At 44.8% G+C, this 288,358-nt stretch overlaps 1 protein-coding gene and 1 pseudogene across 1 annotated transcript; one reads left to right on the top strand and one right to left on the bottom strand.

Moving 5' to 3' along the window:
• The first annotated feature begins 104,664 nt into the window (after nt 1–104,664).
• Nucleotides 104,665–136,011, top strand: ADPRS (ADP-ribosylserine hydrolase). The gene is made up of 6 exons (XM_089689650.1): nt 104,665–104,886; nt 124,743–124,836; nt 125,770–125,977; nt 132,647–132,831; nt 134,091–134,191; nt 135,635–136,011. The coding sequence occupies exons 1-6, from the start codon at nt 104,733–104,735 to the stop codon at nt 135,931–135,933; spliced, it is 1,041 nt and encodes a 346-aa protein (XP_089545776.1). The 5' UTR covers nt 104,665–104,732; the 3' UTR covers nt 135,934–136,011.
• Nucleotides 136,012–152,737: 16,726 nt separating this feature from the next.
• Nucleotides 152,738–275,109, bottom strand: LOC149452209 (uncharacterized; annotated as a pseudogene).
• Nucleotides 275,110–288,358: the final 13,249 nt, after the last annotated feature.

Here is a 288,358-nt window from a genome sequence, read left to right as displayed (position 1 = left end):
TCCGTTTGTGGTGACACATAAGAGTTTGATGTATTTGCATTGCACTCTTGTATTGCACATACATTTTAATATATTTTAGTGCTGCACTATTTTCTTGTGATGTTTATTATACTATGTTTTATGGTATCATGCTAGCTGCTATGTTTTTTGACATCCAATGGAGTCCTAGTGCGTTTTTTTTTGTTCCCATTGTGTGAATCCATTGTCTGGGGCTTTGTTCTGTACACAAGAGACTACAGACTAATAAATTGTGTGATTTGTTTTTTTTTTATTCCTTAATTTTCCAAAAAATTGTAACAAAAAATGACAACTTCACAAAAAACTCACCATGCCTCTTCCTAAATACCTTGGAATATCTATTTTAATAGCATTTTGGACCTCAAGAAATTAGATTGGCTGTCGATACATTGATTGATCAATTGTCAGATATATATACCATGGTTTTGTATAACTTTCCTACAGACTAAATATACACTAATTTGGGGTATTTTCACCAAAGAATTGTAGCAGAATACATTTTGACCTAAATTCTTGTAGATCGGTTATTTATTTGCTGAATTTTATAACAGAAACAAAGAAAAACGTGTTTTTTTCAAAAGTTTTTTTTTTTTTGTTTATTTAGCAAAAAATAAAAAACTCAGTGGTGATTAAATACCACCAAAAGAAAGCTCTATTTGTGTGAAAAAAAGATAACTTTTTTTATGGGTACAGTGTTGCATGACCGCTCAATTGTGAAAAGTGCGGCAACACTGAAAGCTGAAAATTGGCCTGGGCAGAAAGGGGGTAAAAGTGCCCAGTATTGAAGTGGTTAAGCAGCCTTGGCAGTACGCCTTCACATTATGTAACATATGAGGCCAGTAAGCGTAATCCCAAAGGATCTCATATGTGATCTTTTCTCCGCGATGCCCGGAAGTAGGACCATCATGGGCATGCTGCAACATTAGAACTCTAAATTTAAGCAGAACGACCCATGGTTGGATACCACCCTTAGAGGTTTGTATCAACAATCCCTGATGCAATGCAAGTTAGAATATGGATGTCATTAAAATACGTAAATCCTCTTTCCCAGAACAATTTTACTAATTAATAAGACTTTGGTTGGGATCTTCTAAATGTCTATAAAATAAACCCATTACTGGGTCTTCTTTTTGGGCGGTAATTAAATCCTCACTGGGAGAATCTTGACTCCACTGTAACACATTAGGATCACTTGCTTTTCTTGCTTGTTGCCTAGTGATAGCTTCTGTCTGTATTGTACCTAATAGATGATCTACTGTATATCCAGTAATTCTCCTGTTATTGCCCCTTCTTTGGCTAGAGAATCAGCCAAATCATTCCCTTCTTTTTCTGCACCTTGGACTTTGGAGTGGCATTTGGTCTTCTTGAAATACAGGGTTATTTCATTCGACCTCAGTAGCTGATCTATTTGACAGAATAACATACCATGTTTTACAGGTTTATTGTTGCCACCTGGGAAAATATTCTACAAAACTATTCCTAACGTAATTGGAATCAGTTATAATGGCAAATTCTTTAATGTTGTAATCTATGGCCATCTCAACAGCTTTCAGGATTGCAGTAGGTTCAGCAACCTAGCTGCTTTTTGGTCCAAGTCTGTATCCCACAGAGATCGGGGTAACACCTTCGGTCCATACAATCCCGATACCTACAACTATTTGCAGCTGCTCTCCATCTTTGGAATGATAGGCGCAACCATCTACATATACACAGGGCAACTGTTTACAGTATTCTTCATCATAAACCTTGTAGGGAGATGACAGTGTCCAGGGTTTCCGTACAGGGATCAATTACAACAATCATGGAGCTCAGCTAGGCCCTGGGCTTCTGGACTTTTCTTGTTCTGTTTGTATAAAATTTCCAGAGGCCATTCTTGCAAGGACAAAGTCCAAGCAGTGATGCGGCTATTAGACACATTTCCATCCCTGATACATTCACTCTTTAAATACTGTAAAGGTTTGTGTGCCGTTTAACCGCTTAAGGACCGCCCTATAGTACATTTACTGCTACAGGGCAGCCCTTGTGCATAAGATCACATATATATGTGATTCTGCATTTCAGGGTAGAGGGCGTGCTACCCGCGCTGCCGTTCGCAGCCCTGGGTGTCAATCACCGGGTCCTGGCTAGTGATTACCCGCCGGCGCCCAGTGATTACTGGCGATCACCGACAAGGAGGAGGGCTGCATTGTTACCAACAGCCCTCCTCCCTCAGTTTGGGCACACTGCTCTGGATGGCTGAGCAGAGCCCCCTAGTAAAACACTCCCATCATACAGTTAACCCTTTGATTGCCCCTCATGTTAACCTATTCTTGCCCAGTGCCATTAGTACAGAGTCAGTGACACCAAGTCAGTTCCTCCTAGTGTCAGAATGCCTGCTGCAGTCCCACAGTCCTGCTATAAGTCGCTGATCGCAGCCATTATTAGTATAAAAAAAAATTCCAGTATCTATACTGCCATTTGTAAATGCTATAATGTTCACGTAAACCAATTGATGTACATGTATTGGGATTTTTTTTTAGCAAAGACATGTCGCAGAATACATTTTGGCCTAAATTTATGACGAAATTTGATTCTGACATTTTTTACAGGACATGTTTAATAGCAAAAGTCCAAAATATTTATTTTTTTCTCAAAATTGTCGGTCTTGTTTTTATAGCGCAAACAATAAGAAACGCACAGGCGATCAAATACCACTGAAAGGAAGCTCAATTTGTGGGAAAAAAAGGATGTAAATTTCATTTGGGTGCAGCATTGCATGACCGAGCAATTGTCAGTTAAAGTAACGCAGAGCCATAACTTTATATATACGTGATTCACACTCCCGTGGTTTTCATGCCCCTCCCAGATAGCGGCAGATTGCCCGGCAGTACACCAGTAATCACATTTAACCCCTTGATTGCCAGGAGCACGCTCATACACAGTAAACCTCCATTGCTAGTATAGTGTCTGAACGGATCAATATCTTTGATCAGATCAGCACTATACCAGCATTCACATTAGTATATTGTCCCAAAAACACAGCATTAGCAGGATCAGCCCCGACACCTGCCAGCACCTGCGGTTAGCCTCTACGCTTACCCCCCCAGCAAGTGCAGTGTCAGTAGGTCACTGTCACTTGATACATTGCACACAAAACCACAGTGTTTGAATCAAGCTTGATCTTTGCTAGCATTTGCTGGTAAATTTTGATGACTCTCATATGCAGCAGAGAACCAGCACTAGTGCCGCTCTACCTTTTGGTGAACTGGCGAGCACCTACAGCCTAGTACATCCTGATCTTTCACATACCAGCACTGCAGTATCACTTGGTGATGTGGCAAGTACCATAAGTGCAGTACAAGCTGGTGCTGCGGCGAGCACAAGTTTTGTTCCACAACCACCAAGAATTTGCACACAGGCCTGTAGAGCCCCTAGTATCCTTCCGGATATGCTTGCAAATCCTGATTGGCAGCCCACAAATTCTGCAGCACCCTTACTTCCCCCATACACTGCCCAACCCGGAATTCAGGTGGAAACAGCAAATTTAACTATTCCCCTTGATTTTTTGGAGCTGTTTTTCATGGAAGATTTGTGGATCAAAGCAATTTATATGCACAACAATTTATCCCAAATTCAAACCTTGCCAGACCATTCGCATGGAAACCCGTTACAGTTTCCGAATTTACATTTTTTGGGGGCCTAACCTTCAACATGGGCATTACTAAAAAAAATGAATTGCAGTTGTATAAGTCCCTCATATAATGTTTCTGGCCGCCTTGCATTCAAACAATTTCTCCCCAGCAAGCGTGCCAGATATGGAGTCAAGATGCCCCCTGAATGCCCAGACTACATGGGGAGCAGTGGCATGATAGTTTGGGACTTGGTGTCATCCTTTTTCCATATGGGGTACCACTTATACATGAAGAATTTTTCAAGCATGCCACTATATAGACATTTGTACAATCTTGGAATTGGTGCATGTGGCACTGTGCGACCTAATGTGTGCCCACCATTAGAAGTGGGTAGATGCAGGGCAGTATATTCTAATGGTGGGCATACCACACACTTTTTCTGGCAGAGATATCTCTTTTTTTCATTCAACCTAAAGGCTGCATACAAAAAAAAGAACATAGCATATATACCCAACAAGGCCCAGCAATGTACTAACTAGTACATCACTGGACTTTGAATGGTACCAGGATGATGCCTACAGATTTTTTCAGCCGGCGATCGGCTTTCATGTAAAAGCAATCCTAGGGATCAAGGAGATTTCTGGGTGCGTGCCACTGGGGGTGTGCGGGAGGGCATGTTCTGGGAGGACGTCATATGATGACATATTCCAGAACTGGATAACCGCACTGTAGCCATCATTCAGCTAAAGCGCGGTTAGCAATTGGTTAATAAAGTGCTTTGTGCTTCTCCTTCAATCAAGGTGCAGATATCATGCTCCCCCTCACTCACCAGAAGATGTGGACTCTTAAACTGAAATAAGAGTCATTTGTGCTGTGTCACAATTCTGGTTAGTCTGGAACTTGTCCTCCTGGATGATTATGTTCAATTTCCCACACCAATATATCATGCCACTGATGATTTATCTCATAATGCATGCAGGCAAAAAAAAATATGTATATATTGTAAATCCATATATTAAGAATTCCTTTAAAACAAACCATATACACTCACATTTGCATATGATATACAAGCAAAACGCTGGACCAGAAGTGGACCATCCACATGCGTTTCACCGGCCAAAAATTACGGTCAACTGATGAATTTTGCCCCTCCTCCAGAGGGGGGAACAAACCATATACACTCACATTTGCATATGATATACAAGCAAAATGCTGGACCAGAAGTGGACCATCCATATGCGTCTCACCGGTCGCAAATTACAGAACTGATGCATTTAGCCCCTCCTCCAGGGCATTCTCAAAGGATAAGCTGCTGGTGATAGATGGTTTTATTTATACTATGTGTCTCCTTACTTATAAAACCCACTTTTCCTTCCTGTCTTAGCCCGATGTCACTTCCGTTTCCTCCTGCAGCCATCTTAAGGTGTAGTTTTTAGCAGCTACACCCAATATCTATTAGCACTTCCTCTCACAGCCATCTTAAGGTGTAGTTTGCTTCTTATGAGGGGATTACACCTATTCTCACAGAGATCACTGAGCCAGTTACATCAGTCTGCACCAGAGAGGTTGGTTGTGCTGTTGCTCTCTCTCCAGACACTAGGGGGCCAGGTCTGCTTGTCTGGCCCCAGTGAGGATGGAAGATTCTGGGAATGGCCCAGGCAATGTTCCCCCTGAGGGGGCCTAGCTTGCACTCTCAAGCTTCATATACACCTGAAGACCTTGGCTGTGGCCTTAAAAAGGGGAATCACTCCCTGCCTTCAGAGAGTGGGTTGCTGACCGTTTGGTGAGCATTGCAAAAGAGGAGGAAAAGCTGATGAAAATCTGATTACAAGAAAAAGAAAGTTTTGTATGATAAAGCATGGAGCAGCAAGCGTCAGAGTCTGAAGCCAGAGCTGAAAGTTTTGTGGGACTCCATCAAGAAGCAGCAGTTTGGTCAAAGCACTGAAGGAAAAGAGCGGAGCATTCAAAACATTCTATAAGGAAAGGTTCAGGAAAATAAAGGGTGATACTAGTCATAGAAAAGCTTCAGCATCGGTGGTGGCAGTACGGGTGGAGACCAAGGAGGGGGTCTTGGATGCTGCCCCTGCTATATCATCCACCTCAGGATCTGTTTCATCAGTGGAAATGGCAGCCTCTGCCTCACTCCCTCCCCAATAAGCTGGAGGAACAGCACAGGAGATAGAAGAAAATGGCGGAGGGCTGCTAAAGCTTATTAATGAAATGGAGTCTCCATTAAGTGGAAGAACCTTCTGGTTTTCAGAGGATCCTGCAGATGAGGATGATGGTGAACACTTTGTACCTGGTCCTGTAAAGGAAAAAGTGATTGAGAAGCCATGCTTTATTAAAATTGACAGTATGGACTCCAGAATGGAGAGCAGTGTGTACAGCAGAGTTTTGGAAGGAAAACCTCCTGTGTCTGCACAGAGCTCTGCAGGGAAGATGGCTGCTGTGCCTGCAGGATTACACTCTGCTGAGACTTAGAATTCTGTTACTGTGGACTCGGCTACTAAAACTGCTGTGATTGAGAACTCTGCTGGGGGGAAGGTAAAGATGGAAACTGACAATACTGAACAATCCCTGCTGGTAGCTGCAAATACAGCAGAAAATGGTGGGAAGAAAAATGTCAGCTTCACTGTGAAATGTGTTGCTGAAACCCAGGGGAGAGTGACCAGGAGTGGAAGACTTTTGTCTAAGAGGAGTATGCTGGGGGAGTTGGAGGTGAAGACAGGAGCATCTGGTGTGAGTGGGTCTGCTGGGAGCAGTAGTGCAAGTGAAAGAAAGCATGTGAATGATAAAACTGCTTGTAATGCTGGAAAGGGGAATGCATGTGTGGTGGTGGATGGAGTGACTGCTGCTGCCTCTGATGGTAATTTGCAGAGTGGGGGTTCTGAAGCTCCAGAAACCAATGGGCAGGATGCAGCTTTAAAGTCTGGTACATCTTATGCTACAAATAAAACCTATGCTGGGGCTCTTGCTGGGAGGAGGGGTCACATCAGAATGTGGGGCTCAGGGGGAGGTCTGCTGCAGGGTTGCCATCTGCACCCCTATCTTTCAGGCAGCAGAATGTGGTGCAGCTCAGGTGGGAGGGTGGGCGTGCTCCCCCTATCAGGAGGTTGGATGTGAACAAAATTTTGGCAATGAGTTTTAAGGCTGATCACATCTTTGCTTTGATCAGTCCAGTGGGCTCTGAGTATGACCTGTCCTTTGTGAGCCCAGAGTCTCTTGATATCTGGATATGAGAGAAGTATAAGCATGTGTATAGGGGTCTGCTGGAGTAGAAGGGACTTGTCCCAAAACTTCTCATGCCAACCTCTTATTAAGAATGCCACCATCCTAGTAAGGAATGAATGAATCCCTTCTGCTTACTCGGTTTTCTGGCAGAGAAGATTTGGGGAGCTACTGACCCCTCTGAAGAAGCTTGTGGATGAGAGGGGGATATGGACTGGTGGGTGGTCAGTGCAGATGAGGCTGTATGTGTGTGGGAATGTGGTTTAGCATCTGCCCTTCTCAGCCTTCACTGGGAAGGATAGGATTGTTGTGTTCTACCCTGGACAGCCAAAGCTCTGTAATAAGTGTGATTCTTGGGGTCATTTTGCCTCCTCATGTCCAGAGATGAAGTGCTCTCTGTGTCAGGACCTGGGACATCTGGCTAAGGATTGCAATATCATGAGGTGCAATCTTTTTGATAAGGTTGGCCATGCATAAAGACAGTGCCCTGAGGCCATGCATAACCAGTCAGCTTTTGTGGAAGAGTTTTTTTGCCTGGACATGGAGGAGGCAGAGGAGAGGGGCCTGTGCCAGGGGTCTCCAATGTCTCAGTCCCTGTTGTCTCAGTGGTATCAGTGTCTGATGGCCGATCTAATGTGTCATCTCCTTGTGTTGTGCCCCTGAGTCAGTGTCAGTAAATGTTGTGTCTGATCCTCCTGTGTCAGTCTCCCAGAGGTAGTGGGGGCTGTGGAGGGAGCTGGACCAGTGTGTATGGTTGCACCACTTCCCGGCATCTGAGGATTGGAGGGTGTGAGGTGCCAGGGACTGGATGATGGTGGGGTTGCTGGAGTGAAGGCTGGGGGGACCCCCGTGGGTTTGTGGGGTGGATAATTTTGTGGAAGATGGTGGAATAAAAGGGGGGAGGGGGCTTTGCAGTCCGGGTTGTCAAATGATGATATGGAGTGGTTGGAGGCAAAAAAAGTCTGTGAAAAAGAAGAGGAAGGAGGATATACACCCTGTTCCAAATTATTGTGCAAATTATATTTTTCTCATTTACTTAAATAATTGATGTAAATAACAGTCAGCATAATTCTCATGTTATCAACTATTAAGAGTACAATTCAAATTTTATTGAACAAACCTCCTAATGATAACAGTATTTTTTTTAAACATAAAAAACTTACAATGCACTGTTCCAAATTATTACGCACAGTAAGTTTCAAAACACTTTATAGATTGTAAAGAACTGAAAATTGTCATTTGTTGTGTTTGCAGCATATTTACTGAAAGCAAAAGCTATTTCAATCAAATTTTTAACAACATTTTAACTTTTTAAACATTTTAACAGGTCATGTTACATTGTAACATAGGACCCCTTATTTGATAGCAGCTTCACAAGTCTTGCATCCATTGAACTTGTGAGTTTTTGGACAGTTTCTGCTTGAATTTGTGTTAAGATGTCAGAATAGCCTCCCAGAGCTGCTGTTTGGATGTAAACTGCCTCCCAGCCTCATAGATCTTTTGCTTGAAGATGCTCCAAAGGTTCTCAATAGGATTGAGGTCAGGGGAGGATGGAAACCACACCATGACTTTCGCTCCTTTTATCCCCATAGCAGCCATTGATGCAGAGGTATTCTTTGCAGCATGAGATGGTGCATTGTCATGCATGAAGATGATTTTATTATGGAAAGCATAGTTCTTCCTTCTGTACCAGGGAAGAAAGAGGTCAGTCATAAACTCCACATACTTTGCAGAGGTCATCTTTACACCTTCAGAGACCCTAAAGGGGCCAACCAGCTCTGTTCCCATGATTCCGGCCCAAAACATCACTCCACCACCGCCTTGCTGACGACGCAGCCTTGTTGGAACAGGGTGGCCGTCCACCAACCATCCACTACTCCATCCATCTGGACCATCCAGGGTTGCACAGCACTCATCAGTGAACAGGACTGTTTGAAAATTAGTCTTCATGTATTTTTCTGCCCAATGCAGAAAGACTGCGGACACAGCACAGGGGATGACCAGAGACTGCGGACACAGCACAGGGAATGACCAGAGACTACGGACACAGCACAGGGAATGACCAGAGACTGCGGACACAGCACAGGGAATGACCAGAGACTGCGGACACAGCACAGGGAATGACCAGAGACTGCGGACACAGCACAGGGAATGACCAGAGACTGCGGACACAGCACAGGGAATGACCAGAGACTGCAGACATAGTACAGAAGACCAGTGACTGCAGACAGTAAAGGAGATAACCAGAGACTGCGTACCTTTGGGGAGGGAGGGGGAGCGGGTACCTGAATTTGACAGGTACCCGCTCCCACTTCCGCTGAGTTGTCCTTCCTTCTTCCCGCGGCGGCTTCTGTGACAGCTGGGTGCCCACTGCGCATGCGCGAGAAGCGCTGCACTTTGTAAATGGCCTGGAGCCTTCTGGGACCTGCCATGTGTCCCAGAAGACACCGGACCATTCACAAAGCGTGGCGCTTCTCGCGCATGCGCAGTGGGCACCCGGCTGTCACAGAAGCCGCCTTGGGAAGACTGCAGCGTTGGAGCGAGGAACAGGTAAGATCCTGCAGGAGAGAAGAGCTAAGCGGCCGGCCTGGTATTCTGACATGGTGGCGGCAGAAATACCGGACCGGCCGCTTTACATTCGCTCCATAAGACGCACTGACATTTCCCCCCCTTTTTTGGGGGGAAAAAGTGCGTCTTATGGAGTGAAAAATACGGTAATTGCCCTCTAGTGGGTAACTACCTTATTATAATATATATACATTAATACTAAAATGCTAAACATATATAAAAATGATCAAATGTAAAAACATATGTAAATGAAATTTAAAAGGATTCTATTATGAATTAGGAATGCTTGATGCCCTCAGTTATCTTACATGATGTGGCATAGATAACATATAAGAAATTAACAGTGTGGGTAATCATAGGGTGTAGTAAGATGGAGCATATTTGGAGAAAAGAAGAGCCTTTTGGTGGACTTTATAGGCACTACAATATTGGTAAATAAAAGAAGTATTGCTTTATTGAACATACATAGACGTACAACAATACATATAATTAATAAAATCTGCTGCGGAGGATATACTCCCTTAGCATATTGAACTGTATATTCAGTACAGATACATATAGTGTTGGTATATTACACAATAAAAATGGACCGTATCTCGGTAAGAGATTGAGAACAGAAACTATGGTATTAACGGTTGTAGTAACTCAACGCGACATGTTTCGCGATAATATCGCTTCTTCAGGAGTTGTGAACAGATTTCTACATAGAGAGAATAGTATAAATTTGTGTATAGTAACTTAGTGCTGTGCTAATAATTAATCCTTTGACAAATAAGCAGAACAATATCACAGAAAGAGCATATAAATCTTAAAATAAATATAGAATAGAATACACATGAAAAGCATATATAACCGTGGAACCCCCAAAGTACTAAATCTAGGGTGTTACCTAAATGCGCCTTAAATAGGGGATTAATGAATATCAAAATATATCTGAAAAGATATATAGAATAGAATACACATGTATATGCAAAATCATAAATGACGGTGAAACCCCCAAAATATATCTAAGTACACCCTAAATTGGTGATTTATAAGTGACAATCCTTAAATAGTGCCAAATAAGTGATAAAATAAAATCCCACCAATACTGTGCTAAATTGCACAAATGACTAGTGATGTAAAAGGTTTACCTACAGGTATATTCCATGCCAACTTTAAACCCTTATCCAGTGCCATAATTTCTTCTTTAGTTAAGGAGGCACCACTAAGGTTAAAAATTCCTTCACCAATCACTCTCTTTTTCTTTTGTGTCCTCCACCCTGCTCTACATCACCTCCTCTTTGGGGGCTTCTCCATCCTTCCCTTCCCGGACTCCTTTCCACTCTGTCTCTCTCTATAAAACCCCATCTTAGTCTTCTTGGCACTAATTTATCTTTAAGATATTTTTCATGAGTAACCATATCCTACCATGTGACCACTTTTTTATCCATAAGATGTCCAAGTTTTCTAAACAAGGTATCTAAATCGCTTGTTTGTGTGGGCTCAGTTTTGTTAAAAACATCTTCCAAATTAATGTTTCGATTTTCTAAAAAAAACAAAAATCTCCATACTGACTGCAGGAGGGTGATGGTTACTTAACACAAATATATTTATATAATCCTCCCGTGCTCAGAATGTCATTTTCTAAATATAGCCGCTAACACCCTACCACATACCACAATGGACAGTATTGAAATATAGTAACTTGGTGCTGCGCTAATAATTAATCCTTTGACAAATAGGCAGAAAAATATCACAGAAAGAGCATATAACTCTCAAAATAAATATAGAATAGAATACACATGAAAATCATATATAACCGTGGAACCTTCAAAGAACTAAATCTAGGTTGTTACCTAAATGCACCTTATATAGGTGACTAATGAATATCAAAATATATATGAAAAGATATATTGACTAGAATACGCATGAATATGCAAAATCATAAATGACGGTGAAACCCTAAAATATATAGTAATCTAAGTACACCCTAAATCGGTGATTTATAAGTGACAATCCTTAAATAGTGGCAAATAAGTGATCAAATAAAATCCCACCACTACTGTGCTAAATTGCACAAATGACTAGTGAAGTAAAAAGTATACCTACAGGTATATTTCATGCCAAACTGGTAATTGCCAAGAAAAACTACCTGAAAAAACACTTATAGTGCTCATAAGTGAAGAAAAGGAGGAATAATTTGAAAAAGTGGTTAATCGTGAAAAACCACAAAGCTAGTTTATCACAACATAATCGTAAATACAACATCCAAATTCAACAGATAAATGACTAATAAAAAAAAAAATGTAAACCATATAGCAGTGACCCCTAATTGGGGATAAAGTGAAAATTAGTGGCTAAGTGACACTAATAGAATCTTTGTATATAGTGAAGCATTTATAAGCCACATAGCCTATAAACATAAAGAACAGGGAAGAAGAATAAACTGCTTAACGTGACCCCAAATGCAGGGATAAAAATTTAAATAAGTGATATGCATGTGATTCCGTGACACAAAATAACAAAAATCATATAAAAAGATATCTAATTTGTAAAGTGAATCTCATCAAAAATATACTTAAAGTCTAAAAACCACCTAAATGGTGGAGGTGTTTTGTAGTCTTTAGTGGATATACATATATGAGCTGTTAGACATAGGGAATCCCGCACTGAGTGAAATGCCCCCTGACCTCCATGAAGCAACCCCACAGGGTCAAAGCGCTTTTTCAAATAGTACCGCACCGTTCTGGGACCTGGACCCCTTCCTACAGGCGCAAGGTCCAACGCAGAGTCAATCCCCTTCACTGGTGGAAAAAGGCACTGCAACAGCCTCCGCAGAGATATCTGGGAAATAGCCAATCCTCATACAGCCAGAGAAAGAAAGAAATAGTGTAATAAGGTTTTATTATTAAATACTAAGGTAATACAAGTCCCACTCACATGTAACTGGCTTTACATAAACTCTGTGTGTAACCACATGCTGTGGGTGTACTGTACATTGATGTCTATTGGAGTCCCAAGATGGCGTGCACGCCGGAAATTACGTCACCACGTCCCACGCGTTACTTCACACTAACACGTGACTTCATCAGGGTAACGTGATTGGTGCTGTCATTTATACGAAAACCATCTGTCACTCAAATTGAAAAGAGGCGGACTCCCGGTGGCCATTTTGTTGGAGTCTATGCTCGAGGACACACAGGGCTCATATTCCTCTGCAGGTATAGAGGAATAATATATAATTTTTGCCCACTAACCTTACCACATATATACGAAAATAAATATAGTAGCAACAGAGTAGCAACAGTCCTAAACTTTCTCCATTTGTAGACACTCTGTCTTACCGTGAACACATGAACATCAAGGCTTTTGGAGGTACTTTTGTAACCCTTTCCAGCTTCATGCAAGTCAGCAATTCTTGATCGTAGGTCTTCTGAGAGCTCTTTTCTGCGAGGCATGGTTCACATCAGACAGTGCTTCTTGAAACCAGTAAACCCAAAACAGGTGTGTGTTTTTTAAGGGCAGGACAGCTGTCAGCAACACATCCAATATCATCACACTGATTGGAGTCAAGGTTGGCTCACTCCTGGCTCCAATTAGCTCTGGGAGAAGTCATTAAGCTAGGGCCTCACATACTTTTTCCTCCCCGCACTGTGAATGTTTACATGTTATGTGCACTTAAACCATGGCAACATCTAATGTTTGTGTAGTATTATGTTCAGCAGACTATGTTCTTCTATTGTTGTGACTTAGATGACGTTCAGAGCACATTTTATGCCCAATTCATGCAAAACTCCACGTAATCCCAAGGGGTTCACATACTTTTTCTTGCAACTGTACGCCTAATAAAATTACCTTTATTAAGATGGGTCATAAACCAACTTTAATTTAAATAATTATTTTATAAACACCAAATTATAAAATATATATAAAATATTTAAAAAATAATTCTATAAATATTATAATCCTGCATACGTTTTATATATATATATATATATATATATATATATATATATATATAAAAATAAATTACATAATTAATATTTTAAATATTCTAAAATTTATTTTAAAATGGGAATAATATATGGATAATATTAATTCGTACACTCCTGCAAATAAGTATATATAAATGTTCTACTATATCAGGGGCTAATTAATCTGTTTTTATCAAATATAATAATAATAAAAAATAACACCTATGTAGAGAACACCCACACCTCAGGCTCACAAAATTGCAAGCATCTTTCTTATTATTATAATATTCATATATATACATCCTCCTGACCACATATTTATAACAACTTCATCGAAGTCAAATTACAGACAAAGTACTAAAATGACAAGAAATAGAGACCTGCATATTAAAAATCATTTATAAAACAATTAAGGTCAAACTCTACATTTAGACCTTTTGGAACCTACGTTTGCACAGAATAAATCCACTTGGACTCTGCTTGACTTAATGTTTGTATTGTATTATTACCGCTCCAGTGTTTGTTATATTTCTCTATACCCCAAAAAAGGAGGGAAGATGGATCTTTATTATAGTGTACTAAAAAGTGTTTGGACAAACTATGTTTAGGGTAACCTTTACGTATACTGTATTTTGAATGTATTCCCTTATTCGTATCCATAGCGGTCTTTTAGTCCTCCCTACATACTGTAGACCACAGGAACACTGAAGACCATACACTACTCCCTCTGTCCTGCATGATATGAAATCTTTGATTTGGAATTCTGAACCATTACTTTGAGATATAAACAAATTCCTTATCTTATTTAGTCCTTTGGTGGTTTTGCATGCATAACAATTTTTGCATGGAAAGAATCTTTTTGCGTACAAAAAAGTCACTGATTTATTTTTCTTGGGTGGGTCAAGAACTTTCTTTGCTAATGTTAGTCTTAGTGTAGGAGCACGTCTGTACACAAATTTAGGATGGGCTGGTAATAATTCTGTTAAAACTTTATCTGCTTTTAAGAGGGGCCAATATTTTTAAAAATACTCTCAACTTTTTTATAATGTACATTAAATTATAAAATAATAGACAGTACCTCCTTACATTTACCCTTTTGTCTTTGATCGTTTATCAATAAAGATCGATCAATATTGGCTACTTCTTGAATAGCCCCATCATTAGAATCCTGTGGTTATTCTTTCTTAATGAAAGGTTCACCTATTGTTTTCACTTGATCTCTGTAGTCACTTGCAGGTGCAATTCCTTCTGAGGTGGACACATTGTTCCTTGGGGATATTCAGTAACCATGGGGGTAATGGCAACTGCCTATAGGTATAAACCCATTCCTATCTACTCCTTTAAAAAAAGTTTTGGTTACTATTTCTTCCTCTTTCCGTATCAGTGTTAGGTCTAAAAAATTAAATTTGTACACTACTGTGCTCCCAAGAGAATTTTATGTTTCTATTATTACTATTAAGTGTATTCAAAAAAGCTATCAGGTCATCCTCCTTCCCCTCCCAAACTATGATTACATCATATACAGTTGTGTTCAAAATAATAGCAGTCAGACATCACTAACCTGATCAATCACTGTTTTTGGTAGAAATTATATTTCTACATGGCAAAAAATTTACTAGCAGGTGTAGTAGAGTAATAGCCATTTTAAAGCATTTGCGATCATTTTAGCTGAGCAGCCTATCATTTTCTGCACTTCTTTCTATGTTTTTCCCTCTCCAATCAACTTTTTAATCAAGGTACGCTGTTCTTCTGAACAATATCTGGAACGATATATCTATAAATGTTGCGCTCCTATTATCCAACTATTTAAAGTGTGTGAAATATACTATTATATATACAAACTGATAAAAAATTTTCAATATATCAACAAAGTGATCATAATAAAAAACAAAAATAAATCCGTTTATCCAAAAAAAGTCCAAATTTGTGATAAAGTGATTAAAACATAATACAGTGACTTTCTGTGAAACCTTCAGTGAAATTAAATGTGCGCTCACCTCCTTCTAAGCCTATTATACAGGCTTAATAAACTTTTGGTTCACATATCGTGGAACCTACTAGAATTGCTGCAGTATATGATGGATGTTGGGAACTTCTTGCAAACACCTTTGCCCTTTAAACTCTGTATATCCCTGCAGGGATTTCTCCCTCCTTCAGCAAGTTGGTGAGTTTGGGAGCAATTACAAAATACAGGTGTGTGTAACTTGCAAGCCAAACAAAAAAACCTTAGGGATCACTAACAATTAACACATACTCCAACTGTGCAATTTAAACCATATATCTATAAATGTTGTGCTCCTATTATCCAACTATGTAAAGTGTGTGAAATATACTATTATATATACAAACTGACAAAAAATGTTCAATATATCAATAAAGTGATCATAATAAAAAACAAAAAAATAAATCCATTATCCAAAAAAAGTCCAAATTTGTGATAAAGTGATTAAAACATAATACAGTGACTTTCCGTGAATCCTTCAGTGAAAATAATGTGCGCTCACCTCCTTCTAAGCCTATTATACAGGCTTAATAAGCTTTTGGTTCACATATCCTGGAACCTACTAGGATTGCTGCAGTATATTTGGATAAACGGATTTATATTTGTTTTTTATTATGATCACTTTATTGATATATTGAACATTTTTTGTCAGTTTGTATATATAATAGTATATTTCACACACTTTAAATAGTTGAATAATAGGAGTGCAACATTTATAGATATATGGTTTAAATTGCACAGTTGGAGCATGTGTTAATTGTTAGCAATCCGTAAGGTTTTTTTTGTTTGGCTCGCAAGTTACACACACCTGTATTTTGTAATTGTTCCCAAACTCACCAACTTGCTGGTAGACAAATGGAGGTTTTCACATATTTAGAGAACAGAAATGTGGATATAGAGAATATCTTTACAATAGATGATAAAGCTGATATTAATATACACAATGTGTTTAGAAGAGTAGGACATACTATGGATAAAAAGATCAATACTTGGTGGGATATTATAACCATGCAGAAGTATATTAAAGAAAAAATAATACCTAGACAATTAAGATGGGATTTACCCATTGCAGATAGATTAGTGGAGGAAGATGATAAAATGGAATGGTATAATTTTTTTAGTGAAAAAAGTTTAGAATTATTAGTGTTTCTCTACAAAAGAAAACAAAGAAAAATGAGAAAGATAGAAGCAAGCTTAAAAGAGCAAGTGGAGAAAGTGGAAATATTTAAAGATCACCATGATTTTGCTAAATACATGAATGAATTAAATAAAGATGTTAAAAACAAAGATTTGGAGAACAAAAATAAAAAGAAAAAATATCAGAGAGTGATCCAGGATTATAGTTCTAAATAAGTGTTTAAGTGGCAAAGTAAGGATCTGAATCAAGCCACAAATTCCACTGAAAATACACCAGTTAAACAAATGGGAACTAATGGGTCTGCAATAAAGAAATCCATAGGATTTATGACACCAAAGAATCAAAATTCAAATAAATTTTATATGAATAATACAGCTGCATCACAAAAGAAGTATGTACCACCTTAGTATGGATATGATCGGGGTAATTGGAAGCGCCCAGATCATCCCCAAACTCAGAATAGAGAGCCATACAGGCCTCCACATCCAGGTTATAAAACCATATTATAATCATGGTTACAGAGGCACTCATTATAGGAATCCGCAGGGTTATCCACCCAGAAATTTCCAAGGTTACAAACCAAATCAATTTAAGCCCCCGGGTTATAGACCACAAAAATTTGATAATCAATATTATAATGTACCTACCTATAATAGGTTTTCACCATTGGAGCAACATTATCAAGAATCTCCATTGCCCAACCCTTTTTTAGGATGGGATTACAATCCCACACAAAATTCAGAAAGATCAGGAAAAAGGGAAAAAGAGGAGGAAGAAAGCAACAAGAAAAGGAGAAGAGACCAATAGCTGAAGGCATTTTCAATTTGAGGGGTATTCCATTAAAGGATGAGGAAATCAAAGTGTTAGATAAGGGTTTAAAATTTGCGCCTTCAAAAGGGTTAAATAAATTTGAAACATATGTTGGCCTACAAAAACTCATCAGAAACCTGAATCTAAAGAAATATTTTATACAGAATCCTATTAAAGAAAATAGTCATGAAATAGAAAAAATCCAACACAGTAATTTGAAAAATAAATCATTATTCAATCCTAAAAATAAGGACAGTTTTTATATAAATACTTTTAAAAAATTAGTGACAGAAGATTTAGAAGCTTTAAAAATTAAGAAGTATAAGGAAGAACACGATATTATAAAAGGTATTAAAAGTTTAAAAAATAGAGATAATATAGTAATAAGACCAGCTGATAAGGGGGGAGGAATTGTCATTTTGTCAAAAGATTTTTATGAGACATCTATGAATAACTTGTTAGAGGATAATGAAACATATCATAAACTTAATAATAATCCTACAAAATTATATAAAAAAGAACTATTGAAATTGGTTGAATATAGCAAAAGAAAGAGTATCTTAGATGAAAAAGAAGCCAAATATTTGGTTCCTTCAGTTAGTAGAATACCGGTAATTTATTCTATACCAAAGATCCATAAGGATACTTTGAATCCACCTATTCGTCCTATTATCAACGGAATTGACTCACTAACTTCCAGAATGGGGCAGTACATAGATCAATTTTTACAACCCCTAGTGGAAAAAACCAGGGCATATATTAAAGACACCAGACACGTGTTAACTATTATACAAAATTTGAAGGTTAAAAATAAATTGGTAATGAGTACTGCTGATGTATCCTCGTTATATACAATTATAGACCACCAAGGGACAGTAGAAGCCGCTATGTGGGCTTTACAAAAATACTCTTCTCTCCATAGAAGACAGCAAAGATATATAATTAAATGTATTAAATTTTGCCTTAACCATAATTATTTCTGGTATCAAAATTCTTATTATTTGCAAATAAGGGGTGTGGCCATGGGTGCCCGCTTTGCACCCAGTATTGCAAATTTATATATGGCAAAATGGGAGGAAGAAGTAATATTTAATGGTATTCTTGAAGAAGTGGTTATCTATAATAGATTCATTGATGATATTATACTGTTTTGGAATGGGGATGTAACATCATTAACCAATTACTATCAGAAATTGAATTTAAATAATAAGAACATCATTTTGAGTTGGAATATTAGTAATAGTGAGATGCATTTTTTGGATATAAGAATCATTAATACAGGTACGCATATCATCATTAAAAATGATTTTAAGAAAACAGATAGTAACTCATATATCCCGGTTAATAGTTGTCATCATAAACCATGGATTAAAAATATCCCTAGGGGCCAGTTTCTCCGCTTAAGAAGAAACTGCACAAATATAGAGGATTATAGAGAACAGAGTGAGATATTAATTCAGAGGTTTACAGCTAAAGGATATAAAAAAGAAATAATAGAAAAAGAGAGTAGGGCAATAGAAGTGGTGGATAGAAATAGTTTGTTAGTAAATAAGAAACACAGTAAGTTAGAAGAATATGAGATATCTGTGGTATTGCCATATAATAAACAGTATAAAGATGTCCAAAGAATAATGACTAAACATTGGGATGTACTGAAATTGGATAAGGATCTAAGAACTATTATCAAAGAAAAACCCAGATTCATATATAAAAAAGCATTAAATATTAGAGATCGTGTGGTTAAAAATGTATTAGAACCCCCGAAAACAACAAAAGGTACACTTAGTTTCTTTCAGGGCACTGGATTTTCTAAATGCGGCCGTTGCTACAGCTGTAAAAGAACGTTTAATAATCCGAAATGTAAAAAAATTCATTAATCCAAAAAATGGAAAAAATTATACAATAGATCAATTTATATCTTGTGACACCAAAGGTGTAGTATATGCTCTGAAATGTTCATGCAACCTGTTATATATAAGTCGCACAAAAAGAAGTTTAAAAGAACGCATAAAAGAGTATATACATAATATTAGTATTGGATCAAATATCCATTTATCTCTTCATTTTCGTCAGTTTCATAACTGAGAAGTAGATGAGATTGAATTTTGGGGTATAGTTATCCACATTGGAGGGGTGATAATTTAATTAGGGAAATAAGTAAAAAAGAATCATTTTGGATATATGAATTGGGTAGTCTGACCCCAGGAGGATTGAATAAGGATTTTGATCTGTCATGTTTTATTAATGATTTTTAGTTTATAGTATAGACTAGTTCTTTATTTTAGGAATATGATTAATGGGATTCAATTTTAGATTGAGTTTTATATTAGTATTGTGGACTTTTATTTTATTTTTGATTGTTATTTTATTTTATTTTTCAGTGTATTTTATGTAATATATAAAACATTTTGTGTTGTTTTGAGAGGGTTTGTAATATGTGTGAACCTGTGTGAGCCATAAGATATCGCTATAGTATCTCTTTTGGCCGAGGTGCAACGTCGTTATAGTTAAAATATTTATAATTAAAACATATGTGTCAAATCCTATGTGGTTAGCAAGCTTGGTTTGACCCCAAAAAGATGGCCTCTTCCATGCGATCTCCAGGAAAATGGTGGAGACAGCATATATAAAGGAGTCTGTGTGTAGTGACTGTCCAATCATAACCCCCTGATGAAGCCATGTGTCCTATGGCGTAACGCATAGGGGTGGGGCTGCAAAGTCACTCGGTCTCAGAGAGGACAAGCGGCAAGTACATATGCCAACGGCTGATACAGGCATTTATCACTGAAAGCGTTTTTTTAATTTTAACAATGTGAGTGCATTGATTAAGATTTGTGGAATAAAATAAAGTCTGTTTTAAGGATAAAGCACTATGTTCCTATTGTCTCCTTTCACACTGAGGAACGTATAAGGAGGATTGTGCTAGTGACTCAAAGCAGCTGAAGGAGGGAGAAATCCTTGCAGAGATATACAGCGTTTAAAGGGGAAAGGTGTTTGCAAGAAGTACCCAACATCCATCATATACTGCAGCAGTCCTAGTAGGTTCCAGGATATGTGAACCAAAAGCCTATTAAGCCTGTATAATAGGCTTAGAAGGAGGTGAGCGCACATCTATTTTCACTGAAGGATTCACGGAAAGTCACTGTATTATGTTTTAATCACTTTATCACAAATTTGGACTTTTTTTGGATGATGGATTTATTTTTTTGTTTTTTATTATGATCACTTTATTGATATATTGAACATTTTTTGTCAGTTTGTATATATAATAGTATATTTCACACACTTTATATAGTTGGATAATAGGAGCGCAACATTTATAGATATATGGTTTAAATTGCACAGTTGGAGTATGTGTTAATTGTTAGTGATCCCTAAGGTTTTTTTGTTTGGCTTGCAAGTTACACACACCTGTATTTTGTAATTGCTCCCAAACTCACCAACTTGCTGAAGGAGGGAGAAATCCCTGCAGGGATATACAGAGTTTAAAGGGCAAAGGTGTTTGCAAGAAGTTCCCAACATCCATCATATACTGCAGCAATTCTAGTAGGTTCCAGGATATGTGAACCAAAAGTTTATTAAGCCTGTATAATAGGCTTAGAAGGAGGTGAGCGCACATTTAATTTCACTGAAGGTTTCACAGAAAGTCACTGTATTATGTTTTAATCACTTTATCACAAATTTGGACTTTTTTTGGATAAACGGATTTATTTTTGTTTTTTATTATGATCACTTTATTGATATATTGAAAATTTTTTATCAGTTTGTATATATAATAGTATATTTCACACACTTTATATAGTTGGATAATAGGAGCGCAACATTTTTAAACAGTTTTAAAAGCAGCGTATGGAATTTTCGTTGGTCTGGTTGCAGTCTGGAGAAGGCCAGAGGAAATCCTCTCCCAGACCGAGTCCTCAGTTGATGACCGGGAGTGACTAAGCCGCAGTTTGGGTGGCATCGTCTAGGGCCTTGGAAATCTGTTCAGAGGTGGGAGAGCTGCCGAACAGAGCCAAACGCCACTCCACCTCTTGTTGTAAATCCGAATGGTATAGGGATCTCCGTGCGGTGCTAAGCGGGCCTGGCGTTTCAGGGGACGATGAGCTGCTCTGTTCCTCCAACTCCTGTGAAGCGGAGTTCACTTCTGGCGGAGCAGTGTTCGCTTCAAGCAGTGCATCAGGTAAAGTGGGGTGTGCATCCACTTGGTCTAAGGCCATAATCTCACCCAACAGTTCCTCTCTGGTCTTGGAGCCAGCGATACCTCCCCGAGCAACAAGCAGGCTTTGGAGGGCTGGCTTCCGGAGGTCCCGTATATCCATCTGGCTGAGCAGGGACGTCTCCGTGAAAAAGATGGGGTCCCGGTTGGTGGTTTGGACTTTCTCCGCAATGAGGAAAGATCCCACCGCTGCCAACAAATTGTAGCGGAACCGTTCCGCCTGGGCTTCCTCGTGCGGAGTGATATGTCCCACCCAATGGTCCTCTTTTCCAGCAAGTCTTCCAGCACTCTCCCAAAGCAGATATTATAGCTAAAAACCCTCCCTTTTGCTCTACCCAAAACCACGAGTCGGAACTTCGTGTAGGGTGAAGAATGAATGAATATTTATTAAACACAGCTCAGTATATACAGCTTCAACCACACCCCCATCAGACAGCCTGGCACCGGGTTTTCCCCACCCACAACAAACCCTACAATACAACAATACAGTAGGAACTCTATTAGAAGTGAAAGACTACAAGGTCTCATTACCCTAAACAAACAGTGTAGAATGTCTGTGAAACATGTCCAGCTTTACAAAGGGGAGAAAACCAGAACAGAAAGGGCAAAATGTTATCATACAGGGACAGTTCCTCACAATAGTGTAAAGGGAAGATACATGAGCGCTAGCTAAAAATATGGATGTGGATTTGAACTTTAATTTATCTATTATTAGGTGTTTAGTATCTCTAAGATAGGATAGAGTATTTTTTTTATTAAAGGTTGGAGGAACGAGTCTATATATTGCCCCAACTGAGCACTTACTGATTGGATTCCATTTACAATAGGTCTTACTGGTGGGTGCAAATTATTTTTATGTATTTTTGGTACTGTGTATATTACAGGAATTCTATAGCTATCAGGTACTAAAAATCTAGCCTCCTTCTTATTTAGTACATTCTTCTCAGAGCCCTTTATTATTAATTTCTCAAGTTTCTTGTATTTATGTGTGGGATCTTTCAGCAGTTTTTGGTATGTGTCTGTGTCTTCTAATTGGCCCTCTAATTCTTTCATATAATATTCATTGGACAGGACGACTATCCCCCCTCCCTTATCTGCAGGTCAAATCACTATGTCATTCCTCTTCAATAATCTTTTTATTCCTATTTCTATTCCCTTATTCATATTTATTTTGGGGATTTTCAATTTTTCCAGATCCCGTGTAACCATTTTTTTGAAAGCCTCCACTTGGCTGTTCCCACTGATTTCTGGATTAAAAATTGATTTGTTCCGTAAGGTGTTGTGTTTAATCCTATCACTTGGGGCATTGGTAACTATACTTCTGGCCCCCAGTTAGTCTAAAAAATACTTCTTAATATTCAATTTCCGTGTATATTTCTGTAGATCCACGTAAATATCAAACTTACCGTATTTTCTGGCGTATAAGACGACTTTTTGACCCTTGAAAATCTTCTCAAAAGTCGGGGGTCGTCTTACACGCCGGTATACGTCAGGGCAGCACTTTTTAGGGGGGCGGAGTGGTGCTGCTGCCGCCCCCCCCTTCCGACGGAAGGGACACTAAGTACAGGGGTGGGCAGAGGGCTGCTGTCTCTTACCTGGCTCCCACGACGATCCAGTCCAGGAAGCGCTGCTCCTTCAGTCACTCCGGCCACTCCCTCACTCCTGCCTCTCGGCTCCGGCTCCTCACCGGTGATTGGCCGCTAGAACTGTAGCTCAGGAAAGGCACACAGGCGGCCAATCACGGGCGAGGAGGCGGACCCGAGCGGACCCGCGAAAATCGAGTGAGGGAGAAGCCAGTAAGTGTGCAGTGCAGAGGTGCTGCTGCAACGACATATGCTGGCTGCAGCAGTACCATACTGGAACAGGAGTCAGCAAGTGTCATTTGTGTCAGTGGAAGGAATAGTGCCCCATCATTGGTGCCACTGATACTAATGATTATTATTCCTCCCACTGACACCAACGATGGGGCACTATTCCTCCCACTGACACCAACGATGGGGCACTATTCCTCCCACTGACACCAACGATGGGGCACCATTCCTCTCCCCACTGACGGGGTACTATTCCTCCCACTGACACCAATGTTGGAACACTATTCCTCCCACTGACACCAATGATGGGGCGCTATTCCTCCCACTGACACCAATGATGGGGCGCTATTCCTCCCACTGACACCAACGATGGGGCACTATTCCTCCCACTGACACCAACGATGGGGCACTATTCCTCTCCCCACTGACGGGGTACTATTCCTCCCACTGACACCAATGTTGGGACACTATTCCTCCCACTGACACCAATGATGGGGCACTATTCCTCCCACTGACACCAATGATGGGGTGCTATTCCTCCCACTGACACCATTGATGGGGCACGATTCGTTGCTCTGACACCAATGATGGGGTGCTATTCCTCCCACTGACACCAATGATGGGGCACGATTCATTGCTCTGATACCAATGATGGGGCACGATTCCTCCCACTGACACCAATGATGGGGCACTATTCCTCCCACGGACACCAATGATGGGGTGCTATTCCTCCCACTGACACCAATGATGGGGCACGATTCTTCACTCTGACACCAATGATGGGGCACGATTCCTCGCTCTGACACCAATGATGGGGCACTATTCCTCCCACTGACACCAATGATGGGGCACTATTCCTTCCACTGACAGCAATGATGGGGCACTATTCCTCCCACTGACACTAATGATGGGACACTATTCCTCACACACTGACACTAATGATGGGGCACCATCATTGGTGTCAATGGGAGGTATTTGCAGGTTTGGGTGGGGCATACTTTAAACCCTTATCCAGTGCCATAATTTCTTCTTTAGTTAAGGAGGCACCACTAAGGTTAAAAATGTCTTCACCAATCACTCTGTTTTTCTTTTGTGTCCTCCACCCTGCTCTACATCCCCCCTCCTCTTTGGGGGCTTCTCCATCCTTTCCTTCCTGGACTCCTCTCCACTCTGTCTCTCTCTAAAAAAACCCTTGTTGGGTATTCATAATACAGGCCATATTAATTTCTCAATGGTTCTTATCTATTTTAAATAGGTATTGGGCTCCTCCCTTCATTTCTTGGTTGATACTCATAGGTAGGTCTAGGGCTCCTATCTTCATACCTATTTTCTGGCTTTGGGTAGAAATTGTGTCTTGGTGGCCTATAATTTTGTCCCCAATAATTGGGTCTCCGTGGTTGTTAGTTTTGTCCTCCGTTATTCCAGTTGCCTTTACCATAAGGTTTTATTATGGAAGGAACTGCCATTTCTTGGTTTCCATCCATTATATGGAGTCTGGTGATTAGGAGGATCATAATTGGGATTATATCCCCTATCACCATGACCTTTTTTGGGGCCCCTTTGGAATTCTTGTGGCTGTCATTACTGGCTGCATTTTGACCTCCTTAATCGTAGTGGTATTAGCCGAAGCTATATCTGTATCACTTTGTGAGGTTTTCCATTTGAATACTTGATTATTTTTAAAATCGTTCATATCCCTTTGGTATTTTTTGCTTTTTCTATACCTCTTGGTCAATTTTTTCCAAATCCTTATTCAATCTTTAGGTGAGGTTATTAAACTCTGCTGAATCTTTAGATGCTTCTAATTTACCCTTAGTTTTCATTATTTGTTGTTCTAAATTCCTCATTTTTCTTTGCTTTCTTTTTAATAAAAACGTAATTACCTCCAGGCCTTTTTCATGGAAAAATTCGAACCATTCTAGGGTGGACTCTTGATCTATCAGACTGTCACATATAGGTACATCCCATCTTAGTCTTCTTGGCACTAATTTATCTTTAAGATATTTTTCATGAGTAACCATATCCCATTATGTGACCACTTTTTTATCCATAAGATGTCCTAGTTTTCTAAACAAGGTATCTAAATCGTTTGTTTGTTTGGGCTCAGTTTTGTTAAAAACATCTTCCAAATTATTGTTTCCATTTTCTAAAAAACCAAAAATCTCCATACTGGCTGCAGGAGGGTGACGTAATTTCTGGCGTGGACGCCATCTTGGGACTCTAATAGACATCAATATAAAGTACACCCACAGCATGTGGTTACACACAGAGTTTATGTAAAGCCAGTTACATGTGAGTGGCACTTATATTACCTTAGTATTTAATAATAAAACGTTATTACACTATGGGAGTATCTTCCTTTCTTTCTCTGGCTGTATGAGGATTGGCTATTTCCCAGATATCTCTGTGAAGGCCACTTGCGGTGCCTTTTTCCACCAGTGAGGGGGATTGACTCTGCGTTGGACCTTGTGCCTGTAAGAAGGGGTCCAGGTTCCAGAACGGTGCGGTACTATTTGAAAAAGCGCTTTGACCCTGTGGGGTTGCTTCATGGAGGTCAGGGGGCATTTCACTCAGTGCGGGATTCCCTATGTCTAACAGCTCATATATGTATATCTACTAAGGACTACAAAACACCTCCAACATTTAGGTGGTTTTTGGACTTTAAGTTTATTTTTGATGAGATTCACTTTACAAATTAGATATAATTTTATATGATTTTTGTTATTTTGTGTCACGGAATCACGTGTATATCACCTATTTCTATTTTTATCCCCGCATTTGGGGTCACATTAAGCAGTTTATTCTTCTTCCTTAATAAAAGTAAATAAAGGAATGCGCTAAATAATAAATAAACCCCGAAAATATTAATAGATGAATGAAAATAACAAGATATAGAATATTAAATAATAAATAATAAAAATTCAAGCAAAATGTTCGTGATTATATAAGTCCATCCACCATCACAAATGGTAATTGATTCTGCTATCTTGTATAAAACAAACAAAAAATACCGTGCAAAAAATCCACCACCGAATGAAATGGATAAAATCACCAGAGCTATTGGCTGATCAAATTATAAATCAGCAAAATAGCATTTGCTCTGGGAGCGATGGTCTGCAGAAGTATCCAAAACAGGGAGCAATATACTGCAAGTAGCCAATCAGCACAAATTGGAACAGCCTGGGCAGCAGGTAGTCATCATGTCTCCATAATCATAGGTAGTGCTCGGGGAATCAGAAAGAGTATAATGGTGCAGTACGTTTAAAACAAGTATGCTTTATTAATAACATCGGGTATACACTCACAAACAGGGTGTCTAGCCGACACCAGCATTGACAGCCTCGAGAAAGCAGGGACGAGCCTCGCTCACCGCGATACCACAGCTAACAGTCTTGAACAGCGTCCTGACGTCACATCCACTAAGCTCCGCCCTACGCGTTTCATCATCCGATGTCCTCACAGGGCGGAATGGATGATAGACGTCTATTCTCACCTTATATCTCTCACTCACTCTGCATTGCAGACTGACTGCATCCAATTGGAAAACGGCATTATGGTAACACAATACCGCTCGATCTCTGCAGATTTATCCAATATAATAAAGCTAAACATATACAATTCATAAATACTTAAAATTAAATGATCAGGCAAGCAAACCCAAAAACAATAAGGGATATTCACAAATATTTAGATGAAAATCGCAATTCATATGTACCCATAAATTATAATATAATAATCAATAATTAAATAAATAAAATAATAAGCATAGTCATAGAACTTAAACGCTCATTATTCCCAATTCATATAAATTAATGGATCATAATTCATATAAGTTAATAAACAATAATACATCAATAATAACAAATAATAATGACAACCATATATATCTCAAACTACACGATGTAACAAACATCTATATAGTTCAGATATATATAAAGCATAATAAACTCGCCACCCCCTAATAATTATAACCATTAGTAGGTATTTCAAAAAGAACCATATAGATATATATATATATATATATATATATATCACTATAATATACCTATAATTATGGGCTTCTATATTTAATACTAATGATGTCAGGTTCATAAAACCCTTATCTAATATCCTAGGCCAATCAATGCTGAGAAAATTTCACTTATCGTAGATGGCCAGATCTAATACGTGTACATATAGTATACAGAGCTATAAACAGATATTATAGGCAGATACTAAAACCAAATTATCTTTAGCTAAAAAAAACTCGTCAACTTATACTCCCAAAAAAAAATCGATCAAAAATTCACTCATCATAGACGGCCAGATATTGTAACTGCACATAATAATATGCAAAATTGCAGCAGATGTTATATGCAGATATTAAAATAAAAAATGTAACTTCAAAAAGATTGATCAAAAATTGGTCAAGAAACAATTTAGATCGATGTCAATATTTAAACCATTTATTTTTAAGGAATTAAGTTCATATATCCAGAATGTGTCCCTTTTGGAGATCTCATTAATCATATCGGTTCCCCTCCAATGCCTTTTGATCTTATCTATTCCATAAAATGTCAACAAACTAGGATCACTATTGTGTTTGAATTTGAAGTGTCTAGAAACACTATGTTTGCCATAGCCCTTTTTATATTATTTAAATATTCACCTATTCTTATTTTCAATAACCTCCCTGTCCTTCCCACATACTGAAAGTGGCACGGACATTCTAACACGTACACCACGTGTGAGGAGTTACAGGAAATTAATGAACCAATCTTATAATCTTTATTCGTAGATGTAGTAACAAAATGTTTTCTCTTTATTTTTGAATCTTTTTTAACTGTTTTACAAGCCTTACAATTATTACAATGAAAAAAACCTTTTAAGTTGGAAAAAAGGTTTATTTCTTTAGGCAGATCTATGACATTATGTGCTAGTTTAGTACGCAACGATCTATTCTTTCTATAGATAAACTTTGGTCTTAAAGGAATGACTTTTTTGAGGGTCTCATCTTTCAACAAAACTAGCCAATATTTCCTGAAAATGGCTTCAATCTTTTTATATTGAGTGTTATAGTTTGTAATACAAGCTATATTGTCCGTATGCTTTTTTTCTTTCCTATTTATTAAGAGAGAATCTCTATCTTTTTGATTGATTGACTCCCTTTCCAATTCCAAAAAAGACCTATTGTACCCCTGTTCTATATATCTGTTGATCAGTACATTGGTCTGATCAACAAAATCACTCTGTGTGCTACAATTTCTTTTGATCCGTGTGAACTGGCTTCTTGGAGTGGAAAATAACCATCTAGGATGATGCCCGCTAGATTTGGGGATGTAACTGTTCTAATCTACATCTTTAAAAAAAGTCTTAGTCAAAATACGTCCCTTATGTTTATATAATGTTAGATCCAAAAAATTGACCGTTTCAGGGTCACTATTGACTGTGAACCTCAATCCATAAACATTATTATTAATAAATTCCGTAAATCTCTCAAGATCTCCTTCTGAACCTTTCCAAATCATTATAATATCGTCAATATAACGCCTATACATTATCATTTCCGGCCATTTATCAAATATACATTCCTCTTCCCATTTGTCTAAGACCAGGTTAGCCACACTGGGGGCATAGTTAGGTCCCATTGCAACACCTCTGTATTGCTGGAAGAAGATGTTCTTATACCAAAAGAAATTGTTTGACATTGCAAATTCCAATTTCTCCATAATAAACTGTCTCTGGACCTTTTTGAGTTTGGATTTATGTTTCAGTGCCCACTTAACCGCTTTAATACCATCCTTCTGATTGATGCTGGTATATATGGATTCAACATCAATGGTGACCAAAATACACTTCTCGATGTTTCTTACTGATTTTAGGATGCAATGAGTTCACCACTATCTCTTAGAAACGATCGATTAGCTCTCACTATATCTTGATCCCTCCATCCCCTCTCTGGGGGTATGTAATTCCTTGAAATCAAATTCCATCCCCTGTTGTACTCTTGAAACCCCCCCCCCCGGCCAGGGAAGTTGTTCTGAAAACCCCCTCTCCTTGGCCAGTTTCCTCTATATCCTCCTGATCTTCTATAGCCAAAAAAACCTCTATTGGACCTCCCACGACATTCATAGTAGGACCCTTGTAAAGGGTGTATTTTGTCCGGGATATTATTTTGGTCCCTCCCATAATTTTGAAAATATACTTTCTGTTTAGGAGAAGATGCAATTTTGGATAAAACTGGGGATTTTACACCACCTTGCTGATCCTTTTCAGGAGTTGAATGTTTGGAATCGCATTCCTCAAGCTCCAAAATATCTTGCCATTTGTATACTTTATTGTACTTATAATCATCTAAATCTCTCTTATATTTTTTAACTTTTTTATTTTTCGTATCTTTGTCAATTTTCATAATATAATCCTGAACCAATTTGGATCTTTCTTTATAATCATAAGTATCACTAAAAGGCAACATGATATCTTTTAATTCTTTAATCTTGGATTCTAATTTCTTTAATTTCAATTGTCTCCTCTTGATGATAAGCTCCAGCAGTTTGCTTTCACAATGATTAAAAAATGTGAACCATTCATCCATAAGCACTCTATCATCTAACCCATCATTGGCTGGTATATCCCACCTCAGCCTTCTGGGCGTGATTTTGAACTATGAACAAATACGGACACAGTACAGGAGATGACCAGAGACTGCGGACACAGTACAGGAGATGACCAGAGACTGCGGACACAGTACAGGAGATGACCAGAGACTGCAGACACAATACAGGAGATGACCAGAGACTGTTGACATAGTACATGAGATGGTGCCCCATCATTAGTGTCAGTGTGTGAGAAATCGTGCCCCCATCATTGGTGTCAGGGGGAGGAATCGTGCCCCATCATTGGTGTCAAGGAGCACACCCCTCCAAACGGACCACTCATTTTTATCACCCCTTTTTACTCCTTGGAACTTCCTTTTGCCAAGGAGTGACCAGAGGGATGAAAAATGAGTTGATTGGAGCTTCAAACAGCCAGCAGGTTGGCTGGGAAACTTGGGTTTTCCCAAACCGGAAGTGGCCTCCTGCAAACCGGAAGTGGCCCTTAATCACCTTTCTGCTTGACCTTTTAGGGTTTAAAGCCCGGCTGCACCCTTGTTTCACATGTTTGAGCCCGTTTGGACACCTTTTGGGCCACTCTGAGAGTGTGGTCAAAGGTGTGAAAATATCCAGGAGCACACCCCTCCAAACGGATCCCTCATTTTTATCACCCCTTTTTACTCCTTGGAACTTCCTTTTGCCAAGGAGTGACCAGAGGGATGAAAAATGAGTTGATTGGAGCTTCAAACAGCCAGCAGGTTGGCTGGGAAACTTGATTTTTCCCAAACCGGAAGTGGCCTATTGAAAACCGGAAGTGGCCCTTAATCACCTTTCTCCTTGACCTTTTAGGGTTTAAAACCTGGCTGCAACCTTGTTTCACATGTTTGAGCCCGTTTGGACACCTTTTGGGCCACTCTGAGAGTGTGGTCAAAGGTGTGAAAATGTTCAGGAGCACACCCCTTCAGACGGACCCCTCATTTTTATCACCCCTTTTTACTCCTTGGAACTTCCTTTTGCCAAGGAGTGACCAGAGGGATGAAAAATGAGTTGATTGGAGCTTCAAACAGCCAGCAGGTTGGCTGGAAAACTTGAGCTTTCCCAAACGGGAAGTGGCCTCCTGAAAACCGGAAGTGGCCCTTAATCACCTTTCTCCTTGACCTTTTAGAGTTTAAAGCCCGGCTGCACCCTCTTTTCACATGTTTGAGCCCGTTTGGACACCTTTTGGGCCACTCTGAGAGTGTGGTCAAAGGTGTGAAAATGTCCAGGAGCACACCCCTTCAAACGGACCCCTCATTTTTATCACCCCTTTTTACTCCTTGGAACTTCCTTTTGCCAAGGAGTGACCAGAGGGATGAAAAATTAGTTGATGGGAGCTTCAAACAGCCAGCAGGTTGGCTGGGAAACTTGAGCTTTCCCAAACCGGAAGTGTCCTCCTGTAAACCGGAAGTGGCCCTTAATCACCTTTCTCCTTGACCTTTTAGGGTTTAAAGCCCGGCTGCACCCTCTTTTCACATGTTTGAGCCCGTTTGGACACCTTTTGGGCCACTCTGAGAGTGTGGTCAAAGGTGTGAAAATGTCCAGGAGCACAGCCCCCCAAACGGACCCCTCATTTTTATCACCCCTTTTTACTCTTTGGAATTTCCTTTTGCCAAGGAGTGACCAGAGGGATGAAAAATGAGTTGATTGGAGCTTCAAACAGCCAGCAGGTTGGCTGGGAAACTTGAGCTTTCCCAAACCGCAAGTGGCCTCCTGCAAACCGGAAGTGGCCCTTAATCACCTTTCTCCTTGATCTTTTAGGGTTTAAAGCCCGGCTGCACCCTCTTTTCACATGTTTGAGCCTGTTTGGACACCTTTTGGGCCACTCTGAGAGTGTGGTCAAAGGTGTGAAAATGTCCACGAGCACACCCCCCTAAACGGACCCCTCATTTTTATCACTCCTTTTTACTCCTTGGAACTTCCTTTTGCCAAGGAGTGACCAGAGGGATGAAAAATGAGTTGATTGGAGCTTCAAACAGCCAGCAGGTTTGCTGGGAAACCTGAGCTTTCCCAAACCGGAAGTGGCCCTTAATCACCTTTCTCCTTGACCTTTTAGGGTTTAAAGCCCGGCTGCACCATCTTATCACATGTTTGAGCCCGTTTGGACACCTTTTGGGCCACTCTGAGAGTGTGGTCAAAGGTGTGAAAATGTCTAGGAGTACACCCCCCAAACGGACCCCTCATTTTTACCACCCCTTTTTACTCCTTGGAACTTACTTTTGCCAAGGAGTGACCATAGGGATGAAAAATTAGTTGATTGGAGCTTCAAACAGCCAGCAGGTTTGCTGGGAAACTTGAGCTTTCCCAAACCGGAAGTGGCCTCTTGCAAACCGGAAGTGGCCCTTAATCACCTTTCTCCTTGACCTTTTAGGGTTTAAAGACCGGCTGCACCCTCTTTTCACATGTTTGAGCCCGTTTGGACACCTTTTGGGCCACTCTGAGAGTGTGGTCAAAGGTATGAAAATGTCCAGGAGCACACCCCCCCAAACGGACCCCTCATTTTTATCACCCCTTTTTACTCCTTGGAACTTCCTTTTGCCAAGGAGTGACCGGAGGGATGAAAAATGAGTTGATTGGAGCTTCAAACAGCCAGCAGGTTGACTGGGAAACTTGAGCTTTCCCAAACCGGAAGTGGCCTCCTGAAAACCGGAAGTGGCCGTTAATCACCTTTCTCCTTGACCTTTTCGGGTTTAAAGCCCGGCTGCACCCTTTCACATATTTGAGCCCCTTTGGACACCTTTTGGGACACTCTGAGAGTGAGGTCAAAGGTGTGAAAATGTCTAGAAGCACCCCCCCAAACGGACCCCTCATTTTTATCACCCCTTTTTACTCCTTGGAACTTCCTTTTGCCAAGGAGTGACCAGAGGGATGAAAAATGAGTTGATTAAAGCTTCAAACAGCCAGCAGGTTGGCTGGGAAACTTGAGCTTTCCCAAACCGGAAGTGGCCTCCTGCAAACCGGAAGTGGCCCTTAATCACCTTTCTCCTTGACCTCTTAGGGTTTAAAGCCCGGCTGCACCCCCTTTTCACATGTTTGAGCCCGTTTGGACACCTTTTGGGCCACTCTGAGAGTGTGGTCAAAGGTGTGAAAATGTCAAGGAGCACACCCCCCCAAACGGACCCCTCATTTTTATCACCCCTTTTTACTCCTTGGAACTTCCTTTTGCCAAGGAGTGACCAGAGGGAAGAAAAATGAGTTGATGGGAGCTTCAAACAGCCAGCAGGTTGGCTGGGAAACTTGAGCTTTCCCAAACCGGAAGTGTCCTCCTGTAAACTGGAAGTGGCCCTTAATCACCTTTCTCCTTGACCTTTTAGGGTTTAAAGCCCGGCTGCACCCTCTTTTCACATGTTTGAGCCCGTTTAGACACCTTTTGGGCCACTCTGAGAGTGTGGTCAAAGGTGTGAAAATGTCCAGGAGAACAGCCCCCCAAACGGACCCCTCATTTTTATCACCCCTTTTTACTCTTTGGAATTTCCTTTTGCCAAGGAGTGACCAGAGGGATGAAAAATGAGTTGATTGGAGCTTCAAACAGCCAGCAGGTTGGCTGGGAAACTTGAGCTTTCCCAAACCGCAAGTGGCCTCCTGCAAACCGGAAGTGGCCCTTAATAACCTTTCTCCTTGACCTTTTAGGGTTTAAAGCCCGGCTGCACCCTCTTTTCACATGTTTGAGCCCGTTTGGACACCTTTTGGGCCACTCTGAGAGTGTGGTCAAAGGTGTGAAAATGTCCAGGAGCACACCCCCCCAAACGGACCCCTCATTTTTATCACCCCTTTTTACTCCTTGGAACTTCCTTTTGCCAAGGAGTGACCAGAGGGAAGAAAAATGAGTTGATGGGAACTTCAAACAGCTAGCAGGTTGGCTGGGAAACTTGAGCTTTCCCAAACCGGAAGTTTCCTCCTGTAAACCGGAAGTGGCCCTTAATCACCTTTCTCCTTGACCTTTTAGGGTTTAAAGCCCGGCTGCACCCTCTTTTCACATGTTTGAGCCCCTTTGGACACCTTTTGGGCCACTCTGAGAGTATGGTCAAAGGTGTGAAAATGTCCAGGAGCACAGCCCCCCAAACGGACCCCTCATTTTTATCACCCCTTTTTACTCTTTGGAATTTCCTTTTGCCAAGGAGTGACCGGAGGGATGAAAAATGAGTTGATTGGAGCTTCAAACAGGCAGCAGGTTGGCTGGGAAGCTTGAGCTTTCCCAAACCGCAAGTGGCCTCCTGCAAACCGGAAGTGGCCCTTAATCACCTTTCTCCTTGACCTTTTAGGGTTTAAAGCCCAGCTGCACCCTTTCACATATTTGAGCCCCTTTGGACACCTTTTGGGCCACTCTGAGAGTGTGGTCAAAGGTGTGAAAATGTCCTGGAGCACCCCCCCAAACGGACCCCTCATTTTTATCACCCCTTTTTACTCCTTGGTACTTCCTTTTGCCAAGGAGTGACCAGAGGGATGAAAAATGAGTTGATTGGAGCTCCAAACAGAAAGCAGGTGTGCTGGGAAACTTGAGCTTTCCCAAACCGGAAGTGGCCTCCTGCAAACTGGAAGTGGCCCTTCATCACCTTTCTCCTTGACCTTTTAGGGTTTAAAGCCCAGCTGCACCCTCTTTTCACATGTTTGAGCCCGTTTGGACACCTTTTGGGCCACTCTGAGAGTGTGGTCAAAGGTGTGAAAATGTCCACGAGCACACCCCCCCCAAACGGACCCCTCATTTTTATCACCCCTTTTTACTCCTTGGAACTTCCTTTTGCCAAGGAGTGACCAGAGGGATGAAAAATGAGTTGATTGGAGCTTCAAACAGCCAGCAGGTTTGCTGGGAAACCTGAGCTTTGCCAAACCGGAAGTGGCCTCCTGCAAACCGAAAGTGGTCCTTAATCACCTTTCTCCTTGACCTCTTAGGGTTTAAAGCTCGGCTGCACCCTCTTTTCACATGTTTGAGCCCATTTGGACACCTTTTGGGCCACTGTGAGAGTGTGGTCAAAGGTGTGAAAATGTCCAGGAGCACACCCCCCCAAACAGACCCCTCATTTTTATCACCCCTTTTTACTCCTTGGAACTTCCTTTTTCCAAGGAGTGACCAGAGGGATGAAAAATGAGTTGATGGGAGCTTCAAACAGCCAGCAGGTTGGCTGGGAAACTTGAGCTTTCCCAAACCGCAAGTGGCCTCCTGCAAACCGGAAGTGGCCCTTAATCACCTTTCTCCTTGACCTTTTAGGGTTTAAAGCCCGGCTGCACCCTCTTTTCACATGTTTGAGCCCGTTTGGACACCTTTTGGGTCACTCTGAGAGTGTGGTCAAAGGTGTGAAAATGTCCAGGAGCACACCCCCCCAAACGGACCCCTCATTTTTATCACCCCTTTTTACTCCTTGGAACTTCCTTTTGCCAAGGAGTGACCAGAGGGAAGAAAAATGAGTTGATGGGAACTTCAAACAGCCAGCAGGTTGGCTGGGAAACTTGAGCTTTCCCAAACCGGAAGTTTCCTCCTGTAAACCGGAAGTGGCCCTTAATCACCTTTCTCCTTGACCTTTTAGGGTTTAAAGCCCGGCTGCACCCTCTTTTCACATGTTTGAGCCCCTTTGGACACCTTTTGGGCCACTCTGAGAGTGTGGTCAAAGGTGTGAAAATGTCCAGGAGCACAGCCCCCCAAACGGACCCCTCATTTTTATCACCCCTTTTTACTCTTTGGAATTTCCTTTTGCCAAGGAGTGACCAGAGGGATGAAAAATGAGTTGATTGGAGCTTCAAACAGCCAGCAGGTTGGCTGGGAAACTTGAGCTTTCCCAAACCGGAAGTGGCCTCCTGCAAACCGGAAGTGGCCCTTAATCACCTTTCTCCTTGACCTCTTAGGGTTTAAAGCCCGGCTGCACCCCCTTTTCACATGTTTGAGCCCGTTTGGACACCTTTTGGGCCACTCTGAGAGTATGGTCAAAGGTGTGAAAATGTCCAGGAGCACAGCCCCCCAAACGGACCCCTCATTTTTATCACCCCATTTTACTCTTTGGAATTTCCTTTTGCCAAGGAGTGACCAGAGGGATGAAAAATGAGTTGATTGGAGCTTCAAACAGGCAGCAGGTTGGCTGGGAAACTTGAGCTTTCCCAAACCGCAAGTGGCCTCCTGCAAACCGGAAGTGGCCCTTAATCACCTTTCTCCTTGACCTTTTAGGGTTTAAAGCCCTGCTGCACCCTTTCACATATTTGAGCCCCTTTGGACTCCTTTTGGGCCTCTCTGAGAGTGTGGTCAAAGGTGTGAAAATGTCCAGGAGCACACCCCCCAAACGGACCCCTCATTTTTATCACCCCTTTTTACTCCTTGGAACTTCCTTTTGCCAAGGAGTGACCAGAGGGATGAAAAATGAGTTGATTGGAGCTCCAAACAGAAAGCAGGTGTGCTGGGAAACTTGAGCTTTCCCAAACCGGAAGTGGCCTCCTGCAAACTGGAAGTGGCCCTTAATCACCTTTCTCCTTGACCTTTTAGGGTTTAAAGCCCAGCTGCACCCTCTTTTCACATGTTTGAGCCCGTTTGGACACCTTTTGGGCCACTCTGAGAGTGTGGTCAAAGGTGTGAAAATGTCCACGAGCACACCCCCCCCAAACGGACCCCTCATTTTTATCACCCCTTTTTACTCCTTGGAACTTCCTTTTGCCAAGGAGTGACCAGAGGGATGAAAAATGAGTTGATGGGAGCTTCAAACAGCCAGCAGGTTTGCTGGGAAACTTGAGCTTTGCCAAACCGGAAGTGGCCCTTAATCACCTTTCTCCTTGACCTTTTAGGGTTTAAAGCGTGGCTGCACCCTCTTTTCACATGTTTGAGCCCGTTTGGACACCTTTTGGGCCACTCTGAGAGTGTGGTCAAAGGTGTGAAAATGTCCAGGAGCACACCCCTCCAAACGGACCCCTCATTTTTATCACCCCTTTTTACTCCTTGGAACTTCCATTTGCCAAGGAGTGACCAGAGGGATGAAAAATGAGTTGATTGGAGCTTCAAACAGCCAGCAGGTTGGCTGGGAAACCTGAGCTTTCCCAAACCGGAAGTGGCCTCCTGCAAACCGAAAGTGGCCCTTAATCACCTTTCTCCTTGACCTCTTAGGGTTTAAAGCTCGGCTGCACCCTCTTTTCACATGTTTGAGCCCATTTGGACACCTTTTGGGCCACTCTGAGAGTGTGGTCAAAGGTGTGAAAATGTCCAGGAGCACACCCCCCCAAACAGACCCCTCATTTTTATCACCCCTTTTTACTCCTTGGAACTTCCTTTTTCCAAGGAGTGACCAGAGGGATGAAAAATGAGTTGATGGGAGCTTCAAACAGCCAGCAGGTTGGCTGGGAAACTTGAGCTTTCCCAAACCGGAAGTGGCCTCCTGCAAACCGGAAGTGGCCCTTAATCACCTTTCTCCTTGACCTTTTAGGGTTTAAAGCCCGGCTGCACCCTCTTTTCACATGTTTGAGCCCATTTGGACACCTTTTGGGCCACTCTGAGAGTATGGTCAAAGGTGTGAAAATGTCCAGGAGCACACCCCCCCAAACGGACCCCTCATTTTTATCACCCCTTTTTACTCCTTGGAACTTCCTTTTGCCAAGGAGTGACCAGAGGGATGAAAAATGAGTTGATTGGAGCTTCAAACAGCCAGCAGGTTGGCTGGGAAACTTGAGCTTTCCCAAACCGCAAGTGGCCTCCTGCAAACCGGAAGTGGCCCTTAATCACCTTTCTCCTTGACCTCTTAGGGTTTAAAGCCCGGCTGCAACCTCTTTTCACATGTTTGAGCCCGTTTGGACACCTTTTGGGCCACTCTGAGAGTGTGGTCAAAGGTGTGAAAATGTCCAGGAGCACACCCCCCCAAACGGACCCCTCATTTTTATCACTGTCAAGGTCCTACCTTTTCCCAGAGGTTATGTTACTCCATGTGCTGGCATCCATCTTTGATTTCTGCTGAGCATGGTGGGAATCTTTTATGCCTTCAGGTCTCTGAGGTCCATCCCCCAGAAGGGTGTGGCTGAGTACATATAAGCCTGTGATCCGCACATGCTCTTTGCACTTGTGTCTTGGTCTTTCTACAACTCTGTGTATACGCTCGTGACTCTTCTGGTATTTGACTCGGCTTGTGACTAGACCATTCTCTGTGTTTTCCTTCGATCTGACCTTCTGTTGCTGAACCCGGCCCGTGACCTGTTATTCTCTGTCTACTGTTCTGTACCGTTTTGTCCCGTTGTTGTCGACCCGGCTTGCCTGACTACGTTATTGTCATTCTCACCAGCTACACGCCATTGGCGGCGGCCATTACCGCAGCCGGGGTATCTCGGGGCCGCGACCTGGTTCCTGGCTGCGTCAAGTCCATCCCCACCATCAGGGGCCCTGGTGAAGGGCAGCCTGGGACTTAGACTCCGCGCCCTGAGGGACTTCGGTCTGTTGGTCGTGGTTGTCGTCAGCCAGTGCGTTACCCTGCCACTAGGCCTACCTGTCCGTTCCTCAGCCCTGCCCTGACATTACACAAGTGCCATGAACCCTGACGGTGCAGGTACGCCTTCGCTTCCAATGTTGGTCGCCAGACTGGATCAACAGGATCTCCTGTTGGATCAGTTTGCTCAGGCGTTGCAAACTCTGCTTGCACGCACCGCGCACCTTACTCCTGGTGTTATTAGGCTGGTTGTCACTCCGGTTGTCGCCCTCGCTGCTGTTCCGCTTTTTGCGCCCACCACCGCGGCTGCTGCGGCACCCGTGCCCAGTGGTATGACTGGTTCAGCCCCTCCTCCACAGCGCTTTGGGGTTGAGCCGAGTCAGTGTCGTGGGTTTCTCAACCAGGTGGGGATTTACTTTGAATTAATACCCCACGCTTTTCTGACTGAGAGGTCAAAGGTGGGTTTCCTAATATCGCTACTCTCAGACAAGGCCTTGGCCTGGGCGAATCCCTTATGGGAGAGGAATGACCCAGTGATTCACGAGTTTTCCGGTTTTGTCGATGTCTTCCGTAGGGTATTCGACATACCGGCTCGCTCCGCCTCGGCTGCCAAGCTGCTCATGTCTATGCATCAGGGTTCACGGACCGTTGCCGAGTACGCCATAGAGTTTCGTACCCTGGCAGCAGAGGTGGGTTGGAACAATGAGGCTCTGGTGGCTGCGTTTTCTCAGGGTCTTTCTGATGCATTGAAGGACGAGATCGCAGCCAAGGAATTGCCTGTGGAGTTGGAAGCACTAATTTCCTTCCTGATCCTGATTGATACCAGGCTCAGGGAGAGGCCTTCACTCAAGGAACGCCTGCGGAGGCCTTCCAATCGACTGGCACCTGCGTTTTCTGTCCCATCCGTTCCTCCCACGCCTCCTGGGGATAGATTGTCTGGTGGTGAGCCCATGCAGCTGGGGTTTGCTCGCCTTTCCGAGGGAGAGCGGGCCGCTCGGCGTCGGGAGGGTCGCTGTCTGTACTGTGGCCTTGGTGGGCACTTTCGGCAGTCCTGTCCGGTCCGTCCGGGAAACGCTCACACCTGAGATCCTGTCGGGGACAGATCTTGGGTGGAGTCTCCTCGTCCCCGGCGTTCCGCAGAGATAAGCCACTGATCACCGTTGTCCTCTCTTGGGCGGAGGGTTCGGTAACGGCCCAGGCGTTGGTTGATTCTGGGGCCGGCGGGTTGTTTATGGACAGCTCGTTTGCTGCCCAGCACTCCATTCCCCTGCAGGCTCGAGTTTCCCCATTGGTTCTTGAGGCGATAGATGGCAGGCCCCTGCAACCACCGCAGGTTACCCACGAGACTGTGCCAGTTGAAGTAGCTATTGGGGCTGTTCACAGGGAGTTGGCCTGTTTCCAGGTGATTTCTTCTCCGCACTATTCGGTGGTTTTGGGGTATCCCTGGCTCCAGATGCACAATCCAACCTTCAATTGGCAAACAGCCGAGATTCTCTCATGGTCTCCACAGTGTGGGGCCGGGTGCATCCGTGGGCCGGTTAAGGTGTTGTGTGCCTCCTCGGACTCTGCGTTGCCCACTGATTATGGGGAGTACCAGGACATATTTGATAAAGTTCGCGCTGGTGCCTTACCTGCTCATCGTCCTTACGACTGCGCCATATCCTTGCAACCCGGTGCCACTCCTCCGCGTGGCAGGGTGTATCCTCTCTCGGTTGCGGAGAATAAGGCCATGGAGGAGTACGTTGCAGATGCGCTTTCCCGGGGGCACATTCGTAAGTCTACTTCCCCAGCAGGAGCGGGCTTTTTCTTTGTAAAGAAGAAGGGTGGTGAATTGAGGCCTTGCATTGATTATAGGGGTCTCAATCGAATCACCACTAAGAATGCCTACCCGATTCCCTTGATTACTGAGTTGTTCGACCGCCTTAAGGGGGCAACAGTCTTTACCAAACTTGACCTTAGGGCGGCGTACAATCTCGTACGGATCAAACAGGGGGATGAATGGAAGACCGCGTTTAACACCAGAACCGGTCACTACGAATACCTGGTGATGCCCTTCGGGTTGTGTAACGCACCCGCAGTTTTTCAGGAATTCATAAATGACGTCCTTCGTGACTTGTTGCAGCAGTGCGTGGTAGTTTACTTGGATGACATCCTGGTTTACTCTGCCTCCATGCAGTCCCATATCCAGGATGTCAAGCAGGTGCTGCAACGATTACGTGAGAACGAACTTTTTTGTAAACTTGAGAAGTGCGAATTCCATCGATCCCAAGTTGCCTTTTTAGGCTACATCATTTCTGCGGAGGGATTGTCCATGGACCCTCAGAAGGTTTCGGCGGTTCTGCAGTGGCCTCGTCCCAATGGTCTTCGGCCCATTCAGCGCTTTTGGGGTTTTGCCAACTACTATCGGAAGTTCATCAGGAACTTCTCCACGCTGGCAAAGCCTCTCTCAGACCTAACCAAGAAGGGCAGTAATCCTCACAAGTGGCCATCGTAGCTTTCGAGGCTCTGAAATCCGCCTTCGCTTCGGCTCCGATACTGTCTCATCCCAATCCTGGATTGCCCTTCGTCCTTGAGGTTGATGCATCCGAGATGGGAGTAGGCGCTCTCCTGTCTCAACGTCGGTCGCCCGATGGACCTCTACTTCCCTGTGGGTTCTACTCCAGGAAGCTTTCCTCTGCAGAGTGCAACTACCAGATTGGAGATCGGGAGTTGTTGGCAATCATTCTGGCTCTCAAGGAATGGAGGCACCTGCTCGAGGGCTCCGCGGTTCCGGTCCTCATTCTTACGGATCATAAGAACCTGACTTATCTTTCGGAGGCCAAAAGATTGACACCCCGTCAGGCCAGATGGGCCTTGTTCTTGTTGCGGTTCAACTATGTGGTCTCCTATTTGCCTGGTTCCAAGAATGTCAGGGCTGATGCATTATCGCGGCAATACTCTGAGTTGTCCAGGGAGGACTCTGAGCCAACCTCGGTCATACCTCCGGATCAGATCCTGGCTGCCATTCGCACCAGTCTGACTTCTCCCCTTGGGGAGCAGATTTTGGCGGCTCAAACTGACGCTCCTCCCGAGAGACCGGAGGGTAGATGTTTTGTACCCGAGGGGTTGCACACCCGTCTGCTGCGTACCTACCATAACTTCAAAACTGCTGGGCATCCGGGGAGGAACCAGTTGTCTTGGGTCGTCTCTCTGTTGTTCTGGTGGCCAACTCTCCGTGCCGACATCGCCTCTTATGTAGCGGCATGTTCGATCTGTGCCCAGAATAAATCTCCACGGCATCTTCCAATGGGTCTTCTGCAACCCATTCCCAATGGGGAGCGTCCTTGGTCACACCTGGGCATGGACTTTATTGTAGACCTCCCTGTGTCTCGGGGTCATACGGTCATTCTCATGGTCGTCGATCGTTTTTCCAAAATGTGCCATTGTATTCCACTCAGGAAATTACCAACAGCGCAACAACTGGCCACGGTCTTTTCCAGGGAGATTTTTCGCCTGCATGGGTTGCCCAAGGTGATTGTCTCGGACCGAGGGAGTCAGTTCGTGTCCAGATTCTGGCGCGCCTTCTGCTCCCAGTTGGGTATTAGTCTCTCCTTTTCTTCAGCCCACCACCCGCAGTCCAATGGGGCTGCGGAGCGTTCCAATCAGGCCTTAGAACAATTCCTTCGGTGTTATATCTCTGTCAGGGCAGGAGCCGAGGAACGGACAGGCAGGCCTAACAATGTAACGCACTGGCTGACGACAACCACTACCCACAGACCGAAGACCCCCAGGGCGCGGAGTCTAAGTCCCAGGCTGCCCTTCACCAGGGCCCCTGATGGTGGGGATGGACTTGACGCAGCCAGGAACCAGGTCGCGGCCCCCGAGACACCTCAGCTGTGGTAATGGCCGCCGCCAATGGCGTGTAGCTGGTGGAAGAGACAAAAGAGTAGTCAGACAACCCGGGTCAACAACAACAGGACAAAACAGTACAGGAGAGCAGACGAGAATCACAGGTCACGAGCCGGGTTCAGCAACAGAGGGTCAGATCAAGGGAGAATACAAAGAATGGTCAAGTCACAAGCCGAATCAGATACCAGGAGAGTCACGAGAGTCAGAACAGAGTAATAGCAACACAAAGACACAAGACACAAGTGCAAAGAGCATGTGTGGGCCACAGGCTTATATGTCATCAGCCACACCCCTCTGGGGGATGGACCACAGAGACCTGAAGGCATAAAAGGATTCCCATCATGCACAGCAGAATCCAAGATGGACGCCAGCACATGGAGTAACATAACCTCAGGGAAAAGGTAGGACCTTGACAATCTCGGACCATCAGGACGATTGGGCCGATCTCCTGCCTTGGGCAGAGTTTGCCAGGAACTCAGCAGTCAACTCCTCCTCCGGGATGTCTCCCTTCATGGCCAACTATGGGTACCAACCTGCGGTATTACCTGAGAGGTTCTCACCACAGGACATTCCGGCTGTGGAGAACCATCTTGCTGCCCTGCGTTCTTCATGGGGGCAGATCCAGAGGGCTTTGAGGGACTCGGCTCAGCGTCAGAAGTTCCAGGCTGATCGCAGACGGTTGCCCGCTCCTTCATACCAGGTCGGCGATCGGGTGTGGTTGTCTACTCGTAACCTCAATCTTCGGGTGCCCACACCCAAACTAGCTCCCCGTTTTGTCGGTCCTTTTCGCATTCTCCGCAAGGTGAATCCGGTGGCCTATGCCCTTGCCCTTCCACCTGGGATGCGGATCTCCAATATATTTCATGTATCACCGTTGAAACTAGAGATGAGCGAAGTATTCAAAAATTTGATTCGGCTGATTCGGCGAATTCGAGGAATAAATTTGATTCGATGCGAATATATTCGCTGCGAATTTAACTTATAAAAGGGTGTTTCTAGGCTTCAGAGAGCCTTCATATTAGTGCAGAACACTGTACATTTAATTTAAATGCCCTTGGAGTCTGCTGGGGAAGAAAAATAATACTGTCAGTCAGTATGACATGCAGATAAGTGCCGTCGATCTTAGAATCACCACACACTTCACTCATTTGGGCAGTCACGGGGCCAAAACCAGTGTGGAGTGTGGAGCCACAGTGTGGCGGTGGAGGCAGCAGCAATGGGAGGCCATACAGCACCCTATGACAAAAATGGAACCCACCAGCAGTGTGAGGAGACCTGAAAGTGGCACATGGCAGAGTGTGGCGATGGAGACAGCAGCAATGGGAGGCCGTACAGGGACCCATGACACACTCTGGACCTGGCAGCAGCATTAGGAGGCTGTACAGGGGCCCATGGCAGATTACGGGCCTGGCAGCAGCAATGGGAGGCCCGTAATCTGCCAGCACCCTATGACAAAATGGAACACACCAGCAGTGTGAGGAGACCTGAAAGTGGCACATGGCAGAGTGTGGCGATGGAGACAGCAGCAATGGGAGGCCGTACAGGGACCCATGAGAGACTCTGGACCTGGCAGCAGCATGAGGAGGCGGTACGGGGGCCCATAGCAGATTACGGGCCTGGCAGCAGCAATGGGAGGCCCGTAATCTGCCAGCACCCTATGACAAAAAATGGAACACACCAGCAGTGTGAGGAGACCTGAAAGTGGCACATGTTTGGGGCATGATTCATGGTGGATTTAGTCAGTTGTGTCAGGAACTGGTGGTTTGAAATCCAGACTAATCCACGCCTGAATCATTTTCACAAACGTGAGTCTCTCCACACTTTGGGTGGACAGTCGTGTCCTCCGCGGAGTTACAATACCTCCTGCCGCACTAAACACGAGCTCCGATGCCACGCTACTGGCCGGGCATGACAGCCTTTCAAGGGCAAATTCAGCTAGTTGGGGCCAAAGGTCAAGTTTCGTTGCCCAGTAGTCAAGGGGATTGTCTACCTCGGTTGGCAGGGTGCTGTCCAAGTAGGCCCAAGCCTGTTGCTTGAGGTCCTGCTCCAGGTCCACCTGATGCTGCTGCTGCTGCGGCTGGTTAGTAGTTTCCTCACTGTGCTGGTGAAGAAAGCTACTCATCATCGACTGCAGACTGAGGCAGCCGCTGCTGGTGGAGCTGCCACTGCTCCTACCACCCCACCCCTCCCCTGCTGCCATGGCAGCGGAACGCGAGCGCACAGGGCCCACAGTGTCTGAGGATGGACGTTGGCGCAGAAAGGCAGAGACCAACTGACTACATAGGTGGTTTTTATAGTACGTTATTTTGGCCTCCTTCTCAGCAGGTGTGAAAAAGGCCACCATTTTTGAACGGTAGCGAGGGTCCAACAAGGTGGACAGCCAAAAGTCATCCCTCTGTCTGATGGTTATTATTCGGCTGTCGCTACGCAAGCAAGCGAGCATGCTATGGGCCATTTGTGCCAAGGAATGCGAGGGACTCCCTGCCTCCATCTCCACAGCATACTGCCACGGTGCGTCTGGGTCCTCTGTCTCCTCCTCCTCCTCCTCTACCAGATGCTCCTGCTCCTCCACTCCTGTCCGCTGAGTGGAAAAACCACCCATTTCACTCAATAATTCCTGAGCACCAATGTCCTCCTCTACCTCCTCCTCTTCTTCCTGTCCTGCCCCCACAGGGGTCATGTGGCGTTGAGATCTGTGCGCCACGTCTACCGCAGCCTGACCAGCCATTGTTAACAGCATTTGTTCCAGGACGTGCAACAGAGGAATGACGTCATTCATCCCATAGTCCTGCCGACTCACGAATAGCGTGGCCTCCTCAAAAGGCCTGAGCAAGTGGCAGGTGTCACGCATGAGCTGCCAATGGCTGACATCTAAGTTACACAGGGGAGTACCTTTATCCGCTTGTAACATAAGGAATCTGTGATGGCCTTTCGCTGTTCGTAAAGGCGGTCTAACATATGTAGGGTTGAATTCCACCTTGTTGCAATGTCACAGCATGAGGAGTCAGTACGGGGGCCCATGGCAGATTACGGGCCTGGCAGCAGCAATGGGAGGCTCGTAATCTGCAAGCACCCTATGACAAAAAATGGAACACACCAGCAGTGTGAGGAGACCTGAAAGTGGCACATGGCAGAGTGTGGCGATGGAGACAGCAGCAATGGGAGGCCGTACAGGGACCCATGAGACACTCTGGACCTGGCAGCAGCATGAAGAGGCGGTACTGGGGCCCATGGCAGATTACAGGCCTGGCAGCAGCAATGGGAGGCCCGTAATCTGCCAGCACCCTATGACAAAAAATGGAACACACCAGCAGTGTGAGGAGACCTGAAAGTGGCACATGGCAGAGTGTGGCGATGGAGACAGCAGCAATGGGAGGCCGTACAGGGACCCATGAGAGACTCTGGACCTGGCAGCAGCATGAGGAGGCGGTACTGGGGCCCATGGCAGATTACGGGCCTGGCAGCAGCAATGGGAGGCCCGTAATCTGCCAGCACCCTATGACAAAATGGAACACACCAGCAGTGTGAGGAGACCTGAAAGTGGCACATGGCAGAGTGTGGCGATGGAGACAGTAGCAATGGGAGGCCCTACAGGGACCCATGAGACACTCTGGACCTGGCAGCAGCATGAAGAGGCGGTACAGGGGCCCATGGCAGATTACGGGCCTGGCAGCAGCAATGGGAGGCCCGTAATCTGCCAGCACCCTATGACAAAAAATGGAACACACCAGCAGTGTGAGGAGACCTGAAAGTGGCACATGGCAGAGTGTGGCGATGGAGACAGCAGCAATGGGAGGCCGTACAGGGACCCATGAGACACTGTGGACCTGGCAGCAGCATGAAGAGGCGATACTGGGGCCCATGGCAGATTACGGGCCTGGCAGCAGCAGTGGGAGGCCCGTAATCTGCCAGCACCCTATGACAAAAAATGGAACACACCAGCAGTGTGAGGAGACCTGAAAGTGGCACATGGCAGAGTGTGGCGATGGAGACAGCAGCAATGGGAGGCCGTACAGGGACCCATGAGACACTCTGGACCTGGCAGCAGCATGAAGAGGCGGTACTGGGGCCCATGGCAGATTACGGGCCTGGCAGCAGCAGTGGGAGGCCTGTAATCTGCCAGCACCCTATGACAAAAAATGGAACACACCAGCAGTGTGAGGAGACCTGAAAGTGGCACATGGCAGAGTGTGGCGATGGAGACAGCAGCAATGGGAGGCCGTACAGGGACCCATGAGAGACTCTGGACCTGGCAGCAGCATGAGGAGGCGGTACTGGGGCCCATGGCAGATTACGGGCCTGGCAGCAGCAATGGGAGGCCCGTAATCTGCCAGCACCCTATGACAAAATGGAACACACCAGCAGTGTGAGGAGACCTGAAAGTGGCACATGGCAGAGTGTGGCGATGGAGACAGCAGCAATGGGAGGCCCTACAGGGACCCATGAGACACTCTGGACCTGGCAGCAGCATGAAGAGGCGGTACAGGGGCCCATGGCAGATTACGGGCCTGGCAGCAGCAATGGGAGGCCCGTAATCTGCCAGCACCCTATGACAAAAAATGGAACACACCAGCAGTGTGAGGAGACCTAAAAGTGGCACATGGCAGAGTGTGGCGATGGAGACAGCAGCAATGGGAGGCCTTACAGGGACCCATGAGACACTGTGGACCTGGCAGCAGCATGAAGAGGCGATACTGGGGCCCATGGCAGATTACGGGCCTGGCAGCAGCAGTGGGAGGCCCGTAATCTGCCAGCACCCTATGACAAAAAATGGAACACACCAGCAGTGTGAGGAGACCTGAAAGTGGCACATGGCAGAGTGTGGCGATGGAGACAGCAGCAATGGGAGGCCGTACAGGGACCCATGAGACACTCTGGACCTGGCAGCAGCATGAAGAGGCGGTACTGGGGCCCATGGCAGATTACGGGCCTGGCAGCAGCAGTGGGAGGCCTGTAATCTGCCAGCACCCTATGACAAAAAATGGAACACACCAGCAGTGTGAGGAGACCTGAAAGTGGCACATGGCAGAGTGTGGCGATGGAGACAGCAGCAATGGGAGGCCGTACAGGGACCCATGAGAGACTCTGGACCTGGCAGCAGCATGAGGAGGCGGTACGGGGGCCCATGGCAGATTACGGGCCTGGCAGCAGCAATGGGAGGCCCGTAATCTGCCAGCACCCCATGACAAAAAATGGAACACACCAGCAGTGTGAGGAGACCTGAAAGTGGCACATGGCAGAGTGTGGCGATGGAGACAGCAGCAATGGGAGGCCGTACAGGGACCCATGAGAGACTCTGGACCTGGCAGCAGCATGAGGAGGCGGTACGGGGGCCCATGGCAGATTACGGGCCTGGCAGCAGCAATGGGAGGCCCGTAATCTGCCAGCACCCTATGACAAAATGGAACACACCAGTAGTGTGAGGAGACCTGAAAGTGGCACATGGCAGAGTGTGGCGATGGAGACAGCAGCAATGGGAGGCCGTACAGGGACCCATGAGACACTCTGGACCTGGCAGCAGCATGAAGAGGCGGTACTGGGGCCCATGGCAGATTACGGGCCTGGCAGCAGCAGTGGGAGGCCCATAATCTGCCAGCAGCCTATGAGAAAAAATGGAACACACCAGCAGTGTGAGGAGACCTGAAAGTGGCACATGGCAGAGTGTGGCGATGGAGACAGGACAGCAGCAATGGGAGGCCTTACAGGGACCCATGAGACACTGTGGACCTGGCAGCAGCATGAGGAGGCGGTACAGGGGCCCATGGCAGATTATGGGCCTGGCAGCAGCAATGGGAGGCCCGTAATCTGCCAGCACCCTATGACAAAAAATGGAACACACCAGCAGTGTGAGGAGACCTGAAAGTGGCACATGGCAGAGTGTGGCGATGGAGACAGCAGCAATGGGAGGCCGTACAGGGACCCATGAGACACTCTGGACCTGGCAGCAGCATGAAGAGGCGGTACTGGGGCCCATGGCAGATTACGGGCCTGGCAGCAGCAGTGGGAGGCCCGTAATCTGCCAGCACCCTATGACAAAAAATGGAACACACCAGCAGTGTGAGGAGACCTGAAAGTGGCACATGGCAGAGTGTGGCGATGGAGACAGCAGCAATGGGAGGCCGTACAGGGACCCATGAGAGACTCTGGACCTGGCAGCAGCATGAGGAGGCGGTACGGGGGCCCATGGCAGATTACGGGCCTGGCAGCAGCAATGGGAGGCCCGTAATCTGCCAGCACCCTATGACAAAAAATGGAACACACCAGCGGTGTGAGGAGACCTGAAAGTGGCACATGGCAGAGTGTGGCGATGGAGACAGCAGCAATGGGAGGCCGTACAGGGACCCATGAGAGACTCTGGACCTGGCAGCAGCATGAGGAGGCGGTACGGGGGTCCATGGCAGATTACGGGCCTGGCAGCAGCAATGGGAGGCCCGTAATCTGCCAGCACCCTATGACAAAAAATGGAACACACCAGCAGTGTGAGGAGACCTGAAAGTGGCACATGGCAGAGTGTGGCGATGGAGACAGCAGCAATGGGAGGCCGTACAGGGACCCATGAGACACTCTGGACCTGGCAGCAGCATGAAGAGGCGGTACTGGGGCCCATGGCAGATTACGGGCCTGGCAGCAGCAGTGGGAGGCCTGTAATCTGCCAGCACCCTATGACAAAAAATGGAACACACCAGCAGTGTGAGGAGACCTGAAAGTGGCACATGGCAGAGTGTGGCGATGGAGACAGCAGCAATGGGAGGCCGTACAGGGACCCATGAGAGACTCTGGACCTGGCAGCAGCATGAGGAGGCGGTACGGGGGCCCATGGCAGATTACGGGCCTGGCAGCAGCAATGGGAGGCCCGTAATCTGCCAGCACCCCATGACAAAAAATGGAACACACCAGCAGTGTGAGGAGACCTGAAAGTGGCACATGGCAGAGTGTGGCGATGGAGACAGCAGCAATGGGAGGCCGTACAGGGACCCATGAGAGACTCTGGACCTGGCAGCAGCATGAGGAGGCGGTACGGGGGCCCATGGCAGATTACGGGCCTGGCAGCAGCAATGGGAGGCCCGTAATCTGCCAGCACCCTATGACAAAATGGAACACACCAGTAGTGTGAGGAGACCTGAAAGTGGCACATGGCAGAGTGTGGCGATGGAGACAGCAGCAATGGGAGGCCGTACAGGGACCCATGAGACACTCTGGACCTGGCAGCAGCATGAAGAGGCGGTACTGGGGCCCATGGCAGATTACGGGCCTGGCAGCAGCAGTGGGAGGCCCATAATCTGCCAGCAGCCTATGAGAAAAAATGGAACACACCAGCAGTGTGAGGAGACCTGAAAGTGGCACATGGCAGAGTGTGGCGATGGAGACAGGACAGCAGCAATGGGAGGCCTTACAGGGACCCATGAGACACTGTGGACCTGGCAGCAGCATGAGGAGGCGGTACAGGGGCCCATGGCAGATTATGGGCCTGGCAGCAGCAATGGGAGGCCCGTAATCTGCCAGCACCCTATGACAAAAAATGGAACACACCAGCAGTGTGAGGAGACCTGAAAGTGGCACATGGCAGAGTGTGGCGATGGAGACAGCAGCAATGGGAGGCCGTACAGGGACCCATGAGACACTCTGGACCTGGCAGCAGCATGAAGAGGCGGTACTGGGGCCCATGGCAGATTACGGGCCTGGCAGCAGCAGTGGGAGGCCCGTAATCTGCCAGCACCCTATGACAAAAAATGGAACACACCAGCAGTGTGAGGAGACCTGAAAGTGGCACATGGCAGAGTGTGGCGATGGAGACAGCAGCAATGGGAGGCCGTACAGGGACCCATGAGAGACTCTGGACCTGGCAGCAGCATGAGGAGGCGGTACGGGGGCCCATGGCAGATTACGGGCCTGGCAGCAGCAATGGGAGGCCCGTAATCTGCCAGCACCCTATGACAAAAAATGGAACACACCAGCGGTGTGAGGAGACCTGAAAGTGGCACATGGCAGAGTGTGGCGATGGAGACAGCAGCAATGGGAGGCCGTACAGGGACCCATGAGAGACTCTGGACCTGGCAGCAGCATGAGGAGGCGGTACGGGGGTCCATGGCAGATTACGGGCCTGGCAGCAGCAATGGGAGGCCCGTAATCTGCCAGCACCCTATGACAAAAAATGGAACACACCAGCAGTGTGAGGAGACCTGAAAGTGGCACATGGCAGAGTGTGGCGATGGAGACAGCAGCAATGGGAGGCCGTACAGGGACCCATGAGACACTCTGGACCTGGCAGCAGCATGAAGAGGCGGTACAGGGGCCCATGGCAGATTACGGGCCTGGAAGCAGCAATGGGAGGCCCGTAATCTGCCAGGACCCTATGACAAAAAATGGAACACACCAGCAGTGTGAGGAGACCTGAAAGTGGCACATGGCAGAGTGTGGCGATGGAGACAGCAGCAATGGGAGGCCGTACAGGGACCCATGAGAGACTCTGGACCTGGCAGCAGCATGAGGAGGCGGTACTGGGGCCCATGGCAGATTACGGGCCTGGCAGCAGCAGTGGGAGGCCCGTAATCTGCCAGCACCCTATGACAAAAAATGGAACACACCAGCAGTGTGAGGAGACCTGAAAGTGGCACATGGCAGAGTGTGGCAATGGAGACAGCAGCAATGGGAGGCCGTACAGGGACCCATGAGACACTCTGGACCTGGCAGCAGCATGAAGAGGCGGTACTGGGGCCCATGGCAGATTACGGGCCTGGCAGCAGCAGTGGGAGGCCCGTAATCTGCCAGCACCCTATGACAAAAAATGGAACACACCAGCAGTGTGAGGAGACCTAAAAGTGGCACATGGCAGAGTGTGGCGATGGAGACAGCAGCAATGGGAGGCCGTACAGGGACCCATGAGACACTGTGGACCTGGCAGCAGCATGAGGAGGCGGAACAGGGGCCCATGGCAGATTATGGGCCTGGCAGCAGCAATGGGAGGCCCGTAATCTGCCAGCACCCTATGACAAAAAATGGAACACACCAGCAGTGTGAGGAGACCTGAAAGTGGCACATGGCAGAGTGTGGCGATGGAGACAGCAGCAATGGGAGGCCGTACAGGGACCCATGAGACACTCTGGACCTGGCAGCAGCATGAAGAGGCGGTACGGGGGCCCATGGCAGATTACGGGCCTGGAAGCAGCAGTGGGAGGCCCGTAATCTGCCAGCACCCTATGACAAAAAATGGAACACACCAGCAGTGTGAGGAGACCTGAAAGTGGCACATGGCAGAGTGTGGCGATGGAGACAGCAGCAATGGGAGGCCGTACAGGGACCCATGAGAGACTCTGGACCTGGCAGCAGCATGAGGAGGCGGTACTGGGGCCCATGGCAGATTACGGGCCTGGCAGCAGCAATGGGAGGCCCGTAATCTGCCAGCACCCTATGACAAAAAATGGAACACACCAGCAGTGTGAGGAGACCTGAAAGTGGCACATGGCAGAGTGTGGCGATGGAGACAGCAGCAATGGGAGGCCGTACAGGGACCCATGAGAGACTCTGGACCTGGCAGCAGCATGAGGAGGCGGTACTGGGGCCTATGGCAGATTACGGGCCTGGCAGCAGCAGTGGGAGGCCTGTAATCTGCCAGCACCCTATGACAAAAAATGGAACACACCAGCAGTGTGAGGAGACCTGAAAGTGGCACATGGCAGAGTGTGGCGATGGAGACAGCAGCAATGGGAGGCCGTACAGGGACCCATGAGACACTCTGGACCTGGCAGCAGCATGAGGAGGCGGTACAGGGAACCATGGCAGATTACGGGCCTGGCAGCAGCAATGGGAGGCCCGTAATCTGCCAGCACCCCATGACAAAAAATGGAACACACCAGCAGTGTGAGGAGACCTGAAAGTGGCACATGTTTGGGGCATGATTCATGGCAGATTTAGTCAGTTGTGTCAGGAACTGATGGTTTGAAATCCAGACTAATCCACGCCTGATTCATTTTCACAAACGTGAGTCTCCCCACACTTTGGGTGGACAGTCGTGTCCTCCGCGGAGTTACAATACCTCCTGCCGCACTAAACACGCGCTCCGATGCCACGCTACTGGCCGCGCATGACAGCCTTTCAAGGGCAAATTCAGCTAGTTGGGGCCAAAAGTCAAGTTTCGTTACCCAGTAGTCAAGGGGATTGTCTACCTCGGTTAGCAGGGTGCTGTCCAAGTAGGCCCAAGCCTGTTGTTTGAGGTCCTGCTCCAGGTCCACCTGATGCTGCTGCTGCTGCGGCTGGTTAGTAGTTTCCTCACTGCGCTGGTGAAGAAAGCTACTCATCATCGACTGCAGACTGAGGCAGCCGCTGCTGGTGGAGCTGCCACTGCTCCTACCACCCCACCCCTCCCCTGCTGCCATGGCAGCGGAACGCGAGCGCACAGGGCCCACAGTGTCTGAGGATGGACGTTGCAGCAGAAAGGCAGAGACCAACTGACTACATAGGTGGTTTTTATAGTACGTTATTTTGGCCTCCCTCTCAGCAGGTGTGAAAAAGGCCACCATTTTTGAACGGTAGCGAGGGTCCAACAAGGTGGACAGCCAAAAGTCATCCCTCTGTCTGATGGTTATTATTCGGCTGTCGCTACGCAAGCAAGCGAGCATGCTATGGGCCATTTGTGCCAAGGAATGCGAGGGACTCCCTGCCTCCATCTCCACAGCATACTGCCACGGTGCGTCTGGGTCCTCTGTCTCCTCCTCTTCCTCCTCTACCAGATGCTCCTGCTCCTCCACTCCTGTCCGCTGAGTGGATAAACCACCCATTTCACTCAATAATTCCTGAGCACAAATGTCCTCCTCTACCTCCTCCTCTTCTTCCTGTCCTGCCCCCACAGGGGTCATGTGGCGTTGAGATCTGTGCGCCACGTCTACCGCACCCTGACCAGCCATTGTTAACAGCATTTGTTCCAGGACGTGCAACAGAGGAATGACGTCGTTCATCCCATAGTCCTGCCGACTCACGAATAGCGTGGCCTCCTCAAAGGGCCTGAGCAAGTGGCAGGTGTCACGCATGAGCTGCCAATGGCTGACATCTAAGTTACACAGGGGAGTACCTTTATCCGCTTGTAACATCAGGAAATCGGTGATGGCCTTTCGCTGTTCGTAAAGGCGGTCTAACATGTGTAGGGTTGAATTCCACCTTGTTGCAACATCGCAGATCAGGCGATGCTGTGGAATTCCGTTCTGCCGCTGCAGCTCAAGGAGGGTGTGCTTTGCGGTGTAGGAATGGCTGAAATGCATGCAAAGTTTACGTGACATTTTAAGGATGTCTTGCAGTGGGATGGTGGATTTTAGGAACCGCTTGACAACCAGATTGAACACGTGAGCCATGCATGGCGCATGGCACAACCTTCCTTGACGCAGAGCAGACACCATGTTCTTTCCGTTGTCGGTCAACATGGTTCCGATTTTCAGTTTGCGCGGAGACAGCCATCTGTCGATTTCTCTGTTCATTACACTCAGAAGTTCCTCCCCTGTGTGACTACGTTCGCCAAGGCATACCAGGTGCAGCACAGCGTGACACCGTTGCGCCCTGCACATGTGATATGCCGGTCGGGTAATGGGACTTGGCACGGGGGTGGCGGCTGAGAACACGGCGGAAGAAGAGGTGGTAGAGGCGGACATCTTTTGTGGACCAAGGACGTGCAAACGTGGAGGCAAAAGCGGCGTGACCTGTCCAAGTTGCTGGTGCGGCTGTGCCGGCACCACGTTCACCCAGTGGGCCGTAAATGACATGTACTGTCCCTGACCGTAGTTACAGCTCCACACGTCGGCGCTGCCGTGCACTTTGGCAGAGACCGACATGCTCAAAGACTGGCCCACCATCTCTTCTACATGTGAATGCAGGGCTGGCACTGCCTTTTTGACGAAGAAATACCGGCTTGGCACTCTCCACCGCGGCGCGGCACAAACCATCATTTCTCGGAAAGGTGCTGAGTCCACCACTTGGAAAGGGAGGGACTGCAGCACCAGCAACTTGGACAGGAGGACGTTCAGCTTTTGCACCGTCGGGTGCGTGCTCGCAAACTGTTGTCTCTTGGAAACGGATTCCAAGAAAGACTGCTGACGGAATCCGTGAAGAGGAGTAGCAGGAGAAGGAGCATCTGAACGAGCGGAAGATGCCAACGAGCGACAACTCCCCTCAGCAGAGGTGTTGGAGCCTTGACTGGCTGATAGAGGGCGATTGACGTCGGGTGACGGAGCAAGTAACGGAGCGGGTGATGGAGCGGGGGCTGGGGCAGGCAGAACCGCCGTATCTTTATCACGGTTTTCCCAGGCCACCAAATGGCGACGCTGCATATGCTGACGCAACGCTGTAGTCCCAACATGGGCCCCCTGGCCATGCTTGACTTTCTGGCCACATAGTTGTCTTGGAAATTCGCTTTAACGAATTTCTCCTTACCGTGAGTACTCGCAGTTGGATGCGCAGAAATCCCCCATAAAGCTGTGCGAATCTCGCTTACCACGACTGCAGCTAAACTGCACGATTCCTGCCCATCCAAATGGATTAGCTCTGTTGAAATGTGGGGGTGGAGCTCCGTTGCCCTAGAATGATCACACGACACTCTAAGGCTAGTGTTGCAATTCACATAAGGGCCGGTTTCAAACTCAGCCTTTGGTTTTATTACAAATACACACATGCCCCCCACATGAATAAAGTTAATCCCCTCCCACCGAACAATGCAATGGGGAGTGCCTATACACAGGATGTACATTCCGATTGGAGCATAGCCTTTCCTATTATCTATCACTGGTCTTCCCCCATGAGCCTTCTGAGGTCAGCAGACTTCCTCCCCTTCCCCCCCATGAACCATCTGAGGTCATATTTCCCAGCTCCTAGCAGTATGTTTATTCCCTGTGCAAGCAACCCCTAGAAATATCAGTCTGTACCTGGATGGGCCCGATATGATCTTTATTAAAACACATCCATCCAGATACAGTTCAGATTGGTAATGGGTTGTAAGATATGCATAAGCCTACACGCGGAGTTCACACCGCTTGGCGCCTTGCGTTATGAAGCCCATGTGGTACTATGCTGCTGATATGTGGATACAGGCCCGCGGTCTACTGCCAGCGGCATTCGCATCGAATGCCGTGGTGGTATACACGCCGGTCTATAAGCGCAGATCCGCCATCTCATCCATTACCGAGCTGAGTACTGTAATACATACATTGTACATGCGCATGGCCCAATTGCAGCCTTCAGAGCTTTAATTAAGCCACACGAGAGACATATGAATAACACGAATATATGACACATTTAAAGTTCGACCAACAATACAAAATTTCCATGACATAGTCGACATACGGCTACGTTTACTTCCTCGGGCGGCTTGACGAAAAATTGCCACACCGCCGAGTAGGAAACTTTGCCCCTGATACTCCTCACTGGCTGACTGCTACTTCCTCCGTGCACACCGGCACCACTACCGGCCGTGGTGGTAGGCTGCAGTGGAGCTGGTGCTCTACTCCGTGGCCGATTGCCTCCACTGACACTGCTGCGACCCTGCTGCCTCCTGGGCAACCCACCGACTGTTTTGCTCGCTGCCAAGCTGCCACCCTCTTCTCCTGATGATGCGGAAGCAATAGCCTGATGACGACGAGGCTGCCAAGTGCGATCAGCCTCATCATCATCAATTAGGGTCTCCGCCTCACTACTAGCCCCCTCGGCTGCGTGTGGGTCAGGAGACAGACCTGTCTCTTGACCGGCTACCGAGCCACTCTCCTCACCAGTACTTCTTCGCCTGGCTGCTGAAGAGGCGGATGTCTCCCCCCGTTCCTGACCGCCCTCTGTTAGCTCTTCCTCACTGTACAGTGGGGCTGAGCCCACAGCATGCGATACTTTGCTTGGTGAGGGAACACCAAAGGACAGGGGCAGGTCGAGGACACGTGATTTCAGTGGGCTTGCTCCCGGGCCATGCCAACTAACGGTTGTGTCTGACGTACCCACCGACCGTTGGCTGTAGGTGTCAGAGGTGACCTGGGAAGAGGAAGACGACCGAGCCAACCAATCAATGACGGCAGGGTTTTCGGTGGAGACACGACCGCTGGATGACACCGGGAGCACTGGCCTCTGGCTGCGACTAGTGCTGCCTCGACCCCTTCCTCTGCTGCCACGTCTGCTCGCTCCTAAAACATTGCCTCCTCTGCCACTCCTCTGCATGTTGTCTGAAATACTCTTTAATTCAACGATTCTGTGTCCCTGAGTAACAATTCTGTGTCCCTGAGTAACAATTCTGTGTCTGTCCCTGAGTAACAATTCTGTGTCCCTGAGTAACAATTCTGTGTCCCTCAGTAACAATTCTGTGTCCCTCAGTAACAATTCTGTGTCCCTCAGTAACAATTCTGTGTCTGTCCCTGAGTAACAATTCTGTGTCTGTCCCTGAGTAACAATTCTGTGTCCCTCAGTAACAATTCTGTGTCCCTCAGTAACAATTCTGTGTCTGTCCCTGAGTAACAATTCTGTGTCCCTGAGTAACAATTCTGTGTCCCTCAGTAACAATTCTGTGTCCCTCAGTAACAATTCTGTGTCCTTCAGTAACACTTCTGTGTCCCTCAGTAACAATTCTGTGTCCCTCAGTAACAATTCTGTGTCTGTCCCTGAGTAACAATTCTGTGTCCCTCAGTAACAGTTCTGTGTCCCTCAGTAACAATTCTGTGTCCCTCAGTAACAATTCTGTGTCTGTCCCTGAGTAACAATTCTGTGTCTGTCCCTCAGTAACAATTCTGTGTCCCTCAGTAACAATTCTGTGTCCCTCAGTAACAATTCTGTGTATGTCCCTGAGTAACAATTCTGTGTCTGTCCCTCAGTAACAATTCTGTGTCCCTCAGTAACAATTCTGTGTCCCTCAGTAACAATTCTGTGTCTGTCCCTGAGTAACAATTCTGTGTCTGTCCCTGAGTAACAATTCTGTGTCTGTCCCTGAGTAACAATTCTGTGTCCCTCAGTAACAATTCTGTGTCCCTCAGTAACAATTCTGTGTCTGTCCCTGAGTAACAATTCTGTGTCTGTCCCTGAGTAAAAATTCTGTGTCCCTCAGTAACAATTCTGTGTCCCTCAGTAACAATTCTGTGTCCCTCAGTAACAATTCTGTGTCTGTCCCTGAGTAACAATTCTGTGTCCCTCAGTAACAATTCTGTGTCCCTCAGTAACAATTCTGTGTCCCTCAGTAACAATTCTGTGCCTGTCCCTGAGTAACAATTCTGTGTCTGTCCCTGAGTAACAATTCTGTGTCCCTCAGTAACAATTCTGTGTCCCTGAGTAACAATTCTGTGTCTGTCCCTGAGTAACAATTCTGTGTCTGTCCCTGAGTAACAATTCTGTGTCTGTCCCTGAGTAACAATTCTGTGTCCCTCAGTAACAATTCTGTGTCCCTCAGTAACAATTCTGTGTCCCTCAGTAACAATTCTGTGTCTGTCCCTGAGTAACAATTCTGTGTCCCTCAGTAACAATTCTGTGTCCCTCAGTAACAATTCTGTGTCCCTCAGTAACAATTCTGTGTCTGTCCCTGAGTAACAATTCTGTGTCCCTCAGTAACAATTCTGTGTCCCTCAGTAACAATTCTGTGTCCCTCAGTAACAATTCAGTGTCTGTCCCTGAGTAACAATTCTGTGTCTGTCCCTGAGTAACAATTCTGTGTCCCTCAGTAACAATTTTGTGTCCCTCAGTAACAATTCTGTGTCTGTCCCAGAGTAACAATTCTGTGTCTGTCCCTGAGTAACAATTCTGTGTCTGTCCCTGAGTAACAATTCTGTGTCTGTCCCTGAGTAACAATTCTGTGTCCCTCAGTAACAATTCTGTGTCCCTCAGTAACAATTCTGTGTCTGTCCCTGAGTAACAATTCTGTGTCTGTCCCTGAGTAACAATTCTGTGTCCCTCAGTAACAATTCTGTGTCCCTCAGTAACAATTCTGTGTCCCTCAGTAACAATTCTGTGTCCCTCAGTAACAATTCTGTGTCCCTCAGTAACAATTCTGTGTCTGTCCCTTAGTAACAATTCTGTGTCCCTAAGTAACGTTTCTGTGGCCCTAAGTAACGATTCTGTGGCCCTAAGTAACGATTCTGTGGCCCTAAGTAACGTTTCCGTGGCCCTAAGTAACGATTCTGTGGCCCTAAGTAACGTTTCTGTGGCCCTAAGTAACGTTTCTGTGGCCCTAAGTAACGTTTCTGTGGCCCTAAGTAACGTTTCTGTGTCCCTAACTCTCTCCCTCAATACAGCCAGGTCTGCCTCTCTTGAATGACTGGAGGCAAATGGAGAATTCTAAAATGGCCGCAATTTATAGCTCGACCATTACACAGTGCTGGCTGGCTGGCTGCTGATTGGCTAATGCGATCACATGTCATGAATGAATGCATTATGGGTCAGCGCGCCTTCGCCTTGTCTGCGCGCCTTCCCAGAGATCCCCGCTCCGTCGTCGCACATGTCGCCGCCATTTTTGGAAAAATTTCGATTCGCGCATCCGAAGTCCGAATTTTCCTGATATTCGAAACGAATTCCACTTCGCCAAGTTCGATTCGCTCATCTCTAGTTGAAACCTCTGATCTGCAATCACTTCACTACCTCTCTGCCTCGGCCCCGTCCTATTCGGGTTGACGGTCATGAGGAGTATGAGGTGAGCCGGATCCTGGACTCTCGATTGGTGCGCGGTCGATTGCAGTTCCTGGTTCATTGGCGAGGTTATGGTCCCGAGGAGCGTTCCTGGGTTCCTTCCGCGGATGTCCATGCTCCTGCCCTCCTCCGCGCTTTTCATACCCGCTTTCCTCAGAAACCTTTTGTTGAGCCGCGGAGGGGGAGGGGCCCTTGAGGGGGAGGTACTGTCAAGGTCCTACCTTTTCCCAGAGGTTATGTTACTCCATGTGCTGGCATCCACCTTGGATTTCTGCTGAGCATGGTGGGAATCTTTTATGCCTTCAGGTCTCTGAGGTCCATCCCCCAGAGGGGTGTGGCTGAGTACATATAAGCCTATGATCCGCACATGCTCTTTGCACTTGTGTCTTGTGTCTTTGTCTTGCTACAGCTCTGTGTATACGCTCGTGACTCTTCTGGTATTTGACTCGGCTTGTGACTAGACCATTCTCTGTGTTTTCCTTCGATCTGACCTTCCATTGCTGAACCCGGCCCGTGACCTTTTATTCTCTGTCTACTGTTCTGTACCGTTTTGTCCCGTTGTTGTCGACCCGGCTTGCCTGACTACGTTATTGTCATTCTCACCAGCTACACGCCATTGGCGGCGGCCATTACCGCAGCCGGGGTGTCTCGGGGGCCGCGACCTGGTTCCTGGCTGCGTCAAGTCCATCCCCACCATCAGGGGCCCTGGTGAAGGGCAGCCTGGGACTTAGACTGCGCGCCCTGAGGGACTTCGGTCTGTTGGTGGTGGTTGTCGTCAGCCAGTGCGTTACCCTGCCACTAGGCCTACCTGTCCGTTCCTCAGCCCTGCCCTGTCAATAACCCCTTTTTACTCCTTGGAACTTCCTTTTGCCAAGGAGTGACCAGAGGGATGAAAAATGAGTTGATGGGAGCTTCAAACAGCCAGCAGGTTGGCTGGGAAACTTGAGCTTTCCAAAACCGGAGTGGCCTCCTGCAAACCAGAAGTGGCCCTTAATCACTTTTCTCCTTGACCTTTTAGGGTTTAAAGCCCGGCTGCACCTTCTTTTCACATGTTTGAGCCCGTTTGGACACCTTTTGGGCCACTCTGAGAGTGTGGTCAAAGGTGTGAAAATGTCCAAGAGCACACCCCCCCAAACGGACCCCTCATTTTTATCACACCTTTTTACTCCTTGGAACTTCCTTTTGCCAAGGAGTGACCAGAGGGATGAAAAATGAGTTGATGGGAGCTTCAAACAGCCAGCAGGTTGGCTGGGAAACCTGAGCTTTCCCAAACCGGAAGTGTCCTCCTGTAAACCGGAAGTGGCCCTTAATCACCTTTCTCCTTGACCTTTTAGGGTTTAAAGCCCGGCTGCACCCTCTTTTCACATGTTTGAGCCCGTTTGGACACCTTTTGGGCCACTCTGAGAGTGTGGTCAAAGGTGTGAAAATGTCCAGGAGCACAGCCCCCCAAACGGACCCCTCATTTTTATCACCCCTTTTTACTCTTTGTAATTTCCTTTTGCCAAGGAGTGACCAGAGGGATGAAAAATTAGTTGATTGGAGCTTCAAACAGCCAGCAGGTTGGCTGGGAAACTTGAGCTTTCCCAAACCGCAAGTGGCCTCCTGCAAACCGGAAGTGGCCCTTAATCACCTTTCTCCTTGACCTTTTAGGGTTTAAAGCCCGGCTGCACCCTCTTTTCACATGTTTGAGCCCGTTTGGACACCTTTTGGGCCACTCTGAGAGTGTGGTCAAAGGTGTGAAAATGTCCAGGAGCACACCCCCCCAAACGGACCCCTCATTTTTATCACTGTCAAGGTCCTACCTTTTCCCAGAGGTTATGTTACTCCATGAGCTGGCATCCATCTTGGATTTCTGCTGAGCATGGTGGGAATCTTTTATGCCTTCAGGTCTCTGAGGTCCATCCCCCAGAGGGGTGTGGCTGAGTACATATAAGCCTATAATCTGCACATGCTCTTTGCACTTGTGTCTTGTGTCTTTGTCTTGCTACAGCTCTGTGTATACGCTCGTGACTCTTCTGGTATTTGACTCGGCTTGTGACTAGACAATTCTCTGTGTTTTCCTTCGATCTGACCTTCCGTTGCTGAACCCGGCCCGTGACCTGTTATTCTCTGTCTACTGTTCTGTACCGTTTTGTCCCGTTGTTTTCGACCCGGCTTGCCTGACTACGTTATTGTCATTCTCACCAGCTACACGCCATTGGCGGCGGCCATTACCACAGCCGGGGTGTCTCGGGGGCCGTGACCTGGTTCCTGGCTGCGTCAAGTCCATCCCCACCATCAGGAGCCCTGGTGAAGGGCAGCCTGGGACTTAGACTGCGCGCCCTGAGGGACTTCGGTCTGTTGGTGCTGGTTGTCGTCAGCCAGTGCGTTACCCTGCCACTAGGCCTACCTGTTCGTTCCTCAGCCCTGCCCTGACAATCACCCCTTTTTACTCCTTGGAACTTCCTTTTGCCAAGGAGTGACCAGAGGGATGAAAAATGAGTTGATGGGAGCTTCAAACAGCCAGCAGGTTGGCTGGGAAACTTGAGCTTTCCCAAACCGGAGTGGCCTCCTGCAAACCGGAAGTGGCCCTTAATCACCTTTCTCCTTGACCTTTTAGGGTTTAAAGCCCTGCTGCACACTTTTTCACATGTTTAAGCCCGTTTGGACACCTTCAGGGCCACTCTGAGAATGTGGTCAAAGGTGTGAAAATTTTGAGGAGCACACCCCTCAAAACGGACCCCTCATTTTTATCACCTTTTTTTACTCCTTGGAACTTCCTTTTGCCAAGGAGTGACCAGAGGGATGAAAAATGAGTTGATTGGAGCTTTAAACAGCCAGCAGGTTGGCTGGGAAACTTGGGTTTTCCCAAACCGGAAGTGGCCTCTTGAAAACCGGAAATGGGACTTAATCACCTTTCTCCTTGACATTTTAGGGTTTAAAGCCCGGGTGCACCCTTTTTCACATGTTTAAGCCCGTTTGGACACCTTTTGGGCCACACTGAGAATGTGGTCAAAGGTGTGAAAATTTTGAGGAGCACACCCCTCAAAACGGACCCCTCATTTTTATCACCCCTTTTTACTCCTTGGAACTTCCTTTTGCCAAGGAGTGACCAGAGGGATGAAAAATGAGTTGATTGGAGCTTTAAACAGCCAGCAGGTTGGCTGGGAAACTTGGGTTTTCCCAAACCGGAAGTGGCCTCCCAAAAACCGGAAATGGCCCTTAATCACCTTTTTCCTTGACCTTTTAGGGTTTAAAGCCCTGCTGTACCCTTTTTTCACATGTTTGGGCCCGTTTGGACACCTTTTGGGCCACTCTGAGAATGTGGTCAAAGGTGTTAAAATTTTGAGGAGCACACCCCTCAAAACGGACCCCTCATTTTGATCACCCCTTTTTACTCCTTGGAACTTCCTTTTGCCAAGGAGTGACCAGAGGGATGAAAAATGAGTTGATTGGAGCTTCAAACAGCCAGCAGGTTGACTGGGAAACTTGGGTTTTCCCAAACCGGAAGTGTCCTCCTGTAAACCGGAAGTGGCCCTTAATCACCTTTCTCCTTGACCTTTTAGGGTTTAAAGCCCGGCTGCACCCTCTTTTCACATGTTTGAGCCCGTTTGGACACCTTTTGGGCCACTCTGAGAGTGTGGTCAAAGGTGTGAAAATGTCCAGGAGCACACCCCCCCAAACGGACCCCTCATTTTTATCACTGTCAAGGTCCTACCTTTTCCCAGAGGTTATGTTACTCCATGTGCTGGCATCCATCTTGGATTTCTGCTGAGCATGGTGGGAATCTTTTATGCCTTCAGGTCTCTGAGGTCCATCCCCCAGAGGGGTGTGGCTGAGTACATATAAGCCTATAATCCGCACATGCTCTTTGCACTTGTGTCTTGTGTCTTTGTCTTGCTACAGCTCTGTGTATACGCTCGTGACTCTTCTGGTATTTGACTCGGCTTGTGACTAGACAATTCTCTGTGTTTTCCTTCGATCTGACCTTCCGTTGCTGAACCCGGCCCGTGACCTGTTATTCTCTGTCTACTGTTCTGTACCGTTTTGTCCCGTTGTTGTCGACCCGGCTTGCCTGACTACGTTATTGTCATTCTCACCAGCTACACGCCATTGGCGGCAGCCATTACCACAGCCGGGGTGTCTCGGGGGCCGTGACCTGGTTCCTGGCTGCGTCAAGTCCATCCCCACCATCAGGAGCCCTGGTGAAGGGCAGCCTGGGACTTAGACTGCGCGCCCTGAGGGACTTCGGTCTGTTGGTGGTGGTTGTCGTCAGCCAGTGCGTTACCCTGCCACTAGGCCTACCTGTTCGTTCCTCAGCCCTGCCCTGACAATCACCCCTTTTTACTCCTTGGAACTTCCTTTTGCCAAGGAGTGACCAGAGGGATGAAAAATGAGTTGATGGGAGCTTCAAACAGCCAGCAGGTTGGCTGGGAAACTTGAGCTTTCCCAAACCGGAGTGGCCTCCTGCAAACCGGAAGTGGCCCTTAATCACCTTTCTCCTTGACCTTTTAGGGTTTAAAGCCCTGCTGCACACTTTTTCACATGTTTAAGCCCGTTTGGACACCTTCAGGGCCACTCTGAGAATGTGGTCAAAGGTGTGAAAATTTTGAGGAGCACACCCCTCAAAACGGACCCCTCATTTTTATCACCTTTTTTTACTCCTTGGAACTTCCTTTTGCCAAGGAGTGACCAGAGGGATGAAAAATGAGTTGATTGGAGCTTTAAACAGCCAGCAGGTTGGCTGGGAAACTTGGGTTTTCCCAAACCGGAAGTGGCCTCCTGAAAACCGGAAATGGGACTTAATCACCTTTCTCCTTGACATTTTAGGGTGTAAAGCCCGGGTGCACCCTTTTTCACATGTTTAAGCCCGTTTGGACACCTTTTGGGCCACACTGAGAATGTGGTCAAAGGTGTGAAAATTTTGAGGAGCACACCCCTCAAAACGGACCCCTCATTTTTATCACCCCTTTTTACTCCTTGGAACTTCCTTTTGCCAAGGAGTGACCAGAGGGATGAAAAATGAGTTGATTGGAGCTTTAAACAGCCAGCAGGTTGGCTGGGAAACTTGGGTTTTCCCAAACCGGAAGTGGCCTCCCAAAAACCGGAAATGGCCCTTAATCACCTTTTTCCTTGACCTTTTAGGGTTTAAAGCCCTGCTGTACCCTTTTTTCACATGTTTGGGCCCGTTTGGACACCTTTTGGGCCACTCTGAGAATGTGGTCAAAGGTGTTAAAATTTTGAGGAGCACACCCCTCAAAACGGACCCCTCATTTTGATCACCCCTTTTTACTCCTTGGAACTTCCTTTTGCCAAGGAGTGACCAGAGGGATGAAAAATGAGTTGATTGGAGCTTCAAACAGCCAGCAGGTTGACTGGGAAACTTGGGTTTTCCCAAACCGGAAGTGTCCTCCTGTAATCCGGAAGTGGCCCTTAATCACCTTTCTCCTTGACCTTTTAGGGTTTAAAGCCCGGCTGCACCCTCTTTTCACATGTTTGAGCCCGTTTGGACACCTTTTGGGCCACTCTGAGAGTGTGGTCAAAGGTGTGAAAATGTCCAGGAGCACAGCCCCCCAAACGGACCCCTCATTTTTATCACCCCTTTTTACTCTTTGTAATTTCCTTTTGCCAAGGAGTGACCAGAGGGATGAAAAATGACTTGATTGGAGCTTCAAACAGCCAGCAGGTTGGCTGGGAAACTTGAGCTTTCCCAAACCGCAAGTGGCCTCCTGCAAACCGGAAGTGGCCCTTAATCACCTTTCTCCTTGACCTTTTAGGGTTTAAAGCCCGGCTGCACCCTCTTTTCACATGTTTGAGCCCGTTTGGACACCTTTTGGGCCACTCTGAGAGTGTGGTCAAAGGTGTGAAAATGTCCAGGAGCACACCCCCCCAAACGGACCCCTCATTTTTATCACTGTCAAGGTCCTACCTTTTCCCAGAGGTTATGTTACTCCATGTGTTGGCATCCATCTAGGATTTCTGCTGAGCATGGTGGGAATCTTTTATGCCTTCAGGTCTCTGAGGTCCATCCCCCAGAGGGGTGTGGCTGAGTACATATAAGCCTATGATCCGCACATGCTCTTTGCACTTGTGTCTTGTGTCTTTGTCTTGCTACAGCTCTGTGTATACGCTCGTGACTCTTCTGGTATTTGACTCGGCTTGTGACTAGACAATTCTCTGTGTTTTCCTTCGATCTGACCTTCCGTTGCTGAACCCGGCCCGTGACCTGTTATTCTCTGTCTACTGTTCTGTACCGTTTTGTCCCGTTGTTGTCGACCCGGCTTGCCTGACTACGTTATTGTCATTCTCACCAGCTACACGCCATTGGCGGCGGCCATTACCACAGCCGGGGTGTCTCGGGGGCCGTGACCTGGTTCCTGGCTGCGTCAAGTCCATCCCCACCATCAGGAGCCCTGGTGAAGGGCAGCCTGGGACTTAGACTGCGCGCCCTGAGGGACTTCGGTCTGTTGGTGGTGGTTGTCGTCAGCCAGTGCGTTACCCTGCCACTAGGCCTACCTGTTCGTTCCTCAGCCCTGCCCTGACAATCACCCCTTTTTACTCCTTGGAACTTTCTTTTGCCAAGGAGTGACCAGAGGGATGAAAAATGAGTTGATGGGAGCTTCAAACAGCCAGCAGGTTGGCTGGGAAACTTGAGCTTTCCCAAACCGGAGTAGCCTCCTGCAAACCGGAAGTGGCCCTTAATCACCTTTCTCCTTGACCTTTTAGGGTTTAAAGCCCTGCTGCACACTTTTTCACATGTTTAAGCCCGTTTGGACACCTTTTGGGCCACTCTGAGAATGTGGTCAAAGGTGTGAAAATTTCGAGGAGCACACCCCTCAAAACGGACCCCTCATTTTTATCACCTTTTTTTACTCCTTGGAACTTCCTTTTGCCAAGGAGTGACCAGAGGGATGAAAAATGAGTTGATTGGAGCTTTAAACAGCCAGCAGGTTGGCTGGGAAACTTGGGTTTTCCCAAACCGGAAGTGGCCTCCTGAAAACCGGAAATGGGACTTAATCACCTTTCTCCTTGACATTTTAGGGTTTAAAGCCCGGGTGCACCCTTTTTCACATGTTTAAGCCCGTTTGGACACCTTTTGGGCCACTCTGAGAATGTGGTCAAAGGTGTGAAAATTTTGAGGAGCACACCCCTCAAAACGGACCCCTCATTTTTATCACCCCTTTTTACTCCTTGGAACTTCCTTTTGCCAAGGAGTGACCAGAGGGATGAAAAATGAGTTGATTGGAGCTTTAAACAGCCAGCAGGTTGGCTGGGAAACTTGGGTTTTCCCAAACCGGAAGTGGCCTCCCAAAAACCGGAAATGGCCCTTAATCACCTTTTTCCTTGACCTTTTAGGGTTTAAAGCCCTGCTGTACCCTTTTTTCACATGTTTGGGCCCGTTTGGACACCTTTAGGGCCACTCTGAGAATGTGGTCAAAGGTGTTAAAATTTTGAGGAGCACACCCCTCAAAACGGACCCCTCATTTTGATCACCCCTTTTTACTCCTTGGAACTTCCTTTTGCCAAGGAGTGACCAGAGGGATGAAAAATGAGTTGATTGGAGCTTCAAACAGCCAGCAGGTTGACTGGGAAACTTGGGTTTTCCCAAACCGGAAGTGTCCTCCTGTAAACCGGAAGTGGCCCTTAATCACCTTTCTCCTTGACCTTTTAGGGTTTAAAGCCCGGCTGCACCCTCTTTTCACATGTTTGAGCCCGTTTGGACACCTTTTGGGCCACTCTGAGAGTGTGGTCAAAGGTGTGAAAATGTCCAGGAGCACACCCCCCCAAACGGACCCCTCATTTTTATCACTGTCAAGGTCCTACCTTTTCCCAGAGGTTATGTTACTCCATGTGATGGCATCCATCTTGGATTTCTGCTGAGCATGGTGGGAATCTTTTATGCCTTCAGGTCTCTGAGGTCCATCCCCCAGAGGGGTGTGGCTGAGTACATATAAGCCTATAATCCGCACATGCTCTTTGCACTTGTGTCTTGTGTCTTTGTCTTGCTACAGCTCTGTGTATACGCTCGTGACTCTTCTGGTATTTGACTCGGCTTGTGACTAGACAATTCTCTGTGTTTTCCTTCGATCTGACCTTCCGTTGCTGAACCCGGCCCGTGACCTGTTATTCTCTGTCTACTGTTCTGTACCGTTTTGTCCCGTTGTTGTCGACCCGGCTTGCCTGACTACGTTATTGTCATTCTCACCAGCTACACGCCATTGGCGGCGGCCATTACCACAGCCGGGGTGTCTCGGGGGCCGTGACCTGGTTCCTGGCTGCGTCAAGTCCATCCCCACCATCAGGAGCCCTGGTGAAGGGCAGCCTGGGACTTAGACTGCGCGCCCTGAGGGACTTCGGTCTGTTGGTGCTGGTTGTCGTCAGCCAGTGCGTTACCCTGCCACTAGGCCTACCTGTTCGTTCCTCAGCCCTGCCCTGACAATCACCCCTTTTTACTCCTTGGAACTTCCTTTTGCCAAGGAGTGACCAGAGGGATGAAAAATGAGTTGATGGGAGCTTCAAACAGCCAGCAGGTTGGCTGGGAAACTTGAGCTTTCCCAAACCGGAGTGGCCTCCTGCAAACCGGAAGTGGCCCTTAATCACCTTTCTCCTTGACCTTTTAGGGTTTAAAGCCCTGCTGCACACTTTTTCACATGTTTAAGCCCGTTTGGACACCTTTTGGGCCACTCTGAGAATGTGGTCAAAGGTGTGAAAATTTTGAGGAGCACACCCCTCAAAACGGACCCCTCATTTTTATCACCTTTTTTTACTCCTTGGAACTTCCTTTTGCCAAGGAGTGACCAGAGGGATGAAAAATGAGTTGATTGGAGCTTTAAACAGCCAGCAGGTTGGCTGGGAAACTTGGGTTTTCCCAAACCGGAAGTGGCCTCCTGAAAACCGGAAATGGGACTTAATCACCTTTCTCCTTGACATTTTAGGGTTTAAAGCCCGGGTGCACCCTTTTTCACATGTTTAAGCCCGTTTGGACACCTTTTGGGCCACACTGAGAATGTGGTCAAAGGTGTGAAAATTTTGAGGAGCACACCCCTCAAAACGGACCCCTCATTTTTATCACCCCTTTTTACTCCTTGGAACTTCCTTTTGCCAAGGAGTGACCAGAGGGATAAAAAATGAGTTGATTGGAGCTTTAAACAGCCAGCAGGTTGGCTGGGAAACTTGGGTTTTCCCAAACCGGAAGTGGCCTCCCAAAAACCGGAAATGGCCCTTAATCACCTTTTTCCTTGACCTTTTAGGGTTTAAAGCCCTGCTGTACCCTTTTTTCACATGTTTGGGCCCGTTTGGACACCTTTTGGGCCACTCTGAGAATGTGGTCAAAGGTGTTAAAATTTTGAGGAGCACACCCCTCAAAACGGACCCCTCATTTTGATCACCCCTTTTTACTCCTTGGAACTTCCTTTTGCCAAGGAGTGACCAGAGGGATGAAAAATGAGTTGATTGGAGCTTCAAACAGCCAGCAGGTTGACTGGGAAACTTGGGTTTTCCCAAACCGGAAGTGTCCTCCTGTAAACCGGAAGTGGCCCTTAATCACCTTTCTCCTTGACCTTTTAGGGTTTAAAGCCCGGCTGCACCCTCTTTTCACATGTTTGAGCCCGTTTGGACACCTTTTGGGCCACTCTGAGAGTGTGGTCAAAGGTGTGAAAATGTCCAGGAGCACAGCCCCCCAAACGGACCCCTCATTTTTATCACCCCTTTTTACTCTTTGTAATTTCCTTTTGCCAAGGAGTGACCAGAGGGATGAAAAATGACTTGATTGGAGCTTCAAACAGCCAGCAGGTTGGCTGGGAAACTTGAGCTTTCCCAAACCGCAAGTGGCCTCCTGCAAACCGGAAGTGGCCCTTAATCACCTTTCTCCTTGACCTTTTAGAGTTTAAAGCCCGGCTGCACCCTCTTTTCACATGTTTGAGCCCGTTTGGACACCTTTTGGGCCACTGTGAGAGTGTGGTCAAAGGTGTGAAAATGTCCAGGAGCACACCCCCCCAAACGGACCCCTCATTTTTATCACTGTCAAGGTCCTACCTTTTCCCAGAGGTTATGTTACTCCATGTGCTGGCATCCATCTTGGATTTCTGCTGAGCATGGTGGGAATCTTTTATGCCTTCAGGTCTCTGAGGTCCATCCCCAGAGGGGTGTGGCTGAGTACATATAAGCCTATGATCCGCACATGCTCTTTGCACTTGTGTCTTGTGTCTTTGTCTTGCTACAGCTCTGTGTATACGCTCGTGACTCTTCTGGTATTTGACTCGGCTTGTGACTAGACAATTCTCTGTGTTTTCCTTCGATCTGACCTTCCGTTGCTGAACCCGGCCCGTGACCTGTTATTCTCTGTCTACTGTTCTGTACCGTTTTGTCCCGTTGTTGTCGACCCGGCTTGCCTGACTACGTTATTGTCATTCTCACCAGCTACACGCCATTGGCGGCGGCCATTACCACAGCCGGGGTGTCTCGGGGGCCGTGACCTGGTTCCTGGCTGCGTCAAGTCCATCCCCACCATCAGGAGCCCTGGTGAAGGGCAGCCTGGGACTTAGACTGCGCGCCCTGAGGGACTTCGGTCTGTTGGTGGTGGTTGTCGTCAGCCAGTGCGTTACCCTGCCACTAGGCCTACCTGTTCGTTCCTCAGCCCTGCCCTGACAATCACCCCTTTTTACTCCTTGGAACTTTCTTTTGCCAAGGAGTGACCAAAGGGATGAAAAATGAGTTGATGGGAGCTTCAAACAGCCAGCAGGTTGGCTGGGAAACTTGAGCTTTCCCAAACCGGAGTAGCCTCCTGCAAACCGGAAGTGGCCCTTAATCACCTTTCTCCTTGACCTTTTAGGGTTTAAAGCCCTGCTGCACACTTTTTCACATGTTTAAGCCCGTTTGGACACCTTTTGGGCCACTCTGAGAATGTGGTCAAAGGTGTGAAAATTTCGAGGAGCACACCCCTCAAAACGGACCCCTCATTTTTATCAACTGTTTTTACTCCTTGGAACTTCCTTTTGCCAAGGAGTGACCAGAGGGATGAAAAATGAGTTGATTGGAGCTTTAAACAGCCAGCAGGTTGGCTGGGAAACTTGGGTTTTCCCAAACCGGAAGTGGCCTCCCAAAAACCGGAAATGGCCCTTAATCACCTTTTTCCTTGACCTTTTAGGGTTTAAAGCCCTGCTGTACCCTTTTTTCACAAGTTTAAGCCCGTTTGGACACCTTTTGGGCCACTCTGAGAATGTGGTCAAAGGTGTGAAAATTTCGAGGAGCACACCCCTCAAAACGGACCCCTCATTTTTATCACCCCTTTTTACTCCTTGGAACTTCCTTTTGCCAAGGAGTGACAAGAGGGAATAAAAATGACTTGATTGGAGCTTTAAACAGCCAGCAGGTTGGCTGGGAAACTTGGGTTTTCCCAAACCGGAAGTGGCCTCCTGAGAATCGGAAATGGCCCTTAATCACCTTTCTCCTTGACCTTTTAGGGTTTAAAGCCCTGCAGCACCCTTTTTTCACATGTTTAAACCAGTTTGGACACCTTCAGGGCCACTCTGAGAATGTTGTCAAAGGTGTAAAAATATCGAGGAGCACACCCCTCAAAACGGACCCCTCATTTTTATCACCCCTTTTTACTCCTTGAAACTTCCTTTTGCCAAGGAGTGACCAGAGGGATGAAAAATGACTTGATTTGAGCTTTAAAACGCCAGTAGGTTGGCTGGGAAACTTGGGTTTTCCCAAACCGGAAGTGGCCTCCTGAAAACCGGAAATGGCCCTTAATCACCTTTCTCCTTGACCTTTTAGGGTTTAAAGCCCTGCTGCACCCTTTTTTCACATGTTTAAGCCCGTTTGGACACCTTTTGGGCCACTCTGAGAATGTGGTCAAAGGTGTGAAAATTTCGAGGAGCACACCCCTCAAAACGGACCCCTCATTTTTATCACCTCTTTTTACTCCTTGGAGCTTCCTTTTGCCAAGGAGTGACCAGAGGGATGAAAAATGAGTTGCGTGCAGCTTTAAACAGCCAGCAGGTTGGCTGGGAAACTTGGGTTTTCCCAAACCGGAAGTGGCCTCCTGAAAACCGGAAATGGCCCTTAATCACCTTTCTCCTTGACCTTTTAGGGTTTAAAGTCCTGCTGCACCCTTTTTCACATGTTTAAGCCTGATTGGACACCTTTTGGGCCACTCTGAGAATGTGGTCAAAGGTGTTAAAATTTCAAGGAGCACACCCCTCAAAACGGACCCCTCATTTTTATCACCCCTTTTTACTCCTTGGAACTTCCTTTTGCCAAGGAGTGACCAGAGGGATGAAAAATGAGTTGATTTGAGCTTTAAACAGCCAGCAGGTTGGCTGGGAAACTTGGGTTTTGCCAAACCGGAAGTGGCCTCCTGAAAACCAAAAATGGCCCTTAATCACCTTTCTCCTTGACCTTTTAGGGTTTAAAGCCCTCCTGCACCCTTTTTTCACATGTTTAAGCCCGTTTGGACACCTTCAGGGCCACTCTGAGAATGTGGTCAAAGGTGTAAAAATTTTGAGGAGCACACCCTCAAAACGGACCCCTCATTTTTATCACCCCTTTTTACTCCTTTTAACTTCCTTTTGCCAAGGAGTGACCAGAGGGATGAAAAATGACTTGATTGGAGCTTTAAACAGCCAGCAGGTTGGCTGGGAAACTTGGGTTTTCCCAAACCGGAAGTGGCCTCCTGAAAACTGGAAGTGGCCCTTAATCACCTTTCTCCTTGACCTTTTAGGGTTTAAAGCCCTGCTGCACCCTTTTTTCACATGTTTAAGCCCGTTTGGACACCTTTTGGGCCACTCTGAGAATGTGGTCAAAGGTGTGAAAATTTCGAGGAGCACACCCCTCAAAACGGACCCCTCATTTTTATCACCCCTTTTTACTCCTTGGAACTTCCTTTTGCCAAGGAGTGACCAGAGGGATGAAAAATGACTTGATTGGAGCTTTAAACAGCCAGCAGGTTGGCTGGGAAACTTGGGTTTTCCCAAACCGGAAGTGGCCTCCTGAAAACCGGAAGTGGCCCTTAATCACCTTTCTCCTTGACCTTTTAGGGTTTAAAGCCCTGCTGCACCCTTTTTCACATGTTTAAGCCCGTTTGGACACCTTCAGGGCCACTCTGAGAATGTGGTCAAAGGTGTGAAAATTTCGAGGAGCACACCCCTCAAAACGGACCCCTCATTTTTATCACCTCATTTTACTCCTTGGAACTTCCTTTTGCCAAGGAGTGACCAGAGGGATGAAAAATGAGTTGATTGGAGCTTTAAACAGCCAGCAGGTTGGCTGGGAAACTTGGGTTTTCCCAAACCGGAAGTGGCCTCCTGAAAACCGGAAATGGCCCTTAATCACCTTTCTCCTTGACCTTCTAGGGTTTAAAGCCCTGCTGCACCGTTTTTTCACATGTTTAAGCCCGTTTGGACACCTTCAGAGCCACTCTGAGAATGTGGTCAAAGGTGTGAAAATATCGAGGAGCACACCCCTCAAAACGGACTCCTCATGTTTATCACCCCTTTTTACTCCTTGAAACTTCCTTTTGCCAAGGAGTGACCAGAGGGATGAAAAATGACTTCATTTGAGCTGTAAACAGCCAGCAGGTTGGCTGGGAAACTTGGGTTTTCCCAAACCGGAAGCTGCCTCCCAAAAACCGGAAATGGCCCTTAATCACCTTTTTCCTTGACCTTTTAGGGTTTAAAGCCCTGCTGTACCCTTTATTCACATGTTTAAGCCCGTTTGGACACCTTTTGGGCCACTCTGAGAATGTGGTCAAAGGTGTGAAAATTTCGAGGAGCACACCCCTCAAAACGGACCCCTCATTTTTATCACCCCTTTTAACTCTTTGGAACTTCCTTTTGCCAAGGAGTGACCAGAGGGATGAAAAATGAGTTGATTTGAGCTTTAAACAGCCAGCAGGTTGGCTGGGAAACTTGGGTTTTGCCAAATCGGAAGTGGCCTCCTGAAAACCAAAAATTGCCCTTAATCACCTTTCTCCTTGACCTTTTAGGGTTTAAAGCCCTGCAGCACCCTTTTTTCACATGTTTAAGCCCGTTTGGACATCTTCATGGCCACTCTGAGAATGTGGTCAAAGGTGTAAAAATTTTGAGGAGCACACCCTCAAAACGGACCCCTCATATTTATCACCCCTTTTTACTCCTTGGACCTTCCTTTTGCCAAGGAGTGACCAGAGGGATGAAAAATGACTTGATTTGAGCTTTAAAACGCCAGCAGGTTGGCTGGGAAACTTGGGTTTTCCCAAACTGGAAGTGGCCTCCTGAAAACGGGAAATGGCCCTTAATCACCTTTCTCCTTGACCTTTTAGGGTTTAAAGCCCTGCTGCACCCTTTTTTCACATGTTTAAGCCCGTTTGGACACCTTTTGGGCCACTCTGAGAATGTGGTCAAAGGTGTGAAAATATCGAGGAGCACACCCCTCAAAACGGACTCCTCATGTTTATCACCCCTTTTTACTCCTTGAAACTTCCTTTTGCCAAGGAGTGACCAGAGGGATGAAAAATGACTTGATTTGAGCTGTAAACAGCCAGCAGGTTGGCTGGGAAACTTGGGTTTTCCCAAACCGGAAGCTGCCTCCCAAAAACCGGAAATGGCCCTTAATCACCTTTTTCCTTGACCTTTTAGGGTTTAAAGCCCTGCTGTACCCTTTTTTCACATGTTTAAGCCCGTTTGGACACCTTTTGGGCCACTCTGAGAATGTGGTCAAAGGTGTTAAAATTTCAAGGAGCACACCCCTCAAAACGGATCCCTCATTTTGATCACCCCTTTTTACTCCTTGGAACTTCCTTTTGCCAAGGAGTGACCAGAGGGATGAAAAATGACTTGATTGGAGCTTTAAACAGCCAGCAGGTTGGCTGGGAAACTTGGGTTTTCCCAAACCGGAAGTGGCCTCCTGAAAACCGGAAATGGCCCTTAATCACCTTTCTCCTTGACCTTTTAGGGTTTAAAGCCCTGCTGTACCCTTTATTCACATGTTTAAGCCCGTTTGGACACCTTTTGGGCCACTCTGAGAATGTGGTCAAAGGTGTGAAAATTTCGAGGAGCACACCCCTCAAAACGGACCCCTCATTTTTATCACCCCTTTTAACTCTTTGGAACTTCCTTTTGCCAAGGAGTGACCAGAGGGATGAAAAATGAGTTGATTTGAGCTTTAAACAGCCAGCAGGTTGGCTGGGAAACTTGGGTTTTGCCAAACCGGAAGTGGCCTCCTGAAAACCAAAAATTGCCCTTAATCACCTTTCTCCTTGACCTTTTAGGGTTTAAAGCCCTGCAGCACCCTTTTTTCACATGTTTAAGCCCGTTTGGACATCTTCATGGCCACTCTGAGAATGTGGTCAAAGGTGTAAAAATTTTGAGGAGCACACCCTCAAAACGGACCCCTCATATTTATCACCCCTTTTTACTCCTTGGACCTTCCTTTTGCCAAGGAGTGACCAGAGGGATGAAAAATGACTTGATTTGAGCTTTAAAACGCCAGCAGGTTGGCTGGGAAACTTGGGTTTTCCCAAACTGGAAGTGGCCTCCTGAAAACGGGAAATGGCCCTTAATCACCTTTCTCCTTGACCTTTTAGGGTTTAAAGCCCTGCTGCACCCTTTTTTCACATGTTTAAGCCCGTTTGGACACCTTTTGGGCCACTCTGAGAATGTTGTCAAAGGTGTGAAAATATCGAGGAGCACACCCCTCAAAACGGACTCCTCATGTTTATCACCCCTTTTTACTCCTTGAAACTTCCTTTTGCCAAGGAGTGACCAGAGGGATGAAAAATGACTTGATTTGAGCTGTAAACAGCCAGCAGGTTGGCTGGGAAACTTGGGTTTTCCCAAACCGGAAGCTGCCTCCCAAAAACCGGAAATGGCCCTTAATCACCTTTTTCCTTGACCTTTTAGGGTTTAAAGCCCTGCTGTACCCTTTTTTCACATGTTTAAGCCCGTTTGGACACCTTTTGGGCCACTCTGAGAATGTGGTCAAAGGTGTTAAAATTTCAAGGAGCACACCCCTCAAAACGGATCCCTCATTTTGATCACCCCTTTTTACTCCTTGGAACTTCCTTTTGCCAAGGAGTGACCAGAGGGATGAAAAATGACTTGATTGGAGCTTTAAACAGCCAGCAGGTTGGCTGGGAAACTTGGGTTTTCCCAAACCGGAAGTGGCCTCCTGAAAACCGGAAATGGCCCTTAATCACCTTTCTCCTTGACCTTTTAGGGTTTAAAGCCCTGCTGTACCCTTTATTCACATGTTTAAGCCCGTTTGGACACCTTTTGGGCCACTCTGAGAATGTGGTCAAAGGTGTGAAAATTTCGAGGAGCACACCCCTCAAAACGGACCCCTCATTTTTATCACCCCTTTTAACTCTTTGGAACTTCCTTTTGCCAAGGAGTGACCAGAGGGATGAAAAATGAGTTGATTTGAGCTTTAAACAGCCAGCAGGTTGGCTGGGAAACTTGGGTTTTGCCAAACCGGAAGTGGCCTCCTGAAAACCAAAAATTGCCCTTAATCACCTTTCTCCTTGACCTTTTAGGGTTTAAAGCCCTGCAGCACCCTTTTTTCACATGTTTAAGCCCGTTTGGACATCTTCATGGCCACTCTGAGAATGTGGTCAAAGGTGTAAAAATTTTGAGGAGCACACCCTCAAAACGGACCCCTCATATTTATCACCCCTTTTTACTCCTTGGACCTTCCTTTTGCCAAGGAGTGACCAGAGGGATGAAAAATGACTTGATTTGAGCTTTAAAACGCCAGCAGGTTGGCTGGGAAACTTGGGTTTTCCCAAACCGGAAGTGGCCTCCTGAAAACGGGAAATGGCCCTTAATCACCTTTCTCCTTGACGTTTTAGGGTTTAAAGCCCTGCTGCACCCTTTTTTCACATGTTTAAGCCCGTTTGGACACCTTTTGGGCCACTCTGAGAATGTGGTCAAAGGTGTGAAAATATCGAGGAGCACACCCCTCAAAACGGACTCCTCATGTTTATCACCCCTTTTTACTCCTTGAAACTTCCTTTTGCCAAGGAGTGACCAGAGGGATGAAAAATGACTTGATTTGAGCTGTAAACAGCCAGCAGGTTGGCTGGGAAACTTGGGTTTTCCCAAACCGGAAGTGGCCTCCTGAAAACCGGAAATGGCCCTTAATCACCTTTCTCCTTGACCTTTTAGGGTTTAAAGCCCGGCTGCACCTTTTTTTCACATGTTTAAGCCCGTTTGGACACCTTTTGGGCCACTCTGAGAATGTGGTCAAAGGTGTGAAAATTTCGAGGAGCACACCCCTCAAAACGGACCCCTCATTTTTATCACCCCTTTTAACTCTTTGGAACTTCCTTTTGCCAAGGAGTGACCAGAGGGATGAAAAATGAGTTGATTTGAGCTTTAAACAGCCAGCAGGTTGGCTGGGAAACTTGGGTTTTCCCAAACCGGAAGTGGCCTCCTGAAAACCAAAAATGGCCCTTAATCACCTTTCTCCTTGACCTTTTAGGGTTTAAAGCCCTGCAGCACCCTTTTTTCACATGTTTAAGCCCGTTTGGACACCTTCAGGGCCACTCTGAGAATGTGGTCAAAGGTGTGAAAATTTCGAGGAGCACACCCCTCAAAACGGACCCCTCATTTTTATCACCCCTTTTTACTCCTTGGAGCTTCCTTTTGCCAAGGAATGGCCAGAGGGATAAAAAATGAGTTGATTGCAGCTTTAAACAGCCAGCAAGTTGGCTGTGAAACTTGGGTTTTGCCAAACCGGAAGTGGCCTCCTGAAAACCAAAAATGGCCCTTAATCACCTTTCTCCTTGACCTTTTAGGGTTTAAAGCCCTGCTGCACCCTTTTTTCACATGTTTAAGCCCGTTTGGACACCTTCAGGGCCACTCTGAGAATGTGGTCAAAGGTGTAAAAATTTTGAGGAGCACACCCTCAAAACGGACCCCTCATTTTTTTTTTTGTATTAACAATTTTTATTGGTTTTCAAATAAGTAAATTATAAACAGAACAGAGAGAAACATCGATGGCATAACTACATATAATCATGTCCAATAGAATCATACAAAGTCATACAAAATCAGTGCAGAAACAATCAGGATCTTAGATTCGAGCCGGCAAAGAGGAAATGAAGGAATCCCACGGGAGCCAAATCAACTCAAATACAGCAGACAAACAATTATGTAAAGCAGTCAAATACTCCATCCGTCTTACTTCAGCAATAAGTTTGTACAAAGTCAGCAGTGTGGGGGGAGTAGAAGATAACCAACCCTTAGGAATACTTCTCCTGGCCGCGGTCAACACGTGAGCAGCAAGTTTTCTGGCTGGATTAGATAGACCCGGGAATGGCAAGCCCAGCAAAAAATGCAGAGGGTCAAAAGGGAGCGAGGCATGCAGCATTGATTGCAACAAGGAACGGACATCCTCCCAAAAAGGAACAATAGATTTACAAGTCCAAAAAATATGATAGAGAGAACCTGAATCCTTATCACAGCGCCAGCAGACAGGAGAAGCACTCGGGTTGAAAGCATGAAGAACCTCAGGTGTTTTGTACCATAACATCATAATCTTATAAATGTTTTCCTTAAAAACCACACAAACAGAAGATTTAGATGCATTTACCCAAATATTCTTCCACGTCAGTAAATCAATATCACGTTGTACAAACTGAGACCACCTACGCATGTAAAGGTGAGTTTCATTAGATAAAGGGGATGCAGCCATAAGAATTTTATAAGTATTGGAGATAATACCCCTTTGGTGGGGGCTCTGCATACATAAACGTTCGAAGGGTGTAGGCTTCCCCAGGATCAATGAGGGTGATAGAGTAGAGAAAAAAATGGCGTATTTGGAGATATATATATAGGTGATGAGGAGGTAAAGAAGCTTTTTTCTGGAGATCCGGGAATGAATGTAATTTACGAGTCACCGGATGTACCAAGTGACGCAATTGAAAAAGGTTAGATACCACCCAAAGAGACATCCGAGATATGGCCATATTGTCTGGCAGGTTAGGGTTGTAGAGAATATTTGTCAAAGGGGAGCATTCAGAGGCTAGAGTAAATTGAGTCTTACATTTCTGCCATACCGTCAATGAAAATTGCATGGGACCAAGGAATAGATGGCGGAAGGAAGAGATATCCACTGCCGCGGTGGACCAAAGAAGGGAACATGGATGAACTGGGGACAGTTGTAAAGATTCAATCTCAGTCCATGTGTTGGGAGGGTGTTGCGTGGACCATGACAGAAGAAAACTAAGGTGAGTTGCATAATAATACCTGATTATATCCGGCGCTCCCAGACCTCCCCTAGAACGCGGAGAAAGCAGAACAGAACGTGCAATCCTGTGCCGCATATTGTGCCAGATAAAGTGTAGGAAAGATTTCTGAAGCGAGTGAAGCTTGGACATAGGAACGGGAACGGGGAGAGTTGCAAACAAGTACAAGAGTTTGGGTAACACGGTCATTTTTAGAACGTTAATGCGACCGAGAAAAGAGATGGGCAAGGCATCCCAACGTTTCAGAGAGCGAGAGATTGCTATAAACAAAGGGGGGAAATTGGCCTCGTATATGGATTGGTAAGAGAGAGAAATATTAGTACCTAAATATTTTAAAGAGTGTGTGCACCACCGGTAGGAAAAGGCTTCCTGAAGCGAGGACAAAACGATAGGAGGGATATGTATTGGGAGTGCCTCAGTTTTGGACGTATTGACTTTGTAACCTGAAATAGCCCCAAATTGTTTCAAGGACTTATGCAAAATCGATAAAGAAGTATGGGGACTCGTAAGCGTGAGAAGAATGTCATCTGCAAATAACGATAATTTGTACTCATGGGAATGTGACTGTATCCCGCGAATATCCGGGTTTGACCTAATAGCGATGGCTAGAGGTTCCAGACAAAGAATAAACAGTAAAGGAGAGAGTGGGCAGCCCTGACGCGTTCCGTTTGACATCTGAAAGGGAGGCGAGAGAAAAGAAGCTAATCTGACCTGTGAAAGGGGGAATGAATAGAGGGCCTTCAAAGCTGCTACAAATGGACCTTTGAAACCAAATCTCTCCAAGACCATAAACATATAAGGCCAGCTTAAACGGTCGAAAGCTTTTTGAGCGTCCAAGCTTTATAACACTGTAGGGGTAGAGGACCTGTTAACCAGATCAACCAGATCAATAGTTCTCCTAGTGTTATCTGCGGCATGTCTGGCAGGTACAAAGCCCACTTGATCCCTATGTATGATCTTGGAGATGATTCCGGACAATCGGTTGGCTAAAATTTTGGTAAAAATCTTATAATCGGAATTGAGTAGGGCAATGGGGCGGTAGTTGTCCACGATAGAATGGTCCTTATCGGGTTTAGGGATGACCCTGCTGCATCCTTTTTTCACATGTTTAAGCCTGTTTGGACACCTTCAGGGACACTCTGAGAATGTGGTCAAAGGTGTGAAAATTTTGACGAGCACACCCCTCAAAATGGACCCCTCATTTTTATCACCCCTTTTTACTCCTTGAAACTTCCTTTTGCCAAGGAGTGACCAGAGGGATGAAAAATGACTTGATTTGAGCTGTAAACAGCCAGCAGGTTGGCTGGGAAACTTGGGTTTTCCCAAACCGGAAGTGGCCTCCCAAAAACCGGAAATGGCCCTTAATCACCTTTTTCCTTGACCTTTTAGGGTTTAAAGCCCTGCTGTACCCTTTTTTCACATGTTTAAGCCCGTTTGGACACCTTTTGGGCCACTCTGAGAATGTGGTCAAAGGTGTTAAAATTTTGAGGAGCACACCCCTCAAAACGGACCCCTCATTTTGATCACCCCTTTTTACTCCTTGGAACTTCCTTTTGCCAAGGAGTGACCAGAGGGATGAAAAATGAGTTGATTTGAGCTTTAAACAGCCAGCAGCTTGGCTGGGAAACTTGGGTTTTCCCAAACCGGAAGTGGCCTCCTGAAAACCGGAAATGGCCCTTAATCACCTTTCTCCTTGACCTTTTAGGGTTTAAAAACCTACTGCACCCTTTTTTCACATGTTTAAGCCCGTTTGGACACCTTTTGGGCCACTCTGAGAATGTGGTCAAAGGTGTGAAAATTTCGAGGAGCACACCCCTCAAACCGGACTCCTCATTTTTATCACCCCTTTTTACACCTTGAAACTTCCTTTTGCCAAGGAGTGACCAGAGGGATGAAAAATGACTTGATTGGAGCTTTAAACAGCCAGCAGGTTGGCTGGGAAACTTGGGTTTTCCCAAACCGGAAGTGGTCTCCCAAAAACCGGAAATGGCCCTTAATCACCTTTCTCCTTGACCTTCTAGGGTTTAAAGCCCTGCTGCACACTTTTTTCACATGTTTAAGCCCGTTTGGACACCTTTTGGGCCACTCTGAGAATGTGGTCAAAGGTGTGAAAATTTCGAGGAGCACACCCCTCAAACCGGACTCCTCATTTTTATCACCCCTTTTTACACCTTGAAACTTCTTTTTGCCAAGGAGTGACCAGAGGGATGAAAAATGAGTTGATTTGAGCTGTAAACAGCCAGCAGGTTGGCTGGGAAACTTGGGTTTTCCCAAACCGGAAGTGGCCTCCCAAAAACCGGAAATGGCCCTTAATCACCTTTTTCCTTGACCTTTTAGGTTTAAAGCCCTGCTGTACCCTTTTTTCACACGTTTAAGCCCGTTTGGACACCTTTTGGGCCACTCTGAGAATGTGGTCAAAGGTGTTAAAATTTTGAGGAGCACACCCCTCAAAACGGACCCCTCATTTTGATCACCCCTTTTTACTCCTTGGAACTTCCTTTTACCAAGGAGTGACCAGAGGGATGAAAAATGAGTTGATTTGAGCTTTAAACAGCCAGCAGCTTGGCTGGGAAACTTGGGTTTTGCCAAACCGGAAGTGGCCTCCCAAAAACCGGAAATGGCCCTTAATCACCTTTCTCCTTGACCTTTTAGGGTTTAAAAACCTACTGCACCCTTTTTTCACATGTTTAAGCCCGTTTGGACACCTTTTGGGCCACTCTGAGAATGTGGTCAAAGGTGTGAAAATTTCGAGGAGCACACCCCTCAAACCGGACTCCTCATTTTTATCACCCCTTTTTACACCTTGAAACTTCCTTTTGCCAAGGAGTGACCAGAGGGATTAAAAATGACTTGATTGGAGCTTTAAACAGCCAGGAGGTTGGCTGGGAAACTTCGGTTTTCCCAAACCGGAAGTGGCCTCCTGAAAACCGGAAATGGCCCTTAATCACCTTTCTCCTTGACCTTTTAGGGTTTAAAGCCCTGCTGCACCCTTTTTCACATGTTTAAGCCCGTTTGGACACCTTCAGGGCCACTCTGAGAATGTTGTCAAAGGTGTGAAAATATCGAGGAGCACACCCCTCAAAACGGACCCCTCATTTTTATCACCCCTTTTTACTCCTTGGAACTTCCTTTTGCCAAGGAGTGACCAGAGGGATGAAAAATGACTTGATTTGAGCTTTAAAACGCCAGCAGGTTGGCTGGGAAACTTGGGTTTTCCCAAACCGGAAGTGGCCTCCTGAAAACCGGAAATGGCCCTTAATCACCTTTCTCCTTGACCTTTTAGGGTTTAAAGCCCTGCTGCACCCTTTTTTCACATGTTTAAGCCCGTTTGGACACCTTTTGGGCCACTCTGAGAATGTGGTCAAAGGTGTGAAAATTTCGAGGAGCACACATCTCAAAACGGAACCCTCATTTTTATCACCCCTTTTTACTCCTTGAAACTTCCTTTTGCCAAGGAGTGACCAGAGGGATGAAAAATGACTTGATTTGAGCTTTAAAACGCCAGCAGGTTGGCTGGGAAACTTGGGTTTTCCCAAACCGGAAGTGGCCTCCTGAAAACCGGAAGTGGCCCTTAATCACCTTTTTCCTTGACCTTTTAGGGTTTAAAGCCCTACTGCACCCTTTTTCACATGTTTAAGCCCGTTTGGACACCTTCAGGGCCACTCTGAGAATGTTGTCAAAGGTGTGAAAATATCGAGGAGCACACCCCTCAAAACGGACCCCTCATTTTTATCACCCCTTTTTACTCCTTGGAACTTCCTTTTGCCAAGGAGTGACCAGAGGGATGAAAAATGACTTGATTTGAGCTTTAAAACGCCAGCAGGTTGGCTGGGAAACTTGGGTTTTCCCAAACCGGAAGTGGCCTCCTGAAAACCGGAAATGGCCCTTAATCACCTTTCTCCTTGACCTTTTAGGGTTTAAAGCCCTGCTGCACCCTTTTTTCACATGTTTAAGCCCGTTTGGACACCTTTTGGGCCACTCTGAGAATGTGGTCAAAGGTGTGAAAATTTCGAGGAGCACACATCTCAAAACGGAACCCTCATTTTTATCACCCCTTTTTACTCCTTGAAACTTCCTTTTGCCAAGGAGTGACCAGAGGGATGAAAAATGACTTGATTTGAGCTTTAAAACGCCAGCAGGTTGGCTGGGAAACTTGGGTTTTCCCAAACCGGAAGTGGCCTCCTGAAAACCGGAAATGGCCCTTAATCATCTTTTTCCTTGACCTTTTAGGGTTTAAAGCCCTGCTGTACCATTTTTTCACATGTTTAAGCCCGTTTGGACACCTTTTGGGCCACTCTGAGAATTTGGTCAAAGGTGTGAAAATTTCGAGGAGCACACCCCTCAAAACGGACCCCTCATTTTTATCACCCTTTTTTACTCCTTGGAACTTCCTTTTGCCAAGGAGTGACCAGAGGGATGAAAAATGACTTGATTGGAGCTTTAAACAGCCAGTAGGTTGGCTGGGAAACGTGGGTTTTCCCAAACCGGAAGTGGCCTCCTGAAAACCGGAAGTGGCCCTTAATCACCTTTTTCCTTGACCTTTTAGGGTTTAAAGCCCTACTGCACCCTTTTTCACATGTTTAAGCCCGTTTGGACACCTTCAGGGCCACTCTGAGAATGTGGTCAAAGGTGTGAAAATTTCGAGGATCACACCCCTCAAAACGGACCCCTCATTTTTATCACCCATTTTTACTCCTTGGAACTTCCTTTTGCCAAGGAGTGACCAGAGGGATGAAAAATGACTTGATTTGAGCTTTAAACAGCCAGCAGGTTGGCTGGGAAACTTGGGTTTTCCCAAACCGGAAGTGGCCTCCTGAAAACCGAAAATGGCCCTTAATCACCTTTCTCCTTGACCTTTTAGGGTTTAAAACCCTGCTGTACCCTTTTTTCACATGTTTAAGCCCGTTTGGACACCTTTTGGGCCACTCTGAGAATGTGGTCAAAGGTGTGAAAATTTTGAGGAGCACACCCCTCAAAACGGACCCCTCATTTTGATCACCCCTTTTTACTCCTTGGAACTTCCTTTTGCCAAGGAGTGACCAGAGGGATGAAAAATGAGTTGATTTGAGCTTTAAACAGCCAGCAGCTTGGCTGGGAAACTTGGGTTTTCCCAAACCGGAAGTGGCCTCCTGAAAACCGGAAATGGCCCTTAATCACCTTTCTCCTTGACCTTTTAGGGTTTAAAAACCTACTGCACCCTTTTTTCACATGTTTAAGCCCGTTTGGACACCTTTTGGGCCACTCTGAGAATGTGGTCAAAGGTGTGAAAATTTCGAGGAGCACACCCCTCAAACCGGACTCCTCATTTTTATCACCCCTTTTTACACCTTGAAACTTCCTTTTGCCAAGGAGTGACCAGAGGGATGAAAAATGACTTGATTGGAGCTTTAAACAGCCAGCAGGTTGGCTGGGAAACTTGGGTTTTGCCAAACCGGAAGTGGTCTCCCAAAAACCGGAAATGGCCCTTAATCACCTTTCTCCTTGACCTTCTAGGGTTTAAAGCCCTGCTGCACACTTTTTTCACATGTTTAAGCCCGTTTGGACACCTTTTGGGCCACTCTGAGAATGTGGTCAAAGGTGTGAAAATTTCGAGGAGCACACCCCTCAAACCGGACTCCTCATTTTTATCACCCCTTTTTACACCTTGAAACTTCTTTTTGCCAAGGAGTGACCAGAGGGATGAAAAATGAGTTGATTTGAGCTGTAAACAGCCAGCAGGTTGGCTGGGAAACTTGGGTTTTCCCAAACCGGAAGTGGCCTCCCAAAAACCGGAAATGGCCCTTAATCACCTTTTTCCTTGACCTTTTAGGTTTAAAGCCCTGCTGTACCCTTTTTTCACACGTTAAGCCCGTTTGGACACCTTTTGGGCCACTCTGAGAATGTGGTCAAAGGTGTTAAAATTTTGAGGAGCACACCCCTCAAAACGGACCCCTCATTTTGATCACCCCTTTTTACTCCTTGGAACTTCCTTTTGCCAAGGAGTGACCAGAGGGATGAAAAATGAGTTGATTTGAGCTTTAAACAGCCAGCAGCTTGGCTGGGAAACTTGGGTTTTGCCAAACCGGAAGTGGCCTCCCAAAAACCGGAAATGGCCCTTAATCACCTTTCTCCTTGACCTTTTAGGGTTTAAAAACCTACTGCACCCTTTTTTCACATGTTTAAGCCCGTTTGGACAACTTTTGGGCCACTCTGAGAATGTGGTCAAAGGTGTGAAAATTTCGAGGAGCACACCCCTCAAACCGGACTCCTCATTTTTATCACCCCTTTTTACACCTTGAAACTTCCTTTTGCCAAGGAGTGACCAGAGGGATTAAAAATGACTTGATTGGAGCTTTAAACAGCCAGGAGGTTGGCTGGGAAACTTCGGTTTTCCCAAACCGGAAGTGGCCTCCTGAAAACCGGAAATGGCCCTTAATCACCTTTCTCCTTGACCTTTTAGGGTTTAAAGCCCTGCTGCACCCTTTTTCACATGTTTAAGCCCGTTTGGACACCTTCAGGGCCACTCTGAGAATGTTGTCAAAGGTGTGAAAATATCGAGGAGCACACCCCTCAAAACGGACCCCTCATTTTTATCACCCCTTTTTACTCCTTGGAACTTCCTTTTGCCAAGGAGTGACCAGAGGGATGAAAAATGACTTGATTTGAGCTTTAAAACGCCAGCAGGTTGGCTGGGAAACTTGGGTTTTCCCAAACCGGAAGTGGCCTCCTGAAAACCGGAAATGGCCCTTAATCACCTTTCTCCTTGACCTTTTAGGGTTTAAAGCCCTGCTGCACCCTTTTTTCACATGTTTAAGCCCGTTTGGACACCTTTTGGGCCACTCTGAGAATGTGGTCAAAGGTGTGAAAATTTCGAGGAGCACACATCTCAAAACGGAACCCTCATTTTTATCACCCCTTTTTACTCCTTGAAACTTCCTTTTGCCAAGGAGTGACCAGAGGGATGAAAAATGACTTGATTTGAGCTTTAAAACGCCAGCAGCTTGGCTGGGAAACTTGGGTTTTCCCAAACCGGAAGTGGCCTCCTGAAAACCGGAAATGGCCCTTAATCATCTTTTTCCTTGACCTTTTAGGGTTTAAAGCCCTGCTGTACCATTTTTTCACATGTTTAAGCCCGTTTGGACACCTTTTGGGCCACTCTGAGAATTTGGTCAAAGGTGTGAAAATTTCGAGGAGCACACCCCTCAAAACGGACCCCTCATTTTTATCACCCTTTTTTACTCCTTGGAACTTCCTTTTGCCAAGGAGTGACCAGAGGGATGAAAAATGACTTGATTGGAGCTTTAAACAGCCAGTAGGTTGGCTGGGAAACGTGGGTTTTCCCAAACCGGAAGTGGCCTCCTGAAAACCGGAAGTGGCCCTTAATCACCTTTCTCCTTGACCTTTTAGGGTTTAAAGCCCTACTGCACCCTTTTTCACATGTTTAAGCCCGTTTGGACACCTTCAGGGCCACTCTGAGAATGTGGTCAAAGGTGTGAAAATTTCGAGGATCACACCCCTCAAAACGGACCCCTCATTTTTATCACCCATTTTTACTCCTTGGAACTTCCTTTTGCCAAGGAGTGACCAGAGGGATGAAAAATGACTTGATTTGAGCTTTAAACAGCCAGCAGGTTGGCTGGGAAACTTGGGTTTTCCCAAACCGGAAGTGGCCTCCTGAAAACCGAAAATGGCCCTTAATCACCTTTCTCCTTGACCTTTTAGGGTTTAAAACCCTGCTGTACCCTTTTTTCACATGTTTAAGCCCGTTTGGACACCTTTTGGGCCACTCTGAGAATGTGGTCAAAGGTGTGAAAATTTTGAGGAGCACACCCCTCAAAACGGACCCCTCATTTTTATCACCCCTTTTTACTCCTTGGAACTTCCTTTTGCCAAGGAGTGACCAGAGGGATGAAAAATGAGTTGATTGGAGCTTTAAACAGCCAGCAGGTTGGCTGCGAAACTTGGGTTTTCCCAAACCGGAAGTGGCCTCCTGAAAACCGGAAATGGCCCTTAATCACCTTTCTCCTTGACCTTTTAGGGTTTAAAGCCCTGCTGCACCCTTTTTTCACATGTGTAAGCCCATATGGACACCTTCAGGGCCACTCTGAGAATGTGGTCAAAGGTGTAAAAATTTTGAGGAGCACACCCTCAAAACGGACCCCTCATTTTTATCACCCCTTTTTACTCCTTGGAACTTCCTTTTGCCAAGGAGTGACCAGAGGGATGAAAAATGACTTGATTTGAGCTTTAAACAGCCAGCAGGTTGGCTGGGAAACTTGGGTTTTCCCAAACCGGAAGTGGCCTCCTGAAAACCGGAAATGGCCCTTAATCACCTTTCTCCTTGACCTTTTAGGGTTAAAAGCCCGGCTGCACCCTTTTTTCACATGTTTAAGCCCGTTTGGACACCTTTTGGGCCACTCTGAGAATGTGGTCAAAGGTGTGAAAATTTCGAAGAGCACACCCCTCAAAAAGGACCCCTCATTTTTATCACCCCTTTTTACTCCTTGGAACTTCCTTTTGCCAAGGAGTGACCAGAGGGATGAAAAATGAGTTGATTGGAGCTTTAAACAGCCAGCAGGTTGGCTGGGAAACTTGGGTTTTCCCAAACCGGAAGTGGCCTCCTGAAAACCGGAAATGGGCCTTAATCACCTTTCTCCTTGACCTTTTAGGGTTTAAAGCCCTGCTGCACCCTTTTTTCACATGTTTAAGCCCGTTTGGACACCTTTTGGGCCACTCTGAGAATGTGATCAAAGGTGTTAAAATTTCGACGAGCACACCCCTCAAAATGGACCCCTCATTTTTATCACCCCTTTTTACTCCTTGGAACTTCCTTTTGCCAAGGAGTGACCAGAGGGATGAAAAATGACTTGATTTGAGCTTTAAACAGCCAGCAGGTTGAATGGGAAATGTGGGTTTTGCCAAACCGGAAGTGGCCTCCTGAAAACCGGAAATGGCCCTTAATCACCTTTCTCCTTGACCTTTTAGGGTTTAAAGCCCTGCTGCACCTTTTTTTCACATGTTTAAGCCCGTTTGGACACCTTTTGGGCCACTCTGAGAATGTGGTCAAAGGTGTGAAAATTTCGAGGAGCACACCCCTCAAAACGGACCCCTCATTTTTATCACCCCTTTTTACTCCTTGGAATTGCCTTTTGCCAAGGAGCGACAAGAGGGATGAAAAATGACTTGATTTGAGCTTTAAAACGCCAGCAGGTTGGCTGGGAAACTTGGGTTTTCCCAAACCGGAAGTGGCCTCCTGAAAACCGGAAATGGCCCTTAATCACCTTTCTCCTTGACCTTTTAGGGTTTAAAGCCCTGCAGCACCCTTTTTTCACATGTTTAAGCCCGTTTGGACACCTTCAGGGCCACTCTGAGAATGTTGTCAAAGGTGTGAAAATATCGAGGAGCACACCCCTCAAAACGGACCCCTCATTTTTATCACCCCTTTTTACTCCTTGAAACTTCCTTTTGCCAAGGAGCGAAAAGAGGGATGAAAAATGACTTGATTTGAACTTTAAACAGCCAGCAGGTTGAATGGGAAATGTGGGTTTTGCCAAACCGGAAGTGGCCTCCCAAAAACCGGAAATGGCCCTTAATCACCTTTCTCCTTGACCTTCTAGGGTTTAAAGCCCTGCTGCACACTTTTTTCACATGTTTAAGCCCGTTTGGACACCTTTTGGGCCACTCTGAGAATGTGGTCAAAGGTGTGAAAATTTCGAGGAGCACACCCCTCAAACCGGACCCCTCATTTTTATCACCCCTTTTTACACCTTGAAACTTCCTTTTGCCAAGGAGTGACCAGAGGGATGAAAAATGACTTGATTTGAGCTTTAAACAGCCAGCAGGTTGGCTGGGAAACTTGGGTTTTCCCAAACCGGAAGTGGCCTCCTGAAAACCGGAAATGGCCCTTAATCATCTTTTTCCTTGACCTTTTAGGGTTTAAAGCCCTGCTGTACCATTTTTTCACATGTTTAAGCCCATATGGACACCTTCAGGGCCACTCTGAGAATGTGGTCAAAGGTGTAAAAATTTTGAGGAGCACACCCTCAAAACGGACCCCTCATTTTTATCACCCCTTTTTACTCCTTGGAACTTCCTTTTACCAAGGAGTGACCAGAGGGATGAAAAATGACTTGATTTGAGCTTTAAACAGCCAGCAGGTTGGCTGGGAAACTTGGGTTTTCCCAAACCGGAAGTGGCCTCCTGAAAACCGGAAATGGCCCTTAATCACCTTTCTCCTTGACCTTTTAGGGTTAAAAGCCCGGCTGCACCCTTTTTTCACATGTTTAAGCCAGTTTGGACACCTTTTGGGCCACTCTGAGAATGTGGTCAAAGGTGTGAAAATTTCGAGGAGCACACCCCTCAAAACGGACCCCTCATTTTTATCACCCCTTTTTACTCCTTGGAACTTCCTTTTGCCAAGGAGTGAACAGAGGGATGAAAAATGAGTTGATTGGAGCTTTAAACAGCCAGCAGGTTGGCTGCGAAACTTGGGTTTTCCCAAACCGGAAGTGGCCTCCTGAAAACCGGAAATGGCCCTTAATCACCTTTCTCCTTGACCTTTTAGGGTTTAAAGCCCTGCTGCACCCTTTTTTCACATGTTTAAGCCCGTTTGGACACCTTCAGGGCCACTCTGAGAATGTGGTCAAAGGTGTAAAAATTTCGAGGAGCACACCCCTCAAAACGGACCCCTCATTTTTATCACCCCTTTTTACTCCTTGGAACTTCCTTTTGCCAAGGAGTGACCAGAGGGATGAAAAATGAGTTGATTGGAGCTTTAAACAGCCAGCAGGTTGGCTTGGAAACTTGGGTTTTCCCGAACCGGAAGTGGCCTCCTGAAAACCGGGAATGGCCTTTAATCACCTTTCTCCTTGACCTTTTAGGGTTTAAAGCCCTGCTGCACCCTTTTTTCACATGTGTAAGCCCATTTGGATACCTTCAGGGCCACTCTGAGAATGTGGTCAAAGGTGTAAAAATTTTGAGGAGCACACCCTCAAAACGGACCCCTCATTTTATCACCCCTTTTTACTCCTTGGAACTTCCTTTTGCCAAGGAGTGACCAGAGGGATGAAAAATGAGTTGATTGGAGCTTTAAACAGCCAGCAGGTTGGCTGGGAAACTTGGGTTTTCCCAAACCGGAAGTGGTCTCCTGAAAACTGGAAATGGCCCTTAATCACCTTTCTCCTTTACCTTTTAGGGTTTAAAGCCCTGCTGCACCCTTTTTTCACATGTTTAAGCCCGTTTGGACACCTTCAGGGCCACTCTGAGAATGTGGTCAAAGGTGTGAAAATTTTGAGGAGCACACCCCTCAAAACGGACCCCTCCTTTTTATCACCCCTTTTTACTCCTTGGAACTTCCTTTTGCCAAGGAGTGACCAGAGGGATGAAAAATGACTTGATTGGAGCTTTAAACAGCCAGCGTGTTGGCTGGGAAACTTGGGTTTTCCCAAACCGGAAGTGGCCTCCTGAAAACCGGAAGTGGCCCTTAATCACCTTTCTCCTTGACCTTTTAGGGTTTAAAGCCCTGCTGCACCCTTTTTTCACATGTTTAAGCCCGTTTGGACACCTTCTGGGCCACTCTGAGAATGTGGTCAAAGGTGTGAAAATTTCGAGGAGCACACCCCTCAAAACGGACCCCTCATTTTTATCACCCCTTTTTACTCCTTGGAATTTCCTTTTGCCAAGGAGTGACCAGAGGGATGAAAAATGACTTGATTGGAGCTTTAAACAGCCAGCAGGTTGGCTGGGAAACTTGGGTTTTCCCAAACCGGAAGTGGCCTCCTGAAAACCGGAAATGGCCCTTAATCACCTTTCTCCTTGACCTTTTAGGGTTAAAAGCCCGGCTGCACCCTTTTTTCACATGTTTAAGCCCGTTTGGACACCTTTTGGGCCACTCTGAGAATGTGGTCAAAGGTGTGAAAATTTTTCGAGGAGCACACCCCTCAAAAAGGACCCCTCATTTTTATCACCCCTTTTTACTCCTTGGAACTTCCTTTTGCCAAGGAGTGACCAGAGGGATGAAAAATGAGTTGATTGGAGCTTTAAACAGCCAGCAGCTTGGCTGCGAAACTTGGGTTTTCCCAAACCGGAAGTGGCCTCCTGAAAACCGGAAATGGCCCTTAATCACCTTTCTCCTTGACCTTTTAGGGTTTAAAGCCCTGCTGCACCCTTTTTTCACATGTTTAAGCCCGTTTGGACACCTTCAGGGCCACTCTGAGAATGTGGTCAAAGGTGTAAAAATTTTGAGGTGCACACCCTCAAAACGGACCCCTCATTTTTATCACCCCTTTTTACTCCTTGGAACTTCCTTTTGCCAAGGAGTGACAAGAGGGATGAAAAATGACTTGATTTGAGCTTTAAACAGCCAGCAGGTTGGCTGGGAAACTTGGGTTTTCTCAAACCGGAAGTGGCCTCCTGAAAACCGGAAATGGCCCTTAATCACCTTTCTCCTTGAACTTTTAGGGTTTAAAGCCCGGCTGCACCCTTTTTTCACATGTTTAAGCCCGTTTGGACACCTTCAGGGCCACTCTGAGAATGTGGTCAAAGGTGTAAAAATTTCGAGGAGCACACCCCTCAAAACGGACCCCTCATTTTTATCACCCCTTTTTACTCCTTGGAACTTCCTTTTGCCAAGGAGTGACCAGAGGGATGAAAAATGAGTTGATTGGAGCTTTAAACAGCCAGCAGGTTGGCTGGGAAACTTGGGTTTTCCCAAACCGGAAGTGGCCTCCTGAAAACCGGGAATGGCCTTTAATCACCTTTCTCCTTGACCTTTTAGGGTTTAAAGCCCTGCTGCACCCTTTTTTCACATGTGTAAGCCCATTTGGACACCTTCAGGGCCACTCTGAGAATGTGGTCAAAGGTGTAAAAATTTTGAGGAGCACACCCTCAAAACGGACCCCTCATTTTTATCACCCCTTTTTACTCCTTGGAACTTCCTTTTGCCAAGGAGTGACCAGAGGGATGAAAAATGACTTGATTTGAGCTTTAAACAGCCAGCAGGTTGGCTGGGAAACTTGGGTTTTCCCAAACCGGAAGTGGTCTCCTGAAAACTGGAAATGGCCCTTAATCACCTTTCTCCTTTACCTTTTAGGGTTTAAAGCCCTGCTGCACCCTTTTTTCACATGTTTAAGCCCGTTTGGACACCTTCAGGGCCACTCTGAGAATGTGGTCAAAGGTGTGAAAATTTTGAGGAGCACACCCCTCAAAACGGACCCCTCCTTTTTATCACCCCTTTTTACTCCTTGGAACTTCCTTTTGCCAAGGAGTGACCAGAGGGATGAAAAATGACTTGATTGGAGCTTTAAACAGCCAGCGTGTTGGCTGGGAAACTTGGGTTTTCCTAAACCGGAAGTGGCCTCCTGAAAACCGGAAGTGGCCCTTAATCACCTTTCTCCTTGACCTTTTAGGGTTTAAAGCCCTGCTGCACCCTTTTTTCACATGTTTAAGCCCATTTGGACACCTTCTGGGCCACTCTGAGAATGTGGTCAAAGGTGTGAAAATTTCGAGGAGCACACCCCTCAAAACGGACCCCTCATTTTTATCACCCCTTTTTACTCCTTGGAATTTCCTTTTGCCAAGGAGTGACCAGAGGGATGAAAAATGAGTTGATTGGAGCTTTAAACAGCCAGCAGGTTGGCTGGGAAACTTGGGTTTTCCCAAACCGGAAGTGGCCTCCTGAAAACCGGAAATGGCCCTTAATCACCTTTCTGCTTGACCCTTTAGGGTTTAAAGCCCTGCTGCACCCTTTTTCACATGTTTAAGCCGTTTGGACACCTTCTGGGCCACTCTGAGAATGTGGTCAAAGTTGTGAAAATTTTGAGGAGCACACCCCTCAAAACGGACCCCTCATTTTTATTACCCCTTTTTACTCCTTGGAACTTCCTTTTGCCAAGGAGTGACCAGAGGGATGAAAAATGAGTTGATTTGAGCTTTAACCGCTTGCCGCCCTGCCACTGTATATATACGTGTGCAGGGCGGCAGTGGAGCGCAAAACCACGTTTTAATACGGGCTCCGCGCTCCCGACACTTTTGCAGGTAGGGGGCGCGCGCGTGCTCCCGCCGACTCGCGGGTGACACGATTCGATCCAGGAGCGATCAAGCATTAGATTTCAGCCAGTGATTTCTGGCTGAAATCAGATGATCGGTCCCTGTCCTATCCTGTCCTGTGTTGACATCTACACAGGGCAGGATATGATGTCATTCTTCTCTGCCTGGACACATTCCGTTCCAGACAGAGAAGAAGACACAGTAAAAGTGAGTAAAACACTACACATTTACAGTTAGAACACACCTAGGACACATTTAAACCCCTGATCACCCCCCCCCCAATTAACCCCTTCACTGCCCTGTCACCAGTGTCACTGATCAGTGAAGCGATTTTGTCAGGAATGGACTTGCCAGTAATGGTGGGACTCACGTGCCTTGTGGGCTGCAGTACCAGGGCTGGCCAGCGGGTGCTCCCGGCAATCAGAGACTCAACCCTGCAGCCAGCCAAACATCTGAAACTGATCATGCAGGTGTATTTAAGGGATGGCCAGACCTGCAGTCTCTGCCTTGGTGTGTGTTTTTCCTGGGCCCTGTATCTTGTTCCTGCATTCCTGTTCCTGTCTCTGTCTCTGTCTGATTCGTTGCTGACCCTGCCTAATTCCGGACCTCTGCTGACTTCTCCTGTTTCATCCCTGGCTTGTGACCCCGACCATTCTCTGCCTGACCCCCTGTTCCTACCTGCCCGATTGTTATTGACCCGACCTGCCTGACGACGCTTGCATTGTATATATTGTTATCTGTGGGTGGTTTGGTTTGTTTGCACTGTGTTATGTTTTAGTATTGCACTGCGTTTATGTTTGTATTGTTAGTCTTTAATAAATTGTCTTATTGTTTATAACATATCTGAAGCCTGCGTTTCCCTGTGTCAGTCACATACCTCTGGTCACACCCCGGAGCCCTGACATTACACCAAGGCCAATCCTGACCAGAAGTGGCTGCACAGGGAAGCCATCTTGGCTTGTTGCTGGGAAGGATGGATCTTGATGAGGTTGTGTATTTATCTCTGCTAGTGTTTGATGACAGAGAGTATGCTTATCAAACTCTGAAGGAGTATCCCAGGGATGAACTATTAGAATGTATACGGATCGCTCATGTTCTAGTAGAGCAGGGCACAGAATTCTCTGAGGTGCAGCCATTGATTCAGGTTTGTGCTGAGTTGGTTTCATCTGGTACCCCCGAATGCAGGGATGAATTTTTGCCGCCATTTAGTGCAGACCAGGTAGAGTCCCTGGTATGGTTCTTAGAGGATGATGTGGATTACTTCTTGGAGCATTATTCTGCATGTTCACCACAGGTATTAAGGGATTGTATAAACGCAGTGCAGTCTTTGGTCAGACAGGCTTTGTGTAAGCTGAGCTTTGTTCAACCCATACTGCAGACATGGTCAGACTTGTTGCACCCAGCCTCAGTCAGCTTGCAAAAACCCAGTCCTGCTTCAAATCTATTTCTTCAAAGCTCTATTCCTGCTTTCCCAACAGCACCTCCAGTTACAGCCCAGTATACCCTGCTATCTACCGCATGTCAGTACCCTGTTCCCACTCGCTGCACCTATCCTGCCTTTAACCCTGTAAAGAAGCCCTCTGTAGCAACTGTTCCCTCCCCTGTTCCATCCTCCAGCTCTTCTCTGTCTCCAGCTGCTCCATCCATTTACAAACCTGCGCTTACTTACAGTACTCCGGTAACTAAAACCAGGAAAAGGCGAAAGTTCTTTCCAACCAATACCACCCTGCCAGTATCCAAACCGGTCAGCCTCCCATCTGAGAACCTGCCTTCCATGGTGCAGCCTGGTGCCTCGGCGCCCACAATTCAGCCTGATGCCTCCACCCAGCCTGATGCCTCCATTCACCCTGATGTCTCTACCCAGCATGATGTTTCTACCCAGCCTGATGAACTGATCCAGCCTGATGATCCTATCCTGCCAGACGACTCGATGCCCGCTGTTCCGCCAGTTGACTCGATGCCCGCTGTTCCGCCAGTTGACTCGGTGCCCGCAGTCTTGCCAGTTGACTCGGTGCCCGCAGTCTTGCCAGATGACTCGATGCCCGCTGTTCCGCCAGTTGACTCGATGCCCGCTGTTCCGCCAGTTGACTCGATGCCCGCTGTTCCGCCAGTTGACTCGGTGCCCGCGGTCTTGCCAGACGACTTGGTGCCCGCGGTCTTGCCAGACGACTCGGTGCCCGCGGTCTTGCCAGACGACTCGGTGCCCGCAGTCTTGCCAGACGATTCAATGCCTGATGACCCAGTGCCCGCGGTCATGCCAGTTGACTCGGAGCCCACTGTCGTGCCTGGTGACTCGGTGCCCACTGCCTTGCCAGATGACGCGGTGCTCGCTGGCGAGCCAAATGACCTGATGCCTGGTGACCCAGAGCCCGCTGTCATACCTGGTGAACCGATGCCCGCTGTTGAGCCAGACAATCCCATGCCTGATGACCCAGTGCCCGCTGTCATGCCTGGTGACCCGATGCCCGCTGTCGGGCCAGACGATCCAATGTCTGACCCAGTGCCCACGGTCATGCCAGTTGACTCGGAGCCTACTGTCGTGCCTGGTGACTCGGTGCTCACTGCCTTACCAGATGACGCGGTGCCCGCTGGCGAGCCAAATGACCTGATGCCTGGTGACCCAGTGCCCGCTGTCATGCCTGGTGACCCGATGCCCGCTGTCGTGCCAATTGACTCAGAGCTCACTGTCGTGCCTGGTGACTCGGTGCTCACTGCCTTGCCAGATGACGCGGTGCCCGCTGGCGAGCCAAATGACCTGATGCCTGGTGACCCAGTGCCCGCTGTCATACCTGGTGACCCGATGCCCGCAGTCTTGCCAGACGACTCGGTGCCCACAGTCTTGCCAGACGACTCGGTGCCCGCAGTCTTGCCAGACGACTCGGTGCCCGCAGTCTTGCCAGACAATTCAATGCCTGATGACCCAGTGCCCACGGTCATGCCAGTTGACTCGGAGCCCACTGTCGTGCCTGGTGACTCGGTGCCCACTGCCTTGCCAGATGACGCGGTGCCCGCTGGCGAGCTGAATGACCTGATGCCTGGTGACCCAGAGCCCGCTGTCATACCTGGTGAACCGATGCCCGCTGTCAAGCCAGACAATCCCATGCCTGATGACCCAGTGCCCGCTGTCATGCCTGGTGACCCGATGCCCGCTGTCGGGCCAGACGATCCAATGTCTGACCCAGTGCCCGCGGTCTTGCCAGTTGACTCGGAGCCCACTGTCGTGCCTGGTGACTCGGTGCCCACTGCCTTGCCAGATGACACGGTGCCCACTGGCGAGCCAAATGACCTGATGCCTGGTGACCCGATGCCCGTTGTGGTGCCTGATGACCCAGTGCCCGCCGCTCCGCCTGGGGGCCTGATGCCTGTCGCCCCGCCTGGGGGCCCAATGCCTGTCGCCGCTCCTGGGGGCCCGGTGCCCGCCACCCCGCCTGGGGGCCCGATGCCTGTCGCCCCGCCTGGGGGCCCGATGCCTGTCGCCCCGCCTGGTGGCCCGGTGCCCGCTGCTCCGCCTGGTGATCCGGTGTCCAGCTCGATGTGCCTCTGCCCGGAGTCCAGCTCGATGTGCCTCTGCCCGGAGTCCTGCCCGATGTGCCGCTGCCCGGAGTCCTGCCCGATGTGCCGCTGCCCGGAGTCCTGCCCGATGTGCCGCTGCCCGGAGTCCTGCCCGATGTGCCGCTGCCCGATGTGCCGCTGCCCGGAGTCCTGCCCGATGTGCCGCTGCCCGGAGTCCTGCCCGATGTGCCGCTGCCCGGAGTCCTGCCCGATGTGCCGCTGCCCGGAGTCCTGCCCGATGTGCCGCTGCCCGGAGTCCAGCTCGATGTGCCGCTGCCCGGTGTGCCGCTGCCCGGAGTCCTGCCCGATGTGCCAGTCTTTGATATCCCGCCAGTTACCAGACCCGGGCGGTGGAACATTTTGCCAAGCTAGGACTGTTTGGAGCGTCCTGAGGCCGCTCCTTGAGGGGGGGGTACTGTCAGGAATGGACTTGCCAGTAATGGTGGGACTCACCTGTCTTGTGGGCTGCAGTACCAGGGATGGCCAGCGGGTGCTCCCGGCAATCAGAGACTCAACCCTGCAGCCAGCCAAACATCTGAAACTGATCATGCAGGTGTATTTAAGGGATGGCCAGACCTGCAGTCTCTGCCTTGGTGTGTGTTTTTCCTGGGCCCTGTATCTTGTTCCTGTTCCTGTTCCTGTCCCTGTCTGATTCGTTGCTGACCCTGCCTGATTCCGGACCTATGCTGACTACTCCTGTTTCATCCCTGGCTTGTGACCCCGACCATTCTCTGCCTGACCCCCTGTTCCTACCTGCCCGATTGTTATTGACTCGGCCTGCCTGACGACGCTTGCATTGTATATATTGTTATCTGTGGGTGGTTTGGTTTGGTTCATTTGCACTGTGTTATGTTTTAATATTGCACTGCATTTATGTTTGTATTGTTAGTCTTTAATAAATTGTCTTATTGTTTATAACATATCTGAAGCCTGCATTTCCCTGTGTCAGTCACATACCTCTGGTCACACCCCGGAGCCCTGTCAGATTTTTACTGATCACTGTATCAGTGTCGCTGGCGACTTCCGATAGAGTTAGTGCCCCTTCCAGATAGCGCCAGTTTGCCCGTAAGTACACCAGTAATCCCGTTTAACCCCTTGATCGCCCCCCCCCCCCCAGTTAACCTCTTCACTGCCCTGTCACCAGTGTCACTGATCAGTGAACCAATTTTTACTGTTCACTGTATCAGTGTCGCTGGCGACTTCCGATAGTGTTAGTGCCCCTCCCAGATAGCGCCAGATTGCCCGCCAGTACACCAGTAATCCCGTTTAACCCCTTGATCGCCCCCCCCCCAGTTAACCCCTTCACTGCCCGGTCAACAGTGTCACTGATCAGTGAACCGATTTTTACTGATCACTGTATCAGTGTCGCTGGCGACTTCCGATAGTGTTACCGCCCCTCCCAGATAGCGCCAGATTGCCCGCCAGTACACCAATAATCCCGTTGAACCCCTTGATCGCCCCCCCCCCCAGTTAACCCCTTCATTGCCCTGTCACCAGTGTCACTGATCAGTGAACCAATTTTTACTGATCACTGTATCAGTGTCGCTGGCGACTTCCGGTAGTGTTAGCGCCCCTCCCAGATAGCGCCAGTACACCAGTAATCCCATTTAACCCCTTGATCGCCCCCACCCCCCCAGTTAACCCCTTCACTGCCCTGTCACCAGTGTCATTGATTACAGTGAACAGATTTTACTGATCACTGTATTAGTGTCACTGGTGACTTCCGATAGTGTTAGCGCCCCTCCCATATAGCGCCAGTTTGCCCGCTAATGCACGGGATTTTTTTTTACCAAAAACATGTAGCAGAATACATTTTGGCTTAAATTTATTACTAACTTTGAGTTTACGATATATTTTTTATAGCTGAAAGTAGCAAATATAGTTTTTTTTTCAAAATGTTTGTGTTTTTTTTGTTTATAGCGCAAAAAATAAAAAGCACACAGGTGTTAAAATACCACCAAAAGAAAGCTCTATTTGTGTGAAAAAAAGGACGTAAATTTTGTTTGGGTACAGCATTGCATGACCGCGCAATTATCATTTGAATTAGTGCAGCGCTGTATAGCAAAAAAAGGCATAAATTACAGTATCTATACCATAGTTTGTAGACGCTATAACTTTCACACAAAGCAATCAATATACACTTATTGGGATTTTTATTTACCAAAAACATGTAGCAGAATACATTTTGGCTTAAATTTCTGACTAACTTTGAGTTTACGATATATTTTTTATAGCTGAAAGTAGAAAATATTTTTTTTCAAAATTGTTTTTTTTTTTGTTTGTAGCGAAAAAAATAAAAAGCGCACAGATGATAAAATACCATCAAAAGAAAGCTCTATTTGTGTGAAAAAAAGGACGTAAATTTCGTTTGGGTACAGCATTGCATGACCGCGCAATTATCATTTGAATTAGTGCAGCGCCAAACAGCAAAAAAAGGCCTGGTCATTAAGGGGGGTAAATCCTCAGGTGCTCAAGTGGTTAACTACTTTCCTTCCGCCCGCCCATAATATACTGCAAACAGGCAGCCTCTACACGTACGCCGCTGGTGCTGTACCAACACGAGGGGGCGCTGCGTGCCCGAATAGGTGCGCAACCCCCCCCGGGTCTGCTGTGGTCACATGATCACAATGACAACAAAGCTGTTATGAACCGATCTTATTTATAACAGCTTTGCTTCTGTTCCTAGAGAGCTGTGATTGGCACACCCTGTACTTTGTGACCAGTGGAGCCAATCAAAGCAAACATTTCATTGCAGGAGCAATAAAGTGTAGAAAAAAAAATCCCTGATCAATCAACCCCCCCCCCCCCCCCCAGAGTAGTACAATATTACTATGGTCTTGGCCACCATGCTGCAGCTCAATTTCAGGGTCTTGGCAATCTTCTTATAGCCTAGGCCATCTTTATGTAGAGCAACAATTCTTTTTTTCAGATCCTGAGAATTCTTTGCCATGAGATGTCATGTTGAACTTCCCTCCATCGGGGAGGGAAAATGGCTAATTGGGCCCAATTTGAACATTTTCACTAAGGCTGGCCATACATTATACAATTATCATGAGATTTTTGGTTTAGATTTACCAAAAACCATATAATATGAGGTCAAACCTAACAACACTTTCAATTGTATCCAATTAGGCAGGCTCTTGTACTACATAGTTGAAGGTAAATCTAAAGGAAATTGGACAGAAAATTGTATAGTGTATGGCCAGCCTTAGGGGTGTACTCACTTTTGTTGCCAGCTGTTTAGACATGAATGGCTGCGTGTTGAGTTATTTTGAGGGGACAGCAAATTTACACTGTTATACAAGCTGTACACTCACTACTTTACATTGTAGCAAAGTGTCATTTCTTCAGTGTTGTCACATAAATAGATAAGAAAAGAAAAGAAATAGATAGAAAAGATATAATAAAATATTTACAAAATTGTGAGGGGTGTACTCACTTCTGTGAGATACTGTATATACTATAGTTTGTAGACGCTATAACATTCACACAAACCAATTAATATACATGGATTGGGATTTTATTTACCAAAGACATGTAGCAGAATACAGTTTGGCCTAAATGTATGACTAACTTTGAGTTTACTAGATATGTTTTATAACCAAACGTAGAAAATGTTTTTTTTTTAATTTTTGTTTATCACAAAAAATAAAAAACCCAATGCTGTGTGAAAAAAGGACATACATTTCATTTGGGTACAGCGTTGCATGACCATGCAATTACCAGTTGAAATGCAGTGCAAAAAATGGCCTGGTCAATATGGGGGGTAAATCTTCTGGAGGGCAAGGAGGTAAACTGTATTTTTCCCAAAAATTTGCATTTGAAAAACCCGCTGTGCCAATACCATGAGATAAAAAATTTGCAACACCCACCATTTTATTCTCTAGAGCCTCTGTTTAATTAAAATATAAAATGATTGGGAGGGGTAAGTAATTTTCTAACAAAAAAATTATGATTTTTACATGTATGAGAGAATTGTCAGAATTGGTCAGGTAGAGAAGTAGTTAAAGAGCAGCTCCAAGCTCCCCTTAAAAAATTAAAGGTCAGCAACTACAAATACTGTCGCTGATGACTTTTAATAGAAGCACACTTGCCTGTCCATGGGTTTGTTACAGTCATCATCCGGGCTAGTTCTTCACTAGCCTCTTGGTTCCCGGGGCCGTCATTGCAAGTAAGGGAAACCGGAAGTCACAGCCATTTTCCTACTGTGCATGTATGAGTCGCGCTGTGCCTTGTGATTGGTCCTCCAGTCTTCTGGGACCAGTGAAGTGCCCCGGAAGGAGGGGGGGGGGGGGCTGAATTTCCAGAAGTGGAAGCAGGTACCTGTCAAAATCAAGAACCCCCTCCCTAAAAAAAGCCAAATTTGACAGTGGAGGCTGCAAACAAGGAGAGCTTCCCCTTTTGGGTGGCACTCCGCTTTAATGGGCATTTTGCAAAGCTGCACAGTCTTTTAAAAGTGACCCCTTGACATCATTGGCTGTTTTTCTGGAAAAGTTGAGCCTTTAATATCACTTTTAGGTATTTGGAAAGCTCCCAGTGAAGTCCCCCACACCCACAAACCCAGGTCACTAATTACTACTGGGCAGCCCGCTCTCCTAGAGGAGAGATCTGGGGTCTATTAGACCCCAGATCTCTCCGTAAAGAGTACCTGTCACTACTTATTATCACAAGGGATTTTTTTTATATATCTCCAACAGTTTGCACATCACTTTACAATACAAAGGGAGACCATACAGTTACAATTTCAATAAAAAACAAGAGGATTAGGAGGGCCCTGCTCATAAGAATTTACAATCTATAAGGGTGGGGCAAGTGGTACCAAGGGTTATAACTGTGGGGGATGAGCCCATGTAGAATTGAAGGCGTGAGAGGATTCCTAGAAGAGGTGAGTTTTCAAGGATTGTGATAGCAATAAAAGTGATTAAAAAAATAAATTTAATATAGTGTAAAACTAAAAAAGTGTAATAAAATAAAATTTAAAGCACCTCTGCCCCCCCCATGCTTACACGCAAAGATGAACGCATATGTAGGTCATGCACACATATGTATGGGTGGGGCTCCACTTTAATAGGCATTTTGCAAAGCTGCAGTTTTTTTTTATAGTGATCCTTTGTCATTATTGGCTATTTTTTGGGGAAAAGATGAACATAGCCTTTAACCACTTGCCAACCGCGCTGTAGCCGTCATTCGGCTCCTCCCAGAACACACCCAGCGGTGTGCACTCGGTGCTTTCTGTGATTGCTATGTCCGTAGGACACAGCTGATCACATGATGAGGTAAAATGCCAATCACAGCGGCCTTTTACTTCGTGATCAGCTGTGTCCAATCATTTATTGTTTATTACAGGTACTTATATAGCGCTGTCAATTTACGCAGTGCTTTACATATATATTGTACATTCACATCAATCCCTAACCCTCAAGGGGCATACAATCTAAAGCCCCTAACTTACATTCATACATACACATACTAGGGCCAATTTAGACAGGAGCCAATTCACCTACCAGCATGTCATTGGAGTGTGGGAGGAAACTGGAGTACCTGGAGGAAACCCGCAGGCACAGGGAGAACATGCAAACTCCAGGCAGGTGGTGCCGTGGTGGGGATTCGAACCAACGTCCCTAGTACTGCCAGGTGGAAGTGCTAACCATTTAGTCACTGTGCTGCCCACAATGTAAAATCATTTGCTGATTATCGGAGGTACATTCACGCTGTCACAGCATACTGCTGATAACTGGCAAATGACACAGAAGACATCTGCACAGATCATCAGGGCACTAATCAGTGCCCAGTCAGTGCCGCCAGTCAGCTTCGTCCATCAGTGCAGCCTCATCAATGCACATCAGTGAAGCAGAAAAAGTACCTATTTGCAAAACTTTATAATAGAAACAAAGAAAAATTTTTTCTTTTGTTCAAATTTTTGCTCTTTTTTGGTTATAGTGCAAAATAATAAACCACCCAGCGGCCTTTCACCTTTAGGAAAGCTCCCAGTGAAGTCCCCCACCCCCACAAACCCCGGTCACTAATTACTACCCAGTAGCGGTAAGATGAGTATGCTGTGTATACAGTGAGGAACAGAAGTATTTGAACACCCTGCGATTTTGCAAGTTCTCCCACTTAGAAATCATGGAGGGGTCTGAAATTCACATTGTAGGTGCATTCCCACTCTGAGAGACAGAATTTAAAAAAAAAATTCAGGAAATCACATTGTATGATTTTTAAAGAATGTATTTGTCTTGCACTGCTGAACATAAGTATTTGAACACCTGAGAAAATCAGTGTTAATATTTGGTACAGAAGCCTTTGTTTGCAATTACAGAGGTCAAACGTTTCCTGTAGTTCTTGACCAGGTTCGCACACACTGCAACAGGGATTTTGGCCCACTCCTCAACACAGATCTCCTCTAGATCTGTCAGGTTTCAGGGCTGTCGCTGAGCAACACGGAGTTTCAGCTCCCTCCAAAGATGTTCTATTGGATTTAGGTCTGGAGACTGGCTAGGCCACTCCAGAACCTTGATATGCTTCTTACGGAGCCACTCCTTGGTTATCCTGGCTGTGTGCTTCGGGTCGTTGTCATGTTGGAATACCCAGCCACGACCCATCTTCAATACTCTGACTGAGGGAAGGAGGTTGTTGCTCAAAATCTCACAATAAATGGCCCCATTCATCCTCTCCTTAATACAGTGCAGTCGTCCTGTCCCCTTCGCAGAAAAGCACCCCCAAAGCATGATGTTACCACCCCCCATGCTTCACAGTAGGGATGGTGTTCTTGGGATGCAACTCATCCTTCTTTTTCCTCCAAACACGAAAAGTGAAGTTTAGACCAAAATGTTCTACTTTGGTCTCATCTGACCACATGACTTTCTCCCATGCCTCCTCTGGATCATCCAGATGGTCATTGGCAAACTTCAGACGGACCTGGACATGTGATGACTTGAGCAGGGGAACCTTCCGTGCAATGCATGATTTGAAACCATGACGGCGTAGTGTTCTACCGACAGTGACCTTTGAAACTGTGGTCCCAGCTCTCTTCATGTCATTGACCAGCTCCTCCCTTGTAGTTCTGGGCTGATTCCTCACCTTTCTTATCATCAGTGATACCCCACAAGGTGAGATCTTGCATGGAGCTCCAGTCCAAGGGAGACTGACAGTCGTCTTTAGCCTCTTCCATTTTCTAACAATTGCTCCAACAGTTGATCTATTTTCACCAAGCTGCTTGGCAATTGCCTCATAGCCCTTTCCAGCCTTGTGGAGGTCCACAATTTTGTCTCTGGTGTCTGTTGACAGCTCTTCGGTCTTGCCCATGGTAGTAGTTGGCGCCTGACTGACTGTGGGGTGGACAGGTGTCTTTAAAGAGCTCAGACAGGTGCTACTAAGTTAGATTAATGAGTGGAGTAGAGGTGGACTTTTTAAAGGCACAGTAACAGGTCTTTGAGAGCCAGAATTCTTGCTGTTTCTTAGTTGTTCAAATACTTATGTTCAGCAGTGCAAGACAAATAAATTCTTTAAAAATCATACAATGTGATTTCCTGAATTTTTTTTAAAATTCTGTCTCTCAGAGTGGGAATGCACCTACAATGTGAATTTCAGACCCCTCCATGATTTCTAAGTGGGAGAACTTGCAAAGTCGCAGGGTGTTCAAATACTTCTGTTCCTCACTGTATATGTATCCCCTGACGCAACTGCGCATGTGCCGGTTTCAGGCCGAAGAAGCCAATCGCCGATCTCCGACTTTAGCACAGAGCTGCCCCAGTTAACCCCTTACAGCATAATGGATCGAAGAAAGGACAGTGACATGGGCCCCCCCCCCTGGACAGTGCCATGGGGAGAACAGTGACATGAGGAGGGGGCGGTGACATGGGGGGACAGTGACATGGGGAGGACACTGACATGGGCGGGTGGTGACATGGGGAGGACAGTGACATGAGGGGGGGGCGGTGACATGGGGAGGACAGTGACATGAGGGGGGGGCGGTGACATGGGGAGGACAGTGACATGAGGGGGGGCGGTGACATGGGGAGGACAGTGACATGAGGGGGGGCGGTGACATGGGGAGGACAGTGACATGAGGGGGGGCGGTGACATGGGGAGGACAGTGACATGGGGGGGGGGGGAGCGGTGACATGGGGAGGACAGTGACATGAGGACGGTGACATGGGGGGGCAGTGACATGGGGGAGGACGGCGACATGGGGAGAACAGTGACATGAGTGGAGCAGTGTCAGTGATATGGGGGAGGACAGCGTTAGTGAACGGGGGGAGGGGCAGTGTCAGTGATATGGGGGAGGACAGCGTTAGTGAATGGAGGGGGGGGGCAGTGACATGAGGGGGGCAGTGTCAGTGATATGGGGGAGGACAGCGTTAGTGAAGGGGGGGGGGGGGCAGTGGCAGTGACATGGCGGGGACAGTGATAGTGACTGTCCTCCCTGATGTCACTGTCCCCCTCCATGTCACTGCCCCCCCCCCCTCATTACACTGGCACTGTCCGACTCCTACCCCATGTCACTGCCCCCCCCCCCATGTCACTGACACTTAACTGCCCCCCCCATGTCACTGACACTGTCCTTCCCCATGTCACTGCCCCCCCCCCCTCATGTCACTGACACTGTCCTGCCCGATGTCGCTGCAGAGAATGACATGTAACAGCCCCCGCCGACCACTCGGCATGTAAGGGGTTAATCATTCTTTCTGTGTCCTCCGATCCTATCTGACCGTCTGGTACATGTTCGGCTGCAGTAGTTGGGTTCGGTGATTGGCTTGTCGTGCCTTAAACCGGTACATGCGCAGATGCTTCAGGGGATACTGATTTTCATGGGATACTCATCTCGCCGCTACACCGGCAACCCACTTACCGCTCATCTAGAATGTTATAGTCTGCCGAAAGGCCCGCCCTCCTGTTCGGGGATTCTTCTGAAACTCTCCTGCTCATTGGTGAACACATCGTGGGTGGTTCGGTCTCCTCCAATCAGCGCCTGGTGTTATACACACGCAGAAGAGTTGGTGGGCTCCGATTGGCTGTGTGTGGACGGAGGGTGGGGGGTCAGCTTTCGTTTCTTCTGTCACGGGCTGAGGCTGTGTTCGGGTCGGATTCATCATGCTGTCCGTTCCTGTGTGCCGCTTCCGGGGAGCGCTGCTAGGGGCGCTAATGGGGGACTGCATAGGGGCCTTGTTCGAGGGAGAGTACCCCGTGACTATTCCGTCCGTTAAGGCGGTATTGGAGGGTCTGGACAAAGCTGGAAAGCCGAAAGGTAGGGGCTCTCAGGTGTCTTCCCCAGCATGCGGGGACCCATTATTGCCTGTGGGCTCCCATGCCAGTAGAGGGTGTCACTGTATGTGTGGGGGCTCTGCTCTGTCATTTCCTTTAGTCTGCAGTAAGAGGGGAATCTTCCATTGTTTACACTCTCCTCACAGAGCGCTGTGTTCTGATGGACCATGTGTAGTACTGCTAGGGTCACCATCACAGCCATGTACACTGATCAGCCATTACATTATGACCACTGACAGGAAAAGTGAGTAACAATGATTCTCTCCTGACACTCAAATCACCTGGCAGGAAGGAAACATGGAGTCCCTGAAGTTGCTGTGTAGAAAGCAGAAAAAGATGGGCAAGAGTAAGTATTAGGGATGCACCGAAACCACCCTGATCGGCCTTTGACCTGATATGAAAATCAGGCCTTATACAGCTGCTGAAAATAACCCCGCCCCCTCGCCGTCTTCTTCTGCTTCTTAGCCTTACCGGAGAATCCTTTCAACTATCCTGGCGCTGGGCTAGAGATCAGTGAAGGAAGATGTCCTCCACTCATCTCTATGCTCTTAGAGGACCAGAGTGACGTCATGACGTCAATTCCGTATCCCTCACCTTGTAAACGAGGTCTTTTTTAAATTTATTTATTTCAGGTACTTCTATAGCGCTGTCAATTTACGCAGCACTTTATGTATTGTACGTTCACATCAGTCCCTAACCCTCAAGGGGTGTACAATCTAAGGTCCCTAACGTACAATCATACACATACTAGGGACGATTTAGACAGGAGCCAATTACCCTACCAGCATGTCTTTGGAATGTGGGAGGAAACCGGAGTATCCAGAGGAAACCCGCACAGGGAGAACATGCAAACTCCAGGCAGGTGATGCTGTGGTTGGGATTAGAACCAATGACCCTAGTACTGCCAGGTGTAAGTGCTAACCACATAGTCACTGTGCTGCCCATTATTTTTTTTTTTTTTAAGGCACTAGATCAATGCTTTTTTTTTTTATCTAAGGCTCCATGTACACGGGACACTTCTGAACAATGGAAACTGACTGCTGGAAAATGTAGGTTAAAAAAATGGCTGTTTAGCCACGTTTGTATACCACGTTTATGAGCATTTGCGTTTAGAAGCGTGTTTTTTTTTTTTTAAAGATTACCTCAGGAGACCTTCCAAAATGCCCAGATTGCACTGAAAAACAGTAAAAAAATTAACTATTTCAGACATTTTGAGAGAAATAGAGAGAGCAGAAGCAGAGAGAGCAGTATGTGTTGAGATTAGCTGTATTTTTAATTTTGTGGTGTTTGGATGTGTTCCAGCTCATTTCTGTGCAGAAATTATTGCAGCAGTGTCTAACATATTTTCTTTCATGCAAAACTTCAAAGTATAGTGTACCAGTTCCATTTGAGTACCCGGAAAACGCTTTGCATGCATTTTTCATGATGAAAAAAGGCTCCGGACAGCATCTGGAAATGGAAGAGTTCAAAAAATTTTCCAAATGCGTTTACACATGCAGAAGTGTTTTGGCGTTTGAAACGCTGATAAAATCTACTCCTGAACGCAAGTTTGGTGCGTTCAAAAAAACGACTGTAAACTAAACTGCCTGTAAACGACATAGTGTACATCAGTGGTTCTCAACCTTTCTAACGCCGCGACCCCTTAATACAGTTCCTCATGTTGTGGTGACCCCCAACCATAAAATTATTTTCGTTGCTACTTCAGAACTGTAATTTTGCAGTGGGAGGACTAGCGCCCCATCATTGGTATCAGTGGGAGGAATAGTGTCCCATCGTTGGTATCAGTGGGAGGAATAGTGCCCCATCACTGATGTCAGTGGGAGGAATAGTGTCCCATCGTTGGTATCAGTGGGAGGAATAGTGTCCCGCCATTGGTGTCAGTGGGAGGAATAGTGCCCCATCATTGGTATCAGTGGGAGGAATAGTGCCCCATCATTGGTATCAGTGGGAGGAATAGTGCTCCATCACTGATGTCAGTGGGAGGAATAGTGCCCCATCATTGGTATCAGTGGGAGGACTAGCGCCCCATCACTGATGTCAGTGGGAGGAATAGTGTCCCATCGTTGGTATCAGTGGGAGGAATAGTGCCCCATCGTTGGTGTCAGTGGGAGGAATAGTGCCCCATCGTTGGTATCAGTGGGAGGAATAGTGCCCCATCATTGGTGTCAGTGGGAGGAATAGTGCCCCATCATTGGTGTCAGTGGGAGGAATAGTGCCCCATCATTGGTGTCAGTGGGAGGAATAGTGCCCCATCATTGGTGTCAGTGGGAGGAATAGTGCCCCATCATTGGTGTCAGTGGGAGGAATAGTGCCCCATCATTGGTATCAGTGGGAGGAATAGTGCCTATCATTGGTGTCAGTGGGGGGAGGAATAGTGCCCCATCGTTGGTGTCAGTGGGGGGAGGAATAGTGCCCCATCGTTGGTGTCAGTGGGGGGAGGAATAGTGCCCCATCGTTGGTGTCAGTGGGGGGAGGAATAGTGCCCCATCGTTGGTGTCAGTGGGGGGAGGAATAGTGCCCCATCGTTGGTGTCAGTGGGGGGAGGAATAGTGCCCCATCGTTTGTGTCAGTGGGGGGAGGAATAGTGCCCCATCATTGGTGTCAGTGGGGGGAGGAATAGTGCCCCATCGTTGGTGTCAGTGGGGGGAGGAATAGTGCCCCATCGTTGGTGTCAGTGGGGGGAGGAATAGTGCCCCATCGTTGGTGTCAGTGGGAGGAATAGTGCCCCATCATTGGTGTCAGTGGGAGGAATAGTGCCCCATCGTTGGTGTCAGTGGGGGGAGGAATAGTGCCTATCATTGGTGTCAGTGGGGGGAGGAATAGTGCCCCATCGTTGGTATTAGTGACACAAATGATGGGGCACTATTCCTCCCACTGACACCAATGATACTTACCTTGCTGACCCCTGCTCCAGCCTGGGCTCGCTCTCTCCCTCTCCCATCTACAGCCTGCAGAAGCAAAATTTGCACTTACCTGTCAGCTGTCTTCCTTCTCTGGCCTCTCTCCTCTTCACTCGGTCCTGCAGCTCCCTCGATCTTCTTCGATCTGCGCGCTCTGCCGCTCGGCTCCTCCTCTCCAAGCTCCACCTCCTCGCCGGTGATTGGCCGCCTGTGTGCCTCTCCTGAGCTACAGTTCCGGTGGCCAATCAGCGGCGAGGAGGCGGAGCTGTTGAGTGATCCCGGAGGTGTGGCCAGGTTACAGGGGCAGCATATCATCCCGCCCACAGATCGCGAGACAGAGCAGCGGTGTCTCGGTTCCTAAGACCATCGGAAATATGTTTTCCGATGGTCTTAGGCGACCCCTGGGAAATGGTCGTTCGACCCCCAGGTTGAGAACCGCTGGTGTACATGGACACATAGGAAAACATTAGGGAGAGTTCAGGGGCTGCTGAAAAAAGCGCATAAAAGCTCATAAACGTGAGTTTATCAGCTGCAGTGTACATGGAGCCTAAGGCTTTGTGATAGGAATAAAAGTGATTTAAAAAAAAAAATGTAAAGAGACAGTGTAAAAAAAAATAAATAAGTAATTAAAAAAAAAGTTTAAAGTTCCCTGTCCCCCTGTGCTCCTACTTAGTGGTGAATGTGTATGTAGGCCACGCCCACATATGTAAACAGTGCTCAAACCACACATGTGAGAGCAAGAGCAATAATTCTAGCACTAGACCTCCTCTGTAATGCTAAATGTGTAACCTGTAAAAAAAAAAAAAATTTTTTAAGGCATCGCTTATGGAGATTTTTAAGTACCATAGTTAGGCACCATTCCACGAGCGCGCAATTTTAAAGCATGACATGTTCATCTATTCACTCAGCGTAACATCATCTTTCAGTTTTTACAAACAATTTTGGGTATATATTGTGGGGTTTTTTTTGTTTTTGTTTTGTTTTTTTTTGTTATTTTTTTTAATCATTAAAGTGTGTTTTTTTTTTTTTTTTTTTTTTTTTTCCCCATACAAATTGCGTTTGAAAAATATCAATTTTTAAAAACTGTCCATTTCGGTTTTCAGCCAAGTACATCCTATATTTTCGATTTCGACACAAGAATTCTCATTTCGTGCAACCACTAGTAAGGAGAAGGCAAACTGGTGACCAAGGCTCACTGATGACTGTGGGGGGGAGTGAAGATTGTCTCGCGTAGTCCAATCCAATGGAAGAGATACTGGAGCTCAAATTGCTGAAAATGGTAATGCTGGTTCCAATAAAGATGTGAGAACACACAGGGCATCATAGTTTTGTTGTGTATGGTTGTTCCATGACAGTTATGTTATACATTAGTGAGCCACATTCCAAGAAATATTAATTTCTCTATCACTGGTGCTGCATAGCTACAGACTGGTCAGGGTGCCCATGCTACCCCGTGTGTGTCCACAGCCAAAAGTGCCTACAAAGGGCACATGAACAGCAGAACTGGACCACGGAAAAATGGAAGAAGACCCCGACTGGTTTCTGGCTACACAGTCCCGTAAACTACAATGTGCAATGCCCTGTTAGTTCTGACACCTTGCTATCAGAACCAGCATGAACATTTCAGCCCTTTGGGCTACAGTATCTCTTCTACTGGACTAGACTACACTGCTCTCCCCACATGCATCAATAAGCCTTAATACACACACACGCACACGCACACACACGCACACACTTCTGGTCAGTGCTGATGATTTAGCAGCACACTCATCTCGTCTTTCCCTCTGTCCATTCATGTTATCGTGTGATTGTACAGTCTTTAGATAAGCTATATCAACCTTACACCATGGGTCCTTAATTAGTGAGTGTCACGATCGCAGCGTCAGACCCCAGACCTTCTCCCCAAACTCGTGACCGAAGGACTAGCCAATCTAAAACCGCGATGTGACGTGTGTAACAATGCCACGCCCAGCTGCACCCTGCACAATGAGTTTCCAGCTAATGGACGACAGATCGATGTGCCGTCAGCCTGAGCGATTGTTACTGGGTCAGGTTAATTATGCAATTAACCCTTCACACTGTCACCACCTCCTTTTTGTACAGAGAAAGAGGAAACTCAGCAATAACAGCTATAACACTATAATATTTGAAATAATCGTCTGCATAACACGGTCATAATGCAGGCCTGTTATACAGAGGGTTAAACAAACAGTAGCTTCTCTTTAGAGGCAGGAATTCGTAAATTGCAATACAGAGCTATAGAAACAGTTCAACACTTTCAGAAAGAAAGGTTTATTACTAAAAGGTCAAACTGGGGCAATAAAAATATTTACAAAAACATATATATATACATATATACAAAGAAGCACAGCAAAGAGATATCAGAGAGAGGTGAAAGGGTTAAGGTACTTGCCAAAGTCCTGGGTTAGCAGATCCAAGTTTCAGAGCAAGAGGGCACGTGTCTCCCCAAGTGGTATTGATGTTATCAAATGGGAGACTTCTTCAACTTCTAATCTTAGGCCTGACAGCCCAATTTGTAGTTCCCAGCAGGGGGTGTTGCTGAAGTCAAAGGACCAATACCCCGTTTGGGAGAGAACGTCTGGGCGTAGGCCTAAACTAGAGCCAAAATCTTTCATAACTCATATTTTGGCCCATAACTTCCCATCTGCACAAATGCCATTCCACCCGCGGGTAGATTATTATGCAGACAAGTCTGGGGATTGATTAGATATGAGTTATGTAATTCTATACTGAACGGTTCACGAGATCTATTTTTCTGCTTTCCTGTGTATGCGAGACGAGTCGAGTGACCCATCAAACTGTTCGGCTCCTCCTAGCCAATCTGACGGTATGTCTGGTTTTTAGGTTAGTTTCTCATATTCCAAGATACGAGACATAGGGGAGAAATGGATTTTGAGGAGTGTTATCTGATTCTGTCACCTACGCTGCATTAGGTTCATTAGGTCAGAATCTCTTTCAACTCCTGAGAAAGCTTGTCTTATCTCTTCCGAGGTGGGAAATGGCACAGGTTCTTGGGACAGTGAGGCACCTCGTGGCTCCCTGCTTGGATCTGGCCTGTGACACTTTTAACACACACACATCTGTCACTTTGCCTCTCAGAGTGAGGGGGGGGGGTAGAATGAGGTAATAACATGGCTACTCTTAACAAAATGGCAGACTGCGTCAGTCTCTGGTGTGCACGTTTGCGACAGTGAGGTTCTCAAGCATGTTCAGATCCTAGTCCGAACTTATCTGTGTGAGCCACCAGGAAGCTGCCACTGTATTGGGCCAATCATGTGGCCAGGACATTCTCCACCCCACATATATAGGTGTAGCTGCAGGGTTGGGAATGCCTCAGTCATTTATGACTGGATCTCTACAGTGACAGCATCCTGGTGCCTTTCCCAGATGGGTTCAGATTGTATTCAAGTATGCCTGAGCTCATCCCTGTCCATAATCCATAAACCACATGTTCATTAAAGTGACCACAGTAGGTGCAGCATTTAGAGGCCACACAAGACCTCTTACTCAGGAATTCAATACATGCATTATTGATTATGGTTCCATGGTGTGCTGGTGACACGTTCTTACCTATGCTGATTCTAGTCAATGTGCTGGCAGTTGTCACAGTACTCTCTTACTCCTAGCTATACCCAGGAATGTGTTTAATGGGAATATAATGAGCGTGCAATCTCTAGTAAAGGGGGCTGAATACAAATGCACGCCACACTTTTCAAAATTTTTTTCAAATATCTGAAAACTATTTATAATTTTTCTTGCACTTCAGTTTTATGTGTTACTTTGTGTTGGTCTATCAAAATCCCAATAAAATACATTTACATGTTTGGTTATAACTAGAGATGAGCGAATCGAACATGGCGAAGTGGAATTCGTTTCGAAGATCAGGAAAAATTCGATTCGCGTCGAATCCAAAAATTAGCAAACTTCGGATGCACGAATTGAATTTTCCCAAAAATGGCGGCGACATGTGTGGCGACGGAGCGGGGATCTCTGGGAAGGCGCGCAGACAAGGCGCGCTGACCCATAATGCATTCATTCATGACATGTGATCGCATTAGCCAATCAGCAGCCAGCCAGCCAGCACTGTGTAATGGTGGAGCTATAAATTGCGGCCATCTTAGAATTCTCCATTAGCCTCCGGTCATTCAAGAGAGACAGACCTGTCTGTATTAGGGACAGAGTTAGGGCCACAGAGACTTTAGGGCCACAGAATTGTTACTCAGGGACACAGAATTGTTACTCAGGGACACAGAATTGTTACTCAGGGACAGACACAGAATCGTTACTCAGGGACACAGAATCGTTACTCAGGGACACAGAATCGTTACTCAGGGACACAGAATCGTTATTGAGGGACACAGAATCGTTACTGAGGGACACAGAATCGTTGCTGAGGGACACAGAATCGTTGCTGAGGGACACAGAATCGTTACTCAGGGACAGACACAGAATCGTTACTCAGGGACACAGAATCGTTACTCAGGGACACAGAATTGTTACTCAGGGACACAGAATCGTTACTTTCTGCTTCACAACCACTATTGAATTAAAGAGTATGTCAGACAACACGCAGAGGAGTGGCAGAGGAGGCAATGTTTCAGGAGCGAGCAGACGTGGCAGCAGAGGAAGGGGTAGAGGCAGCACTAGTCGCAGCCAGAGGCCAGTGCTCCCGGTGTCATCCAGCGGTCGTGTCTCCACCGACAACCCTGCCGTCATCGATTGGTTGACTCGGTCGTCTTCCTCTTCCCAGGTCACCTCTGACACCTACAGCCAACGGTCGGTGGGTACGTTAGACACAACCGTTAGTTGGCATGGCCCGGGAGCAAGCCCACTGAAATCACGTGTCCTCTACCTGCCCCTGTCCTTTGGTGTTCCCTCACCAAGCGAAGTATCGCATGCTGTGGGCTCAGCCCCACTGTACAGTGAGGAAGAGCTAACAGAGGGCGGTCAGGAACGGGGGGAGACATCCGCCTCTTCAGCAGCCAGGCGAAGAAGTACTGGCGAGGAGAGTGGCTCGGTAGCCGGTCTAGAGACAGGTCTGTCTCCTGACCCACACGCAGCCGAGGGGGCTAGTAGTGACGCGGAGACCCTAATTGATGACGATGAGGCTGATCGCACTTGGCAGCCTCGTCGTCATCAGGCTATTGCTTCCGCATCATCAGGAGAAGAGGGTGGCAGCTTGGCAGCGAGCAAAACAGTCGGTGGGTTGCCCAGGAGGCAGCAGGGTCGCAGCAGTGTCAGTGGAGCCAAACGGCCACGGAGTAGAGCACCAGCTCCACTGCAGCCTACCACCACGGCCAGTAGTGGTGCCGGTGTGCACGGAGGAAGTAGCAGTCAGCCAGTGAGGAGTAGCGGGGGCAAAGTTTCCTACTCGGCGGTGTGGCAATTTTTCGTCAAGCCGCCCGAGGAAGTAAACGTAGCCGTATGTCGACTATGTGGCCAGAAAGTCAAGCGTGGCCAGGGGGCCCATGTTGGGACTACAGCGTTGCGTCAGCATATGCAGCGTCGCCATTCGGTGGCCTGGGAAAACCGTGATAAAGATATGGCGGTTCTGCCTGCCCCAGCCCCCGCTCCATCACCCGCTCCGTTACTTGCTCCATCACCCGACGTCAATCGCCCTCTATCAGCCAGTCAAGGCTCCAACACCTCTGCTGAGGGGAGTTGTCGCTCGTTGGCATCTTCCGCTCGTTCAGATGCTCCTTCTCCTGCTACTCCTCTTCACGGATTCCGTCAGCAGTCTTTCTTGGAATCCAGTTCCAAGAGACAACAGTTTGCGAGCACGCACCCGACGGTGCAGAAGCTGAACGTCCTCCTGTCCAAGTTGCTGGTGCTGCAGTCCCTCCCTTTCCAAGTGGTGGACTCAGCACCTTTCCGAGAAATGATGGCTTGTGCCGAGCCGCGGTGGAGAGTGCCAAGCCGGCATTTCTTCGCCAAAAAGGCAGTGCCAGCCCTGCATTCACATGTAGAAGAGATGGTGGGCCAGTCTTTGAGCATGTCGGTCTCTGCCAAAGTGCACGGCAGCGCCGACCTGTGGAGCTGTAACTACGGTCAGGGACAGTACATGTCATTTACGGCCCACTGGGTGAACGTGGTGCCGTCACAGCCGCACCAGCAACTTGGACAGGTCACGCCGCTTTTGCCTCCACGTTTGCACGTCCTTGGTCCAGCAAAGATGTCCGCCTCTACCACCTCTTCTTCCGCCGTGTCCTCAGCCGCCACCCCCGTGCCAAGTCCCATTACCCGACCAGCATATCACATGTGCAGGGCGCAACGGTGTCACGCTGTGCTGCACCTGGTATGCCTTGGCGAACGTAGTCACACAGGGGAGGAACTTCTGAGTGTAATGAACAGAGAAATCGACAGATGGCTGTCTCCGCGCAAACTGAAAATCGGAACCATGTTGACCGACAACGGAAAGAACATGGTGTCTGCTCTGCGTCAAGGAAGGTTGTGCCATGCGCCATGCATGGCTCACGTGTTCAATCTGGTTGTCAAGCGGTTCCTAAAATCCACCATCCCACTGCAAGACTTCCTTAAAATGTCACGTAAACTTTACATGCATTTCAGCCATTCCTACACCGCAAAGCACACCCTCCTTGAGCTGCAGCGGCAGAACGGAATTCCACAGCATCGCCTGATCTGCGACGTTGCAACAAGGTGGAATTCAACCCTACATATGTTAGACCGCCTTTACGAACAGCGAAAGGCCATCACCGATTTCCTGATGTTACAAGCGGATAAAGGTACTCTCCTGTGTAACTTAGATGTCAGCCATTGGCAGCTCATGCGTGACACCTGCCGCTTGCTCAGGCCCTTTGAGGAGGCCACGCTATTCGTGAGTCGGCAGGACTATGGGATGAACGACGTCATTCCTCTGTTGCACGGCCTGGAACAAATGCTGTTAACAATGGCTGGTCAGGGTGCGGTAGACGTGGCGCACAGATCTCAACGCCACATGACCCCTGTGGGGGCAGGACAGGAAGAACAGGAGGAGGTAGAGGAGGACATTGGTGCTCAGGAATTATTGAGTGAAATGGGTGGTTTTTCCACTCAGCGGACAGGAGTGGAGGAGCAGGAGCATCTGGTAGAGGAGGAGGAGGAGACAGAGGACCCAGACGCACCGTGGCAGTATGCTGTGGAGATGGAGGCAGGGAGTCCCTCGCATTCCTTGGCACAAATGGCCCATAGCATGCTTGGTTGCTTGCGTAGCGACAGCCGAATAATAACCATCAGACAGAGGGATGACTTTTGGCTGTCCACCTTGTTGGACCCTCGCTACCGTTCAAAAATGGTGGCCTTTTTCACACCTGCTGAGAGGGAGGCCAAAATAAAGTACTATAAAAACCACCTATGTAGTCAGTTGGTCTCTGCCTTTCTGCGCCAACGTTCATCCTCAGACACTGTGGGCCCTGTGCGCTCGCGTTCCGCTGCCATGGCAGCAGGGGAGGGGTGGGGTGGTAGGAGCAGTGGCAGCTCCACCAGCAGCGGCTGCCTCAGTCTGCAGTCGATGATGAGTAGCTTTCTTCACCAGCGCAGTGAGGAAACTACTAACCAGCCGCAGCAGCAGCAGCATCAGGTGGACCTGGAGCAGGACCTCAAACAACAGGCTTGGGCCTACTTGGACAGCACCCTGCCAACCGAGGTAGACAATCCCCTTGACTACTGGGCAACGAAACTTGACCTTTGGCCCCAACTAGCTGAATTTGCCCTTGAAAGGCTGTCATGCCCGGCCAGTAGCGTGGCATCGGAGCGCGTGTTTAGTGCGGCAGGAGGTATTGTAACTCCGCGGAGGACACGACTGTTCACCCAAAGTGTGGAGAGACTCACGTTTGTGAAAATGAATCAGGCGTGGATTAGTCTGGATTTCAAACCACCAGTTCCTGACACAACTGACTAAATCCGCCATGAATCATGCCCCAAACATGTTATTATTTTTAACATAGGCCTCTGTATGGCCTTCAATTTAAGCTGCTTACACTTCGCCACTCTGCCATGGGCCCCTGTACCGCCTCCTCTTGCTGCTGCCAGGTCCAGAGTGTGTCATGGGTCCCTGTACGGCCTCCCATTGCTGCTGACTTCATCGCCAGACTCTGCCATGTGCCACTTTCAGGTCTCCTTACACTGTTGGTGGGTTCCATTTTGTGATAGGGTGCTGTATGGCCTTCCATTGCTGCTGCCTCCACCGCCACCCTGCGCCATGTGCCTCTGTCGTCTGCTGACGGCTTCCGCTTTTTAACCGAGGCCTGTGTTTGGCTTCCGAATACTGCTGCATCCACCGCCACCCTGCGCCATGTGTCTCTGTCGTCTGCTCACGCTGCTGACGGCTTCCGCTTTTTAACCTAGGCCTGTGTATGGCTTCAGAATAATGCTGCCTACACCGCCACCCTGCGCCATGTGCCTCTGTCGTCTGCTCACGCTGCTGCCAGGTCCATACTGATTCATGGCCCCCTGTACCGGCTCCTCATGAACGTGGTTCAGCGGGTTTGCATCACTTAACGGCAAATCGTTGACAAACGCTGGGACGTTCAGTGTTGTGCGCATTAAGCCAGACACCAAAGGGCAGCACAGACCTGTTATTACTCGCTCAAGCATGGCTGAACAAAACCAGTCTCTACCACAAATTGGACCCAGACCTGCCCAGGGTCTCGTAAGTAGATTGCACGGAGGAGTAGAGTTCGTTATTGGAATTAACTGTGAGGGACTTTTAAACCTAGGCCTGTGTATGGCCTTCAATTGAAGCTGCTTCTGCTCCGCCACTCTGCCATTGGACTCTTGATAGTCGACGACTATCAAGAGTCCAATGGCAGAGTGGCGGAGCAGAAGCAGCTTCAATTGAAGGCCATACACAGGCCTAGGTTTAAAAGTCCCTCACAGTTAATTCCAATAACGAACTCTACTCCTCCGTGCAATTTACTTACGAGACCCTGGGCAGGTCTGGGTCCAATTTGTGGTAGAGACTGGTTTTGTTAAGCCATGCTTGAGCGAGTAATAACAGGTCTGTGCTGCCCTTTGGTGTCTGGCTTAATGCGCACAACACTGAACGTCCCAGCGTTTGTCAACGATTTGCCGTTAAGTGATGCAAACCGCTGAACCACGTTCATGAGGAGCCGGTACAGGGGGCCATGAATCAGTATGGACCTGGCAGCAGCGTGAGCAGACGACAGAGGCACATGGCGCAGGGTGGCGGTGGATGCAGCAGTATTCTGAAGCCATACACAGGCCTAGGTTAAAAAGCGGAAGCCGTCAGCAGCGTGAGCAGACGACAGAGGCACATGGCGCAGGGTGGCGGTGGAGGCAGCAGCAATGGAAGGCCATACAGCACCCTATCACAAAATGGAACCCACCAACAGTGTAAGGAGACCTGAAAGTGGCACATGGCAGAGTCTGGTGATGAAGTCAGCAGCAATGGGAGGCCGTACAGGGACCCATGACACACTCTGGACCTGGCAGCAGCAAGAGGAGGCGGTACAGGGGCCCATGGCAGAGTGGTGAAGCGTAAGCAGCTTAAATTGAAGTCCATACAGAGGCCTATGTTAAAAAGTCCCCCCAGCAGCAGCGTGGGGAGACGACTATTAGTCGTCTCCCCACGCTGCTGCTGGGGGGACTTTTTAACATAGGCCTCTGTATGGCCTTCAATTTTAGCTGCTTACGCTCCGCCACTCTGCCATGGGCCCCTGTACCGCCTCCTCATGCTGCTGCCAGGCCCGTAATCTGCCATGGGCCCCCGTACCGACTCCTCATGCTGCTGCCAGGTCCAGAGTGTGTTATGGGTCCCTGTACGGCCTCCCATTGCTGTTGTCTCCATCGCCACACTCTGCCATGTGCCACTTTCAGGTCTCCTCACACTGCTGGTGGGTTCCATTTTGTCATAGGGTGCTGTATGGCCTCCCATTGCTGCTGCCAGGCCCGTAATCTGCCATGGGCCCCCGTACCGACTCCTCATGCTGCTGCCAGGCCCGTAATCTGTCATGGGCCCCTGTACCGCCTCCTCATGCTGCTGCCAGGTCCAGAGTGTGTCATGGGTCCCTGTACGGCCTCCCATTGCTGCTGTCTCCATCGCCACACTCTGCCATGTGCCACTTTCAGGTCTCCTCACACTGCTGGTGGCTTCCATTTTGTCATAGGGTGCTGTATGGCCTCCCATTGCTGCTGCCTCCACCGCCACACTGTGGCTCCACACTCTGGTTTTGGCCCCGTGACTGCCCAAATGAGTGAAGTGTGCGGTGATTCTAAGATCGACGGCACTCATCTGCATGTCATACTGACTGACAGTATTATTTCTCTTCCCCAGCAGACTCCAAGGGCATTTAAATTAAAAGTACAGTGTTCTGCATTAATATAAAGGCTCTCTGAAGCCTAGAAACACCCTTTTTATAAGTTAAATTCGCAGCGAATATATTCGCCTCGAATCAAATTTATTCCGCGAATCAGCCGAATCGAATTTTTGAATAATTCGCTCATCTCTAGTTATAACATGACAAGATGTGGAAAATTTCAAGTGGTATGAATACTTTTTCAAAGCACTGTATTTTGAACTCAGACATAACTGTAAGATGCATCTCTTCTGTGAAGTGGCAGTTTTGGAAACAGTGAAGCTCTTTGGAGAAGTTGGAAGAGTAATGGAAATGCATTAAGTATTAGTTCCAGAGGAAGAAAAGATTAGATACTTTTTGTCATAAATTGTCTAAAAGATGTTACAGTAATGGCACGGTGTGACAGAATCAATCATTTACTCCAACTTATGCAGGCCATATCCGGGTTGAAAATCGGCCCATTTTCGCACCGTTAATCAGTTAATTGGTCGGCCGTTTTTTGGGGGTTTTGGCACATTTTTTTTTTATCGGTAAAGTTGGAAAAAATTGTCCGATTTTGCCGATCGCCCGATTTTCCCAGCAATGATGGGCAAATCGGCTGATCGGTTTACCGATTAAAAAATCTGCGCATAAGCCGTGACCTGCAAGAAGAAGAAAAAGAAGAATTCCAGTCTGCTATTATATTTGACATGAAAAAGTATAGCGGTTGCAACAATGTATCTATTTGTATCCGAATAAAAACATCTGTATCTGAAATGGATACAAATGGATACATTGTTGCAAACACAATACTTTCTCATGTCAAATATAATAACGGAGCTCTCTGCAAGGGACAGAAGTAATGATTAAATACCGGCCGTAGACGAGACGCAAACCGGCCGATTTTTTTTTTTTTTTTTTTTTTTGTATAAAGTGGCCGGTTTTCGACCCGTCTATGGCCTGCATTAGATGAGGTCTTATTTTACAGTACCTCCACTTTCCTTATCACTAATATGGCATTATTTCTTCATGAATTTGTCACAATACTGCCATACAGTAAAGAGTTTCCCAAATAATATCTACTTGAATTTGTTGCACACACCAGTACTAACACAAAGTGTTGCAGGCATTTCATGAGTCTGGCGCAAGGCTTCCATCTACATACATACCACCAAAAATGTGCCACAGATACCTTCTTGTATCACCCCTCTCATTTCTTGGTTTCCACCCTCCCACTACCATAAGGAGAACATGGAAAGATTTTCCTAAAACAAGCATGCAGGGCAAAGTTTCAAGACAAACTGCTTTATGGCTCAGGATAACCTCCTCAGAGCCTACAACTTTAATAGCAGCTGTTTTTTATTTCTACATGCAAATGGTAACATTAATTGTACTTCAGCTATATTGGCACTGCATTAAAGTAAACCCGTGTAGGGAAAAGCAAAAAGTTTACTTTGATGGGGGCCCCACAAGCTGCTTATATGGCCGTTACCTGCCAATCCAATTAGCCAAGAGCAAAGAGAAATACAGTCAGGTCCATAAATATTGGGACATCGACACAATTCTAACATTTTTGGCTCTATACACCACCACAATGGAATTGAAATGAAACTAACAAGATGTGATTTAACTGTCGACTGTCAGCTTTAATTTGAGGGTATTTACATCCAAATCAGGTGAACAGTGTAGGAATTACAACAGTTTGCATATGTGCCTCCCGCTTGTTAAGGGACCAAAAGTAATGGGACAATTGGTTTCTCAGCTGTTCCATGGCCAGTTGTGTTTTATTCCCTCATTATTCCAATTACAATGAGCAGATAAAAGGTCCAGAGTTCATTTCAAGTGTGCTATTTGCATTTGGAATCTGTTGCTTTCAACTCTCAAGATGAGATCCAAAGAGCTGTCACTATCAGTGAAGCAAGCCATCATTAGGCTGAAAAAACAAAACAAACCCATCGGAGAGATAGCAAAAACATTAGGCGTGGCCAAAACAACTGTTTGGAACATCCTTAAAAAGAAGGAACGCACCGGTGAGCTCAGCAACACCAAAAGACCCGAAAGACCACGGAAAACAACTGTGGTTGATGACCGAAAAATTCTTTCCCTGGTGAAGAAAACACCCTTCACAACAGTTGGCCAGATCAAGAACACTCTCCAGGAGGTAGGTGTATGTGTGTCAAAGTCAACAATCAAGAGAAGACTTCACCAGAATGAATACAGAGGGTTCACCACAAGATGTAAACCATTGGTGAGCCTCAAAAACAGGAAGGCCAGATTAGAGTTTGCCAAACGACATCTAAAAAAGCCTTCACAGTTCTGGAACAACATCCTATGGACAGATGAGACCAAGATCAACTTGTACCAGAGTGATGAGAAGAGTATGGAGAAGGAAAGGAACTGCTCATGATCCTAAGCATACCACCTCATCAGTGAAGCATGGTGGTGGTAGTGTCATGGTGTGGGCATGTATGGCTGCCAATGGAACTGGTTCTCTTGTATTTATTGATGATGTGACTGCTGACAAAAGCAGCAGGATGAATTCTGAAGTGTTTCGGGCAATATTATCTGCTCATATTCAGCCAAATGCTTCACAACTCATTGGACGCCGCTTCACAGTGCAGATGGACAATGACCCAAAGCATACTGCAAAAGCAACCAAAGAGTTTTTTAAGGGAAAGAAGTGGAATGTTATGCAATGACCAAGTTAATCACCTGACCTGAATCCGATTGAGCATGCATTTCACTTGCTGAAGACAAAACTGAAGGGAAAATGCCCCAAGAACAATCAGGAACTGAAGACCGTTGCAGTAGAGGCCTGGCAGAGCATCACCAGGGATGAAACCCAGCGTCTGGTGATGTCTATGCGTTCCAGACTTCAGGCTGTAATTGACTTCAAAGGATTTGCAACCAAGTATTAAAAAGTGAAAGTTTGATTTATGATTATTATTCTGTCCCATTACTTTTGGTCCCTTAACAAGTGGGAGGCACATATGCAAAGTGTTGTAATTCCTACACCATTCACCTGATTTGGATGTATATACCCTCAAATTAAAGCTGACAGTCTGCAGTTAAAGCACATCTTGTTCGTTTCATTTCAAATCCATTGTGGTGGTGTATAGAGCCAAAAATGTTAGAATTGTGTCCATGTCCCAATATTTATGGACCTGACTGTACGTGATATTTCTGTGTATGAGCTAGCATGTGGCTCACACCTCTTCTTCCTAATATAAAGTACTGGTGCTAGGCCCTCATCAATGTTGCATGAGGGTGGGGCGAGTGTCCTCGGCCCTGTATAAGCTCTAAATCAAGCGTCACTTAATGGCTCCAGACCGAGCCACTGTTCCATTCTGACCTGCGGTTGTGCCATTTAGGAGCCGCTTCTTTCCCACAGCCTCCACCACTGTTATTATAATAGTAGAGCAGAAAGCGGGAGACAGAACATTTTAGGACTGCGTGCAGGAGCTGCCAGGGCTAACTTTTCAAGTTAACCAGCAGGTGATTGGTTCCTAGCATGCAGGGCCACTCACCTGCTGGTTAATACAAAAGTTACCCCCGGCACCCCCACGCTCCAGCACTCCATTCAGTGCTGTGTTGTGCCTCCCACACTCAGTACAGAAATGTTCTGCCTGCCACTCTTTGCTCTGTCTAAGGTAGGAAGAGAGCGAAAGGGGGGCTGAGGACACTGCTCTGAGTGTGTTGTGTGTAGGGGGAAAGATGTGAAGGGGGGCAGTGCTGTGGGGGGGGGGGGGGTGGATGCCAAGAGGAAAGAGTACACAACCGTGTGTGTGGGGGTGAGGGGAAGCAGTGCTGTTGGGGGGGGGGTAAAATGTGAAGAGGGGAAGTACTGTGGTGGGGAGGTGATGAAAAGTGGGGCAGTGCTATGGGGGGGTTGATGTGAGGAGGGCAGAGCATACTACTGTTGGGGGAGGGGGGATGCGAAGGGGAAGAGGACAATATTGACGGGCGAGGGTGATGAATTGGGGACTGCTGTGAATAAGGGGGTGTGTGATGTGAAAAGGTTTCGGTACACTATTGGGAAGGGGGCGATGTGAAGGGGGCCTGAGAACACTATGATGGGGAAACTGATGTGAAGTGGGGAACTGTGATGTGTGGGGAGGACTGAGGACACTGATGTAAGGGATTGTGACATATAAGGAGAGGGCTGAAAAAAATGCAGTTTCGGACCTCTGCTGGAAGAAAATTTTACTGGTCAGACCTGTGTGACGTTTAATTCAATACCCCTGCTCTAAATCACAACTTGGAACTCATAAAGAACTTCATACAGGTTTGCATTAATGCAGTGCAGTTTTAGGCAGTAGAATTATTTGTACTCTGTAGCAAAAGGTTGTCATTCACTATTCTTGCCTCTAGAGCCCGCCTGAGCCACTTGATGCAGTTTATACAGATTAAGTTTAAGCCTTCTGGCATTCTGTAAGTGTTTAACATACAAACAGATAAAATAAATGATAGTAAGGTTTTCTTATCTTAGATTGATCTTTGATTACATTTGAAAACTATGCTCTTACATAAAAAATAGAATTTCAGCATAATTCCAGGGAATTGGGAAACAGAACAGCAGCAATAAATCTGACCACAGTTACGTTGGTTCAAGCTTTAAACAGGCCATACACAGCTCAGATTCTGGCTGATCCGAGCCTTGGGTGGCCATGTGAACAGTACCCAGCAGCGACAGGGCAAGTTTGTTAAACTTTTTTTGTGTTAACAAATGACACAAAAAATCGCAGAAAACCCGAATTTGCCCAGGAGGGCACAACATCGAAACGTAGCTTGAAGCAATGCAGAACAGCAATATCAGGGTATCCTTATTCAATACCAGATGGTGTAATAGGGACCAAAAAAAAAAGGTTCCCACTCAGGACATAGCCTAGCAAAAATATCACATGAAACGTATAAATTAAAAATGCACAAAATACCTCTCAGCCAACGACAGAGAAGGGTTGTGAACATAGATACAAAACATTACTCTGGAGCAACTGTATCATGGGAATCCAGCCAGGAAGACCAAACTTTAGTAAATTTCTTTGCGCAGTCTCATGCTTCATAGGTTAGTTTATACATAGGTATAGCTTGGTTAACAAGAATAAGCCATAGGGTTAAGGAGGGTGAGGCTTGAGACTTTCAATGCATGAGTATCAGTTTTTTTGCGTTGAAAAAACGGTAAACCAATTTAGTATTTTCATCCCAGTAGGGAGCGTATGCCATTCTGGTTGTTTAGCACCGATGGGGAAATCTTTGGAATTCTTTCATTTAGCCCCCAGCCAGTTTTAGTAAATGCCCATTTGTTTTTTTTAAGCATTAACCCTTTTGTTGATAGGTCAGTACATCATATGGACCTGACAGCGGGGGGGGGGGGGGGGGGGGTTGGGGTTTACACACACTCCCGGTGGCTGCAGCCACTGCATTTGTGTGCAAATCTAACATGCCGACTTCTGGCTGTCAGATGAAAGCAGTCATCTGCAAAAATTAAAGTTACACCAAAACACATAAAATTCTCCCCCCTCCCAACCCCACTTATATGAACATAAATACACGCATCGGGCACCTATGCATGAAAACGTCAATTGCGATACACGTTACATATCGCCGCTCATGCCAGAATGGGAGCAATATTTCTAGCATCAGACCTCCTTAATGCTAAACTGATGACCTATAGGGGGTTTTTACCTGTAACCTATAGATATATATGGTACTGAAGTTTGTTGCCATTTCCCGGGCGAACGCAAATGTAAGGTTTGACATGTTGGGTATCCTTGGTCCAACCTCATCTTTTATATTTTACCAAAAAATTTACCTTTGCGGTAGTATAATTTTAACAAAAAAATTGGAACTACCGCTATTTTATTCTCTAGGGCAGGAGTGTCAAACTGGCGGCCCTCCAGCTGTTGCCAACTCCAAGTCCCATGAGGCATTGTAAGGCTGACAGTTACAAGCATGACTCTCAAAGGAAGGGGCATGATGGGACTTGCAGTTTCGCTGGGGGGATGCCAGTTTGACATCCCTGCTCTAAGGTGTCTGCTTTCAGAAAATATATAATGTTTTGGTGGTTTATGCAATTTTCAGGCCAAAATGTTTTATATGTGTGCTTAAATTGCAAAACGGTTAATACAGATGGCTTCTTGCAGTGATTTGTAGTTGGACAGTTCTCACAGGTTCTACACCTAGCGGAGTCTGAGCATCACCCCTTTTTTTTTTTTTTTTTTTTTTTTAACTAATGGTAATTGGATTGCTACAGAGCAGTTCCTCTGTGAATTGATTATGCTGTTATGCTTAAAGGATAAATCACACTTGTATTTAGGGTGTAACATGTTACTATGCACCAATCCCCAGATTCTCTACAGACTCCTGAGCTGGAAAAAAATAACAAATGCCCATTTTTTTTTTACCCTCCAAAACATGTGCTATTCTTATTATTTTTATTTGTATTTATGTTTTGTTTAGGTGAACTTAGCTTCTAAACTGAACAATTTGCACCTCCTGCAGTATCTAAAATAAAAATAACTTTTTATTTGCATTCTGAAGACATTGGCTGTAACGATGATTTGGTCCTAGAAATAATAATTTCCATGTTGTTGTTTTTTTTTTTCTCTATGTATTCATATTGAAAGTTCTAACATACACAGATGACACGGCAATGACAAGATCAATGGTACAGTCTTTGCTGGAAAACAAAGAATTCAATGCAAACGATCTAGCTGACAGGTATAGTAACAGTTATTCGTGGGCTGTTATGCTTATTCAGTGGATTCAGTGCTTTGAGTCACTGGCCTAAATGGTGGGAGAGGTCGGCAATGATGATATGCATATTTTTCTCGTAACGGTTTACACTCAATCCTACCCTGAGTCTACTTGTATTGGACATGGTGGAAATGAGGTGTCCCCAGCAACATAACTGCTTCCATCTTCATACTGTATTTTACTGTGGAGATCTACTTGGGGGACTGCTTCTTGCAAGGTTCTGGCCAGACAAGCAAATCTAGCGGGGTACTGATCCACATCATGATCCATAAAAATAGAGAAAACCGTTTTTTTGGGGTTACACTTTAAATTGAATCTGTCTGTATGTGAAACATGGCCAGAATTCCCCTTCCTACTGTGGGTTCTAGGCTTTGCCTACGGCCACTGAAGGAGCCCAGTGTCATTTGATTTGTGGGGCTAAAGAGAGTCAGACCTCTGGGAATGCAAGGTAATGTAATGTTATGCATTGTGATTTCCATAGGATGGGGAGTTTGGCTAGATCACTTGATTTGACTCTAAATTGAAATTTGCACTCAGCATGTACTGGACTTTGTGGTCTGATCACTGAGCAGGGAAAAACCTTTACAGATGCACCTTGTACTTTGAACATATACTAAGATTTGCTCTGTTTTCCTGTCTCAATTTATTTTAAAGCTGAGATACAATCTGTGAGGAGAAAGGGGATGTTTAGAAGACATTGAACATCTCCTGCATGTGTTTAAAGGATTTGCTCTATTAAGACAGACTCATTAAAGTACAGTGAGGCTGGAAAGGCTGAGGTGTTATAAACATAGATGGATGTTTTTGTTTTTCTGGTTAATCGGTTTTAGGATTTTTACTGTCAGTATATGTAATACTTGTCTCTACTTCTTCTTCTTTTTTTTTTTTTCCCTGCAGATTTACCAAGGAGTACTTCAATGATCCAAGACGTGGATATGGTGCAGGGGTCATCCACGTGTTTGAAAAGCTTTGTAGTGGAGAATACAGCAATGTCTTTACTCCAGCCAAAGAGCAGTTTAATGGGAAGGGTTCTTATGGAAATGGAGCAGCAATGAGAGCCGTGGCCATTCCTTTGGCATTTCCCAACGTGACAGATATTATAGAGGTTATTTTTATTATATTCAAATTTTATTTCATGAGCTCTTACTGATTTATAGCAATTCATGATAATATTTAAAAGACAGTATTTATCTTCTACATACGAGGCGTGTCCAGAATATAATGAGACTGAAGTTCCTATGCTCAAGAAGTGCTCTGTGAAGGGGGGAAGCTGGCCAAGGTCACTTGGGGTGGGGTGCCAGATATATGCTAGAACACTGATCACTTACATTCCAGCCCTGTCAGAGCTGAGACATTATATTTGGGGAACCCTGTTCAAGTGCCTCATATAAAGAAAAATGCAGGTGATTTGGAACAGTGGTACGCAATTAAAGTTTGTATGAAATTGGGTAAAAGTGCATCAGAAGCTTATGGAGAATTAACGTTATCTGCACAAGTGTACCAATGGCGCAAAGCCTTCAAAGAAGGACAAGAAGGTGTTGAAGACGAACAACGGTCAGGATGCCCTGATAAAAAAATTAAACAGAATGTGGATGCAGTGAGGTCTGTTCTCAAAGACCTGTTGGCCCATTTGGAAAGAGAGCCTGATTTTTTTTTGAGTCGAATGACCACGGGAAATGAATCATGAGTGTTTGAGTACGATCCCTAAACGAAGAAACAAAGTTCAGAATGGCACACAACCACATCACCTCACCCCAAGAAAGCTCGAATGAGCAAATCAAAAGTAAAATCAATGGTCACTGTTGAGTTTTTTTCACATGGAATTGTCCATAAAGAATTCATATCTACTGGTCAAACTGTGAATCAAAGATTTTGCCTGGAAGTTCTTGGTCGCTTGAGACCGAGTTTTTCATGTGTGTCCTGAGATCGGCTCAACTTGAATCCTTCATCACGAAAGTGCACTGAGTCCTAGTACTTTGAGAGTTTTTGGCTGTAAAACATCACGGTGCTCTGCCATCTACTCTACAGCCCCGACTTGGCTTCTTGCGACTTTTTTCATATTCAAAAGATAATGTAGGGTTTGAAAGGACACCATTTTGGTAGTGTGGATAACGTCCAAAAAGCCAGGCTCTAATTGCCATCCCACTTGAAGACTTCCAGGGATGCTATGAAGAATGGAAAAATTGCTGGGACTGTTGTATACACTCACAAGGTGCATACTTTGAAGGGGACAATGTTCCATTGTAAATTTTTCAATAAAAGAGTTTTTAAAATATTCTTATTACTTTCTGGACACACCTTGTACTACCTAAAACATAGCAGTATGCTTGAACGTTAGATTAAAAAAAAAATAAAAATTTGGTGATCTATGCTTTCGCCATTCAAAAAAAAAAAATGAAAAAAGTGAGCTGGATTTGATGTGGGATTATAATTTAAGGGCATATTCAATAAATCAGTTGCATGGTAAAGTGCCGTAGTTCATAACTACCCTGATTTCAGTTTTCCTATGTCAGATCACTGACTTTTAATTTAACTACACTATATAATATTTGCCATATTGCTTAGGGCCAGAAGACCCCTTTGTGCTTCATTCTTAACTATGCACCACAATGTGTCGGACATATATATGTGTATATGTGTCGGCCAATGGATGAGCACTGGCACCCATTGATTGGCAAGGAGAGTGATAGGACACAGCTATGCCTATGTAAACAAGGCAGAGCTGTGTCCTGTCAGTGGCGATTTGCTAGATTTTCCTTCCCTGCAAAGCATGGAATGAAAATCTAGCAGATTGCCTAGTCAAATCACCTCACTGTGTACACAAAACACTGGCTAGGCCCACAGTTAACCCTGTGATTGCCCTAGATGTTTAACCCCTTCCCATCCAGTGCCATTAATACAGTTTTTTAATTGGATATGTTTTCTAGCAGAAATTGAAAAATATTGTTTGGTTGTTTTTTTTTTTTTTTTTTTTTTTTGTAATTGTCCTTTTTTGTTTATAGCGCAAAAAATAAAAAATGCAGTAGTGATCAAATACCACCATAAGAAATCTCTTTGTGTGAAAAAAATTACATAAGTTTTATTTGGGTACAGCAATACCTGACCGCGCAATTGTCAGCTAACGTAACGCAGTGCTGTATCACAAAAAATGGCCTGGTCATGATGGGGCAGGTAATTCTTCAGGAGGGCAAGTAGTTAACCGTTTTTTTTCTCACACACGACATAGACATACTTGCAATTACACTCAAAACAGATTCTGGTACTTCTCGCAAATAAGGAGATACCAAACGTGATTTTTTTTTTTTTTTTCACAGCCTTTAGGGGCCTAAAATCCAAGAAGCACTTTTGAGCTTTCAAGGAGCATACATTACGCATTCAGTTTTCTGACTACCTATCACTTTTTGAAAGGCCCTGGACAATGAAACTGCCCACAAAATGACCTCATTTTGGAAAGCAAATACCCCATGCATTTTCTATGAGGCATATTGAGTCTTTTGAACATGTCATTTTTTGCCACAAGTTTTTGGAAAATATGAAAAATAATGGTTTACACAGTTGTCAATTTATAAGATATATTTCTAACACAGCATGGATATACTAAGAAATACACCCCAAAATACATTCTGCTACTCCTCCCGAATATGGCGATACCACAATTGTGAAATGTTTTCACAGCCTAGCCACATACAGACCCAAAATCCAAGGAGCACCTTCAGACATTATGGGGGTATAAATTACACATACAATTTCCTGACTACATATAACACTTTTGAAGGCCCACTGAGCACACCGACAGATGTTGACGGTGCAATGGAACACTGTGACAGATGGTGTTTGTGCACTGATACACTGATGTACACTGTGATAGATGTTGAAGGATCATTAGGAACACTGACAGATGCTGATGTTGAAATATGACACTATTGCAGGTGTTAATAAGGCACTGGTACACTGTGACAGATATTGATGAGGCACTGGTACACTGTGACAGATTTTGATGGGACATTTGTACAGATGTTGTGCACTTGGACATGGTACTTAGTGCACTGGTGTGGGATGGCTGCAATTTTGTGTTCTGTGTGTAGCTGCACAGTAAAATCATCAGCTACACACAGATCGCTGACAGGCTGCAGGACCCCCCTCTCCCCCTCCTCACTGAGCTCAGAAGGAGAGCTAATACAGAGGCACATGCTTCTGTTTATATTGTGTGATGGCTGTGATTGAACACAGCCATCACATGATCGGGAGGACTAATCAGAGAGTCTATATCCCGATCTGTGATGTGCTCCGAGGGACACAGCCATCACGTAATTGTGCCGCTGCATGGCCCCAGATTCTGATCGGATGTAAAGGTATGTCCTGTCAGAATGATGCTTGTGCCACATGGCTGTATATGTATAGTGGCTGGGTGGAAAGCGGTTAAACCACATAATAGTACCTGGCTTATATAATTTGTTCATTTTCTATACCGTTTCTTGCCACCTATATTTAGCACACAAAACAAAAAACATTAAGGAGCTCCTCTGTCTACTTTTCTGCTCTGTAAATGTATATAGTATAGAATGTAGGTCCTTTGTATACTGTAAAAGTGCTACTGCCCACATTATAGCATATTTGCATGCTTGTTTTCAAGCGTATCTATGCTCCAAACCTTTTTTTTTTTTTTTTCCCCAATTTTGCATACAGTTGGGAAGGATTAGAATTCCTGTCAGGTTTTACCGCAGTTTGTAGCTCCCTTCACATGCTATCTAGCAAAAAGGTTGTCTCCAGGACAGGAAGTGGGGGGAAATCTTTCACAGCAACACAGACACAAATGCAGATGCTTTCTTGGTGCCTACATTGCAGCATACACATGGCTGGTTGCTCAGCCTTCAAGCCCCCAAGACCAAACTTTAATGGTCCATGGAGCATATCTTCTTTGTTATATATGGAACTTTCTACTCTGCGATATATAGGCATAGTGTGCTGTGCATTATTGGTGACTGCATACTGTGCTTTTATCTAGGATTATCCGCTTATTCTGGGTACTGATAGGAGATTCTTTCAAGTTTATTATATAGTTACAGCCATCCTTTTGCATCTGAAGTCTTCTGGAAATGCGGATATAAGCCAGCCATGTTTTTCAATCATTTAATTAAGAGTACCTTTGGTGATATACATCAGGACACTCACCAATTCCAGGATTTATTTACACCATATGTGTCTTGTTTGAATGGAAAATGCCTGTTTACGCCAATAAGTTAATGATACATTCATATTCCCCTTTAACAACATGGGTATTATAGGCATTTGGTACTAGTATTATTTCTCTCTCCTCTACAGCCCATGCACCGTTAAATTATTTCTGTGGGGTTGTCACTGGATCCTACCCTAAACCCAGAGTTATCCAGGGGACTATATTTTTTGGGTTATAGGAGCAGTTGTACATTATGTACTGTACATAAGATGTGTTGTTACAGAGGAGTATGATGGTATGAACAAAAATATGCAGAATTCCAGATTTTAGCCAAAAAGCGTTCTAATTGTAGCGAAAGGTGGTTCTACAAAGTATTGACTCAGGTGTCGCTGAGTGAAAAATGCCCGCCACACTTTTCAGATATTTATTTGTAAAAAATTTGAAACCCATTTATGATTTTCCTTCCACTTCACAATTCTGTGCCACTTTGTGTTGGTCGATTCATATAAAATCCCAATAAAATACATTTACGTTTTTGGTTGTAACATGACAAAATGTGGAAAAATTTCAAGGAGTATGAATACTTTTTCAAGGCACTTTATATTACCATGTTGTTTTATTCATGTTTGTCCATATAAAATAATGTTTATGGGGACACAGCACGTTAGAATTTACATAATTTGTTATTACATTTGACAATTGGTCAGTTGTAGTCTGTTAAAGAGGTATTTGCTGTAGAGGTGTGCTGTAGAAGTTGGATGCATGATGGACATAATTGTAGATGACCAAGGGGAAGAAGAAAATGGAAAGCTGGAAAGAAAAATTGATGCATTTTCAGCAGTTAATACCTGTTACTAGGGATGCACCAAAACTTCGGTGGCCAAAAACACCCCTTTCGGCCATGGGCCAAAATGAAAAAACAAAAAGCACCGATACAGGTGCCGAAAAAACCTCGCCGCCACCCGCCTGCCCGCCGTCGCTGCTCGGTAGTTCTCAGCCTTACCTGAGAAACCATCGATCCCAGTGCTGGGCATAGAGATTAGTAGAGATTAGTGAAGGAAAGATGGCCGCCACTCATCTCTATGGCCTTGTGGAACCGGAGCAATGTCCCTTCCAATTCCGGCCTTTTTTTTTTTCTTTTATTCTTTGATCCAAAGCTTTACATTGTAGAGGAGAGATGTGAGGTCTTATTGACCCCATATCTCTCCATGAAGAGGACCTGTCACTAATTATTTCTATCACAAGGGATGCATGCATTTCTTGTGATAAGAATAAAAGTGATTACAATTTTTTTTAAAGGGACAGTACAAAAAAAAAAAAAAGTTTAAAGTGCCCCCACCCCCCCGTGCTCGCACATAGTGGTGAACGCATATGTAGGCCATGCCCACATACTGTATGCAAACGGTGTTCAAACCACACGTGAGGTATCGCCACGAATGTTAGAGGAAGAGTAATAATTATAGCACTAGACCTCCTCTGTATCTTTACACTGCTAACCTGTAGAAATGGAGATTTTTAAGTACCGCAGTTTCGCGCCATTCCACGAGCGTGCGCAATTTTTAGCGTGACATGTTGGGTATGTATTTACTTGCCATAACATCCTCTTTCATATTTTACAAAAAAATTGGGGTATATATTGTTGAGTTGTGTGTATTGTGTTTTTTTTTTTTTTTTTTTTTTTTTTTTTTTTTTTTTTTTTCAAAAAAATATATATGCCTTTTTAAAAACTGCACATTTCGGTTTTGGTTTTTGGCCAAGTGCATTTTGAATTTACGCACCAGAATTTTTAGTTCGATGCACCACTACCTGTTACTGGTAGACCTGAGATGACCGAACACTAATCTGACAAAAACAGTTGCTCAGCCTGGTTAGAAAACCTATACTGGTTCCTAATGCTCTCCTTATAAGTTGGTATTCGTAGCATCCTCTGTGCTTCCTTCTGCTCCTCCTGCTACACCTCCAGAGAACAGAATTGACAAGTTAGAGGAGTGCTTTACATCAGTGGACCTTTGACCCCAAGGCTGGCCATAGACGGATTGTGTTTTTTGTTGAGCGAGAAGGCTAAACAAAAAAAAGAAAAAATGATTCCTCCATCCACACAATCTAGGTATCTGCTGTGAGGCTTTCCAGAAATATTATGATGATGCAGTAAAAATAATAATGGTGTGGTTTTTTTTTTTTTTTGGTTTTTTTTTTCATCAAGTGCAATGATTTCTTTTGGCTCATTTTCGGTTTGTTAAATATAACATTTTAAAGCATTTTGTTTTATCTGTTTGTGAAAACGTACCTGTTAATCATGCCAGAAATCTCAAAACTGTTAAATTCCAGTGCTCTCCATTTGCTGGGCTATCATTAGTTACGTTGTTTCCAGCTATCTCTCTGTAAACTACAAAACACCTTCTTCCTGTTTTTTGGGAAAGAGATGGTGAGAAGGGTTTTTGTAGTCTTGTCTTAGGGTGCCCACGCTGCTTCTCCGTAGATACAGTACAGGGAGTGAGTACTGTCACCCTAGGACAGGATGTGTGTTGCCAGAATCCCTAATTCAAAAAAAAGTAAGTTCTTTTTGTCTTTCCTTTTTTTTTTTTTTCTTTTTAACAGTATGCTAAAACCAGTGGAAAACTGACACATGCCTCCTCCTTGGGTTACAATGGGGCAGTCCTGCAGGCACTGGCAGTGCATTATGCTCTGCAGGGTGAGCAGAGTCGGGATTCCTTCATCACCAGGCTCCTGGATCATATGGGCGAAATTGAAGCCGATGACAAATCTAGAAGTGATGCAGTGGAGTAAGTAAACCTCTAGACGCTAGGTTCATGTTTGTGTAATTTTAGTAATATATTAAAGAACTTTGGGAATAGGAAAAAAAAAATGATACTCCCCTAGATGGCTGCAGCTTCAATTCCAGCTGCAGCTGTCCCTCGCTGACTCTACCCCAAGAACTAAATGATCGCTTGGTTCCAAGTTTTTAATGAGCAGAGAACTGATGACTGTCAGTCAATGGCACTCTGCTCTGCCCCTGCAGTGGTCACTGGAGCGCCAGGCTGTGGATGGGGCAGGAGCGGCTGGCTCAGGCTCTCAGTGGCTCACTGAGAGGCTGAGCAAGCTGTTTTTCCTGGCATCTGGGTAGCTCCTGACTGTAAAGTCTGGATCTTTTTAGGGCCTGGGCTGCTGATTGATTTCAGCCAACCGCAGACTGAAAGCTGAACACGGGTCACAGGAGTACAAAATGAAGTCCATAGGAGAAGTAAAACCAAAATAGCTTTGTCTATACTTCTTTTAACTTACCCATTCTGTCAGAGGCTTACATTTATGTTATGACAAAACCATATTTTCTGGGGGACCTTTACAGCATGTACTTGCAAGACAAGCTTCTGAGAATTCTGGAAGATATGAATTGTTTGTTTTGGGTGAAGACAGATCTGGGAAGCTTTGTGCTAGATGTACTTAGCATTCATATCAAACAAAGAATCCTTTAGATATTAATACTTTTAGTTTTGGGGGATATTCTGTGTGGAATCCAGAACTTTCAATAGATGCCCTTTTTTGTAGATTTTGTTGAATGGAACATACTGTTTTGTAAATAATTCCTATATTTAGTACTATGGAATGTGTTAAAATACTTGTTTTCTTGGGAGAAATGTAAATGATCTAGCCCTGGTTCACACTATGAATCACACAGGAACTTGCTGTGTTACTGTTCAATTCACATACAATTCAGTGTGGCTCATTTTGAGCCCATTCATTTTGAATGGGCTCAAATCGCAGTGCAAGAGTAGCAGATGCATTGCTTCTCGAAATGCACTGTAACTGGATCGCATGGTACTTTTTGTACCATGTGATCTGTTGCAGGCAAATACATTATTTGTGACCTGCATTTGGGGCGTCTTTAACATTGACACCCTCTGCAGATTGCAACTTCAGTGCATTTTGAATGCTGTGCAGAAAACGCACACTGATCACGGCTTTCCTGCGCTGGGTTGTAGTGTGAACCTAGCCTTAAAAATTGTTTTACATTGCTTGTTTGATAAATGTTTTATCTTTTCAGATTGGAACTGGGTGAGTTTCCATACTGCAAGAGACTAAAGAAGATTAAAGAATTCTTGGATGAAGGAGGTGTGCCACGGAAGGATGTGGTGGATCAGCTGGGTAAGTTGTATAGGTTAATATACTGGAAACAATACTGCAAAAATCTGCTCATATCTATAATGTAGGTTAGAGTAATTTTCTGCTGCAGTACAAATTTTCTTGACAAATTTGGAGTCTCCTCCCTGATCCCGAGTTGCCTCCATTGTGGAATCCCCAACTTTTCTTTGTGATGTTACAATATGCAACTATCCAGTGAGCGTACTCAATATGAAGGTAATGGCGCTGTTTTGTGAAATGAAAGGGAAGGCAAAGTTTGGGCTTCTGTTAGTGTTATTATAAGGATGGGAATATTCTATAAATACAGACCTTATCTGTTAGCATTTTCAAGGAGATTTCTTTTTTGTAATCTTCACTTGTATGAAGCAATTTACTTTGTTCTGTTTAGTCCTCTCACATTGCAGTGTTGGAATAGTTCCTAGTTCCATTCAAAAGAGACAAGAGGAGGGTTTTGCATAATTAAAGTTTTCAATAAAAAAAAAAAAAAGGTCTTAAGTAGTTGTGAGACCCTGACTAGTGTTTGTCATGTTTTAGCACACTATACATTGTTAACACAGCATTTGAATTTGGTATTGCAAAATAAAGTTATACATTTGTGTTAACTGTGTGTATATACAGTGGATCTATGGATTATTGAATGGATGGATATATTGTCTTTAGTTCCCATCCTGTTGATCCTTATGACACTACTGTTTCTGGTTCCTCTGGAGTACATTATATTTCATTGGAAGATCCACCTAAGGCCAGTATTAGCGTCACTGAATTTCTAGTGCATTCTCCATCCCTGTATACTGAGGATGATCTCCATGGTGCAAAAGGATCCAATCACAGCAGTGCCCTGTGTGTCATCCCTCCCATGAACACAAAAACTGAAGGTCTGCCCCTTTGTTGGGCTGTACTGGAAACTTTAACAGTTAAAAAAAAAAAAATTACATTTTTTTGCTCTACTGAAGGGCGTTCACTGTGTAAAGTCAAGTTAAAAACGCAACTTTTTAAGTTCAGACAAAGTTTTTCAGCTTTATTTTTTTTTTAGAGTTTTTTTTTTTTTTTTTTTGAGTTTTTGCAGTAGCATTTAACTGCGTTTTTTTAGCGTTTATTTACCCAAAAAGAATTTTGCTCAAACCGGCCAAAAATGCCGGTTTGCCATATTTTACAGCGTTAGAGCGTTTTTATTTTACAGCTAAAAAAACTCCTCTAGAAACTCACTAGTTCTGGGGGGGGGGGGGGTTTCCACCCAAAAAACACTGATTTACAGCCTGTGTGCATGGACACATAGGATAACATGCTGGGGAGTTTACTGGCTGTAGAAAAAAATGCCAAAGGCCAAAAACAGCACCTGTAAAAACTTCCAGCGTGCATGATGTCTAATTGTTTAACTATAGCTGCATTCATGATTCTCATTTAGTGGTTGCTGAAAATTTAACTGTTTCTTGTTGTATCCTCAAGGTAATGGAATTGCTGCTTTGGAATCCGTTCCCACCGCTATATACTCATTCTTGCGCTGCATGGATCCAGTGGAAGACCTTCCTATGGAATTCAATAGCTTACAACGCACTCTTGGTTACTGTTTCTTGCTAGGAGGAGACACTGACACAATAGCTACCATGGCTGGAGCCATTGCTGGTGCTTATCATGGAGAATTACAAGTTCCACATGAGTGGAAACTCAAGTCTGAAGGTTACAAAGACGCAGAAAATTGGGCTGAAGAATTGCATCAGCTGTACACCTCTCGCCTTACTTCCTGAAATTATGAAATTCCCCCAGAATTTGTTGCACTGCATTGAATTTGATACAAAGCTGAATAAAAGACTTTCCTGATATTACATTTGTTTGGTTTGGTAAAAGTACGTTTTAACACCTGCTGTGCGGTTTTAATGAATAAAAAATATATATATGTTTATTTAGTAATAAGTTATGACTTAATCAATCTCTGACAGCTGAATGTGCACGTTTCACAGCATGGACTAGGCTTGGCCTGCCAGAGCATTTGCGCAATTTATGGTATTTAATAATAATGACTTTAATAAACAATGAGAGGGTTTTTTTTTTTTTTTTTTTTTTTGAGAGGTTTACAAAAAACTTTTTTATAATAATGACTTTATTAAACAATGAGAGGGTTTTTTTTTGAGAGGTTTAAAAGTGTGTGTGTGTGTGTGTGTGTGTGTGTGTGTGTGTGTGTATATATAGTAGTGTGTTTTATATAAGATGTGTTTTTTTTTTTTTTTTTTTTTTTTTTTTTCTTTATACTGCAGAATTATTGAAGTGTTTTGACCTTGGTCATAAATGTTAAGTCCTGTTTATTGACTTAGAGCTACTAGCAGCGGCTTTGGCTGCCCTTAAGTAAGCAGCACTCAGTGTGGAGAAGATATATTATTATTATACAGTATTTATATAGCGCCAATAGTTCACTCAGCGCTGTACATTACAATGGGAGACAATACATGCGACAGTACAATAATAATACAATGCGATACACGAGGGGTTTGAGGGCGCTGCTCCTTGGAGCTTACAATCTAAGAGGGAGGGGATAGTGGTACAGGAGGAAATTGCTGTGGGGGATGGAGTGGTAGGAAGAGTGGAGGAGGTCAGCAATTAGCAGGGGGTAGGGTAGGCTTCCCTGAAGAGGTGGGTTTTCAGGGTGCGCCTAAAGGAGAAGAGAGTAGGTGATAGCCTGATGGATTGGGGTAGGGAGTTCCAGAGGATGGGTGACGCTCTGGAGAAGTCCTGGAGGCGGGCATGGGAGGAGGAGACCAGAGAACTAGAGAGAAGGAGGTCTTGTGAGGAGCGGAGAGTGCGTTTTGGGTGGTATATGGATATTAGGTCGGTGATGTAGTTTGGGTCAGTATGATGGACAGCTTTGTACGTCAGTGTTAGGATTTTGAATTTGATCCGTTGGGCAATTGGAAGCCAGTGGAGGGATTGGCAGAGGGGGGTGGTGGAAACGGAGCGGTTGGTGAGGTGGTCTGGCTGCCGTATTCAAGAGCGACTGAAGCGGGGATAGCCTGTGGCGAGGCAGGCCAGTGAGGAGGGAGTTGCAGTAATCAAGTCGTGATATGATGAGGGAGTGGATGAGCTGCTTAGTGGTTTCTGGGGTTAGGAACGTGCGTATTTTGGCGATGTTGCGGAGGTGGAGTCTGCATGAGTTTGTTAGTGATTGGACTTGGGGCTGGGAGGATAGATTGGAGTCAAGAATGACACCAAGTACTCTGGCCTGCGGTGCGGGCCTGATGGTGGCATTGTTGGACGTGATAGAGAAGTCAGTAGGGGGTGGTGTGCGGGCTGGGGGGAAGACTAGGAGCTCGGTTTTGGAGAGGTTCAGTTTAAGGAAGTGGAGCGACATCCAATCTGATATGTCGTTCAGTAGGCTTGTGATTCGGGCAGAGACTGAGGGGGTGAGGTGAGGGGTCGAGAGATAGATCTGCGTGTCGTCAGCATAGAGGTGGTAGTTGAAGCCGTGAGAGTGTATGAGTTGGCCAAGGGAGGAGGTGTAGATGGAAAAGAGAAGGGGCCCTAGGACAGAGCCTTGAGGGACCCCAACAGAGAGGGGGAGGAGGTAGCGTTATAGGTAACGCTGAAGGAGCGTTGTGACAGGTAGGACAAGAGCCAGGAGAGAGCGGAGTCTCTGAGGCCAAGGGAGTGTAGTTTTTTGAGGAGGAGGGGGTGGTCAACTGTGTTGGGAGGTCAAGGAGAAGGAGCACTGAATAATGGCCGTTAGCTTTGGCGGTTAGCAGGTCGTTGGAGAGTTTGAGTAAGGCAGTTTCGGTGGAGTGAAGGGGACAGAAGCCGGACTGTAGGGGATCGAGGAGGTTGTCATTGAGGTGGGAGCTTAGGCGATTGTAGACTAAGCGCTCGAGGAGTTTGGATGTGAATGGCAGCAGGGAGATGGGCCTAAGGTTGTTCGGGTCAGAGGGGTCCAGGGAGGGCTTTTTAAGTATGGGAGTGATGTGCACGTGCTTCAGAGGGGAGGGGAATGCGCCGGAAGAGAGGGAGAGATTAAAGATGTGGGTGAGGGAGCGTAGGATGGAGGAGGGAGGTCGTAGCAGTTGTGAGGGGACAGGGTCGAGGGGGCAGGTGGTGAGGCGGGCTTCAGAGAAGACCTTGGTGACCTCAATTTTAGTAGGGTTGAAGGAGTGGAGTGTTGAAGGGGTTTCAGTGTGAGGGATGTTAGGTGGGGTGGAGGTCTGAAAAGTGGTGAGGCCAAGGGAGAGGGGTGATGAGGGGGTTGCTGTGTGAGGGGATGGGTGTGGAGGAAGTTTGAGCAGTGGCGATGTCCCTGCGGATTGTGACAATCTTGTTTTTGAAGTGATTGGCAATCTCGAGGGTGGTGATTGAGGTGGGGGCGGAGAGAGTAGAGAGTTGAAGGTGGAGGAGAGGGTCTTGAGGAGGGTTGATCATGTTTGCAATTTTTGTGTCCACAGCCTCAAAATGAGAGCTTTCTTCCAAGTCATACAAAAGCAGAATCTGGTCCAGCCAAAATAATATTACCTGCCTTACCCCTTGTTCTGCCTTAATGGAAATAGAATGTATGAACAGAACTAGCATTAAATACTTATGATTTGGGAATGGTGTATCTCTGACCACAAAAGGGCTTGCTTCTTAGGTGGCCAGCTATAAAATGTTACAAAATACAGTGCAAAACTGAGGTGTCAATGACTTGCCACTTTCTGAGTGAAGTGGCACAGTGGTGCAATTTTCCCATTTTGTTCCCTTCTGTCTATGATCATAATATTTTATATTTGTAGAGTGCAATACAAGCTTCTCCACATTCATTTTCTGACCATTATAGCTACTGAAACCTAGAGATGCCATTGTATGGAACTGTATAAACATTAAAACAGTGCTCTTGCTTGTTACAAGCATAAAACTTTTAGTATTATGCCACCTCAATCCTCTCTTTAAAATATACCCGTTATACACTATTAAATGCTATGCAGTTAATAGGCCTCATTAGACCTTTAAAAAATTCCTGGTCTTGAAATGTTCATTTTTTTTTTTTGTCATACCTGGCCTTTTGGACCCCACTGAAAGCATGTCCAAAAACGCTCAGATAGAATTCCCTACATCTTCCTTGTTGCTGAGATGTGAAAACTATTGTAATGCTGGGAGGAGTGAAAAATGACCATTTTTTTTGCATGCTAGAACCAACAAGGCAGGATGTGGGGGTTGCTGTATGGGAGTTTTTATAACAGCCTTACAAAGGGGTCTGAATGGCCATTTTTGGGTGCGTGGGACAGTTAATACAGTACTGAATATGTGCCTGCATCTGCTGGCCCTTGAAAGTTTTTCACACGTATGGTACTGATGTAAAAACAATTGACCACTTCCCACCTGTAGAACATCATATGATGTCCTGGACTTTGAGCGAAAATATCGGGATAACTGTATCATCCCAATATTTTTTTTTTCAGCTGTTTAATGTAAAAGCAATCCTAGTGGCTAAATAGCTGCTTTTACATGTGGAACTTGCCTCCTTTCCAGGCTCTTCCTTCCGACCGGAGAGCCCAGGACTGAAGCTGGCAGTTCTGCCGGCTTACCATAGAGAAGCCTGGAGACCGGCACGTCCAGCTGGAGGCACGGGGGAATTCACCCCTGGTGGCACATTTTCCAGTGGATTTCCGAAAAGCATGGGACTCGGGAGTGTGGTGGCCCAGGAACCTGGAACCAGGTGGAGTCAGTAGATAGGATAGGTGGTGGGGGCAATTGATGTATGTAGGACACCGGGTTCAATAGAAATGCTATAGGAACACACTTTGGAGGAGAGAACCAGAGCCTGGGGTGGAACATCCATCTTTTAAGGGCATACCTACAGCAGTGGTCTGCTTCAGCCATGGATTCAGCAGCTCCTGCAGCACAGGAAGACTATAAGGTACATTGGAGTATGAGTGGGGTTGTGTTGTTTTTTTCTACCTATGTTTACTGTGCCTAGTTATGGTGTGGTCTTTGGCCACTTTTATGTTTCTTACTGTTGCAGTAAGTGTTTTGCGGGATTTTTTCTACGCACATTTAGAATTTTGCATCTGGCTCATTGCAGTAATGTATCCCATTCCAAAAGCGATGAGCTTCTTGCAGTGTGAAGCTTTTGGTTTCTTGGTCCTGTATAGGGATAACTATGATCCTTATTGAATCATATATATAGAATGTTATAAGATAGCTACTTATACTCTATTTTGTATCATCAGAAATGTTTTTATAACTTCATATATTTCAAGCTGCTCACAGCAAAACATATCTTGATTAGAATTGTGCCATTAGGCGTGTGTGATGTGTTAGAAACAGATCACCTCAGAAGGACCAAGACGGACACTACACCCCTCCTATATGATAAGAAGGGCTATATAAGCAGAGAAGGACTCTAAAAGATGGAATGCAGGGAGGGCGGACACTGTATTCCCCATATGCAACAATAAATATAATTCGGAACCTCATCTCGCCTGAAGATAATTATTCAAATCTCCTTTAAAATACCGTACAGGAACTTGACAGGAGGTACTATGCTCCCTACACAGTCCAAAGATATATAAACTAATGATCTAAGATTTCTAGTTACACCTGTGTCAAAAGATCTTGCTAAGGCAGTAGGAATGTCTTCCTCCTTTGAAGAGCTTTTAGCTCAGAAAGTGTTTCGATATGTCCCCTCTGTAGAGGGGGACATAACTTTTTGAGAATAAGCCCATTGGAAAGTTCTGGACAATCCTAAACTTGAAGCCACTAGAAGTGGTGAAGTACAAGAGATTTTGCATGCAATCATTTTATTCTCTGAGGGACCTGCTGTTGCCTAATGTGTTTATGTCCAGAGTAGACCTAAGAAATGTTTACCTACCCATCCACCCATGGGAAGATTTTCAGCAGTTTCTTGAGGTTTAAGATAAAGAGGCCACAGGGAACTGTTCATCTCCAGTTTGCAACACTGCCATTTGGCTTATCAGCACCAAGGATCTTTATGAAGGTTCTAGTGGAGGCTCTCAAAGGTTTGAGACCTCAAGGTACAGGGGGTAATACCATACCTAGGCAACCTCTTTTTTTCACAGAATCAAAGGATCGGCTTCAGGAGAACCTTCAGGTATCAAACACTGTGGAATGGGAACACACATGGAAAAAGATCTGGCACAAGGGGTATGGAGCCAGACTTAGTCCAAAAAATCATCAAATATGAGGGACCTAAAAGCTATAGAAAAGGCTATCCAGGCATGTGCAAATGTCCACAGACAATGTCATGATGGCAGAATACATCAACAAACAGGGCACAAAGTTGTACAACGTAATGTCCTTAACAGAAAATATTTTAAAGTGGACAGAGAAAAACCTATTATTTTTGGTGGTCCACTTGATTAGGTAGTTGAACTTTCTAGTGGAGAAAGGATTCAAACAGCCAGAGTGGTCTCTGGACCAGCAGATGTTCAAGTTAGTAGTAGAGAAATGGGGAGTCCTTAGAAAAGCTAAGAGCGATCTGGTGATTTTTTTTCTCCTTACAGGAGACCAACGTAAGCCTGGAACTGGATGTTTTTGCACATCAATGGGCAATATCCCCTGCCTTTTGCATTTCCTCCAATCGGTCTTATCTAGAAAGGTATTACAGAGAATCATAAAAGACAGAGCCAAAGTATTTTTAATTGCCCCTTTTTAGCCACATACCTATAGAAACTCAGCATTGTGCTTCCTTGGAAACTACTATAGAACTACAATCTCCCACAGGCGGGGCCTGTGGCACACCCTTAAGTGGAGACTTTGCATCTTTTAGCCTGGCTTCTGAAAGTGAAATTCTAAAATGAAAGGCCTTTCTGAAACAGTAATTTCCACACTACTAGAAGATGGAGCTGAAAATAACTTGCTTGTAGTACACTCAAGGTACAAATGCAAATACAGTAGCAGGATGGATCAGGGAGGCTACTATGGAGTCTCATTGCTTGCAGAGCATGGAGTTACCAAGAGGCATCACTGTCCATTATGCAAGAGTGTGGGCAACGTCCTTGCCTGAGAAAGCAGGAGCCACTCAGAACAGATCTGCAGGGCAGCAATATGGTGATGTTTTCAGACCTTCATCCTCCACAACAAAGTCGACCAGCTGTTGAACCAGTACCAGGCTTTTAGCAAATGGTTGTCTCTCCACCTCCCCATCACCCCAGTAGGTACTGCTTGCTAATACTCTGATATGCTGTCCTTGAAGGTGAAACAGAATTAGTTTCCTAGAAATTTAGTTACCAGGTATCTTCCATGACCGCATGGATTCCCCCTTCCATGTTTTTGATTATTGTGTTCCTCTTTTTATGGTGGTTTTTGGTGGGGTGTACAGTATATGTACAATTTGTTCCTAACCTGTTTTTCATTCGGTTCTTTAACACTCCTGAGACACAGAGGTCAGCTGTTCTTTTTTGGAACGTTGGATGATGTATTTTTTTGTTTTCAGGTGGGAAGAGTTCTCTTTCGTATATACATTGGGGAAAATAATTATTTGATCCCCTGCAGATTTTGTACGTTTTCCCATTTACAAAGAAATGAAGGGTCTATAATTTTTATATGTGTATTTTAAATGGTAGAGACAGAATATCAACCAAAAATCCAGAAAAAAAACCACACGATTCAAATGTTAGAAATTGAGTTGCAGTTCAGTCAGTAAAATAAGCATTTGATCCCCAAGTAGAACATGACTTAGTACTTAGTGGAGAAACCCTTGTTGGCAAACAGAGTTAAGACATTTCTTGTAGGTTACTAGGTTTGCAAACATCTCAGGAGGGATTTTGGTCCCCTCTCTTTTATCTTCTCTAAATCCTTAAGGTTTCTTGGCTATAGCTTTGCAACTCAAAGTTTCAGCTCCCTTGATACATTTTCTATAGAATTAAGGTCTGGAAACTGGCTAAGCCACTCCATAAACTTAATGTTCTTCTTCTTGAGCCAATCCTTTGTTGCCTTGGCAGTATGTTTTGGGTCATGCTGGAAGACCCATCCACAAACCCATCTTCAGTGTCCTGGCTGAGGGAATAAGGTTCTGATCCAAGATTTTACAATACATGGCTCTGTCCATTGGCCTCTCAATATGGCGAAATTGGCCTGTACCTTTATCAGAGAAACAGCCCCAAAGCATAATGTTTCCATCTCTGTGCTTGACTGTAGGGATGGTGTTCTTAGTGTCATAGTCAGCATTTTTCTTCCTCCAAACACGGCGAGTCAAGTTAATGCCAAAGAGCTAAATTTTGGTGTCATCTGACCAGAGCACTTTCTCCCAGTCCTTCTCTGAATCATTTAGATGTTCATTGGCAAACTTTAGATGGGCCTGTTCATGTGCCTTCTTTAGGAGGGGGACCTTGTGTAATCAATGGTTTGTTTGGTGACTGTGGTCCCAACTGCATTGGGATCATTCACAAGCTCCTCCGGAGTAGCGGAAACAAACCAACCAATCCAGCACACTGCAAGTTTCCACCTCTCCAATTAAATCTTTTTTGATAAGTAGATCAGAATACTTGGTCATGCGATGAAAAATCGTGCAGCTCTCAGCATAGATCCAGGAAGATCAAGGGAAAATCGAAGACAAATGTAGCAAAAGCGCAAAACCTTTCAGCAAATACACATTTATTGGAAATAAAACCATAGCTCACTTACATGTTAAAACACATAAGTCCGGCACAGGAGAAGCACAGAGACATCATCAGCAGATGGAGTGAAGCCGAAGACAAAGTTCCTCTCATGCCACCAAAAAGAAGATATGTTTGATCTGACAGCTGACAAGGACTAGCCGCCCTGGAAAGTTGTAGTCAGCCTCGTTGCGACTCCTGTGTGTGCCAGGGAGAGGTGGGTGGTGTATGGGATGGTAATGCATTTCAAAGGGAAATTGGGTTTAAATAGCGATCAAAATGATTAATAAGTGATTGACACTGTGGGGGACCCGATACTCAAGTAATGTATTGCTATGGCTGCTGTACCAAAAACTATTCTGACACAACAAGCTACCTTCAGAAAACAAAGTTGCAATTATTGATACACATTATACTGTGCTGGGGAAGGATTGTAAATAAAAAGAAGGGGCTATATTAACTCTTAGTGAGTCTCACTCTTATGTTACAAACCTAGGACTGGCAATTCTAAAGAAGAACCTAAATATAAACAGCATTATAAAAAAGGCATAAATAGAAGAAAACATGAAAAAATGGCTCTAGATCTAAAGGACTGTGAGAGTCTAATATTATATATGTATACATATATGTGCCTCCTGTTTTGCAAGTGCCCTGTTCTGCAAAAGATAAGGAATGCATGCATTCCTTGTGATAGAAATAAAAATTACATAAATTTAAAAAAAAAGTTTCAAGTGCCCCCGCCCCCCCTCCATGCTCACACATAGTGGTGAACGCATCTGTAGGCCACGCCCACATATGTTCAAACCACACATGTGAGGTATCGCCATGAACATCAGAGCAAGAGCAATAATTCTAGTGCTAGACCTCCCCTTCAACTTTACACTGGTAACTTGTAGAAATTTTTAAATCATCACCAATGGACATTTTTAAGTATTGTAGCTTGACGCCATTCCATGGGTGTGCGCAATTTTAAAGCATGACATGTTGGGTATTTATTTACTCAGTGCAACATCATCTTTCATATTTTACAAAAAAAATTGGAGTATATATTGTGCTGGGTTTTTTTTAATTGCTAAAGTGTATTTTTTTTCCAAAAAACATATATTAATTTTTACATTTTTTGGCTAAGTGCATCCTGAGTTTTTGGTTTCGGTACCAGAATTTTTATTTCAGTCCACCACTAATAAAAATGCATACTCATTCATTTTTAGAGATGTGATAAAAACACCATACTTTAACCACATCCTAAAGGATCACAAAGATCCTAATCTACCTGGTAGAGCTATAATTGCTTCAATGGATAGTTTAACTAATGGCCTTTCACAGTATATGGATGCTATTGCCACTTTTGTCTTTGAGTTTCACATGTAGTTCTAGACTGATCCCTCACTTTTCTCATGATCTTCCTTACCCCATAAAGCAAAATACTGCATGGAGCTCCAGACCGAAGGAGATTGATGTTTATTTAGTATTTCTTCCATTTGCAAGAGGTGATTGTAGCCGTATTAGTGCATTTGCGACAACAACAATTGAGTACTGTCCGTGATACTTTTTTTATTTGCACTAACATACAATTTTGAGGACAAGCTTTCAGGGAATGTTCCCTTCTTTTTAAGAATGTTCCAAAACAGTTGTTTTGGCCACGCCTAATGTTTTTGCTATCTCTCTGATGGGTTTGTTTTGTTTTTTCAGCCTAACGATGGCTTGCTTCACTGATAGTGACAGCTCTTTGGATCTCATCTTGAGAGTTGACAGCAACAGATTCCAAATGCAAATAGCACATTTGAAATGAACTCTGGACCTTTTATCTGCTCATTGTAATTGGGATAATGAGGGAATAACACACACCTGGCCATGGAACAGCTAAGAAGCCAATTGTCCCATTACTTTTGGTCCCTTAACAAGTGGGAGGCACATATGCAAACTGTTGTAATTCCTACACCGTTCACCTGATTTGGATGTAAATTAAAGCTGACAGTCTGCAGTTAAAGCACATCTTGTTCGTTTCATTTCAAATCCATTGTGGAGATGTATAGAGCCAAAAATGTTAGAATTGTGTCGATGTCCCAATATTTATGGACCTGACTGTATGAACTTAAAATATGAAGCACTCTGGAGCATTTAAACAAAACTTTTCAGGTTCTGAAGCAAAACATTTTGTTAGCAATACAGTACAGGATACAGGATCTTTGGGCTTTAACCATGGGTTTTATTATGCTACCATTCACCATTCAGGTGATTGTACACTGACAAAAAAACAGTGCTGCAAGGACATCCCACATATAACCCCTCCCACTCCCAGCTAGCCTCAATTTTTTGCACATGTCCTTAGTCGATGGATCTCTTCTTTCTACTAAGACAAGTTTACCTATTACTATGGAGGTTTATTTCCTCTAAGATGATTTTCTTTCACTTTGTTTTTATTGAAAGAGAGCAAATGTATTACATATACAAAATAGGATGGATTGCTTACAAAAAGTCACAACCCTTGTCAGAATTGGGGATAGCATAAACATCAACATAAAAGTTTTTCTCCAAAATACAGTGCAAATGATACATTAATCAACAAGTGCTGGAGGAGTAATCCCTAAGACAGTGGGAACTAGGTTTGTACTAACAAGCCACACTTCAAGTTTGACCTCACCTCTGGTACCTCCCTGAAATTGTTTGGGTCTCGTTGGGACCCCAGCAACTGGTACCGAACTTTGGGGTACCTTTGCTCCGGAAACCACAGGTCCCAGAGACCTGCTTTTCCACAGGGATGGTTCTCCTCTATTGGGTCGCCTCAACTGTTGCTTCTAGACACAAGGGTCTCTGTGCAGTGACCCCTCAAATTATATCAAAATAGACTTATAATGGGGGCCCGCGGTCCGTGGCATTAGGCTTATACGGGCCCTTGCAAGGCCTGAACAGAGGGCTTGGGTCACCTGTTGGGTCACTTGAACCAAGCTTGGGTCACCTGTTGCGTAGGACTTCCAGAGCGGGCACCTCAAGTTTGGGGTCTCTAGCCCCAAGGGGCTCCGAGTCCTGATTCCAAGAAGTGGGTCCATTCTCCCTCAGACTTGATTTGGGGAAGGTCAGTCAGCATGCTAGGTGGTACTGGGGCTTTGGGCCCCTGCCAGTCCCAAAACACTAGGCTCAGGCACACAAAACTTGGCACATGCCTAGCTGGAGACCTCTTTTACCTCCATGAAATTTTTCAGGTCTCAGAGTCCTGTTGACTCGCTCAAGTTGACCCCACTCCGGCCACAGTGGTGCCAGAACACAGTGCCCCAGTAACCGAGTTTCCACCGGATACTGGTACTGAGTTTGGTGGGGCTGGGTTCAGTGAGTCCCCAGCAACCCCTACCGGACATTGGGGTACCCTGAGGGGCTGAAACTGAAAACCCCAGGGACACCAATCTAAGGTCACCTGCCGAGGAGGACTTCCAGAGTAGGAACCCTGAGTTTGGGGTCTCTAGCCCCAAGGGGCTCCAAGTCCTGGCCCTGAGAAGATTGTCCATTTTTCCTCAGATTTGATTTGGGGAAGGTCAGTCAGCTTGCCAGGTGTTACTGGGGTTTTGGACTCCTGCCAGTCCTTAACCACTGGGCCCAGGCACACTAAACTTGGCACATGCCTAGCTGGAGACCTCTGGTTTCCATTCGCTCACCCTAGTTGATCCCACTTGGGCCCCAGCAGTGCTGGAACAGTGGAGCCCAGGGGCCCCAAACTCAGTGCCCAAGTAGCTTAGGCTCCTTCAGACACTGATACCGAGTTTAGCAGGGCTGGGTTTGGTTGGACCTCAGCAACCGGTACTGGCCTTTGGGGTACCTTTGCTCCGGAACCACGGGTCCCAGAGACTCGCTTTCAGTGCTGTTCCACACTCAATAGTTGCATAAATTCCTCCAAAGCATCGAAGGTACTAGTCCAAATGACAAACACATTGTCAATATACCTGAACCAGCAAAGGGCATGGTTGTGGGCGGGGTGTTGTATAAGTAGAAGTCTGGTAGCGTCAGATGCCTATTGCCTATGAGGAAGTTGATTGAATGATGAAATGCATCAGACGGATGTGACGTCAGAGGTCCAAGGTGGATGCACATGAATCTGCCAATGGCTCTTTGTGTAGGATGGCATCAATCTGTCATCTGAATGAGCCTTTATAGAGTTGGGGACAGCTAGAGGTACATAAGATAATTGTTTTAGGGTATACGATTATGCTGTAAGATAATATGTTTACAAATGTTTGTGGGGGGTTTGTGCTGTTGTGGTGATTTGAGAAGCATAGCATACCTGGCAGTGGTTTGAACTATATTGTACTGAAAATGATTAAAAAAAAATCAGTAAACTACTGCACATCCCTCTACCCTACCAAATTTTTGTACCGATTTTAATTAGGACTGTTGTTGGGTACTGTTTTGTCAAAGCACTTTTTATAATCGATCAGACCACAGAGGACTGTATATATAAAATATTTATACTCTTGTGCTCTTAACCACTTGCCTATTGGGCACTTATACCCCCTTCCTTACCAGGCCAATTTTCAGCTTTCAGCGCTGTCACATTTTGAATGACAATTGCGTGGTCATGCAACATTGTACCCATATAAAATTTTTATCATTTTTTTCCCCACAAATAGAGCTTTCTTTTGGTTGTATTTACTTGCCGCTGGGGGTTTTATTTTTTGCGCTATAAACAAAAAAAGAGCAAAAAATTTGAAGTTTGAAGAAAAAAAGTTTCTTTGTTTCTATTATAAAATTTTGCAAACAGGTAACTTTTCTCCTTTACTGATGTGGTTGATGAGGCTGCACTGTTAGGCAGCACTGATGGGAACTGATAGGCGGCACTGATAGGCAGCACTAATGAGGTGGTACAGATAGGCAGCACTGATAGGTGGAACAGATAGGCTGCAGTGATGATGGGTACTGATAGTCAGCACTGATAGGTGGCACTGACTGGCGGCACTGCTGGGCACTGACTGGCAGCACTGCTGGGCACTAACTGGCACAACTGCTGGGCACTGACTGGCAGCACTGCTGGGCTGCACTGATGGGTGGCACTGATGGGCACAGGTGGGTGGCACTGATGGGCAGAGGTGGGTGACACTGATGGGCACAGGTGGGTGACACAGGTGGGTGGCACTGATAGGCACAGGTGAGTGACACAGGTGGGTGGCACTGATGGGCACAGGTGGCTGGCACTGGTGGGTGGCACTGCTGGGCACAGGTGGGTGGAACTGGTGGGTGGCACTGCTGGGCACCGATCATCAGGGTACTGATCATCAGTGCCTGATGATCGGTGCCGATCCCTGCTCTGACAACTGCCAGTTCTCGGCAGTACTTTCCCCACGATCTGACAGCGTGAGGAAAGTGCAGCCGAGAACCGGCAATTGCATTTCCCTGTGATTAGTGTGTCATTGGGCACGGCTGATCATGTGGTAAAAAGCTGCTGTGATTGGCCTTTTAACACATCACGTGATCAGCTGTGTCCGTAGGACACAGCGATCAAGGAGATCACCGGGTGTGCGCCCCAGGGGACATGCAGGAGAGCGCGTTCTGGGAGGACGTCATATTACGCCCTCCCAGAACTGGCCGGCCGCAGTGTAGCAGTCATTTGGCTATCTGCGGTCAGCAACTGGTTAAAATAAAACAAAATCTTGGTACAAAAAGTTTTGGCTATACATGCATACATTTAATGCAAATCTAATAATGCTTCTTGAACAACGCTATCCGCATGATTGGCTGTGCTTTCAGTACTCCTGAGTCAAAATAACTCTCTTGGTATTTTTTTGCGGGTAGTTCTTAAATGCCTGTGACCAATTCAAGCAAGCATTTGTACCAGTGTCGGAAACATTATGGACATGTGTGGCATCATTGGATAGTCCTTACGACTCCCACTTTAAGAATCTCTTGCTATGACAGCAACAATTTCATAAAGATTTGCTGCCAGTTGTCAGTTTAGTAAATGGCTAATTAAGACCAACTCTGAGTCGGCATGGATAGGTACACCAGTAACCAGAGCGGGCAGTGCCTTTGTTGGGAATCTGTATGTACATGATATGGTGCTGTATCCCTGGCTCCACTTAGCTGTCCGCTAGGAGATTTCCCATCCGAAAGCCTAATGTAAATGGGATAAGGGGTGATGTCATTGCCCAAACGTGGACAATGCCCACAGTTGGGAAATGACTTGTCATTCAATGGGCAGAGCCTGATGGGGAAGTGAGACTAGTTTCCCCATCAGGTCTGCAGAGGGCTCTTTGGAAAGCAGACATTTGGCTGAATAGTGCCTACGGATCCATTCTTTGCTGTGTCTGGCCAATCAAAAGCCAAGTGGAGCTGAACGGGAACTAAGTTTTCAGTTCCCCATCAGGATCCGCACACCGCAGTACCAAAGTCATTGACTGCAAGCAGGCTCAGCTATGTTCAAAGGCATTCCACACTCTGCACAAGACTAGCTTTATATTTGTGCGGTGTGGGACACCGCATATGATTCGCAAAGGAATCGTATCGCATTCCTGTGCACATCGCATGTGATATCTGTGCAGTGCAGTTTGAGCCATACATTTTGTATGGCTCAAACTGCACTGGTGTAAAGGCCTGCTTACTATCTGACTCGTGTAAGTAGGCTCTTGGTTGTTTTTACTCAAAATAAAAGGTTTTATACTATGTAAGTCTCTCTTGCCTCACTGGTGACCGTACTGGAGAGCCTTTATCGGAGAGACACCACGGGCAGTGCTGAGGTTACCATTCCCTACTAAGACCTACCAGGAGGAGTGAGTGGCACTACTATCACCAGCAGGATCCATTGACCAGCAGGATCATCACTACCAGCATTATAAGCTCTTTGGTCCCTGGGGGCCTGAGCAGGAAGGTGAGGGGGCACCCCAGACTTAGAGGATTGGCACATTGTGGCTCACACCTGCATGAAGTCCGTGTGACCCACTAAGGACACCATTCACTTTATGTTCATTTATTTAGGACATTATTCACGTTTTTACTCACCTTCATGCATGTTATATCCTTTATATATATATGTCAGCTATTCCTATGCATTCATACGAGTTTGCAAAAGCTCATTGTTATGCAGACAATGTGGTCCTCTGTTGGCATTGCTCTGCATCTACAAAATCAAACAGTGCGTTCATTGCAATGGAAATCTGGAGCATGCTCAGATGAGTTCATATGAGTATGTTAGCCTAAGACAGCTCATCCTGCAGACAATGGGGACATCTTGTGGCCTTTTTAAGCAACAACAAGTGCGTGTAAACTATATTCACAGTAATGGTGATCTAGAGAGCATGCTCAGAAGCATTCATACAAGTTTGCAAGAGCTCATTATTCTGCAGACAATGTGGGTTTCTCTTGGCATTGGTTAGCAATTACAAAATCAAATAAACTGTTTATTCATCATAATAGCAATCGAGAGCATGCTCAGACCAGTTCATATCAGACTGTTAGGGCTCATGTGCACTGCAGCTGGTAAACTAACATTTAGGAGTTGTTCAGAGGTTTATTCAGCAGCCCCTGAACCAGGGGCGGACTGACAACTCATGGGGCCCCCAGGCAATAGGGGATCATGAGGCCCCTGTGTCCTTGTCCAAACTCAAAAAAGCTTTGAGCCTTGTCCAAACTCAGTAGGGGGCATCTCATGGGGCCCCCTACTGACCCCGGGCCCTCGGGCAGTGCCGAGTTTCCAAATGGTCAGTCTGCCCCTGCCCTGAACTCATCCTAACGTTTTCCTATGTGTCCATGTACACATCTTCGTTTACAGTCATTTACAGATATTTGAGTTTACAGTCGTTTATTTGAATGCAGAAAACTTGCGTTCAGCAGTTGATTTTATCAGCGTTGCAAACTCAAAATGCTTGTAAACACAGCTAACTTTGGAAAATTGTGTTTATAAGCGTTTGAAAAATGTTCTTAACTTTTCCAGTTCCCGATGCATGCAAAGCATTTTCAAGGTACTCAAATGGACAAAACACTGAACACAGGATGGTTTCTACCAAGCTTGTCACACATTGTAATGACCAATTCACACCTCTCCCACACTTGTAAACAAAGGATATGTTAATGACCATTCACACCTCAAATTCCTCATGAAGACCCCCTGCCAGGTGGCCTTAATGACTCACTCCACTGGACACCTTTCACACCCTTGGAAACAAAAGAAACGTTAATGAGCAACTCACACCTAAGCTAATCTCAACACATACTGCTGTCTCTGCTTCTACTCTCTGTATTTCTCTGAAACAGTCTGAAATAGTTAACAATTTACCACTTTTCAGTGCATTCTGGACATTTGGGAGGTTCTCCTGTGCTTATATTTGAAAAACGCTTCTAAACGCAAACGCGCATAAACACGCATAAATGCGTTATGCAAACGTAGCTAAACAGATGTTTTTTAACCTACGTTTTCCAGCAGTCAATTTCCATCATTCAGAAGTGTCCCGTGCACATGGGGCCTTAGCCTAAAATAGCTCATCCTGCAGACAATGGGGACATTTTGTGGCTTTTGTAAGCAACATCAAGCTTGTATAAAAGATATTCTCTGTAATGGTGTTCTAGAGAACATGCTCAGAAGCATTCATGCGAGTTTGCAAAAGCTCATTGTTATGCAGACACTGTGGGCTTCTTTTGGCATTGCCCTACAGCAACAAAATCAAACTGTGTTATTAGTAATGGAAATCTGGAGCATGCTCAGACCAGTTCATATGAGTGTGTTAACCTAAAAGAGCTCATCCTGCAGACAATGGGACATCTTCTGGCCTTTCTAAGCAACAACAAGCTCGTAAAAACTATATTCTCTGTAATGGTGATCTAGAGAGCATGCTCAGAAGCATTCATATGAATTTGCAAGTTTTTAAGAGCTCATTATTCTGCAAACAATGTGGCCTTATCTTGGCATTTGTCTGCAACCAAAAATCTAATAAACTTTGTATTCATAGTAATAGCAAATGAGAGCATGCTCAGACCAGTTCATATGAGATTACCAGCTTAAAAGAGCTCATCCTGCAGACAATGGGGACACATTGTGACCTTTGGAAGCAACATCAAGCTTGTAGAAATTATATTCTCTGTAATGGTGATCTAGAGAGCATGCATTCATACGAGTTTGCAAAAGCTCATTGTTCTGCAGACAATGTGGACCTCTGTTGGCATTGCTCTGCATCTACAAAATCAAACTGTGTGTTCATAGCATTGGAAATCTGGAGCATGCTCAGATGAGTTCATATGCCTGTTAACCTAAGAGAGCTCATCTTGCAGACAATGGGGACATCTTGTGGCCTTTGTAAGCAACATCAAGCTCCTATAAACGATATTCTCTGTATTGGTGATCTAGAGCAGAGTTTAAAATTTTTCAAGTCCTGAGCTACTAGCCAGGCCTTAGAGTTACTCGCCACCACCTGTACACACACACAGACATGTACATACACACACACACAGGCATATACACACAGAAACATGTACACACACACACACACAGAAACATGTACACACACGCACATACAGACACATGTATACACACACAGGCATGTACAGACATGCATACACAAAGATACATGTACATACACAGAAATACAAACGCAAACACACATGTACATACACACAGACACATATACAGTACAAACATACACACACACATGTACATGCACACACACACACATACACACACACAGACACATGTACACACATACATGTACATACATGCAGACACATGTACAGATACACACATGTACATACACACAGACACCTGTACAATTGTACATGCATACACAAACACACACACATGTACACGTACACCCCCCCAATACAAAATTGCAGTACTTCGTTGTTCACTCACAGAGCCGGGTACTGCACTCTAGGGGGAGGCAGAGAGCACAGCACACACTTCTTGCTTTGCTTTCACTGCGCTCAGCTATTGAGCAGTCTGATGTCTCCCAGTGCCAATGACAGATCTGGCCTGAGCTCCGAGCCTGCTCAGCAAGACGGCCCTGGGGGACACACTCGCCCCCACCATAATTTCCATTTGCCATTGGCGAGCAGGCAAGTGGAAATTTCAAGCCCTGATCTAGAGAGCATGCTCAGAAGCATTCATACGAGTTTGCAAAAGCTCATTGTTATGCAGACACTGTGGGCTTCTTTTGGCATTGCTCTGCAACAACAAAATCAAACTGTGTTCATAGTAATGGAAATCTGGAGCATGCTCAGACCAGTTCATATAAGTGTGTTAACCTAAAAAGCTCATCCTGCAGACAATGGGGACATATATATTCTCTGTAATGGTGATCTAGAGAGCATACTCAGAAGCATTCATATGAATTTACAAGTTTTTAAGGCTCATTATTCTGCAGACTATGTGGCCTTGTTCTGGCATTTGTCTACAACTACAAATCAAGTAAACTTTGTATTCGTAGTAATAGCAAACGAGAGACCAGTTCATATGAGATTGTCAGCTTAATAGAGCTCATCCTGCAGACAATGGGGACGTCTTGTGGCCTTGTTAGGCAGCAACAAGCTTGTGTAAACTGTGTTCTCAGTAACTGTGGTCTAAACTTTGTATTTGCAGTAATGGTAATGGCTCGTATTCTGCAGACCATTGTGTCCTCTTCTGGCATGTCTAAGCAACATCCTTCCTGAGGTGGCTGTAGCAGTTTTGGTGTACTTACAACAAGAACAACAGAGTACTGTCCATGATACTTCTTGCACAAACCTCCAAATGTACAAATGGACAGGTCCCAGCTAAGGTCCAAGCAGTATGAATACACAACATTTTAGCAGATGGTTAAGACCATTTATGAGGGGGAAAAAAAAGGAAACCTTCATAGCAATGGTAAAGGCAGAGAGAGGGCTATAGACTGGGAGGTGAGGGGTCTGGGTGGGTTTTACAGTCACAGAGGTGAGAGCGGTCGTAAAACTGTTGGATAATGATTTGGAAAACAGAGCTCCACATTTCTTTTCCCCAGTGTATAGCCCTCTCTTTGCCTTTTCTCACTAATTATCCAAGTTTTAATTACCATTGTGGAATGTTTGTTTTTTAATTTTTTTTGTTGTTTTTTTCCCCCTCTGTGATTGTCCTACCTAACATTCAGCTAAAATATTGTACTGCTTGGTCCTTGAAGGAGACACCCCCCATAAAATTGTCCTTAAAATTTGGAAGTTAGTGCAAATAAAGTATCATGTGCAGTACTCAATTGTTCTTTAACCACTTCAAGCCCGGACACTTTCACCCCCATCCTGCCCAGGCCAATTTTCAGCTTTCAGCGCTATCACACTTTGAATGACAATTGCGCAGTCATGCAACACTGTACCCATATGATTTTTTTTTAGCATTTTTTTGAGACAGATAAAACTTTATTTTGGTGGTATTTATTCACCACTGGGATTTTTTTTATGCTATATAAATGAAAAACTCCAAACATTTTGAAAAAAAAGTGTTTTTCTTTATAACATTTTGCAAATAAATAATCTTTCTTCATAAATCTTGGCCAAAATGTATTCAGCTAACTTTTTAGTAAAAAAATAAAATAGTGCAAATTAGTTTATAACCAAAAATTATAATTTTTCAAAAATGTTTTTGACATTTTTATTTTATTTTTTTAGATTATTATTATTTTTTTTTTAACATATTGTCACCCTAGCAGTACAGTGTTACCATAGTGACATTGTACTACTTGTGGGAGGTGATGAATATTTTTTATTTTTGCAGCCATTGAGAAGTACTATGTGAGCTGCGATTGGTCACAGCTTGTCACATGGTACAAGGCTGTTGTGAATAGCCTTGTACCATGTGACCTCTGTGATCATTCACAGATTTCACAAGTAGTAAGCAATGATGTCAGGAAGTGACATCTTGCTTACTACTATTCATGTGATCACCAGGGGCGGACTGACCATTTGGAAAGTCGGGCACTGCCCGAGGGCCTGGGGTCAGTAGGGGGCCCCATGAGATGCTGCTGGTACCCTTTTCATAGGCTTTTTTGAATTTGGGCAAGGACACAGGGGTCCCATGATCTCCTATTGCCTGGGGGCCCCATGAGTTGTCAGTCCGCCCCTGGTGATCACTGATTGGCCAATCAGTGATCATATGATCGCAACCTCACACAGAGGTCCCGTACAGCGATCGGTGTTCCGCTGTGTCCGGAGGACATGGCGGGCACCAGATCGCAGTGCCGCGTGCTCCCAGGGAGCATGCATAGGTGGGGAGCAGGTAGGACGTTTATAAATGGCCACCCGATCCTGCAATGCTCCCATCCGGCCGTTTATATACATGGCTGGAAGGGAAGTGGTTAAGCAACAACAAAATCATATAAACTGTGTATTCACAGTAATGGCAAACTAGTGAGTATGCTAAAAAAGAGTTCATGTGAGTTTGCAAGTTTAAGAGCTCATATTCTGCACATATTGGGGACCTCTTTAGACATTTCTCTGCAACAACAAAATTGTCTAAGCTGTGTGTTCACATTAAATTATATGCAAACCTTTGCCTGGTAAAACGACCCATTTAGTTTGAAATGTAAATGAAAGACAAAACTGTTGTGTAAATATAGGGGAAAAAAATTTATATAATTTATACTTGATCATGTAATCTGTATTTGCAGCGGCACAAGAGAGCCAGGGGTGCAGAAACAGTAGTTAACTGACCTTCCTAGTGAATGGCTGTTCAAAGGGGTGTCAGCAGAAGTGGGTTCTTTGGAGGACAAGCAGGCTGCGCTCCCAAGTATAGCCATAAAACAGATTGGAAGGATGTGCTCTCATGCCAAGCATGGTCAGTTTTAAACTGAAGAGCAAGGAAACCGACAGCAACATCAGGTATTTCACAAAAATATTGCACTAAAAGGATCATGGATCCAGGGCTAGCACAGGCAGCAACTATAAGAGGCCATAACTAGTAGGAGGCAAGGATGGCAAGGAATACCGTATCCAAGGTTCCCAAACCTTAAGGAATCTCGGATGAGAATCATGAAGAATGCTAGACATCTGTTCATTGAACAACATAGCATTCATCCAGGTCCTCACCCCCTGGAAGACAACCGAAGGGGTTCTCCAAGCTTAAGCTATAGCACGTTTGGCCGAAATAAATAGGTAGGATGCCAATTTCTGCTGAGACCTAGACAGACCCAAAATTGGGCAATGCAAGAGGGCCACCCTTGCATCCCTACGGACCGTAATATTAAATAGCGTTTGTAGCAAACCAAAATCCCTAGACCAGAAGCCTATCAATCGTGGGCACGACCGCCAAATGTGCAAGACGTCCCCGCGTAGACCACAGTTTCAGAAACACCCATCTCCGCCAGTTGGATTAAAGTGAGCAGTCCGGGCCAGGACCCAGTACCACCGCAGTAGAACTTTGTAGGCTGCCTCAAGAGTGACTGTATTGAATGAAAATTTCGCCACCATCCCCCAGGCCCTACGCCAATCGAGACACCCAGATCTCGCTCCCATTTAGAGACAAAAGACAGAGGTGGTGAGGAGGACCTACTGTTAAGAGAGGCATAAATTACAGAAATAAGACCAGGGGACCCTGGGGAATGCTGACAGGCGTGTTCAAAGGCGTTGGGAGAGGACGCAGTGGTGCAATTGCAAATACCGAAAATATTCCCATGGCGGGACCCCCCTTGATTCTCTTAGAGACTCCTATGATGGAAACGTACGAGCGCTCAGAAAATCATGTACAATAACAAAGCCATGGGATGTCTACACAGAGAAAGAAGGGGGATGTGCTAGGCCTGGTGGAAATAAAGGATTATGCGTAATCGGCAAAAGAGGTAGAAATTACGAAATCAAATTACCCGAATATTTTACAGAATCCCAGGTTCGTAAACTGTGAAGCATGATCGGGCTCAAATCCGGAGGACGCAACTTGGGAGCCAAAGCAATGTAGTTAAGGAAAGCAGAGCACAGTTGGGTAATTCCAAGAGTACCCATAATGGGATATCTGTCGTGGCATGAAGCATAGACAACTGGGAAATCTGAGCCGCCAAGTAGTATCTAGAAATGTGTGGAACTACCAAACCTCCCTGTAATCTATACAGAGTGGCTCTAGGCACTCTGGGACGTTTATGAGCCCAAATAAATGTAAAATATGTAAAATATGAAGGAGATGGATGACTTTATGGATGTTATCAGCAGCTTGTCGCCCTGGAACGAAGCCAACCTGATCTCGATGAATAAGTGAGAGTAGATATTTATTAAATCGGGTGCTCAGAACCTTTCCCAGAATCTTCAAGTCCACATTTAGCATCAAGATCAGTCTGAAAGCTTGCGGTTCAAAGGCATCTTCAGTTTTCTTAGGGATCATAGTAATATGCGCCTGAAGACACTCCAAAGAAAGCCGGGAACTCTGCTTCAAAGAATTGAAAAAGGCCGTCAAATGAGGAACCAGAACGGTGGCAAATTTTTTATAGTAGAGCCCAGAGAACCCATCTGGGCCTGGAGCCTTGGAGGCCTTCAAAGATTTGATGGCCTGGTAGAGTTCAGATTCAGAGATATCTGCATTCAGGGCATCTCGGGCTGCATCGGATAAAGAGGGTAGGCATAGCTCAGCAAAAAAGCTATCAGCATGTTCAGAGACAAAGGTGTTTGGTTTTTGGTAAAGAGAGGACAAAAAATCTGCAAATCTACGAGTAATCTTCACAGAGTCCGAGGTAAGGCCACCACCCCTCATTCGGAGTTGAACAGGTTTATGCGCGCAACCAAGCAAATTAAGTTTCTTGCCCAACATTGGCCCCGGTTTATTGGCGCATGTATAGAACCTATGTCCAGCCCAATGTAAGGCCTTCTCAACCCGTGTAGTGGAGAGAAGATCAAGTTCAGCAGCCACCACATTTCAAGCTTTCCTATTGGCCGTAGTCGGGCAGGCTTTCCAGATAGCGTCTACCACGGGCAATCTCGAGGTCAATTCCAACATCCTCTTCTCTCTGGCCCGTTTCCTGGATGAGGCGATTTTAATCAAATGACCCCTAATGGTGGCTTTGTGAGCCTCCCACAGAGAAATGGCTGAGGATACAGAACCCACATTGTCTGTAAAATAGGATTGAATGTGCGAAAGAACCTGGGAGCAAGAAGACTGAGTGGTGAGCAGGGATTCATTGAGTCTCCACAGAAAAGAGGGCCGAGCCATGGCAGAAAGACATAGTGAAAAGCTCAAGTGTGGGGCCGAATAAAAAGTGTATTCCCGCGACGTAGGATGCATTTCCTGCCAAACATCAACCAAACCATAAGCTTGCAGTGTATCACGCAATTTAGCTTCCTGAGAAAGGTCGTGGCTAGGGGTCCCTCCCGTCGGGTAATGGTGATCGACAGAGGAATTAAGAGCAACATTCGAATCTCCCAACAATAAGAGGATACCACGTTGGTGGTGAAAAATCACCTTCAGCAAGTGAGAAAAAAATTTGTGTTGAAATCTATTTGGCGCATAATAACCCACCAGGGTCACCTCCTGGTCCCAAAGGGTACCCCGGAGGAGCAAATACCTACCGGTGGGGTCAGCTATTTCCAGGTTGCAAGTAAATAGCAGATTGCGTCTGTTCCATACCTGGGTAGTGAGCCTGATGTGAAGAGGCAGACCTCTCGTACAACCCCGGCTTGGGGACCGTTGGGAGTGGAACAGCGGTCTCAGGAGCTCGGTGGGGCAAGAGGGCCTGGGGATCTGTCCCGTGATAGCTGTTGGACTGATGAGTAGCAGACCAGAGCAGGGTGCAGATGGATCCGTGCAGGATGGATGGATGCGGGTGCACCGTGTAGCGAGAAGCAGAGTCAGACGGGCCGGGTTCGGTATTAGACGAGACAGATCAGGCATGGACGGCAAGCAGGATAATAGTCAGATCACGGGCCAGGTTCAGCAACAGGAGGTCAATCAATCAGGAGCAGGCAGAAGAGTAATCCAAGGACAGGCCAGAAGTCAGGGCAGGAGACGATCAATCGGAAGTCAGGAACAGGTTGGTTCTGGCAACAGGGAACAATCACAGAGGTCAGGAACACAAGCAGGGGAAAAGACCATACGGCAATGAGACATCCACAGCAGCCATCTTAAATAGCCCGCTTGGCGCCAGCATAAGTGACAGCACAGCTTCTGTCCAGGCACCCGCACATCTGTTCGGCTTGCCAGAACCCGACGCATGCACATATTCGCATGCCGCGGAGCTTCACTTGTACTACTGGAAGGCATTTCCTGACAGCGTCTAAAAGCAATCACCACGCCCCTATGCTTCTCAAGGGCCAAAGCAGAGTAAAAGGTCGGATAATGGTGGGAGAGGTAGCGCGGCTTGGAGGATTGAGAAAACCTGGTCTCCTGCAGGCAGACTACGTCCACGTCTTGGGACTTAAGGTGATGGAATACTTTAGAACGCTTGGTCGGAGAATTAAAACCATGGATATTTTGAGAAAAAATCTTCAAAAGTTTTAAAGCCATACTGAGTTAAGGGAATTCAGTTGCCAAAATACGCTAGGAATAACGGTCCAATCCTCAAATGCAACCTTACCCTGGGCTGCCCCGGATCCGTGAGAAAAGAGAAAAAAAAAAAAGACAAGAAACAAGAGACAGAAGAAGAAAATGTACACGCTAAAGTAGTGTAACGAAACCACAATCAGTGGAAATTGCGTCCCAACTGTAAGGACACACATAGGGGGTGGCTCTACCACTGGGCACATGGGTGCGTCATAAACAACATAATACAAAAAGAACCTTTATGGGGAGGGGAAGAAAGGTGGTAGGGGAAGGAAAGGGAGAGAGAAAAGGGGAAGGGAAAAGAGGAGGGGGGAGAAAAAAGGGGGGGGGGGGACATAACAGGTGAAAAGACAATGTCTAGTACATTACCTCAAGAATGCATAATATGATACTATAATATATAAAGAAAATGTAAACAGGTACACAGACATATCAGCAAAATAGAAGGGAGGCATTCCCGGGTCACGGCCCCATTAGAGTGGAAGCCGGGACCAATCATATAAGGCATAGGACCATGAGCCAGGGAGGTCCCTGATATATAGAAAGAGGTACAATAACACCCCCCCAAAAAAAAACAAAAAAAACCCAAGGAGCCAGCAGGAGCCGGGATCCACATAACTAAAGTCCTAGTATGAAAAAAAAAAAATTAGCGGAAAGAAAAAAAAAAAGAAAAAAAATTCAAAAAGAAAAATTCAACTCAAAATTTGGACCGCGAGGAGCCGACGGGGAACGAGGATCACCACCAGTACAGACCAGTATTGCATAGAAGAATATTTCAAACTGTAAAACTAAAAATAAGCAACATACAAAAACATACGAAAAGTTCGCCCATCAAGGGCCAGTCAAGGTCTCCGCCCCACGGCAGTGGATCAAGCCATCTGAAAAGTGGAAAATCTTACCTATCCAACCGTACTCAACCTGGATCGGAGCAGGAAGATCCGGAAAACGGAGGGGTACTAGGGAGGAAGCGTTTACGGCTACCAACTTTCGCCCATATACGCCCCAGCTGAGATGAAGGCGGATGGGAACCAAAGGGCCGCACCGGGCTGTCGGAGGTATCCCGCGAGTGCAGAATGTGTAGCGCCTCCAGGGTCGACTTACGGCTATCAACTCCAGGGTCGACTTACGGCTACAAACTTTCTCCCATATACGCCCCAGCTGAGATGAAGGCAGATGGGAACCAGAGGGCCGCACCGGGCTGTTGGAGGTATCCCGTGAGGGCAGAAGGTGTAGCGCCTCCAGGTTCGACTTGGCCTCTTCCGTATTGTGGACAACATGGCTCCGATCTTGGTACGCAAACGTAAGCTTAAATGGAAAGCCCCATTGGTACTTGATGTGACGGTTCAAGAGGACTGACGTGAAGGGTTTCATCTGTCGACGTTTCTGGATGGTGGATGGTGCCAGCCAGCCGATCAAGAATAAAATACTTAACAATACAATAACAAGGCATAACAAATAGCACTGCAATCTGGTACAGATATATATTATAATGTAATGAAATAGGCGGATACAGTTAGCAGCAAAGGGATTTAATACATTCACAGAGATGACCATGATAACACCTAGACCGACAACAGAGGGTATACAATTATAGAAAAGGCTTATAGCATGTAAGTTTACATGCAAAGAGATGGATATCCTTAGTAATCTCAAAATGATCTAGTTGTTGAACAGGGCAAAAGGTAAGACCAAGGCTTAATAAGTCACATTCAAGTGAAGTAAGATTACGTGAAGAAAGATTAATGACATTCAAACCTAGTTCTAAGGTGCCATCTTGACCACAAATTGCTCCATAGTGCCTATTGGTGGACGCAGTACATGTATCTAATCTGCTCATGACTGTGGTCCTAAAAAACTACCAGAAACATCAATGTTGAGGTCATTACTAGAGAGAGATTGTCCACATTCAGAGTGGACAGACAGCTGTGAGAGAGAAAAAGGTGTATCAAGAGTGTTGTCTTTAGAATTAGATCCAGTGCCATGGAAGACAGAAGTTCCCATATGTGAAGAATTAGATTGTGACGGTTGTATATTAATTTTGGGGGGCTGAGCACCTGGTTCAACCAATCTTTTTTTACCCAATGTGATAATTGTAAAGTGACTGTCCCCATCTTTTGGTCTCTTACAAGATGTTCGATGCCTCCAATGAGCCACATGTGTGCCCTGTGAAGTGTGAGAAAAAATCGACGCATTAGAGGAATCAGATTCTACACCATCCTGCTCTTGGATGTAAAAATTCTTATTAGATTGTGCCTTTCTTTGAGCCCAGGGGCGTCTATATCACCCTTCAGGCCATTTGTATGCCATCTTATCCTTGAGAAATTTTTGTTCTTTTTATTGACTTAAATCGACATTCAGTCGTTCAAGATATTCTTGTAACTCCCTGTTCTTCATCAGGATTTCGGGATGCGAACATAAAATCTGATGTTGACTATATAATAGTGTGATCTCATCATCTAGCTCATTAATTTCCTTTTTGTATAGTGTGAGGAGAAGTTGAATCATGGATCTAGAGCAGCTCTGTAGAACATTTTCCCTGGCTGCCTTAAATTCCATCGTCACATTTTTTACGTTAGGAGAAGTTTGTATATGTAAACCAGTGGGGTTAATGTTCTCTTCAATATACCATTCAAAAAATGTAATATGCCAGTGTAAGTTAGATCCCACACAGGGACAGATCCGACACAACACACCACCACCAACACTAACACAGATCAGCAGGCACTAGAAGAGCAGGCTGTGGGATTGTGATGATGTCATCTCTCACTGACACTTTGCACATGTGATGGATGGTCGGGCCGGCCGGGTTACACGCACACAGGCACGAGACATCAGAGTCAGACATTACCTTCCTCTGCATGTACAGCTCCACCTCTGCTGAAGAATGGGAAAAGAAGGGCTGGAACTCCACCACAGTGATTAGCAGCCATCAGTCAGCTTGCAGTAAGGGACTGAGTCTGAGAGGAATACTGGAAGGAGCTGCAGCACAGCTGCTACACTGGCCCCGGAAACCCGGAATCTTTCTCTGTCCTTTCTTCCTCCCCTCTGCCATCCCTCCTCTCAGCTGAAGGATCATTCATGATGTGGTGGTGTCCCACACAGAGAGAGTGCTGGCCTGTGCTGCGGCCAGATGTCCCTAGGTGGCAGTGTGCCCTGCTCAGTTTGCCTAGTGTAAGCACCGGTCCTGCATATCAGTGGGATTGCAATTCTGGGTAGTGGATAGGTGCAAGGATTAAAGGGAAAAAGGTATTATTTGTTTCTAGAGTTCTAGTTTACACTTGGACGAATGTTGTATACTTTACAGTCAGTTGACTTCCTACAGGTATGATTGCGGGACGTTTCTAGACAAACTTACCCCTGACTCAGTTGTGGATTCTACTCACTCCAAGTGGGGAGATGTGTTTGGCCTTTCTGGCATCTTTTTTTTGAAATACCCAAGGCTGAAATTATTTACTTGTCACTCTGTGTCCTGTTTTGATCTATGTAATAGTAATAGGATTCTTTCTTGAGTTCATGAAATGTCTATCCTGCCTCATGCAATTTCTGATCATGCCCAGGGGCATATCTGCCGCAAAGCAAAGAAGGCACTTGCCTTGGGTGGCATTTTACAGGGGGGCAGTGCCTCCCCCAGGCAGAATGTACACTGTGAGTGAGAGTGGCAGGGTCGCCATGGGGAAGGGGGAAGCTGAGCCGACACAGAAGTAGAGGCCAGGGGACCAGCTGCAGAGGAGGGCAGGATGGTAGGTGGATCTGAGGAGTGTGAAGGGAGCAGTTGAGGTTCGAGGCCTGCTGTCAGCCAGGCTCTAGTCAGGATCTGCAGTGTGCACCGGGCTGTGGTGGATGGTTGAGGCCAGGACGTGCCAGCGGAGCAGAGGGCCTGTGGAGGAGGAAGAAAAAAGGGAGAAGGGCAGGGTGGAGGAGCCCCCCCCGCTCTTTGTTGCAACTGCCCCTGGAGATCCTGGTGGAGATGGGTCTCAGCTACCGCACCTGGCACCAGATCCTGACACCATCTGGATGAGCCGCTGCTGGAAAGGTAAGAGCTTGGAGGACTGGTGCTTCCCCACACCTGTCATGCTGCTCCCCCCATCACGCTGCCCCCACCTGTCCCACTGCCGCCCATCATGCTGCCCCCATGCATCCCGCTGCTCCCCTGTCACACTGCTGACCACCTGTCCCCACTGCCCCGTCACACCGCCCCCTCCTTTCCTTCTGCCCCCCCTCCTGTTCCACTGCTCCCCACCTGTCCTGTTTCCCCCCTCCTGTCCTGCTGCCACCCCATCATACTTCCCCCTCCTGTCCTCTCAGGGTGGATTTTAAACAGGAAGGGGTAGGACAAATTTAGATAGGGGTGCACCTGATTTTAGTCTTTCCTAGGGCAGAACAAAACCAAAATACACCACCAATCATGCCACAATGCTATTAAGAATGAACACTGACTTTAAATCAGCGAACAATCTCTGGAGACTTTCCTGGTACTGGATTTCAGATGATAGAGTTGAGCCTTTAGTGGCCTCAGCAATTCAGGATTATTGACTGCATAATCAACAAAACGCTGCATCAGCAGTGGTTTGGGATGCATTTAAGGCATATGCCAATGGCTAGAATTAACTTACCATTAGTAAAATCCATAGAGAATCTCATACTGATCTCTCTGAGGCAGGGGCGGACTGACAACTCATGGGGCTCCCGGGCAATAAGGGATCATGGGGCCCCTGTGTCCTTGCCCAAACTCAAAAAAGCCTATGAAAAAGGTACTAGGGGCATCTCATGGGGCCCCCTACTGACCCCGGGCCCTCGGGCAGCGCACGAGTTTCCAAATGGTCAGTCCACCCCTGCTCTGAGGCCAGGGCTAGGATGTAGGCTCTAGAATCCCAATATACCACTACTAAAGAAGAAAGGAAATACTGGGATATGCAATTACCTGGTGATGCTTCACCGTGTCAGCGCATATAAGAAGAAACTTCTCTATTAGTCCCAACAAATTTTTGAGCAGGTGGAGAGAAGCAGACAACTACCACCCATAGAGCCAATATCAGAAATGACTAGGGGAAGCTATTGATTGACCCAATACAGGATAATATGCAGCTTGCTACTTACTACGACTCTGTTCCTCCAGATCTAAATATAAGCCTGAGAGCCTAAGAGTCTTTTTAGATACCATTAAAATTCCTATTTTATCCACTGAATCCTGGCAATTATTGGAGGCTCTGATTACACTAAGAGACTCAAGTGATGGTAACCTCCCTTCAACCTGATAAAACCCCCGAGGTTGATGGTCTTCCCTCTAAATTTTATAAAACAAATATACTGTAGATTTGATGATCTTCTACAAACTGCCCTGGATGCCAAATCCCTCATGGCTTGATGTCTAAGGCTATTATAGTGGTTGTGACCAAGCCTAGCAAGGGCCTGGAACTTTGTGCCTTAAATAATCCTATATGACTTTTAAATGTGGATGCTAAATCCTTACCAACGTTCTAGTTAACTGTCTCAATGGTGATATTGCACATTTTCTGAGATCAGAGACCTCCGGGGTAGTGGCCTCTCTCGATGCGGAGAAGTTCTTTGATTCTTTTTAGTGACAATATCTATGACAGGTCCTGCAAATGTTTGCCCCTTTTTTATATCGTAGGTAAGATTACTATATGCTGCTTCCACTGCTAGTGTCAGAAAGAATGGAGTTCTGTCCTTTCCTTTCCTGCTGCAGAGGGGCACTAGACAGGGATGCCCTCTATCCCTGGGACTTTTTGTCCTGGCTTGAGCAATTAGGTATCCTGCTTTGCTCTTCTGATGTAGTACAGGGTATACCGTGGGACCTTTGGTGGAAAAGGTGTCTCTATATGGCGATGATACTTTACTGTATATATGCAACAACTCTACCTCTCTTACTGTAGCCCATAAGGTCATTGATGTATTTAGTAGTTTTTTGGGTATTAAGGTCAACTGGGGTAAGTCCGTGCTGTTTCCATTGTCCCAATTAGCATCCTTCCAGTAATTCTACCCCTCTTACCTGGGCATCCCATTTTAAATAACTGGGCATTAGGGTCTGAGGAGACCTTTCTAGTTATTTATCTGACAATCTCTACCTGGTTCTCCAACAACTGATTCACAAATGTACTGTTTGGAAAACATTGCCATTGACCCAGGTAGGTAGGGTAAACCTCCGTGAAACTACCTTCCTTCCCAAACTCCTTAATGTTTTTAGACACACCATGGTCCCTATTCCTAATTCCTTTTTCAAAATCGGCCCAGAATCCAGCAGTGGATCATAGAAACTGCATTATTGAGATCATACTCTGAACTAAGTAACTTAGTGTTTAGGGGCCCCCATTCCAATCGGAATATCATGGAATACTGTGGAACACTGTTCAAGTAAGAAGTGTGCAGGTCTACCAATGAATTGAACTGTATCTCTACCTACACTCCATTGTGGGGTTATCTCATTTCCGCTCTAGTGTGTGGGCAGGATTTGGAGTTAAAACCTTGCAACATATAATGCTGAAAGGATGTCTTCTTTCCTTTAATAGTCTTAGAGATACATTTCACCTTCCTATCTGGATGTTCTTCCGGTTCTTCAACTTCAACATGTCCACATTCAGGCTCAGTTCTCTTCACCCATCACCATCATCACCCCTCACCTCCCTCTTCAGTCAAGAGGTTCTTGATTTTCCATAATATAGATAAGCTCCTTTCATTTCTATACCTTAGGATTACAAATAATGATACTGGTAAGGTGACTCAACTATTCCATTCCTGGCAGAGGGACCCTGACTGATGCTGACTGGGGGAGGAAGTAGTGCAGTAATTTCTTCCCCTCATGATTTTGGGTAAGGATAGAGTTGTTCAATTAACAAGGGGACATGATCATTGCAGTAGACCCCTTAATCCTCCTTTTTGGTATTTAAGACACTGTGACCACTACCTCCCATAAGAAATTGTTCACTTTCTATGCTAGGAAAGCAATTCTGTCTAAACCGAAATGATAGAAACCCCCTACCGTTCCTCTTTGGAAGTCTATGATCAATGCAGCTTTACCTTTGTATAAGCTTATTTATATTGGCCATAATTGCCTAAAAATGTTTTTAAACATTTGAGCTGTTTGGTAGGAGGCAAGAGATTTAACTCTAAGATGTGATACTCCCCCTCTTGGTCTAGTGTCTGTCATCTTATGGATTTAATGTGTTGGCATTTTCTAATTCTATGGATGAACGGTGGGAAGCTGCACAAGATCTTTTTTTCCAGCCAATTTCTGTTTTTTAAGCTGTTTTCTCCTCCTTCCTCCTCCTCTTTTCTTCCTTCTCTATCCTTGGCTGTACTCTTTCTTGGTCTATCTGTTCTTGGCTTTGTGTCAAGAGATCCCCAAACTTCATAATAAAATTGAACAGTACTGACTGACATATTCAAGGCTTTGGATATCTTTTTATATCCTTTTCCATCTTTATAAAGTTCCATCACCTTGTTACGCAGATCTTTTCTTCTCCCAATGGCTCAGTATCTAGCCTGCTCAGTGCTGACAAACTCACTGACTATACTTAGACATTAATTGCAATTTAAAAAGGCACAGATGTGGGAAATTAACCTTTAATTGCCGTTTTAACCCGTGTGTGTCACCTTGTGCATTTGTACCAAGGCCAAACATTCCAGGGTATGTAAACTTTTGATCAGGGCTATTTGGGTGATTTCTGTTATCATTAAGATTAAAAAAGGAGGCAAACAACTATGTGATAATAAATGGCTTCATATGATCACTGTCCTTAAATAAGTTTTTTTGGCATGATCAGTCATATTTTTAATATGAATGCCAATATTTCATGATTTCTGCCAGGGTAAGCAAACTTTTAAGCACAACTGTATGTGCCATTTTATTTCTTGTATTTTTTACATGATTCAAAATGCTCAATAAAATCTATTTGTTAAAAATAAAAATGATGCCAAATGACACGCTCCACTATGCAAAGTGAACTACAATATGCTAAAAACAAACAAAAGAAAGTATAATTATTACAAAAACACAGTTTATTATTCTTAAAAAGTAGGCGGGATATTATATAGTTTGTGTGTGCAGCTTTTTGGTTGTTTTTATAGTACCAGAGCACAGTTTATTTTTAGATTCTATATAATTATTGCAATATAATATCTGAATTTATTACATCATAATTAATTAATATTGATTTTCCATATATTTTATATTTACTGCTCTTTAATTTCTGGGTCAAATAGATTGCATTCAATTAGTGCATAGAGAACCATTGGTTGCTTTTAAAAGTAACCCTTTTCTGTCATACTTAAATATTTTCAGCAGATGGTGCTATTGAAATAGCTTTTTAGCATGTTCACTTGGTCTTTGCTTGCTAGGAACTTTTGATACTTCCCCAGAGCCAGTCCAGTACCACTACTATTATACCTTCCCTGAAAAAGCAGTTCAAAATATTTTAACGGGCCTTTGAAAATAAAATCTATATTGTCTACAATTAGCAATCTGACTAGCACTTTTCCTTTAGATACTTGATTTAAGTCGTGAATGTTTTAAAATTGATATTATATAGAACATAAGATTATACATACAAGATATTTTTAAATGTAGTTCAAGAACAGTAACAAATAATGTACAGTATTTAAAACAACAAGCACATTTTATTATTATATTCTAACTGCGGACAAAAAATATCAGAGTAATATAAAGCCGTCAAGAGCTGTCCATGCCAAGGGGAGCAAAATTGGTTTCCTTTATGCTTGGTTTGGCCACCTCTTTTTCTGGCTGTTGAATATAAACCCAGCAGCAGAGCTTAAGCAATTGAAGGCTGCTTAAAGGACATGCAAAAGTATCTCTAAATCAAAAAAGCAATGATCGAAATCTGGGTGATGAGATACCAATATCTGTGTGCTGAGGCATAGCTTAGAACCTTTAAGGTAGGGTTGCCACCTCATCCCTTTAAATCCGAACACATATTAATTACACAGATTCTGTGGCTGATTAAGGTGGTAATTAAACTCACTTAGTGCCTTATCTGCATTAAATGAAAGTAATGTACCAAGACTTGATTCCTGTACTGAGTGAAGCAGCAGCATCCCAAGGTATGACTTGATCAGGACTTTCTCCCCCCACTGTGGTCTCAGGCTCCGCTAAAGTCTCCGTATGATCAGGGTTCAGGGATTCCTTAATGCTGAGCAAGCATCCACCTACGTGGTAACAGAAGACATTTTGGAATAGGATATTGAGCTAGTAAGTAGCCAACATTCATATATATATATATATATATATAGTGTATATACACATTATATTGCCAAAAGTATTGGGACACCCCTCCAAATCATTGGATTCAGGTGTTCCAATCACCTCCATGGCCACAGGTGTATAAATTCAAGCACCTAGGCATGAAGACTGCTGCTACAAACATTTGTGAAAGAATGGGTCGCTCTCAGGAGCTCAGTGAATTCAAGAGTGGTACTGTGATAGATTGTCACCTGTGCAATAAGTCCATCCTTGAAGTTTCCTTGCCACTAAATATTACACGCTCAACTGTTAGTGGTATTATAGCAAAGTGGAAGCAACTGGGAACAACAGCAACATAAAAGGCCATGTAAAATGACAGAGCGGGTCAGCGCATGCTGAAGAGCAAAGTGCACAGAAGTCGCCAACTGTCTGCAGAGTCAGTGGCTAAAGACCTCCAAGCTTCACGTGGCCTTCAGATTAGCACAACAACAGAGCTAGAGAGCTTCATGGAATGGGTTTCCATGGCCGAGCAGCTGCATCCAAGCCTTACATCACAAAGTGCAATGCAAAGCATCGGATGCAGTGATGTAAAGCACACCGCCACTGGACTCTAGAGCATTGGAGACATCTTCTTTGGAGTGACTGGTCTCGTTTCTCTTTCAGGCAATCCTATGGACATGTCTGGGTTTGGTGGTTGCCAGGAGAAGAGTACTTGCTTGACTGCATTGTTCCAAGTGTAAAGTTTGGTGGAGGGGGGATTATGGTATGGGGTTGTTTTTCAGGGGTTCCACTGAAGGGAACTCTTAAGGTGTCAGCATACCAAGACATTTAGGACAATTTCATGCTTCCAACTTTATGGGAACAATTTTGGAATGGCCCCTTCCTGTTCTAGCATGACTGTGTATCAGTGCACAAAGCAAGGTCCAGAAAAACACAGAGTTTGGGGTGGAGGAACTTGATTGGCCTACACAGAATCCTGACCTCAACCCAATAGAACACCTTTGAATTAGAGTGGAGACTGCTAGCCAGGCCTTCTCGTTCGACATCAGTGCCTGACCTCACAAATGCCCTTCTGGAAGAATGGTCAAACAATGCCATAGACACACTCCTAAACCTTGTGGACAGCCTTCCCAGAAGAGTTGAGTCTGTTATAGCTGCAAAGTGTGGGCCAAGTCAATATTGAACCCTATCTACTAAGACTGGGATGCCATTAAAGTTCATGTGCATGTAAAGGCTGGCCCATTTTATATGTGTACTAGTCAGCAATAGACCAATCAATATTGGTGAAGGGAGAGGGAGGGGTGCCTGGAGAGACTGGAAGACCAATCAACCTTCAGTACCAGATAGGAGGAGGCCACCAAGCTGCAAATGCGTCGCCGACGCAATAACATCACACATTATTGGTGCGATGATGTCACACACTGACGGCCTACTGAAGCACATTGAGACCACACAGGAGCTCAAACAGAAAACCGTAAACTCGTGCTCACGATGGCATATGTACACTGCAATGGGGCAGTAAGGCTGCAGACTATGTGTAAATTGCCCACAACTGCTGCCTGTGTGCACCGTGTGGTGAAAAATTAAATGAGCTCCTGCAATGAACAGCCCTAAGAGTAGATGGAAAACATTTTTACAAAAAATTAACCAATACAACATTTAGGCAGGAAGTACTGTAAGAACAAGCAAATGGTATACTGTGAAAAATTAATGCTTAAAATGATCTATACATAAATAAATTATTGACAAGGGAATGCAATAGAGGGTCCCATTTACACATTTATAAATTTGACAAAACATGAATTTGATTATCAAATATTTTATTCTTCCCATCCTCCTGATACAAAACCTTCCAGAAATGGTCTAAATGATATGACGTCAGGAGGTACATTGGTCTTTAATCTGTGGATCCAGCTCGACTTGCATTGAAGGAGACTTTTGCTCCAGTCTACCCTGGGAGGGGGTGGGTGGATTCTATCCAGTATAAAAAAAATGTACCAGTGGAAAGATACCCCCATGTATGTTTTACCATGTCTTCCTAGTGGCAATTCTGTATTACAAGTCTTCATGCTAGGTATGTGTCTATATACAATTTTGCAAAATGGCATCTTGGTTTTGTTCCCATAGAAACTATTACAATCACAGGTTAAGAGATATACTACACCTAAGGTTTTGCAATTGGCGTAGTGTCTGGTGGTGGTATATATTCTCACTATTAGGTAACTTGGTAGATTTTCTGGTATTCATATACTGACAATACTTGCATCTACCACAAATGAATGAACCCGGGTATTTGCATGGATCTTTGCATTGTTTGCCCTTGAATGCACTTTGAATTATATAATTTCTTATTGCTCTTGCCCGTCTATATGTGAATGTTGGCTTATCAAAAACCAAATTCTGCACTTGTGGATCACAGGTTAGTAAGTGCTAGTATTTTTCTATGATTTTTTTCAACTCAATATGTTGATTGCAATTCGTATAGGATTATTAATATTTTGTTCTTTTTTCAAGTGTAATAGCTCCTGTCTTGATTTATTTTTGGCACATCTGAATGCTTGCTTGAGACAAGTCAAATAGACTCTAGCGAGACGTTTGTCTCTTAACTGATCTGCTTTGATTTTAAATTTGTAATCATCATTTCGTCTGAGTCTTACATATTGGCTGTATGGGATGGAATTTATTAAGAACTTTGGATGAAAGCTTTGAGCGTGCAGTATTTTATTCCCAGCTGTGTTATTGCAGTATAAAGTGCTGGTCAGTAGACCATCTTTATTTTTGAGAATTAATACATCAAGGAATGGAATAGATTCCTGATTACAAGACATGATAAGGCTAAGATTGAATTCATTGATGTTCAACTTTGTTATGAACTCTTGTAATTGATTAAAAATAAAAAAAAAACATATGTACATAGGTATTCACAGTCTTTGCTCAATACTTTGTTGAAGCACCTTTAGCACCAATTACAGCCTCAAGTCATTTTGAGTATGATCCTACAAGCTTGGCACACCTATTTTTGGGCAATTTCTCCCATTCTTCTTTGCAGTCAGTACCTCTCAAGCTCCATCAGGTTGGATGGGGAGCATCGGTGCACAGCCATTTTCAGATCTCTCTCATGGTCTGAGAGTCCCTTAGGTGCCTTTTTGCAAACTCCAGTTGGGCTGCCATTTGCCTTTTACTGAGGAGTGGCTTCTGTCTGGACACTCTACCATACAGGCCTGATTGGTGGAGTGCTTCAGAGATGGTTGTTCTTCTGGAAGGTTCTCCTCTCTCCACAGAGAAACGCTGGAGCTCTTTCAGAGTGACCATCAGGTGCTTGGTTACCTCCCTGGCTAAGGCCCTTCTCCCTCGATTGCTCATTTTGGCTGGGCGGCCTGCTCTAGGAAGATTCCTGGTGGTTCCAAACTTCTTCCATTTACAGATGATGGAACCCACTGTGCCCATTGGGATCTTCATTGCTGCAGATTTTTTTCTGTACCCTTCCCCAGATCTGTGCCTTGATACAATCCTGTCTCTGAGGTCTACGGACATTCCTTGGGCTTCATGGCTTGGTTTGTCCTCTGACATGCACTGCTAACTGTGGGACCTTATATAGACCGGTTTATGCCTTTCCTTTCCTAATCATGTTCAATCAACTGAATTTCCCACAGATGGACTCCAATCAAGTTATGGAAACATCTCAAGGATGACAAGTGGGAACAGGATGTGAATACTTATGTGTATGTGTTTTTTTTTCTGTTTTTTAATTTTAATAAATTGCAAAGATTTCAAAATAAACCTCTTTCATGTTGTCCTTATGGGGTATTGTTTGTAGAATGTTGAGGAAAAAAATGATTTTAATCCATTTTGGAATAAATCTGTAACATAACAAAATGTGGCAAAAGTTAAGCGCTGTGAATACTTTCTGGATGCACTGTAGGTATTGACAAACCTTAAATTTGTTGTAAAAGATGGATAGTATCTTGCATGTATGTTGGTAAGTTGGTAACATGTGGTGTAAGGTATTCATCCACCACCCTACTTAGTTTTTTGGTTAACGAGCCATTTCCTGATATAATAGGTTGCCCTGGAGGATGTTGTAAATGTTTATGCAATTTTGGTAGTGCATAAAATGTAGGGGTGTGTGGGTATTGTACTCATATATACGTGACAGTGTTATTTAACAAATGCTCCAAAAACCAATTACAATCACATTAATACCCAATTTTTCCATAGAGTAAATCCACTACCAATATATAGTCCACGATAAATCTTATGCAAATACGCTAAAATGTCCCATCAATTCTTCCAACGATATTCCAAAAAACAGTCCACCTCAAAAAAAAGAAAAACTCATATAGTGCATTATCCTTTTTAAAATTATATATATAAAAACTTTATCTGTACTTCCTACAGTGAAAATGGGTGACAAATAGTGAAAAAAGCGTGAACCACACGTGATCAGTGAAAAACCACTTCAGTGTACATAACACTATTTCAGTGCCACATCACAAAAACTCCAATACTAAAAGTGTGTACACTTCTAAATGCAGTAAGGGTACCCTTACCAACTTTCCCAATATAATAGGCTTTATAGTAATCCAGGAACTCCACAGGCTGATCCACTCAGGAACCTCTGCTGTGTCCCACAGCCACCCCACTCTCTGGATTCCTCAGACACTCTGCTCACAGTGTCACCAAAAAAACATACAGGACATAGTGTGATACCGCCAATAAAATTAATAACATACACTTTATTTGAATCTGCTCACATTGCCAAGGCTTTTAAAACGCATTAGAGGGAGTACAGAAGGTGTAGGAATCTCACGGTCATCCAGGGAGACACGTCCCGTCACTCCTGCTCGATCTTCTCCCTTATCCAAAATGGCCGCCAGGTAACTTCCGGTTTCCGGGAAAACGTCTCGACGTCACTCCACCTTGACGCGTTTCGTCATCGACTTAGTCATAAGGGGTGTGAGCGTCAAGCAACACAGTTCTATTTAAACCCCTCCTCATCATGGCGCCGAGACACTCGCCGCCATATTGGAGATGGGAGCAGTGCCAGTATTATCCGGTAACTGCTTACAGCTGATCCGGCATATATTATCTAATGTAAAAATCGTCCACCAACATACCATACTGCAAAACTCTACCTCATGATTTTCATTAGCATTCTATAAATATATAATATATAACCACATAATTATTTAATACATAAAAATACATCATTAACCCCTAAAGCCTCAATCATCTAGTCTCTTAAATACATACATCACATTCTATATAATGTTATATATAATTATATTTCCTTTTATAACATAACCTCAATCTGAATACATTATTATAGTGGATTTGGGTCCTTTTTATCTAAATATCTACCCATCTAAAATTACTTTACTCCAGCCTAATTGTTTAAGGAAGAACTCTACATATATATAAAAACCATACCATTCAAATTGTGTAAAATAATTAAAATTAATCTCCCAAACGTACCATCATAAATAGACCATAATTCATAAATAAATTATTACAAGCTATCAGTATAATCTACATTCTATATATAATATATATAATCTACCCAACGAATACTTCCTAATTAATTATCAAATTATTATTATTATTATTATTAATATAATTATTCAAATTACACTCTATTTATTACTCTCTCATCCACGTACATTTACACAGTTTAACCACACACGGGGTTTAAATAGAACTGTGTTGCTTGATGCTTACACCCCTTATGACTAAGTCGATGACGAAACGCGTCAAGGTGGAGTGACGTCGAGACGTTTTCCCGGAAACCGGAAGTTACCTGGCGGCCATTTTGGATAAGGGAGAAGATCGAGCAGGAGTGACGGGACGTGTCTCCCTGGATGACCGTGAGATTCCTACACCTTCTGTACTCCCTCTAATGCGTTTTAAAAGCCTTGGCAATGTGAGCAGATTCAAATAAAGTGTATGTTATTAATTTTATTGGCGGTATCACACTATGTCCTGTATGTTTTTTTGGTGACACTGTGAGCAGAGTGTCTGAGGAATCCAGAGAGTGGGGTGGCTGTGGGACACAGCAGAGGTTCCTGAGTGGATCAGCCTGTGGAGTTCCTGGATTACTATAAAGCCTATTATATTGGGAAAGTTGGTAAGGGTACCCTTACTGCATTTAGAAGTGTACACACTTTTAGTATTGGAGTTTTTGTGATGTGGCACTGAAATAGTGTTATGTACACTGAAGTGGTTTTTCACTGATCACGTGTGGTTCACGCTTTTTTCACTATTTGTCACCCATTTTCACTGTAGGAAGTACAGATAAAGTTTTTATATATATAATTTTAAAAAGGATAATGCACTATATGAGTTTTTCTTTTTTTTGAGGTGGACTGTTTTTTGGAATATCGTTGGAAGAATTGATGGGACATTTTAGCGTATTTGCATAAGATTTATCGTGGACTATATATTGGTAGTGGATTTACTCTATGGAAAAATTGGGTATTAATGTGATTGTAATTGGTTTTCGGAGCATTTGTTAAATAACACTGTCACGTATATAGTTTGGTACACTTTCAGGGGAAGGTGTTGATTGTGTTATAGGGTAATTATATTAGTAAGGAGGTGGTTGATTTTTAATTAATTGTACTCATATAGCTTCTGCTGGATCCTTAGTAATAAGCCCATTGAGATATGATGAATCAATATATTTATAAAACTCTTCCTGAATCTTCTTAACAACTGCATTTGTAATGGGACGATATCAGGTAGTAATGTTCAGAAGTCTTTTACACATGTATACGTATTGATTATTATCCATTATCACCATATTGCCTCCTTTGTCAGATGGCTTAATCGTTAAGTGAAAGTAGTCGGCTAAATTTTGAAGAGCTTGTCTCATCGGGGGTTAAATTGCTATCATCGTCTCTAATCTTAATTCTGCCGATCTCATCAGAGGTAAGTTTGATGAATGCTGCTACGTTAGAATTGGAGGTTGAAGGGGGAAGTTTAGCAGATTTCTATTTATTATGTGGGCCTAAAGGAGGGATGGGCAGGCTTTCACTTTCAATAGACTCTTAGAGTTCATTGAAATCCAGGTGATCAATTAGGTCATAAGAATCCTGTTCATCAAGTAATGGAAACAAGTCATTCAGATTGCTCTGCTGTTGCTCCTCAGGTAGAATTTATTTTTTCTTGTACATGCTTTTGAGAATGTTTCCTTGCAAAAAGATGCAAGTCCTTAATTATTTCAAATTTGTCAATATTCTTATGCGGACAAAAGCTAAGATCTTTACTAAAATCTCTTATCTAATTTTGTGATAGCATAAATGAACAGATTAACAAAATTTATTCCAATTTCCTGATTTTCTGATACTTCAAATGTCTTTATGTCTCTACTATGTCTCTGGGTGCATTATGAAAGGGATTCTGTTGTTCTAAAAAAAAGTCCCTTTCTGTGTATTGAAATGATGTTGCATCAATTGATTTCTAACCAAATGTGAATGAGAAGAATGATCTTTAGAGGAAACCACAGGAGAAGAAGAGTGTTTAGACCCTCCAACAAACCATGTGGTGCTTATCACCAAAGAGGGATTACCACCAGAGTCAGATAAGGAAGATTGCTCCATGTTCTGCTTTTATTTGAAGCCTTTCCTGTGATCCATTAATGTGAAATTGTCTTTTGACTATATGTGTTTTATGGTGTCTATTGAAACCTTGGGAGACATAAGAGAAATTAGAAGGCATATAGGAAGAAACTGATACAGTGTCATTGTCATAATTTTTCTTTTTTGATTTGCCCTGCAGTTGGTTCCAGTTATATGCCCTGTTTTCTGCAAAAGCTTGTCAATGTTTCAAAATGTTCTTCCTTTTCTCTTTCTCCATGGTAACAGGGAGGTATTCAGCCACATCTTTGATGCATCTTAATGCATGATCTCTAGATACAGTTCTGAATTAGAAGATCCCAAACTAGAATACTAGCAACACAGGACCCCAATACTTTTGTTTGAAATTAATGTTTTAGTTGAAGTGTACCTGGGTGGCTAAAATGGATAAAGATTAAATGCCTGAGATACCTAAATGTTTAAGTTTCACCCCCCCCCCCATATTTTGTTTCTAAACTGCTGCTTACCTGGTGGTGAGATCAGCACATTTTAGATACTCTCCCACCCAGCTGATCCAGCGTTGTCCAGTGGAAATCCTCCTCTCTTCTGGCAGTGCTCGGTCCCATGCTGCCATATTTTCCTGGGATGTCATCAATAGGCTGCCAGCTGTTCCGGGTTCAGCCTGCCCCCTCCTCCTTTCCTCAATGAAAGGCTATGCCTTCTGCGATTTGTGGCATGCATTTCCCAGGAAGCAAAGGGAACACAGCACACATCATTCACTTAGGAGAGGACGAACATTTTCTGAAAAAAAAAAATTGCTAATCGTGTAGAGGACCAGAGGACGTGGAGGGTTAAAGTTTTTGAGACTTAAGATCCACTTTAAGAAAATAGGTAAACCTTCCTATTGAACATAATTAATAGGTTACATTGGAAATTTAGAGCATAATATTATGGAGAGTCAATAAGGGCTTCCAGTAAGCACCACATCACCTTAAAAATCCATTGGGATTGGTGATTGGGGATGGTGGGTATTTATGATTTTTATCTACAAAATAATAATGTTTAACAGAACAATTATTATGAGCTATGATATAAGGGGGTTGCAAAAGGGGTTAACTGCTCCAGGGCCAATAATGGCAGATTAGCCCAAACATAACTTTTACTTCTCTATATCTGCAAACTGTGTACTTACAGTACATTGCATCCTTTTGGGCCAGTTGACACCAGAATGCGGTGTGGCAAAACCCATGTTCATGCGCATTTCCCACAGCATGTTCAAACTGCACTGTACTTGTGATCTACCGTGTGTGTCAGTGTTAACGACACCCCAAACACCCGACACGCCAAATGCAGGTCGCAAACATAGTGTGCTTGCCTTCACCTTAATGCTGAACAAGCATCCATCTCCGTGGTAACAGAAGAGATTTTGGGATAGAAAATGGAGCTAGTAAATAGCCAACAGACATATATATATATATATATATATATATGTAGCAGGGGAAATTAATCCTATCTGTGACTGCTGTAATCTGCTGACTGGCATCTCCTGTGAAACCTGACACTTGCACTGGACACAGACAAAGCAGTGAGGGATTTCAGCCCCTCCCTTCTCCTCTCAGACTGTAATAGAGAGAGAGCCAATCAGAAGAGCCATTAAAGGAGCCAATGACAGGGACTTTCTGAAGCAGGAGGTGCAGCTGCAAAGCATTGTGGAATATGCAGTCTTGAACAGAAACAGCCTCATAGGCTTATAAAGAAATAGAACTTCAAAGGCCACCATGTTTAGTGATAGCAGAGTGAAGGACTCCATTTTGCTTTTTCCTGGGGGGAAGCAGTCTGCATGTGGCAAGGTAACAGTCTGGACCTAGCAGAGAAGTGCTTAGGGCCAGTTCACTGCATGCTGAGTTATCTGCATCAGTCAAGGGAACATCCAAACTGAGAGATGTGGACCTTCAAAACAGAAGTGCTCATCATGAGGTGACCAGAGGAGCCTGTCATTTCCAGGACGATCGTTTGGGTCTTAGTCAAAGGATCTGGTGAGAGGGATTTTGCCCACTGGCAGATGACAGGAACACTGCACACATACAGAGACATTATACTTCGCCCATACTCACCAGGCACTGGGATGCGTAGATGGCCCTGCTAAACAGACACAGTATTTGCTATGCTATACAAATACTGGCACAGGATTACAATTATACTTTACCATAGGAGTTTAAGTGCACCAACAAAAGTGGCTAGCTGAAGATCCCATGATTCATCCTGTTACCAAGAGACTGATGTTACTGGTGCCATATGGGTCTCTATATTGCATGGTGTGTGAGGGAATAGCTTTACCTTGGAAAGTAGGTTTTAGGCATCAGTTGGGTACAGTGTTGGTACAGTGTTTGCCTACTGGGCTTGTGGTGTCAGGGGTTAGAAGGGAGAAGTCTGACACAACAGAGAGTCATTCTTCTGCTCTCCTCCTGCTTGGACATCATAGAGCCAAATTTATGTAAAGGGGTTTAGACCCACTTTGAGGTTGCCATTTAAGTGTTTGCCTTTGCGCTTGGGGTTATTCATGGTTGGAATCTCCTGAAAGCAGCCTGAGTGTAAAAGTGAGCTATATTGCTTTCGGTCACAGTATTTGCTGTTCTCTTGATTCACCTAACGAATACCTGTTGTTAATGTTTATTACTTCCCATAGAGGTCTTACAGTAAAGCTGATCTCTGTGTTTTATTATAAAGTGTGTGCTTTTCATTGGTCCTTGCACTTACACTATTGCCAGGTGTGTCATTTGGGGCTGAGACAGTTCTTGGGGTTGAGAGGCAGAGTGGCTGAGTGAAGAAACTTAAGCAGCCCCATCGGGGGTATCGCTACATATATATACACACACACACACACTATATTGCCAAAAGTATAGGGTCATCCCTCCAAATCATTGGATTCATGTGTTCCAATCACCTCCATGGCCACAGGTGCAGAAAATCAAGCACCTAGGCATGCAGACTGCTTCTACAAATATTTGTGAAAGAATGGGTCACTCTCAGGAGCTCAGTGAATTCAAGCGTGGTACTGTGATAGGTTGCCACCTGTGCAAAAAGTCCATCTGTGAAATTTCCTTGCTACTAAATATTCCATGGTCAACTGTTAGGGGTATTATAACAATAACTTGGTTCCAGTGAAGGGAACTCTTTAAGGTGTCCACATACCAAGACATTTTGGACACTTTCATACAACCCAGCTTTGTGGGGATGGCCCCTTCCTGTTCCAACATGACTGCGCACCAGTGCAAAAAGCAAGGTCCATAAAGACATGGATAAGCGAGTTTGGGGTGGAGGAAGTTGACTAGCCTGCACAGAGTCCTGACCTCAATCCGATAGAACAGCTTTGGAATTGAATTAATGAATTAGAGCGGAGACTGCGAGCAAAGCTTTTTTGTCCGACAACAATGCCTGACCTCACAAATGCGTTTCTGGAAGAATGGTCAAACATTCCCATAGACACAATCCTAAACCTTTTGGACAGCCTGTTATAGCTGCAGAAGGGTGGGCAAACTTAATATTGAACCCTGCGGACTAAGACTGGGATGTCATTAAAGTTCATGAGTGTGTAAAGGCAGGAGTCCCAATACTTTTGGCAAAATAGTGTATATTTCCAGATGACAAGATTTTAAAATCCGACAATCAGCCAATTATTGAATATAATGAAATCCCAATTTGCTAGACATTAAACATGCTATAGATCTTATGCATATTTTACTTAGTAGATGTAAGGTGTTCCATCCACATTCTGCACCTCATAATATAGGCATGTTTAATGTTTAACTGATTGTTATTTTCTCATACAATAGTGCAATAATTATGTATCTTTGTTACATTTAGAATTATGGATAGAGTTGAGAGCTGAAAGTGTATGAACGGCAGTTTCAAGTCAAATAAAGCAAGAATTAAGTGAATACTGCTTTACATGAGGTTAACAACAGGGATATTAGCAGATTACCTTCATGGAGATCTACGGCATCTATTTACGATTAGTTCATTAAAAAGCTTGAGCAGATCTTGGCTAAGATGTTTATGCATTCCCTTCAAGCTGATCTGGGCCAATGTGTCTTGAGTTGGTTGTTTTTAGTTCTCAGTGTGCACCTTCTCTTCTTTCTAACACAAATATAAGATTTAAATCTGGCCGTCCCCATTAACAAATTTTTGGGGCAAGTGAGGGAGGCACTTTGCAGAATAACTTTCCCTATTCTCCATTCTCAGTTTGGGGTTCTCATGATCTCATGATCACCAAAAATAACATTTTTATGTATACCACAATCATTTTCAGCAATGTTGTGTTAGTATGGCATTAAATCAAGTACAAGATGGGGGTTGATGAAAGTGTATGTCAAGCCAAAATTTTTTTTCATAGTTTTGTATAGCATGGGGAAAGTTTTAAACTGAGATCTGTTACAGAGATTTACCCTTATTTCCTTTCCTGCTATCATTTTGCCAAGTTAGGGAAAATTAGCAACAATGACACAGACAGACTGAAATTCGGAGAGGCATTCTAGCTTTCCTATACCCTACTAAAAAATACTTTTTTTTTCCTGTGTTGCTGTTGGAGAGTTTCCGCCACTTCCTGCCTTTCGTGTCCTGTTGACAAGGATTCAGCAAGAAAAAAAAAAGGTTCGGCTGAACATACACTTTAACTAAAGTAGTAGAAACTGTATAGCGTAGTTAAAGCTGCTTGACAATATATAAAAATCTGCTGGTCCCCTATCCTGTGGTCTGATATTTTCGCATGTTTCTCATTTCCAGAATTGTCCAGAGCTTTTTGGGTAGCTGTTCTTTCAGTGCTTCTTGATGCATGGTGTCAACACTTTATTTGGAGTGCCATTATATAGCACTTTTAGCGTGTTCCCTCGGACAGCTGTCTTTTTTGACAGCCATAAAAGTGATTCACAGTGGATTGCTTTTCAGAGCTGGTTAACAGGTGGCTTGGAGGTGTAATGCCACCTCCCGGAAGCCTGTATTTTTTTGGGGGAAATCGCATCACAATTGTGTGCATTAGACATGGTTGACAAAAATACAAAGAGGCCAGTACACTCCATACAGTAAATAGACATTGTCATGGACAGGTGCTGTGGTGAAATGGCAGATGGCACTGCCAAAGCATATGTGACCTAGTAGGTTGACCCCTTGCCCTCCTGAGGATTTACTCCCCTTCCTGACCAGGCTATTTTTTGCAATACAGCACTGCGTTATTTTAACGGACAATTGCACAGTCATGCAATGCTGCACCCAAATTACATTTACGTCCTTTTTTTCCCATAAATAGAGCTTTCTTTTTGTGGTATTTGATTGCCTCTGCGTTTTTAGTTTTTGCGCTATAAACAAATAAAGACCAACAATTTTGAGAAAAAAAAAACAATATTAGAGGCTACGGGGCAGTACTAGTGTCGTTGGTTCGAATCCCAACCACGGCGCCACCTGCCTGGAGTTTTCATGTGCCTGCTTGGGCTTCTTCTGTGCCTGCGTGGGCTTCTTCTGTGCCTGCGTGGGCTTCTTCTGGGTACTCCAGTTTCCTTCCACACTCCAAAGACATGCTGGTAGGTTAACTGGCTCCTGTCTAAATTGGCCCTAGTATGTGTGTATGAATGTGAGTTAGGGACCTTAGTTTGTACGCCTCTTGAGGGTTAGAGACTGATGTGAATGTACAATATATATGTAAAGTGCTGCATAAATTGATGGCGCTATATAAGTACCTGAAATAAATAAATAAATATTTTTGACTTTTCGCTATTAAACATGTCCAGTAAAAAAAAAGAGTTCCATTCACTTAAATTCTACCAAAAATGATATCCTGCATAAACTTTGCCATGCTACAACTGCAACAGCCAGCTGTGTTAACTTGGTGGCAGGTGGTCATGGGGTTGTAAAATCCAGGATCAACTGCCTCTGTCGTCCATGTGGACAAGCCCATAGGACCAGTTCATGTCATCGTGCTGCTGTAACACACGATAAACCATGGTCTTTAATGCTCTAACAGCGTACTACAAAGCATATTTTTGCCTGCGCTCCCAGCACTCCTGTCCATAACTTTGATGTAAGCATCAAGAAATGCTAACACAGCTGTTTAGACAGAGAACGTAGAAATACTTTACCAGGCACGTCCCTGTTTATACTACAGGTAAATGATCTAGTGAGTTCATACGAGCACAGGAGATAGAAGGAATAACTGGGGACAAGATCTCTTTAATGGGCGACTGCAATCGTAATAACTGTAATAAAGCAAAATGGAGTTCTTTTCCAGACATGCCAGCAAAGACAGCTTCATGGGAGTGTTAATGTAACCAAAGCTCCTTCCATTTAAGAGAAGCAGCTCAATAGCATTTACAGTAACTGGCGCAGCACGAAAGGAAAATAAACACTTGGCATTGCTGGCAGGAGAAGCACGACAAGAATTTCAAAGTGCATTGTCGCTACTGGAACAGGGAGCAGGGCACTCCCAGTGTGTCACCATGTAACGGGAGAGAATGTATACAAAACCACAAACTGGAAACAAGCAAAATATACCATACATCAGCATATAAACATGACAAAGGACAGATGCACAGTTCAGCCTCTGTGGTGTGATTTAATTTCCCATTGAGGAACAGGCCTGGCATGATATGCTTACTTAAATGCATGCCCTCTGTGTTTGATGTGTTACAGAAAAAGTTTACTTTTTTTTACAGCTGCCCTAGCGCTCCCCCTTCCATTAAAAACACGGTCCCTGTTACAAGCCTCAAGGCAGTTTTACCCTGTGCTGTGGCCTACCCTTACCAATGTTTACATTTCCCCCCTCTGGTTATATTCTCTTCTGTTCCACTAATGTGTCAGTGTTGCTCACAGAGAATAGTGAGCCAAATCTTAAAGTTGTAGTGAACCGTTTGAAAAAAAAAAACTGCTCCCCTGTAGGTTTAAGCCATAATGTGCTAGTATGGCACAATGTCAGACCTACATATATAAGAGATACCTCCAGCGGTGTGCTATCACCTCTGACAGGGATTCCATCTTCACTCAGTCTTTACAAAGTATTACATAGTTAGTCTGGCTGTAAAAAGACAAAAGTCCATCCAGTTCAAACATAAAAAATAGTTATAATCCTACACCCACAGTTGATCCAGAGGAAGGCGAAAAACCAGCAAAGCATGAACCAATTTGCTCCTGCAGGGGAAAAAAATTCTTCCTGATCCCCTGAGAGGCAATCGGATATTCCCTGGATAAACTTTACCTATAAATGTCTTCCTTCTGGGTTTCCAGGATCTGTCCATTCTCATGGTCGAACCGTGATGCCGTCACTGCCGCGAATTCACGCAGAAGCCACGATCACGTAACAACACTTTCAAAAGATGGCATACTGTTTTTCTAAGACTGCTTGGCAATTTGCAATTCCACATAAAATAATCACACTATTGGACTTCTGTACGCATAGTCATTAAATAAGCATAAGCACTGTAAGCATAGCATTCATAAAATAAAGGCAAATTCTGTGCTGGACTGGAAAAAAGTCATAGGTCTAACAGGAGCTCAGTGAATTCAAGCGTAGTACTGTGATAAGTTGCCACCTATGCAATAAGTCCATCCAAGAAATCTCCTTGCTACTAAATATTCCACGGTCAACTGTTAGTGGTATTATAGCAAAGAAGAAGCAACTAGGAACAGCAGCAACTCAGCCACGAAGTGGTAGACCACGTAATATGACATTGCGGGGTCAGCGCATGCTAACACGCACAGTGCGCAGAAGTCGGCAGCTGTCTGCAGAGTCAGTGGCATTTCAAGCTTCACGTGGCCTTCAGATTAGCACAACAACAGAGCTAGAGAGCTTCATGGAATGGGTTTCCATGGCCGAGCAGCTGCATCCAAGCCTTACATCACAAAGTGCAATGCAAAGCATCGGATGCAGTGATGTAAAGCACACCGCCACTGGACTCTAGAGCATTGGAGACATCTTCTTTGGAGTGACTGATCTCGTTTCTCTGTCAGGCATTCCTATGGACATGTCTGGGTTTGATGGTTGCCAGGAGAACAGTACTTGCCTGACTGCATTGTGCCAAGTGTAAAGTTTGGTGGAGGGGAGATTATGGTGTGGGGTTGTTTTTCAGGGGTTGGGCTTGGTCCCTTAGTTCCAGTGAAGGGAACTCTTAAGGCGTCAGAATACCAACACATTTTGGACAATTTCCTGCTCCTAACTTTGTGGGAACAGTTTGGGGATGGCCTCTTCTGGTTCAACCATGACTGCTCACCAGTGCACAAAGCAAGGTTCATAAAGACATGAATGATTGAGTTTGGGGTAAAGGAACTTGACTGGCCTGCACACAGTTCTGACCTCAATCTGATAGAACACCTCTGGGATCAATTAGAGCGGAGATTGCGAGCCAGGCCTCATCCGACATCAGTTCCTGACCTTACAAATGCGCTTATGGAAGAATGGTCAAACATTCCCATCGACACACTCCTAAGCCTTGTGGACAGCCTTCCCAGAATAGTTGAGTCTGTTATAGCTGCAAACGGTGGGCCAACTTAATATTGAACCCTATGGACTAAGACTGCGATGCCGTTAAAGTTCATGTGCATGTGAAGGCTGGCATCCCAATACTTTTGGCAATATAGTGTATATCAATGGGCCATTGAGCACTCGCTTAGTTTTTTTTTTTTCTACTTACCTCCTTTCCTTTTTGTGTTTCTTTAGATTTTATGTTTTCACATGCATTACTGTTGTATTTCCTTCTGTTTAGAAAAAATACAAAAAAATTATTGAAAAATGCATCTCAAAAAATGTGCTGCAATACAAGCGCATGAGTGTACATCAAGTCTAAATCCAGCACTATGTTTTATACATATGAATTCAGATTCATGTTTAATAACTACAGTATATCTATGCAAAAGCAATAATGCTTATGTACTATAAAACAGCTACATCAGGGGCAGGCAGAGATTTTTTTAGTGATGTTCCCATTTTTATTGGTATGTGAGCAATGTAACACTGTAACTAAATTTCATATTCCACGTCATCGGCATTGTAGAATTCCTGCAGTAAATGACACATAATCATTTTTTTACATATTTATCTGCAACATTTTGATAGTAAATTCCTCCCTGAGACTCTGGAGAAAAGTGCTGGAAAATAATTTAAATGAATATTGGAAACCAAACCCTAAAATTCTCCTATACACAGCAGTTAATATTGCATATATGTGTCACAGTAGGTAACGTTGTTTAAGTTGAACTATATTCTGTACTAAATAGGGTAATGATTATGTTGGCTAATGCATTCATTATTTAATACTTGCTGCTTAGATCAGGTCAGTTCCCAAGAAAACACAGAAATCAACCATGTGTTTACACACTTCAAGCACTGGAAGACACATTACCATCCATCCAGATCAGCAAGTGGTTCCTCCCAATGGTGGAATGTGTCCTTTGGGAGACAATTGGGGAAGAGTTAAATACACAGAGACATGCACAATGCACGGTAATAACGTAGGATTAAGTTCTGGGAAAAGCTGGCACTCTAATCAACACAGCATATGGATAAACATTTCTAAACCACAACCAATATTATTGCAATTGAAGCAACAAGCCATTCGCCATTCGCTGATGTTAAGTTATGAGTCACTGGATAGCTCTGTCATCTGTACGTCAACATCACTGAAAAGAATTGATGAAAATATGAAGGCAAATCAGGATTCTAAACTTCCACGTGTACTAAACATACGTATGCAACCCTGAGACAGTTCAGTTAACGGTTTTCATCAGGAAGGGTATCGTGTTTGCATATCCTGTAACTGTATTTACCTGTTGCTGGAATTCATATGGCCTGTGTCTGTGGGTACACTCTATGCATCTGCATCCTATTTAAGGAGGGGGAGGCAGCTTGAACCCCATCACCCCTTATGTGCCAGGGAGTGGTACACTATTTAGCAATTATGTTCGTTTCTTATAGTCAACATGAGGAAAAACGGTTGCACTACTACTGATATTGGATACCACCTGGCCGCACAACAGCATTTTTTGTGCACATTAAGTTATGGGGGAGGCTTGCATTATTGCTAATTTCATAGCTAAATCTATAAGCAAACCTGAAAATGAAGATTTGAGATGTAGTGTATCTGTCTGGTCCCTTTTGCTGGTAATCCAGTGATCTACAGTAGCAAAGAGCCTGATGCTGGAACACCCCTGCAGGCTCTTTCCTGCCTCTCTAATACAGTAAAAATGCCTTTAATTATGGAGTTTCTTACAGCCGCCAATCTAATTCAAATCATGAAACTTTGAATGTGATTAATAAGCAATTGGAATGTTTATAAATATTAAATACCTTTTTTTAAATTGTTACTTTTTTTTTTTTTTACCTCTTGCCGTTCTTGCCTGGGGGAGGATGATGTATACTGTACACAGGGGTTAAAATTTCAAGTCCATACCTACTAGCCGATCACAAAACTTACTCTCCACCAGTTGCCCCACCCAACCTTTCCCAGGTCCGCCCCCAATCCCACCTGGCCCATCCAGCCTGACCCAAACCCCACCCCTGGCCTGCCCCAAACCCCACCCCCGGCCCATTAAAACCCCGCACCAACCCCGCCCCTTAAATCTTATGAAATTACATTTTTCTTTAGAATAAAGAGTCCACAATATAAAAAAACTGCAATTTTTACATAGCTTTATTATGTCAATTTAAACATAACAGCAATAGCTTAATAGCAATAGCAATCAAAATACCAAGTTTTACAGCTTTAAACCTGCAGTGAACATTTTGCATTTTTGGGGTTTATCTCCTGCATCTTTAAAAAGAGATTTTAGTAACTAAAGTCACTTTTAAAAGATGTAAGTTTAGTTTACAGACGTATAGCATAAGAAAAAGTGCTTATTTTGATGCCAAAAAACATGGAATAATAGTTACTGTAAACATGTTGTATTTTTTATCTCCAGCAGAGACCTTAGAGAAGTGTGGCATTAAGAAAAAAAGAAAAAAGTGCCTCTTTGATGGCCAAAAAACATTGCATAAAATAAATAACAATAGTAAACATTTTGCATTTTTTATCTTCAGCATCTTTTTAAAAGGGAGCTTAGAGAAGTAGTGCATTAAGAAAAAACAAAAAAAGTGCTTATTTAGATGCCAAAAAACATGGCATAACATTAGTAAACATTTGAACATAGAGCAGCCATGGTTTGTGTTGTACAGCAGGACCAAGACTTGTGTAATACCCTTTTTCTGATGCAAAATACCACTTCAGTGGCTGTGTGCAGATTGCATTCTATTAAATTAAAAAAAAAACACCAAAAAATTATTATTTGGATGCCAAAAAGCAGTAGGAAGCCAGTTTCACATCAAGATTTGCAATGGTTTTCGTTGTACAACAGGACCAAGACTTGTGTAATACCCTTTTTCTGATGCAAAATACCACTTCAGTGGCTGTGTGTGGATTGCAATCTATTCCATGAAGAAAAAACACACCAAAAAAATCATTTTTTCGGATGCCAAAAAGCAGTAGGAAGCCAGTTTCACATCAAGATTTGCTATGGTTTTTGTTTTACAGCAGGACCAAGACTTGTGTAACGTCCCCTTTCTGATAAAAAATACCATTTATCAATGGCAGTGTTTGGATTGTAGTCTTTTAGTGGTGGTCCATTAATGGCACTCATCAAAAGATCATCCAAAGTCTCCAGTGTCAGTGATGAACGATACACTGTCTTTATTCTGTTTTGGTAGCTAAAGCCACGTTCACATGAAGCGCTAGTTGGTGGAAGTACGGCACAGAAATTGAACTTGAAATTGAGGGAGTATGTTGCTGAATCTTTCTTTCTGCTGATTCAATCAGAGTCTCATTAAAGAGAGTCCATTTTGAATGGAGAGTTTTAGGTCAGCCCACTCTGCTTCTAACAGGTCAATTTTGTCTTCAAACGATTATCAAAAACATGTTTTGCTATTCTGTGCAACTCAATCAATCCAAAGTAGAGGATGTGTGCTTTGCCTGGCCAAGACACGCTGTTAAATATATTGAAAGATTGTACAATATCTGAGGAGAATGAGGAAAGCCTCAAAATTAAATATCTTTCTGCTTTGGCCAATACAGATTGGCGTATAGACTGAAATTCTCTGTCACCAGCTTGAAGGTTGGTCAGCTGCAGCTCATGTAGTTTTCCATCTTCTGTAAACTTACTAAGAAATTCAAGTTCTTTTTTTCCTTTCCCAGCAGAAAGATCCTGAAGAGTTTTAACTGCATGTTCTAGTTTGTTTTTTACCTGACAGATCATAATTCCTTGTTCTGAAGACCCTCTGACAAAGGTTTCAGCTTGCTATAAAAATCAAATAGGAAATGCAAAAGTTTCACAAACTTCAGCTGTTTCAGGTCTACAGCAGTTCAGTTTAATGGCAGTTCAGCTCAATGGCAGTTCAGGTTAAACAAGGCAGTTCAGCTCAATGGCAGTTCAGATCAAAGGCAGTTCAGATCAAAGGCAGTTCAGCTCAACCGCAGTTCGGATTAAACAAGGCAGTTCAGATTAAACAAGGTAGTTCAGCTTAACGGCAGTTCAACTCAACGGCAGTTCATATTAAACAAGGCAGTTCAGCTCAACAGCAGTTCAGATTAAACAAGGCAGTTCAGCTCAATGGCAGTTCAGCTCAACGGCAGTTCAGATCAACGGCAGTTCAGAGTAAACAAGGCAGTTCAGCTTAACGGCAGTTCAACTTAATGGCAGTTCAGTTCAACGGCAGTTCAGATTAAACAAGGCAGTTCAGCTCAATGGCAGTTCAGATTAAACAAGGCAGTTCAGCTCAATGGCAGTTCAGATCAAAGGCAGTTCAGCTTAACGGCAGTTCAATTTAAAGGAAGTTCAGCTTAACGGCAGTTCAGTTTAAAGGCAGTTCAGCTTAACGGAAGTTCAGCTTAAAGGCAGTTCAGCTTAAAGGCAGTTCAGTTCAACGGCAGTTCAGATTAAACAAGGCAGTTCAGCTCAACAGCAGTTCAGATTAAACAAGGCAGTTCAGCTCAATGGCAGTTCAGTTTAAACAAGGCAGTTCAGCTCAACGGCAGTTCAGATCAATGGCAGTTCAGCTTAACGGCAGTTCAGCTTAAAGGCGGTTCAGCTTAACGGCAGTTCAGCTTAAAGGCAGTTCAGATTAAACAAGGCAGTTCAGTTCAACGGCAGTTCAGATTAAACAAGGCAGTTCAGCTCAACGGCAGTTCAGATCAAAGGCAGTTCAGCTTAACTGCAGTTCAGCTTAACTGCAGTTCAGCTTAACGGCAGTTCAGCTTAAAGGCAGTTAAGTTCAACGGCAGTTCAGATTAAACAAGGCAGTTCAGATCAACAGCAGTTCAGATTAAACAAGGCAGTTCAGCTCAATGGCAGTTCAGTTTAAACAAGGCAGTTCAGCTCAACGGCAGTTCAGATCAATGGCAGTTCAGCTTAACAGCAGTTCAGCTTAAAGACAGTTCAGCTTAACGGCAGTTACGCTTAAAGGCAGTTCAGCTTAAAGGCAGTTCAGTTCAACGGCAGTTCAGATTAAACCATCCAGTTCAGCTCAACGGCAGTTCAGATTAAACAAGGCAGTTCAGCTCAATGGCAGTTCAGTTTAAACAAGGCAGTTCAGCTCAACGGCAGTTCAGATTAAAGGCAGTTCAGATTAATGGCAGTTCAGATTAAACAAGGCAGTTCATCTTAACGGCAGTTCAACTTAACGGCAGTTCAGTTCAACGGCAGTTCAGATTAAACAAGGCAGTTCAGCTCAATGGCAGTTCAGATTAAACAAGGCAGTTCAGCTCAATGGCAGTTCAGATCAAAGGCAGTTCAGCTTAACGGCAGTTCAATTTAAAGGAAGTTCAGCTTAACGGCAGTTCAGTTTAAAGGCAGTTCAGCTTAACGGAAGTTCAGCTTAAAGGCAGTTCAGCTTAAAGGCAGTTCAGTTCAACGGCAGTTCAGATTAAACAAGGCAGTTCAGCTCAACAGCAGTTCAGATTAAACAAGGCAGTTCAGCTCAATGGCAGTTCAGTTTAAACAAGGCAGTTCAGCTCAACGGCAGTTCAGATCAATGGCAGTTCAGCTTAACGGCAGTTCAGCTTAAAGGCAGTTCAGCTTAACGGCAGTTCAGCTTAAAGGCAGTTCAGATTAAACAAGGCAGTTCAGTTCAACGGCAGTTCAGATTAAACAAGGCAGTTCAGCTCAACGGCAGTTCAGATCAAAGGCAGTTCAGCTTAACTGCAGTTCAGCTTAACTGCAGTTCAGCTTAACGGCAGTTCAGCTTAAAGGCAGTTAAGTTCAACGGCAGTTCAGATTAAACAAGGCAGTTCAGATCAACAGCAGTTCAGATTAAACAAGGCAGTTCAGCTCAATGGCAGTTCAGTTTAAACAAGGCAGTTCAGCTCAACGGCAGTTCAGATCAATGGCAGTTCAGCTTAACAGCAGTTCAGCTTAAAGACAGTTCAGCTTAACGGCAGTTACGCTTAAAGGCAGTTCAGCTTAAAGGCAGTTCAGTTCAACGGCAGTTCAGATTAAACCATCCAGTTCAGCTCAACGGCAGTTCAGATTAAACAAGGCAGTTCAGCTCAATGGCAGTTCAGTTTAAACAAGGCAGTTCAGCTCAACGGCAGTTCAGATCAAAGGCAGTTCAGCTTAAAGGCAGTTCAGCTTAAAGGCAGTTCAGTTCAACGGCAGTTCAGCTCAACTGCAGTTCAGATTAAACAAGGCAGTTCAGATCAACAGCAGTTCAGATTAAACAAGGAAGTTCCGCTCAATGGCAGTTCAGATTAAACAAGGCAGTTCAGCTCAACAGCAGTTCAGATTAAACAAGGCAGTTCAGCTCAATGGCAGTTCAGCTCAACGGCAGTTCAGATTAACGGCAGTTCAGAGTAAACAAGGCAGTTCAGCTTAACGGCAGTTCAACTTAATGGCAGTTCAGTTCAACGGCAGTTCAGATTAAACAAGGCAGTTCAGCTCAACGGCAGTTCAGATCAAAGGCAGTTCAGATTAACGGCAGTTCAGATTAAACAAGGCAGTTCAGCTTAACGGCAGTTCAGCTTAAAGGCAGTTCATCTTAACGGCAGTTCAACTTAATGGCAGTTCAGTTCAACGGCAGTTCAGATTAAACAAGGCAGTTCAGCTCAATGGCAGTTCAGATTAAACAAGGCAGTTCAGCTCAACGGCAGTTCAGATCAAAGGCAGTTCAGCTTAACGGCAGTTCAGTTTAAAGGCAGTTCATCTTAACGCCAGTTCAGCTTAAAGGCAGTTCAGCTTAAAGGCAGTTCAGCTTAAAGGCAGTTCAGTTCAACGGCAGTTCAGATTAAACAAGGCAGTTCAGCTCAACGGCAGTTCAGATTAAACAAGGCAGTTCGGCTCAACGGCAGTTCAGATTAAACAAGGCAGTTCAGCTCAACGGCAGTTCAGATCAAAGTCAGTTCAGCTTAACGGCAGTTCAGTTTAAAGGCAGTTCAGCTTAACTGCAGTTCAGCTTAATGGCAGTTCAGCTTAAATGCAGTTCAGTTCAACGGCAGTTCAGATTAAACAAGGCAGTTCAGATCAACAGCAGTTCAGATTAAACAAGGCAGTTCAGCTCAATGGCAGTTCAGTTTAAACAAGGCAGTTCAGCTCAACGGCAGTTCAGATCAATGGCAGTTCAGCTTAACGGCAGTTCAGCTTAAAGGCAGTTCAGCTTAACGGCAGTTCAGCTTAAAGGCAGTTAAGTTCAACGGCAGTTCAGATTAAACAAGGCAGTTCAGCTCAACAGCAGTTCGGATTAAACAAGGCAGTTCAGCTCAATGGCAGTTCAGTTTAAACAAGGCAGTTCAGCTCAACGGCAGTTCAGATCAATGGCAGTTCAGCTTAACGGCAGTTCAGCTTAAAGGCAGTTCAGATTAAACAAGGCAGTTCAGCTCAACGGCAGTTAAGATTAAACAAGGCAGTTCAGCTCAACGGCAGTTCAGATCAAAGGCAGTTCAGCTTAAAGGCAGTTCAGCTTAACGGCAGTTCAGTTTAAAGGCAGTTCAGTTCAACGGAAGTTCAGATTAAACAAGGCAGTTCAGATCAACAGCAGTTCAGATTAAACAAGGCAGTTCAGCTCAATGGCAGTTCAGTTTAAACAAGGAAGTTCAGCTCAACGGCAGTTCAGATCAATGGCAATTCAGCTTAACAGCAGTTCAGCTTAAAGGCAGTTCAGCTTAAAGGCAGTTCAGTTCAACGGCAGTTCAGATTAAACAAGGCAGTTCAGCTCAACTGCAGTTCAGATTAAACAAGGCAGTTCAGATCAACGGCAGTTCAGATTAAACAAGGAAGTTCCGCTCAATGGCAGTTCAGATTAAACAAGGCAGTTCAGCTCAACAGCAGTTCAGATTAAACAAGGCAGTTCAGCTCAATGGCAGTTCAGATCAATGGCAGTTCAGATTAACGGCAGTTCAGAGTAAACAAGGCAGTTCAGCTTAACGGCAGTTCAACTTAATGGCAGTTCAGTTCAACGGCAGTTCAGATTAAACAAGGCAGTTCAGCTCAATGGCAGTTCAGATTAAACAAGGCAGTTCAGCTCAATGGCAGTTCAGCTTAATGGCAGTTCAGCTTAACGGCAGTTCAGTTTAAAGGCAGTTCAGCTTAATGGCAGTTCAGTTTAAAGGCAGTTCAGTTCAACGGCAGTTCAGATTAAACAAGGCAGTTCAGCTCAACAGCAGTTCAGATTAAACAAGGCAGTTCAGCTCAACAGCAGTTCAGATTAAACAAGGCAGTTCAGCTCAATGGCAGTTCAGATCAATGGCAGTTCAGATTAACGGCAGTTCAGAGTAAACAAGGCAGTTCAGATTAAACAAGGCAGTTCAGCTTAACGGCAGTTCAGCTTAAAGGCAGTTCATCTTAACGGCAGTTCAGTTCAACGGCAGTTCAGATTAAACAAGGCAGTTCAGCTCAATGGCAGTTCAGATTAAACAAGGCAGTTCAGCTCAACGGCAGTTCAGATCAAAGGCAGTTCAGCTTAACGGCAGTTCAGTTTAAAGGCAGTTCAGCTTAATGGCAGTTCAGCTTAAAGGCAGTTCAGTTCAACGGCAGTTCAGATTAAACAAGGCAGTTCAGCTCAACAGCAGTTCAGATTAAACAAGGCAGTTCAGCTCAATGGCAGTTCAGATTAAACAAGGCAGTTCAGCTCAACGGCAGTTCAGATCAATGGCAGTTCAGCTTAACGGCAGTTCATCTTAAAGACAGTTCAGCTTAACGGAAGTTCAGCTTAAAGGCAGTTCAGCTTAAAGGCAGTTCAGTTCAATGGCAGTTCAGATTAAACAAGGCAGTTCAGCTCAACGGCAGTTCAGATTAAACAAGGCAGTTCAGCTCAACGGCAGTTCAGATCAAAGGCAGTTCAGCTTAACGGCAGTGCAGCTTAACTGCAGTTCAGCTTAACGGCAGTTCAGCTTAAAGGCAGTTCAGCTCAACGGCAGTTCAGATTAAACAAGGCAGTACAGATCAACAGCAGTTCAGATTAAACAAGGCAGTTCAGCTCAATGGCAGTTCAGTTTAAACAAGGCAGTTCAGCTCAACGGCAGTTCAGATCAATGGCAGTTCAGATTAACGGCAGTTCAGCTTAACGGCAGTTCAGCTTAAAGGCAGTTCAGCTTAACGGCAGTTCAGCTTAAAGGCAGTTCAGTTTAAAGGCAGTTCAGTTCAACGGCAGTTCAGATTAAACAAGCCAGTTCAGCTCAACGGCAGTTCAGCTCAACGGCAGTTCAGATCAAAGGCAGTTCAGCTTAACGGCAGTTCAGCTTAACGGCAGTTCAGCTTAAAGGCAGTTCAGTTCAACGGCAGTTCAGATTAAACAAGGCAGTTCAGCTCAACTGCAGTTCAGATTAAACAAGGCAGTTCAGATCAACAGCAGTTCAGATTAAACAAGGAAGTTCCGCTCAATGGCAGTTCAGATTAAACAAGGCAGTTCAGCTCAACGGCAGTTCAGATGAAAGGCAGTTAAGCTCAACGGCAGTTCAGCTCAACGCCACTTCAGATTAATGCCACTTCAGATTAATGCCACTTCAGATTAAAGGCTGGCCTGTTTGAAGGCTCCTCTGGTGGATCGGTGTGTCTGCTGGCTAGGCTGCCTTTCAGGAGCAGGGCGGAGCACAGCTGCTTGCTTGGTGGGTCTGTCCATGCATTAAAATTGTGAAGGACCAATGGCGATCCTAGGAAAATAAACAGAGTGCATATAAGATACCACAGTGACAGTCAAAACTAGGAGGTCACTGGTAAGTTTCACCACTACCATATGAGGATGTGTTCCTATGCATAGTCAGCTACCAATTTTATTTTTATTTTAAATTAAATTGGTAGCTGATTGTGCATAGGTGTGCTGTTTTTATTTTCTTTTTTTTTTTACTTTTTGAAATATTTAGGCCCCAGAGAGCAGTACTAGAAAGTACTAAAAAAACTGTTGTGTTTTTTTTAACATTATTGATGTTTTTTTTAACTCTTTTCCAAATAATTTTGCCCCCAGAGCGAAACACAAAAAATGTAATTTACCTTAAGCTGGCGGGTGTAGTGATGTGCACCGTTGGTAGGTCTCTCCTTCACGTGCCCCCACGCCGATGTAGAGCGGGCCTCGACCCCCCAAGGCGGTGTAGAGCGGGCCTTGTGTCCCCCAAGGCGGTGTAGAGTGGGCCTGGTGTCCCCAAAGGCACTGTAGAGCGGGCCTGGTGTACCCCAAGGCGGTGGAGAGCGGGCCTCGGGTCCCCCAAGGCAGTCTAGAGTGGGCCTGGTGTCCCCCAAGGCGGTGGAGAGCGGGCCTCGTGTCCCCCAAAGCAGTGTAGAGCGGGCCTCATGTCCCCCAAGGAGGTGTAGAGTGGGCCTCGTGTCCCCCAAGGCAGTGTAGAGCGGGCCTCGTGTCCCCCAAGGTGGTGTAGAGCGGGCCTCGTGTTCCCCAAGGAGGTGTAGATCTTGCTTTGTGCACTGGTGCGCAGTCATTTTAGAACAGGAAGGGGCCATCCCCAAACTGTTCCCACAAAGCTGGGAGCATGAAATTGTCCAAAATGTCTTGGTATGCTGACGCCTTAAGAGTTCCCTTCACTGGAACTAAGGGGCCAAGCCTAACCCCTGAAAACCAACCTCACACCATAATTCCTCCTCCACCAAACTTTACACTTGGCACAATGCAGTCAGGCAAGTACCATTCTCATGGATACTGCCCAACCCAGATACGTCCATTGGATTGCCTGACAGAGAAGAGGGATTTGTCACTCCATAGAACATGCCTCCACTGCTCTAGAGTCCAGTGGCAGCGTGCTTTACATCATTGCATCCAGCACTTTGCATTGCACTTTGTGATGTAAGGCTTGGATGCAGCTGCTTGGTCATGGAAACCCATTCCATGAAGCTCTCTATGCACTGTTGTGCTAACTGAAGACCACATGAAGTTTGGAGGTCTTTAGCTATTGACTCTGCAGAAAGTTGGTGATTTCTGCGCACTTTGCGCTTCACCATGCACTGACCCTGCTCTGTCATTTTACATGGCCTACCACTTCGTGGCTGAGTTGCTGTTCCTAGTTGCTTTCACTTTGTTATAATACCACTGCGGAATATTTTGTAGCAAGGAAATTTCACAGACACGGTACCAGGCTTAAATTCACTTAGCTTCTGAGAGTGACCCATTCTTTCAAAAATGTTTGTAGAAGCTGTCTGCATTCCTAGGTGCTTGATTTTCTATACCTGTGGCCATGTAAGTGATTGGAATACCAGAATACAATGATTTGGAGGGGTGTTCCAATACTTTTGGCAATATAGTGTATGTCACACATGCGCAGGCACACTATTTATAGGTTTATAGTGCCTGACAGAGACCCATAACATGTAAGCGCATATGCTAAATTACACTAAGTCCTTGCATAGACAGAGACAGGCCACAGGTCGCTGCCAGTTAATGGGCCTAACAGACTCAAAGCAAATCTGTGGGAGGGATTGGCACAATTCTGAGCTTTCACAGACACGCTGTGGGTCTATGCCAGGTCCTATAGCCGCAAGAGCATTTCTGTGCATGCATGAGATATCAATCAAAGATGGGGCGTGAGGAAGAACTTTGGACTGGAAGAGGGCAACGCTTGACTCCATGGACTAGTAAGCACTATATCTATTTTTTCATATACTGTACACCGTGTTCCAAATTATTATGCAAATTATATTTTTCTCAATTACCAAAATAATTGATGTAAATAACAGTCAGCATAATTCTCATGTTATCAACTATTAAGAGTACAATTCAAATTTTATTGAACAAACCTCCTAATGATAACAGTATTTTTGTTAAACATAAAAAACTCACAATGCACTGTTCCAAATTATTACGCACAGTAAGTTTCAAAACACTTTATAGGTTGTAAAGAACTGAAAATTGTCATATGTTGTGTTTGCAGCATATTTACTGAAATCAAAAGCTATTTCAATCAAACTTTCAACAACATTTTAACTTTTTAAACATTTTAACAGGTCACGTTACATTTTAACATAGGTCCCCTTATTTGATAGCAGCTTCACAAGTCTTGCATCCATTGAACTTGTGAGTTTTGGGACAGTTTCTACTTGAATTTGTTTGCAAGATGTCAGAATAGCCTTCCAGAGCTGCTGTTTGGATGTAAACTGCCTCCCACCCTCATAGATCTTTTGCTTGAGGATGCTCCAAAGGTTCTCAATAGGATTGAGCTCAGGAGAGGATGGAGGCCACACCATGACTTTCTCTCCTTTTATCCCCATAACAGCCATTGATGCAGAAGTATTATTTGCAGCATGAGATGGTGCATTGTCATGCATCAAGATGATTTTATTATGGAAAGCATAGTTCTTCCTTCTGTACCAGGGAAGAAAGTGGTTAGTCATTAACTCCACATACTTTGCAGAGGTCATCTTTACACCTTCGGGGGCCCCTAAAGGGGCTGACCAGCTCTGTTCCCATGATTCCGGCCCAAAACATGACTCCACCACTGCCTTGCTGACGTCGCAGCATTGTTGGAACAGGGTGGCCGTCCACTAACCATCCACTACTCTATCCATCTGGACCATCCAGGGTTGCACGGCACTCATCAGTGAACAAGACTGTTTGAAAATTAGTCTTCATGTATTTTTCTGCCCAAATGCAGCCATTTCTGCTTGTGAGCATTGGTTAGTGGTGGCCGAATAGAAGGTTTATGCACAGTTGCAAGACTCTGGAGGACTCTACACCTTGATGTCCGTGGGACTCCAGAGGCACCAGCAGCTTCAAATATCTCTTTGCTGCTATGTAATGGTATTTTAGCAGCTGCTCTCTTGATCCGATGCATGGATCTGGCAGAAATCTTCCTCAATGTGCCTTTATCTGCCGAACCCGTCTGTGTTCTGAATCAGCCACAAATCTCTTAATAGTGCAATGATCACGCTTAAGTTTTCGTGAAATATCTAATGTTTTCATACCTCATCCAAGGCATTGAACTATTTCACTCTTTTCGGCAGCAGAGAGATCCTTTTTCTTCCCCATATTGCTTGAAAATGGTGCTCTGCTTAATAATGTGGAACACCCTCCTTTAGTAGTTTTTCCTTAAATTGGGCTCACCGGCCAATCTAATTATCACAGGTGTCCGAGATTGTTTTCAGTGATCAAAAGAGCCCTGACACACAATGCCATCCATGAGTTAAACTGAAAAACAAAATATTTAATCTTTGTACACTTAAATAGAAATTTCATAACAATTTGGAACATGGTGTATATATAGGTACAACTACCAAGGAATAAAAATACAATTTTAGCTGGGAAGGGTGGCTTTCCTCTTTAACCAGGCGATTGAGCCTGTTAAAGGGTTTGTAAAATCAGATTGCAGTGGATTACAGAAAACTCAGATTAAGGAAACAGAGAATTTCTGATTTAGTACACTTACTCTGTTTCCTTTATAGCATGAATAGCTCTCTAATTGCTTTACCCAGTGGCATCCCGAGGCAGATGCAGGGGGTGCGGTCCGCACACGGTGACACCGACCGCACAGGGTGACACCGGACCCACTCCAAGAAAAGGTAAGTTGTAAAGAAAGCCGACGATCCCCGCAGGATGCATCGGGTCTGCGGAGTGAGCATAATGGATCGGAATCCGATCCATTATGCTTAATCCACAGATCCGATCCATTCTGCGGGGATCGTCGGAGGGGATGTCACCAAGTGTTACCGCACCGGGTGACACCTACCCTAGGGACGCCTCTGGCTTTACCTGTTGTTTGAAATTGCTCTTCAATGTGAAGTTACGTTATACACTTTTATATTTTGCATATGAAATGTATAGTGTGAACTGCAAATAAGCGTAAAACATTTCTAACTTTTTCTGAGTTGCAGCCTGCTTTTTGGATACTTCCTTTTTCTAATCTAAGCCAGAAAAATGACATCTATAATTTGATTGGTTGCTGTGGGTGTGCCGGGTTCTGGAATTATCCTGGAATTCTAGCCAAGCAGCTGAATACACAGTTGAAATGCAATTTTATGAACTGCTTTACCTGTTGAAATATTTGTAATTCTTTATAGCAAATTCTGTGATTTACACATCCTGACCACTCCGTATACCCAGCAGGGTGACATTGCTACTTTCTCTTTCTACTTTTGGGACATATCTGGGACAATGGATGACACAAACACTCTACTTTTAGACATATTTTATACATTTGGCTGCTTGTGAACTAAATGATGTATGCGCTTGTAATTCATAACATATGGTAACATTATGTACTTATTGTAAAATGATCTTAATTCTTCATATTTGTACGGAATGAAAAGGAAACACTAATTCAATCTTTGTGCTTAAAACAACAGGTCAAATATGCTGACATTTTGATATTGTAGTTTCAGTGCAATAGTAAGGTACACTAAGAGGTCGCCTATAACTGCAATAAAACTGAGAAAACTGAGAATAAGCCCAAAAAAAGGAAACAGAGCTTGACACTTCTGCGCTCCAAAATGGAAAGAGGCATTCATAGCACTGGCAGGTCTCAGCTTTGCAAAGGGGGCAGTGCATGCTATAAATTCTGCAGGGTGCCCAAACTTTTGCAGACGCCATTTTTTTGTTTTCTGTTATTTTGAAAGTGTAAATGATGGAAATAAAATCTAACTTTTGTTGACATATTATAAGAATGTCTAATCTGTAATTTGATGCCTTTTGGAGATTTTTCCATCTTTCCTTGGCTTCTTTATGCACATTAATACAAATTTTTGGCTGGGGTGCCCAAACTTTCAATCCCCACTGTACTACTATGCTGTCTGATAGTTGTGCCCTGTGTGGATTTCCACTGGTGATAGTGAAATGATTACATGATGATGCTGAAACAATGCCCATGACCATAACTGACAAATCTAGTTCTTTGACTAATCTAGTCCCAGTCTTGGCAATAAATTCAAACATACAGTTGTGTTCAAAATAATAGCAGTATGTTGAAAAAAGTGAATAAAGCTAAAAATCCTTCTAATAGCTTTTATTTCCATACACACAAATGCATTGGGAACACTAAACATTCTATTCCAAATCAAAACATGAAGAAAAATATATCAAATTTGTGTTGTTCCTCTAAAAAAATTGAAAAAAGTGAATTTTTCAAAAAAATAGCAGTGTTTGTATTCTTCTTTACAAACTCAAACATTCACTATATAAACTGAAAAATGTTTGAAGATTTTACTTTCCTTTGAATCACTTAATGAATATTTAGTTGTATAAGCACTGTTTCTGAGAACTGCTGTACATCTGTGTTGCATGGAGTCAACCAACTTCTGGCACCTGTGAACAGGTATTCCAGCCCAGGATGATTGGACTACATTCCACAGTTCTTCTCTATTTCTTGGTTTTGCCTCAGAAACTGCATTTTTGATGTCACCCCACAAGTTTTCTATTGGATTAAGATCTGAAGATTGGGCTGGCCACTCCATAATGTCAATCTTGTTGGTCTGGAACCAAGATGTTGCACGTTTACTGGTGTGTTTGGGGTCGTTGTCTTTCAAGGGCATTTCCTCTTCCGCATAAGGCAGCATGACCTCTTCAAGTATTCTGATGTATTCAAACTGATCCATGATCCCTGGTATGCGATAAATAGGCCCAATACCGTAGTATGAGAAACATCCCCATATCATGATGCTTGCGCAACCATGCTTCACTGTCTTCACAGTGTACTGTGGCTTGAATTCAGTGTTTGGGGGTCGTCTGACAAACTGTCTCCGGCCACTAGACCCAAAAAGAACAATCTTACTTTCATCAGTCCACAAAATGTTGCGCCATTTCTCTTTAGGCCAGTCAATGTGCTCTTTGGCAAATTGTATCCTCTTCAGCACATGTCTTTTTTTCAACAGTGGGACTTTGCGGGGGCTTCTTGCAAATAGCTTGGCTTCACATAGGCGTCTTCTAATTGTAACAGTACTCACAGGTAACTTTAGACCTTCTTTGATCTTCCTGGAGCTGATTGTTGGCTGAGTCCTTGCCATTTTGGCTACTCTTCTATTCATTCAAATGATAGTTTTTCACTTTCTTCCACGTCTTTCAGATTTTGGTTGCCATTTTAAAGCATTTGCGGCCATTTTAAAGCATTTGCGATCATTTTAGCTGAGCAGCCTATCAGTTTCTGCACTTCTTTATATGTTTTGCCCTCTCCAATCAACTTTTTAATCAAGGTACGCTGTTCTTCTGAACAATGTCTGGAACAACCCATTTTCCTCAGAATTTCAGAGAGAAATGCACTGTAACCAGCATGTACAGCATTTGCTGCCTTCCTTCCTTAAATAAGGGCAATAATTGGCACCTGTTTTTCAAAGAATGAATGACCTCACTAATAGAACGCCACACTGCTATTATTTTGAGCATACCCCTTTCAATTAGTGATTCAATTACACAGAATCAGCAGCATGCATGTCAAGACTGTTGGGTCTGTTGGATTTCTATTACTCTACTTCACCTGATAGTAAATTATTTGCCATGTAGAAATATAATTTCTACCAAAAACAGTGATTGATCAGGTTAGTGATGTCTGACTGCTATTATTTTGAACACAACTGTACATCACAAATGGTTCTACTAGCTGAAATAGAGGTCTAAATATGAAAAAGGTTGCAAGTCATCAACTATGTATGAAATAGACTTTGCTAAGTATTTCTCTCTAATGCCACTTTTTCAGTGCTTAGGACAATAGCCATATAAGGAGTTGATGGTAAAATATTTCTTTTTCTTAGTTGAATTAGGGTAGTACCAGAAAGACGAAAGCAGAACAGAAGAAAGATAAAAAAACTTTTTTGAAGGCTTGCAGTATTGTGTAGGCTCAAAAGTATTTAGCAATGCTAACTAAATGTAATTTTTTTCTGAGTTTGTATTTGGAAGATTATAGCTGTAGTTAGATGCCTTAGTGCAGTATGGTGTCTGGAAGCAAATTTCCATCAAGTTGATTAAACTCTAGGGAAGGCTAATGCTGGTTTGCCAGTTCTAAAAAAGCTGGAGGAAGTTGAGCAACAATGTAAGCTAAGCAAGACCCGATCCGCATTAGTAGGACTTGGTGCCATCTGCTCAGTAAAAGCTCAAGTCCAGATACAGATTGTAGCTAGTTTTAGGAAGTTTAGCTCCTTAAACCACCAATAAACATTCAGATTTCTTGTCACTCCACAAACAAACAAGTGTACAGCCTGTCATTTTTTGTGAATCCAAGGCATCATTTACCACTATTACCATGGTCAGTGCTGGCTTGTTTGCTAGACTGTGGGTAAGCCTTATATCCAGGGCTTTTTTTCTCCGAGAATAGGTTGAGGAACTCACCCCTTCTGAGTCACCCCTGTATCCGCCCCCTACCCACCTCCGAGCATCGTCTCTGGGTTCCACCTCTCATTACCACCCCTTTTAGATAATACAGAACCAAGTATCATATTGTTGTGCTAAGAAATTTGGAAAGATAAAGCAGTAAAATAGATCCCCTGCAGCCAACAATAGATCCACCCCAGACAACAATAGATCCCCAGCAACAATAGATCCCCCAGCACCAATATACTTATGGCAGCAACATCAAATCTCTAAACCCTCCAGCAGTCAGCAATAATAGACCCCCTCCTTCAACAGTAGATCGATCCCAGCAACAAATGACCCCCCAGAAAGATAAAACCCCCCTAGAAACAAGAGATCACCCACCAGCAACAATAGACCCCCACTCAAAAATAGATCCCCTCCAGTAACAATAGATCCCCTAGCAGCAAGCATCAATAGACCCTCCAGCACACCCCATCACCCAGTGCCAAAATTGTGTTTCCCCACCTTTCTGCTGAAAAAAAACCCTGCTTATATCCAAGATTCAGCAACATTCCCCCTTATCTGTATGTAATATATATTGTCACTTCTGATGTGATAGCTGCAGGATCCTCTTGGGCAGCCATTCTTAACTAGGATTTCTCCACAGGCTGCTAAGGGTTTCTTGAGTTGTTACTGATTGACTTCTTATCCAATGGTGCCTGCATTTTTCTAGAGATAATCTTTCTATCTGTCTGAAAGGGCAGAATTCCGATCACCAATGTAAGAGCCACATTCCTTCCACTAACCAACAGTGTAAGGGACATATTTTTACCTACTCTTAGCCCCGGGTCACACTGGTGTGATTTCTCATGTGATTTGACAGTTCAAAATCACATGGCAAGTTGCAACCCATTGCCAGCCATGAAACCGTTCATATTGCAGCAATTATGAAAAAGGTTAATTGCACTATTTTTTGCTGATTTCACTGAGACTTGCATATATTTCTGTTATATGAAGTTGCAAGCTGCAATTAAACCGGCAGTGAAAATTGCACTGATAGGAAGTTTTGAGGTATTGCAATTTCAAATCTGCACCAGTGTGAACTGGAGCTTAAAGAGTTATTGAATCAAAAATGTAATATATTGCAGCTTACCAATCATTAGATTTGATAGCTGCATTAGTTTTCTTTTCTTAGGCTTTTCCCTTTGTTTTCAACTGGCGATCTTGCCAGGAACAAACCTCCTATATTAGAGTGGATGAAGGAGCACAGAAGAGAAACCTTTGGACAGCAGCATTGTCAGTCTGGGGGAAGAGGTGTGCTAGATGCATTAGCAGATTTAATAGAAAGAAAGAAAGAAAGAAAGAGAAAAGAAAAGAAAAGGAAAGGAAAGGAAAGAAAGAAAGAAAGAAAACTATAGTGGGCCATTACATCTTTTTTTTGCTTCTTTTGTGGTGTGGAAGATTTTTGAAGGCTTGTATTCCTTGAAATGCTTATAGGTCTAGATTGTTATAGTGTTATTTTTTACTTCCAAACTGTTTCTTGGAATTAAATCATCATTTCACTTTTGCCAAAGCAGCAAATGAAAACAACTTCCTTTGAACTGGTATCAGATCAGCCTAAAAATGACACCTGTCCATGTAGACACTCTTAAGAATGTAAGTGGGGAGCACCAGATACCACATCCATGAAATCATTCTTCTCACCTTCACCACCTGCACCTTCCTATGAGTCATATTAACATCCATCATTCATTCACCTACATAAATTATTTACTGAAAATTTGTGTTTTACTTTCTCCCAGTGTCTGGAAAAATGGGTTAAGAATAGCATCGAGATGAACAATGCCAAAGTGAGAGTGAACGGAGACATTTCTTGGATGAACAACTGATGAGTGAGTAGGCAGGTCTTGGAATACATGCTATGATCTCTGACATTACAGGAATCTGCAACCTTTTTTTCACTTCACGCCCAGTAACTCCACAAACATAGCATTTTAGAACAAAGATATTTCATATCCAAGGCATGATAGTAACTGGCATATTTTCACTGTAGCTCAGCAATATGGGATATTTATCCAGTTAGGGTAAAATGAACTTCCAGACATAATTATATTGTCTGCCTGATTTTGACAGAGTAAGGGCAGGTTATAACCTCTGTTAATTTTTTTTTATATAGCTGATTATATCCTGTTTGTGGTCCCTTTTACAACCAAAGAAGTAAGGGAAACCTTCCCAAAAGGGACAAAAAAATTACAAAGAGTCCAAACCTTTCCCACCCCACCAAAGTGACACTATTTTCTATTTGTGTCCCTAATCAAGAAATGTACAGTTGTGACCAAAATTATTCAACCCCCAATGCTGTAAAGGGGTTTAGGGACTATAGTGTACATTTGGAATTGTATTCAGAATCAAATCCTACAAGGACGTTGTAACTACCCAAATGCAACTAAAATGACATCAATTGTTTATGTAATACAGTAGTAAATGGTTCTTATGTGGTTTCTTCATTGCCACAATTATTCAACCCCTTAAAGACTACCACTCTGAAGAACAGAGGTTCATACAGGTGCTTTCCATCAGGTATTGAAAACACCTGTGGATGTCACCGAGCAGCAATCAAGCATAATAAGCACCAATTAGGCAGCTTTAAAATGACTGTGATACTCAGCTCCTTCTAGACATTTACTGGTGTGGTTACAAACATGGTGAAGGCAAGAGAATGGTCCAGGAAGACAAGAGAAGAGGTGATTTCTCTTCACAGGAAGGGCAATGGCTATAAGAAGATTGCAAAGATGTTAAACATACCAAGAGACACCTTAGGAAGCATCATTCGCAAATTCAAGGCAAAGGGCACTGTTGAAACGCTACCTGGTCGTGGCAGAAAGAAGATGCTGACTTCGACTGCTGTGCGCTACCTGAAGCGTAGAGTGGAGAGAAGTCCCCGTGTGACTGCTGAGGAACTGAGAAAAGATTTGTCAGATGTGGGTACAGAAGTTTCAGCCCAGACAATAAGACGCACACTGCGTAATGAAGGCCTCCGTGCCAGAACTCCCAGGCGTACCCCCTTGCTGTCTCCAAAGAATAAGAAGAGTCGACTGCAGTATGCCAAAAGCCATGTGGACAAACCACAAAAGTTGTGGGATAGTGTTCTGTGGACTGATGAAACAAAATTAGAACTGTTTGGGCCCATGGATCAACGCTATGTTTGGAGGAGGAAGAACAAGGCCTATGATGAAAAGAACACCTTGCCTACTGTGAAGCATGGTGGAGGGTCAATCATGCTTTGGGGCTGTTTTGCTTCTGCAGGTACAGGGAAGCTTCAGCGTGTGCAAGGTACCATGAATTCTCTTCAGTACCAGGAGATATTGGATGGAAACGTGATGCAGTCCGTCACACACCTGAGGCTTGGGAGACGTTGGACCTTTCAACAGGACAATGATCCCAAGCATACCTCCAAGTCCACTAGAGCATGGTTGCAGAGGAAAGGCTGGAACATTTTGGAGTGGCCATCGCAGTCACCAGACTTAAATCCGATTGAGAACCTCTGGTGGGACTTAAAGAAAGCAGTTGCAGTGCGCAAGCCTAAGAATGTGACTGAACTGGAGGCCTTTGCCCATGAAGAATGGGCGAAGATACCCGTAGATCGCTGCAAGACACTTGTGTCAAGCTATGCTTCACGTTTAAAAGCTGTTATAACTGTAAAAGGATGCTGTACTAAGTACTAAGATTGAATGTCACTTGGGGGTTGAATAAAACTGATAATGCTGTGAGCACAGAAAAGACATTTGTGGTTATTTCATTATAACTGTTATGTTATATTTGTCTGACCTACAAGTGCCTCTTTAATGTAAATGTAAGCAAGATGACTGAATGATCAAAAGCAATGTCAAACTGGCCAAAACACTCAATTTCAGTGGGGGTTGAATAATTTTGGTCACAACTGTAACTCTATTTCTGTTTCAATGGGCAAAAAGGAAGCAATGGAAAATCTTCCAAAAGGCAAACTACAAAATCCCAAACTCTGGGTTATTATTTCATATTCATTTGATCCCTTCCACCCCCAATTTCCCCAGGCTCTCAAATATAAGAGTCAGAATCGCACTTTACAGAGGGGCCTTAGTGAGGCAGTACAGCTTCCACATATATTTGCAAACATGTGCAGCTAAAACCTTTGTTTTCAATGTAAATTGTTGTATAATGCAATTTTGGAGTTTTTATGCAAGCTAACTGGTAAGTGTGCTGGGAATTCTTTTGTTTTTTTGTAATGTGCATTGCCCTTCCATGTGCACCTTACTTCAAAAACTAGTTATAAATTGGGTGGGTTGCCATTCTTGTATAGTTTGTTTGCTGGATATAGCCTGGGGCCACATTGGACACTTTCAGCTGCCCGTTTGCTCTTGCTAGTCTTCTAATGTGTCCCTGCATTGTTAAAGATGAATGGGCTCCCTCCAGGCATAACTGCCCTTCTTTTATACACTCCTATATATAATCCAACTTGGAGGCTTTCACATTTGTGTTAGGATCACACTTTCCAGAGATGATTTGGCAAGGCAGTGAGGCTTCCACATATATTTGCAAGTATGTGCAAATAAAAGTGTAACACAAATTGTTAAACAGTACCATTTTGTTTTTTGCAGGCTAGGTAGTAGGTGTGCTGGGAAATCTTTTGTTTGTTTTAGCCACTTTTCCCAGCTGCAGCAGGCTCTTGAATTAACATAGGGGCTAGGGGAAGAAATCACAGCATGCAGTGGGGCAAACAAGTGTCTGACACTCCTGGAAGTGTCAAATGGAAAGGTAGGAATCATGGTACTCCAGAGAGGTGGGGGTATAAGCCTTTAATTTGTATTTTAAACTGACAGGGTCAGCTTCTTTTCACCATTGGTGCTTGGCCAGTCGGTCATCAAGTGCTATCACATGAGGGTGAGGAGAGGGTGTTCAGTCCTGAGAAGGCTCAGGGACACAGATCCTGCCCTCTTCCCCAATATTGCCCGTGCTCCCAAAGCAAAGATGTTGCTCATTTCACATAAAAAGTTAAGGAAAAATTGCTGGGTACAGAAAAAATATAAACCAGACATAGTTTTTAATCCTTCCCCTGTAAAAAAATTAAAAAAGCACAAATTCTGATTTTTACAATAACCCATGTCCCTTTCAAGTATCAAGGCAGGATCAAGGAAACTGTAAAGAAAACGACAATTTCCCTGAATGTTATGGAATTTGAAAAAGAAAACAGGCAAGAGTGGAAAGTACTCCATTACTAAATCAGCTCCCATGTGTCTAATTGCTTATACACAATAATAGGCAAGGTAAATAAAATGAACAAACAAGTCTCTATTCCCATTGGAGTTTTCATTCATTTCAAAGACAGCTTATCTGTCCCTATTGATAAAAACACATAATATTTTGCCTTTACCTCAACTCTTTTTAGGTGGCAGAGTCAAACAAAGCTTGAAATTAGCTGGTGGAATATGACGTCTGAGACTCGCCCTTTACAAAAGTTCCAAGACTGTAAATAAGAAAAAAAAAAAACACATTAGCTGCAAAGCAATATAAACACACTAACAAGTGAATGTGTAAAATATATCTTTTTTTTGAGTTGCAGTAGAAAAAAAAAAGTTTTCATTTATGTTATAACTGAACAAAAATACAATAAATTAATAAAAACTGTTTAGGTTTACTGTCTTTAAACAGTGTAAAAATAACACGTAACTCGTTTTTAATGTGTATGTATAGTAATCCATCAGCCAACCACAATTCTTCTTTTATTGATATCAGTAAACCTAATCAGTGGCCATGGGTCAACTACACTTTGCACATCATTGTTAATACATGCTAGAATTGTAGAAGTGTTCATCTCTTTTCTTGCCTGATAGAATAATATCAATCATGTCTGCCACTAATAACCTACCATCAGTTCTTATATGATAAAATAGTTGCAAAAAAGAAAGTTTATATTAACAAATCTAATTTCTGAAGAGTAGGGAAAATGTAGCGTTTAGCTACACTTACAATAGCCATAGGAGCTTGCCTACTAAAAGGACCACAATAAAGGAATGTCTAGGAATTGTAGTTTTTGTGCTGAATACTTGCGGTCAGACCACAGCAGGCCATTCATGTATGATCAGATCTTTAAATATGCATTCAAATAGAATAAGCTGGGTGAAGCAAAACAACCCATGACACGTTTTTTTCCTTCTTTTTCTTTAATTCAATCCTTACTTTACAGTGCAACTCCAGTCATTGTCAACAGGATATAAAGTAAAGATAGCAAAAACCGGGCAGATGTTCTAAGCACTTTCTCTTACCTGAAAAAAAAATGTTTTGTTGCAGTCTGTGTCCACACTGAAAAGATTACTCAAAACTTATTGTTCTGGCAATGAGTAGTTCATCATCATTTAGGATCATGAATAGTAAAGGGCCTGTTTCCCCCTCATCTCCTACTTGTGTTCTAAATTTCCATTTGAGTACCTACAACCTATTCTGCTCTTCAGTATTGTCTTCTCTAAATGGAAGGTAGTGCCCATTCAGAAAACAAAGGATTTGTTCTGCATTTGAGTAGGAATGGGTAGAACCATTCAAAGCAGTTCTTTAGGCACCTGTTGTCAAGCGTTTGTTGAAACCTACTGGTCTATGGCCCAGATGAAGTGTGCATTTACAGAGCTATTTGTTCTAACTAGACATGTGCACACAAATACATTTGTTTCATTGAAGATTTTTTTTTCCGTTACATTCATTAGAATGAACCAATTAGTATTCAGGATTCGTTTAGTTACATTCCACTTTTGCTTTGTATATACCTTGGAAGGATTCAATATTTTCAGATGCAACTAAATAAATAATGCAAGATTCGGCGGCCCAAAATTTTTCAAACATAGGAATTGCATTAGAATGTGGAACTAAATTGACTGTGACAATAACAAATTCAATTTAAATCACAAATTTACTAGAATCCGAATTATTGAAAAAATTTTAAAATTGAATTAATTTCCCTATGGGCCTGAACTACTATCAAATCATGAAACAAATGCACTCGGTAATTTCCTTATAACTTTTTTCAGATTCATTTACATTCATTACTATCTCTAATTGGAGATTCTGATATATCTGATTTAAATTACATTTTCGGATGAAAATCGATTCATTATGAAATTAAATGCACATGTCTAGTTCTAACGTATACATGTTTCATGTGGCCATCAGAAGTGCAAGGTATGGAAAACATAACTCTGTGGAGTAGGATTAGATGAGTACCAGAAACTAGTCTAGATGCACAGCTGGTGACAAGGCATAAGGCATAAGAAGTACTGCATAGCCCTGCTTACAGTCCCAAAATTAGGAATAATCTCCTTTTTTATTTGTATTGGATGATACAGGTAGATACCTTGAAGAACTTTAAGAACTTTTGAACAGCTACCCTTCATAGATGCATACTTGCCTCACAATTATCCATGGCCTCCATTGTTTTTCAACATCCTACCTACAAAGTTGCCTCCTACCTTGGAGGGAAGCTACTGTTCATGCAGGCACAACTAAGGCACTGAAGATCTGCATAAATTGTTATATTGCTCAGAATAAAAAAAAAACACATCAAAACACTATATTGGCAAACGTATTGGTACGTCTGCCTTTACACGCACATGAACTTTAATGGCATCCCGGTCTTAGTCCATAGGGTTCAATATTGAGTTGGCCCACCCTTTGCAGCTATAACAGTTTCAACTCTTCTGGGACCACTGACCACAAGACTCAGGAGTGTGTCTATGGGAATGTTTGATCATTCAAGTTCCTCCACCCCAAACTTGCTCTTCCATGTCTTTATGGACTTTGCTTTGTGCACTGGTGCGCAGTCATGTTGGAACAGGAAGGGGCCATCCCCAAACTGTTCCCACAAAGTTGGGAGCATGAAATTGTCCAAAAAGTCTTGGTATGCCCCTTAAGAGTTCAGTTCACTGGAAATAAGGGGCCAAGCCCAACCCCTGAAAAACAATCACACACCATATTCCCCCCTCCACTAAACTTTACACTTGGCACAATGCAGTCATGCAAGCACCATTCTCCTAGCAAACTCCAAACCCAGACACGTCCATCGGATTGCCAGAGAAATGTGATTCATCACTCCAGAGAACACATCTCCACTGCTCTAGAGTTTAGTGGTGGCGTGCTTTACACCACTGCATCCGACGCTTTGCATTGCACTTCTTGGTGATGTAAGGCTTGGATGCAGCTGCCCGACCATGGAAACACATTCTATGAAGCTCTCTACGCAGTGTTGTGCTAATCTGAGGCCCGTAATCTGCCAGCACCCTATGACAAAATGGAACACACCAGCAGTGTGAGGAGACCTGAAAGTGGCACATGGCAGAGTGTGGCGATGGAGACAGCAGCAATGGGAGGCCGTACAGGGACCCATGAGACACTGTGGACCTGGCAGCAGCATTAGGAGGCGGTACAGGGGCCCATGGCAGATTACGGGCCTGGCAGCAGCAATGGGAGGCCCGTAATCTGCCAGCACCCTATGACAAAATGAAACACACCAGCAGTGTGAGGAGACCTGAAAGTGGCACATGGCAGAGTGTGGCGATGGAGACAGCAGCAATGGGAGGCCGTACAGGGACCCATGAGACACTGTGGACCTGGCAGCAGCATGAGGAGGCGGTACAGGGGCCCATGGCAGATTACGGGCCTGGCAGCAGCAATGGGAGGCCCGTAATCTGCCAGCACCCTATGACAAAATGGAACACACCAGCAGTGTGAGGAGACCTGAAAGTGGCACATGACAGAGTGTGGCGATGGAGACAGCAGCAATGGGAGGCCGTACAGGGACCCATGAGAGACTCTGGACCTGGCAGCAGCATGAGGAGGCGGTACGGGGGCCCATGGCAGATTACGGGCCTGGCAGCAGCAATAGGAGGCCCGTAATCTGCCAGCACCCTATGACAAAATGGAACACACCAGCAGTGTGAGGTGACCTGAAAGTGGCACATGGCAGAGTGTGGCGATGGAGACAGCAGCAATGGGAGGCCGTACAGGAACCTATGAGACACTCTGGACCTGGCAGCAGCATGAGGAGGCGGTACAGGGGCCCATGGCAGATTACGGGCCTGTCAGCAGCAATGGGAGGCCCGTAATCTGCCAGCACCCTATGACAAAATGGAAGACACCAGCAGTGTGAGGAGACCTGAAAGTGGCACATGGCAGAGTGTAGCGATGGAGACAGCAGCAATGGGAGGCCGTACAGGGACCCATGAGACACTCTGGACCTGGCAGCAGCATGAGGAGGCGGTACGGGGGCCCATGGCAGATTACGGGCCTGGCAGCAGCTATGGGAGGCCCGTAATCTGCCAGCACCCTATGACAAAATGGAACACACCAGCAGTGTGAGGAGACCTGAAAGTGGCACATGGCAGAGTGTGGCGATGGAGACAGCAGCAATGGGAGGCCGTACAGGGACCCATGAGAGACTCTGGACCTGGCAGCAGCATGAGGAGGCGGTACGGGGGCCCATGGCAGATTACGGGCCTGGCAGCAGCAATAGGAGGCCCGTAATCTGCCAGCACCCTATGACAAAATGGAACACACCAGCAGTGTGAGGAGACCTGAAAGTGGCACATGGCAGAGTGTGGCGATGGAGACAGCAGCAATGGGAGGCCGTACAGGGACCCATAAGACACTCTGGACCTGGCAGCAGCATGAGGAGGCGGTACAGGGGCCCATGGCAGATTACGGGCCTGGCAGCAGCAATGGGAGGCCCGTAATCTGCCAGCACCCTATGACAAAATGGAACACACCAGCAGTGTGAGGAGACCTGAAAGTGGCAAATGGCAGAGTGTGGCGCTGGAGACAGCAGCAATGGGAGGCCGTACAGGGACCCATGAGACACTGTGGACCTGGCAGCAGCATGAGGAGGCGGTACAGGGGCCCATGGCAGATTACGGGCCTGGCAGCAGCAATGGGAGGCCCGTAATCTGCCAGCACCCTATGACAAAATGGAACACACCAGCAGTGTGAGGAGACCTGAAAGTTGCACATGGCAGAGTGTGGCGATGGAGACAGCAGCAATGGGAGGCCGTACAGGGACCCATGAGAGACTCTGGACCTGGCAGCAGCATGAGGAGGCGGTACGGGGGCCCATGGCAGATTAGGGGCCTGGCAGCAGCAATAGGAGGCCCGTAATCTGCCAGCACCCTATGACAAAATGGAAGACACCAGCAGTGTGAGGTGACCTGAAAGTGGCACATGGCAGAGTGTGGCGATGGAGACAGCAGCAATGGGAGGCCGTACAGGGACCCATGAGACACTGTGGACCTGGCAGCAGCATGAGGAGGCGGTACAGGGGCCCATGGCAGATTACGGGCCTGGCAGCAGCTATGGGAGGCCCGTAATCTGCCAGCACCCTATGACAAAAAATGGAACACACCAGCAGTGTGAGGAGACCTGAAAGTGGCACATGGCAGAGTGTGGCGATGGAGACAGCAGCAATGGGAGGCCGTACAGGGACCCATGAGAGACTCTGGACCTGGCAGCAGCATGAGGAGGCGGTACGGGGGCCCATGGCAGATTACGGGCCTGGCAGCAGCAATAGGAGGCCCGTAATCTGCCAGCACCCTATGACAAAATGGAACACACCAGCAGTGTGAGGAGACCTGAAAGTGGCACATGGCAGAGTGTGGCGATGGAGACAGCAGCAATGGGAGGCCGTACAGGGACCCATAAGACACTCTGGACCTGGCAGCAGCATGAAGAGGCGGTACAGGGGCCCATGGCAGATTACGGGCCTGGCAGCAGCAATGGGAGGCCCGTAATCTGCCAGCACCCTATGACAAAATGGACAGCACCAGCAGTGTGAGGAGACCTGAAAGTGGCACATGTTTGGGGCATGATTCATGGCGGATTTAGTCAGTTGTGTCAGGAACTGGTGGTTTGAAATCCAGACTAATCCACGCCTGATTCATTTTCACAAACGTGAGTCTCTCCACACTTTGGGTGGACAGTCGTGTCCTCCGCGGAGTTACAATACCTCCTGCCGCACTAAACACGCGCTCCGATGCCACGCTACTGGCCGGGAATGACAGCCTTTCAAGGGCAAATTCAGCTAGTTGGGGCCAAAGGTCAAGTTTCGTTGCCCAGTAGTCAAGGGGATTGTCTACCTCGGTTGGCAGGGTGCTGTCCAAGTAGGCCCAAGCCTGTTGTTTGAGGTCCTGCTCCAGGTCCACCTGATGCTGCTGCTGCTGCGGCTGGTTAGTAGTTTCCTCACTGCGCTGGTGAAGAAAGCTACTCATCATCGACTGCAGACTGAGGCAGCCGCTGCTGGTGGAGCTGCCACTGCTCCTACCACCCCACCCCTCCCCTGCTGCCATGGCAGCAGAACGCGAGCACACATGACTACATAGGTGGTTTTTATAGTACGTTATTTTGGCCTCCCTCTCAGCAGGTGTGAAAAAGGCCACCATTTTTGAACGGTAGCGAGGGTCCAACAAGGTGGACAGCCAAAAGTCATCCCTCTGTCTGATGGTTATTATTCGGCTGTCGCTACGCAAGCAACCGAGCATGCTATGGGCCATTTGTGCCAATGAATGCGAGGGACTCCCTGCCTCCATCTCCACAGCATACTGCCACGGTGTGTCTGGGTCCTCTGTCTCCTCCTCCTCCTCCTCTACCAGATGCTCCTGCTCCTCCACTCCTGTCCGCTGAGTGGAAAAATCACCCATTTCACTCAATAATTCCTGAGCACAAATGTCCTCCTCTACCTCCTCCTCTTCTTCCTGTCCTGCCCCCACAGGGGCCATGTGGCGTTGAGATCTGTGCGCCACGTCTACCGCACCCTGACCAGCCATTGTTAACAGCATTTGTTCCAGGACGTGCAACAGAGGAATGACGTCGTTCATCCCATAGTCCTGCCGACTCACGAATAGCGTGGCCTCCTCAAAGGGCCTCAGCAAGCGGCAGGTGTCACGCATGAGCTGCCAATGGCTGACATCAAAGTTACACAGGGGAGTACCTTTATCCGCTTGTAACATCAGGAAATCGGTGATGGCCTTTTGCTGTTCGTAAAGGCGGTCTAACATGTGTAGGGTTGAATTCCACCTTGTTGCAACGTCGCAGATCAGGCGATGCTGTGGAATTCCGTTCTGCCGCTGCAGCTCAAGGAGGGTGTGCTTTGCGGTGTAGGAATGGCTGAAATGCATGCAAAGTTTACGTGACATTTTAAGGATGTCTTGCAGTGGGATGGTGGATTTTAGGAACCGCTTGACAACCAGATTGAACACGTGAGCCATGCATGGCGCATGGCACAACCTTCCTTGACGCAGAGCAGACACCATGTTCTTTCCGTTGTTGGTCAACATGGTTCCGATTTTCAGTTTGCGCGGAGACAGCCATCTGTCGATTTCTCTGTTCATTACACTGAGAAGTTCCTCCCCTGTGTGACTACGTTCGCCAAGGCATACCAGGTGCAGCACAGCGTGACACCGTTGCGCCCTGCACATGTGATATGCCGGTCGGGTAATGGGACTTGGCACGGGGGTGGCGGCTGAGGACACGGCGGAAGAAGAGGTGGTAGAGGCGGACATCTTTTGTGGACCAAGGACGTGCAAACGTGGAGGCAAAAGCGGCGTGACCTGTCCAAGTTGCTGGTGCGGCTGTGACGGCACCACGTTCACCCAGTGGGCCGTAAATGACATGTACTGGCCCTGACCGTAGTTACAGCTCCACATGTCGGCGCTGCCGTGCACTTTGGCAGAGACCGACATGCTCAAAGACTGGCCCACCATCTCTTCTACATGTGAATGCAGGGCTGGCACTGCCTTTTTGGCGAAGAAATGCCGGCTTGGCACTCTCCACCGCGGCGCGGCACAAGCCATCATTTCTCGGAAAGGTGCTGAGTCCACCACTTGGAAAGGGAGGGACTGCAGCACCAGCAACTTGGACAGGAGGACGTTCAGCTTTTGCACCGTCGGGTGCGTGCTCGCAAACTGTTGTCTCTTGGAAACGGATTCCAAGAAAGACTGCTGACGGAATCCGTGAAGAGGAGTAGCAGGAGAAGGAGCATCTGAACAAGCGGAAGATGCCAACGAGCGACAACTCCCCTCAGCAGAGGTGTTGGAGCCTTGACTGGCTGATAGAGGGCGATTGACGTCGGGTGACGGAGCAAGTAACGGAGCAGGTGATGGAGCCGGGGCTGGGGCAGGCAGAACCGCCGTATCTTTATCACGGTTTTCCCAGGCCACCAAATGGCGATGCTGCATATGCTGACGCAACGCTGTAGTCCCAACATGGGCCCCCTGGCCACGCTTGACTTTCTGGCCACATAGTCGACATACGGCTACGTTTACTTCCTCGGGCGGCTTGACGAAAAATTGCCACACCGCCGAGTAGGAAACTTTGCCCCCGATACTCCTCACTGGCTGACTGCTACTTCCTCCGTGCACACCGGCACCACTACTGGCCGTGGTGGTAGGCTGCAGTGGAGCTGGTGCTCTACTCTGTGGCCGTTTGCCTCCACTGACACTGCTGCGACCCTGCTGCCTCCTGGGCAACCCACCGACTGTTTTGCTCGCTGCCAAGCTGCCACCCTCTTCTCCTGATGATGCGGAAGCAATAGCCTGATGACGACGAGGCTGCCAAGTGCGATCAGCCTCATCATCATCAATTAGGGTCTCCGCCTCACTACTAGCCCCCTCGGCTGCGTGTGGGTCAGGAGACAGACCTGTCTCTAGACCGGCTACCGAGCCACTCTCCTCGCCACTACTTCTTCGCCTGGCTGCTGAAGAGGCGGATGTCTCCCCCCGTTCCTGACCGCCCTCTGTTAGCTCTTCCTCACTGTACAGTGGGGCTGAGTCCACAGCATGCGATACTTCGCTTGGTGAGGGAAGACCAAAGGACAGGGGCAGGTCGAGGACACGTGATTTCAGTGGGCTTGCTCCCGGGCCATGCCAACTAACGGTTGTGTCTGACGTACCCACCGACCGTTGGCTGTAGGTGTCAGAGGTGACCTGGGAAGAGGAAGACGACCGAGCCAACCAATCAATGACGGCAGGGTTGTCGGTGGAGACACGACCGCTGGATGACACCGGGAGCACTGGCCTCTGGCTGCGACTAGTGCTGCCTCCACCCCTTCCTCTGCTGCCACGTCTGCTCGCTCCTAAAACATTGCCTCCTCTGCCACTCCTCTGCGTGTTGTCTGACATACTCTTTAATTAAACGATTCTGTGTCCCTGAGTAACAATTCTGTGTCCCTCAGTAACAATTCTGTGTCTGTCCCTGAGTAACAATTCTGTGTCCCTGAGTAACAATTCTGTGTCCCTCAGTAACAATTCTGTGTCCCTCAGTAACAATTCTGTGTCTGTCCCTGAGTAACAATTCTGTGTCCCTGAGTAACAATTCTGTGTCCCTCAGTAACAATTCTGTGTCCCTCAGTAACAATTCTGTGTCCCTGAGTAACAATTCTGTGTCTGTCCCTGAGTAACAATTCTGTGTCCCTGAGTAACAATTCTGTGTCCCTCAGTAACAATTCTGTGTCCCTCAGTAACAATTCTGTGTCTGTCCCTGAGTAACAATTCTGTGTCCCTGAGTAACAATTCTGTGTCCCTCAGTAACAATTCTGTGTCCCTCAGTAACAATTCTGTGTCTGTCCCTGAGTAGCAATTCTGTGTCCCTGAGTAACAATTCTGTGTCCCTCAGTAACAATTCTGTGTCCCTGAGTAACAATTCTGTGTCCCTCAGTAACAATTCTGTGTCCCTCAGTAACAATTCTGTGTCCCTCAGTAACAATTCTGTGTCTGTCCCTGAGTAACAATTCTGTGTCCCTCAGTAACAATTCTGTGTCCCTCAGTAACAATTCTGTGTCTGTCCCTGAGTAACAATTCTGTGTCCCTAAGTAACAATTCTGTGTCCCTAAGTAACAATTCTGTGTCTGTCCCTGAGTAACAATTCTGTGTCCCTGAGTAACAATTCTGTGTCCCTCAGTAACAATTCTGTGTCCCTCAGTAACAATTCTGTGTCTGTCCCTGAGTAACAATTCTGTGTCCCTGAGTAACAATTCTGTGTCCCCCAGGAACAATTCTGTGTCCCTCAGTAACAATTCTGTGTCTGTCCCTGAGTAGCAATTCTGTGTCCCTAAGTAACAATTCTGTGTCCCTCAGTAACAATTCTGTGTCCCTGAGTAACAATTCTGTGTCCCTGAGTAACAATTCTGTGTCCCTCAGTAACAATTCTGTGTCCCTCAGTAACAATTCTGTGTCCCTCAGTAACAATTCTGTGTCTGTCCCTGAGTAACAATTCTGTGTCCCTGAGTAACAATTCTGTGTCCCTCAGTAACTATTCTGTGTCCCTCAGTAATAATTCTGTGTCTGTCCCTGAGTAACAATTCTGTGTCCCTAAGTAACAATTCTGTGTCCCTAAGTAACAATTCTGTGTCCCTAAGTAACAATTCTGTGTCCCTAAGTAACGGTTCTGTGGCCCTAAGTAACAGTTCTGTGGCCCTAAGTAACGGTTCTGTGGCCCTAAGTAACAATTCTGTGTCCCTAAGTAACGGTTCTGTGTCCCTAAGTAACGGTTCTGTGGCCCTAAGTAACGGTTCTGTGGCCCTAAGTAACGGTTTTGTGTCCCTAAGTAACGGTTCTGTGGCCCTAAGTAACGGTTCTGTGTCCCTAAGTAACGGTTCTGTGGCCCTAAGTAACGGTTCTGTGGCCCTAAGTAACGTTTCTGTGGCCCTAAGTAACGGTTCTGTGTCCCTAAGTAACGGTTCTGTGTCCCTAAGTAACGATTCTGTGTCCCTAAGTAACGATTCTGTGTCCCTAAGTAACGATTCTGTGGCCCTAACTCTCTCCCTGAATACAGACAGCTCTGCCTTTCTTGAATGACTGGAGGCTAATGCAGAATTCTAAAATGGCCGCAATTTATAGCTCGACCATTACACAGTGCTGGCTGGCTGGCTGCTGATTGGCTAATGCGATCACATGTCATGAATGAATGCATAATGGGTCAGCGCGCCTTGTCTTCGCGCCTTCCCAGAGATCCCCGCTCCGTCGCCGCACATGTCGCCGCCATTTTAGGAAAAATTTCGATTCGCGCATCCGAAGTCTGCTAATTTTCGGATTTGTCGCGAATCGAAATTTTCCTAATATTCGAAACGAATTCCACTTCGCCAAGTTCGATTCGCTCATCTCTACACACCACCACTGTACTCTAGAGCAATGGAGATGTGTTCTCTGGAGTGATAAATCACACTTCTCTGTCTGGCAATCCCATGGATGTGTCTGCATTTGGTGGCTGCCAGGAGAACAGTACTTGCCTGACTGCATTATGCCAAGTGTAAAGTTTAGTGGAGGGGGGATTATCGTGTAGGGTTGTTTTTCAGGGGTTGTGCTTGTCCCCTTAGTTCCAGTGAAGGGAGCTCTTAAGGTGTCAGCATACCAAGACATTCTGGACAATTTCATGCTCCCAATGTTGTGGTAACAGTTTGGGGATGGCCCCTTCTTGTTCCAATATCACTGCACACCAGTGCACAAAGCAAGGTCCATAAAGACATGGATGATCGAGTTTGGGGTGGAGTTACTTGACTGGCCTGCACAAAGTCCTGACCTCAACCCAACAAAACACCTTTGGGATGAATGAGAGTGGAGACTGCGAGCTAGGCCTTCTCATCTGATACCAGTGCCTGACCTCACAAATGCGCTTCTGGAAGAATGGTCAAACATTCCCATAGACACACTCCTAAACCTTGTGGACATCCTTCCCAGAGGAGTTGATGCTGTTATAGCTGCAAAGGGTGGGCCAACTCAATATTGAAACCTACGGACAAAGATTGGGATGCCATCAAAGTCCATGAGAGTGTAAACGCAGGCGTCCCAATACTTTTGGCAATATAGTGAATATATATATATATATATATATATATATATATATATATATATATATATACAGTGCTCAGCATAAATGAGTACACCCCAACAGATTTGTGTGACCACCTCTACTTTCCTTTCAGAATCAACATTTTTTATGGGACACTATACTACAAAATTCTCCCACAAATGCAGGCCATTGATTGCAAAAAAAAATGTGGTAATTTGCACACACAAAAAAGTTCTTTTCCTAACAAATACATTTAAGACCATGTTGCAAAAATGAATACACCCCAATGAAAATCTTAGGAGCAATGCTAAATTTTAGACAACTAAATCCTAATTAACAAGAATTCAACTACAGGTCATTAACCACTTCCAGACCGGACACTTTTACCCCCTTCCTGACCAGGGCAATTTTCAGCTTTTAGCGCTATCACACTTTGAATGACAATTGCGCGGCCATGCAACACTGTACCCAAATGAATTTTTTACCATTTTTTTTATATAGATAAAGCTTTATTTTGGTGGTATTTATTCACCACTGGGATTTGTATTTTTTTTGCTATGTAAATGAAATGTCCAAAAATTTTTTAAAAAAGTGTTTTTTTAATAAAATTTTGCAAATAAATAATATTTCATCCTAAATCTTAGCCAAAATTCATTCCGTTATCTTTTTAGTAAAAAAAAAAAAAATCCAAATTAGTTTATAAGCAAAAATTATAATTTTTAAACATTTTTTTTTACATTTTTATTTTATTTTTTTATATTATTATTATTTTTTTTTATTTATTTTTTTTACATACTGTCACCCTAGCAGTACAGTGTCACCATGGTGACACTGTACTACTTGTGAGGGGTGAGGGGTACAGAGGTCCCGTCCGACGATCGGTGTTTCATTGTGTCCGGAGGACACAGCGGGCACCGGATCGCGGTGCTGCGCGCTCCCAGGGAGCGCGCACAAGCAGGGTGCGGGGAGGCCGTTTATAGACGGCCACCCGACCCTGCAGTGCCACCGTCCGGCCGTTTATATACAACGGCCGGTCGGGAAGTGGTTAAACAGGTGTCCAGCAGACAGCTGATTATAAAAGGGCGTTACTTAACAAAAAACCCTTCCCATTTCATGCCGTCAGCATTGGCACCACATGGAAGAGAATTGTCACAAGGCCCGAGAAAGAAAATAATTTCTTTATACAAGAAAGGTGAAGGCTACATGAAGATCAGCAAAGCTTTACTTACAGTGGGGATCGAAAGTTTGGGCACCCCAGCTAAAAATTTGTATTAATGTGCATAAAGAAGCCAAGGAAAGATGGTAAAATCTCCAAAAGGCATCAAATTACAGATTAGACATTCTTATAATATGTCAACAAAAGTTAGATTTTATTTCCATCATTTACACTTTCAAAATAACAGAAAACAAAAAAATGGCATCTGCAAAAGTTTGGGCACCCTGCAGAGTTAATATCTTGTACTGCCCCCTTTGGCAAGTATCATAGCTTGTAAACGCTTTTTGTAGCCAGCCAAGAGTCTTTCAATTCTTGTTTGAGGTATTTTTGCCCATTCTTCCTTACAAAAGTCTTCCAGTTCTTTGATATTTCTGGGCTGTCTGTCACGCACTGCTCTTTTAAGGTCTATCCATAGATTTTCAATTATGTTGAGGTCAGGAGATTGTGAAGGCCATGGCAAAACCTTCAGTTTACGCCTCTTGATGTAATCCCCCGTGGATTTCGAGGTGTGTTTAGGATCATTATCTATTTGTAGAAGCCATCCTCTCTTTAACTTCAGCTTTTTCACAGATGGCATCAAGTTACCATCCAAAATTTGCTGAAATTTTATTGAATCCATTTTTCCTTCTACTCGTGAGATGTTCCCTGTGCCACTGGCTGCAACACAACCCCAAAGCATGATTGATCCAACCCCATGCTTAACAGTTGGACAGAGGTTCTTTTCATTAAATTCTGTGCCCCTTCTTCTCCAAACGTACCTTTGCTCATTCCGGCCAAAAAGTTCAATTTTAACCTCATCGGTCCACAGAACTTGTTTCCAAAATGCATCAGGCTTGTCTATATGTTCATTTGCAAAGTTCAAACGATGATTTTTGTGGTGAGGACATAGAAGAGGTTTTCTTCTGATGACTCTTTCATGAAGACCATATTTGTACAAGTATCTCTTTATAGTGGAATAGTGTACCACAACTCCAGTGTCTGCCAGATCTTTCTGGAGGGATCGTGCAGTCAAACGTGGGTTTTGAATTGTTTTTCTCACAATCCTGCGAGCTGTTCTGTCTGATATTTTTCTTGGTATTCCAGATCTTACTTTAACTTCCACTGTTCCTGATGGCTGCCATTTCTTAATTACATTCCGAACATTGACATCTGAAAACGCTTTGCTATCTTCTTATAGCCTTCTCCACTTTGTGAGCGTCAACTATTTTCAGTTTCAGTTTTCTAGACAACTGCTTAGAAGAACCCATGGTGCTGATTGTTGGGGCAAGGTCAGATGAGTCTGGGCATTTAAAACCTTTGAGATTGACATCACCTGGTCTTCCCAGACGATGATTGAGAACAATCCATGACACTGGCAGGTCTCAGCTTTGCAAAGGGGGCAGTGCATGCTATAAATTCTGCAGGGTGCCCAAACTTTTGCAGATGCCATTTTTTTGTTTTCTGTTATTTTGAAAGTGTAAATGATGGAAATAAAATCTAACTTTTGTTGACATATTATAAGAATGTCTAATCTGTAATTTGATGCCTTTTGGAGATTTTTCCATCTTTCCTTGGCTTCTTTATGCACATTAATACAAATTTTTAGCTGGGGTGCCCAAACTTTCGATCCCCACTGTATCGGTCAGAATACTGTAGCAAAAGTGATACAAAAATTTAACAAAAATGGAACTTCAACCAACTCACAGAGACATCCAGGACATCCACAGAAGTTAACACCACAACAGGAGGGTCTCCTGATGAAAAGGGTTGAAGGAAATCGTCATGCAAATTCACTGTAGTTAGCTAAAGAAGTAGAAAGCCAAACTGGGGTGATTGTTTCCCGTGACACAATACAGCGTACCCTGCAGAGGAATGACATGCATCAGTGTCATCCATGAAGGAAGCCTCTCCTAAAGCCCATGCACAAAAAAGCCTACCTAGAATTTCCCAGGGCCCATGCTGAAAAAGAAGACTACTGGGACTCTGTACTCTTGAATGTTGAGACCAAGATAAATGTTTTGGAACTGATGGCTTCAAAACTGTATGGCTTCAGAAAGGTGAGGAGTACAAAGAAAAATGCATGGCGCCTACACTGAAACATGGTGGTGGCAATGTTCTTCTGTGGGGCTGAATGAGTGCTGCTGGTGTCGGGGAGCTGCATTTCATTGATGGTATCATGAATTCACAGATGTATCGCTTTATATCGAAAGAGAAGATGCTGTCATCTCTCCGTGCCCTTGGTCTTCTTGGTCACTTTTCCAACATGACAATGATGCAAAACACACGTCTAAGGCCACTGCTGCATTTCTGAAGATGAACAGGGTGAAAGTGATTCAGTGGCCAAGTATGTCTCCTGATCTGAACCCAATAGAATACCTATGGGGAATTCTGAAGAGACAAGTTGAGCATCACTGTCCCTCCAGCATCCAGGCTCTAAAACAGGTTGTTCTTGAAGAATGGAAAAAGATAGATATTGCAATATGTTGCCAATTTGTTCATTCCATGTCTAGAAGACTTGGTGCTGTCCTTACAAATCCTGGAGGTCATACAAAATACTAGATGGAGTCGTTTTTGTTGTGACGTGTATTCATTTTTGCATCAACTAATTTGAATAAAACTGAATATTTTGTAATCCAAGTTATATTATTAACCTTACTTTCATGTAATGAGCTAAGCAAATGTTATATAAAACGCAGTTGTGCCAAAATTTTGGAAATTGTTCTTGTGTTCATTGAGATATTGATTAAAATCTTACTTTTCAAAAGGGACGTACTCATTTATGCTGAGCCCTTTATATATATATATTTAGTTCGCTATAGATGACACCAGCTAACATAATTCAGGGATACTGAACTGCATAGTTATGTAACATGTTTTTCTTTTTTACAGAATGTATTTCTCTATTTAGCCAAACTAGTCATGGTATATTTTATTCACCTATGCTCCATCTGACCTTTTAACAACCAAATTCCAGTGCAAACGTATAAAGCTATGTAATGATGCACAGCCTCAAGCTGACACCTTATAAATTGGAATTCCCGGACTGGAAGCACAACGATTTTATCAGCATTTGGTGTTTGTATATATTTTTCTGGTACAAATGAGACTTTCCTGTCAGTCTTGACATAAATAAGTCTCTTTTTTTCGTGGAGATTCCTAAGGATTGTGAACCATTGCAGTCTCCTTCTGAATACTCACGTTACACTGTGTGTGGCCCATGCTTGAGGTCTGGTTTGCACATATTATATCCACGAGATGGCTAAGCCACAGAAACCACACATCCATAAACTAAAATAAGAGTGGGTAGCAGATCATTCCCTGTCTAATAGCATTGTGCTGTGATATCTTTCCAGTAAGAAAACTACAATGTATAATATAAAGTATACTACTAAAAAAGCACATTTTTCTAAAAGGAGATATTTAATTCTGGTGTAATGTTGTTAGGGTTATAGTATCTTGAACTATATGACTGTCAGATAATAGCAAAAATTCAAATTCCTTTTCGTGGTTACTGCCCTTTCCATCTTTTTTGCCCAGTTACTTTCCACATTGCCTTTTGCCAAATAAGCTTGAAATAAGAAAGGAAAGAAGAGTAATAAGAAAATAAAACCTAGCAGTGTTCAAGCTGGGAGGGTAATTTAAAATAATCTACAGCCTATTTGTACTAAAACACTTTACTCTCCCACCAGCTATCCAAGGTATGGCCTGTCACTATCCCAGTTTATCCGAGGCTTACCAAGCTGGACCTGGGATTTCATCTTAGGTGCCTGGGTCCATGTGCTTTTCATGCTTCTGCCCCTTCTTCATTATATCCTCCCCCTCCATCTCCTTACATGCCTGGATATTACTCCTGCTCCTTTCCTTTTAGAAGGACATGTCAAGGCTACCCCCTCTCCCTGATTCTGTTTATTTTGTCCATGGAACCATTAGACATAGCGATTAGAGAGAACCCCAACATAACTGGTGTCCTTAATGCCAGAGTACACTACAAAGTGAACATCTTTGCAGACAATGCTGTCCTAGTCCTCACAAACCCAATTTCCACCCTCCCGAACCTTCAAAGCACCTTACCACAGTTTACAGTTATTTCAGGCCTCCAAGTGAATCTCACCAAATCTATTGCTGTAAATATTTCGTTTTCTAAGGATGTGGTCTCACACCTCCAATCCTGTTTTTCATACTGCTGGGTGGCCTCAACATTACATTATTTAGGCATCAAATAACACTCCATTACAGTTTCCTGTTTGCTGCTACTAACCTATATTGCGCTCCTTGACCCCCCTTATGCAGTCATGGAAATGTACCTTTCTTTTATGGATAGGTTGTATTAATACAGTTAACAGTTAACACATCCTTCTAAAAGCCTTCTACTACATCTAGATTTTAAAGGTCCGGTTCCCCTCCTTTTATTTAAGTCTTCTCCAAAACTGGATCCTCACCTTTATCTTGACCTACAAATGCCTTAAGGTCCCTTGATCCACTCTTTTTAGTCATAGACTACAGGAGGGTTTGGGAGTACCTAACATGACAAAATACTACCCAGCTACCTGAATTTGACAGCTCTCAATGCTACACGTTACTTTGGATGTTTCATGCTGGGTGCTTCTAGAAATTCCAAACTGTGAGCCTACTCTTCCCATGGCTTTGCTGTGTCTTCCACATAAAGCTTGGCTATCCATCCTTTAATGTTACATAGTTTGCAATGATGGAATTTAGTTAATTACTGGGGCAACAATATTTCCCCATTCTTACCTTTATTACCAATTCTAAATAATGTACTTTTCTTCACAGGACTGGAACAACCAAGGTTCTACAAATGATGGATGACCCATGGTTTTACACATGTTTACCACTTGTCCACTCATGCTTATCCTTCTTGGGCTAACATACAAGAACTTAATGAAGTGTCCTCCTCAGAATTATCTTGATACATACACTGGATAATGGTGCTACGTCAATCTTCAGACTTTCCCTCTAGGAAAAGAGGTTTAGAACATACTTGTTACACTCTCCCGGTTCACCTAGTCTAATTTTCACTTTATATATAGTGTTGAATGGCTCCTTGTCAACGATCTCCTATAAGGAGAATTGGGATCGAGACCTTGCTACCTCTAACGACCTCAAGGATTAGAGTAAAGCCTGGACAAAAATAGCAAAATGTACCTTTAACATGACAATTCTGCAATAAGCATACAATATTCTTTTCAGGTGGTATTGGGTCCCTGCCTGCATAGCCCATACAAACCCAAATCACAGTGATAGATGTTTCAGGTGCTGTCAGCAACTTAGTGATATCCTCTCTATCTGGTGGTTATGTCCGAGACTGACTGCATTTTAGTCTACAGTCTTTAGTAAAAACCTCTAAGGATACTAAGTTAGCTTTACCACATTGCCCAATTCCAGGCATTTCTAAGTAAAATTTGCCACATACTTATTTTTGGCAGCCAAACAGATGATAGCCAAAGCCTGGAAAACACCCTTCGTCCCCTTTTAGGAAATCAAAGACCGTGTGACAACAGTAATGATTATGTAATGTGAAAATGTTCCTAAAAAATCTCAACCTAAATTTCTTAAAACATGGGAACTGTGGTTTAAATATGCTTTACCCTTAATTAACCCCTCCAGCTTAGAGCAGAACTTCTCCCAAAAAAGAAATGCTGCTTGCAAGGCTTCACTGCTGCTTTTCCTTACATAAGAGGCCAGTCCCTGCACCAGAAGCCGATTGAAGAATCGGCACGGATGAGGATATCACTGGATGCCTGGACAGGTAAGTGGCCTTATGTTAAAAGTCAGCAGCTACAGTATTTGTCACTTCTGACTTTTATTTTTTTTTTTAGGAGAAGCCTGGAGCTCCACTTTAAGTTATCTATAATTTGACATCCTAACTTGTTCCCAGGTCTGTGGGGAATTTACCCCATATCCCCTTTCCCTACCTCTTTTCTCTTCTGTTGTCTCTCTTCATTTTCTTTTACCTTCTGCTTTCTTACTTTTTCTCTTATGTTCTTTATCTTCCTCCCGAGAATGCACTCTCTCTGAGATAATCTGACTTAATTGGGTCCCAACCATTTCTATATTGGTTCTATGGTCAGAATCTCAATGTTGATTTTAGTTATTTTGTTATTATTTGTCTTTCATAATGTTAAACTATTTTATGCAACTATTTTAGCCCCCTGCATTGGCATATCTGCTGTCATTTTCAGTCCTATGAAAATCAATAAAAATTAATGCACAGAAAAGCATTCTCAGAGTACTAATAAGAAATATGAGATTGCCTTCATGCATGTCAGCCTGTGTCTGACTAGTACAGAGGCAGAAACATACCTGTCCCATACCTGTCCCTTCTCTGAGTCATTCAGTGCTTCATTTTTAGCACAGAATCTGAAAAAAATAGGTATAGAGCTCTTGTTTTACATAGAAGATATGTTGGCTGCAAGTGGAAAAAAATTACAATTTTACATTTTTCATGAATAAAAAGCAGTTCAATAAGATTAAACATGTTATTTTTTGTCAGAGAACAAAATAAAAAACTAAACAATTATTTTACTTATATGGAGGTAGTAATATAATGTAAAGAGATTACATTTTGATATATAAGAATTGCTACATTTGTTTTTAGGTATTATTCAGTGGCGTCTCTAGGGTTGGTGTCACGTGGTGCGGTAAAACAAGGGTGTCACCCCCCCTGTGGGCAGGCTAGTTTCAGGCTGGCAGCACATGGTCACGGTGTGCACCCCAAACCTACTAAAGCTCCATGGCACACCATTGCCCAAATGAAACAAGGCTCAACCGCTTGCCTTCCTTATACAATGATACACTATTATTAAAGCCACTGAATGCCATGCATTACCTTGGCTCTGTTAGTGCATTTGACGCCAACTATGTGCCTACCAAGACTTTATGGCACACCATTTCTCAAATGACACAAGGCTCAAACACCTGCCTTATTTAGATTGTGATATATGGATATTGAAGGCATTGAAAGCCAAGAATTATCATGGACCTATAAGGGTCTTTCAATGTCACACATGTTCCTACTAAAGCTCCATGGCACACTATATCCTAAATTACAAAAGGCTAATCCACTTTCCTTCTTTAGATAGCGATATACTGATACTAAAGCCAATGAATGCCAATAAGTACCATGGCTCTGTAAGTGCCTTTGATGCCACTCATGTGCCTACTAAAGCCTCAAGTCATTTCACTGCCAATTGAGACAAGGATTAAGCCCTTGTCCTGTTTTGATTGCTATGTACTCCTAATCGAATGATGCCATTACTGGTTCCAATGGCATACTGTGCAATGTCATCAGTGGAACCTTTGATGGTCAACTTGAAGACCCCTGGTGGTCCTCACTCACCTGCAAACTTGAGAGAGGACATTCTTTGGAATTCAGGATTCTGCAGCCACTTCCACATCCTCCTGAAGGTCTGCCTGCCAGATTTAAGTTTGGGCTTCCTTAAAAGATCTGAGAGGGTACCCTGCAACTGGCACAGCACCCTCTGTGCAAAGATAGCCTAGGGGATGCTGTACCTTTTGAGTTCAGCTGTGATTCTCTGTGCCACTTCTTTGGTGTTGATCTCATCCAACTTTCCTGAGTTGCTCAGCTACGACCCGGGGGAGGCCTCTCATGGCTGGAGGTTAACACGGGCCTGTGAGATTGAACATGGCTTGGGTGGCCAGGGTGATGCATCCCATTGAGACATCATGGCAGATGGTGTGGTAGCCAGCCCCCCTGGGGAGGTGCTGATCGTCTCTTGCCAGCATGGCAGTGTAGGCATCAAAGTTTGGGCTGAGCATCTTGTTGTGCCTAGGTGGTCCATAGTTGTGCAGGCTCTGTTGGCTGTTGTGGATGCAGCCCAAGCCATTACCTAGAAGAGTAGCTGTCAAGGGGGACAAGCTCTGCCCCGTTCCAGTAATGTCCTTGTAGTGGCTATTCCAGGTTGTTCATGGAGGGGATCTCCCTGTCATCCCTCATCAGAGTGAAACTACCACTGACATTTCCAGAGATCCGCAGGTGGTGGTGGTGATGGTGGAACTTGTCTGACATGGTGGAGATAGGGGGCAGTGGCTGGAGTGATGTTAGATTGGTGTAGGTGCTGCTCATGCCCATCCCAGGTGGTGAGGAGTCACAGGGCATGTCCATGGCATGGTGCAAAGGAGATAGACAGAGACGGAACACATGCCACTACACATACGTGATCCCACTGCAGCCATCTTGGATTCTAGAATACAAGTTGTTTATATGATATGAATTGCCTGATTGTCATCTTTTCATTGTAAGTGCATTTACCACATTAAAGTGGTGTTTTAATCAGGTTTACACTATGGAGAGCCTGTCTTTTTCTTTTTCATGATACTCTCTGCAACCAGGGGCAGACTGACAACTCATGGGGCCCCCGGGGAATAGGGAATCATGGGGCCCCTTTGTCCTCGCCCACACTCAAGCCACACCCAAAAAAGCCTATGAAAAAGGTACCAGGGGCATCTCCTGGGGCCCCCTACTGACCTAGGGCCCTCGGGCAGTGCCCGAGTTCCCAAATGGTCACTCCGCCCCTGTCTGCAACTGAGTATATATACACAGTGATCTGATATAACACAGCAGTTTTGAGGAAAGCTGGATATCTTAGATTGATACACAAGTGCTGGTTGACCACTCTTAATTGGGGGTCAAATGATTCTGGTAAGCCTCCCTTTGTTGTACACTGAGGTGCTGAGTGGTTCATCTTGAAGAAGTTTTGGTGGAATTTGACATCCACATCTGTTATTGCCCTCATAATCGAAGAACCATTGAATTCACAGTTTTTGGCTTCACATTTGGATTCCTTTATTTTTTCAATTTGTGGTGACACATAGGAGTTTGATATATTTGCATTGCACTATTGTATTGCACATACATTTTAATTCATCTTAGCGCTGCACTATTGTGTTGTGATGTTTATTACATTATGTATTAAGATATCATGCTAGCTATGTTTTTTGACATCCAACGGAATCCTAGCACTTTTTTTTGTTCTCACTCAAGGGGGGCAGAGAGCTCAGGACAGTAGTCCCCAGTCCCATCCAGGATGAAAGCCATGCTGGAGACCATAGCGGACCTGGACGATGGAGAGGACAGATACTGGAGCATCCTCCAGTGGTGGTGGGGGCTGTGGCTGCTCATCAGATCCTGCTCATGGCTGCTCCCACCCAGTGGTTTCACTAGGGTTGTTGCTCATAGTGATGAGCCAGGACACTGATCGGCCAGCTGTGGGGGGAAGTACTGGAGGTCCTTTCAGGTTCCTCTAGCATGACAGGTGGTAAGGGATGATGTGGGACATGTGGCCTGGTGTTCCCTATGGCCAGCCCGGGCCTAGTGTCACTCCTTTGGTGATTGTCACCTGGGTGCGGTCTGCAATCCTTGCACCCCAATAGCGACGCCACTGGTATTATCAACTTACCTCGAAATCAGGTTATCACTCTTACAGTGAAAACACTGTAGCCCCTGGTCCATGGAGCTCCTTTCTAATTCTGCAGCTGCCCACACACAGAATTCAACTCCCTTACCCCAGTCACAGTAAGCAAGAGGAAGATAGGGAGAGGAGGATCTGGTTGCAGGAAGCTTTGTTAGATCTGTATTTGCAGCCACATTGAGCCAGAGGAGAGCCTTGTCCACCACCAGGGACAGCAGAGGAAAAGAAGCTGCTGGGAACCACCTGCAACTATGGATGATGTAGTCCCCGGGAGACAGTTCTCTAGCAAACTAAGGACTGGATGAGACTACAAGTCCCAGAACAACAGAGAGCTGTAGGGGGGGAAGCCGGGTCTTTGGGCAGTCTCATGTGGGATGTGAGCGCTGACCAGAGACTGGGCTGCTGAACTGAAGCACTGCCTGCTATAAGTATCAGAGAGAGACTGGGCTGCTACATCTGCACGGGGGGGACATAACTGTTGAAGGGATCCAGCGAGTAAGAGGAAAGGGGCATCACTGGTTCTGTAGGAGATCATTAATAGATGGTTTGTGTCACCACCAATGCCACTGGTTCCTGATGCCAGAGAGGAGGAGGCTCAGTTACAGACTGCAAAGTGGTGAGAGGTCGTGAGCCATAACTTCATTATCCAGTTTATAGATTTCATGGTAGTGAGAGGCCATTGGCCATAACTTCCTTATCCACTTCTTAGAGGGATAGTGTCACCTAGTTTTGAGATACAATTTGGGTATTTACACACTGTGATCATGGGATTGCTTCAATGCAGGAACTTTGGGCCCCAACCATTAATAGTACACTAGCCAGTTGGAGGGGTTTTGAGAGACTTTTAAGGACCTTTTATCTGCCAGCGCAACCCCTTTAGTTAGGACAAAGACACTTTAACCTCCCTGGCGGTATGATTATTTCAGATTTTTGGTGCTGAAAGCGGTACCATTTTTTTGCATGGAAATATGTATTTTTTTTATTGTAGGCTGTAATTTTTAGGAAAAACTCACTGAAATCTGTCCGAACAAGAGTCTAGTAAACATCCCGGGTATGATAAAATTTGAAACACAAAATCATAAATTATAATTTAATAAATAATCATAAAAATAATATAAAAATAATAAAAAATTTAATTCAATAATATAATCAAACCAAAAACACTGAAATGTGAAATAGAGCGCCAAGTTCGCACATTGCTGAGCTCAGTCACAAAATCGTTTTCAGTGTCTGATGACGAATTTCCCCCACAAATCATTATCACTCAATTCTGCAAGTGGTTCTGATTTACTATCGCTATGTAAAATGTAAAAAAATGTAAAAAAAAAAAAATGACATTTTTTAAAACTTTTAAATTTCCCGCCGCCAGCGGCGGCGGCGCCCGTACGTCCCGACGTCACAGGGACAGGACACAGAAGCCGGATGCCGGCATCGGCCGGAGGAGATGGCCGGGGACGCTGCAGGGGACACATCGTGGGAGCGCAGGGTAAGGTAAGTGAAGAACACATGCCGGAGCAGTGCCGCAGGGTAAGCCCGAGTGTAGCTCGGGGTTACCGCTTTTGGTACTGAAATGTTACCCCGAGCTACACTCGGGAATACCGCCAGGGAGGTTAAGAGGTCCTCTCATTGTTTGCACAAAATTGTTATCTGCCTCTTAAAGGTAATCACTCTGTTTCTTCACATCTTAATGTGTTACTAAACCCACAACAGTAAAATCAGACTGTATATGTAATAAAGCATGCTTGTTATACTCAGTGTGGATTCATCTTTTGCATTGTGTAAAAAGGCTGTTTGATCCTGTCTTTTCTGATCCTCCCCTTCTTCTACTGTCCCCAATCCAGCTTCTGATAGTACAGAGCTCTAGGAGTCCCTCTGCACATGCTCTGTTTGGTGTGTATTGCTAGAGATTTTTTTTTTCTTTGGGAGGGTGCATGCGATCAGCACAGGGCCAATCAGCACTGTCCAGACAGAGGGTCATGGGTTTTGCTGCCTCATATGACACTCCAAAAAAACTCTACAAGCTTTAACCAGTGTTCAGCTGGACACTGATAGAAATCACAAGACTGCTATATACTGCTGATGAGAAAAGGTGTTTAGCAGTTTAGATTTACTACAATAATTGCATTTCCATATTGTGTGTACTGTGGGAGACCAGCTATAGTGAATGCAGGGTCATGGGTTTAGAAACACTTTAAGGAGACTGCACCTTTTGCTGCGCACCAACGTAAGGGCCCTACTGAGCCGGCAGAAAAAAAAAATCAACCTTCCAGATTGTTTGTGCTTAGGGACTACATCTTCCTTAGAAGTACTGGTGTGCAGGGGATTTGACACATTTCCTAGAGATTAAGCCTAGACTTTCCTGATTGAGAGCTTATAAGTGAGCTAGCCTGAGTCTCTTGCTACTCCTACCTGTCACACTTGGGGAGTAATCTCTCATTTGCAGGGTTAAGGTTTATCTTCTCAGTCCTAAAGGACAAGTGGCCATGCTAATAAGTATATTTGTACTGTTTTGATGGGTTTCTGTGCTGAATCACCTTGTTTCATTGTGAATAGAGATGAGCGAATTATTCAAAAATTCGATTCGACTGATTCGGCGAATTCGTGAAAAAATTTCGATTCGAGTCGAATATATTCGCTGCGAATTTAACTTATAAAAGGGTGTTTCTAGGCTTCAGAGAGCATTTATATTAGTGCAGAACACTGTACTTTTAATTTAAATGCCCTTGGAGTCTGCTGGGGAAGAGAAATAATACTGACAGTCAGTATGACATGCAGATGAGTGCCGTCGATCTTAGAATCACCGCACACTTCACTCATTTGGGCAGTCACGGGCCAAAACCAGAGTGTGGAGCCACAGTGTGGCGGTGGAGGCAGCAGCAATGGGAGGCCATACAGCACCCTATGACAAAAATGGAAACCACCAGCAGTGTGAGGAGACCTGAAAGTGGCACATGGCAGAGTATGGCGATGGAGACAGCAGCAATGGGAGGCCGTACAGGGACCCATGACACACTCTGGACCTGGCAGCAGCATGAGGAGGCGGTACAGGGGCCCATGACAGATTACGGGCCTGGCAGCAGCATGAGGAGTTGGTATGGGGGCCCATGGCAGATTACAGGCCTGGCAGCAGCAATGGGAGGCCATACAGGGACCCATGATACACTCTGGACCTGGCAGCAGCATGAGGAGGCGGTACAGGGGCCCTTGACAGATTACGGGCCTGGCAGCAGCATGAGGAGTCGGTACGGGGGCCCATGACACACTCTGGACCTGGCAGCAGCATGAGGAGGCAGTACAGGGGCGCATGACAGATTATGAGCCTGGCAGCAGCAACTTGGACAGGAGGACGTTCAGCTTCTGCACCGTCGGGTGCATGCTCGCAAACTGTTGTCTCTTGGAAACGGATTCCAAGAAAGACTGCTGACGGAATCCGTGAAGAGGAGTAGCAGGAGAAGGAGCATCTGAACGAGCGGAATATGCCAACAAGCGACAACAGGGGCCCATGACAGATAACGGGCCTGGCAGCAGCATGAGGAGTCGGTACGGGGGCCCATGGCAGATTAATCTGCCAGCACCCTATGACAAAAAATGGAACACACCAGCAGTGTGTGAGGAGACCTGAAAGTGGCACATGGCAGAGTGTGGCGATGGAGACAGCAGCAATGGGAGGCCGTACAGGGACCCATGAGAGACTCTGGACCTGGCAGCAGCATGAGGAGGCGGTACAGGGGCCCATGGCAGATTAGGGGCCTGGCAGCAGCTATGGGAGGCCCGTAATCTGCCAGCACCCTATGACAAAAAATGGAACACACCAGCAGTGTGAGGAGACCTGAAAGTGGCACATGGCAGAGTGTGGCGATGGAGACAGCAGCAATGGGAGGCCGTACAGGGACCCATGAGAGACTGTGGACCTGGCAGCAGCATGAGGAGGCGGTACTGGGGCCCATGGCAGATTAGGGGCCTGGCAGCAGCAATGGGAGGCCCGTAATCTGCCAGCACCCTATGACAAAAAATGGAACACACCAGCAGTGTGAGGAGACCTGAAAGTGGCACATGGCAGAGTGTGGCGATGGAGACAGCAGCAATGGGAGGCCGTACAGGGACCCATGAGAGACTGTGGACCTGGCAGCAGCATGAGGAGGCGGTACTGGGGCCCATGGCAGATTACGGGCCTGGCAGCAGCAATGGGAGGCCCGTAATCTGCCAGCACCCTATGACAAAAAATGTAACACACCAGCAGTGTGAGGAGACCTGAAAGTGGCACATGGCAGAGTGTGGCGATGGAGACAGCAGCAATGGGAGGCGGTTCAGGGACCCATGAGACACTGTGGACCTGGCAGCAGCATGAGGAGGCGGTACAGGGGCCCATGGCAGATTAAGGCCTGGCAGCAGCAATGGGAGGCCCGTAATCTGCTAGCACCCTATGACAAAATGGAACCCTGGGCTGGGGCAGGCAGAACCGCCGTATCTTTATCACGGTTTTCCAAGGCCACCGAATGGCGACGCTGCATATGCTGACGCAACGCTGTAGTCCCAACATGGGCCCCCTGGCCACGCTTGACTTTCTGGCCACATAGTCGACATACGGCTACGTTTACTTCCTCGGGCGGCTTGACGAAAAATTGCCACACCGCCGAGTAGGAAACTTTGCCCCCGCTACTCCTCACTGGCTGACTGCTACTTCCTCCGTGCACACCGTCACCACTACTGGCCGTGGTGGTAGGCTGCAGTGGAGCTGGTGCTCTACTCCGTGGCCGTTTGCATCCACTGACACTGCTGCGACTCTGCTGCCTCCTGGCAGCAGCAATGGGAGGCCGTACAGGGACCCATGACACACTCTGGACCTGGCAGCAGCATGAAGAGGCGGTACAGGGGCCCATGGCAGATTAGGGGCCTGGAAGCAGCAATGGGAGGCCCGTAATCTGCCAACACCCTATGACAAAAAATGGAACACACCAGCAGTGTGAGGAGACCTGAAAGTGGCACATGGCATGAGACACTGTGGACCTGGCAGCAGCATGAGGAGGCGGTACAGGGGCCCATGGCAGATTAGGGGCCTGGCAGCAGCTATGGGAGGCCCGTAATCTGCCAGCACCCTATGACAAAAAATGGAACACACAGGCAGTGTGAGGAGACCTGAAAGTGGCACATGGCATGAGACACTGTGGACCTGGCAGCAGCATGAGGAGGCGGTACAGGGGCCCATGGCAGATTAGTGGCCTGGCAGCAGCTATGGGAGGCCCGTAATCTGCCAGCACCCTATGACAAAAAATGGAACACACCAGCAGTGTGTGAGGAGACCTGAAAGTGGCACATGGCAGAGTGTCACGATGGAGACAGCAGCAATGGGAGGCCGTACAGGGACCCATGAGACACTGTGGACCTGGCAGCAGCATGAGGAGGCGGTACAGGGGCCCATGGCAGATTACGGGCCTGGCAGCAGCAATGGGAGGCCCATAATCTGCCAGCACCCTATGACAAAAAATGGAACACAACAGCAGTGTGAGGAGACCTGAAAGTGGCACATGACATGAGACACTGTGGACCTGCCAGCAGCATGAGGAGGCGGTACAGGGGCCCATGGCAGATTAGGGGCCTGGCAGCAGCTATGGGAGGCCCGTAATCTGCCAGCACCCTATGACAAAAAATGGAACATACCAGCAGTGTGAGGAGACCTGAAAGTGGCACATGGCATGAGACACTGTGGACCTGGCAGCAGCATAAGGAGGCGGTACAGGGGCCCATGGCAGATTAGGGGCCTGGCAGCAGCTATGGGAGGCCCGTAATCTGCCAGCACCCTATGACAAAAAATGGAACTCACCAGCAGTGTGTGAGGAGACCTGAAAGTGGCACATGGCAGAGTGTGGCGATGGAGACAGCAGCAATGGGAGGCCGTACAGGGACCCATGAGAGACTCTGGACCTGGCAGCAGCATGAGGAGGCGGTACAGGGGCCCATGGCAGATTACGGACCTGGCAGCAGCAATGGGAGGCCCGTAATCTGCCAGCACCCTATGACAAAAAATGGAACACAACAGCAGTGTGAGGAGACCTGAAAGTGGCACATGGCATGAGACACTGTGGACCTGGCAGCAGCATGAGGAGGCGGTACAGGGGCCCTTGGCAGATTAGGGGCCTGGCAGCAGCTATGGGAGGCCCGTAATCTGCCAGCACCCTATGACAAAAAATGGAACACACCAGCAGTGTGAGGAGACCTGAAAGTGGCACATGTTTGGGGCATGATTCATGGAGGATTTAGTCAGTTGTGTCAGGAACTGGTGGTTTGAAATCCAGACTAATCCACGCCTGATTCATTTTCACAAACGTGAGTCTCTCCACACTTTGGGTGGACAGTCGTGTCCTCCGCGGAGTTACAATACCTCCTGCCGCACTAAACACGCGCTCCGATGCCACGCTACTTGCCGGGCATGACAGCCTTTCAAGGGCAAATTCAGCTAGTTGGGGCCAAAGGTCAAGTTTTGTTGCCCAGTAGTCAAGGGGATTGTCTACCTCGGTTGGCAGGGTGCTGTCCAAGTAGGCCTAAGCCTGTTGTTTGAGGTCCTGCTCCAGGTCCACCTGATGCTGCTGCTGCTGCGGCTGGTTAGTAGTTTCCTCACTGCGCTGGTGAAGAAAGCTACTCATCATCGACTGCAGACTGAGGCAGCTGCTGCTGGTGGAGCTGCCACTGCTCCTACCACCCCACCCCTCCCCTGCTGCCATGGCAGCGGAACACGAGCGCACAGGGCCCACAGTGTCTGAGGATGGACGTTGGCGCAGAAAGGCAGAGACCAGCTGATTACATAGGTGGTTATTATAGTAAGTTATTTTGGCCTCCCTCTCAGCAGGTGTGAAAAAGGCCACCATTTTTGAACGGTAGCGAGGGTCCAACAAGGTGGACAGCCAAAAGTCAACCCTCTGTCTGATGGTTATTATTCGGCTGTCGCTACGCAAGCAAGCGAGCATGCTATGGGCCATTTGTGCCAAGGAATGCAAGGGACTCCCTGCCTCCATCTCCACAGCATACTGCCACGGTGCGTCTGGGTCCTCTGTCTCCTCCTCCTCCTCCTCCTCCTCTACCAGATGCTCCTGCTCCTCCACTCCTGTCCGCTGAGTGGAAAAACCACCCATTTCACTCAATAATTCCTGAGCACCAATGTCCTCCTCTACCTCCTCCTCTTCTTCCTGTCCTGCCCCCACAGGGGTCATGTGGCGTTGAGATCTGTGCGCCACGTCTACCGCACCCTGACCAGCCATTGTTAACAGCATTTGTTCCAGGACGTGCAACAGAGGAATGACGTCGTTCATCCCATAGTCCTGCCAACTCACGAATAGCGTGGCCTCCTCAAAGGGCCTGAGCAAGCGCAGGTGTCACGCATGAGCTGCCAATGGCTGACATCTAAGTTACACAGGGAGTACCTTTATCCGCTTTTAACATCAGGAAATCTGTGATGGCCTTTCGCTGTTCGTAAAGGCGGTCTAACATATGTAGGGTTGAATTCCACCTTGTTGCAACGTCACAGCATGAGGAGTCGGTACGGGGGCCCATGGCAGATTACGGGCCTGGCAGCAGCAATGGGAGGCCCGTAATCTGCCAGCACCCTATGACAAAAAATGTAACACACCAGCAGTGTGAGGAGATCTGAAAGTGGCACATGGCAGAGTGTGGCGATGTAGACAGCAGCAATGGGAGGCCATACAGGGACCCATGAGAGACTCTGGACCTGGCAGCAGCATGAGGAGGCGGTATAGGGGCCCATGGCAGATTAGGGGCCTGGCAGCAGCTATGGGAGGCCCGTAATCTGCCAGCACCCTATGACAAAAAATGGAACACACCAGCAGTGTGAGGAAACCTGAAAGTAGCACATGGCAGAGTGTGGCGATGGAGACAGCAGCAATGGGAGGCCGTACAGGGACCCATGAGAGACTCTGGACTTGGCAGCAGCATGAGGAGGCGGTATAGGGGCCCATGGCAGATTAGGGGCCTGGCACCAGCTATGGGAGGCCCGTAATCTGCCAGCACCCTATGACAAAAAATGGAACACACCAGCAGTGTGAGGAGACCTGAAAGTGGCAAATGGCAGAGTGTGGCGATGGAGACAGCAGCAATGGGAGGCCGTACAGGGACCCATGAGAGACTCTGGACCTGGCAGCAACATGAGGAAGCGGTATAGGGGCCCATGGCAGATTAGGGGCCTGGCAGCAGCTATAGGAGGCCCGTAATCTGCCAGCACCCTATGACAAAAAATGGAACACACCAGCAGTGTGAGGAGACCTGAAAGTGGCACATGGCATGAGACACTGTGGACCTGGCAGCAGCATGAGGAGGCGGTACAGGGGCCCTTGGCAGATTAGGGGCCTGGCAGCAGCTATGGGAGGCCCGTAATCTGCCAGCACCCTATGACAAAAAATGGAACACACCAGCAGTGTGAGGAGACCTGAAAGTGGCACATGGCAGAGTGTGGCGATGGAGACAGCAGCAATGGGAGGCCGTACAGGGACCCATGAGAGACTCTGGACTTGGCAGCAGCATGAGGAGGCGGTATAGGGGCCCATGGCAGATTAGGGGCCTGGCAGCAGCTATGGGAGGCCCGTAATCTGCCAGCACCCTATGACAAAAAATAAAACACACCAGCAGTGTGAGGAGACCTGAAAGTGGCACATGGCAGAGTGTGGCGATGGAGACAGCAGCAATGGGAGGCCGTACAGGGACCCATGAGAGACTCTGGACCTGGCAGCAGCATGAGGAGGCTTTATAGGGGCCCATGGCAGATTAGGGGCCTGGCAGCAGCTATGGGAGGCCCGTAATCTGCCAGCACCCTATGACAAAAAATGTAACACACCAGCAGTGTGAGGAGACCTGAAAGTGGCACATGGCAGAGTGTGGCGATGGAGACAGCAGCAATGGGAGGCCGTACAGGGACCCATGAGAGACACTGGACTTGGCAGCAGCATGAGGAGGCGGTATAGGGGCCCATGGCAGATTAGGGGCCTGGCAGCAGCTATGGGAGGCCCGTAATCTGCCAGCACCCTATGACAAAAAATGGAACACACCAGCAGTGTGAGGAGACCTGAAAGTGGCACATGGCAGAGTGTGGCGATGGAGACAGCAGCAATGGGAGGCCGTACAGGGACCCATGAGAGACTCTGGACCTGGCAGCAGCATGAGGAGGCTGTATAGGGGCCCATGGCAGATTAGGGGCCTGGCAGCAGCTATGGGAGGCCCGTAATCTGCCAGCACCCTATGACAAAAAATGTAACATACCAGCAGTGTGAGGAGACCTGAAAGTGGCACATGGCAGAGTGTGGCGATGAGGACAGCAGCAATGGGAGGCCGTACAGGGACCCATGAGAGACTCTGGACCTGGCAGCAGCATGAGGAGGCGGTATAGGGGCCCATGGCAGATTAGGGGCCTGGCAGCAGCTATGGGAGGCCCGTAATCTGCCAGCACCCTATGACAAAAAATGGAACACACCAGCAGTGTGAGGAGACCTGAAAGTGGCACATGGCATGAGACACTGTGGACCTGGCAGCAGCATGAGGAGGCGGTACAGGGGCCCATGGCAGATTAGGGGCCTGGCAGCAGCTATGGGAGGCCCGTAATCTGCCAGCACCCTATGACAAAAAATGTAACATACCAGCAGTGTGAGGAGACCTGAAAGTGGCACATGGCAGAGTGTGGCGATGAGGACAGCAGCAATGGGAGGCCGTACAGGGACCCATGAGAGACTCTGGACCTGGCAGCAGCATGAGGAGGCGGTATAGGGGCCCATGGCAGATTAGGGGCCTGGCAGCAGCTATGGGAGGCCCGTAATCTGCCAGCACCCTATGACAAAAAATGGAACACACCAGCAGTGTGAGGAGACCTGAAAGTGGCACATGGCAGAGTGTGGCGATGGAGACAGCAGCAATGGGAGGCCGTACAGGGACCCATGAGAGACTCTGGACCTGGCAGCAGCATGAGGAGGCGGTATAGGGGCCCATGGCAGATTAGGGGCCTGGCAGCAGCTATGGGAGGCCCGTAATCTGCCAGCACCCTATGACAAAAAATGTAACATACCAGCAGTGTGAGGAGACCTGAAAGTGGCACATGGCAGAGTGTGGCGATGAGGACAGCAGCAATGGGAGGCCGTACAGGGACCCATGAGAGACTCTGGACCTGGCAGCAGCATGAGGAGGCGGTATAGGGGCCCATGGCAGATTAGGGGCCTGGCAGCAGCTATGGGAGGCCCGTAATCTGCCAGCACCCTATGACAAAAAATGGAACACACCAGCAGTGTGAGGAGACCTGAAAGTGGCACATGGCAGAGTGTGGCGATGGAGACAGCAGCAATGGGAGGCCGTACAGGGACCCATGAGAGACTCTGGACCTGGCAGCAGCATGAGGAGGCGGTATAGGGGCCCATGGCAGATTAGGGGCCTGGCAGCAGCTATAGGAGGCCCGTAATCTGCCAGCACCCTATGACAAAAAATGGAACACACCAGCAGTGTGAGGAGACCTGAAAGTGGCACATGGCATGAGACACTGTGGACCTGGCAGCAGCATGAGGAGGCGGTACAGGGGCCCATGGCAGATTAGGGGCCTGGCAGCAGCTATGGGAGGCCCGTAATCTGCCAGCACCCTATGACAAAAAATGGAACACACCAGCAGTGTGAGGAGACCTGAAAGTGGCACATGGCAGAGTGTGGCCATGGAGACAGCAGCAATGGGAGGCCGTACAGGGACCCATGAGAGACTCTAGACTTGGCAGCAGCATGAGGAGGAGGTATAGGGGCCCATGGCAGATTAGGGGCCTGGCAGCAGCTATGGGAGGCCCGTAATCTGCCAGCACCCTATGACAAAAAATGGAACACACCAGCAGTGTGAGGAGACCTGAAAGTGGCACATGGCAGAGTGTGGCGATGGAGACAGCAGCAATGGGAGGCCGTACAGGGACCCATGAGAGACTCTGGACTTGGCAGCAGCATGAGGAGGCGGTATAGGGGCCCATGGCAGATTAGGGGCCTGGCAGCAGCTATGGGAGGCCCGTAATCTGCCAGCACCCTATGACAAAAAATGGAACACACCAGCAGTGTGAGGAGACCTGAAAGTGGCACATGGCAGAGTGTGGCGATGGAGACAGCTGCAATGGGAGGCCGTACAGGGACCCATGAGAGACTCTGGACTTGGCAGCAGCATGAGGAGGCGGTATAGGGGCCCATGGCAGATTAGGGGCCTGGCAGCAGCTATAGGAGGCCCGTAATCTGCCAGCACCCTATGACAAAAAATGGAACACACCAGCAGTGTGAGGAGACCTGAAAGTGGCACATGGCATGAGACACTGTGGACCTGGCAGCAGCATGAGGAGGCGGTACAGGGGCCCATGGCAGATTAGGGGCCTGGCAGCAGCTATGGGAGGCCCGTAATCTGCCAGCACCCTATGACAAAAAATGGAACACACCAGCAGTGTGAGGAGACCTGAAAGTGGCACATGGCAGAGTGTGGCGATGGAGACAGCAGCAATGGGAGGCCGTACAGGGACCCATGAGAGACTCTGGACTTGGCAGCAGCATGAGGAGGCGGTATAGGGGCCCATGGCAGATTAGGGGCCTGGCAGCAGCTATAGGAGGCCCGTAATCTGCCAGCACCCTATGACAAAAAATGGAACACACCAGCAGTGTGAGGAGACCTGAAAGTGGCACATGGCATGAGACACTGTGGACCTGGCAGCAGCATGAGGAGGCGGTACAGGGGCCCATGGCAGATTAGGGGCCTGGCAGCAGCTATAGGAGGCCCGTAATCTGCCAGCACCCTATGACAAAAAATGGAACACACCAGCAGTGTGAGGAGACCTGAAAGTGGCACATGGCAGAGTGTGGCGATGGAGACAGCAGCAATGGGAGGCCGTACAGGGACCCATGAGAGACTCTGGACTGGCAGCAGCATGAGGTGGCGGTATAGGGGCCCATGGCAGATTAGGGGCCTGGCAGCAGCTATGGGAGGCCCGTAATCTGCCAGCACCCTATGACAAAAAATGGAACACACCAGCAGTGTGAGGAGACCTGAAAGTGGCACGTTTGGGGCATGATTCATGGCGGATTTAGTCAGTTGTGTCAGGAACTGGTGGTTTGAAATCCAGACTAATCCACGCCTGATTCATTTTCACAAACGTGAGTCTCTCCACACTTTGGGTGGACAGTCGTGTCCTCCGCGGAGTTACAATACCTCCTGCCGCACTAAACACGCGCTCCGATGCCACGCTACTGGCCGGGCATGACAGCCTTTCAAGGGCAAATTCAGCTAGTTGGGGCCAAAGGTCAAGTTTCGTTGCCCAGTAGTCAAGGGGATTGTCTACCTCGGTTGGCAGGGTGCTGTCCAAGTAGGCCCAAGCCTGTTGTTTGAGGTCCTGCTCCAGGTCCACCTGATGCTGCTGCTGCTGCTGCGGCTGGTTAGTAGTTTCCTCACTGCGCTGGTGAAGAAAGCTACTCATCATCGACTGCAGACTGAGGCAGCCGCTGCTGGTGGAGCTGCCACTGCTCCTACCACCCCACCCCTCCCCTGCTGCCATGGCAGCAGAACGCAAGCGCACAGGGCCCACAGTGTCTGAGGATGGACGTTGGCGCAGAAAGGCAGAGACCAACTGACTACATAGGTGGTTTTTATAGTACGTTATTTTGGCCTCCCTCTCAGCAGGTGTGAAAAAGGCCACCATTTTTGAACGGTAGCGAGGGTCCAACAAGGTGGACAGCCAAAAGTCATCCCTCTGTCTGATGGTTTTTATTCGGCTGTCGCTACGCAAGCAACCGAGCATGCTATGGGCCATTTGTGCCAATGAATGCGAGGGACTCCCTGCCTCCATCTCCACAGCATACTGCCACGGTGCGTCTGGGTCCTCTGTCTCCTCCTCCTCTATCAGATGCTCCTGATCCTCCACTCCTGTCCGCTGAGTGGAAAAACCACCCATTTCACTCAATAATTCCTGAGCACAAATGTCCTCCTCTACCTCCTCCTCTTCTTCCTGTCCTGCCCCCACAGGGGTCATGTGGCGTTGAGATCTGTGCGCCACGTCTACCGCACCCTGACCAGCCATTGTTAACAGCATTTGTTCCAGGACGTGCAACAGAGGAATGACGTCGTTCATCCCATAGTCCTGCCGACTCACGAATAGCGTGGCCTCCTCAAAGGGCCTGAGCAAGCGGCAGGTGTCACGCATGAGCTGCCAATGGCTGACATTGAAGTTACACAGTGGAGTACCTTTATCCGCTTGTAACATCAGGAAATCGGTGATGGCCTTTCGCTGTTCGTAAAGGCGGTCTAACATGTGTAGGGTTGAATTCCACCTTGTTGCAACGTCGCAGATCAGGCGATGCTGTGGAATTCCGTTCTGCCGCTGCAGCTCAAGGAGGGTGTGCTTTGCGGTGTAGGAATGGCTGAAATGCATGCAAAGTTTACGTGACATTTTAAGGATGTCTTGCAGTGGGATGGTGGATTTTAGGAACCGCTTGACAACCAGATTGAACACGTGAGCCATGCATGGCGCATGGCACAACCTTCCTTGACGCAGAGCAGACACCATGTTCTTTCCGTTGTCGGTCAACATGGTTCCGATTTTCAGTTTGCGCGGAGACAGCCATCTGTCGATTTCTCTGTTCATTACACTGAGAAGTTCCTCCCCTGTGTGACTACGTTCGCCAAGGCATACCAGGTGCAGCACAGCGTGACACCGTTGCGCCCTGCACATGTGATATGCCGGTCGGGTAATGGGACTTGGCACGGGGGTGGCGGCTGAGGACACGGCGGAAGAAGAGGTGGTAGAGGCGGACATCTTTGCCGGACCAAGGACGTGCAAACGTGGAGGCAAAAGCGGCGTGACCTGTCCAAGTTGCTGGTGCGGCTGTGACGGCACCACGTTCACCCAGTGGGCCGTAAATGACATGTACTGTCCCTGACCGTAGTTACAGCTCCATACGTCGGCGCTGCCGTGCACTTTGGCAGAGACCGACATGCTCAAAGACTGGCCCACCATCTCTTCTACATGTGAATGCAGGGCTGGCACTGCCTTTTTGGCGAAGAAATGACGGCTTGGCACTCTCCACCGCGGCGCGGCACAAGCCATCATTTCTCGGAAAGGTGCTGAGTCCACCACTTGGAAAGGGAGGGACTGCAGCACCAGCAACTTGGACAGGAGGACGTTCAGCTTTTGCACCGTCGGGTGCGTGCTCGCAAACTGTTGTCTCTTGGAAACGGATTCCAAGAAAGACTGCTGACGGAATCCGTGAAGAGGAGTAGCAGGAGAAGGAGCATCAGAACGAGCGGAAGATGCCAACGAGCGACAACTCCCCTCAGCAGAGGTGTTGGAGCCTTGACTGTCTAATAGAGGGCGATTGACGTCGGGTGATGGAGCAAGTAACGGAGCGGGTGATGGAGCGGGGGCTGGGGCAGGCAGAACCGCCGTATCTTTATCACGGTTTTCCCAGGCCACCAAATGGCGACGCTGCATATGCTGCCGCAACGCTGTAGTCCCAACATGGGCCCCCTGGCCACGCTTGACTTTCTGGCCACATAGTCGACATACGGCTACGTTTACTTCCTCGGGCGGCTTGACAAAAAATTGCCACACCGCCGAGTAGGAAACTTTGCCCCCGATACTCCTCACTGGCTGACTGCTGCTTCCTCCGTGCACACCGGCACCACTACTGGCCGTGGTGGTAGGCTGCAGTGGAGCTGGTGCTCTACTCTGTGGCCGTTTGCCTCCACTGACACTGCTGCGACCCTGCTGCCTCCTGGGCAACCCACCGACTGTTTTGCTCGCTGCCAAGCTGCCACCCTCTTCTCCTGATGATGCGGAAGCAATAGCCTGATGACGACGAGGCTGCCAAGTGCGATCAGCCTCATCATCATCAATTAGGGTCTCCGCCTCACTACTAGCCCCCTCGGCTGCGTGTGGGTCAGGAGACAGACCTGTCTCTAGACCGGCTACCGAGCCACTCTCCTCGCCACTACTTCTTCGCCTGGCTGCTGAAGAGGCGGATGTCTCCCCCCGTTCCTGACCGCCCTCTGTTAGCTCTTCCTCACTGTACAGTGGGGCTGAGCCCACAGCATACGATACTTCGCTTGGTGAGGGAACACCAAAGGACAGGGGCAGGTCGAGGACACGTGATTTCAGTGGGCTTGCTCCCGGGCCATGCCAACTAACGGTTGTGTCTGACGTACCCACCGACCGTTGGCTGTAGGTGTCAGAGGTGACCTGGGAAGAGGAAGACGACCGAGCCAACCAATCGATGACGGCAGGGTTGTCGGTGGAGACACGACCGCTGGATGACACCGGGAGCACTGGCCGCTGGCTGCGACTAGTGCTGCCTCGACCCCTTCCTCTGCTGCCACGTCTGCTCGCTCCTAAAACATTGCCTCCTCTGCCACTCCTATGCATGTTGTCTGACATACTCTTTAATTAAACGATTCTGTGTCCCTGAGTAACAATTCTGTGACTGTCCCTGAGTAACAATTCTGTGTCCCTCAGTAACAATTCTGTGTCCCTCAGTAACAATTCTGTGTCCCTCAGTAACAATTCTGTGTCTGTCCCTGAGTAACAATTCTGTGTCTGTCGCTGAGTAACAATTCTGTGTCCCTCAGTAACAATTATGTGTCCCTCAGTAACAATTCTGTGTCTGTCCCTGAGTAACAATTCTGTGTCTGTCCCTTAGTAACAATTCTGTGTCCCTGAGTAACAATTTTGTGTCCCTCAGTAACAATTCTGTGTCCCTGAGTAACAATTCTGTGTCCCTGAGTAACAATTCTGTGTCCCTCAGTAACAATTCTGTGTCCCTCAGTAACAATTCTGTGTCTGTCCCTGAGTAACAATTCTGTGTCTGTCGCTGAGTAACAATTCTGTGTCCCTCAGTAACAATTCTGTGTCCCTCAGTAACAATTCTGTGTCTGTCCCTGAGTAACAATTCTGTGTCCCTCAGTAACAATTCTGTGTCCCTCAGTAACAATTCTGTGTCCCTGAGTAAAAATTCTGTGTCCCTGAGTAACAATTCTGTGTCCCTCAGTAACAATTCTGTGTCTGTCGCTGAGTAACAATTCTGTGTCCCTCAGTAACAATTCTGTGTCTGTCCCTGAGTAACAATTCTGTGTCTGTCCCTGAGTAACAATTCTGTGTCCCTCAGTAACAATTCTGTGTCCCTCAGTAACAATTCTGTGTCCCTGAGTAACAATTCTGTGTCCCTCAGTAACAATTCTGTGTCCCTCAGTAACAATTCTGTGTCTGTCCCTGAGTAACAATTCTGTGTCTGTCCCTGAGTAACAATTCTGTGTCCCTAAGTAACGTTTCTGTGGCCCTAAGTAATGGTTCTGTGGCCCTCAGTAACAAATCTGTGTCCCTCAGTAACAATTCTGTGTCTGTCCCTAAGTAACAATTCTGTGGCACTAAGTAACATTTCTGTGGCCCTAAGTAAAGTTTCTGTGGCCCTAAGTAACGATTCTGTGGTCCTAAGTAACGTTTCTGTAGCCCTAAGTAACGTTTCTGTGGCCCTAAGTAACGTTTCTGTGGCCCTAAGTAACGGTTCTGTGTCCCTCAGTAACAATTCTGTATCCCTCAGTAACAATTCTGTGTCTGTCCCTGAGTAACAATTCTGTGTCCCTAAGTAACAATTCTGTGTCTGTCCCTAAGTAACAATTCTGTGTCCCTAAGTAACGTTTCTGTGGCCCTAAGTAATGGTTCTGTGGCCCTCAGTAACAAATCTGTGTCCCTCAGTAACAATTCTGTGTCTGTCCCTAAGTAACAATTCTGTGGCACTAAGTAACATTTCTGTGGCCCTAAGTAAAGTTTCTGTGGCCCTAAGTAACGATTCTGTGGCCCTAAGTAACGTTTCTGTAGCCCTAAGTAACGTTTCTGTGTCCCTAAGTAACGTTTCTGTGGCCCTAAGTAACGTTTCTGTAGCCCTAAGTAACGTTTCTGTGTCCCTAAGTAACGTTTCTGTGTCCCTAAGTAACGTTTCTGTAGCCCTAAGTAACGTTTCTGTGTCCCTAAGTAACGTTTCTGTGGCCCTAAGTAACGGTTCTGTGGCCCTCAGTAACAAATCTGTGTCCCTCAGTAACAATTCTGTGTCTGTCCCTAAGTAACAATTCTGTGGCCCTTAGTAACGTTTCTGTGGCCCTAAGTAACGTTTCTGTGGCCCTAAGTAACGATTCTGTGTCCCTCAGTAACAATTCTGTGTCTGTCCCTAAGTAACAATTCTGTGTCTGTCCCTGAGTAACAATTCTGTGTCCCTAAGTAACGTTTCTGTGGCCCTAAGTAACGTTTCTGTAGCCCTAAGTAACGTTTCTGTGGCCCTAAGTAACGTTTCTGTGGCCCTAAGTAACGTTTCTGTGGCCCTAAGTAACGGTTCTGTGTCCCTCAGTAACAATTCTGTATCCCTCAGTAACAATTCTGTATCCCTCAGTAACAATTCTGTGTCTGTCCCTGAGTAACAATTCTGTGTCCCTAAGTAACAATTCTGTGTCTGTCCCTGAGTAACAATTCTGTGTCCCTAAGTAACGTTTCTGTGGCCCTAAGTAACGGTTCTGTGGCCCTCAGTAACAAATCTGTGTCCCTCAGTAACAATTCTGTGTCTGTCCCTAAGTAACAATTCTGTGGCACTAAGTAACATTTCTGTGGCCCTAAGTAAAGTTTCTGTGGCCCTAAGTAACGATTCTGTTGCCCTAAGTAACGTTTCTGTAGCCCTAAGTAACGTTTCTGTGTCCCTAAGTAACGTTTCTGTGGCCCTAAGTAACGTTTCTGTAGCCCTAAGTAACGTTTCTGTGTCCCTAAGTAACGTTTCTGTGTCCCTAAGTAACGTTTCTGTAGCCCTAAGTAACGTTTCTGTGTCCCTAAGTAACGTTTCTGTGGCCCTAAGTAACGGTTCTGTGGCCCTCAGTAACAAATCTGTGTCCCTCAGTAACAATTCTGTGTCTGTCCCTAAGTAACAATTCTGTGGCCCTTAGTAACGTTTCTGTGGCCCTAAGTAACGTTTCTGTGGCCCTAAGTAACGATTCTGTGTCCCTCAGTAACAATTCTGTGTCTGTCCCTAAGTAATAATTCTGTGTCTGTCCCTGAGTAACAATTCTGTGTCCCTAAGTAACGTTTCTGTGGCCCTAAGTAACAGTTCTGTGGCCCTCAGTAACAATTCTGTGTCCCTCAGTAACAATTCTGTGTCTGTCCCTAAGTAACAATTCTGTGGCCCTAAGTAACGTTTCTGTGGCCCTAAGTAACAGTTCTGTGGCCCTCAGTAACAATTCTGTGTCCCTCAGTAACAATTCTGTGTCTGTCCCTAAGTAACAATTCTGTGGCCCTAAGTAACGTTTCTGTGGTCCTAAGTAACAGTTCTGTGGCCCTCAGTAACAATTCTGTGTCCCTCAGTAACAATTCAGTGTCTGTCCCTAAGTAACAATTCTGTGGCCCTAAGTAACGTTTCTGTGGCCCTAAGTAACGTTTCTGTGTCTGTCCCTAAGTAACAATTCTGTGTCTGTCCCTAAGTAACAATTCTGTGGCCCTAAGTAATGTTTCTGTGGCCCTAAGTAACAATTCTGTGGCCCTCAGTAACAATTCTGTGTCCCTCAGTAACAATTCTGTGTCTGTCCCTAAGTAACAATTCTGTGGCCCTAAGTAACGTTTCTGTGGCCCTAAGTAACAGTTCTGTGGCCCTCAGTAACAATTCTGTGTCCCTCAGTAACAATTCTGTGTCTGTCCCTAAGTAACAATTCTGTGGCCCTAAGTAACGTTTCTGTGGCCCTAAGTAACAGTTCTGTGGCCCTCAGTAACAATTCTGTGTCCCTCAGTAACAATTCTGTGTCTGTCCCTAAGTAACAATTCTGTGTCTGTCCCTGAGTAACAATTCTGTGTCCCTAAGTAACGTTTCTGTGGCCCTAAGTAACAGTTCTGTGGCCCTCAGTAACAATTCTGTGTCCCTCAGTAACAATTCTGTGTCTGTCCCTAAGTAACAATTCTGTGGCCCTAAGTAACGTTTCTGTGGCCCTAAGTAACAGTTCTGTGGCCCTCAGTAACAATTCTGTGTCCCTCAGTAACAATTCTGTGTCTGTCCCTAAGTAACAATTCTGTGGCCCTAAGTAACAATTCTGTGGCCCTAAGTAACGTTTCTGTGGCCCTAAGTAACGTTTCTGTGGCCCTAAGTAACGATTCTGTGGCCCTCAGTAACAATTCTGTGTCTGTCCCTAAGTAACATTTCTGTGTCTGTCCCTGAGTAACAATTCTGTGTCCCTAAGTAACGTTTCTGTTTCCCTAAGTAACAATTCTGTGGCCCTAAGTAACGTTTCTGTGTCCCTAAGTAACGTTTCTGTGGCCCTAAGTAACGATTCTGTGGCCCTAAGTAACGTTTCTGTAGCCCTAAGTAACGTTTCTGTGGCCCTAAGTAACGATTCTGTGGCCCTAAGTAACGTTTCTGTGTCCCTAAGTAAAGTTTCTGTGGCCCTAAGTAACGTTTCTGTGTCCCTAAGTAACGTTTCTGTGGCCCTAAGTAACGTTTCTGTGTCCCTAACTAACGTTTCTATGTCCCTAAGTAACGTTTCTGTGTCCCTAACTCTCTCCCTGAATACAGCCAGGTCTGCCTCTGTTGAATGACTGGAGGCAAATGGAGAATTCTAAAATGGCCGCCATTTATAGCTCGACCATTACACAGTGCTGGCTGCTGATTGGCTAATGCGATCACATGTCATGAATGAATGCATTATGGGTCAGCGCGCCTTGTCTGCGCGCCTTCCCAGACATCCCCACTCCGTCGCCGCACATGTCGCCGCCATTTTAGGAAAAATTTCGATTCGCGCATCCGAAGTCTCCTTATTTTCGGATTCGGCGCGAATCGAAATTTTTCTAATATTCGAAGCGAATTCCACTTCGCCTACTTCGATTCGCTCATCTTTAATTGTGAACCTTTGTTAACCATTAAATTGCCTACCTTCCTTTTTATTGATCTTAATACAACATATTCATTTATTTTACAATAGTGTGTGAATATTTTGCTTGTGTGGCAGCTGGGAGACTCCCTGTCCAAGGCATTTTGGTGTTGTAAGCAGGGGTGTGGTTCTGTCTTTGGCCTAGTGAAGAACAGAGGACCCAAATATACCAGCAGCTCCTGAGGGGGTAGCATTACAAGTACACAAAACATTTCAAACCCCCAACCCATCATTTCCTACATCCACACCCCTGTATTCCCAATTATTTTCAAATTGTTTAAAATATAGACTTCAGGTATGTTTTTGCTAAAAATTGGATCAAATTCAGGCAGCAAATAGAGGGAATAAATGCAAGTTTTATCTTGCAATAAAAATTAGCATACATTATCTGAGAGACAATAGCCACAATCATTTTACAGTGGCTGGGAAGCAGTTAGGCAGCTTGGTTGGGCAGCAAATCAAAAATGAGATATGCGGCAGGCTTTTTTCCTAAATTAAACATTAGAGTATATCATCTGAGAGGCAATCAGCATAAATATTTAATATTAACTGGATAGCATATAAGCAGCTTGGTGTGCCTGCAATATATGATGGAGAGACAAATTTCATCTTGAATTAAACAGAGTATATTATTTGAAAGTCACACATATTTTACAGCAGCTGGACATTATGTAAGCAGTTTGGTTAGGCATCAAATAAAGAGGGAGAGAATAGGCTGGTTTGCAAGATGGACTTTAATAGCTTTGTGAATGTACAATTTATATAATTTTACTGAATGAACTGGTATTAGTATCTATGTCATTTGTACACATTTTGATACATTTGTGGTTCTTAGATATCCTGATAAGAAATATTAAGTAACATAACTATTTTATTACGTGTGGTTTTATCAGGTGAATAAGACTAAAGGTGAGTGCTACAGGCTAAGTTCATATACATAGGTTTATATACGTACATGGAGTGAGATGATTAATTCTAGCACCATTTTTATGGTTAACTCTGTACTGATGAGCTGTAAAGGTTTTTAAAGCATCGCCTATAGACAATGTTGAGTATCATAATTGTTGCCCAATTTGTACAAAAGTTTAAGGCTTGAGATATTTGGGGGTTTATTTACTAAAGCTGGAGAGTCCAAAATCAGACTCCCTTCTGCATAGAAACCAATCAGCTTCTAACCTCAGCTTGTTCAATGAAGCTTTGGCAATGAAACCTGGAAGCTGATTGGTTTCTATGCAGAAGGGAGTCTGATTTTGGACTCTCCAGCTTTAGTAAATAAACCCCTTGGTGTCTGTTTACTTTAAAATTTTGCAACAGAAAAGATATTAATTATATTATGCTTATGTAAACTAATAGTGGTGTCTGTGTTTTTTGTGTTTGAAACACATAGACTGTGCCAACTATCAGGCTAATGAACACATTTTCGGGAATAGAACCTGAAGTATAGGTGCAGTGTTGAGCACAGATACAGGTACCAACAGCGTACACGTAGGTTAAACCTGAACTATGCACCAGATCAATGCTTAGTGGTCTTTCAGCCTTTGTTCTTGTATTACTGATAATGAAACTTGAACTAACCTTGTTATTGACCCAGTTTCCATCTGACCTGCTTATGGATTATCATTCTCTGCTTTCAAAAAATATATAATGTTTTGGATTTTTAAATACTTGTAAATTGCTCATTTTAACGTGTGTTAAAAAATGTTTTTGTCAGAGTAACGATAAGAGGTTATGGTTCCCGCAACTGGTACAATTCCAGCCAACCAGTATAAAAGAGGAGGTAGATTTTTGTTTTCCTAAATAAAACTACAGTTGCACGTGATTACAATAACTACACTCTTCCTACTACTTCCCAAATGTCCTGAGTTTTCAGTATACAGCATTTACACAAATCTCTTCAATACAAAATAAAACTGTATCATGGAAGTCAAAAAGAAAACAAAAATCATATTCCAATTTAAAATAAAAACATTATAAAAAAATGTTTTTGATTGAGAAAAAAAAACACCATTTATGGGGATCCAACATTTTGTTTCTTATGAAATCTTTGCCTGTCCTAGCACCCTGGAGCAGGAGTGGACAAACAACAGTGAACAAAAGCTCAGTTCCAACAAAACAATGGAAACTTTCTACTGTGCTCTACATTTGCATCTACTTGCGCTTTGGTCATTCAGTACAAAACAGCAGACTTTTGTGAATCCTCCATTAACCTCTAAGTGTATACTTTTCATTATATCACTGCCCCAGCCTCCTATTTAGTGCTGGAAGCTAAAGTAAATACCTGCTACTTCCAGGTATGAAGTGGCTTGTGACTAACTCCATGTGACAGCCCTGTGTAAGATTGGACTCCAGAGGCTTGTAAATACACATATCTTCCCTTTACTTCTAGTGGCGTAAGCTGTTAAGAAGCAGCTGGGAAAGTGCAATAAAATGAGTGTGTTGCCATGTTTTTTTTTTTATAGTGGAACTAAACCTAACTTGTAGAAAACTGCCAGCAGGCAGCTCTTTATTGCAGAAAGGGCATGCTATGTCTCCTGTGCAATAATACACACTTACCTGCTTGCAGGATTCTATTTGACACCTTTACTTTCTGTTTTTCTTCTTGTAAATCTTGAACTCCTTGCTCCTCCCATGAGCTTCCTATTCAAGTCATGTCTGTGCACTTGTTTGCCAGATTATTGTGATCTTTTCAAGCCAACAACATGCTCCTTACACCCCTGCTGCCACCTGTATCTTCATTACCACTTGTTTCCGATTTTATTTACTTGTTCCTAAGCTTGCGCTTAATTATTTCTTAAAATGGTTTTATATGTTATTTTTAAAATGATTTTTTATTTTATTCTTTTGTATCTTATATTAACTTCACTCACAATCACGTGGAAGAAAATGTATCTGTCTTGCCGGATTATACTGTCAACGGAAAGAATGCAGTAAGGGGGCACAGCGGGCTTTGTGTGGTTTCCACTTTTGGTGTGATACATTGCTTCCTTCTTTAGGGACTAACCTAAATTTTCATTTGTTAAAATTTATGCTCCATTTTACAATTAAAAAACAGGAAATTTGACAATGCGGCTTAAAGGGTAACTCCGCTTTCCATGGAAAAAAATAATAATATCATATATACAATTGCAAGACAAGTCATATTGTAATTGAATGCTTTTAAAAATTATCTTTCCTTTTCAATCTGCAGGGCTGTAATTTTCTGTAAGGTGCATGCATTATAGCTAACTGGAGGTGTTCTGTACACAGAATATGTACAGAACGCCCCCTATAAACATAACTTTCTTCTTGTTTGATTGGCTTATTGAGTTCCACAGAAGTCTGCACTAAGATTTTTGCTGAGATACTCTCAATAGGAAATCACGTCTTAAGGGATACAGACCCTGCTAATTTTCCTCATTAAAGCCAGTAGTGTATTTAGATTTTGTGCTGCCCTAGGCAACACAAAAAAAAATTGAGTTCATTAAGTGTGTGTATGTATATATGATTCTCTCTCTACCTTTCTATCTCTTCTCTCTCTCTTCCCTTTCTCCCTCTCTCCCCCCTCTCTCTCTTTCTCCCCCCCCCCCCTTTTCTCTCTCTCTCTTCCTCCCTCTCTCTTCCCCCCCTATCTTCCCCCTCTCTCTCCCCCCTTCTCTCTCTCTCTTCCCCCCCCCCTCTCTCTCTTCCCCCTTCTCTCTTTCTCCCTCTCTCTCTACCTTTCCCCCCTCTCTCTTCCCTCTCACTTTTCCCTCTTTCTCTCTCTCTTCCCTCTCTCCCCCCTCTCTCTCCCCTTTCCCTCTCTCTTCCCTCTCCCTCTCTCTTTCTCCCTCTCTCTCTTCCTTCTCTCTCCCCCTCTCTTCCTTCTCTCTCTCTTCCTTCTCTCTCTCTCCCCTCTCTCTTCCTTCTCTCTCTCTCCCCTCTCTCTTCCTTCTATCTCCCCTCTCTCTTCCTTCTCTCTCTCTCTCCCCTCTCTCTTCCTTCTCTCTCTCTCTCCCCTCTCTCTTCCTTCTCTCTCTCTTCCCTCTCTCTCGCTTCCCTCTCTCACTCCCCCCCTCTTCCTCAGATCCTATGGGGCCACACCCTCCCTCTCCAAGGGCTGCTGATCTCCTGGCAGCAGGAAGGGGGAGGGGGCAGGGGGAGGTGTGTGCAGTCCCATATGATCTGTCAGTGATCAGTGTCAGTGTAATGTACTGGATGGATGACAGGAGGGAGAGCCCACAGAAGACAACAGCTTACCTCCTCCAGGCTCTTACCTCTCCAACACTTCTCCTCTCCCTGCTTCAGGCTGTCCCCTGGTCCTGGCTTGTCAGCTGTTGGAGGGAGAGGTACACCATTGTCGCTCTGCAACTGCCCTCCCCCACACCCCACCACATCAATTTTCCTGCTGTCTGCCACTGCTCAAAAGGCCCCTTCTTCTGGGGGGCCGCCCCCCTAAAAATTGCCGCCCAGGCAAATGCCTTGTTTACCTAGCGGTAGATACACCCCTGATTAAAGCCCTGCAGGTGCAGCAGCTGATTGATGATTTTAAAACCACTCCCAGTAGAGTTACTTTCCACATGGACACAGACAAACAAACAGCTTTTTCTTAAGAATAACAAAAGGTAAGATCCCTGCAATGTACATTGATCACCCAGAGGGGAATGTTTTTTTCTCAACAAAAGTGGAGTTACTCTTTAAGTACTTCTAATACATAATGACATCGCCAACCACAAACATAACCACCACTATGCACACCATACTCATTTACATGACAGAAGCCAGTATCTGGATGCCCCCCTATTGTTAAAGTGTGCTTCCAGATTCCAGATAAGCTCCAGTCTGCAGATCCCCACAACCACCAAGCCTGGGTTGTGGGAAAAAACCCTTGTACCAAGGTACCCCCCATTGTTGAGGAAATAGGGCCTGGTATGGTTCAGGAAGGAGGTGCATGCTCATTTTCCCCCTTCCTGGCCAGTTAGGCTACCTGTTTAGATTGAAAAAACAAACAAACAGCACACAGACCACTCCAAAGATCCCCAAAATACATAGCAGACCCATGGAGGGGTCTGTGTTTTTGTTCTAAAGACTTTTTTTTTTTTGTAAATGTCTGTGCTGCTGCAGCATTTTCTGTACATCACAGAGATGCACCAGTTCACAGGCAATATTTGGACATATCCAGGTATGTTATTTAAAAAAAAAAAGGCATTTATAAAGTTTAAATTTAAGCATTTAAGAAATCACTGCTCCTGGCTGAATGGAATTTAAAAAACAAATTGCATTGGTACATGTTCCCCGGGGAAGTGCCCACTCCCCATGATATATTTTTGACAACTTTTTTCCTAATAGCCCACACAATTGTCATTTTTTATTTTGACAGATTTGGCTCCTATTGATTTCAATGGTGGTTGAGTTCAGCATCCAAACTTCTTTGAAGTTCACTGAACCCTGTTCCAACCAAGCCTAGGGTAGTTTGGTTTATCCCAAGCAAGCAGCAGAACAATTATGATAGGCTCAAATTTACTAGAGGCAAACAACACAGTCAGGGATTTTAATAATGCTTGTCATTTTTCCATCCCCCTGATAATACACATAGGCTATGCCATGGCCTTCTGAGGCCCACCTTCAGAACACTATGTAACACAAGAACAAGACAGTTTTTTTGCAGAATGCTTCTGTATCTACATTTCATATAATGGTGATAAGAGTTCCATATACTGGCATTCACAAACCATTTAGCATAACACAGTTATTTGCTCACTTTCCTCAGCTGCAGGGCTTTCAACTCATTCACCTGGAAGTGAGCCACATATATACTTATCTGCTTTTGAATTCCATAACAAAGTCCTTGATTATATTTTCAGCCCACAGTAGGGTAGGCCCAGAAATGGAAAAGGTCCAGTCCAGAAAAGTCAAAAGCAAACTTACATACTATCTCTACAAGGCTACTTCATTGCCATGCCTACTGAAGGTCTGTGGCAGGACAATAACTTTCTCCCCAAAGGGGGGCCAATCCAAGGACTACTCAAAGCTGCAGATAGTGTTGCCATTTCTCTCTCCTAAGTAGGTCTGGATTTACATAGTATGACAAATGAATTACTGTATATATCACGCACATTACAATTGCCATTTTCAGAGCCATTAACAGGCACTGGCTTCACCAAGATTGCCTCCAAAGATGGGCTTGGAAATATATGTATTGTATTAAAACACTTTACTACACATTTCCAGATGTGTTGAATTTTAAAGGACTCCTTTATATTTACTTAATCAAAAAAATGTAGGTCAATGCAACAATATTGCAGCATGCAGTACTTTGAGAACATCACAACACAGATCACAAAAGCAGAATAGCAATACCTTATACTGAAAACAATTATTTTTCTCAGGTCTATGCATGATACTTATACTGGAAAATGCAGCAATTTGGTGGAAATAAATCCTAGACAAGGAAAAAAAAGTGTCCTTTGGAGGCTAGAGTAAGGTCACTATTTTTCATGCACTCTGGTTTTTATAAGAGCCTCACTGTTTCCTGCAGTGTGGTTTGTTAGCAGGTGGGGTGTACTGAATGTGCTGAGATGTGACAATAAACCTTATTTATAAGCAAGATTTTTTTTTCCTTACAAAAACAGTAATGCTGCTCTCATGTTTTGCAGCTAATTATTTCTTTAAGAATGTGAGACCACTTTCCAAATCTGTTTTATCATCAGCTTGGCTCTTCTCCATTAACTGTTTTATTCTGCTCCAGTCTTTACGGAGTTTGACTGGGTTAAACTGCTACTATTATTGTGAAATGGTTACATCTTAGTTTTAATTCCGCTTTTGGTTATTTGTAACTTGGTGTTTTTATTAAACAGCTAGACCAGGGCTCAAAATTTTGAGTTCTGAGCTACTAGCCAGGACTTAAGAGTTACTTGCCACCAGTTGCCCCACCCAACCCCTACCCTGCCCAGCCCCCAATTCCACCCCTAAACATGCCCTCATAAATTATCTCATGAAATGGCAGTGTTAAATGTTTCATACAGAATAAAGGAAGGGAAAGGGAAGGGGAGGAAGGAAGAAAGGGAAATGAGTGCAGGAAGGAAGGCAAGAAAAGAAGGGAAGGGAAGGAAGGGAGGGAGAGAGGAAGGAAGGGGGGAAGGAGGAGAGGAAGGAGGGCAGGAGGAGAGGGAGGAAAAGGAAGGAAGGGAGGAAGGAAGCAAAGGAAGGAAGAGAGGAAAAGAAGGGAAGGACGGAAGGGAAGGAGGGCAAAAAGGACGGGGAGGAAGGAATCGAGGAAAAGAAGCGAAGGAAGGAAGGAAAGGAAGGAGGGAAGGAAGGGAGGGAGGGAGGAAAAGAAGGTAAGGAAGAAAAGTTAGGAAGGAAGGGAAAGGCGTGAAGGAAGGAAGTGAGGGAAGGAGGAAGCAAGGAAGGAAAAAGGGAAGGAATGGAAGGAAGGAAGGAAGGAATAAAGGAAAGGAAGGAAAAGCAAAGGAGGAAGGAAGAAAGGAAGGGAGGGAGGAAAAGAAGAGAAGGAGTGAAGGAAGGGAGGGAAGGAAAGAAGGTCAGACTCACATGGATGGTTCCTGGCTCACATGCTCAGTCAGAAGCATCACAGAGCTGCCTACTGCTCTGTATACAGTTTCCCATCCCCACATCCTCTTCTGCACACCACGGACTAGAGTGTTGGCGGGCACAGAGGGAGGTAGAGCAGATCCAGCCTCTCTCTAATTGGTGCAGAGGATGGGGGGGGGGCTGGGCACTGATGAGCACACGGGGATGCCCTGGAAAAAACCTGAAGGATCGGGGAGAATTGGTGCAGCAGTGGGGGCAGTTACAAGGACTGATCTCCCTGTATGATTTTCAATGAAGCAGCTGGAAGCTGATTCTCCTTTTCTTCCTCCTACGGCTTTCAGCTGCTTCATTGAAAGCCATACAGGAAGATTTGTGCTTGTAACTGCTCCCACCACCACCTCTCCCACCCACCCCTTGTCCCAGCGCTGCTCACCACCACGTTATTTCCACTTGCCCAATGCGAGCGAGTGAGTTGAAATTTTAAGGGCTGAGCTATAGCTATGTAATGACAGTGCGAATAAGCTTACCTAGCAACTTTTGAAATTCAGTGGGCCTAAGAAAGGGGGTCGGATAGAGGATGGAGCAAAGGGCAAGGACAATAGCAGTTTGCGTGAAACATCGATTGGTGGGGCTTCCAAATTGTGCTAACAGTAGGAGAGGCTTAAAGGGGTATACAATAGGGGTATACAATCTGATTGTACAACCTCTTCAGATTTATTTAGGCCCTTGCATTACATAGTTATTTTTCTAAAGGACAATATAATGTTTCTGGCCAACTGTATGGTGTTCAACCCGAGAATGAATTTGGTGTCATAAACTGCAATAATCAGCACACTACAAAGGATAAAATCCTCCTAATTCCCTATCTTCCAAGGTTACATAAAAGACTCTCCAACACATTCTGGCCATGTCTGCATTTCTTGGATTTCATGTCTGCTACAGTAAATGGCTGGCTTGAAGAGTATTTTGGAATTTCTGTGCGTTAAAACAGAGGCACATTTGGTATCCTATGGGATATGGCTATCCTGGTGGTGGGCAGGTACTCGTTATTTTTGGGGTGTTATGGGATATAATTTTGGAACATCTTGAAATGGGTGCTTCATTTGGTAAGGTCAGTTTTATAATAATTAACATGCCTTTAAAACGTTGCATTTCTTATTATACAAGGAAAGCTTGGGCAGTAAAGATGTAGGCTGGGTTGGACTTCTCTAGTCTTCCTTGATCTTATAACTTTTTTAGGGGAATGTTTTACCCCATTTATTTGAACTAAAAATTGTAATAAAAGTTGTTGATTTTATCTTAAAGAGATATTTTGTCTTTTGTTCTGAGAGAAGGTGTCAGCACCATGAAAATCCCAATTTCATTTTTGTTTATTTTTCACTGGTTTTTCATATACAGAGATGTGGTGGCTGAATTCACAAACTGGACCTATTACTATGCTTTACTAATGTTTACAAATACTGCAGACCGGAGATTTTTCTATTACACCGGAGAGTTGGTAGCTGCATCCAAAGATCATTACCAGTCAATTTCCAGTAAGTTCATAGGAATGCAAATAAGAATTCAGTTATATAGCTGTTGTTAGTAGACAGCCTAATAAATTCTGAGCTGATGCTGATTGATTTACCTTGTTGCACAACATTGCTGTTACCACTCTTTCCTGTGTTGGCTCTGATACCTGTAACCTGGACAGAAAGTGACAGGAACTATTCATCATGGGGGCACAGACACCAATACAATTTTCCTCACTCTACAAGAAAATGTGTTTTTAATTTCTGCCCCTCAACACAAGTTCTGTCTGAAACCCCTCAGGAAGTAGGGAGATTTTTTTCAGCTCTTGCTCTGTCTGATAACTATAAAATAGGTTTGAGCGCAACTTAAAATCATTCAATGAAGCATGCTCAATCAGCATAGTTTTTTATTTTATTATTTTATGTATCATATCCTTTTCTAGCTGTGTGCATGTGTATTCCATGGAAAATATAGTGTTGTCACCAATGCTGTTAACATACTACATGATGACTTCACTACTAGACAGGTTTGTAAACACAGTTATACACCAAAGCAGCAGAAATTGCCACTGGGTATTTAAATAATAACCCCAGGATATATTTAAAATATTGTATTTATTGATAACAGTATAGTGCTACCCCAACAGGGGTTGCTGATTGTTACTAGTTCATTCCCAAACAGCACAGAGGCTACCTGCCACCCAAGCAACAATCTATGCACTCCGGCTCCAAAAACAGTCTAGGTTGTCTTTTTGAGGTTTATTGCTGGTAAACTTGAGAATAGGATGGGGATTAGAGCATGGGATATGGGAAATGCTCCACAACAATTGGTAAACAGAGGACAGTCTTTCTAGTAGTAGTATTAAACAGTCCAAACCCCAACTGAAGGCCATGAGGCAAGTTTTTGAGCCTCTGGTTACCCTGCGCCAATTAGTGGTACCCAGTGCAGCATGCAGCGCACAATCTCAGGGATCAACTTAAGGTCACTACTCACATGTCTCCTGGACAATTGCCTCCTTCCAGCTTCCTCCAGACCCAAACCAGTGAGTGAGGTGACATATCTCAGGATCAGATCCCTTGTGGTATGGTTCTGTAGGTCTGAGCCAAGTTAATTTGAGTCTCTATTCCTGGCCCTTCCCAGGCCTCCTAGAGCAGCTGTTAAGTCCATAGGCTGCCTAACAGCAGCTGACCTTGCACCTCTGAGGCCCTCCTGGGGGGAAGGAACCCTGCCCTCCAGTGTCTCAGACCCCATTCCCATTTCAGTCACACTTTCCCTCCAGGGATAGGCTTGAGCCCAGTAAATATTCAGGCTGCATCATTTTAATATCCTGCCATAGGCTCTGGAAGTTTCTTGCAGAGGCAGGAGGAAGTAATCAAACACCCAGCCTGTGAAATTCTATTTAGACCAGAGCAAACAATTACTGCATCTTTGATTACAGAAGGAGCCAAAGTTAAATTTACCTAGCAAACTACGCTAGGAAGGTGCTACAACAACATGAGTCGATGCCTCCAGCCAGAAAGATCAGGAGGTTTTGTTACTTGGTATGTCTGTTGCCATTACATAATTTCTGTATAAACTAATTTTTTTGGGGTTCTCTAAGCTAGTAAAGTGAATATATAAAATAACTGGATGACATTTATTTTGAAAAGCACTGAGCACCATAAACAATTGCCATATATTTTTTTGCAGCATGCAATACTGTTTCCATCTCTCAGTGCTGTTGATGTCCTTAACCTCAGTGAACAGCGACTTATGCGTACCAAGGTAATCATGTAAGAATGCAGTCTTGGTCAACACGTGGCCTTGCTACATGTTGTGCCACTAGGAAGAAGGAGGAACTGAGATGAGGGAGGAGAGTTTCATTTGAATACATATATATATCAGATGGTCAGAATGTACATAAGAATAAGAAAGTGGTTGTTTTTTAATGCATGGACAAATGACTTAGGCTTGTGTTAAGGAATTCTACAGGTCTACATAACCATTGCTTCTTTCAGATTACATAGATTGTCTCACTTTAAGCAACTCTGAAGTTCACTTTTAATGACTGTTGAAAAAAGCTCAGTTTGCTGGAATCTTCTCCATTCAGTCACGCCAGATGTGGATCCCATCTGGTCTGCATTATAAGCAAAATAAATAAGTTTTGGGTGAATTTTATTTTAATTTTTAAAGCCTGCATGCTTTTAACCCTATGTTTATATGTGTTTTCCCATGTATATAAATTCCTTGACACAGAATTCACAGAGCGTTATGGATTTTCTTAAAAGAGAGAACACTGCACGTACTGTTTCCTTTCAGACTATCTAACAAAATTTTGTATTGTCTATCTAAACAGGAAGGGAGTGAGGGGGATGATGAGTCGCTTGCCTAGCTTATTCACTTGTGCCTGTTAATTTGGGCTTGAAGAGTATGTCACTTTGCCACATGAAAGGTTCTCATAACAAGCCATCCACCTAGTTTCCCCCACCCCCTTTGCTGCAAATACTCACTTTTGCTGTACTCCCCCACCACTCTGTTTGTCTGTGTGACCCTTGGAAATATGCAATATTTTCTGTTATGTTGGAGCAGGTTTCTTCTCCCCCTACTCCCAGGATGCTGTGTTTGGGCTTGATCAGCCAATCACTGAGGCCAAACAATATAATTAAGACTGTGAAAACTCCAACATAGTATAACCATGTGCACAGGGATTGGATCCAGGATTTGCACAGAGGGACATGGCAAAGGAGTCAGTTAGTCGGAGTGGTGGTCCATCAAGAGATAATTTTGCCCTGAAAGGTCAAAGTGACAGATTCACTTAAGCTATTTGGCTCTGTAAACTACAAGCTTTTTCATGGTAGCTGCTAAGGTCTGTCTGAGCAATACGTGAAATGAAGCTCAATCTACTAGCTGTACATAAAATATATAAACATATGTAGCACTACCCTCGTAAGGGCTGCTGGATTTGAATTGGATCTCCCTATGCTCTGCATGGCCAGGTAACATGCATTTCCCACACTTTGCACACTGGAGTCAATAAACAGTCCTTGAGCTGGGTTATGTAATTTTATTAAGTTAAACTTGAATGGAGTCCAGGGGTATATGGAATGCCCAAGGAACTGTAGAATTTGAGGACAACTCCTTAGCTACTATGTATAGAGCTTTTGTTAGCAACAGTCTTTTCATGAAGAGCACCAATGTCTCTTAGGTGTACCTCCTCAGACCTCAGATGATTCCTTCTCTTTGCCAGGTGCCTGAGGGTATCCCTGGGCAAGGGGCTGTTAGTTTAGAACAGTCCCAGATTAGGAACTAGTTGGGTCTTGCACCTGAATGCCCTCTCCCCTTATCTAGCCCAGGGGGTGTAAGAGTACCCACACTGTCCTCTCCTGTTAACTTGGTGGGTTGGTGGCTGCCTTCAGGCTTTACGCTGAACTTGCTTCTTCCCTGCTACACAGGCTGTCCTCCCTGGGAGACATTGAGGCAGTAGAGATCCTCTTTTCCAGCGACCTGCCTTTAGGTAGGCTCCCCTCCCAGGCTCCAAACCCCTCAATCTATCTTCCACTCAACACTGCCAACCTACCCCCAGGCTCTGCCACATTTGAGGGTTGCCCTGTTCACCATACCCAGCCTCCTGCCAGGTGAATGGCCTAGGTCCTTCAAACATGCAGACTTGGTCCTCATCACGTCCTCACCCCTCTTTCAGAAAACTCTCAGGTTTCTGAAAAGGTGGGAGGTCTCCAGAAGCCCTGACCTGTTAGAGCCTCCCAGCCTGTCCTGGGGTAACCTCACTATCTCACTCCCCAGCTATCTCATCCCCAAGCTGCTACTCAGCCTCTATCTAACAAAAAACTACCTAACTAACCTGGAGGGCATTACACATGTTACTTTCCTTTAAAGGGAGTTAGCAGTAAAGTACAATCATTGTGTGGTCTTCAAATTGGAAGCAGAGACTGCATATTTAACGAGCAACCACTAAAATACCTATTTAAGAATGATAAACAGAAAAAAGCTTTTAAAAACATAAAGACTCACTAATATTATTATTATTTCAGGTACTTGTATAGTGCTGTCAATTTACGCAGCACTTTACATATATATATTGTACATTCACATCAGTCCCTAACCCTCAAGGGGCGTTCCATCTAAGGTCTCTAAATCACATTCATACATACAAATACTAGGGACAATTTATACAGGATCCAATTCACCTACCAGCATGTCTTTGGAGTGTGGGAAGAAACCGGAGTACCCGGAGGAAAGCACAGGAAGAACATGCAAACTCCATGCAGGTGGTGCCGTGGTTGGGATTCGAACCAACGACCCTAGTGCTGCCAGGCGGAAGTGCTAACCATTTAGCCACTGTGCTGCCCATATAATATGATTATTTATATTAATCTGACTAAACTCACTTCTATATTTAAAAACTGTAAATAGGCTAGAGTTTCCCTGCAAAAAATACCCAAACTGCTGGTTTTATGCATTAGGTATTAGGTAATCTCCTTCATCTGCATCACCATGTCTTCCTAGAGTTAGTATATCTAAGTTATATCATACCAGGATACATAGACAGAAAAAACACAGTCCATTCCAAACATTAGCAGGCACGATTATCAGAATCCTAAGGAACGTTATAGAAGTAAATATGCCCATCTTTAAAGCTCACACCTTATAAGGCAATCTACATTTTGTCTAATCGCTATATCCCATATCTGCTTCCATCTGGGAGCTGTTAAATCACCAGATTCTTGTGTTTTGGAGACTTGGGTGTGTGGGAAGACTGATACAGACAACTTTCAGTAGCTTGGCACAGAATACAGATCTCCACCTTTCTGATCCAAGGTCTCTGTTTTCATAGCTGGGGGAATCTCAATTCCAAACCATACAGATATGCACATCCTGCATGGCCACAAAAGTCCAATGCTTCCCATGTTTGGGCAAAGTATGTTTCTCCTCAATCATTTCTGTCTGCCTTCTCAGCACCGGACCTCTGTGACATTTCCTGGGGTCAGAAAGGAATTTCATGTTATGTGAACAAGGAGCGCAGTTGAATAACTTGCCTTTAACAAATGGCATTGGCTAAATGGGGAATTAAAGTGGAACTGCATTCTTTAAAATATATATATATAGTCCAACAATTCTTAAAACAAAAAATAGCTTTTGCTGTAATACTTCCCTGCTCTCTTTTCCAAGTTAAAGTGATTTTAAAGGTAAACGTTTTTTTTCCCCGTAAAAACCAAACATATTATACTAACCTGCTCTGTGCAATGGTTTTGAACAGAGCAGTTCCAATCCTCCTCTTTTCAGGTCCCCTGCTGGTGCTCCTGGCTCCTCCTCTTCAATGAGTGCTCCCATAGGAAGCTGCTTCCTCCCGATCCCCGCTGTCTGCGTCCATAGACTCGGACTCAGCCCCGTCCCCTACTCCCTCCTCACTGGCTATGATTGATAGCAGTGGGAGCCAATGGCTCCCGCTGCTCTGTCTTGGCCAATGTGGAGAGAAAGAACCAATGACCACTTTGAAAGCCTAAAGGTGCGTAACTTCCTCATTTCACTTCCTCACCACCTATCACAGTTTTGGAGGCCCTGAAATGCCAGGATAGCACAAAACGTCCCCAAATGATCCCTTTTTGGAAAGTAGACACCCCAAGGAATTTAAAAAGAGGCATGGTGAGTATTTTGAAAATCTTATTTTTTCTCACAAGGTTTTGAAATATAAAAAAAGAAAAGAAAAAATATGTTTTTGTTTTCTTTCTTCATTTTCCAAAAACTTTTGGCAACAAACGAGATCTGCAAAATACTCACCTTACTTGTTATCAAATTCCTTGGGGTATCTACTTTCCAAAAAGGGGTCATTTGTGGGGGGGGGGGGTTTGGGGCTATCGTGGCATTTCAGGGCCTCCGAAACTGTGGTAGGTAGTCAGGAAGTGTAATGAGGAAATAAAGCCCTTTGAAAGCCTGATGGTGCTTATTGGATTTTGGGGTACTGAGGAGTGGGGGCACATCTCACGCTGCTTGTAAAAGCCATCCTGCAGCTAATTAGCCACTAGGATTGCTTTTACATGAAAGCCAATTGCCGGCTGAAAAAAACGATACCAGGATGATGCCTGCAGCTGTTCACCCTCACCCCCAGCAATAAACCCCCGACAGCAACAACAGATCTCTCTAGATTATGAATAGATGATGGTTGCAGCAGCCAGGAACAATAGATCCTCTCAATGGCAGATCTCTTCCAGTAACAATTGACAACCAGCAACAACATATCCCCCATCAGCAAAATAGACCTTACTGGAAAAAACATATCCCCCAGCAGCAACAATAGCTTTTCCTGCAAAAAATATCCCCTTCATCAACAATAAAATCCAGCATCAATAGGTCCTTTAGCACACCCCTAACCCCTTGCTATTACATACATTCAGTGCTGGAGGTGCCAGAACTGCATTCCCCATGTTCCCCGCTAAAAAAAGCCTTGCACACTGCACAGCTCAGTCAGGAGAGCTCTGAGAGCTGATTTACAGGAACAGAGCTGAGGTTGTAAATCACAGGCTGTGTGCTGGAGCTCTCCCCTTACCTTTTTTTTCCTGGAGTCAGGAAAAGTTGTCAGAAGCGACTCATGCAGATAGAAGAATAAGCAGCTGACAGAAAGGACACTTAGTATTCTGGACTGAGACAAGTACACACTATAGAGGGATATGCTTTGTTCATAAGTGCAGTTGCTCTAGAGCTCAGTAAACAAGGGGAAGCTCAACTGATTTCCATCATCCAATCATGTGCATGCTAAAAGGCTGGGTTTTTTTGTTTGTTTTTTTTCTTTGCGTGTGATTGGGTATACTTTGCAAAATGAAACTTTACCTAATTTACTAAGCTCTGGTGCAACTGCACTTGCAGTGTGCATGGTCTATTTGCCATTAGTAAATCCACACCATTGCCTGGCCACCAGACACTTTATCCACCAGCTTAACCTCTTGGTGTCCCTGTAATGCATATGTAACACCCATTCACTGCATATATGTACACAGGTTCTCAGGCAAATTTATTGCAGATAAGGCACTAAGTGAGTTAAATTACCACCTTAATCAGCCACAGAACCTGTATAATTATTATGTGTTTGAATTTAAGACCCTGGTCAAACTGGGTGTGTCTTGGCATGCGATTTGCATGCCATTCGACTTGCAAATCGCATGCCTAGTTGCACCATCTTGTCCACAATTACAACGGTCATATCAGTGCGGTTCCGACTTGGTCGGAGCCGCACCGATTTATAAAGTAGTACATGCACTACTTTTGGTGCATAGACATCTAACAAACAAGAGATACCTGTGCTCAAATCCCAGTAGCTAGTGCATGCATTTATCCATCAGGTGCCAAAGGGGTGTAACCACATATTAACACTAGAAATTCTGAAGGACCTTCTGCACACTGGTATATACCCTTTCAAGCAGACTATGCAATAAATAGGGATAAGGACAAGGTTCAGGTCTGGCTACTGACCCAACAATACAACAAACAACCCTCTGCACACTGGTATATACCCTTAATAGCCAGCTTAAGCATGTATTGCACCTGATGGATAAATGCATGCACTAGCTATTGGGATTTGAGCACAGGTATCTCTTGTTTGTTGTATTGTGGGTCAGTAGCCAGACCTATACCTGGTAGCTCTCCCCCATTGTGTCTTTTCCCCTATGTTGGCATTATGTCCACAGTAGCATTTGCGTAGGCAGAGCAGAGTAGGACTGGCCATAGAGGGATTACTTTGACGCAGTTGGCCAGCTTAATCATGTATTGCAATTTTTGTGAACTAAATCTCCCTATTTAATGCATATAAATCAAAGAGTGCGCTAAATATAAGTAAATACAAAAATTATTAGTTTAAAATAATGATGTCCGTGATAGAAAAAGTTTTATATAAAAGTCCATCCACCATAACAAAGTAATTAAACAGTTCTGAAATCTTGTATAAATCAAACACCGTGCAAAAAAAATCCACCACCGAATTAAATGGGTACACTCACCAGAGCTCCATGCTGACACAAGGACGTCGGATGACGAAACTAGTAGGGCGGGGCTTCTTTTGGATGTGACGTGTGGACGCTCCTCGTAGACTGTCATCTGTGATATCGCAGTGAGCGAGGCTCGTCCCTGTTTTCTTGAGGCTGTCATTGCTGGTGTCGGCTAGACACCCTGTTTGTGAGTGCATTTCTGACGTTTTAATAAAACATTTTGGTTTTAAACGTACTGCACCATGATTTCCTTTTTTGATTCCCTGAACATGATCTATGGTATGGAGACGTGATGACTACCTGCTGTTAAGGCTATTCCATATTGTGCTGACTGGCTGCTTGCAGTATATTGCTCCCAGTTTAGATTACTTCTGCTGATCATCGCTCCCAGAGCAAACGCTATCTTTGCTGATTTATAATCTGGTCAGCATGGAGCTGTGGTGAGTGTACCCATTTCATTCGGTGGTGGATTTTTTTTGCACGGTGTTTGATTTATACAAGATTTCAGAACTGTTTAATTACTTTGTTATGGTGGACAGACTTTTATATAAAATTTTTTCTATCACGGACATCATTATCTTAAACTAATAATTTTTGTATTTACTTATATTTAGTGCACTCTTTGATTTATTCACATTTTTACCTTTTTTTGGTTAGGAGTGCAGCTTTTGTTCTATTTAGTTTGTGGTGCTTTTTTTTCTCTATTTCTCATATTATCTATTTAATGCATAGTCTGCTTGAAAGGGTATATACCAGTGTGCAGAGGGTCCTTCAGAATTTCTTGCATAGACATCTGTGTCAGATGTCTTGCAAATCGCACCTCAAATCGCCATGTCTCCTGGCTTCACTTTAAGTCGCACAATTACAAAGTCGGGCTTGATGTGCCCGGGGTGTAAAGGGATGAGGTGGCAACTGCAGGGCAGTGAGCAAGCTGTCATGGACAGTTCCTGGTCTGTAGTATTGATCAGTAACCAGCAGGAGGAACTCCCTATCATGTGACCACTGTGACAACCAGTAACAGTGGTCATGTGATCAGGCAGTCCATTCTGACCCCTGGGCATAAAGACCCATTAAATGGGACGCTGGAGCTGGGCAGCAAGGGGTTATTGTAGACCTGGCATTACTAGATAAAAGCAGGCACTGTTCTCACTGCTGATCCACCGGCTACAATATTTTCTTCATCAGTGGCCAATTGAACAGATAAAGAAGGTCAGAGAAAAGTCAGAAGTCCTTATGAATAAATGTTTTGACATTGTGTTCTGCATTACAGCCAGGCAACTGGCATTTTCAGAGAGGTGAACAATGGCAGTTTCTTTTCTGACGGGTTTTCATTATGATATCCATTCCTGAGAACTGTGCTGTGCTAACTAGTTGATTTTTTGACTAGTTGATAGCATTCCTACAGAGGTACCCAGACTATATACACATTCATTTTATTTCAGATTATTTGCCAGTGCTAATTGTCTGGATAAATCATCAGACAGACCTTACAAAACATGGCCTCCTGTGGTTCTGGGCATGATTAGTCCAATTGTCTGTTATGGCTATGCTTGCTTTTTTGTATACAGAATTTCTTTTGTTGGCAGACAGCATTTGAAAATGCAAATCTATTTTTTCCTTTTCCACTTAATTGTACGTAGCTGTAAAATAATATTTTACACATGTGTGATACCCATTTCTACACTGAAGGCCCACTAAATCTCTGTGCAAAGGGAGTTTGTTTTGCATACTGTAAATAGATTAATGTCTGCTTTAGAGTTAAGTTGGCCATACATGTATAGCTTTTCGGATGAGAATATTAATCAGAAAAGTCATATGAAAATTATTTGCACATTCGATGAATATCATTTGAAAATTGTCTTTTGCTTTTAACATTCTATTTTAAAAGGAATATAATTTCTGAACAATAACCACATGCACTGGCCGAAAATTTGTTTGGTGGAGAAAAGTTTTCCTTCCTGCCTCTTCACATTTTCCTGTCAGTGCTGTCAAAAACAAACATCGATTTGACCCCCACTAACGATTAGAAAATCAAATGAATATTCTTCAATTTCAATATTTTTTTATTAAAGAAGTTTTTGTTTTTATAATACAACAAGCTCATGATACGCTCATGCAGGCGCAGAGCGGAACAAAAGCATACATAAGCAGATACAAATAAGCAGGGTGTATTAACCAAATAACGGAACGGCCAATGACAGAACAGAGGGACGGCAAAAAGCCGAACCAAATAGTAGCAGCAGCAATCCATCATATTACCAAAAAAAAAAACAGAGGAAAAACCCTTACCGAGAAGTATAAGCTCAGAACATGTGGAAAGAAGAAATACCAAACCGATAAAAAAAAAGAAAATATAAGAACATAGAAATAAGAAAGGAAGAAAGATTGAGGGAGAAAACATAGAAGAAAGGAAAACTAGAAGAGTCACGGATCCAGGGCTAGCACAGGCAATGACTATAAGAGGCCATAGCTAGTAGGAGGAAAGGACGGCAGGGAATAATGTATCCAAGGTTCCCAAACCTTAAGGAATCTCAGATGAGAATCGTAAAGAATGCTAGACATCTGTTCATTGATCAGCATAGCATTCATCCAGGTCTTCACCCCATGGAAGACAACCAAAGGGATTCTCCAAGCTTGAGCTATAGCACGTTTTGCCGAAATGAATAGGTAGGATGTCAATTTCTGCTGAGACCTAGACAGATCCAAAATTGGGCAATGCAGGAGGGCCACTCTTGCATCCTTACAGACCGTAATATGAAATAGCATTTGCAGCAAACCAAAAACCCTAGACCAGAAGCCAATCAACAAATGAATATTCTGCAAAAGAAAATCTATACGTCTATGGCCAGCTTTACCCTCTGCTTGGCTGGAAAGTCTTGTACATCTGCTTGTAGACAAATTGATTTCTATTCCAGTGTTAAAATGACACTACATTCAAGGAAAATGTACCTTCTATTGCTCTCAGCCTCCTCCAAATTCCTTTTTTTTCTGCTGCGATTGGGCTTTCTTTTAGAGATTGGCAACATTTGTTCTCCATGGTCCCACTGTGTGTAGGAACATAGCCACCCTCTTGCTCACTAAGATGGGCTTTGGGTTACTGTACAGACTATGGGATGTGTAGTGTGCATGGAGCAGTGTACATAACCACAAACAATGTGTACTGCTGATTCCAAACAAAGAGAAAGTAGTAGAGAATAGCCTGCAGCAAAAAAAAATAAATATCAAAGGGCTAGTTCTAGACATCCAGAAAAGGTACGGTTGCCACCTCATCCCTTTAAAACCGAGCATATATTAATTACACAGGTTCTGTGGCAGATTAAGGTGGTAAATAATCTCACTTGGTGCCTTATCTGCATGAAATTTTGCCCCAGAGCCTGTGTAATTAATATATGTTTGGTTTTAAAGGGATGAGGTGGCAACCCTACCTTTTCTGGATGTCTGGAACTAGCCCTTTGATATTTTTTTTTTTTTTGCTGCAGGCTATTCTCTACTACTTTCTCTTTGTTTGGAATCAGCAGTACACATTGTTTGTGGTTATGTACACTGCTCCATGCACACTACACATCCCATAGTCTGTGGAAGAAGAAAAGTTCCCACCCTCTTGCCCCTTGTATTGCATCCTATTCTATTGGTTGGTTATTTCAGGAAGGTGGTTGAGGTCTTTGGAGGCATTTGTACTTTGCATATTAGGAACCCATCTAAGGTATGGAGTCCCCAGTGGAATGCCAGTTAATGGTGGTTTAACTGATAAGTTGAACTAAGAGGTATCTTCAAAGTTGGGTTTGTCCCCAAGCCAGTGTGGTGCGGCTGGAGACCTTGTCAACAGTTAAGCAGATACAAAGTGGATGTTTAATACTTTGTGCCTCCAAAGATCAGCAACCTTATGTCGATGGTTACTGTTATCATTAACATTGTTTCTGTTTTAAGGAATGTTTGTTAGATATGGTTATTTGTTAAATGGCCGATTTTCTCCATAGATGGTGTAATGGTGGTCTTTACAGTAAGTCGGGGTCAAGGGTTTGGGGCAGTATAACATAGCACAATGACATCTGTGGTGTCTTAGTCAAGGAGAGGTTCAGGAGCTCACAGCGAACACTACAAAGAGGCAGAAAAACTTAATAAAAATATTCTCATGAAAAATAAATTACAGGGCCATTAAGTAGTGGATGTGTATGGATTATTTTTGGAGACTACGGATATTGTTTAGTGTCACTTTAATCCTCACTGCATCTTTGTCCTGTTTATCTATCCTTTTTTTTTTCATGAGGGTTGTAAGCGTCCCTGTGCCCCTAAGTTTACTGACTTCAGGCTCCATATTTTAATTTTTTTTTGCCAGGCGTGTGTAAATGATTTTTATGTGATTTCCAGAACATTGTATGGGATGTATTGTTTGAGAATCAATTATTTTGAAAGTTACAGAATGCAGAAAGATGACAAGTGCCAGAATAATTATTTTATTCCGTACATTGCTGCATCAATGTTTCAGAAAAGACATTTGCAAGTAGGCTAGACTAATTATGCTTATCTCTTCAAAAAAATCTTCATTGTAATTATAGGGTGAAACTCTTCCTGTCTACCAGGCAAAAAAATACCCACAGTGCTGAAACAAGAAGTCATAATTTAAACTGTATATGCAGTGTTTTCTATATTGTGCTGTAAGCCCACGGTCCTGTGTCCTGCTGTTTTTGAGGCATCCAGGACCTTAAAGTATTACTAAACCTGGGACCCTGCATTCACGATATCTGGTCTCCCACAGTACACAGAACATGGAAATGCAATTATTTTAGTAAATATAAACTGCTAAATGTCTTATCTCGTCAGCAGTATATAGCAGTCTTGTGATTTATATCAGTATCCAGTCATTCACCTCTGACTGTCCTATGAGGCTGCATGACCCTTGACCCTCTGTCGGGACAGTGCTGATCGGCCCTGTGCTGTTCACATGCACCCTTCCAAAAAAACCCTCTAGCAATACACACCAAATTGAGCATGTGCAGAGTGACTCCTAGAGCTTTGTACTATCAGCAAATGGATTGGGGACTGTGGAAGAAGGGAAGACAGAATTAAACAGACTTTTTACACAATTCTGAGGTTTAACCTCTTAGATTCCACAGTGAGTATTACAAGCATGCTTTACTGCATATACAGACTTATTTTAATGATGAGGGTTCAGTAACACTTTAAGGCCCTGTTCACATCTAAGCATATTGGAATCACAGGCAGACTCTTGTGATTCTGCCCAGGCTTTTGCCAGAATTTGTGGCAAAACACACTTGTGTTGCCAGTATATCTTAATGGCACCCCAAACACATTACAATATTGCCTCAATTATCATACGACAAAATGTGCAACACCAAACATGCCCAATATTTGGTATATGAGCTTCTTTGGCATGTTTTTGGAGTGGAGGGAAGCCCATTCAAAGTGAATGGTGCAGCTCAAAAAGGGGCCAAAAAACATGCAAAAAAAAACACTCGAAAAATGTCAGTGTTGCCCAGGTGTGATTAGGGGGCCTAAGGATTTTGTGTCTCTTAACATTGTGCACAAATTGTTGAAGCCTTTTACATTCACACTGGCCACTGGCCGAAACGGCTCTTTATAACTTATATCTGCCATTATGGACTGCTTGCTCTATCACCTCTACTGACTCATGGTTCTCTATGACATTCTCAACGTAGATCCCTCTTGGCTAACCTGTTGGGCAGCTCTCTGTTGCCACCAGATGGCATGGAGATGCTTTTCTACTCATCATGTTTAGGCATCATGCACACTGGATGCTAGGCTAACTCTCCTGGAAGCCTTTCCTCCAGGCAGCAGTGTTTTGGCAGAAAAAAATGTCTGATGCTTGTAAAAGTGTGTAACGCATTTAGGCGCGTCAAGCGCTTGGCTATTAATTTCATCGGCGAGAATAATATTTTAAATGAGCCTAGTGCTTAGGCATGTTTATAAGCTTTTACAGGTGTCAAGCGTTTTTTTCTGACAAAATGCTGCTGCTCCTGGACGCACTGACAGTGGGGTTTTATTTTCTGACTTGACACTCTCCTGTCTCTGAACTACCCTAAAAGCCTATGTGTGCATGGACACATAGGCTAAAAAAGCGTCCAGTCTGCATGAGGCCTTAAACTGGCCAAACATGGATTGAAATTGAGCCAGTTCAGCAAGGATCATCTGAATTCTGATCCATGTGTGACCACTTTGGTTGTAGTAGATCGACTTCTGTTCAACCACCCTCTCAGAAAGAAGCCACTTGATCTGTGCAGCAGGCAATAGGCTGCAGTTCTGATCGGTGTCTTCTGACGGTGAGGGAGTCAGAATACAATAACATTGCAGGAAGGATTCCTCTGTCCTCCTCAAATTTGTGGATGGTTTTATGGTTCAGCTCACTGACTAAATAAAGGAAAACCTGAACTCTGTATGGCCAGCTATAGAGGGCAAGTGGATAGTCATTACAATGCTAAATGTGAACACCCTGGCCCTGATTTAAGAAAAAAAAGTAGAGCATGTTCACTTTCAAAGTGAATTAAAGAAAAAAGTGCAGATGAAACCAAATGAAATGAGGCACAGTTAGTGAATGAGAGAACAATACCTGATGAAGGGGGAGCCCTGTCTCCCGAAATGTGTATCCCAACATTCCTTGTGAGTAGGAAGAGTGTTTGGCTGCGATCCTGTGTGAAGTTTCTGCTTTTCAACGGCAGCTTTAATGTCTCTCTGTTCACTTGTGACTTCAGCTGTTCCCTGTAACTGTGGTGTCTTTCCCTTCCATAGCAGCTGTGCCCATCCATCCACAGCGTGTACTTCTCCCAAAATTGACATGCCCAGGACTCTCCTGTGTTGGTGAGTACATATATGATTGTTTTTTTCATGGGTACTGTATCTAATAAATAGGACGTACTACACTATATGGCTGCTTGGCGCCGCTCTCCCTTTTTTGTGCTTCTGCAGATTGTGGTTCGCCAAGCCTGATCTTAGCAGGCAACCTTCATTCAGCCTTTACCAGTGCTCTATGTCTAGTTAATGCTACACCTCCGGGATGTCATTCATTTTTGTTTTCAGTCTGATTTACTTTGTTACAATGTAACTTTTTAGTTTATTTGCAGAGTGCTACCTACAAAAATTGATACACTCGTGATTCACAGATGCCATTCATTTATCATTGGGCTATCTCTCCTTGGTGTTTGTAATTCCATAGTGGTCAGGGCAGTGGATAAGGGGGTACCACCAGTCCTCCTGTAGGGGGCCCAGACCTGCAGGGGAGGGTGAATCGGATGTGGGGAGGGAGGGTGATGGGCACGGCAGGATGGGGGAAATTACTGGAACCGATCCCCTGTATGGTTCTCTCTACAGCACCTGAAAGCTGGCTTCTTCTTGTCTCCCTACCGCTGGCTTTCAGGTGCTGCAGAGAGAGCCATACAGTGGATCGGTTCCAGTAATAGCTCCCCCTTCCCACACCCATCACCCTCCCTCTGCATCATATGTTTCTCCCTGCTGCCCAGGCCCCTCTGTGTCCCTCCACCCCTGCAGTGTTGCCGGCTTCCCTCCTCTCCTTCCCACCAGCAGCTGCAAGCATACAATAGGATCCTTCAGGATGGAGAGCAGGGGGGAAGTGTCCGGCAAGTATGTCACATTTATCATCCCCTTCCTTTCCTGGATGAACACAATGAGTGATCAGTACCAGTCACTCGCTGTGTTCATTCATAACTGAAGCATAGTAAACTGTGTTTATCTGGAAAGGGGCCCTGCCAGGTTGGCTGTATGTGGCCCCGTAGTTTCTAACAGCAGCCCTGATAGTGGTGGTTGTGTGCCACGTGCAACATTCTTTTACTAGACACTTTAAACCCTGTACTCAAATCCACAGAACATTTGGCAGCAGGAGAAGCTGCAGCAATCAGCCATATATGTCACCCTGGCACAACAGACACAGACATCTTATACAGCAAATCATGTGCCACTGCATACTATCCTGAATCCAGCATTCCAAATCATCAAAAATCTTCCTGTGGCTGGCCACACTGTCCTCCAGACCCATAGCACGAGACCTCCAGATGTCAAACCTTCACCTCTGTTGAACCAGCATCTAAACACTAAGTATTGGATACCACCATCTCTAGCAATGGTGAAGAAACACCTGTCATGACAAGGCCTCAAAGAACTGATATGTCAGACCTCGCTAAGTACATGACCCGCAGAGAACTAATTTACACCAGCATTATGAAGTTTGACAATTGCTCAGAGAACTGTAGAAGCTGCAGATCCACTTTTAGGGCAGTAGTCCAAGACCTCAGCATCCCACCTATAGAAGAACTAGATGTGTTAATACGATGGTTAGGTTCTCAGTCTTTGGACTGTGTTAAGAGGCTTAAAACTGTTTATATCCACAAACCCGACAAAGGCCTTAAAGTAGCTGTGAACTTCAGTACTCATAAAAACATTTACCATAAAGAAATATAAGCCTATCATGACTCCATTGTTTTTTTAAATTGCCTTTAATGCATTCCCCAGCCTCTGAAGTGCAGGTCAAGTGATTACTATAGATTCTAGAGTGATGCATGGACCTGTTGGTTGGGCATGTACATCATTGCTCAAAGAGGAAGGGAAGAGCAGCTAGAGTGGAATTTGCTGTAAGTCAAGGCAGGAGGGATAGGCGAGGGGTGCAGCTTTATCCTGACTATGGAAAGGGAGGAACGGCTAGAGGAGAATCTGCCATCACTGAAGGCAAGAGGGATGGGCAGGGGCTGCAGCTTTGTGTTGACTATGTAAGGGGAGATGGAGCTTGAGGGGAATCTGCCATCCGTCAAGGATACCTAGAATGGGTATTACCTAGGTTCTAGGTAAAAGGAGCAGCATCAAGTCCCCTTATTTTCAAAGTTCGTGACAGACTTAGCCAGATCTAAAACAATCCAAGCTTAACTGCCAGCTTGAACATTCCTATCCCTTCAACTATAAGAAGAGAAAACCTCAACACTAAGCGCAGAGACTCTAGAAATGTTGTTTTCACCTTGTCAGTAACATTCATTCTTGAGGAAGTAAATTTATGTTCACAAAATACAATGAGATATTCAATTCATTCTCCTTATTGATTTGATCATGTGGAAACATCCGGGCACTGGGCATGTAGTTTTTTTTTAACCTTTAGCCCTGCTGTGGGCAAGCAGTAGGGCTCACCTGTCCACACAGCACAGCCCACTACAGTGCCAGCCTCTGCCCCCCTGCCCGCTCTGTCTCCCAGGATCCTCTTAGGCTAGGTTCTCACTTATGCAGTTTGCATTTGATATGTTTCTACAGTGCTTTTTGCAGTGCATTTTGTGTTTTTTTGCACATGAGTTTTTGGCGCGTTTTGCATTTTTTACCAAGTTATTGCTGGGCAGATTAAAACGCAAAATGCATAAAAAACACACTACATGCAGCATCGTCATTGAAGTCTATTGAACTAAAACTGCAACGTTTTGCATTTAAAAAAGTCCCTGACCCTTTCCAAAAACTGCACCATGTGAAAACGAGGAGATGTAACCCTGTCCCATAGGACAATTAAATGGACTGCTGTGCATTTCTGCAAAACACAATGGAAAACGCATAGGTGTGAACTTAGACTTAAACTTCTTGACACCTGTGATGGATAGAGAGCGATTTCTTTTCACCGCAATGCTGAGAATATCTGCTCCACAGAAATTTAGTTAGAAAAATTGTTTCAGGCAAAATTGCCCAATTAATCACACCCTTTTGTAAGGGTCACAAGAGTCTTTTTTTTAGTTTATCGTGGAGTAAACATCATGTAGTTTTCAATTAATAAAGTCCCCTCCATGCAATTATCCTGTCTAGTGTCACACCTTAGTAAATCACCTCTGCAGACTATTTGTAGGACATACACTGAACAGTTAAGTCTATTTCTTTGTCTAGAATAATGAAAAAAATATGTTACACATTTCCCAGAAGATTTGACGCATCAACATGATTTGCTTCTCTAGGAAATCCAGCAATCAAATAACTACGTAGATAATACATGGAAGAATTATTTTACTGGCAACCAGCTTTTGAAGTTTTCTTCGCACCTGTACCACATTACTGCAGATGGGCTGACTACATGTAACCTGCAGAAGATGTTGTATGTCACCAGTCTTCTTTTAATAAAATGTGTGGAAAAAATGTATTGAACAGCACTATCATACACCCAATTCAGACAATCAACATCTCTTTTATATATATATATATATATATATATATATATATATATATATATATATAACATGCTAATTAATAATCATACCATGAATGGTATCAAAAATATATAATATCAAATTATTATATAACTTGAAATCTCCTTGTGTAAATCACTCCCAATTAACAGTGAAAAAATATTTGCATAAGTGCAAAAAATACATATATACACAAAGTGCTGCTGTGCAATGAATAATCATGCAAATCATAAAAGTCATTGTAATATTAAATTGCGTGCTCCAACAAAAGCGTCCACCATAAATCTCCAATCTCCAAGAGAGTGTGTCTTCTCTTTATCATGCACCACCATAAACAATGTGTCTTCCACCATAAGATGCATTAAATAAACTCACCAGAGCTCCTGGCTGGTAATATTATAAACCGGCTGATAACGCATGGACTCTGGGAATAAAGATGTATGGAAAAAAATCTCTCCTCCTCTCGGGCACCCTTCACAGAACACCACAACCAGGAATCACTCTGTCTCCAAAACTCCTCTGCTGAACACCTCATATGCACTCACATGGATACATGAACTAGGATGGAAAGATTGCTTAAAACCATAAAAATTCTTTATGAAAAAAACCTTCCATAAATCTCACATTTTTAAGTGTCGCCACTGACACAAGTATAACAGGTGTAATCTCAAGATGGGATAGTCTTCGGCCACTATTTCAGCCACAAAGTCTTGATCCACAATGTGTGGCAACGTCACATCCAAGCCCCGCTCCTCCTCTCTCCTCCTCTCAGGAACCCTTCAGAGAACACAAAAGCCAGGAAACACTCTGTCTCTGAAACTCCTCTGCTGAACGCCTCATAAGAACCCACATGGACACATGAACCAGGAAGGAAAGAGGAAGATCTTCTATTGCGTAAAACCATAAAAATTCTTTATGAAAAAAACATTCCTTAAATCTCACATTTCTCACTGCCAAGAATCACTCTGTCTCTGAAACTCCTCTGCTGAACACCTCATATGAACTCACATGGATACATGAACCAGGAAGGAAAGAGGAAAATCTTCCATTGCGTAAAACCATACAAATTCTTTTTGAAAAAAACATTCCATACATCTCACATTTTTAAATTTCGCCATTGACACAAGTATACCGGAAATAATCTCAAGATGGGATCTTCTCTGGCCGTTATTCCAGCTGCAAGTCACGATCCACCGTGCGTGGTGACGTCACATCCAAGCCCCACTCCTCCTCTCTTCTCCTCTCAGGCACCCTTCAGAGAACACCACTGCCAGGAATCACTCTGTCTCTGTAACTCCTCTGCTGCATGTCTCATATGAACTCACATGCATACACGAACCAGGAAGGAAAGAGGAAAACCTTCCATTGCGTAAAACCATAAAAATTATTTATAAAAACAAAATTCCATAAAAATCTCATTTTTAAGTGTCACCACTGACACAAATATAATGGGTGTAATCTCAAAATGGGATCATCTCTGGCCGCTATGCCAGACGCCATAATCCATAATTATTAATCCATAATAAAAGCCTTGTCTGGCAGAGGTTTTATATACAGTAAAAGAAGAGACTTGCATTTAAATTTCAGAGTAAGGAATGGTGAGCAGATTTTTTAAGCGGGGATGGTGCATTCCATGCTACTCTCCTTTGTGACACAGCTGTTGAAAAAGCACACAGAACCTAGATGATGATTAGCTAGGCTGGGTCACACTAACCGGTATGGTGAAATGCAGTGGTTTTCCATGTAGACTGATATTAGTGATGGCTCTGGTGTTTCAGTACATCTGACTGCTTACTTTTTTTTTTTTACTTCATTTGAAGGTCTCATAGTGAAATTTCAGATGAAGCTCACTTCATGCGTTGAGATGTTGCGCAGTAACATGCAATGCCACACAGTGTGCTACACAAAAGTGTAGGCATGCCGCATTTTACGACTGCTCATCACACCAGCAATTTTTGTGCGAACAGTGAACATAGAAAACAACTGTTTTCTATGTGCCCTAACAGTGACCTGTGTTATCCAGTGCAGGAAAACGCAGGTCACCACAGTTAGTGTGAATGAGCCCTAAGGACCTTGCATGCACCTTTTTTTTTAATTATAATCTTTTTATTGAAAATATTATGTACAGAAAATAAAAATGTTGTCACCAACAAGAATAGAATCTCAGGTTATAAACAGTGCAACATAGGAGTATGTCAAAATAAGGACAATATTTATCCAGGTAAGTATGGATCATTCAAATAAGAAAATATACAATGAACAACAACCTAGGAAGGCAACAAGCACATAGGCGATAGAATAGGAATCCCCTCTTCTAACCATTATTATTACAACTACTATTATTATTATTAATCAATGGGAAACCCAAGAAGGGGAATACAAAAAAGAAACAGGAGGCCAAGAAGTTGGAGAGAAATTGCGTCACCATACCTGAAAATATAATCTTAGTAGGGGCCCCAAAGGATCTTGCAGCCATCATCAAGCAGGCACCATTTTTAAAATTAGAATCTCATCATAGGCTTTCTTTACACGAGGAGAATATACAAAAAAAACCCTGTACTGGGGACTGTTATTGCTCCTTAAAAATGCAAGTTTGCTGGAGGTGCTGATCTAATTACTTTGATAATTTCAGTCACTGGCCTGGAACAAAGTATACATTAGATATTCTGATACCACAAGGTCTTTGCTGGCTACGTGTTCACTCTGGGTCAGATACTCAGAAATTATTAAACTATTAAAGATAGCCATACAACTAGCATTTTTAGAAGACAGGCATGCATAGGCATATTTAAAAGTGTTACTAAACCCACAACAGTAAAATCAGTCTGTATATGCATTAAAGCATGCTTGTTATACTCACCTGAACCTAAGGGGTTAATCCTCCACATTGTGTAAAAACGCTGTTTGATCCTGACTTTTCAGATCCTCCCCTTCTTCCAGTGCCCCCTAAATATTTCCTGATAGAAAAGAGGTCTAGAGTCACTCTGCACATGCTCAATTTGGTGTGTATGGCTAGAGAATTGTTTTTTTGTTCTTGGAAGAGTGCTTGTGATCAGCACTGTCCAGACAGAGGTCAGGAGTTCTGCATTCTCTTAGAGCAGAATGAAAACTCCTTCTGCAAGCTTTACCCGGTGCTCTGCTGGATACTGATAGAAGTCACAAGAGTGCTCTAACTGCTGATGAGAAAAGGTATTTAGCAGTTTGTATTTACTAAAATAATTGCATTTCCATGTTGTGTGTACTATGGGAGAACAGATATAGTGAATGCAGGGTCCTGGGTTTAGTAACACTTTAAGCACTATTTTCCTTTAAATATGTCTTCTTAGATTAAATATATATATAATTTTATATCATATTTATTTTAATAAATAAAAAAAAAACACAAATTCATTACTAGATAATTGAACAAATGGTTTAAACAGGTTGCAACATGTCAGATGCAAAAAGTATCTGAACGTTTTGGATAACGTGTGTGTACTGTATGCCACGTATGAGAATCTGTGTTCAGAATTCTGTTTACAGAAGGTCACCAATAATATTACTACCCATTTCATATTTGCAAAATACTGCATGGATTTTTACAGCGCTTCTGAAAAACTACAGTTCTGTGGACAAATAAAACAAAATGTTTGGACAGAAATGAACTTATCCTTCGGTAACAGCAAGCTGGTCTTACCCTAAGGATGAAAAATGGTCCCAAACTATTATGTTTCCTTTAAGTTTAATAGTTTGGATGATGTTTTGAAGTTGGCATATAATGCATAGTTCAGGATGTTTTTTGCAATTCTACAAGAAAATTCAGTCCATGTGCCCTGTCCCCAGAATACATTCCCTTCTGAGGACTTCAAGGTCAAGATTGACCTGTGTAGTAGTTATGTTGTTTTGCGTTTGATTGTGGTCATGTTTGTTTGCAGATTGGTTGTCTGTTCTCTTTTGCCACCTACTGGCTAAACTTCAGAGCTATGTTGTTTAGTTAGGCCAGGATGTGATGTAGAGGTCATCGCTCCTCTCACAAGACAAGAAGTAAACCACCTCATAGGAGCCATGATTCTCTTCATGAGAGAAGCACCAAACTTTATCTATTTCCATCTGACGGCATAGGAGGTCATTGATGTCCATTTTTCACTTCTGTAGGTAGCTAAGATTGTACAGTAGAGGATCTTAGCTATACTGAGTGTCATTTGTTTGTGATCTTTATTGTATAGTGATTGTATGTTATCTTTTTGTTTATAGTTTTATCATTTATCTGCTACATACCAATAAAGTACAGACAAGTTAAAACCGTCTATTATTGTGTGCGCAGAGAAGGTTATCTGCTTGAATAGCTTCCCATAGACTCGGTGAGAACGGGGAGCGAGTTCAGGACACTGCAACAAAACAATGTTCCAAAAAGAGCAGAATGAATCAATATTTGATATATTCTAGGACAGTCAAATCTGAGCCCAGACCTCATTGATAATAAAGTGCAGTGGCATGATCTGAAGAACATAATTAAAACAAAACATCTAAAAAAACCTCTGCATTAATATTTCTATGGACCATAATACCCCATAACATACTTGTTGTCTCACCAGCAGTTACAGTACATAAAGCATTTGGTAAAAGTTTGGCTAACAAATTTGGCTAAAACATTTGGCTAATAAAAGAAGTTCCAGCACTTACAAAATTTTTAAGTTTATATACTTTTTCCACCAGTGGCCTTGAATGTGTAAACCATCAAGAAATAGCAGTACAGATTGCTGTGATTTTTATAATTGTCACATAGCATGCTAGGAGTCTTCAAAAAACAATCCAGAAAATTCCAACTCCTACCCTTAGACAGGGCAATTTCATGTAATTTTAACCACTTTTATTTATTTTTAGGCATTCATATAGTACCAACAATTTACAAAGTGCTCAGTACATACACATCAGTCCCTGCCCTCAAGGAACTTACAATTCCAATTTACAATCTAAGCCCAACTTCACATATATACATACAAACATACTAGGGCAAATTTAGACAGGAGCCAATTAACCTACCAGTATGTCTTTTGGAGTGTGGGAGGAAACTAGAGTACCTGGAGGAAACCCATGCAAGTGCAGGGAGAACATGGAGCAAAGCTGGTAGAGACATACCCAAAAAGACTTGCAACTGTAAGTGCAGCAAAAGGTGGTTCTACAAAGTACTGACTCAGGGGGGCTGAATACATATGCACACCACGCTTTTCAGATATTTCATTGTAAAAAATTTTGAAAACCATTTTTCATTTTCCTTCCACTTCACAATTTTATGTGCCACTTTGTGTTGGTCTATCACATAAAATCCCAATAAAATACATTTACGTTTTTGGTTGTAACATGACAAAATGTGGAAATTTCAAGGTGGGTAAATACTTTTTCAAGGCACTGTAGATTTAAGGTGTCCAAACGCATACAGTGCTGTAAATAAGTATTTGCCCCTTCCTGATTTTTTTTTTGTATTGTATATTTGTCAAACTTACATGTTTCAGATCATCAAACAAATTTTAGTATTGCACAAAGATAACACAATCAAATACAACATGCAGTTTTTAAAAGATAATTTAATTTATTAAATTAAAAAAGCTGTCCAAACCTTGTTAAATCATGATTGAACTGTGATTAACAACATTTTTTGAAAAGCTGAGTTAAATTTCACCTGCCACTCCCAGGCCTGATTACTTCCAGACCTGTTGAATCAAGAAATCACTTAATTAGAAGCTGTCTGACAAAGTGAAGCATGCTAAAAGATCTTAAAAGCAACACATCATGTCATGATCTAAAGAAATTCACAAACAGATGAGAAACAAAGTAATTGACAAGTATCTGTCTGGAAAGTTACAAAACCAATTCTAAGGCTTTTGGACTCCAGCGAACTATGGTGATAACTATTATCCACAAATGGAGGAAACTTGGAACAGTGGTGAACCTTCCCAGGAGTGGTTGCCCTTCCAAAATTACGCTAAGAGCACAGCAACTACTCAACTAGGAGATCAAAAAGGACCCAGAACATCTAAAGAAGTGCAGGCCTCACATACCTCAGTTAAGGTCAGTGTTCATGATTCAACAATAAGAAAGAGACTGGGCAAAATGGCATCCATGTTAGAGTTCCAAGGCAACAACCACTGCTGACCAAAAAGAATACAAAGGCTCATCTCCCATTTGCCAAAAACATCTTGATTATCCCCAAGACTTTTGGGCAAATATTCTGTGAATTGACAAAAGTTGAACTGTTTGGAAGGTGTGTGTCCTGTTACATCTGGTGTAAAACTAACATGGCATTTCATAAAAAGAACATCATACCAACAGTCAATGGTGGTGGTAGTGTGATAGTCTGGGTCTGCTTTGCAGCATCAGGACCTGGACGGCTTGCCATAATTGATGGAACCATGAATTCTGCACTCTACCAGAAATACCTGCAGGATAATGTCCGGCCATCAGTATGTGAACTCAAGCTTAACCACTTACCGACCGGCCGTTGCATATAAACGGCCGGACGGTGGCAGTGCAGGGTCGGGTGGCCGTTTATAAACAGCCTCCCCGCACCCTGCTTGTGCGTGCTCCCTGGGAGCACGCAGCACCGCGATCCGGTGCCCGCTGTGTCCTCCGGACACAGTGAAACACCGATCGTCGGACGGGACCTCTGTACGAGGTCCCGATCATGTGATCACTGATTGGCCAATCAGTGATCACATGCAAAGTAGTAAGCAAGATGTCACTTGTGACATCATTGCTTACTATGTGTGAAATCTGTGAATGATCACAGAGGTCACATGGTACAAGCCTATTCACAACAGGCTTGTACCATGTGACAAGCTGTGAGCAATCACAGCTCACTCAGTACTTCTCAATGAGTGCAAGAATGCACACAGAGAGAAAGAGAAATGATTGCTTTTATATCCTATATGGGTGTAAAAGCAATGTGTAAAAAAAAAAAAAAAAACATCACCCTCCACAAGTAGTACAGTGTCACCATGGTGACACTGTACTGCTAGGGTGACAGTATGTAAAATAAATAAATAAATAAAAAATAATAATATAAAAAAATAAAATAAAAATGTAAAAAAAAAAATGTTTAAAAATTATAATTTTTGTTTATAAACTAATTTGGATTTTTTTTTTACTAAAAAGATAATGGAATAAATTTTGGCAAAGATTTATGATGAAATATTATTTATTTGCAAAATTTTATAAAAAAAACACTTTTTTTCAAAATTTTTGGACTTTTTCATTTACATAGCAAAAAAAATAAAGATCCCAGCGGTGAATATATACCACCAAATTAAAGCTTTATCTGTCTCAAAAAAATGTTAAAAATTAATTTGGGTACAGTGTTGCATGACCGCGCAATTGTCATTCAAAGTGTGATAGCGCTGAAAGCTGAAAATTGCCCTGGTCAGGAAGGGGGTAAAAGTGTCCGGTCTGGAAGTAGTTAAGCGCACTTGGGTTATGCAGCAGGACAAAGATTCGAAACACACCAGCAAGTCCACCTCTGAATGGCTAGAAAAAAAAACAAAAAACAAAATTAATGTTTTTAGAGTGGCCTAGTCAAATTAAGATGCTGTGGCATGACCTTAAACAGACCATTCATGCTCAAAAACCCTCCAATGCGGCGGAATTGAAACAATTCTGCAAAGAATGGGCTAAAATCCCTCCACAGCGATATGAAAGACTCATTGCCAGTTATTGCAAATTCTTGATTGCAGTTGTTGCCACCACATGTGGCACAACCAGTTATTAGGTTAGGAGGCAATTACTTTTTCACATAGGGCCATGCAGGTTTGGACAGTTTTTTCCCTTAAAAAATGAAATCATCATTTAAAAATGGAATTTTGTATTTACTTCGGTTATCTTTGTGTAATATTAAAACTTGTTTGATGATCTGAATTATTTAAGTGTGACAAATATGCAAAAAAAAAAATAAAAAATCAGGAAATGGACAAATATTTTTTTCACAGCACTGTAGCAACTTTTAGGAAATTCCAGCCACTTTGAATTTTCTGGGAATCAAATATACATTATGATCAAATGTTTTTGCCTGAAACTAAGCAATTTCAGCAGCGTTAAATGGTTAGCACTTCCGCCTGGCAGCACTAGGGTTGTTGGTTCTCCCTGTGTCTGCATGGGTTTCCTCCGAATACCCCAGTTTCCTCCTGCACTCCAAAGACATACTGGAAGGTTAGTTGGCTCCTGTCTAAATTGACCCTAGTATGTTTATGTAGGGTGTGGGTCTTCGTGCCTGCCCTGAAGTCTAGGGGGAGGATGTGTGGCCTTTTGGTTCCTTCCTCCCCTGTTCCTGGGGGTCTCTCTGCGGGAGAGCCCCCTGACCTAGTACTTGGTGGTCAACTTCAGCCGGAAAGGGGTCCGCCAGGCCTTTTGGTCAGATGGACCATGTGGAAACCTCAGTCCCTGTCAGGAGCCTTGAGCCCCGGGGGATCAGGGTAGAGGTACTACCCCTTCGGGGGGTGGACTAAAGCACACCCCTAAGTGCACTTTTTTGTGTTTGTGTTTTTGAACTTGCATGTTTTTTTTACACTTACGGGTTTTTTTCGCACCTCTGCGGACTTAAAAAAAAAAATGTGTATGTATGAATGTGAGTTAGGGATCTTAGATACTATGCTCCTTGAGAGTTAGGGACTGTTCTTATTGTATAATATACTGTATATGTAAAGTGCTGCGTAAATTATTGGCGCTATATAAGTACCTGTAGTAAATTAAAAAAAATATAAAATAAATTCACTATATGGATCATCAAAAAATCTATTGAAACCAGAAAAAAACTAAGATAATCTCAAAAGCAATCACATTTTTCTGCTGACTTTAGTTGAGGCAATTTCAATCCCATCTACATGTGATTCATTGAAACCAGCATTTTATATAGTCAACTGCTTTGCCATTTTGACAAAAAATTTAATTGAAAGTATGATCGCTCAATCAAATTGCCACGCATATATAACTACCTTTAGGCTACATTTGCACAGGTGACTAGCGCCAGTGGGAATGCCTGCAGCAGGAATCTGCTGATTCCTGCATTTGTTTCTGCCACCTGTGAGGGTCTAGCCACTAAGCCCTGTACACTTTAATAACAGATTGGTGGTGGCTGTGGTTATTCGTGGCTGTCCGCTCATCCAGCCTGCGGTGATCATTGCTGGATGCATTTTGGGCTTGGAGGCTGCAGCTAGCCGCTCACAGGTGGCAGAAACAGCTACAGGAATCAACAGATTCCTGCTGCTGTCATTCACACTGGCACTAGTCACACATGTGTATGTAGCCTAATGCTTGGCATACATAATACAATTTTCACATTTACCAAAAAGCATATAACATGAGATCAAACTGAAACAACACTTTCAGTTGTATCCAATTAGGCAGGCCCTTGCACTAAACATTTGAAGGTAAATCTAAAGGAAATTGTACAGAAAATTGTAAGCAAACTGTAAAATGTATGGCCAGCCTTACCCTAGGTTCACACCTACGAGTTTCCTGCAGCGTTTTGCAGAAAAGTCCATTTAACATGATTTCCTATGGGACATGTTCACACCTGTGCGTTTTCACCCAGTGCTTTTTGTGGAAAGCGTCAGGGACTGTTTTGAATGTAAAAAGTTGCATGGTTGTTTCTATAGAGTGGAAACACTGCAGAAAAGCATATGTTGTGTTATGATGCATTTTTTATGCGTTTTGCATTTTAAATCTGCCTAGCAACAAGAAAAAAAAAAAGCAAAACACATCAAAAACGCATCAAAAACATAAGTGCAAAAATGCAAAATGCAATGCAGAAACGGCTCAAATGCAACCTGCATAGGTGTGCCTAGCCTTAATGTTATGCAGACCATACATGGTTCGAATTCGAAACGATTTTTCATCCGAAAATCGAAAACATTGTTCGCTTGGTAATCCAATGGGGCCATCAATGATTTCGAAAATCGTCCGATGAAGTCATAAAGTTCACCCCATATAACAGGCGAAACTAATGTTCCTCCCAGGTCACGGCTCATGTGCATATTCTTTTCGGAAAAATGATCGTACGATTTGACCATCATTGAGTCGAAAATCGGTAGGCTTTCACAAATTTTCCAACATGCCCAATCACCGAAAAATGGAGAAACCACAAAAATCGGCCGGTGCCATTGACCCATTAACGGAACTCGGATGATTATTCTTAGGTCCAATTTTCAGATGAAAAATCGGTCGAATTTTGACCCATGTATGGCCGGCCTTAGGTAACACTTTAAACATGGAGACACTTATTGGTCTGTTTAACCACTTCCTGTCTGGCCGCTGTATATAAATGGCCGGATAATGGCAGAGCAGGGGCGTGTTGCCGTTCATAAATGGTGCCCGCCATTTTGGATTGTGCGCGCTCCCTGGGAGCGAGCGGCACCGCGAACACCGATAGCTGTATGGGACCTCTGTGTGAGGTCCCGATCATGTGATCACTGATTGGCCAATCAGTGATCACATAAATAGGTGTAAGCAAGATGTCACTTCCTGACATCATTGCTTACTACGTGTGAAATCTGTGAATGATCACAGAGATTACATGGTACAAGGCTATTCACAACAGCCTTGTGCCATGTGACAAGCTGTGACCAATCACAGATCTCACAGTATTTCTCAATGGCTGCAAGAGTGCAGCCAGAGAGAAGGAAAAATGATTGCTTTTACAGCCTTTATGGGTGTGAAAGCAATCAGTGTAAAAAAAAAAAAAAATCTTCATCACCCCCCACAACTAGTACAGTGTCACTATGGTGACACTATACTGCTAGGGTGACAGTATGTTGAAAAAAAAAACAAAAAACATAAATAATAATATAAAAAAATAAAATAAAAATGTAAAAACATTATTTTGAAAAATTATAAACTAATTTGGGTTATTTTTTTTTTTTTACTAAAAAGATAACTGAATACATTTTGGCTAAGATTTATGAAGAAAGATTATTTATTTGCAAAATTTTATAAGAAAAACACTTTTAAAAATTTTTTGGGACTTTTTCATTTATATATAAAAATAAAAAATCCCAGTGGTGAATAAATACCACTAAAATAAAGTTTTATCTGTCTCAAAAAAATGCTAAAAATTTCATA

Source organism: Staurois parvus, unplaced genomic scaffold (assembly GCF_062004578.1).
Source record: "Staurois parvus isolate SC_StPar_1 unplaced genomic scaffold, SC_StPar_1.0 ptg000488l, whole genome shotgun sequence".
Lineage (NCBI taxonomy): Eukaryota > Metazoa > Chordata > Amphibia > Anura > Ranidae > Staurois > Staurois parvus.
This window is presented reverse-complemented; position numbering and strand designations above follow the sequence as displayed.

What these genes read in the sequence shown, in the direction of transcription:
- ADPRS (XM_089689650.1), top strand. Translation starts at nt 104,733, where the DNA reads ATGCTGTCCGTTCCTGTGTGCCGCTTCCGGGGAGCGCTGCTAGGGGCG. An exon ending in ACGTGACAGATATTATAGAG is followed by an intron (nt 125,978 to 132,646) that starts GTTATTTTTATT and finishes TCTTTTTAACAG; the next exon opens with TATGCTAAAACCAGTGGAAA. An exon ending in TCTAGAAGTGATGCAGTGGA is followed by an intron (nt 132,832 to 134,090) that starts GTAAGTAAACCT and finishes TTATCTTTTCAG; the next exon opens with ATTGGAACTGGGTGAGTTTC.